Source organism: Schistocerca gregaria, chromosome 8 (genome assembly GCF_023897955.1).
Source record: "Schistocerca gregaria isolate iqSchGreg1 chromosome 8, iqSchGreg1.2, whole genome shotgun sequence".
Taxonomy (NCBI): Eukaryota; Metazoa; Arthropoda; class Insecta; order Orthoptera; family Acrididae; genus Schistocerca; species Schistocerca gregaria.
The window spans coordinates 416,758,020-417,046,377 of NC_064927.1; positions in this window are offsets into that span (position 1 = coordinate 416,758,020).

Below are 288,358 nucleotides of genomic sequence, written 5' to 3' on the forward strand. Positions count from 1 at the left end.
TACAGTTCCAATGAGACTTGGCATCACACAATCAAAATTATTGCCTCGCGTACGCATTTACTGGCGTATTAAATAGCGGAATAAACTGTCGCTACTCAAATGCTGTTCCAGACACTCGGAACAGTGCCTAGAGGGCCGCTTGTACTATAAGAGTACTTACTGACCGAACAAGGTAAGCATTTCATAGGAGCGGTCGGATGCGGGCCTGTCCATCATCATGAGCCCAGAGCGGCTCTCTGGAGCGAGAGCGATAACACAAAAGCTAGCGCTACCCTCCGCCTAATCCGTACATCTCCGCCGATAAGTAATCACGTGGTTAAGCATTTTATAAAATAATGAAAGAAAATCGAGTGTAAGATCGTTTTCTTAAGCTCTGTCCTCAATTACGTTCTTTAGAATACATTTAAAATATATATTTCTTAACGTGAATGGTTAAGAGCAAGTGAGACTATTTCTCTCGACGCCGATATCTCGCAATATCGCTATCGAAGTTCTATAGGAGGAGGGGTGGGGCAGATGGGGGTGAGGGTGCTCAGCATATACAGTCTCGCACACTGATACCGGAATGGTATTGTTATGCTGAAATTGTTCTAGAAGGTACTAGAAACCTATCTTTTTCCGTGCAACTGTCATTCCCATGTACGAGGGTCGGTCAAAAAGTAATGCCTCCCATTTTTTTTCTACTTAAAAAAATTAAGTTAAGTGAAAAATTTGAATTTGGCGCCATTCCTCAAACCTTCTTCTGCAATCCACTGCAGTAGTAACTTTTTGTGTCAACAGGTGGCAGCACAGCAGAAGTTTGTAAGATGGCCGAAATCGATGTTCGTTTGAGACAGCGTTGTGTGATGGAACTCTTGAATGCAGAAGGTGAAACGCCCATACGCATTCATAAAAGACTGAAGAAGGTGTATGGTGTTGTGACAGTGGATGTCAGCACTGTTAGACGATGGGTTCGTCGTTGTAAGGAAGCTGAAGGGCAAACACCGTTGACTGACGAAAAGCGGAGCGGCAGGCCGGTGAGTGCAGTGACTCCACACAACATTCTGCAAGTTGATGACATCATTCGTGGTGACCGTCGGGTGACTGCAGATGAAGTGTGTCGCATTATTTCTCTTAGTAAAGGCAATGTGATCACGATTATTAAACAATTGGGGTACTCAAAAGTTTGTGCACGGTGGGTTCCGAGAATGTTAACCGATCAGAATAAAGAGGCAAGGAAAACAATAGCCTCCCAACACTTGCAGCGCTTCCGTTTGGAGGGAGATGAGTTCCTGAAAAAAATTGTGACCGGGGACGAAACATGGGTGCATTTTTTTGAACCCGAATCAAAGAGGCAGTCAATGGAGTGGCGTCACACAAGCTCGCCGAGGAAGAAAAAATTCAAAACTGTGCGATCGGCAGGGAAAGTTATGGCAACAGTTTTCTGGGATACAGAGGGTGTGATTCTGGTTGATTTTTTGGAGCAGGGATGCACAATAAATTCTGTTCAATACGTCACAACCCTCAAAAAACTTAAAGCACGTCTTCAGTGAGTTCGCCCAACAAAATCAATGGCAGATGTTCTTCTTTTGCATGACAATGCAAGACCACACACCAGTCGTCACACCTCTGACGAGATTGTCAAAATTGGATGGGACGTTTTGCCTCATCCCCCATACAGCCCTGACCTGGCACCATCAGACTTCCATCTGTTCGGGCCACTAAAAGAAGCTCATCGTGGGATTCATTTTGAAGATGAGGAGGCCGTCAAAACATCCGTGCGTCAATGGCTTAGGAAGCAGAGCTGTGATTTTTACCGTGCTGGGATACATGCCCTTGTTCAAAGATGGACCAAAACTGTAGAGATGGGCGGAGATTACATTGAAAAATGACAAAATGATCCTCAATGTTGTGGTTTTCAACCTATGTAATTGCATTTAAATTTCCTGACAATTAAACGTAGAAAAAAAAATAGGAGGCATTACTTTTTGACTGACCCTCGTACATCCTGTAAGGTGTCAGGCAAAACCAACACCTTCCCTGAAAACCCTGACATGATAAGCAAATCCAGTAGTATGTCACATAGCTCCGAATAAATCGTGACATTAAATTAACCAAAGTAATACGAGTAACGAGTGAGCAAATGGAATACCACAGACTAACAAAAGAATACCTAAATGGATGTCATACTTTCCCACCATGAGACGGACGCACTTCCGAGGGAGAAACGAGAACAAAAGCCGAGAAGAGAACCGTGTTAAGCTAGAAGGCCCTATGATAAGGGACGGACTGAACACCCACGTCGCCAGCTAACCACTAGGACAACGCCAGCTGCAAGTTTTAGCGTGAGACTTTTTCGCGTCTCTGTTACGTTAGGACCACCCCCCCCCCCCCCCCAGCCCATGTTAAAAGATAGAGCCCTCCAGAAGAACAGTACAGATTTTACGATAACACAAAAAGGACCACACCAACTGCAAGTTTTAGTGTGAGACTTTTTCGCGTCTCTGTTACGTTGCAAACTTTAAAAACATTGCCCCACCACGAAAGGCATAACGTTTCTCATTGGATAGACAGAATTTTTGTAGGCGGAGCGTGAGGTTAACATTGAGACCCTGATTGGTCAGATGAAAACACAGCCAAATAGTTTATTTTAAACAAACTTCAGTAAATGGTAGTTAGGAGAAGTTAAGAGAGGTTAGTTAGTTCCGAGACGGCGAGCTGAATGGCTACTGCGAAGGCCGCTGCCCCCCTGAAGCTGCCTAACCAACGACAAGGTAATGAACGCACGCGATGCTGCATAACAGCGCATAAAGCTTCACTCAGAATTGCAGAAGTCTCACCTGTTCCACCCCCTTTTTGCGTAATACTAGTGTCGATCGTCAATTAAAGCTCATGGAGTTCACATTTGCCACTTGAAGTAAAAATCTGAAACACGATGATTTATCTGTTATGTAATTATTGAGAAGCCACATCAGCCACTGTAATTTACGACAAGTTTGATAAGTTATTAAAGATAATTGAGGGTCACTGTAGACCATTTTGTTAGTTTTCTCTCTTGTGAAACTTAATTTAAACCTAGATTATTGATGTGCTATGGCATAGTTCATCCTTCGATCCATTGTAGAACTTGGAAACCCATTCAGGGAATATTCGTTCACATTTTTGTTGAACGCAGTTGGTTTCTACCATCTCGTATTGGAACATTTCCTTTTATCAATAGTGCAATTTATAAACAATGTTTTGTGAGTAGATTAAAATTTCCAATGGTAAACTTAACTGCATTTTCGACATCAATTTACCAGCTAACTAAAAATAAGAAAGCCTTGAACCCTTTCCACTAAATTTAGTTAGTATTAAGATTCTTTTACAGGGAGTGCAGTGGAGCTGACGCTGAAATCATTAAGTATTTGGTTATATCATCGCTAGTCTCACTGAACTCTTCTGAATTCTACATGTCATGTGTGGCCTGGCGTCTCCTTACCAGCAACAGGTCCCAGGTTCCAACTAATCAATTCCCTAAAAAACACGCTCAGAGCGTCGTTGCGCGAAAGTGGTAGGGAGACACGATATAGAACAAACAGACACCATGCAGAATGTTAGAAAATGGCGCCCCTGCCAGGATGGTAAAATTCCATGATTGAAGGTTGGCCACATGCCTAACTAGGTCAGAATAATATCTAAATATCTTGTTGAAAAATTTTTGTAAAAAAAATTTCTTAAGTTATACATAGTCGAAAACAGTAGCTGCAGTGATAGATAGCATAAGTATTCAATAGAAAGTGAGTCTAGCAGAAACAATAGCATAATTAAGTTATGAATTTTAATATTGTTAGAATTAAGTTTTCTCTCCAATTCAAGCGCACAGGTGGCGGATACATCGTTGAGATGATGGTTCTGACCCAACAAGTAAGTGAATGGTTTGTCAAGTCGTGTGAACAAAAACGCGTCAGATAGTATGAGCGCATGTTGACGCGAAGTACGGAGCGTGAATTGCTTTTAAAACAGAAAATAAGGAATTCGGAGAGATTAGCAATGGCAGATAGAGACTTTGACCAAATTGAGGTAGAGAACCAGCATGAATATGGACAGAGAATAGGGGACAGTACAACAGACGATGCAGTATCTCGAGAAATAGGACAGATAACGCACCATAACGAGAATAATGTACGCCGAGGCACGGAAATCCTAGGTCAGCATACGTCAGAGGAGCAGGAAAGTAGAGAGACAGTCGATGAGGATTCTCACTTGTGTCTTGAATACGTAGAACCCATAGTACAAGTAATCAGAGCTCCCTCACCACAGAGTACAAGGAATGCGAGCAGAAACGTGTCACAGCACCGTTCAATGCAATCGGTTGCAAACCAACACTTGGGGGAAAACACAGAGCCTAAGACGTAGGAAAAAAACGCAATAGGACCCACCAATCTGGCAGAATTATTACAATTAATGACGGAAACCATGACAAGACAAAATAAATAAATTGCGAACCAAATTAAAATTCAGAATGCCGAAATGACGAAACAAAATGCAGAAACCACGAGACAAATGCGTGCGATTAAAGAACAAAACAAAAAAATTCAGTTACACCTAAGTCATATTGAAGACGAGGCAAAAGAATCTCGAGAAGTAATGGGAAACTTAATAACAGGTCACAATTAATTGTGAACAGACATTGACAAGGTACAAGCAGACGTACAAACATTGCATAATGACATTCAGGACTAGATCAGAACATTACGTAACAATACCCAATGAGAAGTTAAGAAACTAGAGAAACAGATAAACGAAATTACTAGGCAAGCAGCAGGTACAGCGCGTGAAATTGTTGAAAACAGTGTGTTACACAAACTTATCACAAAAGCAGCGCTGAAAAGATATGATAACAGCATAGTCAAAATAGAAGCGCAAACGAAGCGACAGTTTCACAAATTGCGAACAGAGTTGTTACAAACCATTGAAGAGCGTAGTGAACAGGATCGAACAAGCACAGAGTCTGCAACCACATCCGTATCTGTAACAGCACCGTAAAAACAAGCAATTAACGAAGATATTACGCATTTGCTACTCCAATCACAGGCGGAAAGTAACATACGCGAAATCAGACAGCCTGCACAGCAACAAACACGTTTCGAAATTCTTGATGAACAAACGTCATGACAAACACATGCGGAACGACAAATGTATGTTTCAAGACAGTTTTGATCGTGCAATGGAGCAGCAAGGTTAGCAAGACAAGATACCCAACCAATACGTGACAATGGAAAGCCACGTCGCGGAGATTGCAGTGCAATGCATTCAGCTACACGTTCACAACCGATGGAAGAAAATTATTGCGTACCACTCCAACGATACTATGCAAGGGTAGGCGAAAGTTACAGTGGACAATATCCAATGGATCTACCACAACCGGAAAGAACGACGGGAGAAATGATCAGAAACAAAACTGGCGGAGAATCGCGAATTTCATATGGAACTATGACGAAGTACGACAACAATCATTTCCTCACAGTCAGAAAATTTCAAAACTTTCGAGAAGGAAACTCATTACATCCACAAACTTTTATTGATCAATTCCGAGTAGGATTACCAGAACACTGGACGCTAGCACACAAATTAGACTTCATATGTGCACAAATGTCAGGAACAGTCGCAGAAACCATGCAGAATGTTGCAGCGACATGCCGATAGTACGAAGATTTCAGAGAGAAGTTTCTCTCACGATATTGGTCCAGCGAAGCACAGAACAGAGTGAAGTACGAATTAATACAGAGCCCATATTTTGAAAGTTCAGGAGAGAAGAGTCCCGTGAAATTTTTCGAATTAATGGCAAAGAAAAATCAATGCTTAGATTACCATACAGTGCAGAGAGTTGATTAAATTATGCGCTATGAAGCTACCATTGAAATACCAAAAACCCTTAGTAGGTCGCGGAGGCAATGACGTCTAAGCCTTTAAAGGTATGCTAAGGGAACTAGAGTTCATATTTTCGGAATATGACGCAAGAAAAAGACGAAGCGCACGTGAAAACGAAAGCAGAAAGCAGTGGAATCTACAAGCCACAGTACGAAGAAACAATAATTACGAACCACGTGATAACTTCGCACCAAGAAACGACAATAGATTTCAACAAAGCAACGGTTATTGATTAAGAAGAGAATACAGCAATAACTATAATTCACCCAGGAACGGCAACAACTATTACAGAGGGAATAACGACAACTGGAACGGGTACTGGAGAACCAATAGACCGACAAATTATCAACAAAGAAACCACTATCAACAAGCTGAACAAGAAAAGCGAATACAGATAGAAAAGGTGGAGGTAAGACCACCAAATCCCGATAAACGTTCAAACTGACAGCTATGCGCCCATGCCAAAGAGAATGACGCACCGACCTAGGACAATTGCAGCACCTAGAACAGAGAAGTAAAAATCTTATAACGAGAACAGAAGAAGGAAGAAACATATCCGCAGGGGCCAGATGAAAACGAAGACTAGAAAATAACAATATCGTGTTGGGACGAAATTAAGTGAGAGAATACTGACGAGGAAGATGAATTACCAGAGGCATGCACAACGAATGTAGGAGGAAAGGACGAAGTTATGAGTATTGCAAAGCTATTTGAGATGGAAACCAGGGAAAGCGAATTCAATGAGGATAATGCGCAGTCGACAGAAGTTGAAAATAAGTTGCTAGTGGGCACACAACCCAACGTATATAATGAAGGAAGTTATGAAAAGATTAATTAGAGCATTTAGATGCGATTATGTGGAAGTAGCGACGAAGAAGGAGAAGATAGACGAGGATGAGGAAAAAGTAGAGGATGTAGAAGAAAGCGTTAATGAAGGAAGAAATAGAGAAGACGAAATAAAAGAGAGAGAAGTAGCAGTCGATGATTATCCTCCAGAAAGTTCGAATTCACAAGGGAAATTCCTAAAAAGACTCATGTATGATTCAGTAGAGGATTCATTGATGCAAGAAGAAGAAGAACAGAACCAACCGTTTCAAATTCAACCAATTGTGAAGCCCATGGTAAAGCATATCCCAGTTTATATTGTAATTGATAGCGGAAGTGAACTGACTGCGATCTCAGAAAATTTATTCATGCAGTGTAATGCCAATGAGGGATTGCCAGTTCTGAAAACACGTAAGATTAAAGTAAGAGGTCCTATTACAAACAATGCTGCGGACGTTACGAGACAAACAAGGTTAACTCTTTCGTGTCAAGGTCAAAAGACGAAGCCAACTTCGTGATTATACCTAAACTAACTGTAGGTTTGATTATAGGTGCAGATTTTTTAAATGAGAGACGTGCGATGATAGATATGGGGAAAGGTAGCGTAACATTCGGGAATGTCACACTTCTCTTTGAGCAAAAGCTAAAATTAGAAGAAATACCAGTTATAAACAAACAATTAAGAATGACGCGAGATAAAGAGAATAAAGAATTAGAATGGTATGCACAAAAGAAGGAATCGCCTCAACTCATGTTCGAAGTCCGTAAAGAAATCGACGAAAAACTGCGAGAAGTTCAAGGTATTTCGGAACACAGTAAAAGAGAATTATAAGGTATTTTATGAGATAAAGCAGAGATATTTTTACCTAAGACTGGCAGTATTAAACACTTTCAGTACAAGTTTGAAGTAAAACAGCACAAACCATTTACCGTGCCACCCTATACAATCCCATTAAGCTACAGGATAAAGTATTCCAGGAGATAATGTAAAATGTTAGATGACGATATTATTGAACCAGCTACCTCCACATATAACAGCCCGCTCCATAAAGTACAAAAACTAGATGGGAGCATCAGGTTAGTGCTTGATTCCAGACAGATCAACACAATCATAATCACTGAGACAGATCGCCCAGAAAAATTAGAGGAATTGATACAAAACTTCCACGATGCTAAGATATTTTCGTCAATTGATTTACAGAGTAGTTTCTGGCAAACAGATTTGGCCACAGAATGTAGAAAATTTACAGCACTTATCGTATTCGGTAGATGTTACCAGTTTAAACGATTGCCATTTGGTTTAAACATATCATCAGCAGCGTTTATCAAGGGGTTTAATACTATACTCAGTCCTGAAATTTTCCAAAGAAATAATTGTTATGTTGATGATGTGATTATAGCAGAACCCTCTTGGGAACATCACAACTACACATTAAATCAGTTTTTACAGATCATGAAAGAGCATGGGGTCCCAGTAAATATAACAAAATCCAAATTTGGAAGGTGGGAGGTCAAATTTCTAGGACACATAATTTCCGAGAAATGGGTAATGTCCGACCCAGGAAAACTAACGGCAATCAAAGAAATCTTTTCTTCATATAATAAGAAAACTCTCAGAGGGTTTCTAGGTCTCACCGGATTCTATAAAAAATTTATTTGAATCGACTCTCTCGCAACACCACGCCTATGTGCACTGACTGAAAAAAGCACGCCATGAGTATGGGATCAACAAGCCAATGAAGAATTTTTAAAAGTGAAAAACGCACTAACACCAGCACCGATTTTAGCACATCCTGATCTAACATAAAATTTTTGTATGACCACTGATAGCGCGAAAACAGGTTTAGGAGCTGTTTTATTCCAAGAACACGAACAGGCAGGGGTAAGATCATATTAAAAAAATTGCATTTGCCAGTTGGGTACTCACAAAAATCGAGAAAAACTATTCAGTCACGGAGCTGGAAGCATTGGCCATTGTATGAGGCGTCCAAAGTTTTCGATACTTCCTATTCGGAAGAAAAACAGAAGTATACACTCACCACAAAGCATTAGAATTTCTGTTACCGCCAAACTAACTCATGGGAGGTTAGCCAGATGAATGTTAACACTACAAGAATTTGACTTCACTATTACACACATACGAGGACCAGCGAATGTATTAGCAGATGCTTTATCACGATGTCCACAGGGTGCATCCAATAACATCGGTTTGGAAGCAGCAGAAGACCAGTTTACAATGTACTATATGAAACAAGTACCTTTAGAAAACTACATTACGACAGCATTGAAAAACATAGACAAAGAACCGGACAAGGATCCCGAAATACTAGGAATCAAACACAAGTGGAGAAGTAAGGATTTTCCAGGCATTCGACAGCATTATCTCGTAAAAAACAATGTTTTATTTTTTAGAGGAAATGTTTCAACGAATGAAGGGTAAATTTATATCCCAGATGAACTAATTAATAAGTATATATGGTATACACATTTAAGTAATGGCCACTTTGGACCAAAGAAATGCTTTTTAAAAATAAAACAAACAAGCCATTTTCCTAATATGGAAAGACGAATTAGAACAGTATTAGTCAAATGCAAAAAATGTATGATGGCTGAACACGTCACTTTCCAAACCAACCCACCTATGTTTCCAATAATCCCTAAAAGATTAAAACAAATAGCTGCAACAGACTTGATGGGGCCCGTCCCACGCACAAAAAATGAATATATTTTCATATTTGTCGTTTTGGAACTTACTTCTAAATATGTTACGTTGACACCATTCAAACGGGCGACAGGTCTGACTATAAGTAAAGCATTTAGACAAGATTTTCTCAGATAAGTAGGTCTAGTGGGACGAATAATTTCTGACAATGGCCCACAATACAAATCAGTGCAATGGCAGAACACGTTAAAACAACACAAAATAAAACCCATCTACATTTCTAAGTACAAACCTAGCGTAAATCCAGCAGAACGATCTGTGAAGGACATAGGCACTTTATGCCGATTATATGCATGCAAGAGACACAAAATTTGGGATATATACCTTAAAGATTTTCAAGAAGTAATTAATGAAATGCCACATAGCATTACACTACTACCTCCAGTTACAGTACTTAAAAATATTGAACCCCCAAACATAACCAGAGAAAACGTTAGATTTCCTATTCTACCACGTAGACAGCACAAACAAGTCATAGCAACAGCACTCTCCAACATCAGAAAGCCAGCCATTAAAAGAAAAGAAAGAGGAGATAGAACAGCAATTAAAAGAACATTCTCAGTAGGCCAGAAAGTATTTGTAAAAACACACCATCTCTCCAGCAAACAGAAACACAAAATACCTAAGTTTTAAGCTGCATACAAAGGACCTGTCATAATAAGCCGAATTGTTCATGATAATGCTGTGGAACTAATGAACCCAAAAACAGGCAAAACCTTAGCACTTCACCATGTGAACCATATCAAAAAGTTAGAAGATTAATTTTATTATTGGTAAATAATCAGCACAAAATTTCAAGATTATGTTGCAGAAATAAGAATGAAGAGAGAGGAAGGTGGGAAAAAAAGAAGTTCCAATAATAACACCAATAGTAACATAGATTAGGGTGAAGGGATAAAGCGTAGATAGTCTAACAGCATGAAATATTAAAATGCTATACACCACGACACTACACAAAAATAAAAAACGAATTTGAGGATTCTTGAGTAGACATTCAGACTCCAAATATCTTAGAACTGTAACAAGGAAAGGTAGCCGAAATTTGTAAAGCTTTTTAAGAAGGCGTAAAACAAGTAGGTACTAGATATATGTTAGATGATTATAAGTAAAACTTTTTATAAGAACCATTGTAAAAACTCCAGCAAGGAAGAGATGCAACGACCCACAAGTTGCAATGCGAGAAGTATCAAGAAAGAAAAGGATGTAATTAGCAAGACACGATCCATACAAGGCAGAAGCATCGAGAGAAGGGAAACGACAGAGAGACCAACAGAGGGCCCTTGTAGAGTGGGCAGTAAGTCAGCCCGCTAGGCAGAGCCCTGCAGAGACACGACAGGACACCGAACGCATGAGGGTCTCCTAACGCCCCCACTCAGCGGAGCGAGCAAAAAACGGCCCGAAGAGAAGACCGCTTGAGCAAGCCACCACTGGCAAAAAATATGTGTAAAAGTCACACTACTGCTATTAAACAGCATGCTGATGCACGAAACTGAAGAAAACTTCCGCAAAGTAAAAATGACATGCCCAAACAATTTATCAAACTGTTACTAGGAGGAGAACTTCAAAGCGACTAGTTATCAATAAATATTTCCATATCCTGCCCAGAGAAGAACCAAGAAGCAAGTAAGAAGCAGAGAAAAAGCAGGAAGAACAGAAGTTGAAGATTCGCAAGATTGAGACCAAGAAAGAAGATGGGCGAAGAATAGACGGCACACCTTCCCAAATCCCTATCCTATTGTAAACTACTCGTCTGTGGAGTATTACAACGAAATGCGACCGCTTTCAGCGACACATAACGATGACTTTCACGCATACAAAGCCAGTAAACCACGAGATTCTGCACTCACAGCTCCATTCCATTATGGGACCTCCACAACAGCAACACACACGTGCAAAGCCAACAAGGAACGACGAACGAAGCTGTACATCAAATACTTGCTCACATCCATCTCGCTCAAGTCCATCACCTTCCTGTTCGAATTCGACCACATCAAACAGTGCGCCTTCGTGCTCAAAATGATTCAGAGCTTTCTACACCGATCGTTCGACATATGGCTGCCAAATGCCTGCTGCATACACTCATTTACGTTTAGTTTGATTAATAATGAAAATATATTAACCCACGTGGCCTTATGGGTGTCATGAATTACTTTGGTTTAGATTTGGATGAAGACCTTACATTATCATTATTGTTAAAATTACTATTGAAGCCTTTAATAAAATTACAAAATAGAGTAGGTTTATTTATACTGTACTATGTAACGTAGTTGGTACGTTACAAACTGAAAATGCATGTAAAGACAAATGACATCAGAAATTTATTAAAAGTTTACAAGAGGCTCTCGAAAGGGCGGCCACCAACAGCGAAACACGATACACAGTGACGGCGCATGGATCGGCATACATCAGAAAAGACGTTACGTATGTCTATCAAATGTCCAGCAGCAACAGACAAGCAAGCAGTTAGGTGTTCTTCAGATTGACTCGACTTTCATACATCAGACTTTTCATAAAAGCCAATAAGAAAAATCCCACGCAGTGTACACCGGGAGAAGGCGGTGGCCAGGGAACTGGACCGCCCCGTCCTATCCACTGGTGTCCGTAGACAACATCCTTCTCGACTCAAGTGAGCTGGTGCTCCAGAGTGCTGGAACCACATTCGTCTGCGGACAACTAGAGGAACACTGACCAGAAGTTCAGGTAAGACTTCCCATAGGAAGATGATGTAAGTGTGGCCAGTTAAACGACTAGTTAGAATGTACGGTCTCACTATGTCTCTGTGCACAGTGTCTGCCCAAACATTGAAAACCTTTCTTCGTAGGCATGTGCTATTGTGTCATGTGAGTTACCGTGAGCCCAAAGGCGAGAATTATGGATGTTCAACATACTCGACTGCGTAAAGGCAGCCTCATCAGAAAATTAAACATCTGCAGGGAAGGTTCAATTGGCTGCAGTCTGCTGCAGGTACCAGCGAGCAAAGTTGAGACGTGGAATATAATCGTCAGGGACATTGCTTGCACTCTCTGTAAATGATATGGACGCATTCTGTCTTCGTGTAAAGTCCTCAACACATTGATAGTTCACACCTAACGCAGATCCTACAACTCTCGCGTATGTCAAAGGATTATCCTCTGTGTTTACTGTTCTTTCTTCCACAGCACAAGTTCTACGATATCTTTCAATGCCTAGTTCCACGAATGGAAGCATGAAACGATACACTCGTGCGCAACTCCGGATGAAGACGTTCGAATGTTCGGCGATCCGACTGATTCCTATCCGGGAATCGCTCACTGTGCAGCGTTTGAGCATCTAATCTCTTTCCTTGTGCACCCCCATATACGAAATGCATGTCGACAAGCTCCACATTGGTGAAACGATGCATGCTGCTGGAGATTTGCGCGGGAAATGATGAATCCAGCTAGCGAAGCCCTCCTATACGCCGCAGTCATCAGCTCTCTTACCAGCTCAAGGCGGCATTACCCCACACACATTTCTATATGCGGTACGCTTATTTCGGTCTCCTCTACCTGGTTTTTGACATTAGTCAAGGATCATCATGTATATGTATTTTCAAAAATTTCTTATATACATACAGAAACTAACACCAACGAAAATATTTACATTGACGTTTCAATACATCAAATTTTTACTACGATGTACAGGCTTTCTGTGTCACTTGCTGTCAATTTTTTAGTCGTATGTAATTTGGTATAATAAGTATCATCAGTCTGTCATGGTCTAGCTTTGTTGGTGAGGCAGTACATTTAACCACAGGGCAGTGACACTGCGTCATTGCAATAGATTTCTGAGGTGCGGCGGTGGGACTTCGGAGCCCCGTACCAACCCCCCCCCCCCTCCCCCCCGCCCCAACGGTGACAGTGCTCATCAGTCAGGGGTAAAAACGTAGTCAAACATGGGCTGGTAGGGTGTGAAAGTAGTGGATGTAGAATGGGGTGCTAAACCTGCAAAAGGATGCATTCATGGTGGGAGTGCCAGGCATATAGTTAGCCGTGGTCGGAATCCGATTCCTCTAGGATGGTTAAAGGAACTGGATGTCGATGCCAGAAGCGTGGAAGTGTGGTCCCAACATGGCGTAGCCCATGGACAGTGTCAAGCAGGGCAGCCACTTTCTCATAGAGCCGCTGCTCGTTGTTGCATGTGGCAGTCTTGAAGGAGACGATATCCACTTGCTCGTGGAGTGTCACAATTCTCGTGAGCGGCGGAGAATGCAGACTGCACCTGAGAATCTTGTTCTGCAGGCGCTGTAACGTCCGCCTTCTGGTGACACTAATTGTGGCCCAAACAGCAGAGCCATATGTAAGGGCAGGCAGGATAACTGATCGGTAGTTGCGAAGCTTGGTATGCAGGTTAAGTTCCCTATTGCAGAAGAGGGGGTAAAAAGCCCTGGTCAACTTTTGCACCTTGTTGACGATATACTCCGCATGACAGTGGAATGGCAACTTCTGGCCCATCTGGAACCCGAGATAGTTGGTCGTTGGGGACCAGAGCACCTGCACGCCTGCAATCGAAATATTGCGGCGGAAGACTGGGCACCGTTTTGTGAAATAGACAGCCGTAGTTTTGGTGCCATTAAGAACCATTTTGTTTGTCTGGCACCAGGTGGTGGTGGCACTCACCTGTCGCTGGAGGCTGGCGATTACGGCGTCAGTGACATGACCAGTGGTACATAGTGCTGTGACATCAGCATATTGTGCCAGGTGGCACTCAAGGATGACCAACATATCATGCACATAGATATTAAAAAGAATGGTAGACAGTACTGATCTTTGTGGAGTGGCGGGACGCATTCCCCGTTGAGCCACTAGGAAAGTCTTATCGCAGAGGAAGTAATCCACAATATTCCCATGTATATCAGGTTTAGGGCTCTGTGTCGGCATCTTGTGCTATATGGTGTGGTACCAAAACTGGTCGTAGGTGTGCGGCAAGTCCAGAAAAACGACAGCTGTCGACTTGGCGGTATTGAAGCCCTTGCTGACATGTTCAGTGATTCGTAGGACCTGAAGTTCGGCAGAGAGGTGCGAAGTAAATCCGAACTGCTCATGTCGGATCGTCCCATCCGCCGCCAGAGGTTGGGAAAGTCGGTGGAAGATTACAGATTCAATGACTTTCGCCTTGGTGTTTAAGAGGCTGATGGTCCCATTATTGGTGGACCATAGGGTCCTTGAACTGCTTGAGGATCGCAATAAGCATGGCTGGCTTCCACTGAGGGGTAAAAGGCCAGACGTGAGACAAACGTTTAAAATCTTGGTGTAAGATTAGAGGCTTGCGTGTTAGGTGGCAAAGATGTTCATTTAAAATTCCGTTCAATCCAGGAGCTGACAGACCACGTTTCCGTCGTAGGATCCGCTGGACTTCTGCGATGGACGTCAGATGGGGGACAGACAGAGGTGGACGGTAGCTAAAAGCAGCTACAGCTGTCAGGACATCGTGTTCGTCCCGTAGTTCGTCTAGAGAAAGGTCCTGGACATGTCATCCGCCAGCGTTTCCACAATCTGGAGGGAATCATATGACAAGCCCACTGCCTTGTGAATAGGATGGGCAGTCGCCGGCATAGATCGTCGCACGGCGAGAATCACAGCACAGTCCGACTTAAGCTGTAGGAGGAAATTGGACATCCTGTCCTCCCATTGTTAGGACCTCCAGTTGGCGAGCCAGTGGCAGAAGTCACGCTTGAGGCGCCGCATTTTGCGTTTATCCCGAGGGTCCCAGAACTGCTTCCACCGCCGGCAGTAGTGGTTCTTTTAGACCTTCAGCTCCCATAAGAGGGGAGGCAAATCGTCCAGGGGACAGGGACAGTGGGGGTTTACAGCTTCACTGCTTTCCGTATTCTGGCAGTAAGGTAATCCACAGCAAGGATTATATTGGCCAGTGTTGTCAATTCGAGGTCGTGCCGAGTGGTACTAATGTCTCATGGTTGGCGTCTGGTTCGTTGGGAAGTTCCAATGAAAACTGAGTGGTGATACTTTTGAATGAGGGCACATCCAGAACGTCTGGCTGGCAGTTAGAATGGACTGGGATATGGGTAGGTTAGTGGAGGCCATAGACCGACAGCGCTAGAATGTCCTCCAGATCAAGGAGGAGTCGGCCTTTAGGGTTAGAGACCCGAGAATGCCAATCTGAGTGCTTGGCATTATGATCTGCCCCAACAAGGAGCTTGTCGATGGCCGTCAATGTGCGAAGGTCCACTTCCAGCAGTGGTTGGTTTGGGCTCAGGTACACTGCTGCAAATGTAATGGCACCAGGGGATGTGAAGATGGTAAACACTGTGGCCTCTATGTCTTCTATTGGTGGGAGGGTGTCTTGGGTATGGACAAGAGCTTTGTTGAGGATCACATCCGTGCTCCCATAACGGCACTCGAGGTGGTCAGAGTGGTAATGTACCATGTTGTGAAGGTGGAAATCGTCCGCTGGTTGAGTTGTGTTTCTGTGACCAGTAAAGTATCCACACGATGGTCATAGAGAAAGGCGTTCAGCTCTGTCCTCTTCCATTTAATGGCTTGATGGGGTCTTTTGAGAAGGGGGCTGTGGAGCAGGAGCCATTCTCTCATCCACAGAACTATCCAGCATGGCGTCCCGTGGAAGGGATCCGCTGTCACCACGGCCCCTGTAGGGGGAGCAGCATCTGGAACGACGGCCAAAGGAGTTTCCGACTGGGTCAGTGTGCCCAGAAGACTCGCCATGGTGGCAGCACAATGTAGGAACAGGTGCACTCTTAGGTACAGCTAGGTGGAGATCAGACACAGCCGAGGCGGTCGCCGCCTCTCTACGAGAAAGACCAATTACTAAGCCGTCAGGTGAAGAGGCGGACGACGACAACACGGAAGAACGGACCCTGACACGGGACGGCGGACAGTGGACACGGCAAGCACGGTGATAGGTTTCAGTGCCGGTGGTATCCACCGGCGATTTATGGCAGTTGGCGCCATTCAGGCGATCCTTCGCCCTCTGCGATGTGGACGGAACAGGAGGGGCGATTGGAAGTCGTGTTGAGCGGCGTCTCCGACGCGATTCACCACGAGAGGCGACGGTGGAAGTATCGGAGACCGGCGACGGTTGCTCCGCGGAATACTCCATGGTGGACATGGATCCGCCTGAAGTAGCCAGGGGCCCAGTACAAGAGGACTACGCACATCAAAAACTTCCCAGCTAATCTGGCGCAAAACTGTAAAAGACGAACGCCGAAAAGGAGGGTAAACAACGCTGATATACGGTGCGAAGTACAACGATACGACACGTAAACGCACTCGTACAAGGAAACATTTCCAGGGATCCAACCTGTAGCACGTTGCTGTCACAGATAGTGTGGCTGTACGTAACAGATTCTACCTGGAGATTTAAAACAAGAATGTTATGGACAATGCAATGGTGATGCATTCTGTTAGTGCATTTGTAGTACTGAATGTGATCTGAAGACAGTACGAAGGTCGTTCTAAAAGTAATGCCCCATTTTTTTAAGCCATTAATATACATAGACCAACGTCCTTGTTTGTGCTTCACATTTGATGTTTGTTCTGTGTGCCGGTGAAGTTTTCAAACGTTCTGGTGGATGGCAGAGCCGTTACAACGTGAAAATGGCGTCTACATACGACTCACGTTACATAGAGCGTGATGTCATTGAATTTTTGTATGCAGAAAAGGAAACATTGGTGAAGAACCATAAACGTTTGTGTGCAGTGTATGGCGATGCTGCAGTTGATAGGAGTACAGTTGGGGGATAGATAAAGAAATTTACAGTCTCAGGAAATACAGATACAGAGCTCCCTGAACAGCCAATGGTGCGTATGCCACTATTCGTGCCGACCGACGCATCACAAATCGACAGTTGGCCCTACAGTGGTCGCTCAGTATTACAAGTACGTCTGCAGAGATCGAGACTCTCGGATATTCCAAGTGGTGCTCACGATGGGTTCCACGAATGCTAACAGCGGATCACAAGATTCAGAGAAAGGCCACTTCATCTGAATTGGTTCAAGCGGCTCTACGCATTATGGGACTTAACATCTGAGGTCAGCGGTCCCCTAGACTTAGAACTACTTAAACGTAACCTGAGGACATTACACACGTCCATGCACGAGGCAGCATTCTAAACAGCGACCATAGGAGCAGTGCGGTTCCGGACTGAAGCGCCTAGTACCGCGCTGCTACAGATGCAGGCTCATCTGAAATGTGGAGCGTTTTGAGACCTACGGAGAGGTCTTTCTGTCACGGATCGTTACCAGGGTTGCACTAATTTGCGCCGGAAACAAAAAGGCAGTCCATGGAGGGGCATCATTCTCATTCAGAATAAATGGAGAAATTTAAGAGAGCACCGTCTGCCGAAAAAGTCATAGTGACAGTCTTCTGGGATTCTGATGGCGTCATTCTCGTCAATGTGATGCCAAGAGGGTTACCTACCAATTCGGATGCATATGTGAAGACTCTGAATATACTCAAGAACTGTTTCCGACGGGTTCGATCGGACAAGAATCCAGTAGAAGTCCTGCTCCTACACGACATGCACTCCCACACACAAGCCTGATGACCCGGGAACAGCCGGTCGGAGTGACCGAGCGGTTCTAGGTGCTACAGTCTGGAACCGCGCGAGCGCTACGGTCGCAGGTTCGAGTCATGCCTCAGGCATGGATGTGAGTTTTGTCCTTAGGTTAGTTAGGTTTAAGTAGTTCTAAGTTGTAGGGGACTGATGACCTCAGAAGTTAAGTCCCATAGTGCTCAGAGCCATTTGAATCATTTCGAACCCGTGAACACATCGCCAAATTGGATTGGATATCATTGCCTCATCCACCCTACAGTCCAGACTTGGCACACTCGGACTTCCATCTTAAAGATTCTCTACGGACAACACACTTTGAAGATGACGAGAGTGTCAGTCATGCAGTGAAAACATGGCTACGCCTACAGCAAAAGAGCTTTTACCAGCAAGGTATACACAATGTTGGTGCATGGCCATAGAACGTCATGGAGACTACGTAGAAAATAGGACATGGACAAGGCTTGTTGATGTATATTGTCAACAAAATTCTGACTCTTAACAATAAATTTGTTCAGAGGAAAAAAAAGTGGGACATTGCTTATTGAACAATCCTTGTAGTCAAATTACCGAAACTGTTCTTCGCTTTGTATGTAATATTTGATTTTAAATGCGACAAGTAAATATGTTAGGTACACGTGAGGCAATACTGACCCTAAGCCCTATCTTAGAAGAAAGATTAAGGAAAGGCAAACCTACGTTTCTAGAATTTATTGACTTAGAGAAAGCTTTTGACAATGTTGACCGGAATACTCTCTTTCAAATTCTGAAGGTGGCATGAGTAAAACACAGGGAGCGAAAGGCTCTTTACAATTTGTACTGAAACCAGATGGTAATTATAAGAGTCGAGGGACACGAAAGGGAAGCAGTGGTTGGGAAGGGAGTGAGACAGGGTTGTAGCGTATCCCCAATATTATTCAATCTATATATTGAGCTAGCAGCAAAGGAAACAAAAGAAAAGTTTGGTGTAGGTATTAAAATCCATGAAGAAGAAATAAAAAGTTTGAGGTTCGCCGATGACATTGTAATTCTGTCAGATACAGCAAAGGACTTGGAAGAGCAGTTGAACATCAACAAAAGCAAAACGATGGTAATCGAATGTAGTCAATTTATGTCGGGAGATTCTGAGGGAATTAGATTAGGAAATGAGACACTCAAAGTTTTAAAGGAGTTTTGATATGTGGGTAGAAAAATAACTGATGATGGTCGAGGCAGAGAGGATATAAAATGTAAACTGGCAATGGCAAGGAAAGCCTTTCTGAAGAAGAGAAATTTGTTAACATCGAGTAAAGATTTAAGTGTCAGGAAGTCGTTTCTGAAAGTATTTGTATGGAGCGTAGCCATGTATGTGAGTGAAACAAGGATGATAAATTGTTTGGGCAAGAAGAAAATAGAAGCTTTCGATATGTGGTGCTAGAATAATGCTGAAAGTTATATGGGTAGATCACATAACTAATGAGGAGGTATTGAATAGAATTGGGGAGAAGAGGAGTTTGTGGCAGAACATGACCAGAAGAAGGGATGGATTAGTAGGATATGTTCTGAGGCATCAAGGGATCACCAATTGAGTATTGGAGGGCAGCGTGGAGGGTAAAAATTGTAGAGGGAGACCAAGAGATGAATACACTAAGCAGATTGAGAAGGATGTAGGCTGCAGTAGGTACTGGGAGATGAAGAAGCTTGCACAGGATAGAGTAGCATGGAGAGCTGCATCAAACCAGTCTCAGGACTAAAGACAACAACAACAACAACAAATGCGACAGTCCACGTTCGAAGTCGCCTTGCTGACCTGAAACGACCCTTTATGCAGCTACTGCTATTCTGCTGACGCCTACTTTAACACTGGGCTGGATCGCCACTCCTGACGCTGAATGGTCAACCGTACCTTGTGAACGGTTGGCCGGATTTTTGTTAATGGAGTATTACGCATAGGATGGTTTCCAACATGGTATGGAATCTGTAACATATTCACCAGAGGAGATCATAAACATCATCGGTAATGCCGCACACGATCCAATTAAGGGCATCCGTATCGCGCTTTCGGGTGGCGGTAGCCCGCGGTTCGCTTTTCATCTGGGCCCAGCGTTTGGAGGATGCAGGCAGATACAGATCTGAGCTGTCTTGTGACAAAACCTCTCTCTCTCTCTCTCTCTCTCTCTCTCTCTCTCTCCCTGTCCTACGCCCCGGTGCCGCATTAGAGGAGCGGAAACCGTGAGAAAAAAAAGACAGAGAGAAGCGAGATAGCGCGGTGCTCAGATAAAGACGCAGCAGCGCAACGGAAAAAGGAAGGCGTACGGACGGCAGGAGAATTATTCCGAGGCGGTAAGGCGCGCAGGGCCACCACGGTGTGCGGCGGGCGCTTCTTTTCACGCGGAGACAGAAAATAAAATTGTATTACCCCGCCCCGGGGCGGAAGCGCCAGATGGGGGCCGCCGAGGGCCCGGCCCTAAGTGCGGCGTCTACGTGCGCGTCAGTGATGCAGATTGGTGAGAGCGGCTGTGCGGGCGGGCGGGCGCGGCAGCGCGCAGCGGGGTATCAGCCGACACTCACGCGCATGCGCGCAAACACAGTAGCGAGCACAAAGGCGCCGCCCGCCGCTAGCGGCGAGACACTGGCGCCCCCTCACAGAGAAAGGTTTTGTTTGTTTGCGGCGTTTGTTCGGCCGGGCTGCTGGCGCTGGCTGCATCGTCCGCTTAATGAGCATCGTTAGGGGTGCCGCCCGGGTTGCGGAAGGGTTGGGGATAGAGTTCTGCCTGCGGTCGATGGACAAATTAACGTAGCGCTAGAAGCCTACGAATAGGGTGCCACCATCCTGCTGAAGTCTTCGTTGCTCATGAAACTATTTTCACGGCTGTGACCAGTCACGTTCCATTATCGATTGGTGGGTTTTCGTTGCATAGCACTACCAATAGCACTACATCTTTCGGACTTGGATGCCTCTTCTGGTAAATTATCTATAATAGTGGATATCAAGAAACTGGCCAGATGCGAGTAGCACTCGCTCACTGACAGTTCTTCACATACTTAATCATATAAACAGACACGTCATCCATTTCGTAAGTCGACCATCTCGACCGTTTTTGCCTGTTACCGACATTGATACTGGCAAGAAATCAGTTTCCGGGATTCCAAGGTTATCGAGAATGTTTTAATTTCTATAATGCGATACGAAGTCGTACAGGAGGGAGGCGACCGCTATTATAATAATCTGTAATTTTTCATTCCAGGCGACTAGGTCGCAGTGGTAAGAATCAAACATCAGGCAAGGAATGACCTTATTGCTCACATAACGCGTTTCGGAATTTATACACTATCAGATATCCAGGGGCGATTACCGCACGTAGTGAGCATGTCAGGATGTGGCTGAGTTGGAAGTGGGGTCTATAAAAGAACAAGTGTTAATTTTTCAACTCCGGTCGGCAAACTGCCTCCCGTTCATTGAGAAAACATTTACTGATTGACCTAGCCGGGGTACATTAAGGGAGTTTAGCGGCCCTAAGGCGCTAACAGATTGAGCCGGGGCTCGAAAAGTGCACGGAGGCAACCGACCAATGCGTCTGATCTCGTCGGGGGCCTGTCAGCAAAAAAAGAGGGCGATCCACACGCCTCGTCCGTGCAGCTCAGCGCGGTGGCCGCTCACACGTGATCTCCTGGACCTTTCTGATTGGCTGCTGTAGGAGCTCTGCCTAGGCAAGCGACGCTTCTCTAAGCGTCACCCCGTCAGCAGAAAGGTTGTTTGTTCGTCGAGCACGTGAACAAACCGTGGGATAGCGGCACATACTGGAAAAATCTGATGTGTCGCCAACCAAGAGCCCGTGCACGGCTTTGTGAAGATCCATTGAGATCCATAGCTCACGCATTAAAAAAAAAATCCCTTTTCTTTTACTGAAAATAAAAGACTCTCGTATTCAATATGTCTGCAGCTGTACAGTACATTTCGCGTTTCAGGTTGTATGTAAAACGCAATACCTAAGTGGAGTAATAGCTTCTAATAATGCTTAAATTCCGAAACATGTCATATGAGCAATATACTCATTCCTTGCCTGACATTTGACTCTTACCTTGTGAACCATTCAGCGCGAAATTAGATATGAACAAGTTTCCGATTTGTCCTTTTACTTGTACTATAAAATACTTGCCAAATTTGCAGGAAGAAGTGGTCGAGCGGTTCTAGGCGCTTCAGTCTGGAAGCGCATGACCGCTACGGTGGCAGGTTCGAATCCTGCCTCGGGCATGGATGTGTGTGCTGTCCTTAGGTTAGTTAGGTTTAAGTAGTTGTAAGTTCTAGGGGACTGATGACCTCCGATGTTAAGTCCCATAGTGCTCAGAGCCATTTGAACTTGCCAAATTTCGTCAATGTGGAACAGCAGGAAGTACTTTATAGGTTTTGACGGGTAAATTTGCGAGTTTCAAATGACATAAATGTCTTTTTCATTGCATTAATTAAGATGGTTGAATTTCTTACACGGCCAAGCGACCATAGCCCTCAGGACGTGATGTAAATTTAAACTTGATATATCTACCCGTTCCTGAGAAAAAGGGTTTTCAATAGTCGGATAGACAGATAGACGAACAGATGGTTAAGTAAGCGCTCCTGTAAGAGTTCCGTGTTTACCGATTGAGACTCGGGATCCTAAAAATGGATCGATGATTTTTGGATGCAGTGTACAGCATGGTGGCATCGACGTTATTTCGTTATACCTGACAATGCATTGATATTTATAATACATCGATTATTTTACAAGTTGTCCATAATGTTTATTAATTATTCACTCCATAGACCCACAAAAGAGGGGATCCTCCTGGGTGTGGAACATGTCAGATAAACACATTACAGAAATGTTATTAGAAAAACTTGAGTTACAATAATTTTAATGATGCTCAGTCGATAAACAGTAAAATTATGCACATGAATTAAAATTAAACTTTTAATATTTACAGGTTTAATACTTACTTCTGCTTTCATTAAATCCATTATTCACACAGTAGTTAAGTTACGTGGCTATTACAGCCAAGTATTGTCAAAAATTTGAGTAAATTATTCATTTCAATGATCCTCAGTTGAGAACAGTCAAATTATGTACAAGATTTTAAATTAAACTTCAACTATTTACAGAGCTAACACTTACATCTGTTTTCCGTGCACCAAATATTCACGCGGTAGGTAGTCACTTGGCTGTTGCAACCAAGTATTGTCAGTACTGCAGATCAGTAGTTGTTACTGCTTCAATGATCCGTGCACGAAGGACGGCAGTGTCTTTGACTGGTGTTGCGTACGCGCGATGCTCGATATAACCCCCCCCCCCCCCCCCCGCCCCCCGAAAAAAATAGGTCGAGTTCGTTACCTCGGCAGAGCGCGAGGGTCATGCGATGGCGCCATCACGATCCATCCACATCTCACGAAATGTCTCACTCAGCGCGTCCCTTAAGTTGAGACTTCAAAGTATGGGAGGTCCATCACGCTGGAAGACGATGTACGGCTGTAGCTGTTCGATCTGTGGTAGCAGGATATGATCGAGTATGCCCAGGCGAACATTTACAGCTAACTTTTTCTCTGCCATCTATCTGAGATGGAAAATAGCCTTGTCACCCTATCATACATTTGGCGACATAAAAAGATTAAGGTTCAGGCTATCACATATGTCTTCATGGCGGTTGGGTGGGGTTTTGTAGCTCCAGATTCTGCCGTTGCGGCGATCCACGTGGCCTGATATATGGAACGCTGACTGAACTGAGAACAGCCACCCTTTCAGGCAGTCCTTGTCGTCGTCTCCGAAGGCCAGCGTGCTACACACGAATGCATACCGGAGAGGCTGCAACGTTCGGACCATTTGCACTTTCCACGCAAAAGGCGTAACTGATTAAAATGGCTCTGAGCTCTATGGGACTTAACATCTACGGTCATCAGTCCCCTAGAACTTAGAACTACTTAAACCTAACTAACCTAAGGACATCACACAACACCCAGCCATCACCAGGCAGAGAAAATCTCTGACCCCGCCGGGAATCGGACCCGGGAACCCGGGCGTGGGAAGCGCGTAACTGGTTAGAGTAGCACTTTGTTGAGGGTTGATCTTACATCTCTAAGTTTGCAGAGAAATGCGGCTTGCTGTCTGTCAGCGTGTGCTTCAGACAGGGGCTATGTCAACCTCGAGGAAGGCCTGACTCCTTTTTTGGACCATCCCGTTGTGCTTGTTTTTGACGATTGCGTCATCCAATACTGGCGGCGATAAATCCGGAGCACCATTGTCACAGATTTGGATTCTGCATACCAGATGAGGCATTACACCTTCTCCTCGTCTGTAGCCACTTTGATGCGCTCCACATCAAATCTGCCTCGAGGTATGAAGTAATAAAAGGTTAGAGCTCCTAAACGTCTTACGCTACTGGCTATTAAAATTGCTACACCACAAAGATAACGTGCTACAGACGCGAAATTTAACCGACAGGAAGAAGATGCTGTGATGTGAATGTGATTAGCTTCTCAGAGCATTCACACAAGGTTGACTCCGGTGGCGACACCTACAACGTGCTGAAATGAGGAAAGTTTCCAACCGATTTCTCATTTACAAACAGCAGTTGACCGGCTTTGCCTGGTGAAACGCTGTTGTTATGCCTCGTGTAAGCGGGAGAAGTGCATACCATCACATTTCCGACTTTGATAAAGGTCGGATTGCACCCTATCGCGGTTGAGGTTTATCGTATCGCGATATTGCTGCTCGCGTTGGTCGAGATCCAATGACTCTTAAGCAGAATATGGAATCGGTGGGTTCAGAAAGGTAATACCGAACGCCGTGCTGGATCCCAACGGTCTCGTATCACTTGAAGTCGAGACGACAGGCATCTTATTCGCTTGGCTGTAACGGATCCCTGAGTCAACAGATGGGGACGTTTACGAGACAAAAGCCATCTGCACGAACAGTTCGACGACGTTTGCAACAGGATGGACTATCAGCTCGGAGACCATGGCTCCGGTTACCCTTGACGCTGCATCACAGACAGGAGCGCCTGCTATGGTGTACCCAACGACGAAACTGGGTGCACGAATGGAAAAACATCATTTTTTCGGATGAATCCAGGTTCTGTTTACAGCATCATGATGGTCGCAACCGTGTTTGGCGACATCGAAGTGAACGCACATTGGAAGCGAGTATTCGTCATCGCCATAATGGCGTATCACCCGGCGTGATGGTATGGGGTGCCGTTGGTTACACGTCTCGGTCACCTCTTGTTCGCACTGACTGCACTATGAACAGTGGACGTTAGATTCGAGATGTGTTACGACCCGTGGCCGTACCCTTCATTCGATCCCTGTGAAACCCCACATTTCTGCAGGATAGCGAACGACCGCATGTTGTAGGTCCTGTACGGGCCTTTCTGGATACACAAAATGTTCGACTACTGCCCAGGCCAGCACATTCTCCATGAAAACGTCTAGTTAATGGTGGCCGAGCAACTGGCTCGTCACAATACGTCAGTGACTACTCTTGATGAACTGTGGTATCGTGTTGAAGCTGCATGGGCAGCTGTACCTGTACACGTCATCCAAGCTTTGTTTGACTCAATGCCTAGTCGTATCAAGGCCGTTATTACGGCCAGAGGTCGTTGTTCTGGGTAATGATTCCTCAGGATTGCTTGGAAATGTAATGACATGTCAGATCTAGTACAATATTTTTGTCCAATGAACACCCGTTTATCATCTGCATTTCTTCTTGGTGTAGCAGTTTTAATGGCCAGTAGTTTACAACAAATGCACGATGCTCTATATGTAATTGTTTCCAAGTTATGATGTTTTAAATTGATGGTCGGACTCAGTTGAAATCCTGGTGTTTTTCTGCGGCTGAGCGCAGATAGGGTGTAAATACTCCTGGTACTGAAAAGTAGATACAGAGTGAACAAAACCTTTTATTAGAATTGATGTAGGTAGTTGTAATAGAATTAGTAATCTGTTCGAAAATTCCGCTAATTCTTTTCTATGGTTTACAGAAACAAGTTTTTCCTCAGTCTTTTGCCCTGTAATCGATTACGTTGATGATTCAATACATTTGTCGCAAGTGGAAATAACCTTCTAGATGGAACACATGTGAAGACCATTGTGAAATATGTAACCGCGATACTACACTATTTAGGACATTACATTTTGTGATATTTCTTAATTGAGAACGGATTTTACTGTCAAACTTCTCAAGAAAATAAAAAGTACGTAATTAGAAATATATTCGAATTTATTATTCTGTCAGTTTAGATCTACTAATTTCTGACTATTAGTTCATAATGAAAAAAGCTCTTCGCCTATATCATACTTGTCCGAGTCAGGTATAATGTATTCTCTTTGACCCAAACCAGTCTTCATGAATTTAAAATAATACCGGAGTACTGCCTCTGAATAATAACTTTAGTGACCATAACATTAATTACGCCGTGGTACACCATTCATATGCTTCTTCCTGTCCACATACCTCACTCATACTGATGACAAAATCATTCAAATGGCTCTAAGCAATATGGGACATAACATCTGAGGTCATCAGTCCCCTAGACTTAGAACTACTTAAACGTAACTAACCTAAGGACATTACACAAATCCATGCCCGAGGCAGGATTGGAAACTGCGACCGTAGCAGCATCACTGTTCTGGACTGAAGCTCCTAGAACCGCTCGACCACAGCGGCCGGCTAATCTGATGAGCCCAATCATTGTGATGACTGTGCACCGCGTCGCTGGATGCCGCCCGGTGGCTTTGCGGGCACGTGACGTGGTGGCAAAAACATCTAAGCGGAGCAGATACGGACGGGGGATCACCCTGGCTAAGATAAGCGCAGCATATCGGGAAATTCATTGAGATAAACCGCTTTCACGAAGGGCAGGTTATTATCACGCAGCCCGCATCTCGTGGTCGTGCGGTAGCGTTCTCGCTTATCACGCCCGGGTTCCTGGGTTCGATTCCCGGCGGGGTCATGGATTTTCTCTGCCTCCTGATGGCTGGGTGTTGTGTGGTGTCCTTAGGTTAGTTAGGTTTAAGTAGTTCTAAGTTCTAGGGGACTGATGACCATTGCTGTTAAATCCCATAGTGCTCAGAGCCATTATCACGCAGAGTGTGTGAGCGAGTATCTCGAAAACGGCGAAACTGGTCGAATGTTCACGTGCTACTGTCGTGAGCATCTACGGAAATTGGTAGGAGGACAGTGAGACTACCTGTAGCCTCTAAATGGCTAGACATCCCTGACTCTTGACAGAATGTGGAGTTCGGAGGCTTGTCTGCTCTGTAAGGTAGGATAGATGGTGATCTGTGACATCTCTGCCGAAAGAGCACAAAGCTAGTGCACGCACAAGTGTTTCAGATCACACAGTTCATCGTACATTGTTGAAAATGGAGCTTTGCAGCAGACCACCTCTATGGGTTCACACGTTGACCCAACGACATCGTCAATTACGATTGCAGTGAATACGCGACCATCGGGATTTGATAGTCGATCGATGGAAACGTGTCGGCTCTTCGTATTAATCATGTTTCTTGCTATAACAGTTCGATGCTCATGTCTGCAAATGCCGTCAGCGAGGTGAATGGCGGCTCGAAACGTAGAGCGCGCCACGGACGAAGGTTAGTGGGAGCAGCATTATAATATATAGGGGACGTTCGCCTGCATTCTACTGCACTTTCATGAGGCCTGTGGTAGAAATTTAAGTCACGCTAACAGCTGCGAACCACCTTCGTCCCTTTATGCTTGATGTCGTCGTCGACAGCGATGTCATGGTTCAAATGGTTCAAATGGCTCTGAGCACTATGGGACTTACCTGCTGAGGTCATCAGTCCCCTAGAACTTAGAACTACTCAAACCTAACTAACCTACGGACAACACACACATCCATGCCCGAGGCAGGATTAGAACCTGCAGCCGTAGCGGTCGCGCGGTTCAGCACTGTAGGGCCTAGAACCGCTCGGCCACTCTGGCCGGACAGCGATGTCATCTTTCAGCAGTAAAAGTGTCCGTGTCTAGAAGACAGAACCATATTACAGTTGTTCGAGGAGCATTATAGTGAGCTCACATCGATGTCTCGGTTACCAAGTCCGCCTGACATAAATCCTACGGAACCCATCTGCGTCGTTGTCGGGCGCCCTCACCTCGTACGCAACTCAGCGGCCCGTTATTTACGCGAATTATGTGACCTGTAGGTAGACGTCTACTGCCACATACCTCCACAAACTTGCCAAGAAACTTCGCAGTCCCTATACATAGAATCAGAGATGTATGCCGTTCCTGACTCACAAAAAAGCTATTAAGCAGGTGGTCATTATGTTTCGGCCCATATATGAGTTATAATGTGTAGGCATTTTGACCTACATTTTCTAAATCCGATTATGTTTTCTTTCCCACCAGGTCACGTGGGAAACATCTTGACGGTATTTTATATATAAATTTACAGTGACGTGTTGTAGTCGCACACTCTCGTGAAGGTATATGATTGGGCGTAGCTATTTAAACGTCGGAGTTGCGCCAAAAGTAGGATCCAATCACGTAGCACATACTGCGGAAGGATGTATAATGTTATTTTTACACCCACGTTGAGATTACAGTGAATGGAGTGTGTAACCTCCGCGTTACTGATCGGTAAATGCGATACTATGACCGTGATAACGAAGGCCCATTGAAGTTGTCGGATGAGACCATCATCTCCGGAGAAAGTTGATCGGTTAGTACAGAGAAGGACATAGCAAGTTGTTCTAAATAACAACCTGTTCTACTCCTGCACTTTTTTATAATTTCGATTTTTTAAAATTAATTTCGATTTTTTAACTACGTAGACACTGCCTTTACTCACGTGAAATACGAAACGAAAATTGGTACAACGTGAGTCAAAGAGTCCATAACAAAAGTAATTGAAACAATACAGAAATTAATTAACACGATCTTTTGTTATGTGAATAATTAACGTAACCTCAGATTGACGTTTACTTACGTGCATTAGATTCTTGGATATTGCAAGCAATATACTTTGTATAGATTGTAATATCCGTGAAAATTTACTGTATAAAATATGCAACTGCTGGTTTTCAACAGATTGACAACGCCAAAATAAGAACCATGTCAGTACACCATAACATTATTACAGTGGACACAGACATGAAATATGTAACCTTAGTTTATTCTTTTCTTTGACTTGAGATTGCTAGAATTACTTTCATTTCAGTTACTCTACTTTACTTTGTCTTCAGTTAGTTAGCAGGAATGGCATTGCCTCTAAATATTATTATTGAACAACACAGTTATATTCTTGAGGCTTCATCATTAATTACTTCCATTTATAATTTTAGCAGACAAACAAAACTGGCCGTGAAACTGTTTTTAATACTTTTCTTTGGCTGTTTAAGCGACGACATTCCGATGTTACGCAACTGGAAATGAATAGGACCTAAGTAGGTCAGTGACTGAGGATCATGACAAAATCAGGTACCTGCAGTTTTTACGTACAACGAAATTAAATTCACTGAGAATGTCACTAGATAAAGCCTCACAAAGTTTCTAGCGTGAACGAAAATAAAACAACCAGACTGTTCGTTGTAGATGTCACGCCGTCGACTTCATTGTCCTCTACACTGCACCCATTGTTCCACGTAATATCAACAGCGCAGCTTGATTCGCAGTGGCCAATTAAGCAGGAGGATCTTGGTGTTACTGGAGCGGCCTACATCTTCCCACACTCGTCACACTATTGGTGCGTCGGTAGTAACAATTGCACCTCACATGAGCCCGATAATGCACACCACTTGCTTGTGTTCACTCTTACGTTTCACAACCAAGGAAGTCTCCTTCAAACTTTTGCTCTGGTGTCTCATTTCCGACCAGAGACAATGCACGTACACGAGTGTTTACGGTTTGACAACGACGTTGTTTTTCTTAACATTCTCTAACAGAATTAATACAGAATAAATACATCACAATACAGAAAAATTTACACAGGTTAATGCACATATCACATTTCTAACTGACTGATAGCACCTATAGATTAAGGAAGGAAACAAGTGCATCATATTTACAATAAACACAGTGGGCAAAAACTTTACGAAACTCATACGTATTATCGCGTCGTAAGTGTACCCCACGAGCCTTTCAGATCGAATTACTAAGCAGCAAAGTACCTATTTAGCCACTTCAGTACGGTCTGCACTTGTAAGCGAACATAACCAAATCATAATCTACATCTACATGGATACTGTACAAATCACATTTAAGTGCTTGGAGGACGTTTCATCGAACCTCCTTCACAATAATCCCACTCTGGGACAGCACGCCAGAAAAAATGTACACCTGTGTCTTTCCTTGCGAGCTCCGATTTCTCTTATTTTATTATGATGATCGTTTCTCTGTACGTAGATCGAAATGAACAAAGTATTTGCGCGTTCAGAGGACGAAATCGGTAATCGAAATTTTGTGAGAACGAAAAGTGTTTTAATTGGCTCCAACCCAAATCCTGTATCATGTCCGTGACACTCTCTCCACTATTTCGTGATAGTACAAAACGCTCTGTTCTTCTTTGAACTTTCTCGATTTACTCCGTTGATCCAATCTTGAAGGAACCCACAACGCACAGCAGTACTCCAAAAGAGGAAGGACAAGCGTAGTGTAGGCAGTCTCTTTAGTAGATCTGTTACATCTTCTTACTGTTCTGCTGATAAAACGCAGTCTTACGTTTGCCTTCCCCACAACATTTTCTGTGTGTTCTATCTAGTTTAAATTGTTGGTAATTGTAATTCCTAGGTATTTACTCAATTTTACGGCCTTTAGGTTTGACTGATTTATCGTGTAACAGACGTTTAAGGGATTGCTTGTAGCACTCATGTGGATGGCCTCAATCTTTCCCTGTTTAGGGCCAATGGCCAATTTCCCAAATGCGCCACAGGAAGACTTTCGAGTTGTAACGGAACGGACTGTTCGAAGTATTTTTTTTAAGTAGAATTTGCATTGTATGTACGCGTTGATTTAATAAACCACGAAATAACGTAGATAGAGAGGCAAAAATTGACACATATGCTTGGAATGACATAGGGTTTTATTAGAACAAAAAAAAAGAAAGTTCACAAAATGTCCGACAGATCTCTTGGGCGCGTCGTTAGGTGATGATCGTGTGCCGCCACTTTCGTCATGCTTGGCCTCCCAGGTCCCCAGACCTCAGACCGTGCGATTATTGGCTTTGGAGTTACCCAAAGTCGCAAGTGTATCGTGATCGACTGACATCTCTAGGGATGCTGAAAGACAACATACGACGCCAATGCCTAACCATAAGCCGGCCGAATTGGCCGTGCGGTTCTAGGCCCTGCAGTCTGGAACCGCGAGACCGCTACGGTCGCAGGTTCGAATTCTGCCTCGGGCATGGATGTATGTGATGTCCTTAGGTTAGTTAGGTTTAACAAGTTCTAAGTTCTAGGGGACTGAGAAGTTGAGTCCCATAGTGCTCAGAGCCATTTGAACCATTTGAACCCCACCATAACTTCGGACATGCTTTACAGTGCTGTTCTCAACATTATTCCTCGACTACAGCTATTGTTGAGGAATGAAAGTGGACATATTGAGCATTTCCTGTAAAGAACATCATCTTTGCTTTGTCTTACTTTGTTATGCTAATTATTGCTATTCTCATCAGATGAAGAGCCATGTGTCTGACATTTTTTGAACGTTTGTATTTTTTCGGTTCTAATAAAACCCCATCTCATTCCAAGCATGTGTGTCAATTTGTACCTCTCTATCTACATTATTCAGTGATTTATTCAGTTTTCAAATTTATACTGACTTTTTCATCACCCGGTATAATACTGCCTAGTATATTTGGATCTGCATCCATTTCATGTTGGTTTGAAGCTGGAAATTTCCATTATTGTACCTTTATATACATTACAGTTTTGTTCAATTAATTTTAACAATCGGTCGACGAAATGAAATCGCCCTGAAAAAAAAATTATTAAAAGAAAAATCTTGAGAAGGCAATTTAATTTCGCTGAAACTAGTAATCAATTAACATTTTTGTGCTATCTGGGCAGATAAACTTGCGCAATAACAACAACAACCATGTGCTGAGATATTTATCGGATGCTCTGCGTCTAAGTCTCTCTCGCCCGAAAAACAACGTTCCGCTTCTGAGCATCCAAAAAGCTGCTGTATATCAAACGCGTTATATTTACATCTAAGAGCAGAGAAGGACGGCTCGGTGACACGCACTTCACTTTCTCAGGGAAAAAAAAAAAGGAAAACAGTTGGCGGAGGAGACAGTAAAGTGTCTGGCAGCCGACCACAAAGGCGACAGCGGCGAGGCGCGGGTAGCGGCAACTCAAGGCGCAGCTGGAGCGGGCGGGGCAGAAGACGCGACCCGCCGACTGCTTTTGCCGCCGGCTGCTTCTCCGCCGCGGCTTTCGACATACCTCGACGAATGGACGGCCTCGCGCCTCGGCAGAGAGGAGGCGCACGCCCGCGACCTTTTAAAAGCGCCACGGCGGGATGAACGGCCTTTTTAAAGGTTTTCGGTGCCCCTGTCGCCAAGACGAGTCGTAAAATGCCTGTGGCGTGTCGCCGCGGTAGTCGGCAGTGGTCCGTAAATATCTGCCCAGCATCTGGCGTCCCGTAGGCCTCCCTGTTTCCCAACTGCGCCAGAGGAAGGCTTTCCGGTGGTAACACAACGGGCTGGTCGATCTATATTTAAAAAGCAAAACTTGCCGTAGATGTACGTATTTCCTGGAATATTGGTCTGGGAAACAGCGATCTCAGGTATATCAATAAATACAGTCTTAATCGCATAAATATTGAAACTGGTGACGGATTCCAGTCTGTTGTACTTAGATCGTCTTCAGATCTTTTTACTCTACAAACAGCGTAGTGAACCGACTAAGATGTAACAAGCGATTACAATAATAAAGTGAAAAATTTATAAAGTATAATCACTATGTCTAGTACAGCCACGGTCGTGAGAGAAGGTGGATGGCTGAGCTGGTCGCTCAAGAGAGGTGTCATCGACTGCTGATTCTGGGTGAGCTGTCGGTGGTTAAATAGTGATAGTCCCGCCCCCTGATTCCAGCATGGCGTCATTGCTGGCCAATGGCTGTGGATCGTCAGTGTACAGATTGTTGCCACTTCCTTTCTTCATGCCCATTACGCTTTTAGTTACGTTCCTGTATCGCAAAGGTAATACACTCCTGGAAATTGAAAAAAGAACACATTCACACCCGTGTGTCAGACCCACCATACTTGCTCCGGACACTGCCAGAGGGCTGTACAAGCAATGATCACACGCACGGCACAGCGGACACACCAGGAACCGCGGTGTTGGCCGTCGAATGGCGCTAGCTGCGCAGCATTTTTGCACCGCCGCCGTCAGTGTCAGCCAGTTTGCCGTGGCATACGGAGCTCCATGAAGTCTTTAACACTGGTAGCATGCCGCGACAGCGTGGACGTGAACCGTATGTGCAGTTGACGGACTTTGAGCGAGGGCGTATAGTGGGCATGCGGGAGGCCAGGTGGACAAACCGCCGAATTGCTCAACACGTGGGGCGTGAGGTCTCCACAGTACATCGATGTTGTCGCAAGTGGTCGGCGGAAGGTGCACGTGCCCGTCAACCTGGGACCGGATCGCAGCGACGCACGGATGCACGCCAAGACCGTAGGATCCTACGCAGTGCCGTAGGGGACCGCACCGCCACTTCCCAGCAAATTAGGGACACTGTTGCTCCTGGGGTATCGGCGAGGACCATTCGCAACCGTCTCCATGAAGCTGGGCTACGGTCCCGCACACCGTTAGACCGTCTTCCGCTCACGCCCCAACATCGTGCAGCCCGCCTCCAGTGGTGTCGCGACAGGCGTGAATGGAGGGACGAATGGAGACGTGTCGTCTTCAGCGATGAGAGTCGCTTCTGCCTTGGTGCTAATGATGGTCGTATGCGTGTTTGGCGCCGTGCAGGTGAGCGTCACAATCAGGTCTGCATACGACCGAGGCACACAGGGCCAACACACGGCATCATGGTGTGGGGAGCGATTTCCTACACTGGCCGTACACCTCTCGTGATCGTCGAGGGGACACTGAATAGTGCACGGTACATCAAAACCGTCATCGAACCCATCGTTCTACCATTCCTAGACCGGCAAGGGAACTTGCTGTTCCAACAGGACAATGCACGTCCGCATGTATCCCATGCCACCCAACGTGCTCTAGAAGGTGTAAGTCAACTACCCTGGCCAGCAAGATCTCCGGATCTGTCCCCCATTGAGCATGTTTGGGACTGGATGAAGCGTCGTCTCACGCGGTCTGCACGTCCAGCACGAACGCTGGTCCAACTGAGGCGCCAGGTGGAAATGGCATGGCAAGCCGTTCCACAGGACTACGTCCAGCATCTGTACGATCGTCTCCATGGGAGAACAGCAGCCTGCATTACTGGGAAAGGTGTATATACACTGTACTAGTGCCGACATTGTGCATGCTCTGTTGCCTGTGTCTATGTGCCTGTGGTTCTGTCAGTGTGATCATGTGATGTATCTGACCCCAGGAATGTGTCAATAAAGTTTCCCCTTCCTGGGACAATGAATTCACGGTGTTCTTATTTCAATTTCCAGGAGTGTAGTTGTGGTTTTACTCAGGACTGTATTGGCAAGGTCGTCATCGTAATTCTAGGCCATTTTTTTTTTTTTTACATCAGCTGTTCTTAACAACACCAACAACAACAATGAAAATGAAGCAGGCAACATTTAAATAAGACTTTGGGATTATGTACTTTCTCCTGCTACACTAGTACATTAAAATACAGTAGCCAAATTGCTTCTCATACCCATAAATGTATTTTGTTGGTTGGTTGGTTCTTTTGGGGCAGCAGACCAGACATCGAGGTCATCGTTATCAGCGGATTAGGGAAGGATGGAGAAGTCGGCCGTGCCCTTTCAGAGGAACCATCCCGGCATTTGCCTTGAGTGATTTTGGGAAATCACGGAAAACCTAAATCAGGATGGCCGGATGCGGGATAGAACCGTCGTCCTCCCGAATACGAGTCCAGTGAATGTATTTTGTTTTCACAGTTTGTACTAGATTACGTCTTAGGCAGCTGTTTTGTTATCATTTTCGTCGTCATGTAGCGATCTTTCATTTAGTAACTGTCGTTAGCATGTTGATTGTACAAGCACTTCTTTTACTGCCAATGTATTTTAAATCCTAATTTCATTTTATTATGACGATATGACTACGCACATTTTATGATAGAGGCAGAACATAATTTAATACTTATAAACGGAGTCTGGCTGCATATTACGGTGTTATCTTTTAAGGGGACCAAACCCTGCATATCTAACCAATGTTAATGTATGCAAGTATCTGTCCCTTTTCTGAAAATCTATCTGATTCAAGACCTTAATGTTTTTACTGTGTGTTACATGATGCTAATAGAGTCAACTGTACTAAAATCTACTTTATCCGTTTTATAGTTTTTAAGAAAAACGTTTATAAATTTATTAACCAAAATTTTTAGTTTTTTCTGCAGAAAATATTTTTTGTGGACTTCCTAAAGTAGGAATATTAATGAATGTAGTACCAGAGATGGGTTTTCATTTTATTCATAGTCTCTGAAAATTTCATTCATTTATCTATGATAGTTTCTGATATAATGAGGCATACGTACTGAAGATTTTAGTATGCGGGAAACTGACTTTAAAGAAGAAATTTGTTACTTACAGTTAATTAAAACTGTCCTGCAGCATATTATGGCCCTTCTTTGGCCTCTAGCAGGTCTTCCAGCTGCTTTTCCACCTTCCTGGATGTTTGTCTTGCTTTCTTGGCCATTTTAGATGCAGAACTGTCTGCGTCGGTTATCCTCATTTTATCGCAATGTTGCAGCCCAGTTATCATATTTTCACCAGGATTAACTCCCAGTTTTGTCAGTACCAAACACTTTCCAGTATTACCACAATTGAATTTAAAATGTAATAACAGCATAACGAACTCCTAGTTTTATTGTATGCATGCCTACATATACAGTTTTAGGAATGCTGTTCCAAATTATGCTGTTGAAAGATTCATTTGGGTTGTGTGTCTTTCCTTAGAAGGTCAGGATGAGCCAAGTCTCTGAAAATAGGTTTAATTGCTGTAATACCAGCAGCAGGAAGAGAATGCTGGTGAGAAGAAGATTCTCCAGTTGCCTAAGCCCTATTGTATTTGCACCACGAATTTTCTCCTGATGGACACAATTCATGACATGGCTTACATCAGTAGAGAACTTACGGAAGAGTATGGCCCAAACATCTCTCCTCATTACCTCCATATTTTCTTTATTACTCCTAACTGCCTGCCCTTAGTATACCTGCAACTTTTCTATTCCAGTTTTAGTTACCTGACCCTGTCCGGACAACAATTTTCCATATTCAAATTTTTTTCCTCTCATATCAACAGTTAGTTTTCTCAGCCTATCTCCAAAATGTTTTTTAACATGGCCTACCCATTCTGTTTTGCTAATAATGGCAGCTCCATATTGCTTAGAGTTCACCACATTGTTGTATGCCTTACTCTCACCATCGCCCAAATATTTGGCGTACCGTACAACTCTTGTTTCTACGGAGAAAAGAAATATTTGGTGTACTCCATGAACTTCCATATCACCACTAGTTACTTTAAAATTAGTCACAAAGTTGTGTTCTTTATGTTCATTGACTTTACAACATCTGCAATATTTATACATTATCCCCACATCCAACACTTTACCGGTGTCTACACTCGTGGCAGTCACTACTCCATTCAGAGAAGTATGTCCTCTTTTCTGCCAACTTCCATCAAGTGCAACTGCAATATCCTAACATCAATCATTTTCTTCCACTGCTTCCCTAGCAGCCAGTTTGATGCTTTCCTCACTGACCTCACATACAGCTTTCTCTAATATTGCAGTCAGTTTTTGAAATTTATTTGGTGGTTGATGTAAGTTCATCACTGAACAAAATGTTCTCCCTGTAGCCATGCCCTTGTCAATGGATCGTAAGGCATAAACTAATCTAGTATTGATTTCATCAGTGCCGCTTGCATCTGGTTTTGAGGAACTCATAAATGAAATCACAGCTGAGAATTTAGTGCAAATTAAATCGAAAGAAATTGCTAGGCCTTTTCTCCCACTGGCACTATCACTAATTTTCACATTCTGTGACTCACCACACTGTCTACATTGTACAGATTTAGAAATATTCTCAACTTAATAATAATATTACGGCATTCCATGTCACTCACAGTAAATTCGTTGTAACACTCTTGAAATGGTGAGAGCTTCTTTGATGATGCACTTGTTGAAGAATTACAATTACAAAACATCTTTGCCAGACGACATAATCTCTTGTACAGAAAGCTTTCTAAACTTGTTTCCTCTAAATTGTCGTTTCTTGAAAATGCCTTTGCGTTTCGTTTTCTTCAATAAACACACGTAAACAAGCACTGCATTTGAAAGTATAACAACTTATTGGGTTGGCAGAAGAGCCAACACCGTGTTACAACTGGAGGCGGAAATGCACGCATTTTAGCTCACGTGACGTCTGTAACATGACAAGGAATTAGAATTCAGAAAGCGGACGGAATTAGTTTTATAGTTAATTTTAATCCATTAATGATGAATGTCGCTCTTGACGGTACATGATTCACAATATTGTCAGTTCAGATTCTAGTAACTGAATATGGCGCCTTGCTAGGTCGTAGCAAATTACGTAGCTGAAGGCTATGCTAAACTGTCGTCCCGGCAATTAAGAGCGCATGTAGACAGTGAACCATCGCTAGCAAAGTCGGCTGTACAGCTGGGGCGAGTGCTAGGGAGTTTCTTTAGACCTGCTGTGTGGAGGCGCTCGGTCTGTAATCACTGATAGTGGCGACACCCGGGTCCGACGTATACTAACGGACCGCGGCCGATTTAAAGGCTACCACCTAGCAAGTGTGGTGTCTGGCAGTGACACCAAACAACTACTCGCAGTCACACTTGAACAAAACATGCGTGTTTAAAAGCGTGTTGTGTACAAACAGCTGAAACAAAAGAATACCGACCGTTGCAGTCCAAGGATAGCCAACACACTCGGAAGTAAAAAAAAATCCGTAACGTGCAATGTAGGGGGTATAAAGATCTAAAATATATGCAGAAAAGTGGGCGTGGCACATAAACACACATGATAGGAAAACGCTCTTTAAATGCTCGAAAAAAAATTTTCACCAAAATCCTTTTCAGGGTACTTAAATAAAACCTTAATCTAGTGAAATATGATGAAAACCGAAAACAGACTTGTTTCCACCTGAACCACGGTGTGGTCCCCTTAATTTCAGGTACAATCGATTTTCCCATCGCCTTCACGGTTACTGGATGGCGTCCTTTGCACCAGCTAGCTTTCACAACACCCTTTGTCTATACAGGATTCGATGTATAATGTAGTCTCCATATTTACCAAGCTGACCTTGCACCATCTGTCTTTTACCTGTTCAAATGTTCAAATGTGTGTGAATTCCTAAGGGACCAAACTGCTGAGGTCATTGGTCCCTAGACTTACACACTACTTAAAATAACTTATTCTAAGAACAACACACACACCCATGCCCGAGGGAGGATTCGAAAATCAGGCTGGAGGGGCCTCGCAATCCGTGACATGGCGCCACAAACCGCACGGCCACTCCGCGCGGCCTATCACGCTTTAACAGAAGCCAACCCTGACAGGACGAGTACCAACGTTTACGTAGTTTTATCCACAACGTTAACGAATTTTTTATTGACATTTTAACTGTTATATATGAAATTATAGTTTACATCGAATAATTGCTCTCGTTTTGACTTTAATGGACAAAATCGGCGTATTTTAGGAGTAGCTTTTATTGCTTATGCTGACGATCCCCAGCCATTGGCCAGTACCGACGCCATGCTGGTTGCAGGGGGCGGGACCATCACTATTTAACCACGCACAGATCAGCCAAAATCAGCAGTCGATGACGTCTCTCTAAAGCTGCCTGCTCAGCCAGCCCAGGTTCTGTCACATCATGGCTGTTCAATTCATAATAATTATATTTTATAACTATTTCGCTTTATTAATATCGTGACTTGCTACCTCTTACCTGGTTCACTACTCTGCTGGCAGAGTACAAAGGTCTGAAGATGATATAAGTACAATAGATCGAAAACCATCACCAGTTAAAAATATTTTTGCAATCAAGACTGCTTTTAGCAAATTTGATTGGTATATGTATGTGTTGACCTAAATTCGGCCTGTGTGCACGGTGAACCGAACTCCAACGGCATACTTTGAGATGTGGTGGTATGAAAAAAAAATAAGGTGTCTAGTAAACGTGGGCTGTAAAATGCAGTAACTTTGGAGCTATTACCACTTGTTTATCTCCGATACCGTCGAGTATATCTCTTCATCTGCAAACTCTTTTTGCTTTCCACGAGCAACGACGCGGTTTAAAAACGTACGTCCTATAGAAATGTCCACTCACGTTTCGGTGATTTCTTCTTCTCCAGTGAGTTCCACATGCCTGACCAGTTAGATATTGAACAATGTTCGTCGGCTAGTGAAAACTCTAAAGGAAAATGGCCGCTCCACACTCCTATAGACGTTGAATCAAATGTTTTCTAGTATCAGGTTAGCTGAGCTATTAAAGGATACAGTTTGTTAGCGAAAACTTCCCACTCTCGCTGTCGTAGCCACTTGTAACAGGCAGCTTTTGGTAAGTAGCCATACCTTTTACCGGAAAGATTACAAAACGGGTTGTCTGTGACCGAATGCTCGCTCAAATATTACTCGGATTGACCACTGCGGAAGTTCACTTCTCGGCTACGACTTAATTCAAAAGTCACAGTAACATATAAAAATTGGAATTTCGTGTGTCCGTCTGTTTCACACGTTTTTGCGCACTTTGCGACACTCCAATGTCAAGTTTAATTCGTAATTCTGGAAACTTATTCACCTGCTCAGAGGTTGTTATACAAGCGTCCGCATACGTGACAGTACCTAAGCTCCGAACAGTCTTCGGGCTTAGAAAGCAATTCTCTTAGTCCATAAAATACGTTGGAACGCACTGTCCTCTGATTTGCTGGTACACATTGTAATCAATCTCGCGTCTTTTACATTTGAGCAATCCTAAACAAATAGCTTTCTTGAGCAATATATTAAAAGAACAAATTTAGGAGAGCTATAATGATCAATATAATTCCCTCTTTAAATAACAGAAATAACTGAGTTATCGTAAAATGTTTCTTGTTTCCCCAGTCTCATAAACTGGCTATTTGCTCTCTGTGCACAAGTTCTCACGTTAACGTATACTCAGTTAGTTTACGTAACAACATTAGTTATTAAATACTTCTCATTCACACCATCATGCACGCTAATAATTAAACGTATTAAATAATCAATAATAGTGTGTTGTAAACACGTGCTCTAAAATGTATACCTTAAGAGCTATGAGCACTCGTTCAGTGAAAGACATGTGGTTAATTGTAGACAAGTGCTCATCGCTCGTAAGGTATACATTTTAGAGCACGTGTTTACTGGACTTTTTTTCTTATTTCGGTGGATAGTAGCACCCCTCAAAATACGGAAAAATGATATTTCACTAGAAGAGACGTGTCTGGTAGTAATGAAGGCAAACAAGTGTTCCTATCTCTCACGATACGCATTTTAGACAGCACATTTATAAGACTATTTCCCTTGTTTTGGTCCATAATATCACAATGATAAGTTTGTCGGTGGAGTTGTGTTAGTTGTGTTTTAGCCTGTACAATGTCACTGTCTAAAAATGTTAATTAAGTAATGATTTAAATTACCAGTGTATTTAACCAGTGAAGTGGATTTATTTTATTTTTCGTCTCCAGCCACCACTACCGATACTTTATTTCGACTTTGCTAGCTGTCGTTACAAAGGTCCTTATTCATACACTTAAGTCCATGACCCGCAAATATGTTGAGAATTACGAAGAAGAACAGTCACAGTAATTACTACACGTTTCAAAATAAACTGAAGAAAAATAACAGAGAAAAAATGCTCACTCAAGATCTTCACTGCTTGGTATACGTACATAGTCGTACATTGGGAATACCGACACTATAATGGAAGAATGTACGACTACCCATTTTAGATACATATATTCAAAACCCAACGTCCTGAACATATGCTTGTAGCTAAGCATAATTTAATCAAAACCACTGCAGTATGCTGCATTTAGAATCGTTAGAGAAAATTCTTATATTTATTGTACTCGACCATGTCGACGTCAGCGGATGCTATCCGCAGTTCCTACTCCGTGCTATCGTCTCCACACGCCGCAACTGGAGCATGGTTCGAATATGATCCGCGCTGTGTCGAAACGGGTCACCACTTGTGAACAAAGGTGTGTTTTTATGTTACCAAGGCTCCTCTACATAACATTTTATTGCTAGTTAATTGCGATAGCTGCTGTTACAAATATGTTTACAAAGATTGTTAGTTGTGGCTGTTTTACAGAAAAGAAGAAAATGGATTTTGAAAGGTGAGGAGTAGGAGATTGCTTGAACAACCAATGAGGTGGTACCCGATTACTTTAGAGAGGAAAGAGATTTATGACACAGGTTTGACCAAAACAATGGCTAGGTTGCTATGTGACGTCCGTTGGCATCTACGAATAAAAGCAGTCTTTGGCTGGCCACTGTATATCGCTTACTTCTTTTTAGATGTCCTAAATTGATGTATCATTCGTATTTGACACTTTTGTACAATTTGTTCTCTCTTCCAGGTTTGTCTTTCGTTTCTTGTGCCCATGACACAATATAGGCTAAAATTATCAACACTGATTTCCACTGTAACACAGCAAACACTACAGTTAAGCTACGATCCAATGCTATCACGTGACTGAAACAACGGGTGTCTACGTGATATTTTTTTAAATTTCTTTGTCCTATTTTTTTGTCGCACTATTACCGTAATACAGGGTGCAACTAAATTACCTTTACAGGAGTTGTGTGACCAAGACGGTTAAGTTTGGCTTAGGAATTTATATCCTGAATCGAATCGTTTTCCCGGTAAATTCAAAATATTACGACAAACTTCCAAATCACCTGCATCTTCAGCGCCTCTGACTAGGGAATTACGCATGTGATTTACCGACTGGCTGATGTCCCACGCCTGCTACAGGTTTGTTTACACGTCATTCAGTTGAGCTTGTGATCTACCCAGAGAGGTTTGTACTCCATGGGATCCTGGAAGATTTGTCACTGCATGTGCGTCAGAACGTATGGTACTAGCTCGATGGCGCACCACTTCATTTTTAATGTGCAGTCGGAGGTCAATCATCAGGAACAACTATCTGGATAACTACACTCCTGGAAATGGAAAAAAGAACACATTGACACCGGTGTGTCAGACCCACCATACTGGCTCCGGACACTGCGAGAGGCTGTACAAGCAATGACCACACGCACGGCACAGCGGACACGCCAGGAACCGCGGTGCAAGCCGTCGAATGGCGCTAGCTGCGCAGCAGTTGTGCACCGCCGCCGTCAGTGTCAGCCAGTTTGCCGTGGCATACGGAGCTCCATCGCAGTCTTTAACACTGGTAGCATGCCGCGACAGCGTGGACGTGAACCGTATGTGCAGTTGACGGACTTTGAGCGAGGGCGTATAGTGGGCATGCGGGAGGCCGGGTGGACAAACCGCCGAATTGCTCAACACGTGGGGCGTGAGGTCTACACAGTACATCGATGTTGTCGCCAGTGGTCGGCGGAAGGTGCACGTGCCCGTCGACCTGGGACCGGACCGCAGCGACGCACAGATGCACGCCAAGACCGTAGGATCCTACGCAGTGCCGTAGGGGACCGCACCGCCACTTCCCAGCAAATTAGGGACACTCTTGTTCCTGGGGTATCGGCGAGGACCATTCGCAACCGTCTCCATGAAGCTGGGCTACGGTCCCGCACACCATTAGGCCGTCTTCCGCTCACGCCCCAACATCGTGCAGCCCGCCTCCAGTGGTATCGCGACATGCGTGAATGGAGGGACGAATGGAGACGTGTCGTCTTCAGCGATGAGAGTCGCTTCTGCCTTGGTGCCAACGATGGTCGTATGCGTTTTTGGCGCCGTGCAGGTGAGCGCCACAATCACGACTGCATACGACCGAGGCACACAGGGCCAACACCCGGCATCATGGTGTGGGGAGCGATCTCCTACACTGGCCGTACACCTCTGGTGATCGTCGAGGGGACACTGAATAGTGCACGGTACATCCAAACCGTCTTCTAACCAATCGTTCTACCATTCCTAGACCGGCAAGGGAACTTGCTGTTCCAACAGGACAATGCACGTCCGCATGTATCCCGTGCCACCCAACGTGCTCTAGAAGGTGTAAGTCAACTACCCTGGCCAGCCAGATCTCCGGATCTGTCCCCCATTGAGCATGTTTGGGACTGGATGAAGCGTCGTCTCACGCGGTCTGCACGTCCAGCACGAACGCTGGTTCAACTGAGGCGCCAGGTGGAAATGGCATGGCAAGCCGTTCCACAGGACTACATCCAGTATCTCTACGATCGTCTCCATGGGAGAATAGCAGCGTGCATTCCTGCGAAAGGTGGATATACACTGTATTAGTGCCGACATTGTGCATGCTCTGTTGCCTGTGTCTATGTGCCTGTGGTTCTGTCAGTGTGATCATATGATGTATCTGACCCCAGGAATGTGTCAATAAAGTTTCCCGTTCCTGGGACAATGAATTGACGGTGTTCTTATTTCAATTTCCAGGAGTGTATATTGGAGGCCAACGATCCCTACAGTGCAGATGTGCACCGTGCTCGAACTTTTATGGGAATCGGCGAAGTGCTGCGAGTAATGAGGCCAATGAACAGTTGTATTGCATTAGTAATGTGTTGTGTAAATTGAGGATTTGGGTCTGACAGGAGGCGTGCGAAGGAAATACACGCAGTTGTGGTGACCACTGTGTCCGGATGGTGAAGTGGACACCATGTCTGCCTGATAAACAGAAGACTCAGCTTCGAATCCCGATGCGGCACAATTTTTCACGTTTCCCCATTGATGTTGTTATGGAACACCCTCCTCTAAATTACCTTTTCTTTTTATAGAAATAACCATGTATATTTTCAATACTTCTGTAAGTGATCATTATATCAGCTGTTTAACTGAATGAACCTCATATGGTTTTGTGTACGGTGTGTTATGTTTCGGGATAAAATATTTAAAAAGAAATTAATCTGTTAATACTCTGTATGTACAGTTAAAAGCACTCTCCTTTTAGAAATATTTGAAATTACGAATTATCTGGCATACTTAAAATTCATACTGTTAATTGCAGCAAATAACGCTAATTATTAAAATTTATTTTTGCATTCACTTATAAAATAATGTTGTATCTTGGTGATGATTCTTCTTTTGTCAAGAAAGTTAGTAAGCACTTTTGCTTTGTAAACTCTTTGGAATATTGTGAGTACCGCAGAATGTTGGGAGTAGTGGGCATTCCTCTGATGGGAACAAACGTCTTTTTGTGATTGTCACTAACAAGGTAATTTGTGGTGTAATAGAAATGGAAATTGTAAAGTCGGCGTGATATTGAAAAACGTGACAAAAATATAATTCATGAGTAAAACAGACAAATCCTCAAACATCGGCCGAGCTGTCTGAGGTGTCTTGTAACGGCCCCCGTCGGAGGTTCGAGTCCTCCCTCGGGCAGGAGTGTGTGTTGTCTTTAGCGTAAGCAGTAGTGCGTAAGCTCAGGGACCGATGACTTCAGCAGTTTGGTCCCGTAACACCTTAACACAAATTTCCAAAATTGTTTTCCTTCAAACAATATTTGAATCAACAGGAACCTCCAAAATAACAATTTCAGCCTCAAGAATGTACTCCTAGATGCGAGAACTACAGCCTACAACAACAGCCTACAACGAAGCTTTCGAAACTTTTAGTGAGAGAGAAATTAAATGGCGGTATATCGGAGGGTACGGTTACAATGTAAACCCGTGGAGACGATAGCAGCGTCGCCTGGCGAGAGATGACTGCTAGTCAGATACACGCATACTACTTGCAGTATCAATGAACATGCTATACGTGTGTAGAATGGGGAAGGTGCGCGATCTATCTGGATTTGACGGAGGGCAGTTTATGAGGACCCAGAGACTCGGCACGAGCATTTCGGAAACTGCACGACTTGTCTGGTGTTCAAGGACTGACCTGGTGAGTGTCTTCAGTACGTCGCGATACCAACGTGAAACCTCGTGCGGATATCGTGGGGTTGGGCGGCCACCACGGATTACAGATGTCGGAGGTCGTAGGCTGGGCAGACTGGTAAAACAGGACATGTGGCGAACTGTGGCGCGACTAACATCAGACTTTAATGCTGGACAGAGGACCAGTGTGTCTGAACACACAATGCACCGAAAACTCCTAAAGATGAGCCACCACAGCTGAAGACTCATGCATGTGCAACACTAACACCACGTCATCTGCAACTACGACTGAAATGGGCACGTGACCATCGGCACTGGACGTTGGAGCATTGGAAGAATGTTCCGTAGTGTGTTCAATCTCGATACCTTCCTCGTGATGCCGATGGGGAGGGGAGATAAGGGGTGGGCGCGAATCCGTCTTTGTCCAGGGGAAACAGCTCCTTGACACCTGTACTGGGGGATGGAAACAAGCTGGGGGCGGTTTCATTATGCTCGGGGAAAGATTCACGTGGGTATCCACCTGGGCCCAGCGGAGCTGGTGCAAGCCACTATGGCGGTCAAAGAGAATCGTACACTGGTACCATGTAAACCGATTCATGATGATTATGTTTCCCGACATCAGCGGCATATTTCAGTAAGATAATGTTGTATGTCACATGGCCAGGTGTGTGATGGAGTGGCTCGATGGACACAGTGGCGTGTTCTAACTGATGTGCTGGTCGCCCAACTTGCCAGATCTGAAACCGATCGAACACAACTGGGGGGTGATTGAAGGTGGGGTCAGAACTCATCGCCTCACTCCCTGAAATTAGGCGACTGATGTGTGGAGATGTGGTGCCAACTCACTACAGCGACTTAACAAAGGCCTCATTGCCTCCATGCCACTACGCGTCGCCGCTGTTATCCGTGTCTGAGGGAGACATACCGGCTAGTTGATCACCCTAATTCGATCCCGACTGGCAGCTAATGTCTTTCATTCCTTTGAGTCTTTCAGCATCAACATGGTGTCTGTTCTTTCGGACATGTCCGAAACAAGACACACCACATGTATGGTCATCTGCAGAGCTACGAAGAGGCGTTGCCACACAGACGTTTACAACATCGTGTTGCAGATTCGCGAAGCAGCTGCGCCCAGCGTAGAAAAACTGTACATTTGTAATAGGAAATTGGCAAAATGAATAGTTGGGCAATGCTGGGTTTGCCAGCTAGTTATGTGACATAGTCTTACATTAAAAGTCTAAGGCAATAAGTCAAGTGCTGGAGTTAGGAATTGTCTGTATGTCTTGAGCCAGTAGAACTCACTCTTCTCCAATTACCCAGACTATACTCATCCAGAACTGGGGAGACTTTGGCCAATCTTTACACATCATTTCAAACCTTTACGATGCTTTTTACGTTGACACACACAACACACACATACACACGACACATACCTCAGGATTTACTGGGTGATATAAAAGTCACTGTAAATTTGAAAAATGAATAAATCACGGATTAATGTAGATAGAGCGGTACAAATTGACACACATTCTTGGAATGACATGGGGTTTTATTAGAACAAAAAAAAAAATACCAAAGTTCAAAAAATGCCCGACAGATGGCGCTTCATCTGATCAGAATAGCAATAATTAGCATAACAAAGTAAGACAAAGCAAAGATGAAATTCTTTACAGGAAATGCTCAATATGTCCACTATCATTCCTCAACAATAGCTGTAGTCGAGGAACAATGTTGCGAACAGCACTGCAAAGCATGTCCGGAGTTACGGTGATGCATTGGCGCCGGATGTTGTCTTTCAGCATTCCTAGAGACGTCGGTCGATCAAGATACACTTGCGACTACAGTTAACCCCAAAGCCAATAATCACACGGACTAAGGTCTGGGGACCTGGGAGGCCAAGCACGACGAAAGTGGCGGCTGAGCACACGATCATCACCAAACGACGTGCGCAAGAAATGTTTCACGCGTCAAGCGATATGAGGTGGAGTGCCAACCTGCATAAACATCGTACGTTCTAGCAGGTGTTTATCAGCCAGGCTGGGGATGATGCGATTTTGTAACATACCGGCGGACCTCTCACCCGTCACGGTAACAGTTACAAAACCAGAATCACGCATTTCCTCGAAGAAAAAAAAGGCCCGATAACGGTAGATGTGGTAAATCCAACCCATGCCGTGACTTCCTCGTCGTGCAATGGAGATTCCACGACAGTTCTAGGATTTTCGGTAGCCAAAATTTAGCAGTTGTGGGCGTTGACAGACCCTCGGAGCGCGAAATGAGCTTCGTCGGTCCACAACACGTTACTCAACTAATCGTCATCTTCCGACATCTTTTGAAACGCCCGCACCCCAAATGCCCTCCGCTTCACTAAATCTCCAGGTAACAGTTCATGATGCCGATGGATATTGTGCGGATAGCATCGGAGGGTACACCTGAGTGCCAACCAAACAGTAGTGTATGGAATGCCTGTGCGACGTGCGACTGCACGAGCGCTGGCTTCCCCGTGCATAGACGAACCTGCTACCGTCTCCATTTCTTCCTGAACTGTCTCAGCAGCATTACACCTTGTGCTCGGTCGGCCACTACGGGGTCTATCGTCTAAACAACACGTGGCTCCGAACTTCGATATCATTCTCGCCACAGCTGCATTTGTCAACATACCTTTACTAGTTCGTATCCCCTTCCTATGGCGATAGGATCGTAACGCTGAACTAGCACATTCCCCATTCTGATAATATAGCTTCACTAAAAGCACCTTTTCAGGTAACGTCAGCATGCTGCGACTGCTGGCGCATCTGATTCTCTCTCTCATTACAGCTCCTTTTATACACGATTTTCATGCACAGTCACTGACGTTTTGCTGTCCAGCGCCATCTGTCGGACATTTTGTGAACTTTGTTGTTATTTGTTTTTGGTTCTTATGATACTCCATGTCATTCCAAGCATGTGTGTCAATTTTTACCTCTCTGTCTACAATATTCCGTGGTTTGTTTAGTTTTCAAATTTATACTGACTTTTTGATCTGCCGGTATGTCACCATAGACACTTAAAAGGGAACGCGTATTACCGATATCATATTCACACAGTGTTTAGTAATGAGAGCACTCGTACAGTATCCAGGTGTCTGGAGATTTACGCACACAGGAGCTCGATTCGTTAAAGACGAGGTCCTGGAGGGTGGGGAGAGGAAGAGTTGACTGGTGAATATCTATCTCTCTGTTTTCGAAGGAAGTTCTTTTCATCTGCGCCTATCCTCTTCTGGTGTCTTCCTTATTTCGATATTCATGCATAATCCTGCTTTCTAGATAAACGATTCTTCAGCTGCTGTGCGGTTTCTGATGTTGATGTTTTTCTCCTATTTAGTGCTGCTCATCCTCCTTATCTTCGCTCTGCTTTGTCTTTAAGCTGTGTTCTTTCCTCAACATGCCGTCTGTTTGTTTCAAAAGGTCTATGTCATGCGTCGGTAGATGTCATGAAAACGCAGTCCCGCTCCAATTAAAACTGTTTCCGGACCGACACAAGATTAATTAGCAATTTCACAAAGCCGAAAGCAATAGAGCGTGGGCGCGTTAGACCGTTACTTTGTTGAGCGCAGTTTAATACAAGATAGATTCGGATTGAATCACGTCGTAAAAATCGTGAAAGCACATGGAAAATCATTTGAGCATTCAGTATCGTGTGATGGCATGGCGGCGAGGTAACTATTTACACAGTCTAATTGAATAGCGGTCGCTGATGTTGAAGCAATCGTATTTCACCGACTCATGCTGTTTTGCGCCGCCAGTTGAAATTTGCGAAGCGCGAAACTGGAGCTGTAATTGGAGTTCGTTCGCCTGGAAATAGCGCTTACCACTTTTCATTCTTACTCATTTCATTGAATCCGAATTAACGTGGGAGATTACTCAGCGTCATTTTAATGGTCACATTAATGATTCAGCGATTTACTTGTTTTGTTTTAATGCAACATACTAGATAGTCGAAAATTATTCCTACAAATAGAAGCAGGTTAACTTCTAAAACATATGTGATCTTATTCAGTGTAGTCGATTCATGCTTGGAGATAGAAGCAGGATAACTTCTAAAACAGAGCCAATAGGTTTGGCCGAACGGTTCTAGGCGCTTCAGTCCGGAAACGCGCGACCGCCACGGTCGCAGGTTCGAATCCTGCCTCGGGTATGGATGTGTGTGATGTCCTTAGGTTGGTTAAGTTTAAGTATTTCTGAGTTCTAGGGGACTGATGATCTCAGGTGTTAAGTCCCATGGTACTCAGAGCCTCTTTTTCTAAAGCAGATGTAGTATTATTCAGTACAGTCGATTCATGCTTGAAGATTTTTTGAAGATTTCAATAAAAGCTGTAGAAAAATCGCATAGATTGCGTTTTCGAAAGCTTCTCAAATGGACGTTTTTTCGATGTATATTTCCTTTTGTTACGCTTCTCGTGATGAAATTAGATACTCCGTTTACTACGTAGCTCAACAGTGAGAGGATTCTCTAGGATAGAGAACGTGCAGTAAACCACGAACACACAGCACATATTTTGAAATAAATTGGGTAAGTGCGACTAGGACTTGCACTCTGTGGGTTCCGTATATATATTGTGTATCAGTTCATTCATCCTGGGACTCGTTAACCTCAGTGATTTTGGCCTGTTATCGATATCGGTACTGGCGAGATATTGCTCCCAGGAATTTCAAGAGCGAATCAAAATGTTTGCAGTAGTTAACCACACTAGCCTGGAACATAAGAAAAGAAGCGAGAAGGTGACTTAAGTGTTTATACACATAAAGTACGCTACATAAACTTATTTAATTTAGAATGTATTGGCTGTCACCTAAACTTATTTACTTTAGATTATATTGACTGTTTCGTAATCTAAGTAAGTTTCTGAAATATACTTTTTATACTTCACATACATTTATAGGCAAGGTCTAAACATTTGTAATATCCGTAATTATGTAGGCTTCAGAAGATGATAAATTAATCTATCGATACTGATAAAGATAATATAATTTATTCGAAACTGATGACTGAAATTTATCCTGACTAAACAATACTAGAGCTGCTAAAAATCACAGCCGATGCGCTTAGTATGACGTAACTACAACTTACATTTTATGTTTGCATGCAGTGATGTTCATCAATTATGCTTTGAGAGGCGGTAAATTCAACGTACCTTTAAGTGGCAAAACATATTTTTATGTGGTGTGATTACAATTAAACAATTTTCAGAAATTTTATTTTAGCTGAACTGTGAAATCTTGCTTCTTGCCGAATTTCACGATTTCACGTTAACGGGGAGTATCCTATTGGTTTTGATGAGTCACTTTGCGAGTGTCAAAATATTTCACATAAGTGACCGAATCTTTTGATCACGTTTACGCTGGACTCAAATACTGTACACCACCAAGGGACCGTAGATTTTAGTATGTGACGTAAATTTGAACTTGATTCGCCAACCCCTACCTGAGAAAAACTGGTCTTAAAGAACAGACAGGCATGCAGACGGGTAAAAAAACGCCAAAGAAATATAATTTCGTGTGATATAGTTACAAATTAAGAATTTTCGGAATCTTTTCTTCATTTTTACTGCGAAACCTTGCCGATTGTGAAGTGTAGTTATTCTACATCAATGCGAAGCACACTACAAATTTCGATGCGTGAGTTTTTGAGTATCGATATATGTGACATAAGCAGCCTTATCTTTTGATTGTAATTACATTGAAGCTTATAATTTTTACATATCAAACGGCCTATAGACCTTAACATTTGACGTAAATCTTAACTTGATATGTCCACCAATTCGTGAGAAAAAAGTGGTGTTAACTGTCGGACGGTTACACAGACAAAGAAAGCAACCTTGTAAAGGTTCCGTTTCCACTGGCTGAGGCGTGGAACGCTAGAAAGAGTTTCGTCGACGTCCGTTCCACAGATATGAAGTGAAATTGTCATCCTGTATGCGGAATAAGACAAAGAAAATCTTAAATGTAATTTCATTTAATATTTAGTACCAAACGTGTACAAGCATTTAAATACAAAATAAAATGGACTGCTTAACATAACTCGTAGTTTATAACTGCCACGCACCATAAAAAAGAAAATCAGATTAGAATTCTAATTTACGTTAGTCACACTATTGCACTGAAAATAACCAAAAGTCAGACTTCACGTGACGCCCACGGTATGTGATACTGTCGCATAAGAAGCTGAGTAGCACAGTCACCACGGTGTTGTGGCTATGATCCTAGGCTGTTGCATGGAGGGTCGTGAGTACAAAACTCACCTGAACTGTATAGTTTTAATTTCTATATTCGGTTCGAGTACATTCTAGAAGTATCCACAAATGTCAAGAAATATTTTACTGGAATGTTCTGTAACTCTATAGGTAAACCATATGTGTTCTGGCTGGAGGCAGTTCGCTCCGCACTCTCGGATGTGCAAGTGCTGAATAAACCTTCGTTAAGTGAAGGGAGTGTTCGTCATTCATCTGATTACAACTTCTTCTACGTGACATCATTCTGGTGGAGGCGCTGGGTATTGGAACTTATGATAGCGCAAATTATCGTCGACACATTGGCTCCCATCAGGCCTCGACAGAGCCGCCGTTTACGTGGCGAGAAACCCGAGTTCGAGCCATATTCTACAGATCGCAATCTAGCGGAGACAGAAGAAGAAGAGGACGTTGCTATGACAGTAACTGTGTGCCACCACATGAGACATCCTACCGGGTTGTCTGGTGACTATGGCCAAGAACCAAACATGTGGCTGAACGTAGATGAGAGTATAGCAAAATTTAACAAATGGGATGACGTTGTGTGTTGGGATAACGTATTTTTCCACTTGGAGGGCACTACCATGCAATGGTATGATTACAACGAGGAGAAGTTCACAAGCTGGGAAATATTCCAGGCGGAGCTGCGCAAGTATTGCGGCGACACACTACGACAGAATGGCAAGGCTGAAGATAAATTAAAGTGCAGGGCACAGCGTCCAGGAGAAACTACAGCATCCTACATTCAAGACGTCTTGAAGCTGTGTAAAATAGTGGATCCTAGAATGAAAGAGGAAGATAAGGTTGCACATCTCATGAAGGGTGTTGCTGAGGACATGTATCAAGCCCTACTCCTGAAGGTGGTTTCGACAGCAGACGACTTCATAAAATGGTGCCAGTATATCGAGACAATGCGTCAAAAAAGAATTGCGCGCAAGAAGTTTGAACGGCTTCCAAACGTGGTTTCGATGTCTGTGATGGAGGAAGAAACTGATTTCACAAGTGTTCTTCGTCAGATAGTGAGAGAGGAAGTTCAGAAGGCACTTGGACTGCACAGCGAGCAAAAAACCGAGACACTTCAAGAAGTCATAAGGGAGGAAGTGGAACAGACATTGTACCCAATGTCTCGTCCATCATTTCCCTTTAAATCGGTGAACAAGTCGATACCCAGGCGAAGTTACATTCCTAGAATGCCGCATGAGAAACCTGTTTGGGCATCAAGGAAGACTGAAATCAGGAGGACCCAGGATAACCAACCAGTATGTTTCCACTGCCGACGACGGGGACATGTGGTGCGCTGCTGTCGAGAAAGGCGGCGGATATTTGATGACTTCCGCGCCAGAAGACAGCAGACAGATCTTAGCCGACGCCAACTCCGGGACGACGAAGATGGACAAGAAAATGTGGGAACAGGACGACGTAGGTCACCATCGCCGCAAGCTAGCCGCTGGAGAGGACGTTCCCTAACATGACGATCAAAGTCTTCAAAGCCGTTTAGAAGCTCCAGCCGCCGCAACCTGGAAAAGTAAAAGGTGCGACCTTCCTAGGAGGTGAGACCGCCGAAGAGAAAAATCCTCCGCCGTCGATCACTACAAAAATGATTGGAAACTACGTCGACATCCTCATGGATGGCCGACCAGCCCAAACTCTTGTGGACTCTGGAGCATCATATTCATTTCGGAGAGGTACCGTCGCCAGTTGCAGAAAACCATATTCGCCGATAGCAAAATGGCTCTGCTGAAGGTGACTAATGGGAAATATGTAAAACCTACTGGAAGATGGGTCATTCGTGTGGGTATAAGTGGCCATACACAGCCCTTAGAATTCATTGTCTTACAAGAGTGCAGTCATGACGTCATTCTAGGATGGGACTTTTTGAAAGATTCTAAGGCAATTATAGATTGTGGTCGCTCGAAGATTATGCTAGACGAGACGAGATATTGTGGACAGGAAGATGCTTATCTAAGTGTGTGGAGACTATGTGTGCTGTATGAAGTGATCATTCTTGCAGTCAGCGCTAGAAAGGTAACTGTCATGTGTCGTGCCATGCATCAACCCATGGATCTTGTAGTGGAATGTAAGTGAAGCGTACCATTAAAGAATAACTTGGTCATCCAGCATCTGTCGTGTCGTTTAAAAACGAATTCGTTGATTTGTGGATAGTTAACTGTCGCCGAGAACCGCAAATCCTTCCAAGACGCATGTGCTTAGCAAAAGCTGAGCCGTTAATTGCAGAACAGCTGAGCGTCATAGAAACCTCCCATGCCGAGTCTGTGGGCGAAATTAGCGCTACCACTACGAGACAAGATCTTCGAGCTGGACTATCACCAGATCTCACTAAGAAACAACAGAAAATGCTACTTGCCATTCTTAGAGAATTCTCTGAATGCTTCAATCCACAGGTGAAGAGCAAATTAGACAAATCAACGGCGAATCACCGGATTAGTACTGGAGACTATCAACCAATAAGCCAGAGAGCATACCGTGTGTTAGCAACGGTGCGTCGAATAATTGGAGACGAGGTAGAGAAAATGATGAAGAATGACATCACTGAAGCCGGCCGGTGTGGCCATTCGGTTCTAGGCGCTTCAGTTTAGAACCGCGTGACTGCTACGGTCGCAGGTTCGAATCCTGCCTCGGGCATAGATGTGTGTTATGTCCTTAGGTTAGTTAGGTTTAATTTGTTCTAAGTTCTAGGGGACTGATGACCATATATGTTAAGTCCCATAGTGCTCAGAGCCATTTGAACCATTTGACATCACTCAGCAAACGTCAAATTGTTCAAATGGCTGTAAGCGCTATGGGACTTAACATCTGAGGTCATCTGTCCCTTAGACATACAACTACTTAATCCAGGCTAACCCAAGGACGTCACACACATCCATGTCCGAGGCAGGATTCGAACCTGCTACCGTAGCAGCAGCTCGGTTCTCGACTGAAGCCCCTAGAACCGCTCGGCCACAGCGCCCGGCGGGGCTCTCGTCAGGAAGGAGGATGGCAGTTGGCGCTTTTGTGATCATTACAGGAAGCTTAATAAGATGACTAAAAAGGACATTTACCCTCTTCCACGAATTGAAGATACACTACATTGTCTGAAGGGGGCTAAGTTTTCTCAACCATTGTAATGTACTCGGGATACTGGGAAGTCGAAGTAGAAGCACCAGCAACTTTTGAACGGATGATGGATAATCTTCTAAGACACCTCAAGTGGACAATGTGTCTTTGTTATTTAGATGACCTTGTAATGTTCTCAGAGACATGTGATGAACACATAAAAAGACTGAGGGCCGTTCTTAAGTGTCTCCAAAAAGGCAGACTGAAACTAAATCCAAGAAGGTGTCTGTTTGAAGCCAAAGAAATCCAAATACTTAGACACCTTATTTCAAACGAACGTGTGCGGCCAGGCCCAGGAAAGGTGAGAGCTATAACGTAACTTCCTATTCCTAAAAGTATTAGAAATTCGAGAAGCTTCCTCGGATTTTGTTCTTATTACTGTCGCTTTATCTAAGCCTTTTTAATCAAAGGCAGGCCATTCCAAGAGTTGTCAAAAGCCGATGCTATATTTATCTGAGGTGGTGCTCAACAGGATTCTTTCGATGTGCTGCGAAAAGGTCTGACGACTAACCCTGTACTCGGTATGTATGGTGAGAGAGCACCTACAGAACTACACACAGATGCCAGTGGGTATGGGATTGGTGCTGTTCTGGTGCATATTTAAGACGGAAAAGAGAAGGTTATAGCCTTTGCTTCTAGGACACTTATAAAAGCGGAGAGAAACTACTCAACTACAGAAAGAGAGTGTCTTGCTGTATTCTGGGCCATGTGCACATTCCGACAGTATCTCTATGGAAGTCCATTCCCAGTTCTTACACACCATCATTCACTTTGTTGCTTGACTGGTCTTAAGGATCCAACAGGAGGCTCGCCAGGTGGGCACTACGTCTTCAAGAAAATGACATTACCATAGTGTAAAAAAGTGTAAGAAAACGCCCAGATGCCGACTGTCTCTCAAGAAACTCTGTGCAAGACCATCAAGACTCTGACGAAGATAGTGACTGTCTCGCTGCACTCCAGGATCTCTCTGCTAAGCAGAAGAAGGACCCCAAGATATCTCAAATTATGCTTGCCTTAAATCGATCAGAGGATATGACAGAACAATTTAAGGTAGTTAATGGGTTACTTTGCAAGAAAAACTTTGATCCGTTTGGAAAGAGGTGGCTACCAGTGATTTCTGAACGCATACGCTTAGATGTTCTACAGAAATTCCATGACACGTCTCAGGTCAGACACTTAAGATTTATTAAGACATACCATAGGATCCACAAGAGATTTTTCTGGCCAGGTTTATTTAGGTGTTAACCAGAGCTGAGGAAGCTCGGCAGTTAGCTCGACTCCGCACACTGCAGGCTCAAGAAAAGGATAGCCGAAGCTATGAGGGAGCTACCGCCCTGGTGTCTACCAGCTCGGTGCCCTCGTCTGGATCTTCATTCCTGTTCGGAAGATTGGTCTCTCTGAGAAGCTCCTCGGGCGCTACTTTGGACCTTATAAGGTTTTAAGACAGTTGTTTGATGTTACTTATGAAGTTGAAGATTTCGACCCCGGCACAAGACGACGAAAGATCAGAGATACGATCCACCTCCTTCGAATGAAGCCCTATAAGGATCCTGCAACCCAGGGTAAATTCGAAGTTCCAGTGACAGGCAACAAGCGGAATGATGACGAAGAGCTTAGTGGCAAAGGAAGTTGTAAGAAGAACACCGCCAGGGCGAACATCAGTCACCGGGAGTCGGAGTATGCAGGACAGATAACTCGTTGCTAAACTGCAAAACTTTAATTTCTATATTCGGTTCGAGTACATTCTAGAAGTATCCACAAACGTCAAGATTCATTGTACTGGAATGTTCTGTAACTGTATACATACGGCATGAGTTCTGGCCGGAGGCAGTTCGCTCCGCGCTCTTGTATGTGTAAGTGCTGAATAAACCTTCTTTGAGTGAAGTGAGAGTTCGTCATTCATCTAATTACATCTTCTTCTACCTGACAATATTACTTATAAGATTTAGGCGATAGTTTTGTATATGGGTACAGTTTTCAGACTTCCGTCTCTATCCAGCCCTGTAGTAGAAGTTTAATATATTCTGTTATTAATTTTTAAAACGTGGCATTCGCTTTATTTAAAAGTCTTCTCCCTACATTGTTACTCTACTACACCCTAATGATTAGTAAGTTCAAATGTTTCAAATGGCTCTAAACACTATGGGACTTAACATCTAAGGTCATCAGTCCCCTAGACTTAGAACTGCGTAAACCTAACTAACCAAAGGACATCACACACATCCGCGCCCGAGGCAGGATTCGAACCTGCGACCGTAGCAGCCGGGTGGTACCGGACTGAAGCGCTTAGAACCACTCGGCCACAGCGACCGGCCGATTAGTAAGTGAAACCAAATCAAGCAGAAATATTATCTAAAACCAATTACAATTTGCCGAGAGAGGTGGCGAAGTGGTTAGCACATTGGACTCGCATTCGGGAGGACGACGGTTCAAGCCCGCGTCCGGCCTGCCTGATTTAGGTAAGTCACGATCTAATCGTGACGTCGCAAAGCAATACGAAACAGGAATAGACTCTAAGAATTGTAGTAGGGAAGCCAAATGGTCGACTTAAGTTTGTTGGGAGAAATTTGAGAAAGTGTGGATCATCAGCAAAGGAGACCACACTTGGGGCACTTGTATGAGCCGTCCTTGAGTGCTGCTCGAGTCTTTGGGATCCGCACCACATTGGGTTAAAGGAAGACGTCGAAGCAATTCCAAGGTGGGCTGCTATGTCTATCACCGGTCGGTTCGAACTACACGCAAGTACGAGGGCTATTCGTAAAGAAAGGAATAATAGGTCGCGAAATGGAAACCACGCTGAAATTCAAAACCGTTTTATTTGCAACAGTTAGCTACAACTTCCAGCTATTTATCACCATAGTTGCCGATCCGACTTAGACGTTTGTCGTAGCGTTGTACCAATTTTCCAATACCCTCTTTATAGAAGGCAGCGAACCAGTGCTTTCCGACAATTCTCTACGCTGTGCTACAACTCGATGTCTGTGCCAAAATGTTGTCTTCATAGCCAGTGGTTCATGAGAGCAGAGACGAAACTCAGAGGGAAACTACTACGGGCTATATTGTGGGTAATCAAACATTTCCAATAGAAAACGATGCAGGAGCATCTTCATTGCCCCTCCAGAATGCGGCCGATATTTGTCTAGAAGCCGCACGACAGTTATGTAATGTTGGCTGCACAGCTTCAGGCGACATTTCTCACCAGGCCGGAGACACTGTTGTTCTATGTATTTTTATGTGCTGCCTGTGTGCTCAGAACGAAAAAGAACGACGTAACGGGATCGACGGGCATACTAGAGACACTGACCAACTCACCTGTGCAAAACTTCATCGGATTTTCACTGTGGTTTCCATTTCGCGACCGATCGTTCCCTACTTTAGGAATAATCCTAGTATTACGGAGATGCATCGGAAACTCAAATGAGAATCTCCGGGCTGCAGCAGACGTTCTTTTAGAAGAATACTGCTTAGAAAATTTAGAGACTCGGCATTTCAAGCTGACTGCACAATTCTACTGCCCCAAATGTTCATTCTGCGTGAGGACCAAGGAGATAAGAGAAATAAGGGCTCGTATGGAGGTGTATAGGCAGTAGTTTTTTCTCGTTTTTTTGGCCCTATTTGCAAGTGGAATGGAGAAGGGCCGCCACGCACCTAACAGTGGCTTGAGGAGTATATATGTAAAAGTAGATTTATAAATAATTTTAAATATGTATATATATCACTTCACTTACTTTAAAATTCTGTGTCCGAAGAATTAACCATAATTCTAAATAGTTTTAACATATTATACAGCACTTAAATGTGTAGAACGAAAAATCCTGACAAATGGTGTGGAAAACACAATACCGTGTTTAAGAGCAACAAAAACTGTAGAAAATGGGTTAAATTGCATATGACGGACTCTAGTGTGCAGTGTTTCATGTGATTCTAAAATCAGCTGCTACACTTGAAGTACCCACCAAAAACCACCGCGTGCACCTAGGTACACTGTCATACGACAGGTACAACTCTCTCCCGTACGCCATTTCGTTCCATTAAAAAATTCGTTAGAGGAGTACACTGAGTTGGCCGCCAATAAATCCAACATTGTTTTCTTAAACTGATCTTTAATAGTAGCTAATAGCTTATGAATACTCGAAAATGCGGACAACTTTCTGGACCAAAGTACGTGAGTAAAAAACTTTGTGGAGACTCTTCTTATTCCTAGTACCGAGCCCATGAAATGAGCTATTGGTTTGAACATGAGATCCATTATTTACTGCGAATTTCATTCAGTGATACATATATACTGAGGAGCAGTATTTGGCAGTACCTCCAGAGTACAGAAAACGCTCATTTGGCTTCATTGTAATCGTACTACTGGACTACGAGAATTACAGTCCTGTGGCCCAAGTCTCGGTTAACCTATAAAGCAGTAAATTAACCATTGAAAAGTTAAACAGGTGCAGTTTTGTTCCGTTCACATTATCGAAGCCCCCCCACAGGTCACTTTTCTCGACCTTGCAGGCACCGGGCATATATCATAGCAGAGATTGTGACTCCCAGTACCGAAGTTTAGCTAAAGGTGACGGACCAAACAGCTGAGAAGTGTCATAGAAGTCGGTATTCTACGCAACTACTCAATTTTATCTGACGTGAATAAAAAAAAACCTTTCCCGGAATGTTAATTTATTTTTGTCATCAGTCTACTGACATGGTACAGTTCGATCTAGTACCATGGAAGTCATTCCCTCATGTCTTAGCAGATGTCCTATCATCCTGTCCCTTCTCCTTATCAGTGTCTTCCACATATTCCTTTCCTCTCCGATTCTGCGTAGAACCTCCTCATTCCTTACCTTATCAGTCCACCTAATTTTCAACATTCGTCTATAGCACCACATCTCAAATGCATCGATTCTCTTCTGTTCCGGTTTTCCTACAGTCCATGTTTCACTACCATACAATGCTGTACTCCAGACGTACATCCTCAGAAATTTCTTCCTCAAATTAAGGCCTGTATTTTATATTAGTAGACTTCTCTTGGCCAGAAATGCCTTTTTTGCCATAGCGAGTCTGCTTTTGATGTCTTCCTTGCTCCGTCCGTCATTGGTTATTTTACTGTCTAGGTAGCAGAATTCCTTAACTTCATTGACTTCGTCACCATCAATCATGATGTTAAGTTTCTCGCTGTTCTCATTTCTACTACTTCTCATTACCTTCGACTTTCTCCGATTTACTCTCAAACGATACTGTGTACTCATTAGACTGTTCATTCCGTTCAGCAGATCATTTAATTCTTCTTCACTTTCACTCAGGATAGCAATGTCATCAGCGAATCGTATCATTGATATCCTTTCACCTTGTATTTTAATTCCACTCCTGAACCTTTCTTTTATCTGCATTATTGCTTCCTCGATGTACAGATTGAAGAGTAGGGGCGAAAGGCTACAGCCTTGTCTTACACCCTTCTTATTACGAGCACTTGGTTCTTGATCGTCCACTCTTATTATTCCCTCTTGGTTGTTGTACATATTGTATATGACCCGTCTCTCCCTATAGCTTACCCCTACTTTTTTCAGTATCTCGAACCGCTTGCACCATTTTATATTGTCGAACGCTTTTTCCAGGTCAACAAATCCTATGAATATGTCTTGATTTTTCTTTAGCCTTGCTTCCATTATTAGCCGTAACGTCAGAATTGCCTCTCTCGTGCCTTTACTTTTCCTAAAGCCAAACTGATCGTCACCTAGCGCATTCTCAATTTTCTTTTCCATTTTTCTGTATATTATTCTTGTAAGCAGCTTCGTTGCATGAGCTGTTAAGCTGACTGTGCGATAATTGTCGCACTTGTCAGCTCTTGCCGTCTTCGGAATTGTGTGGATGATGCTTTTCCGAAAGTCAGATGGTATGTCGCCAGACTCATATATTCTACACACCAACGTGAATAGTCGTTTTGTTGCCACTTCCCCTAATGATTTTAGACCTTCTGATGGAATGTTATCTATCCCTTCTGCCTTATTTGACCGTAAGTCCTCCAAAGCTCTTTTAAATTCCGATTCTAATACTGGATCCCCTATCTCTTCTAAATCGACTCCTGTTTCCTCTTGTATCACATCAGACAAATCTTCACCCTCATAGAGGCTTTCAATGTATTCTTTCCACCTATCTGCTCTCTCCTCTGCATTTAACAGTGGAATTCCCGTTGCACTCTTAATGTTCCCACCGTTGCTTTTAATGTCACCAAAGGTTGTTTTGACTTTCCTGTATGCTGAGTCTGTCCTTCCCACAATCATATCTTTTTCGATGTCTTCACATTTTTCCTGCAGCCATTTCGTCTTAGCTTCCCTGCACTTCCTATTTATTTCATTCCTCAGCGACTTGTATTTCTGTATTCCTGATTTTCCTGGAACATGTTTGTACTTCCTCCTTTCATCAATCAACTGAAGTATTTCTTCTGTTACCCATGGTTTCTTCGCAGCTACCTTCTTTGTATCTATGTTTTCCTTCCAAACTTCTGTGATGGCCCTTTTTAGAGATGTCCATTCCTCTTCAACTGTACTGCCTACTGCGCTATTCCTTATTGCTGTATCTATAGAGTTAGAGAACTTCAAACGTATCTCGTCATTCCTTAGAACTTCCGTATCCCACTTCTTTGCGTATTGATTCTTCCTGACTAATGTCTTGAACTTCAGCCTACTCTTCATCACTACCATATTGTGATCTGAGTCTATATCTGCTCCTGGGTACGCCTTACAATCCAATATCTGATTTCAGAATCTCTGTCTGACCATGATGTAATCTAATCGAAATCTTCCCGTATCTCTAGGCCTTTTCCAAGTATACCTCTTCCTCTTTTGATTCTTGAACAGGGTATTCGCTATTAGTAGCTGAAACTTGTTACAGAACTAAATTAGTCTTTCTCCTCTTTCATTCCTTGTCCCAAGCCCATATTCTCCTGTAACCTTTTCTTCTAATCCTTCCCCTACAACTACATTCCAGTCGCCTATGACTATTAGATTTTCGTCCGCCTTTACATAGTGCATTACCCTATCAATATCCTCATACACTTTCTCTATCTGTTCATCTTCAGCTTGCGACGTCGGCATGTATACCTGAACTATCGTTGTCGGTGTTGGTCTGTTGTCGATTCTGATTAGAACAACCCGGTCACTGAACTGTTCACAGTAACAGACCCTCTGCCCTACCTTCCTATTCATAACGAATCCTACACCTGTTATACCATTTTCTGCTCCTGTTGATATTACCCGATACTCATCTGAACAGAAATCCTTGTCTTCCTTCCACTTCACTTCACTGACCCCTACTATACCCAGATTGGGCCCGCTGTTAATATGCGCTTTTCAGTAGAGCTATCGATTGAGAAGGCTTATGGTGGTGTGAAAAGAAGAAAGACATGTCAAACTCTTCACAAAAGACGAGTTGGAAGGCTGACTGTGACAATAATCGTTACAGTGCGGAAGCGCTGAAGAAATATGCAAGAAAAGGCTGCACGCAGATTTGCGGTTCGGAGGGTTGTAATTCCAGGTTCCTTCTTGAGCTAGTAGCGTGAGGTAAGTAGTTTCTGTAATAGGCCGGTCCAGCGGCCATTTGTATAGCCATGCAAACATCTGTATCGTGTTACAGTATATTAAGTAATGTTTCAGCGACGAAACACTCTTATGATGGTGTACTGTAATCGTATGCTACCGCCACTCATCAGCGGTGTTCCCCTTCAACTGTAGAAAATTATTTACCGCACGATACTCGATTAATGGAGTGAACGATTTTGATTTACCCCTTAGTACTGCGTCGCTGAATTTTAATGTGTGTTGCACCGCAGACACTAACATGCAAACAAACGAAAATTCATTTACGTAAATTTGTTTTTTTTTCGCCGTGATAATTAAAACTTTCCTACCCCACAAACGATTTCCATTTCACGCTGTTTCCTCGTTTGCTATTGGTGTCAATATACACTGATAAGTCAGAACGTAATAATGACCGACCTAGTATCGATGTAAACCCGTCCAGGAGATAGCAGCGCCACCTGGCGAGGAATGTCTGCTGGTCAGACTCACGCACGTGGCATATAGCAGTGAGCATGCTGTCCGTATATAGAATGGGGAAGGTACGTGACCTCAGCGAGTTTGACCGATGGCAGACTGTGATGGTCCAGCGACTCGGCACGAGAATTTCGGATATTGCAGGACTTGTTGGATGTTCGAGGAGTGCTGTGGTGCGCGTCTTCATCTCGTGGCGATACCAAGGTGAAACCACGTCCAGACGTCGTGGGGTTAGGCGGCCACCCATCATTACAGACATCGGACGTCGTAGGCTGGGCAGACTGGTGAAACAGGACAGGTGGTAAATTGTGGTGGAACTAACATCAGTCTTCAATGCTGTACAGAGTACAAGTGTGTATCAACACACAATGCACCGAACACTCATAACGATGGATCTTCACAGCCGATGAGCCATGTGTGTGCCGTCGTCAACTACGACTAAAATGAGCACTTGATTATCAGCGCTGGAAGTTGGCAGAGCGTTGAATTATCTGATTAATCGCGATACATTCTTCATATGCCGGAGGGAGTGGAGAGGGGGGAGGGGGAGGGAGGGGGCCCGAATCCGTCGTCTTCCAGGGGAATTGCTCCTAGACACCTATGCTACAGGATGGAAGCAAGCTCGTGGCGTCTCTGAGGACCATTCACGTGAGCATCCGTGGATCCAGTAGAGCTCGCGCAAGGCACCACTACGGCTAAGCTGTATCGTGCACTGGTTGCAGATCACGTATGTCCCTTCATGTCGATAATGTTTCCTGACGGCAGTGACATTTTTCAGCAAGATAATGCGCCGTGACACAATGCCAGGAGAGTGATGGAGTGCTTCCAGGAACACGGTGGCGAGTCCCAATTGATGTGTCGCCCCCCCCCCCCCCCCCCCCTCGTCTTAGCTGAACAGACCTGAACCCCATCGGATACATCTGAGACGCGATTGAACGTGACGTCTGAGTTCATTATCCACTCCGAGGAATTTACGGGAATTAGGTGACTTTGTGTGTGCAGATCTGGTGCCACCTCCCTCCAGCGCCCTCATTGCTTCCATGCTACGATACGTCATCGCTGTTATCCGTGCCAAAGGTGGACACACAGGGTATTAGGTAGGTGGTCATAACGTTCTGGCTGATCAGTGTGTATCTACCAGTATATCGCTCAAAAACTCTCAATCTTTGATTGCTTTTGGTCGTTAAAATACCGTATGTCAGTACAGTAGGTCAGAGGTGGTAATCCTTACTCTTTTAATAACATAAAATAGGGAACACCTCCTAATTTAATGCAAAATAATATTTCCGAGGGGCGTTCAATAACTAATGCAGCACTTAATTCTCTCAGCCAGTTCTTGTCGAAAAAATGAGGAATTTGTTCTGGGACATCGTGGAATATTCCCTCTTCAGCTATTACAGTTATACGAAGTTCCGCTAGGTGGTGGCCCTATGCGTAGCTTTCACAATGGCATTTGTAACGGAGGTGAGTTGCAAGCAGATCTGTCATCGAGTTTCTCTTGGCAGAAAGCCAGAGCGTAGCACGTATTTGTAGGCACTTTCAGGCTTTCTACGGAGACGAGGCAGTGAGCAAAAGCACGGTGAATCGTTGAGCGAGGCGTCTCTCATCATCGTAGCAAGATCGCACAAATCTGTCCGATCTTCCGTCTACCGGCCGGCCGCAAACAGCTATGAATCCTACAATGTTGCAAAGTGCGGGCACTCTCATTCGAGATCACCGACATATCACAATAAAACACCTCGGTGCTCAACTGCATGTGTCTGTTTGTGGTGCTGACACACTCGTCCACCAGTTGGGGTAATCAAAGGTGTGTGTCCGCTGGGTTCTTCGCTACCGAAAGAAGAGAATAAACAGCAACGAAGGACCAGAGTGGTACCTCACAGTAAGGTGGCCTAAAGCCGTCACACTGAACAGAGATTATGTTGAAAAATAAGGTCTTGTAGCTAAATAATGGGAAATAATATGATGTATGGGAATTTCAGAATAAATTGTGTTGTATTACTTATTGGACGCCCCTCGCATTTGGTGATGAACTCCTTTCGACTCCTTAGGCCATCTTCAGGTAACAACTGAATGTCGCATACACAAATAAAATGATAAATGACTGCCTCAAGGATCATTTGTTCAGAAGACACAAAAGTCGTGTAGAGTTTGTTCTACACGCATAGTAATAATTACAGTAACTAAAAAAGAAGAGGAGACGAAGTTCTGACTGCGGAGATACTTCTGACACCTGACGAGGAATTAGCTGAATTTAAAGCTAGTTGTAGCATCGTGTTGTCATAACGTTTCGGTGTGTTGCCGACTCGCCATCTTGAGGCGAAGAGTCGAATCCATGTCCGGTTCGTTCCTTTACAGCCGCTGGACCGGACACTCTTTTGCCTAGAGTCCAAACGTGTGTCAGTCGTGTGCCTCCGGAGGAGATGTTGCGGTCTGTGGTGGTGGCGGCGGAGGTCAGGCAGTGGGGTGGAGGGGGTCCGGGTTTCGTTTCCCGGTGCTGTCTGTGTATTCCGCCTGCTCCCTCCGCCGCTTCTACATCAGACCTTTCCTAATCTAATTTTGGTAACACCACATCCCATACGGAGCTCAGTAGGAAACTGGACATCAGTACGACTCTTTGCATGAAGATGACGGGAAGGAAACTTATCTAAACGTTGCAACACCATGCAAAACGCCTCGTCTGATAACTCTACAAGTTGTCTTCAATTAAAAATGGCGACATAGCTAGACTTCAGAATGGTACCACCTCAGTGTTCCCATCGCACTAGTTCCTGTAATAAAATCATCAGTAACAGTTACTCTTGTAGCTATATTAGTGGCTGGCCTAACTCTAGTGGTGCCCACAACTATCCAGATACACCTGAGATGGCGTCTTTTGTATTGGTGACTTGTGACGTCACTATTAGAGCGTTAAACAAACCCTACATCAGGAAAACATTCCAATGAATCTAAAAAACATTTACATAATGCTAAGTGACGGTGATGAGCAATTTTGAGTATAATTAAATTAATGGTAATAGTGTTTACGGGCTTTCATGAGTGCTGGCTTCTGTTTGCATGGAAATCACGTTTACAGTATACTGATTGGACTGAGTTGGATGGGTTTGGAAGGGCGTCGATGTATTTCTTTCTTGTTTTAATTTATGAACATTAATTTTGTGAAACAGATCGCCCGCATCAAGTTATTTCGACCATGTACATCAAGTTCTTCACTTGATTCAAAACGTTTTTGGAAGGGAAGTGTCGAAAAGTAGGTTAGGTAGTGGTCTCATGACAGAGTTTACGGGATTAGTTCAGTACATGGAAACCATGCCCCCCCCCCTCCCACACACACACACAAAACCTGTCACGTCACTGTGAACAAGAATTTATTCTCTCTTACAATTCACGTTTGTAATGCTGCAGACAATTCCTGAAATAGAAATCAAATGCGAAAACCTGACTAACACAAAGGAAAATAATAAAGTACCTAACAATAAAATCGATATCGAAAGCGACTGATGATTTCAAGCAGTCTTACGTCAGAGCTGGAAGTATGTGTTACATCATAAACAGCATTTATTGCTCGAGGGCTGAATTTATCTACATCTACATCTACATTTATACTCCGCAAGCCACCCAACGGTGTGTGGCGGAGGGCACTTAGCGTGCCACAGTCATTACTTCCCTTTTCTGTTCTAGTCGCGTATGGTTCGCGGGAAGAACGAATGTCTGAAAGCCTCCGTACGCGCTCGAATCTCTCTAATATTACATTCGTCATCTCCTCGGGAGGTATAAGTAGGGGGAAGCAATATATTCGATACCTCATCCAGAAACGCACCCTCTAGAAACCTGGCGAGCAAGCTACACCGCGATGCAGAGCGCCTCTCTTGCTGAGTCTGCCACTTGAGTTTGCTAAACATCTCCGTAACGCTATCACGGTTACTAAATAACCCTATGACGAAACGCGCCGCTCTTCTTTGGGTCTTCTCTATCTCCTCCGTCAATCCGATCTGGTACGGATCCCACACGGATGAGCAATACTCAAGTATAGGTCGAACGAGTGTTTTGTAAACCACCTCCTTTGTTGATGGTCTACATTTTCTAAGGACTCTCCCAATGAATCTGAACCTGGTACCCACCAAACAAACAATTAATTTTATATGATCATTCCACTTCGAATCGTTACGCACGCATAATCCCAGATCTTTTACAGATGTAACTGCTACCATTGTTTGTTCCGCTATCATATAATCATATAATGAAGGGTCCTTCTTTCTATGTATTCGCAATGCATTACATTTGTCTTTGTTAAGGGTCAGGTGCCACTCCCTGCACCAAGTGCTTATCCGCTACAGATCTTCCTGCATTTCACTACAATTTATGTTGAACAAAGGTCCTTATTTCTGAAGAAACTGATAAGAAGTAGTTAGAGCCCTCGCAGTAGCTCTTTAATTTACGTAAAAAGCGGATAACTGAGTAAAATAGTTTAAAATAGCTTGTGTCGACACTATTACTTATAGACTGAAAGTTGTCTTCTATAGACATCTTTCACACTGCGTCTTCATTCGTGCTGTTGAAAAGTATCTGTGTGAGCTAAAGAATACATAGCCAACCTACTGTCTGCTAGACTACCTTCGTCTTCGGCTAAGAACCGTAAGAGCATATATTAAGCATGCTACTTAAACTCTGAGAACAGACAGCCAATAGAACTTCTTGACGCGGAATTCGGTTAGTGATGCCCAGCGCGAGAATCCCTGTCCTGGGTGTCCGCTTGCTGTCGTGAACACGCTCCGCTTTCCTGCTTTTTGATGTCCAGTAACATTTAGTACAGTCCTTTGTCGTGACGTATTGAAATGGGCACACTGAAGCAATATCGTCCGCGACGTGGTGAGACGGTTGTTTGCATGCACGTACTTCGTGTAGTTAACAGTTACTAAAATTGTCTCGTATTTCCAGCCGCATCAAGTGATTAAAATTACACGAGCTTTCACCCGAGAACTCCCTGGCCGTTGTGATGCGGTATGACTGCCAGTGAACTGCTGGTACGCCCCTTATCACAGCTGTTCGCAGCGTCGCCGTACACAGTACGGGCATACGTTGACTCTGTTTTTAGTGTGCCCGCTTCATCTCCGCGATAGCTGCATCCCATGCCGCACTGAGCTGCATGCCAGCATCTCTGTTTAGGGTGTCATCGGTGACTTTTATTTCAATGAATTCTTTCATTACACAGTCCCATAAACCGTTAGTGCAAGATACGATGGAGGTTTCATCAGATTTTATCCGGTGATCGTTTTCTAAACCATGCTCAGTTAAACCAGATTTTTTGGGGTAGCGCAGGCGGTGAAACCTGTTATGGTTGCGTTGTTCCACAGTGCGTACTGTTTCTCCGACGTAAGACAGGCGACACTCGCAAGGTATCTTGTAGACCCCAGGCTTTCTGAGACCTGCTGCGTCTTTAAATGGTCTCAGCTGTTTTGAAGGATGTTTGTCAGATTTGATCTTGTGTTGTTTCAGCAGGCGGCTAAACTTGCCCGACACACAGGCACAGAACGGCAAGAGAACAAATTTCTCTCCCTGCTCGTTGTTGGTGCTCTTAGTGTGATTCTTGGTTCAAATAGCTTCATTTATTTGACGAAAGTACAGCCGTTGATCCTTCAGATATTGAATTGGTGGCTCAGCTCGTGGGGCAGGTTATCAGCGTATGACATCATTGTAGCACGATGCACTAATGTTTGCAAAACAATGCGCTTCTGTGGCGGACGATGTTGGCTGATGCTATGCAAGTGCAGGTCTGTGTGGGCTGGCGTTCTGCAGACACAGTGGCCAAAGAATCTGTTTCGTTTGCAGTGGACAAGCGCACAGAGGAAGGGCAATGCATTGTCTTTTTGTGCCTCCATGGTGAACTGGATGTTACTATTAATGCAGTTGACGCGTTCCAAGAACTCGTCAAGTTTTTGACGTCCTTGGAGTCAAAATACGAACGCGTCGTCAGTTTATAGGAAAAAACAAGTAAATTTAATGGCCCCATGACTACGGCAATATCTTTAAAATTCTCAGTGAAGAGATTTGCAACAGCGGGAGCTGGCGGGATACCCATTGCAACGCCGTCCGTCTAGTAGAAACACTGGCCTTTACAAACATAAGAGTGTTGCTAAATAGCCCGATCACATCAGTTACAAGGAACTGGAATACTACGCCCAAAGATTCTGTGACAGACACGTTCGTAAGCATCACCTCCACATCGAAACTGACAATAAAGTCACCCTCAATAAGTCGAAACGGTTAATAAAATCTGTTGAAGTTCGCAATGTTCCACTTGTGGAGCTATGGGACTGGCCAAAGGACTTCGCTAGCTAGCAAGTCCCATCGGCACCAGTGACTTCACAGCCGGCAGTTAGTGTACATAAGGGGCGTACCAGCAGCCCACTGGCCGCCACACAACTTGACAATGGCGAAGGTGTGCTTGCTGAAAGCTCGTGTAATTTGAATCACTAGACTCTGCTGGAAACCCAAGAGCTTTCTTATTCACGTATTACGTTGTTTTCACTTTTATTCAAACGTGATACATTTGAACCGCATTACCTCTGACCAATGTTAATTTTATTCGTTTTCACAAATTTGTTGGAACATATTGGAATTTATATGTGTTTTCTATTGCTTCATGGGAGTCTGCTAGGAGTTTATCTCAATGCTTTTCAACTCAGCGAATAACACACACATCAAAAAAAGGTGTGAGTCACCTTGATTCCGAAAGTTCAGGAACCTGCATAGAAAATTGGAATAGAGATTAACATAAACATTATTTACGCCCATTTTATTGCTCGTGAAAACCACTAACTGCATGTTGTACCACCGTACAGCAAGATCTTCACAGGTGGTGATCCAGATTGCTGTACACTCCGACACCTTTAATACCCAGTAGCGCGTCATCTTGCATTGATGCATGCCTGTATTCGTCGTGGCATACTATCCTAGGATTCATCAAGGCCCTGTTGGTCCAGATTGTCCCACTCCTCAACAGCGATTCGGCGTAGATCCCTCAGAGTGGTTGGTGGGTAACGGCGTCCATAAACAGCTCTTTTCATTCTATCCAGGCATGTTCGAAAGGGTTCATGTCTGGAGAACATGCTAGCCACTCTAGTCGAGCGAAGTCGTTATCTTGGAGGAAGTCATTCACAAGATGTGCTCGATGAGGAAGCGAATCGTCGTCCATGAAGACGAATGCTTCGCCAGTATGCTGCCGATATGGTAGCACTATCGGTCAGAGGATGGCATTCACGTATCGTACAGTCATTACGGCACCTTTCATGACCACTAGCAGCTTACGTCGGTCCCACACAATTCCACAGCAAAACAGCAGGGAACCTCCTCCAATGATACCCACAAGTTCATCAAGGCACTGTTGGTCCATATTGGCCCACTCCTCAATGGCGCTTCGGCCTAGATCCCTCAGAGTGGTTCGTGAGTGACGTCGTCGATAAACAGTCCTTTTCAATCTATCCCAGGCATGTTCGATGGGGTTCATGTCTTGAGAACATGCTGGACACACTAGTCGAGAGATGTCGTTATCGTGAAGGAAGTCATTCACAAGATGTGCACGACGGGGTAACGAATTGTCGTCCACGAAGACGAATGCCTCGCCAGTGTGCTACCGATATTTCTTCACTATCGGTCGGAGGATGGAATTCACGTATTATACGGCACTTTCTGTGACTATCAGCGGCGTAGGTCGGTCCCACATAATGGCACCCCAAAACAGCAGGGAACCACCAGCTTGCTGCACTAGCTGGACAGTGTGTCTAAGGCGTTGAGCTCGAGCAGGTTGCCTCCAAACACGTCTCCGACGATTGTCTGACTGAACGCACATGCGACAATCGTCCGTGAAGAGAACATGACGTCAATCCTGAGTGGCCCATTAAGCATGTTGTTGGGCCCACCTGTACCGCCCAGCACGATATCGTGGTTGCAAAGATGGACCTCGCTATGGACGTCGGGAGCGAAGTAACACGACGTCCTGTGGATGCACGAAAAGCGTTATTCAACTTGGTGGCGTTGCTGTCAGGGTTTCTCCAAGCCATAATCCGTATGAAGCGGTCACCCACTGTAGCAGTAGCTCTTGAGTGGCCTGAGCGAGGCATGTCATGAACAGTTCCGGTCTTTCTGTATCTCCATATCCGAACAAAATAGCTTTGATTCACACCGAGACGCCTTCACTTGTTGAGAGCCCTTACTGGCACTAAGTAACAACGCGGACGCGATCGAACAGCGGTTTTCGCCTTCTAGGCATGGTTGAACTACAGACAACACGAGCCGTGTACCTCCTTCCTGGTGGAATGTCTGGAACTTATCGGCTGTCGGAACCCCTCCATCTAATAGAAGCTGCTCATGCATGGTTGTTTACATCTTTGGTTGGGTTTAGCGACATCTCTGAACAGTAAAAAGGAATGTGCCTGGGATTCAATATCCACAGTCAACGAAACTTCCTGACAGATTAAAATTGTGTGCCGGGCCGAGACTCGAACTAGGGAGGAGGAGAGGTACTGGCAGAATAGAAGCTGTGATGACGGGTCGTGAGCCATGCGTGGGTAGCTCAGGTGGTAGAGCACTTGCCCGCGAAAGGCAAAAGTCCCGAGTTGGAGTCTCGGTCCGGCACACAATTTTAATCTGTCAGGAAGTTTCATATCAGCGCAATCTCCGCTGCAGAGTGAAAATCTCATTCTGGATCCACAGTCAATGTCTATCTTCAGGAGTTCTACTAAACGGGGTGATGCAAAACTCTTTTTGTGGTGTGTGTTATAGGTGTTGCTATAAATATCGAAATGTTTTTCTTGGTTTCGTAAAACACGAGACTGTGCCTTTTTTTCTGCATATCAAACGAGAGGTGCTCCATAGTGATCTGCTCTTTACGTTTTTCCCATAATTCATGACCCCCTATTCCACTTATTATTAAATTTGCTAGTATTTAGTACTTAGGGTCAAAAGGAGATGGCGGGGTAATCACCGAAAGGCAAATCCCTGCACAGTACAATCCATTTTCCCAACTGCTGTAATTATGTGGGTGGACAGCATTGAGTGTTATCATCAAGGGAGTAAGTGATTTTTGTTGAAGGAGGATGCAAACACTACGGATTTTCGTATACTGTTGGTAACAGTGTGCCGTGGGTGTGCACCTTCGCGAAGAACTCTTTCAACCCGACAACGCTCGTCCTCATATGAGTAGGAAAACCATCGCTATCATCGCTGCAAAGGGGTTCCGGCTACTGAAACACCCATCGCATTCTCCCTATTTGGCCGCTTCTGCTCTGACATCATTTCGAAGGCTTCCAGGAACTGCGAGGGGCTATCTAACGTTTTGTGTGTGCAGAAGACAGCAGAAAATGGTTAGAGGAGCCAAGTCGGAAGAGTACGGCGTGTGTGACAGTAACGGGACCCCATTTCAGTGATGACAGCAGGGGTTCTCTGGCTTGTATTTGCTGGGAGTTGTCGTGTTGCAAGAGCTTTAATAACGGTGCACGCTGTCCACACACATTGCCACTAATCGCATGTGAACATCCGCAGCGTTTTGCACATTCCTTCTACAGGAAGCCTGTCGCCCAACGACGTTCTCGCTGATCACATTCCATGCTGACCGCTCACGTAGTGATAGCTGTTGGGAAACTGGGTTCTAATGTACAGGGATTAGACCTATGGTGAACGCCCTGTGACCTACGATTGTACCAAAGTACTACACATTTGCAGTTGAACTAACGAATCATATGGAACACTATGAATGATGGGAACAAATAAAGTTTAAGTCGATGTGGAACGGCCCTCGTCCAAATGCTTATTCTGTTTTTACATAATTCGTGACTATTATGAAGTTATTTTTCACTACTATAATGCTTGTTTTAAATCGTCACATGTGCTCTGTCGTGAACCTCGTTTATGGGAGAATTATGTTCAGCTGCATTACATTCAACGAGGAAAGTGAATGACCTACTTTCCGCACAGCGATTATATTATGTGTGAAAGCAATTTCAGGCTAACAATGTATGTGAATGTTGCACTGAAACTTCAAGGAATGTGTTTTCATTGACGAAGATGTCTATACGAATCTACCATACGATCTCATTTCCACTTTATTACTTGTTGTAGGATACCGGATTCAAGACGTCTTGCCCTGCTCGGGTTACTCCTACAAAGAGCGATTGAGCGACATAGATACGGAAAAACTCTATGAAATTTACGAGAAAGGTCATGGTTTCACGTTATCTTAACTTCACTTATGTTAAATCCTCATTTTACTATTCCGCTGCGCTATAAGTAATTGCCTGGTCACTACAACATTTGAGATAAAACTTAGTCACACCGCATTGTTGTTCACTCATGGGACAGTTTCGATTTAACAAGGGCAATGTTTCCGGAAATTAAAAGCGGGGCAATAGTATCTTATGAGCTTACAGGCTGACGCTAAAATGCAGTTACCGGCTTCCAACATCTCTCTGATTAGAACATTATTCGCTGGAGTTACTACACGGTCACAATTCTGAGGTGAACGTGTCACTGGCAATTACGCCTCCACTTGTAAGGAACCTCAGCACCGTCTGTGTAGCAGACTACAGACGGCGTACGGAGCTGAGCCAGTGGTGGATTAGGCTCTCAGACACTGAGGCATCACAACGCACTCCACCAGCCGATCCATATACACAGCTTCAGCCGTCTCCTTGTGCCTGTACCAAACTCTGCACAAGTTCTCCTGCGTCCCTTGTTGTTCGAGCTTCATTACTAAGCACGCCACCGCTGTGTGGGGTGTATGGTAGAGGGTTCATTCGACAGGTGTGGCAGGGGTGGCAGGGGGATGGAGTGGGGCTTTAGGAGGGGATGGGAACTCCCGAAGTCTCTCTTTGACAAAGAGACGGGGCTAATCTCAGAGTATTCCTAGGATAGCACAGAGAGCACTGTTCCTAGCCATGCTAATGAGACATACGAGCTGCCTCTTGCCACGCGCGAGTGCCTACCTGCCCAGAAGCCTGACGTATGGCCACTTAATTTTCACACAGCGATCAGGACCTTTTTAAGAAAATAGCCAAGAATAACACTGATTGCATTCTTCACGATGGTCCTAACAAGACATCGCGTGTTTCCTTCCTAGAAATCGTCACGTCCTGCTGTCAACAAATGTCTCAGAAACATAAAATGTTCTCACCACTAAAAGCCTTCATCATGTCTGTGGATGCTCAGAAAAAGACCGTTAATCATAAAAGCATTCTTTTTGTTTGGAAAGAGGGCACTGTCTAAGCACAGACAGGGGGGGGGGGGGGGGGGAAATCAGAACTGTTACGCAAACAGCATTCGAATCACTCTCCTACAGAAGAGAAAAATGATGTGAATTGTCGGTATCCTACAGGTACTGGTCTGGAGATGTCCTAATGCCACAGTGGAGGTTGAGTGACGGCATCCCCGCCAGAGATGAATGGTCTGCTTCAACTTGTCTTTGAAAACTTGCTTTCTCAGAACTTTCCATAGAGACCTTGCCTCCATCTTGTTAGAATCAGTTTGTAGATGCTCCTATGCCCCAGCACGAAGGATGTCTTGTGAATGAATGGAGCATATAGATCGGCTCCTATTGGATTTACCTACCGAATTACTGATACGGCCGGTGTGGAAGCACCGTCCACCTTTTTCCTCTTTCTGCAGACAAGACCTTCAGTGGCAAAAAACTATTTTGTACAGATTACCGTAATGCACCCACAGTTTAACCCTGCCAAATGGCCTACATATCGTCAAATATGGAAACACTCCTACTCAATTACACTGTTCTGCCACTGAGGATAGGAGCTTGAATATTAGAGTGTGAAACTGATCTCCAACCAAGTAATACACTCCTGGAAATGGAAAAAAGAACATATTGACACCGGTGTGTCAGACCCACCATACTTGCTCCGGACACTGCCAGAGGGCTGTACAAGCAATGATCACACGCACGGCACAGCGGACACACCAGGAACCGCGGTGTTGGCCGTCGAATTGCGCTAGCTGCGCAGCATTTGTGCACCGCCGCTGTCAGTGTCAGCCAGTTTGCCGTGGCATACGGAGCTCCATCGCAGTCTTTAACACTAGTAGCATGCCACGACAGCGTGGACGTGAACCGTATGTGCAGTTGACGGACTTTGAGCGAGGGCGTGTAGTGGGCATGCGGGAGGCCGGGTGGACGTACCGCCGAATTGCTCAACCCATGGGGCGTGAGGTCTCCACAGTACATCGATGTTGTCGCCAGTGGTCGGCGGAAGGTGCACGTGCCCGTCGACCTGGGACCGGACCGCAGCGACGCACGGATGCACGCCAAGACCGTAGGATCCTACGCAGTGCCGTAGGGAACCGCACCGCCACTTCCCAGCAAATTAGGGACACTGTTGCTCCTGGGGTATCGGCGAGGACCATTCGCAACCGTCTCCATGAAGCTGAGCTACGGTCCCGCACACCGTTAGGCCGTCTTCCGCTCACGCCCCAACATCGTGCAGCCCGCCTCCAGTGGTGTCGCGACAGGCGTGAATGGAGGGACGAATGGAGACGTGTCGTCTTCAGCGATGACAGTCGCTTCTGCCTTGGTGCCAATGATGGTCGTATGCGTGTTTGGCGCCGTGCAGGTGAGCGCCACAATCAGGACTGCATACGACCGAGGCACACAGGGCCAACACCCGGCATCATGGTGTGGGGAGCGATCTCCTACACTGGCCATACACCTCTAGTGATCGTCGAGGGGACACTGAATAGTGCACGGTACATCCAAACCGTCATCGAACCCATCGTTCTACCATTCCTAGACCGGCAAGGGAACTTGCTGTTCCAACAGGACAATGCACGTCCGCATGAATTCCGTGCCACCCAACGTGCTCTAGAAGGTGTAAGTCAACTACCCTGGCCAGCAAGATCTCCGGATCTGTCCCCCATTGAGCATGTTTGGGACTGGATGAAGCGTCGTCTCACGCGGTCTGCATGTCCAGCACGACCAATGGTCCAACTGAGGCGCCAGGTGGAAATGGCATGGCAAGCCGTTCCACAAGACTACATCCAGCATCTCTAAGATCGCCTCTATGGGAGAATAGCAGCCTGCATTGCTGCGAAAGGTGGATATAGACTGTACTAGTGCCGACATTGTGCATGCTCTGTTGCCTGTGTCTATGTGCCTGTGGTTCTGTCAGTGTGATCATGTGATGTATCTGACCCCAGGAATGTGTCAATAAAGTTTCCCCTTCCTGGGACAATGAATTCACGGTGTTCTTATTTCAATTTCCAGGAGTGTATATCACCACATACTGTGTCGATGTAGTAAACATACAGTTCGTATCCTGTGCATACAGAACAACCCCCTTTACATCATTCATATAGCTATCAGCCGCCAGACGCTCGTGCATATACCACGAAGACAGAACCATAAGCACATGCACTGTAGTTATATTCCTCGTTGCACTAGATATTTCCCGCGAGGTCGGCTGGTCATCCACTCCCGACGCGTGACCAGAGCGCCCTCTGCCGACCGAAATCACTCTCAGAACTGTTCTCTAAATTTGGGGTCAGCTCCCCTTGGCACAAGAGCATTACTGCTTCCAGCCCCGACCTACTTGCTGGCTTGCTTTTTTCTTCCATCACCAGACTCTGGGATTACAAGAACATGTGTAATTTCGCATGGTTTGCCAGAATACCATATCATTTTCGCTATACTTCTCGATATCAAGCAATAGCAACATTGCTTGCATAGCAGTGTCGCTCGTGCAACATAATTCTGAAGATACAGACTGGAAATTATTTCTCTAGAAACACGAAACTTTTGCGAGGTGGAGCGTGCTGCAAACCACTGAGTAACTAGAAAATTAACCTGTCTGCGAAGACTTTACATGAAAACTCGAAAAAACTGATATTTCTACTCACGAACACTGATACAGGTAATATAACAGATTCCATATCAGCCCTACAATTTACAAAGTCAACTAAGGTGTTTCTCATGTGAACCAGCAAATGTGTCTTCAACCTGTCTTTCACGTGCTAGATGCACATACCACAATCGATGATCACTCAACTAAATAAAGGTGCGAAATATGCAGAAGCAGTCAACTGGACAATTTACATGGGAGGGAATAATGGTCAGGGCAAACACATGTCCATATTGAATCTTCTCAGATTTCCATTCGATCATGAAAGGGTTCCAACACATGCCAAGTATTAGTTCGCTATTCGGCCGTCTAGAGGATGACGTGGTTAAGTCGGCTACATTCCTCCATCCCAACAGGCCTTTCCATTCAGACGGCCTCTGCCGTTAATGGGAAATGTGAATCATTCCCGCCACAGACCACTGCCGCTGCACACCAACCATGCATAGGCAGAATTATCATCCTAGGAAATCGGTCACATATATATTGGATCGCTATACTTACATTTAAATGTTACAATTGCTGTCTCATTAAATGACATCCAATGACGAGCAATGTATCAGAAATGCACCCTGCTGATGGCTGTGGCTCTGGAAATAGAAATATCTGTACCATTCTTGTGACCTGACATACTCTCCTCTTTGCTATCACAGTATTCCACGTCAAATTCATACCTTCCTTACAATTGGAGATAGTCATTTTCATTGCACATGTCGGAACACAAACGCATACTTTACTAGCTTGATGCTCAAGGCCAACATATCACACATCCCCTACAACTTATTATAATACTATGTCAGGAACTGGCGATACGAAATAATATTGACCAAAAATCATAGATGCGTGGACATGTCTCCTACGTTTTCTGACGAGTGGTACTACTGTGTCTTAGAAAGAGAGGTGCAATCGTCTTACAAACAGCCAGATGTTAAACAAAACACAACTATATTACCATCACAAGCGGTCTTGGTTCTGCAGGTGCATACAGGTATCCATGTTAAAAGTTAGACTAGCTTTATAAATCTATGTATGGCATTACCTCTGAATGAAGTGGTTTGTTCCAGACAAATACCATGACACTGAATATAGATGGTGATCACCGGAGTGTATACTATCAGACCAACAGTGTGCTTACACATCGCCGACGGTGCAACCTTATAATAAAATTATCGAATTCTGAAAGTTGCTCAGTTAAGGAGTGTGGTATGGAACCGGTATTTACAACTGCCTCACGCCATCCCTGCTAGATATTTCTCCAGTATTTGTAACGCAGAGGTTCGGTGATATTTCGACTGGTTTACAGGCGATGGTTGATTGAGAAGGATCACAAATAGTAGTAGATGGTGTGCCGATTGAGTTCGTAAGAAATGTACACTAGCTTTTCAGATCTATAGTGCTACGCTAAAAGGTAGAAATCCTGTCTGGGATTTTGAATCAAGTCTTTCTATTTAACCAAATACCTGCATTGAATCCTATGGAGAAGTCTTTAATGATTACGGCCACTAGTGAATCATATTTCTAGCACTCTCACATCCCGACATGAGTCGCCTTTCTTGAACTTACCTGCAACAGTAAAATTTCAGTGTGGTTTAAGCCAGTCCCTTTGCATCTTGCAAACGGCCCCTCAGACTCTGTGCTATCAACCCTGCATCTTTGCGCATGTGATCGTTCCAGTGTAAGTCAGAACTGAGTAGAATTCAGAGAAAACTTTATCTGCAACATTCTGCAACCTATATAGAAACAGGCTAAGTTGCGTTACTGTGACAGGACTGTGTTTTGACCATTCCATGGCAATGGGAACTAGGAGAAGGACGAGGATTTTGCTGCTGCAGTGTGGTACACCCTCAAACTACCATACAAGTACTACACATTTGCGTCCCTCAAGGCCCATTCACACCTATCACCCAAACATGCTATTTTCTTTATTCTGTACCATCCAACAGAGAAAAACTACCAACTGTAAATCTCCAATAACTTCATCCGATAGAGAATTCGATAAGATTTTTACTGCATCTTTGTCCTCCCATACATCGAAAATAAATACCGTCAGCATCGAGTACATGTGACACTCCTATTAAATATACAGCTATTGATCCGTTGCACAGAACCAGTGTAAAGGTGCATCGCCTGTACTCTAGGAGGATGACTGTATCCCCCAAACTATACTATAAGTCGAAGAGACCCTCCCTGTGACCCTGTGCCGCTGTTTGAAACATTGTTTTTCTCCTCTGTAACACGTTTTGTGCACTGCCATACATTTTGTTTTTTCTGCCACGACTTCGAGGTCTGAGTCAGGTTCCAAACTGAGATTAACACGTTCAAATCCATTGCGTCTCACAGAAAACTAGATGTTGCATGGTGTTAAGTCATGTTGTTACTGACTCTACCATACCACACCACACACACTGGATTATTTTAAATAAAAGACAGTTACAACATAAGGAAACTGGAAGAGCCTGGTGGCATTATGGAGAGCTTCCTAACTGCTGTCCGAAGGTGACTGACGACCTCTACATTTAAACTCATCTGTCACAGTGGCAGAATAGCTGATGGCTCTGAATTCCGTTTCGCCTGATTTCTCATATAGCACTCATGTACACGATCACCAAAACTCTTTCCCCATCTCAAACAAACGATGTCAGTCAGTCATTATGTGGCAACCAACAGGGTACCAGTGCACTGATTGGATGGAAAAGACACCATCGATATACCGTAATAATAAGCAGCACAGTACACAGTGCGAACAATTTTATCAATTTTACAGTAATTTCAACACCGACCATTGATGTGACAACTTGTTTCCCAATTTCAGTATTATAGCTAAACCGCCCCTTCTCTACTATGCAAGTACCATTGCGATTGTAGGTGGATGACTGTGCAATACCTCCATTCATGGTTAATTCTCGAACATAGAAATCATCAAGTTACACCAGATGACGCTCAACGTATTTTAGCACCTCGAACATAGTGCTTAATTTACAATTTATCTCTATGCGGATGGAAGTGACATAGCATTCTCAGAGGCTTAGGATACAATTAGATACTGAAAGACCCCTTGCACTGTCTTTGAACAACCTTCCCTGCAGCACCATCACCGAATTAATCTGCAACTAACCAGAAGTAGACATACATTCTGCCACTCATGAATGAAAGGAGATTGCCGAGTCTTCACCCATCCAAGTGGACAAGATTTCTCCATATGCGCCCATGTCGAGGAGGTTAGCATCCACTGTCGGTGTATAGTGGTAGATTTGAAAGTGTTGTGATGTAATTGCAGACAGTTAAGAATAACAAGAAACGGGTGATTTTGATACAAGATGGAGTTCCAAATTTTTTACGTAAATCAACTACACTGTAAACTTTATTATTCCAGTGTATGGGATCAGGACCAGGAGGGTGTTAGTAAGAGGAAACATAAACACATGCACTCCTGAGACTACACAGTTCTGTACTTAAAATAGGTTTTAATGTTAGACCATTTCAATTTCCGATCTATCAGTCATGCGGAATGCAGCACTGTTAACATTCCAATGTTAGAAATATGTTTCCAGCACATGACATGCATGACATATATCCTTCCTGCTGGCTTCTCAACGGTAAACCATTGTAACAAACTCTAAAATGAAAAAAAACTATGTCCTTAAAATATCGATTCTGTATGATACTTGCACAATATACCTTTACAGACATGTATAACGTCCACTGTTCACATCCAATCATGGTTCAGACATTATACTATTCTGGCATCAATACTATATAAAATGATCGTTACTAATGGAGAATACCTCTTACAAGGAAACAGATAAACACATAGCAGTGGCGTCTGTCACGTGAAATTACCCTTCATGCCACTACTAATTCTGTAAACCGGACGTATGTCAAGCAGATGTATACATAGGGATTGCAGTGTCTCACAAACATCTGTCGCTATTTAGAATCATCTTAGTTATGAAACTGCAGTCTTGATTTTATACCCAATTTCAGACAAGGGAATGGAGTACATCGCATAAATTCTCGTCAGTTTAGAGGAATGTGTCGAAACAGGATGGTCACAATTCATCATACATGAGATGGAAGTCCTCTGATGATGGAGAGGTTCGCTGTTAACGATCGAAAGTGGATAGTGCTGTAAGTCAAATACAGAACACGTGGTTGTTTATGAGTCGAACGCAGGCTATGTCACGTGACTGATGCATCATGACAGAACAGCGGAAAAAATCGTCAAATGACCTACGCCAACATCTCTCTCCCTCTTTAGAATGTATCATCAGTCTGTCCTTATATCGTACCTCGTAACAGCTCCATCTCAATCGCTACCAGGTCCCACAGTAGACCCGAGTTAGTAATCATGTGTGCATCTGCCACACGTTATATTCAGAGCTATATTGGGATGTGGATCCACAATCTGCCACTTCTAGGACAGGGTTTGTAGGTGGATCCATGATGCGCAATGTACAGAGGGATGTTGAAATGCAGATCCACAATATACCACATCTGAATTAGCATTCAAGTGTGGATCTGCCATGCACTGTTTATCCACGCCGATGTTTGGAGGGCGAATCCACCACATATCACAGCTGAGCTAGGTCTCGCAGGTCGAGAAACCACGCATTACATCCAAAGACTTGTTTTCTGTTTGAAGTTGTGTCCACCAGTGGGAGGAACAGGTTCTGGGAGCCGTTTGTGACACATGCACTTACACAGACATACAGAAAACAGAGCAAACACACTGCAAATGTGGAATATATGTGTGGCGGCGACTGGATGCTATCGAGTACAGTGCTATACCATGCCTCGCAATCAGAAAAAATAGTGATTTTTGTGCTAGGTTTAGGCAGCTGTACTACATTTACAAGCAGTTTTAGAACATGGAACGAGAAGTTATGTCATGATCGTCTGGATAGAGGTGACATAGAAAATCTACAGGATTGTGAAAAAATGATATAAAATACATATAAATACATATAAATTGAGGGAAAATACGCTGAAATGCGGGAAAACTGAGGCAGTAAATGCGTGTCTTCTGGTTTGTTCAGAGCAATTCTTGCACATTTGGGCAAGTATGCGACAGCAAGAGGAATCCGAGAAAACGTTACCATGAAAGCGAAGGGGACCAGGGAAACTGTTACTTTTTTCCATCGAGGCATCATCCACTATATGTCTGTTGAGGTAACAGTGATAAATGCGAGATGACTAATGTATCTGACGCTTATAAGGAAGCCAGAGAACCATCTGTCTCTGAACTGATATGCATCTACATTAAAGCATAACAGAGAGTGGACGGGTTGATCGATTGAGATGGAGCTGTTATGAGGCATGATTTAATGGCAGACCGATGATGCATTCTAAAGATGAAGGGAGATGTTGGCGTAGGTCATTTGACGATTTTTTCTGCTGTTCTGTCAGGATGCATCAGTCGTGTGACGTAGCCTGCGTTAAACTCATATACAACCATGTGTTCTCTATTTGACCTACAGCACTGTCTACTTTCGATCGCTAACAGCAAACCTCTCCATCATCAGAGGACTTCCATCTAATGTATGATGAACTGTGACCATCCTGTTTCGACGCATTTCTCTAAGTGAACGAGAATTGATGTGATGTACTCCATTCCCTTATTGCATCTTGGGTATAAAATCGAGACTACAGTTTCATAACTAAGATGATTCTAAGTTAGCGATAGGTGCTTATGAGACACTGTAATCTCCATGTACACATCTGCTTGACAGATGTCCTGTTTACAGAGTTAGTGGTGACATGACGTGTAATTCCACATGTCGGACGTGGCTGCTATGCGTTTATCTGTTTCCTTGTAAGAGATATTCTCCATTACTAATGATCTTTTTGTATAGGACTGATGCGAGAATAGTATAATTTCTGAACCATGATCGGATGTGAACACTGGACGCTATACATTTATGGAAAGCTACACTGTTCATGTATCACACAGAATCGATATTTTAAGGAGATAGTTTTTTCATTTTAGAGTTTGTTACCATAGTTTATCGTAGACAAGCCTCACGAAGGATGGATGTCATGTGTTGTAAATATATTTCTTACATTGGAATGTTAACAGCACTTCATGCCAAATGACTGATATGGCGGAAACTGAATCAGTCTAATATTACAGTCTGTCCTAAGTGCAGAACCGTGTAGCGTTAGGAGTGCGAGTGTTTATGTTCCTTCTTACTAATTCCTTACTGGTCCTGACCCCAGACACTACAACAATACCTTAAAGTTGATAGGGTAGTTTATTTATGTAAAATGCTTTACCAGAGGGGAAATGTTAATTAATTGATCAATTTAATTAAGTAGCCAATCAAATTGATAAGAGTGAGGGGGGCTATTCCAATCACTTAGACCTGAATGTGTTGCTGTAGCAGTATGGGGGAAGGTTTCCTCAGGTTTGGGGGGAGGGGAAAGGGGTGGGAGCAACCATGGGTAAAGTACCTGTCAATCGAAGTAGAACAGTAGGTTAAGTGCCTGTCACTCAAAGTAGAACAATAGGTTTGCCCCTGAGTGCATTCCTGCCCCTGATGTAGGCAACCCACACTAACAAAATGCACCTGTACGATGATTGTTCCACTACTATTACACACGAAAACATCAGTTTGGCAAATTAGATTTTCAGGTGGGGCTCATAGTATTTGAAGGTTTCCTTTAATTAATCTCTAATACTCAGTTTTGAACCCAAGCTGAAAACATCACTCGAACAGCTACACATAGTAATACAAAGTTTTTAAAACTATTAATTCCGTGGTAAAGCACTTCCTAAAATTACACTGCGGCTGTAACTGGAACAGTACTAATGCAGTTCTGGCACAATGCAGGTACTTGGGCTGATGAGCAATAACATTAAACAAAAGCTCATGTGTACAAATTATATGAGATCTATTCAGTATTTTACCTCAATATACCTGACAATAATTTGACCAGTTGTATCATTCTATTTAAAATTAAAATATTAACTCGCAAGGATTTACTATGAAAAGTAGCTACAGATCTGCATGCATTGATAACATGATTTAACGAATCTAGTGAACAGAAAGCAATAATTACTTTTAAACTAAAATTGCCAACTTCAGTATATGCTTTTATAAATTTATCATTATACGAGTCAATAATTCAGTAACAGGTCATGAAAAAAAATCCTGTCCCAGGTACTATGAACTGAGGGTATCACAAATTATATATACAGGGTGAGGCAGCTAAGTCATAACACCGCTTGTATCTCCCCAACCGTAATATACACAAAGATGCCGTTTGGGCAGTGAATTGCAGGGACAGGGGCTACTTGAATACGTCACATTTCATGTTTGTGCTTTTTTTTATTACAGAGGTACCAAGCCATTTTTTTAAATGGAACCCTATGTTAAATTTTAGCGTAACATGATGGGCTTGAAAGACGGTTTCAAATTTGTGTATTTCAAAATATTTAGGCGAATAGTTTTTGAGACAGAGATATGTTCTCGTATCGTGTCAGTCCTTCGAAGCGGCGTTGTCCAATGCGAACTTTCCTGTTGTGTAGAGTACATGGTATATGTCACGAGTCTGTCCTTACACAAACACACCCATTTGTCCGACAATAGTAATACATACTGAGATATTTTGTGCAAAAGTTAACTGATGTCACGCAAATATTATTCAGTTATTTGACAACTGTGATACCAAAATAGTAGACAACATACAGTATTAAAATACTACAAGATGCTAATACATTTTAAGTAACAGAAACATAAATGTAAATGAGAAGGCCCTCATTGGTCACAATTATTTCGTACGTATTTGTTTTTTATTTGAAAATATTTACTATTGATCACAATACGAAGCAAATACGCACAAAGATGCAAAATACATACTGTACATGGTGCAAAAGTTTACTAAAGCATGTTCTCAAAATGCTTCCCCTCTGCTGCAATGCACGTATGTGGTTGCCGTTCGAATGATTTGTAAACGGCTGAGAGGGTGTCACGTGAGGTATCAGCGCTCGCTTCGATGATAAGTTGCTACATGTCGTCTGGAATAGTTGGTATTTGAGCATACACTTTATGTTTGATTGCTCCCCAGAGAAAAAAATCAAGAGGGGTCAAATCAGGAGACCGGTCTGGCCACTTCACTTCAGTACATCGTCCTATCCAACTATCCGGGAACTTTTCATTTAACAGGTCTGTAGCCACACGGGAAGAGTGAGCAGGACAGATGTCATGTAGGAACCACATGCACTGACGCGTAGTTTGTGGTACCTCTACCAGCAAAATGGGCACAGCGTTTCGCAGGAACTGTGCACAGTTATTGCCATTTAGTATACCAGGAATGACGTACGGCCCCACAATGACATTTCCGACGAAGCCACATCACACGTTAACACTCCACTGTTGCTGATGCTGCACCTGTCGAAGCCAATGAGAGCTCTCCATTGACCAGTAATGCATATTATGCAAATTCACATTACCGTAGTTGGTGAAAGTCGCTTCATCAGTAAAAATCACCTGTTGAAAAAACATTGGATCATCTTGCTGGCGCTGCAGAGCAAGCCGGCAAAATTCCTGGTGCCGTTCGAAATCCACACCGTAGAGTGCTTGATGTAATGAGAAGTGAACACTTCTCTGACTTATACCACATTCCGAGGCGATACGTCGCGACGAAATAGTAGGCTCGTTATGCGCCAACGCTAGAACGCCCTCTTCAAGTAACTCGCCAGGTGCAGTTTTCTGTCTTGTCTTCTGTATGGGGTTTATGATCCTAATTCAAGTAGTTTCTTGCAAATACGTGCAAGAAGCTGGCGCGTAGGACGCTCACGATCAGGATAGAGCTCTCCATATCGCTTTATGGCGCTAACAGCTTTCTTCTGCTTTCACCATACACTAGAAGCATATCTAACTCTTGTTCGTTTGTTTACATGTCTGAACCAAGAAACTGTGACGTAAACGCGATGTCTCATTACCCCAACAGTACATTTATACCCTTCTGTCTAGCTACCTCGTGCGTCAGCTGGCGACGTTATCGAGAAGCAGGAAAACAACGCCTTCCCTGATAAGTTCGTGAGTAGTCAACAGGAAAGATCGCATTGGACAACGCCGCTTCGAGGGAGGAATACGATACGGGCAGATATCTGTGTCTCAAAAACTATTCGCGTATATATTATGATATACACGTATCTGAAACCGTCTTTTTAAACCCATCATGTTAGGCTAAAATTTAGCATAGGGTTCCATTAAGAAAAGATGGCTTGATATCTCTGTAATAAAAAAAAACACAAACATGAAATGTGATGTATTCAAATATCCCCTGTCCCTACAATTCACTGTCCAAACGGCATCTTTGTATCTATTACGATTGTGGAGATACAAAGGGGAATTATGACTTAGCTGACTCAAACTGTATACTTAAAATTTTACATTTCATACAGTCAGTTCTCAAAAACCCATACTGATCCGGCAGATTGGAACTGGATGAGAAGCTGTGCAACCGTTTGGCAGCAGATATCTCTTTTCCCCTTATCCGTGGCAGCCCCTCCGCATATATGTCTCACACTTCGCACTTATGGCTGTATTTGGTCTTTTGCTTTTTTTAATGCTCTACAGCCTTGTGTGTCGCCTTCTAAGCCATTGTCACACAAATTGCAACCAACCGAAGCCACGAAAGACCACTATGCTGAGCTCAAGTGTCACATACGCTTACAACGCCTGAGAAAATCTGTTACTGCTGAACGTTACCTTGGCACTAGTAATCCAGCGGAATCCAACGTCTTAGGAATTCTGGCATCTAATACCAGTTACCGGGATTATGTTCTTAAGCAGGCTACTGAGATTAAACTAGCAAGTACCTTCATAAATACAGAAACAGGTTTTAGCTTAAATGTTACCTGGAATTCTGTTCTCTGCTTGGTCAGACAACAGAGGGACAGAGTAATCAATGCTTGCTCACCGTTGGTAATTAATGTTTCACTACCGACGGCGTTGGTTACCTTTAATAGTGCGATGGCGCTAGTTTCTAACAGTGTATGTGTTGTCTTTGTACACTCATCGTATTTTGTTTCTGGTTAAGGTAGGCATTCCTACCGAGAGTTTAAGTTTCATTCGTGCCTTGGAAACGACTGGCTGTTCATTTATCGAAATGGTTCAAAAAATGGTTCAAATGGCTCTGAGCACTATGGGACTTAACTTCTGAGGTCATCCGTCTCCTATAACTTAGAACTACTTAAATCTAACTAACCTAAGGACATCACACACGTCCATGCCCGAGGCAGGATTCGAACCTGTGACTGTAGCAGTCACGCTGATCCAGACGGTAGCGCCTAGAACCGCTCGACCACCCCAGCTGGCATTTTTCGAAATATCGGCGGTTGTAGAAAACGTCCTCTAGCTGCTTTTCCGTATGTCCTTTGAACATTCCGTACGACGGGAGAATGTCGGCTTCCACTTTGCTAACACTGAGCTAACCAGTGTTCATTGTGGATGGGGAGCATGGAAGATGAAGGGATTGGTATCGCGAAGGTGATAGAAGGGAAGAGGAGAGGTGGAGATGGAGAAGGAAGAGAAAGGGGGAAGGGTCGATATTGTAGGTTGGAGAAGGTGGGGAAAGTGCAAGGGGCAAACGTTCAGCACACAAAAGAGTATCGTCAGTGGTGCACCAGGGAAGTGTGATATGACCACTGTCAATTTCTATTTACATAAATGATCTGGCGGACAGTGTAAGGAGCGGTCTGCTGCTGTTTGCTGATGATCCTGTTCTCTATGTGAATATGTCGTCATTGAGGATGCAAGATGTCTTTGACTAAATTTCTAGGTGGTATGATGAATGGCAGCTAGCTCGAAATGTGTGAAAATGTAACTTAATGCAGATGAGTGGGAAAAACAAACCCATAATTTTAGAATACAGTATTAGTGGATTGATGCATGACACGGTCACGCCGATTAAATATCTAGGCGTAGAATTGCAAAGAAATACGAAATGGAATGAGCGTGTAATAATTGTCGTGTGAGAGGCAGATGGTCAACTTCGGTTTATTGGAAGAATTTTAGGAACGTGTGGTTCATCAGTAAAGGAGACCGCATACAGGACACTTGCGCGACCCATTGTGGAGTACTATTCCAGGGTTTCTGGTCCGTGCCAGGTCGGATTAGAGGAAGGCATCGAACCATTTCTGAGGACAGTTGCTAGGTTGGTTACTAGCAGGTTCGAACAACTCACAGATTCAGGAAATTTAGAAGACCAGCATTTGAGGCTGACTGCAAAATGGGTCTAATGTCACCAACATAGATTTCGCGTAAGGACCATGATGATAAGATTAGAGAGACTAGGGCTTATAAGGAGAAATGTAGACAGTCGTTTTTCTTTCGTTCTGTTTGCGAATGGATAGGAAAAGTGAATTGCTACTATTCGTACAGGGTACCCTCTTGCAAGCATCATGGGGTGCCTTGCGGAATGTGTATGTAGATGTAGCAGAGGACGGGGATGGGACAGATGGTGTGGTAAATGTGAGGAATAACGTGATACTGAGGCATATTTTTTATTATGGGGCAGCAAATTAATTGAGGATGCAAAGTGAGAGCGCACGACGTGTGTGAAGCTCTAGGAAAACGGGGATATTTCAGTAAAGAAGCAACAAGAGAAGACATTTTTGCAAAAATCTACAGGTTTGTTGGCTTTACATTCATGGTATAGGTATTAACTGTCGATGAGCAGTGCGAGTGATTAAATGAACCGGTAAAGGTTTCACTAGAGGTAAAGGAAACAGACGTTAGTAGAATCTTAGAGAATTTGGCAATGTGCTACGAATCTTGTCAGATAGTTCAGGAACAGCCAACTACTCCTACATCTATAAATGATAGATCTATAGAGTGATCAAATTCTTCTGTATTCTTTCATTGTTGCAGTCATATCTACATTTATATCTATGCTCCTCAGTTTACACTTGCGTGGCTGCTCAGGATTCTCCAAGCCACCTTCAAATATATTCTCTGCCGTTCTACTCTCAAATAGCACATAGAAAAGATGAACACTTAAATCTTCCTGTATGGTCTCTTATTTTTCTATAGTATCTCCCTGTTTGGGCTAGTGACAATCAAGTATTTACAGATTCAGAGGAAAATTTCGTGAAAAGATCTCGCCGCAACGAATAACACATTTGTCTTAATGTTTGCCACCGCAACTCACTAATATCTCTCATACTCGCTTCCCTGTTTCGTGCTTGGATGCACCAAACAAATCCACGTTCGAGTGGCTGAATGCCAAGTGCCTGAAGTCAGGAAAAGTGGCAGATGCAGCCAAAAGTGATTGTAAAACAATGATAATACCAGAGAAGCTGAGTGACTTGCAAGCTGCAAATTCCTTGATTCCCACGAAGCATTTCTAATCAGTCTGGCATCCACCGTGGCATTGGTTACAAATCATTGTGCAAATTTCCTAAGACGCGTTCCCACAGAATTAAACCTATTCATGGTTTCTTACGTAAAGACAATGGAAAATGGTAGTTATCTGTAAATTGTTCGTTTGAAATGTTGAAGAATTCGATGACTGTTTTTAATTTTATGAGGTATGTTTCCATCTCGATGGGTATGTGAGTACAACTGAGATGCGGAGAATAGAAATCAGCTATGCGAGTCCCTTCTACATCTAACAAAAGTGTTTTGTGTGGGAATTCACACAGGCGAATCTTCATCACGTTCTTTCGCTACACAGTGGAAAGTAAACGCAAAATACTGTTCGCCCAACAATTTGTAAACAGTAAACCTGAAACCCAGCTGCGGCAAACGAGGTTACTGCATGACAATACTACGACTTAAACAATCAACAAAGCTATGATTCTGGACCATGCTGCCTTTGTTAGCAGCTAACCCCAGTGGGCAATTTCTAAAGAGCTGGTGTACAGGGCAGGTGAGATTAACATGCCACTGGGGTTTGTGTTAACATCACTCTCAGACTCAAAAGTATGACGTGCACTGGCTCGGATTCCAGCAACCGGGAAAAGCATCCCAAGAACGAAAGCAGGCTGCAGTCCACTGGCCAGTTGCCTGCCAGTTTAGCAATGTCAGTAGAGTCACCGCTTCAACAGGTAGCGCAAGACTAAACTGACCTTGCAGTTTGATTTCAAAGACTATTGCCGAGTGCAAATTTACAGCCTGACAGCAAACGCTTTAACTTGTAAGCCTTCTGCTTGTCTACCTGGCCACGCCTGTGCTAAATAAAATATGCCCTCTGACAGTGGTTGTTATTGCCAGCCTGCATTTGAGGTTATCACTTTATCAGAATCTTAAATAAAAAATTGAATGCTGAGAGAAATTAATAAAACGGTGGCCCAATCATTATTGTAATCAGTTATAGATGGATGATTAATATACCAACAGGAGGTTAATATTTTATAGAAATGGCAATAGTTTATTAATCATAAAATAGGACAAACAACACAAGTTAAGCGAGATGACAAATAAATTATGAAATGTTGGCAACACAAATCGAAGCAACAAAGAATTAGCACTGTGCTGGGTGGCATTTGGGTGGCAAAGACTAAAGTTTATCTGCTCAAACTATTTACCCTGTTTCAAATTATGGATAACGCATTCTGAAATTATCTAACGCCATATAGACTTTGATGGATTTATTCTCAGGCAGTGGTGGACACAGTGTCATAGAAGTGACGACAACTGATGCAGCTTGTGTGTCATCGGATGGTCCAGTTGTAAGGCACTCTTTATGCAAAACAAATGTTAGTGACACTACTAGGCATTTCCCTTCCTTTCCCACTCGCAAACAGAGCGAGATAAAAACGACTATCTCTGTGCCTCCGTACGAACCCTAATTTCTCTGCTCTTTCTGGTCCTTGAGCGAAATGTACGTTGGCGGCAGTACGATCGTTCTACAGTACGTCTGAGAAGCCCACTCTCGAAATTTTCGCAGTATCGTTCGTCGAAAAGAGCGTCACTTTTCCTACAGTGATTCCATTTGAGTTCCCAAAACATCGCCACAATACTTACATGTTGTTTGAAACTACCAGTAACAAATCTACAGTCCATTTTCCCACAAGAGTTTTTATGTAATAGTTCCAATTTAACTTGCTTGTCATCGTAGTTAATTGTAGTCAGTAAGATATTTAGTTGAATGGAAAATCTTCAAATTATGTTATTTATCGTGAAATGAAAATTAACGTAATTTATGTAGTTCTCTTGTGGAGGATTACAAACTTTTTATTGTTCAGAGCAAATTTCCACTTTTTGCATCAAGCAGAGATCTTGTGTAAATCATTTTGATATTTTTATGACTCTACCACACAGTAAACGACAACAACATCTGCAAACAATATAAGAGTAGTGGGCCACTTCATTTCAGCACCTATTGTTAGTGCAAGTTGCCTACATCAGGGGCAAGTATGCACTCAGGGACAAAATCTATTGTTCTCTTTTGACTGAAAGTTCCTTAACGTATTGGCACTGTAAGAGGATTAGGACCCTATGGGGATAACCCATACTTTTGATTGACAGATTGTAACTGCCTGGGGATTTTAATCCTCTTAGCAGAACAATAGGTTGAGGACCTGTCAGTTAAAAAAATGGTTCAAATGGCACTGAGCACTATGTGATTTAACCTCTTAGCTCATCAGTCGCCTAGAACTTAGAACTAACGAAACCCAGCTAACCTAAGGACATCACACAAATCCATGCCCGAGACAGGATTCGAACCAGTGACCGTAGCGGTCGCTCAGTTCCAGACTGTAGCGCCTAGAATCGCATGGCCACTCTGGCCAGCCTCAGTTAAAAGACAACAATGGCTTTGCTTCCGAGAACATACTTCCCTCTGATGTAGGAAACGTACACTAACAAAATGTGCTGAAACGAAGTTTGCCCCACTACTTTTAGGGGGCTGCTCAGATGTCCTCCTAAATCGTTTATGCAGACTGAGAATTGCATGGGGTCTATATCACTCATTTGAGGAAGTCCAGATAGAATTTTTCATACCAGTGCTTTTTTTCAAATGTAAGTATGAGTAGATCCCATATACTTATTAGCTGAGGTAGGAACCCACATTCAATCACAGAACAGAAGCTTGTCTGAGGAAATAAAATGGGAGTCTTAAACAAAGAAATTATCCTGACATGTAAGCTAACTCGATGTAATGTCTTCGTGCTTTCGTCTCTAGATCTTCGGCCCATGATTGTTTAATGATTTTTCTGACGTCTCAGTAGCAGAATTCGTTGTAAAAATACCAGCCATTCGTGCTGGTGAATCGTCGGAAAAATCATTAAGCAAATATGCGCCGAAGATTCAGAGACGAAAGCGTAGAGGCAATACGCTAATAAGTGGCTACAGAAGCCTCGATAATTTTGTCGCTCGTTAAATAACACCCAAAAACCAGGAATGCTAAACGGACTCTTTCACTTTGTGTCACACAAGATGCGTCTCTATCCTTTGTGGCCTCTTCCCCGTTTTTTGACCTCACAAAAGACGCCAACGAGATTAGGCCTAGGGAAGGGAGCTGTTTAGGTGAAATGTACGAATTTGCCCTGTCCTGCACGCTGGCTGTTCGCCTGTTATTTTCCAAGCGTTTCTTTCCCGCTGGAGACCTGTCTCCAGAGTTCCGGCGGCAACGTAGAGAGCCCGGGGGAAATAAAAGTCCAACTGTCGCCTTTCTCCAGCCAACAGCCGGCTGTCATGGCACAAAGACGCGGTGCGACGTGAGCGGGTAGGTAACTGGAGTCGCTTCATAAGCAACAATGTGATACAATGTGTCTGTTAAACAGCGTTGCAGGATATTTCACTATATGTGTGTGACAACAGATTTAAACCGCTTTTTCATATCTGACGCACTGATTATTTGAACTAATTTCTCTATCACTTTGCAATAAAATAAACAAGTAATGTAGATTATAAACCGTCTTTTACGACTGTAATAAAATTCTAAATAAGAGATTTATCACAGTCACGAAAGACGGTATGTAACGCAAAATACTTCTGTAACTACAACTACAGAAAATACGCCTAAAAAAAGGACAAGGCACCATGAGTACAATAGCCCTGTTGTTAAAAAAGAGTGTCATAGTAAATAACGTCGGCTTTTCTACAACCATCCATCACTTGTTATCCTCTGTACACCTGCTACAAAAAATGGTTCAAATGACTCTGAGCACAATGGGACTTAACTTCTGAGGTCATCAGTCCCCTAGAACTTAGAACTACTTAAATCTAACGAACCTAAGGACATCACACACATCCATGCCTGAGGCACGATTGGGACCTGCGATCGTGGCGGTTGCGCAGTTCCAGACTGTAGCGTCTAGAATCGCTCGGCCACACCGGCCGGCCACCTGCTACACTCAGCATTCTTTACAAACTGAATTGCAAAGACCGAACTCTGGCCGTCCCACCAACGTTTCTCCTCTGGCACTACTACAGCAATGAAGTAATTAATTTATTTACTACTACTGTAGGTGAAATCACTAATTCGTTAATTCATTCACACTTCGTATTCTGTATATCCGATGACGGCGAAGAGCTTTCAGGAGTCTGGGACTAGTCAATTTCGACATCAACAGTCAATTTTTATGAAGTACACAAACAAAATATTGTAAGTTTTCTGCTTTAAACAATATGTGTGTAATGTAGAGTGTAACTGCACGAAACTAGTTACTGAGAAATGTGATTACTTAAGTCCTGTATTGTGCACTCAAGTGAACAGTAGTGGTTTGCGTGACGTCATAGTGGACTGTCTTCAACATCTGTAAAATACCCCTAAAATAACAGCAATTAAAATTACACATAATTGAACTATTAAAATATTGTATGACTACATTATCCAAACTAAAAGCCCACTGCTGACATACGAAGCTAACCTACGAAACAAAAGTCAGAATACGAAAAATGTCTCACACTCGGGTATACAACACTGTTCACTGATATGTACTTGCCGGCAGGTGTGGCCGAGCGGTTCTAGGCGCTACAGTCTGGAACCGCGCGACCGGTACGGTCGCAGGTTCGAATCCTGCCTCGGGCATGGATGTGTGTGATGCCTTTAGGTTAGTTAGGTTTAAGTAGTTCTAAGTTCTAGGGGACTGATGACATCAGAAGTTAAGTCGCATAGTGCTCAAAGCCATTTGAACCATTTTTTACTTTGAAATGTACTTTGTACAACGAGGAAATAACTTACAAACCGTATGTAAGCCATCTGACTCAATCACTGTGTATCTGTGTAATGACACTGTTCTGTATGCAAAGTGCAACCGTATGACTACAGCCCTTAACTATTCTGGCACTTACATCGGCACACTAAAAGTTCTCTCGAAAGTGGAGTACAACAAGCAAAGCCGCAGCAAAGCTAGACTAAAACAGTAAACCTAAATGGCATTTAGGAACGTGTATACCGCCACGGTGCGATGGGGAAACAAGCAACATAGTACTTCTTGCATGGAAATAATCTTGGGTACTAATGTTCTACAAATGACTTTTTAATACTGTTTTATAGCAAAGAATTATTTTATAACTTCGCCAAAATGACTGGTTCTAGAAAAAATTTTGGTTGTTTATTCAAAAATTTACTTTGGACAGAAGACTACCTACCCGAAACCATCTTTTTTTTATTTTAAATTATTTTATACAGAATGTGTGCATGAGGGACGAGAACTAAGTTGAGAGTAATCCATGAGATAAATGCTTCAATCAATCAAATCTCGCTACGACAATTCATTATACATCAGAATGCTAACGACATGCAAGTATGCAAGGCTACGGACTTACCTTGGATCTCAGTTCTTAAGAAAAGTCTTTTTACAAAATCATTTCCAGCAATTCTGAATTGAATATTTAGTATCTCAGGTCCAGATAAATATTTATTGACCATTCAGTTCCGCGTCTGATTCCCAGCGCATCCCGACTGATAATTAACTGTTTCTGTGCGTCCTAGGGCAGAGACGGTGTAACAGCACAACCGAAGATCGCGGATCAATAAGGCTTTCTCTCCCACACATGCATATTAATGTAACAACGTAAGAAATAAACAGTTTAGTAATAGCCAAGGTGACATACATATCTCACGAAATGACGACAAGTGCTAACCCACACATACTGATAATTATGTCAGTTGCCTTTACTTCCGTCTTATTACATAGCAGAGTGGTTGCCGGTACGTATCTCAGCATGTTCGGTCAGAAGGGTTGCCTGTCCTCGGTAATATAATAATCGAGTGAACGGTTCAACGACGAACTTGAACGAGTGGCACTGGACGTACGCCCGGAACAAATGCAACGAACAAAATGAGATCAAGGGGGGAAAATGTAGTGGACGTGACAGACCCTCATAAGGGGGAGCCAAGTTTGATTTCCAGCGTTAACACCGATTTTTTCGCGTTGGTGGAAGGACTCGACCCTGTTGCACTCAGCTAACTGATGCCAACTGAGCAGTCACCAAATTGAGATGTAGCGGCTCCACGGCCGAAACATCGACAACGGCCGGGAGTGCAGTTTGCTGTCCTCCATACCAGCATCCACTAAAAGGTGCTGACGATGACACGAAGGTCGGTCGGCTATCATCTAGTATTCAGGACCCGATCGCAGGCTTTCCATTTTCCTTTTTTTCCTTATTTTTTACCTGTACTTCTAGGTTACTGTAATTAGGTACATGGGGTAACATACTGACGTTGACAAAATGCCGTTATCGCGATGTCGCTGTGCCGTGAAACTGAGCAGGTCAGGCGCCCAAGTCGCACCAGAGGACGCACGTGTTGGCAAGTGGCGAAGTCAGTACCCCAACGCGCTGAGCTGTGGCACCACGGCCGGCAGCAAGCGGCGACTTGGAACGGGGCCAGCGCGAGGGTTCGTCAGGAGCAGTGGCTGAAAAGTTGTGGGGCCTCAATGGCACGCTTGCCGTGCTTGTTTGCAGCCGCATGGCTTCACCAAGGAGTGACAATTCGTGTCACTATTAGTGACTGTTGCACCATAGGCACGCCCTAAACTTACGACGATGTTAGGCACATACCAGATCCACGTCTGCTTCCGTTAATGTCTTTGAAATTACCTATCTGAGCACTGGCAATGAGGTTACACTCTTGATGTATGGCCTAGGCTGTCTTCAATAGGGAGAGCACACACGACAGACGTTGTAAGCTTGTCATGTCGTTTTGGTTTTTGTATGTCATCGATGTGCACGTAAGAGAGAGAGCAAGTTACTTTACTGTTAAACAATCTTTGCTCTTGTCGTGACTCAGCCTTTGCCTCTGCGCAAAACTGATAAATTCTTGGTTGAAGCGTGGTAGGTGATGGACGTATTTAGTAGTGCTGTGTGGACTTGTCATTGTATCTGTTAGACGAAGAAAGATTGATTGTCAAGGACAACGAGGATGAAAAAGAGGTATGTATTAGAAAGTGAAGTAAACATATTGTTGTTGTTGTTGTCGTTGTTGTGGTCTTCAGTCCAGAGACTGTTTTGATGCAGCTCTCGACACCACTCAATCCTATGCGAGCATCTTTATCCTCGAGTAGCTACTGAAACCTACATCTACATCTACATTTATACTCCGCAATCCACCCAACGGTGTGTGGCGGAGGGCACTTTCCGTGCCATTGTCTGTTCCAGTCGCGTATGGTTCGCGGGAAGAACGACTGTCTGAAAGCCTCTGTGCGCGCTCGAACATCCTTCTGAATCTGCTTTGTGTATTCATCTCTTGGTCTCCCTCTATGATTTTTACCCTCGACACTTCCCTCCAGTACTAAATTGTTAATCCCTTGATGCTTCAGAACGTGTCCTACCAACCGATGCCTTCTTCTAGTCATGTTATGCCACAAATTCCTCTTCTCCGCAATTCTATTCAATACCTCCTCATTATTTACATTTGTACCTATCTAATTTTTCAGCATTCTTCTGTAGCACCATGTTCCGAAAGCCTATATTCTCTTCTTGTCTAAACTATTTATCGTCCACGTTTCACTTCCATACATGGCTACACTCCATACACATAGTTTCATAAAAGACTTCCTCATACTTAAATCTATACTGGATGTTAACAAATTTCTCTTCTCCAGAAACGCTGTCGTTGCCGTAGCCAGTCTACATTTTATATCCTCTCTGCTTCCACCATCATCAGTTTTTTTTCCCGGATAGCAAAACTCATCAACTACTTTAAGTGTCTCATATGCTAATCTAATTCTATCAGCTTCAACTGATTTAATTCGACTACATTCCATTATCCTCTTTTTGCTGTTGTTGATGTTTATTTTATACGCCCCTTTCAAAACACTGTCCATTCCTTTTAAGTGCAATCTGTTTACTGTCTGTGACAGAATTACAATGTCGTCGGCAAACCTCAAACTTTTTATTTCTTCTCCATGGACTATAATTGCTGCTCCAAATACTTACTTTGTTTCCCTTAATTCTTGCTCAATATAGAGATTGAATAACATCGGGGACAGGCTGCAAACCTTTCTCACTCCTTTTTTAATCAGTGCTTCCCTTTCGTGCCCGTTGACTCTTATAATTGCAATTTGGTTTGTGTACAAGTTTAAAGAACCTTTCGCTCCGTGTATTTTACCTCCGCCACCTTCATATTTTGAAAGAGAACACGGCAGTCAACATTGTCAAAACTTTTCTCTAAGTCTACAAATGATAGAAACGTAGGTTTGCCTTTCCTTCTAAGATAAGTCTTTGAGGTCAGTATTTCCTCGCATGTCCCAACATTTATACGCAAGGATATTAACTGATTAAGCTGTTTGATTGTTATAGGAATTTTCTGTCAACATTGTACTTTATTTAAATCATTGTTTTCGCTGTGTCAAGATTTGTATGTTCAGACCTATATCATTTATACTGAAAGATATTAACTGATTAAGCTGTTTGATTGTTATAGACATTTTCTGTTAACATTGTACCCTCTTTAAATCATTGTTTTCACTTTGTAAAGATTTCTATGGTTCAGAGCTATGTCATGTGTGAAGATCCCGCGAAGTTTTACTCTCTATTTTTGAATACATATTTCGTTCTAAAATCGTTGTGTTGGAATATCATTTCCAAGGAATTATTACTCTCCCCATCCCACTGTTTATCATTAGGCGTTACCACAGTGTACCATCAGGTATGAAACCGTTTGAGTATAGTTTTGAAGTTTTATTTAGAAACAGAAATCTAGGTTAGTCCATGCCTGATTGCTGTTGTGCTTTCGAGAAATCTGCAACAATGTTTCGAGATGCGAGGTAAGGGAAATTTTAATTAGGGACAGATAATCGTTTTACTCGAGTTGCGCTTTTAATATAAAGACAAGCTGCATTCAGATCAGTTACAGTTCAGCTCTTATTAGGTTCTGTTTACTGAAAGGTTAGCGAGTCATTTGGATAACAGTTTGTGGGCACATAGTCTTGGTAATATGCAGGTTTTATAGAGTGGGAAGTAAACTTGGACTAAATTTCAGACATGCGAGCGGAGTAGGGAGTTTACAACTGTTGGTCACCTGTTATTTTGTTGATATTGATGGAGATTATTTAATCTACTAGGGGCAAACACACGACCTACAAAACAACCGAGCCGACAAAAAATATGAGATATGTTACTCTTTCCCATCGAGTGCACCATATCTGATTGTCGATGATGATAGTCAAACATACGCGTGTGAACGGTCTCGAGCACACGATCGTCAGTCTAGCAGTTATACTGCCTTGGTGTCCTGTGTTAACTATGGATAAATGGACAGAGGATGATTACTGAACTATGTGATACTTCCAGTGAAGAATATCATGGTGTAAACATAAAGAAAACACTGTGGAAAGAAGTGTTTGTGTGTGGAACCGATTGGTAATGTGAATGGTTTGGAGTTGAAGGATGAAGTACAGCGTCATAAGAAAAGTCTAACTTAATTCATTAATTACTTTGCTAAACTTTATGATATTGCCAATGATCAGAGCTTTGTGAGGGAATAAAGTAATCAGTGTACTAATTTCTAATTTGCATTCCGCTATTTGTACCTATTGTGCCTTCCAATGAAATACGTACTTTCAAAGGGTGGTTCATGCTATGTATCTTCAAAGCGAATACCGTCTTTCTTCTTCACAATGTTGTGTAGAACACAGGATACTTTAATTATATGAATGGAATGTTTCAGAATAATGACTAGCCTTCTGTTTGATATCCTCCATTTACTAGCGGAAATTTCAAACATGCATTTCAACATATCACCTGGTCTACATAATCTATAGTTAACAATCCTTCTCTTCACATCCAATATCGATTGGGATAAGATCTTAAAATGTGCGTTTATGCTGCAAATGCTTCATCTCCTATGAAAACAAGTGGCCAGAGTTTAACAGATTCATAATGAGGCAATTGTTGACCACCTGCTAAATTGAAGCGTCCGTGAACTAAACGTTTTCCAAGAGATGGACTTCGGAATACATTAGAGTCGCTAGATTTGACGTAACCTCTTGTATCAACATATGTTGAAGCACTAATCTGCGTTCACCCCAGCTAGGAGTATCATACAGCAAAATTGTGTGTAAGTGAAGTACTCAGAACCCGACATAGGTAACATTTGTATGCGTACAGGCTTACCATCAACAGCTCCTACTCAATTATAAAAATTATTCTTGCAATAAAAATCCTTTGAAATTTCCAACCATTATTCCTCCTTTGGAGACGTTATACGTTTCCTGTCAGCTTTCACATAGAGCTTGACATACCTAGAAAACAATTTTGCGTGTACTTGATGCACCAAGCAAGTACTGAAAATGTGAAAATATGAAGAATCTGCCTGTTGCCAAGTATTTGTAAAGAAAACGAAAGAAAAAGAAATAGGTATGGACATATGCGTTATGTCACAGGTATTATAATGCAGGAAAGATGCGGCTCCCTTCGTTACTGGTTCAGAAGTACAAGAAAGCACCTTCGGAAAGTTCTGCAAACAAAAGGCGAAAGTACATCTGCTTCGACCGGTCACTGTTCCTAATGTCTCCTTCACAATCATCACAAGCAGAATTGCCATTACCTGAGGGTCCCAGAATGTATATGAATCTCAGATAACAGCAGATGAAAGTAGCTTTTCTGCAAACCAAAGAAAGATTAAACGAAATTACGATGAAGAAATTTTGGAAGTCTTCAAAGAATGAAATAAGAGTCACAAGCAAGAGCAGCTGATGAAGATGAGTCTTTCCCGATGTCGCTCATTCCCTCTCTCCAGAAGTACAATCACAAACAAAAGGTGTTGTTGAGAATAGAAGTTACGAACACTTCTGTCAGATTCGAGCAGCCTCAACAGGTTTCAAACTGCGGGTCAGGAATGTTTCAACACATACCACCAAACATGCAGCAAATACACCCATCCACTTGTGCATGGGCCCAACAACAAGACATACCTACAAGTGGTACATTCAACACAGCTGAGAAGTCAGCCAGTTCCTGAGATCAACGACATGGCCATGTTCAATCAGTCACCTGCAATGGCTAAATCCACACCTGCAGCGAGTTCTGCTGTGATTTCGCCACAGCTGATAAATTCACAGGAATCCTTAGTCTCAGAAGAATCAACTAATACTTGTGAACTGTTGTAGTTGGGATACACAGATGTAAAGTGTCCTGGTGATGGTGGTGGTGGTTAGTGTTTAACGTCCCGTCGACAACGAGGTCATTAGAGACGGAGCGCAAGCTCGGGTTAGGGAAGGATTTCGAAGGAAATCGGCCGTGCCCTTTCAAAGGAACCATTCCGGCATTTGCCTGAAACGATTTAGGGAAATCACGGAAAACCTAAATCAGGATGGCTGGAGACGGGATTGAACCGTCGTCCTCCCGAATGCGAGTCCAGTGTGCTAACCACTGCGCCACCTCGCTCGGTTAAAGTGTCCTATTATGTAAGATATGGTCTAACCAACATGATATGTATGGTTAAAAATAAACATGTATTTCTTATCTCAATGTAACAGACAACTTCTCGTACACTGCTACAAATTTCCTCATTAGGAAGTATCCTGATGTGATATTTTTTTGCCCCAGGGGGACAGGGTTGCGGGCTAATTTTAGCACCAGCACCCTCGAAAATAATCAACTTTCGATCCTACACCTTTTTTCGTGAGAAGCTTATTTTTCCCGTAATTCTGGTTTGTCAACTTAAAATTTACACTATGTATACCGTTCACAGATAATTATCATATCGATCGTAAGGCCCGCTTTTCCTGGAATGAATACGCTTACAACCACTGGTGGCACCTGGTAACCACCAGCAAGCCACTGGTATCAGTTGCACTACATTAATCAGAGATGGCATGAGGATCACTCACACTGTCATTCTTCTCCCAAAGCTTTTCGTGCAATGTCAGCCTTTACTCTGTTCATTAACACGTTAAGTACGTAGTAAACAAACTTGACAGACTGATGAACACATGTGATGTTTTTTGTTAAACTTCTGCCACTTGATTGTGTTCACGTCACTTAGAATTTTAGCACTACATACACGACAAGAGTAGGTCGACATACACGGCTCGACCAACCCTTTGTCTTACCAGTTCAAAGGGTTGTTAAGGTCACTAAAACAGAGCGTTGCCTAAGTGTTCCTCAACTGAAGTACTTCAGCTGGAGAACTGGAAATGGGAAGGCTAAGGGGGACCAACTGCTAGTAAACATGCTGGTGGCGGAGAAAGGGATGGTGAAGGGGGAGGGAGTGAGGGTGGGAGGAGAGTAGAAGTGGAGGGAGGAACAAGGCCAGGCAGCGGGTTTCATCAGGCAGCTGCTGGCGTGGCCTGCTGGCCCAAATGAGCCCAGTTTGTAACTGTACCACAGCGGCAGCACAGCAGGGTGGCAAGGGGGGGGGGAGGTGGCATGGAAGGGGGAAGTGACGTCAGAGGCGGCCGGAAGCAGCGCCCGCCATCTGTTAGCGACCCCGCCCGGCGGGTATTCCCCGCACAGCGCCGCCGGCTTATCTGGCACTGGCGCCAGTGCTGCTGGTGCTGCTGCTGCATTATGGACGCCTGAGCACCGGCGGACTGGTCCAAGCCGGCTGGCGCCAGTGGAAAAAGTGCCGAGCGTCGGCGGAAAATGTCCCACTACACCTCCAGCCGTGGGAACAAGGGCGGAATGTTTACTGTCGTCATGCCTACAGAGAGTCAGTCCCTCCTCCTGCCGATATCCCGTACATATTCGCCCAGTCTCTACAACAGTCATTGGAAACATAATTTTCCTCCGTGCCCGTCGGAATTGTACGCTGCTACGACTGAACTGTGCAGCAAAGTAGGAACAAAAATTAAATTCATCCTTAATTTTCCTCAGGAAATTACGACAGTGCTCTATGGACTGTTATTATGCAAATTCATTTGAGGGTCGTAAAATGCTGAAAAAGACTAAATGAAAGACGTCTTCTACATACGGAGGAAATTAACACGTGGCGAATGAAGGAATGAGAACATAAAAGGGGAGAATTAATCTTCCTTGCCAGAAGCAGTACATTCGTTTCAAAAATCGACATTAATTTTAGCAAGACATTTTTGAGATTGTACGCTTCGAGCACAGAACTCTGTGGAAATGCGTAACAGACCGTGGAAACCTGAAAAACGGGGCCCGAAGTGTTTTAGATGCAGTTCCGCAGAACTACGTTGAAAATTACGTGCTCCGATATGGTAAGAAATGAGGAGGTTTATCTACAGTATCGTTGAGGGTAAGGATACGTGAAAAACAATCGCAATAAGAAGGGACAGGACGCCAGGAAATTTGTTGATCAATCAAGGAGTAACTTCTACGGTACCTGAGGGGGTAAAAGCTGGGCGGGGGGAGGGGGGGAGACAGAGACTGGAATACATCTAAGAACGGGTTGACCACATAGGCTGCAAGTGCCGCTCTGCAATGAAGAGGGTGGCACAGGAGAGGATAACCTCATGGGGTGATAGAATTTGAGACCTTAAGACTCGAAACAAGGGTGCTTAAGATCATAGATACAACCTCCTCACTTTTGGATCTGAAGCTATTTCTCTTCCTATCAAAAGAGAGGCAAGAATAAACATAGAGTATACATAGAAATAAGAATTTTTCGAATCATGTTGGAATTTCAGCACCGGTTTATATTTATTCCACTGGAGATAATTGGTTTCAGTTATAATCTACATGTACATGATCACTGTGACATTCACATGTAAGTACCTATCAGAGGATTCATCGAATTTCTCTGAAACTATTACCCTGATATTCATTTCTCGAATAACACGAATTAAAAATGTACACTTAAAATAGAATGGAAAAACTGGTAGAAGCCGACCTCGGGGAAGATCAGTTTGGATTCCGTAGAAATATTGGAACACGTGAGACAATACTGACCTTACGACTTATCTTAGAAGACAGATTAAGGAAAGACAAACCTACGTTTCTAGCATTTGTAGACTTAGTGAAAGCGTTTGACAATGTTGACTGGAATACTCTATTTCAAATTCTGAAGGTGACAGGGGTAAAATACAGGGAGCGAAAGGCTATTTACAATTTGTACAGAAACCAGATGGCACTCATAAGAGTCGAGGGGCATGAAAGGGAAGGAGTGGTTGGGAAGCGAGTGAGACAGGGTTGTAGCCTCTCCCCGATGTTATTCAATCTGTATATTGAGCAAGCAGTAAAGGAAGCAAAAGAAAAATTCGGAGTAGGTATTAAAATCCATGGAGAAGAAATAAAAACTTTGAGGTTCGACGATGACGTTGTAATTCTGTCAGAGACAGCAAAGGACTTGGAAGAGCAGTTGAACGGAATGGACAGTGTCTTCAAAGGAGGATATAAGATGGACATCAACAAAAGCAAAACGAGGATAATGGAATGTAGTCGAATTAAATCGGGTGATGCTGAGGGAATTAGATTAGGAAATGAGAAACTTAAAGTAGTAATGGAGTTCTGCTATTTGGGGAGCAAAATAATTGATGATGGTCGAAATAGAGAGGGTATAAAATGTAGACTGCCATGGCAAGGAAAGCGTTTCTGAAGAAGAGTAATTTGTTAACATCGAGTATAGATTTAAGTGTCAGGGAGTCGTTTCTGAAAGTATTTGTATGTAGTGTAGCCATGTATAGAAGTGAAACATGGACGACAAATAGTTTGGACAAGAAGAGAATAGAAGCTTTCGAAATGTGGTGCTACAGAAGAATGCTGAAGATGAGATGTGTAGATCACATAACTATTGAGGAAGTATTGAATAGAATTGGGGAAAAGAGAAATTTGTGGCACAACTTGACTGGAAGCAGGGATCGGTTTGTAGGACATGTTCTGAGGCATCAGGGATCACCAATTTAGTATTGGAGGGCAGCGTGGAGGGTAATAATCGTAGAGGGAGACCAAGAGATGAATACACTAAGCAGATTCAGAAGGATGTAGGATGTAGTAGGTACTGGGAGATGAAGAAACTTGCACAGGAAAGAGTAACATGGAGAGCTGCATCAAACCAGTCTCTGGACTCAAGACCACAACAACAACAGGTATGTAGCTGAATCGATATCCTTTAAATGCCTGTGTTTCATTATGCAACCTAAATTTAGCGGATACCTTTTAGTACTCACGGGGAGGACATCACACTTCTTATTGTTTAGAGTCAATTTCCACTTTCTTGGGGAACGTCGGATACCACTTCTGTTTTACTCGATGACTTTCCGTGAATTACAATAAGTGTGACCTTTCTGACACAAAATCACGAATCTAGTTGCACAACTCAGATACTCAATAGGCACACATTTACTTAGAAGTCGTTTGTTAGAAATGGTGCGTAAAGCGTTTTGGAAACTTAGAAATATGGAATCAATTTGAGACACCCTGCCTGCTGCACTCGATACTTTGCGTGAGTTAAGGACCAATTGCGTTTCAAAGGAACTATATTTTCTGAACCTGGTTAACTGTTTGGCAGTAGATCATTTTCTTTGAAGAATGTCATATTGTTCGAATGTAAAAGAAGTTCCATAAAAATACTGCAAATACATGTAACTGATATAACTCTAAAGACAACGAGCTACTTCTATTTCCTTCCGTGCGTATAGGTGCCCTCTGCAACTTTGCAATCGTTACGTACGGAACTTTTCTGAGCCTGCTGTTGCATATGATTGCTCTATGTATGCATCCATTACGTCAGCATATTCCGGAAGGAGACTAATTGATGAAAGTCTGGGATGGAAGATTTGCCTTCATTAAGTGGCTTAAGGTGCTTCGCTACTCCGAGGGTATCTAGTTCTAAGTTACTCCCGTTGGCAGATTTCCTACATTCTGGTTCTGGAATATTTACTTCGTCTTCTTTGGCGAAGGTATTTCGGAAAACCGTGTTTAGTAACTCCTCTTTAGTGGCACTGTCTTCCGTAACATTATCATTGCAGTGAAGGTGTTGACTGTGTCTTTCCTTTGGTTTACGTAACGTACAAGCAGAAGCTCTTTGACTTTTCTGGCAGATTTTGAGACAGCTTCGTTGTGAAAAGTTTTAAAAGCAACTCGCATTGAAGTTGGCGGTAAATTTCGAGCTTCTATAAAGTGGCAATCTACTAATTTATTAGGCATCAATCTCTCAGCAGTCGTCGATACTATTTCTCTGAATCCAAGCCTCATCTGGTTTTCGCTTACATATTCCGACTGGAAGGAGTGGAGGCTATCTCTAGCCACTTTATAAGTATATATGTTTTGCGTTTATTTTTGATGGATTATTCGCTTTCCCTACAATGCCCTTGCGGTCATCACTCCCTGTATACATCATGATGCTCACTATTTGCTCGGGATTATTCGTTTCTAAGAGGTCAGTTATTTTGTCGCAGCCATTACACTTTTATTGGGCTCCTGAAGAAAGTGATGGGAATTATTTTCGGATAAAGCAATTCGTCAGTTTCAGACGAAATTTTATGCCTACCACCGTATTTAAATAGATAATTTTGCAAACAAATCGAGGTTAGATTGAGGCCACCAACAACTGTAACTGTGTGAGTGGGTTAGTTATTTGAAATGAGACTCAAGTTCTGTTTGAACTTTTTGGCAAGCGTATAACCTCTACACACACTAATTCACAGCAACTATCTACTTCTATTTAGCAACAATTTAAACTACTTCTAACCACAAGAAACACGCCGCTATTAACTAATATTAATTTATATTTCATGAACGTAATTAGGTCCTTGCCAAACCGTTAGGAGAGCTTATCACTAGTTTTATCCAGCTTTCAGTGCCTATAACCATTTCAGCTTCAGTTATTCGTATTAGCACTTGGAGCTCTGGTTCTTTTCCAACACAGATACGACAACAATTTACAGTGGTAATACGGATGGTTTCTGACTCAACGTTCGCCCTGTATTTGGTCTGCTTCTTTTGAGAGTGACACTCTTTTTTTTCATTCCCAAGACCATCTAACCTAAAAAAAAACGCCAAGTTCACTCCACGCAGCCCCCTGTACCCCTGTACCTGCCTGTTTTGTGTAGTGGACCTCTGACCCATTAATCGCTACCCGACATCTCCACAGAATGTAGTGCAAATTCGAGGAATCTGCAGCCTGCACCGTCGCAGAACCATCTGAACCTCTACTTTAGAACCTCCACTCTGGCCTGCACCGAGGATCAGCAGTTGGTCCTATCAACAAGGCTACATATGGTGAGCTGCACCTCTATCTCGCAAGTAACGCTGGTTGTCTTTAATTCAAAAATCTCCAGGAAACCGTAGAGAGAATCTCTTCCAGTGCAAAGCGTCACACATCGTTAAGTCTGACAAGAGCCACCAAATGCAATTGGCTGCACCCTCAGCTCTTCGTGGCTTCCAGAAGGCACCGTTCCACGTCTGGGATGATTCCCTCCAAGCGTTCACACAGAATGCACACAGGACTTTTGTCCTGCAAGGCAGCCATACCCATAAGAGGCTTCATCATGCACATAGCATTGTAGCTCCCATCTACCAGTAATCTCACTCTCCTGAATGCCCGGATTTTGCAGACAGAGAGGCATCCACTAAACAAGGGCAAACGACTGCCGCTCGCCCAGGACTTCTAGATAGCCACAGGCAGCGCTTAATTTGTGTTTTTCAGACGAAGCGGGGAGGCATTGTGACTAATCGCCACGCGATCACAGGTGAGGGGTCACGCTCAACCTGGGCAGTTAATAGGTTGGCTACAGCAGTGGGCCGATCTGAGGGAAGCGTGGGAAGTGCCAGAAATCTCTGTATCACCGCTCAGCGATGCCCATCGGCAAGAGACTGAAACTGCGTGGCCGAAACCAGCACTGCCTGGAGACGTGAATGAAGAGTCGCCAACTCAGCACATTTACGATTTAACTACAAAAGAGTACAGAATCTAAATAATGAACTGTCTTCCAGATACAATCTCGTAAAGTGAGCACAGAAACGATCTACTCTTCGCCTGCAGCTGATAAAAAAGTTGGCGCCTGACTGAGCAAAACCACCTATACCAACACCGTATATGTATACTACACGGTTACTAAAGTGTAAGACTACGTCTTGTAAATACACAAACACGAAAGAAATTTATGGTCAAACTTCAAAAGCCCTTAGACTGTCCTAACTATGTAGCTCGCTTCTACTTAGAAGCTAGTAACACGAACACACAAAGCACCTTGACTCCTGGTACAGAAGTTGACTCCTGGCTCAACTTTCTACAAAAGCTGCTGACTGTTCAGATCCAAACAATCGGCAGTTGCGATACCAACGGCGTAAATCTGCACTACACAATTATCCGTGTGCCACAAAGTGTGATCTCAAGATTATGGCAACGATTCCAGCAGACAGGAAGCATGTCCAGGCGCTACAGTACGGGTCTTCCACAATGTTCAGCACCACTAGAAGACCGATATGTCACCATCAGTACCCGCTGACGGCCACGGAGTACTACAGGTAGCCTTGCTCGGGACCTTACTGCAACCACTGGAACAGTTGTCTCCAGACACACAACTGAACAGACATGGTTTATTCGCTGCAGGTAGCTTTGCTCGGGACCTTACTGCAGCCACTGGAACAGTTGTCTCCAGACACACAGTCTACAGACCACTGAACAGACATGGTTCATTCGCCTGGAGACCTGCAAGGTGTATTCCATTGACCCTTGGTCACAGGAGAGCCTGTAAAGCCTTGTGTCAAGAACACAGAAAATGAACATTGGAACAGTGGTCCCAGATTATGTTCACGGATGAGTCCAGCCACTGGAACAGTTGTCTCCAGACACATAGTCTACGGACCACTGAACAGACATGGTTCATTCGCCTGGAGACCTGCAAGGTGTATTCCATTGACCCTTGGTCACAGGAGAGCCTGTAAAGCCTTGTGTCAAGAACACAGAAAATGAACATTGGAACAGTGGTCCCAGATTATGTTCACGGATGAGTCCAGCCACTGGAACAGTTGTCTCCTGACACACAGTCTACAGACCACTGAACAGACATGGTTCATTCGCCTGGAGACCTGCAAGGTGTATTCCATTGACCCTTGGTCACAGGAGAGCCTGTAAAGCCTTGTGTCAAGAACACAGAAAATGGACATTGGAACAGTGGTCCCAGATTATGTTCACGGATGAGTCCAGGTATAGTCCGAACAATGATTCTCGCCGGGTTTTCATCTGGCGTGAACCAGGAACCAGATACCAACCCCTTAATGTCTTTGAACGGGACCTGTATGGAGGCTGTGGTTTGATGGTGTGGGGCGGTATTATGACTGGTGCACATACACCCCTGCAAGTCTTTGACAGAGGAACTGTAACAGGTCAGGTGTATCGGGACGTTATTTTTCACCAGTATGTCCACCTTTTCCGGGGTGTAGTCGTTCCCACCTTCCACCTGATGGATGATAACGCAAGGCCCCACCGAGCTGCCATCGTGGAGGAGTATCTTCAAACAGAAGATATCAGGCGCATGGAGTGGCCTGCCTGTTCTCCACACCTAAACCCCATCGAGCACGTCTGGGATGCTCTCGGTCGACGTATGACTGTATGTCTTCAAACCCCTAGGACACGTCAGGAGCTCCGACAGGCACTGGTGCAAGAATGGGAGGTTATAGCCCAGCAGCTGCTCGACCACATGATCCAGAATATGGCAACCCGTTGTGCGGCCTGGGTATGTGTGCATTGCGATCATATCCGATGTCGGGGTACATGCGAAGGAAACAGTGGCGTTTTGTAGCACATGTGTTTGGGGACAGTTTCCTCAACGTATCACCAATACCGAGGACTTACAGATCTGTGCCGTGAGTTTTCCTTATGTGCCTACGCTATTAGCGCCAGTTTTCTGTAGTGATACGTAGTGTGGCACCACATTCTGCAATTATCCTTAATTTATGAACATGAGTGTATTGTATCATTGCCACTTTCTGAATTTCAAAGAGTGTATTCCAACCTACATTACCGGAAGTTTTTCTTGACTCTACATGTGCTTTCAATGTGGATCAGCCCTTCATCGATATACGTTCTAAGAAGTATCTCCGATGACATCTCGTGTGTTCCCACATTTCTCCCCATTGTCGGCTTCTTTCGGTCTATTCACTCTTCCATACATAATTTGTAGCAATATTTTGCAACCACGGCTTACTGCTGCTGCTCTGGCCTTGTTTGGAGTAGGTATGTCTGACGGTTTTCTCATATGTGCAGCACAACAGGTGAAAGGTGAAATAGTATCGTCATCTGTGGGGACCTGAAGGATTCCGAGGGAATTTCGTCTGCAGCTGGTTTATTACCCCAGGTGCAGTGAGTACTGATAGCCGTCTCAAAACTTGCTGCAAATTGCTGACAGAGACTTTGCAACACCTGGTGGCCAGAGGCGGGCCCAGCATGTCACGTAGGGGACGTCGCTAACATAGATATAAGCCGGTCAGGAAGCAGCGTCGGGACTTGTCCAGTACTGTACGAAGCGTTTAGTCTACCACCAAATCAATACTCTTACAACTAACGCGCTTTATTTTGGACGATCTGGTTTCAACTACTGGTTTACATTCAGTGCTCAGCTGACGACGATGCTTGGTTTCTTCACAGAATATGCTTTCGTATCGCTTTTGTAGAGACAACCTGTATCGTCGTTTCGGTGCAGGTTGTTCAGTATTTTATCCTACTCTTTTCTCAGTATACCCTCCATCTCAGCTTCAGATGCTTCCTCATCTTTATCGGAAACTAGGAACTTACCAAAAATTTTCCCCTTGCACATGCATGTGACATACATTGCACCCATATATGTGTTAATTTCTGCTGTTTTACATCAGTCTACTCCAGAGATGGTGTTGTGGTGCTCATCCGTGTGGCGTGTTCCTTAGTAGCAAAAACATTGAAAAAGGTATTGGCTCAGTGCAGCACTCATGCCCGCAACCTAATTGACGCACTGAAAAGCAGAAATAACAGGAAAATTGGCCTTCATACTTTTAAATGTGTTCCGAGTAAACTACATTCGTGGCGGTAGATGGCAGCAATAGTTTCGTTAAAATAGTCGGGAAAAAGGTATGAAAGTGTGCGCTGATATGAAACTTCCTGGCAGATTAAAACTGTGTGCCAGACCGAGACTTGAACTTTTGCCTTTCGCGGGTAAATGCTCTACCATCTAAGCTACGCAAGCACGACTCATACCCTGTCCTCACAGCATTACTTCCACCAAGACCTCGTCTCCTACTTTCCAAACTTCAAAAGAAACTCTTCTGTGAACTTAGCAGAACTTGTACTCTTGGAAGAAAGGATATTGCGGGACATGGCTTATTCAAAACTTGGTGGGTGTTTCCAGAATGAGATTTTCTCAGCAGCGGAGTGTGCGCTGGAAACGAGGAACTGGCGGAAGTAAAGCTGTGAGGGCGGGGCGTGAGTCGTTCTTGGATATCTCAGATGTTAGATCATTTGCCTGCGAAAGGCAAAGGTCTCGAGTTCGAGTCTCGGTCCGGCACAGAGTTTCAATCAGGAAAAATGTAAATATCTTCTCTAATCTAGTTTCCCTCTTCTATTTCTCTCTTCCCTGTTCCATCTCCTTCATCGCATCCTCTGCCTCTTCCAGAAACATCCTCACAACGCGTCCCTCTTCCTGCTCTCTCCCTCGTTAAACCCTCTCTCATTTCCACCTACCTCTCTTCCTCCTGTTTCAAACCGCCTCTCTCTTCCACCGCTTCCTCACATCCTCTTCCTGTTGCGACGGCCAGCTGTACCTCTTCATCTTCTACCTGCCCCCTGCATCCGCTTCCTGCTCTTCTCTCTGTCCATCTCGTCCTCCTCCTCCCTCTGCCCATCTCCTGCCCTCGTCTCTCTCTCCATTGGAAATTTCTCGTGAGGTCTTATGAGACCAAACTATCGGTCCCTAAGTTTATGCACTACTTAATCTAACTTATTGGGAGAGAAGAGAAGTTAGAGGCACAACTTGACTAAAAGAAGGGATCGGTTGGTAGGACATGTTTTGAGGCATCAAGGGATCACACATTTAGCATTGGAGGGCAGCGCGGAGGGTAAAAATCGTAGAGGGAGACCAAGAGATGAATACACTAAGCAGATTCAGAAGGATGTAGGTTGCAGTAAGTACTGGGAGATGAAGAAGCTTGCACAGGATAGAGTAGCATGGAGGGCTGCATCAAACCAGTCTCAGGACTGAAGACCACCACACACAAAATCTAACTTAAACAAATTTACACTAAGGACAGCACACACACCCATGCGGGAGAGAGGACTCGAACCTCCGACGGGGGAGCCGCGCGGGCCGTGACAAGGCGCCTCAGACCGCTCGGGTACCACCAGCGGCCCTCTCTCCATCTCGTATGACACCACGTTTTTAGACCCAAACACACCCCAGTTGGAGGTAGGTTATTTTCCAGACAATAAGTGTTGTGTGTACCAACTTTGCCTGAAATCGGTCCACTTTTTTAGGGTGATATGTGAATCACATGTATACACACATAGATTTGCAGAATATTGACGTGCATTATATCAGATAAACTGACTAGGAATGCTACTACCCTCTGTATGTCCTGCTGGCGCATCAACCTAGGCCACTTGTGCCTGCATGGAAACACACCGCTATTGGTGTGCCTATCCTATTCCGACTGGACGGAAGTTCATTAGAAGTGTTAGCAGCAGACAGCGCTCTGCCGCCCTGAATGGTAATAGGACAGTGGAAGGGGTTGAGGGAGGGGGGGGAGGCGCAGATCAGAGCCAGGAAATTGCGAGCCTTTTGGCTGGGAGTAGGCCGGAGGCCACCTGTCACGTCCTGACAGCGTGCAGCGGGGGCGGACCCTGGGGGCCGTCCAGCTGCTGTCGGGGGCGGAGGTCGAAGTAGGACGTAGGGTGACGCCAGAGACACGCCACACTCAGAAGGGCAGCACCTTTACTATAACAGGTGAAGCCGAATGAACACAATTGTAGCCCATCAAACCGTTAGCTTGAGTGATCATACGTGGCCTACTTGCTTACGTGGCCGACTGGTACTGGAATAAGTTGAAATGTTTAAATTGCAGTAGTGCAGCAGTTCCTTTTGAGAAGTTAATGAACTTTCAGTAAGGGATAACAGCTGACATTTACACTACTGACCATTAAAATTGCTACATGGGGAAGAAATGCAGATGATAAACAGATATTCATTGGACAAATATATTATACTAGAACTGACATGTGATTACGTTTTCATGCAATTTGGGTGCATAGATCCTGAGAAATCAGTACCCACAACAACCACCTCTGGCCGTAATAACGGCCTTGATACGCCTGGGCATTGAGTCAAAGACAGCTTGGATGGCGTGTACAGGTACAGCTGCCCATGCAACTCCAACACGATACCACAGTTCATGAAGAGTAATGACTGGCGTATTGTGACGAGCCAGTTGTTCGGCCACCATTGACCAGACGTTTTCAATTGGTGAGAGATCTGGAGAATATGCTGGCCAGTGCAGCAGTCGAACATTTTCTGTATCCACAAAGGCCCGTACAGGACCTGCAACATGCGGTCGTGCATAATCCTACTGAAATGTAGGGTTTCGCACTGATCGAATGAAGGGTAGAGCCACGGGTGGTAGCACATCTGATATCTAGCGCCCACTGTTCAAAGTGCCGTCAATGCGAACGAGGTGACCGAGACGTGTAACCAATGGGACCCAATACCATCGCGCCGGGTGATACGCCAGTATGGCGTTGACGAATACGCGCTTTCAATGTGCGTTCACCGCGATGTCGCCAAACACCGATGCGACCATCATGATGCTTTAAACAGAAACTGGATTCATCCGAAAAAATGACGTTTTGCCATTCGTGCACCCAAGTTGCGTCGTTGAGCACCCCATCGCAGGCCCTCCTGTCTGTGATGCAGCGTCAAGGGTAACGGCAGCCATGGTCTCCATGCTGCTGCAAACGTCGTAGAACTGTTCGTGCAGATGTTTGTTGTCTTGGAAACGTCTCCATCTGTTGACTCAGGGCTCGAGATGTGGCTGCACGATCCGTTACATCCATGCGGATAAGATGCCTGTCATCTCGACTGCTAGTGATACGAGGCCGTTGGGATCCAGCACGGCGTTCCGTATTACCCTCCTGAACGCACCGATTCCATATTCTGCTAACAGTTACTGAATCTCGACCAACGTGAGCAGCAATGTCGTCATACGATACACCGCAATCGCTATAGGCTACAATCCGACCTTTATCAAAGTCGAAAACGTGACGGTACGCATTTTTCCTCCTTACACGAGGCATCATAACAACGTTTTACCAGACAACGCCTGTCAACTGCTGTTCGTGTGTGAGAAATTGGTTGGAAACTTTCCTCATGCCAGCACGTTGTAGGTGTCGCCACCGGCGCCAACCTTGTGTAAATGCTCTGAAAAGCTAATGATTTGCATATCACGGCATCTTCTTACTGTCGGTTAAATTTCGCGTCTGTAGCACATCATCTTCGTGGTGTAGCAATTTTAATGGCCAGTAGTGTATTACATTTAAGGTGTTCATAATCGTGAGAAATGGAATTTTAGTGTGGTACACTTTCAGCTGCTGGTCCAGGGATCGATTCTTCGATTGTTCGGAGGGGTGGAGGTTTACAGTTTGTTACTGTCTCTCCAGATCCTTCCCTCATACCATCCCTCACCCGAACGTAACTTAACGTTCCTCGACTTTCAATGTGACACATATAAAATATTCAAAATGCTTTAGCATAATAACAAGTAATTAATTTGCAATAAAATTCAGAAAGTGTTTAATATACACTGCCTTACAAAATGTGGAGCACGCAGAAGATGTTGTCGGATTTCTATGTAACATTGTGCATGTACACTTCATCAACGGACGTGGAAAGGATTCCAGAAGCAATTCTCTTTGGCACTAGGACTATTCTATATGTCAAAGAGAATTGCTGCCTGAGCCCTTGCGCCTTATACACGAGGTCAGAGGTAGGACGCAGGTAGCCTCGATGAAGTGGTGAACGACAGCAGGAATCACCTGCGATAGTCAGCTTAAGGGGCATCTGAAGTCCGAGATCTACCGGACTGCCATCCGCCCTGTTGCTCTCTACGGCACAGAGTGTTGTCCAGCTACAAAGAGGCAGAACGACGATTGGGGGTTATGGAAACCGAGATGCTGAGGGCGCGTTTATACCTGAGCACGTTGCGGCTAGTCGCCGTAAGACGGTGCGTTTCGCAATCGCAAGCAGAGGCAGGCGTGTAGGCGTGTACCTTTCCCTCAACACGTACGTACGAGTGGATTCCATTCACACTTTCGTTCAAACGGGGCGCCTCTACTTCCGTCTTCCGTGTGGGGCAAGCTACAGTCGCACAGCGACTAGCCACGTGGTGCACAGGTGTAAACACAACTGTAGATGGACATGTGGCAACAGCCGACTGGATCACGTCTCGAATGACACTATCAGAGAACGTTTTGAGGTGGCACCGATCCGGAATAAAATGCTAGAAAATCGTCTGCGATGGCTTGGACATGTGCTGCGCGCAAAGAAAGATACCACTGCAAAGACAGCGTACTAAATGGAAGTCATGGGAAAGAGAATGACGGAATGAGCTAGACAACTGTGTGCCGACACTCTTCAGAACGCTGTAAATCTTCATCCAGACATGGTCCACGGTCGAATAGAAGGGAGACAACGAATCCACTCAGCGGATCCTACCGCGAGACAGGGCAAATGCTAAAGGAAACGAAGAAGATGCAGAATGGGCACTGACAAAATAGATTTAAAAAAACCGAAATTATCGTGTCTCATTGATGGATGGGAGGCCAGTCTTATTTCACGTGACGCCACATTGGGGCACTTGAGTGTCGATGATGATGAGGACAACAAAACACCCAGTCAAAGGGCGGAGAAAATCTCCAACAAAAGGAATCGAACGCGGGTCCGCAGCATAGTATGCAAACACGTTACCACTCAGCTAGGCAGGCAGAAATGGGCACTAGAGTTCATTATGATTTTCCTGTTTAGTGTTATTACTCAGACTTTGTAACATCCAAGAGATATATTTTAGATACAGTGCGACGAGAGGAAATTATGCCTCAAACAATTACAAACATTATCTATTCGAAATACGAAAAAATAGTGAAAACGATGATAAATATTAATTATTTATATAATATTCTAAGATTTAATAGAACATTCTATGATTTAATTGGACATATCGATATGTATCATACAAAGACAATGATAATTGTAAATTCCTTTTATCATCTGAGTTTGTCTTCCTTTGTTTTTACCTTTTGTTGGTTGGCTTTTGTAGGCTGCGGACGCATATCAAAAGGAGGTCTGTTAAGAAATTGTAATTATTTGTTAATCATTACTTGAAAATAGAGTTCATTATTACTATAAATATGAGTGAATAATTATTTGTAACTTTAATTCCTCTCTCATTAAGCATTATCTGTGTTAATTATTTCTTTCCGCTGCGACGAGCGCAGCCATTGATGATAGCGATTTGTATCGCGTTTTTGTCTGTGTTTTCCCTTAGAAACAAACCAAATGTTTGCTTGATGACGTCTAAATAGTGCACAATACGGAAGTAGAGTTTATAGAGTTTAATAAGCATTTCAAATACTTACTTATTTGGTCTAACAATAGAAAGTCTCTATCAATTGTCTGCCGCCATATTAACAATTATCTTAGCGGCAAATTCAAATTACGCAACTCTGCAGACATAAATGCCGAACGTAATACAAAAGTGTAAAAATAAATGTACACCGGTGGTTCCGAACTCATTTTAATGAAAATTATTCGAATCAGTTTGGTTCTTTAAAAACAGTGCTCATAGCACGATCCTTACAGGAAACTTTTCTAGTTGATGTATGGAGCCGAAATTAATTACGCACGAGTTGCGAAGAATATTGTTTCAGGTAACATACGTCAGTGTTGTGCGCGGCTGATATTCGGTGATTTTAATGATCATTTTGCTGGAGATAACTATCTCCATCATAATCAGTAGTTGTATAGAATCTGTTGTATGAACTGTGATTTAGTGACACTTACACAACTTACAGACAACACTTTAACACTACATTAACTTGGAGTTCTTTAGCAACTTGACCAAATCTTTAGCCGGGAGAAAAATTATTTAGTAATTACTCAATGTAATAAAATAAGATTATCATTTTCATTTACAAATTAGGTAAATACCAAACCACTCAACAAGGCAAGCAGAAATGGGCACTAGAGTTCATTATGTTGTTCCTGTTTAGTGTTATTAGTTAGACTTTTAGGGTGTATAAGGGACGTGAAAAGCGTCAGATGTTGACTGATGACTGTTAAAAATACAGAGGTACTACGCACTAGTGTGAAACACCGTTATCAGCACTTGCCAGACTTTCAAAGGGATATTATTGTTGGTCTCCATCTGGCCGCCTTATCGAATAGTGTGGTATGCAGATTTGTGGATCATTCGTATGTGACAGACACGCAGAGTTGGGCTGCATGCGAACAGGACGGCAGCCACGCTCGTCGACAAGGTTCCGGGCGAATACGTCTGACCACCACATAGGAGGATATCTCTGTTGTGCACCAAGCACGTTGTAACCCATTTATATGTGCGCCTGACCTCAGGGTGCACGTAATGCCCTACCGGAAACATTCTGCGTCATTCCGCACCACTGGTCAGTGGCTAGCACCACCCAGACTAGGGAATTACCGTTCCACGAGTAGGCTGCCGTTAACAACTACAAGAAAAGCGGCTCCATTTTTATAGTGCAGTGAACGGGGAGCATCGACTTCTGATGAACGGCGTCACAATGCATTGAGTGGTGAACTGCAGTTCTGCACAACCCCGGATGACCATTGTTGGTGAATATGTCGGCCAACAGGGGAGAGCTCCCATTTCGTTTTGGAGAACACTGCGGTGTTACACCTGGCGGCATGGTGTAGGCAGCCATTGGGTATTACTTCAGGTTAGGGCTGGTAGTGACTGAACGGACTCTGACCGCATAACATGGTTCAAATGGCTCTGAGCACTATGAGACTTAACATCTGAGGTCATCAGTCCCCTAGAGCTTAGAACTACTTAAACCTAACTAACCTAAGGACAAGCACACACATCGATGCCCAAAGCAGGATTAGAACCTGCGACCGTAGCAGCATCGTGGCTCCGGAGTGAAGCGCATAGAACCGCTCGGTCACAACCGCCGTTATGGACGTCACTCGTGTAATCCGTTACCTCTTACACGTCAGTATCTTAGCCCTATTCAACATGACAATGCTCGTCCACAGACTGCACTTGTCTGTATGAGCAGTCTGTCTGACGTTGAGGTACCCTCCAGTCACGTCAAGATACCCAGATCTGTTCACTGAAACAATACGAGGCCTGTTCAGAAGATTCAGGAACATTCGCAATTTCGCGCCGATTGTGTGTTGGAGTGAAATGTGGTTTGAATCCCTGCACCGCTGGAAGTTTTCTTGTTGTTTGTCCGTTAGTTATGGTTCATGGTTGCATTGAGTAGAACGCTGTGTCGCTAATATTGAGAGAGCAGAGCTGGAGGAGAAACGCGTCTGCATTAAACTTTGCGTAAAACTCAAGAAAACTTTTACGGAGACACAGAAAAATGATGCAGGAAGCTTACTGCGGCGGCGCGGTTCTATCCGTATCTTTACAACGGACCTGCACCTACCTGTGAACATTGTCTCAGCATATCATCATTAGGAAAGCCGAGAGAAACCTACTGTACTTCGACGTGAACCAGGTTGCTATTAACGTCGCTAATCTACGTTTCGGGAGAAAGTTTTCACGCAAATGAAAGGTTGCAAATTATTTCCTCAATCGATACATTCTGAAACATAGGTGAACAAGTATCACTGCCAAGCCCGTGCTAGTCTTAACACAGTTCCTCACAATACCTTTCACTCACGTTAGCAAGTTTATGGTGTTGCATTTCCCGAAAACGTAATAGATTAAAAAATAATGACTATTTTTATTGAGAAAGCTCGCCAAATATTAATTCTGTCGGTACCAATTGCAGTCACAGTTTTTAACCACCGACCTGCTCAATACGCCACGAGAAATGTATGTCTTTTCTCATCACAAAATTCACTTAAAAATTCCGAAATTTCGGCACGCCCATCGGAATAATTACGCCGTCACTTTACCACACCTTTGATGTATGAAACACTGCTAGATCCGGCAACTTATCATTTCCCTCGGAACTACTAATACACACGTCCGAACTGATTCATGGCTAGGCTCCGACTCTTCTCTAGAATACTCTTTGTAAGGCTTCTGTACCAGCAGAGAATGGCGCGCGAAGAATATTGCTTTACCATTGATCAGTTTACTCAACAGCCAATAGCAAAACAACATTCTCCCGCGTCAATCAGCGCTTATCATCAAAAAATAGTAAATCTAACGACTGCACTTTTTACCGATGTATTTATCTAATTTGCTGAAGTTTTGCTTATGCATAAAGTTATTTACTATTGTTATTTGTACCTGAATTAACTTTCCATTTACCATAAACCTACTTTACAAAACTATTCTACAAAAATCCCCTTTGTCCATATCCATACTTCTTCTAAATGTTCCCACACTAAATCCTACTACACAACTCGATAAACATTTATCTTCATATTAACCTTAAACCACACTCACGCATCATTCATGCTGCTAAAACATATTTATAACATTCTACATACACAAAAAGACATAATAACACTTTATGAAAATACTAGAACAGTTCATGAAAAACTTTCTATTACTTTAGTGCACTCTTGTGGGCACAATCGAAACTAAAATCACAGTCCCCTTGTCCAATACTGTCCTCTATCGGTTTTTACATAAACTACTTGTGCGTCCAGTCTCGCGTCACTATCTGTCACTATCCAGCTATTAGACACATCTCCCACTTAACCGCGTCCAAGGCAAGATCGTTATAGGGAGCTACGGCTCACTACGGTGATGAGCGCTTATGCCGTACTCGGTGTTACACATGGTTCACACAGCTTAGAAATGGTCGGATGTAATTTTAAAAATTACCGTCGTTCAGAACGACCATCGACGTCTACCGACGATGCTGATGTCGGGTACGTCAAAGAAACTGTGCGCACCAGTCGAAGACTGTCTGTCCGAGAAATTGCAGAAGAATGTAACATTTCAGTTTTATCATGTCATAGGATACTGATACTGCTTCTTGGAATGCGTCTTGCTGCTTCCAAGTTCGTCCCACGTCTCAGGAGCCGAGACCAGACAGAGCTTCGCCTCAAACTCTGTGAAGAGTTTTTGGATCGGCTATATGAGAAAGAGATGTTTGTTAAAAGAATCATAAGTGGTGTTGAGACATGGGTCTACGGTTATGATTTTTGAGACCAAGGTTCAGTCTTCACAAGTGGTCGGGAAAGGTTCTCCAAGACCGAAAAAAGCTCGTCAGGTCACGTCAAATGTCAAAGCCATGCTGATAGTCTTCTTTGACTTGAAGTATTACTTCATCTCGAGTTCGTGCCACAGGGACAAACTGTTAATCGATGGTACTATCGGGACGTGCAGCGACGGCTACGAGACGGTGTGAGAAGGAAACTGCCTGAAATGTGCCGAGACATTTCATGGCTGTTGTATCACGATAACGCACCCGCATATTCAACCCTGTTAGTACGTGACTATTGCACAAAAAACGAAATCATTGCGCTGCTTCATCCTTCGACACTCTAGACCTGTCCCCTGCGGACTTCTTTTTTAGTTCAGAAGAATAATACCACGTTGAAAGGAAGAAGATTTGCAACAATAGACGACATAAAAAAAATTCGCAGAGTGCGCTTCGCGCGATCCAGCCCGATGCATACCAAGACTGCTGCCGGCAGAGGAAACGGAGTTTGGAGCGGTGTTTCAGTTGTAGAGGAGAGTGTTTCGAAGGAGACCAAGCTCAACAAGTAAAAGGTAAGCGCAGAAAAATTTTGTGGACAAAGTTCCGATTTTTTTTAAAGTGATGTCGTAAGTACTGGAACAGATCGGACGTCAGCCCTGTCTTCAGTGCAAATATGTAGGACATCAAAAAACGTTTACCACAGCTGTGGGACAGCATGTCTCAGGAAAGGGTTAAACGGCTTTTTGACACCATCCACAGCCGAATCTGTGCGCCAATGGAGACCAGATGGGATACTAAAATGTGGGTTCATACTGGTGACTTCTTTGTAAATGTGACTCAATTTTGTAACCACTCAAATAGAATCGCATACATTTGAGCCTGTGACTTTTCATTTCGTTTCCTCCTGTGCTTCTAGGTGATACACTTATTTTGTCAGGCTGTGTAATAATGATACTTGTTTACATCAATGCTTAGTACGTGGATGACTTCATGGCCATTTCTCAAGTATTTGGATGTCACGAACGCAAAAGCACCTTAGTACTGTTTGAAACTATAAGCGCGCAGCGTCATCAGAGATGTTATGTTGCCGGGAGGCTTGCTTGGAGCATCTCTGCTTTGCAAGATAGGCGGGAGACGATGCACACTGTTAATTGTGAGATGAAGAGACGCAGTGGTCGTCAGTGGTGTTTCATAGCCGATTGGTACGGATGCAGTTATGTTCTGAGGAGGTGGAACATGATGATTTACTGACTAATTACTTGAGACGAGGAAAGAGACTGAAGCATTTTGAGACGAACATTTTATTATGATTTTTTATGAGTAAGACCTGACGATTTCATTCGAGGTAATTGATTTCTTATTTTGCACTTTATTGCGGCAGCTCGTAGTTATTTCGCATTCTTGTTTCAGACATCGAGAGACTGTAGTACAGGGAAAGATAAACAGCCGTGCATTTGAAGGTGAAACTCTCCTCTCGTACCAGAAAGAATTCATTCCAAAGCTGCGATCTGAAGTCACACTTCTTCATGCCAACGGCACGTTCTCCTGCCAATGTCCATAGCTTCACAACAATGTTCGATCAACAGAAGGACCGCTACGAGGCTACAGTTTCTTTTCGGTGCCCTGCGCTTTCTGCAAGTGGCGGGTAATAATCTTCAAAAGGAGTCAGAAAAACATGGAAAACTGTCCCCCGACTCCTACATGCCGTATCATACCGTCCGAGGCTGGACCTCAAGCACCAGCAGAACATGTGGGAGGACAATGCTTCCCACCACCTATAGGTTCTGGCCCGACCTTACTTCCCAGAATACTACGTCACTCAGGCTGCAGTCCCGTACACAGATCACCGACCCGCTGTGTCGAAGCGTTTCCTGTCACTCTGTCTCTAGTCCTCTACATATTCACCCGCGCCCCAGACGTTCCCAATCCATTAAAAACCGTCACCGAGGTAATAAGGAGAGACATGTAAAATCGCACTGGGTACCCTTCTGCCAGTCATCGTATTTTGTGATATCAGTTACGTTTTCCATATCGAGTTTCCATGCTGTCAGACTCCGAAAATAAGTACAGTCTAATTATTAACGGAACCGGCTAGAAAAATAGTTACCTTGGTTCAGCCATGCTATGTAAATAACCTCTAGCAGTACTTTGAGGGACATCATTGTACCACACGTTTATAGAAGGTGTCCTGGGAGGAAAGAGTAATACTCAGGATTTCAGGCATATCACAAAAACGATCATTTGAAACAAAAGATTTACTAAAAATCATGGGCTCTAAATACCTGTCTTAAGAGATACTAAGCAGTTGTTCGTCTTCGCTGTTGCAAAACAAATCTCTTCTGCAGGACAAGTGCACACACCTCACAGCTCTCAAGGTGCATTTTAGAGCTCATATTTATGAGAGTTTTGGCTTCGAATGATCGTCCCTCTCTTATTCCTGAATTCTGATCACTCCTACAAGGACACCCTGTGTAAGTTCAAATGAGGGTAGCAGAGAGTGTGGATAACTGTTGTTGAAAGCAGTTGTGGGACGTTCTAATATGAGCTGCATGGATTTAGTGAACGACCTGATGAAAAGCACCGAGGGCATTAAATTAGCAGATTAGACACTGGATGTAGTAGACAAATTTTGCTATTTGGGCAGCATCGCAACGGACGACTGCATTAGTAAAATGAATTTAAAGTGAAGCATGTTTCCTGTAACAGAGAAAGTGTCACATTGATTGCAAATTTAAGTGTTACTTAGTCACTTCTGAAAGTGTTTGCCTAGAGAGTAGCCACATTTTAAAGTGAACTGCAGACGGTCATCGGAGACGAAATAATAGAATCCAGGGTCTTGAAACTCGACACCAATGAAGAATGCGGAAGATTACCAACACAGAACGATTACCTATGAAAGGTATTGAATCTAAATGAGTAGACACGAGCTGTCTGATACAAACTCACTACAGAGAAGTACAAATTAGTGCGACAGATACAGACACCAAAGAGTATCTGGTTTGGCGGTGGAGAATTACTAGCCGAGGTGTCGAAGGCCTGAATTCAGTAATGAGATTCAAATCAATGTACGTTGTAGAGAGCTGTTGAACTACACGTGATAAAATCGTCATAACTTCTGAACGGTTTGCGTTAGGACGTTCAAGCTGCACGATTGGCCTCGGGGCATGGTGGGAATTAGTATACACACGCACGGTTTGTTTTAGCGACTAAGCTGACTATGATTTGTATGTGTTCGCCAATAAGTAAAACTGGCGCACTTTGGGGACTGCGAATCCCCATTTCTTGATCGACAAGTCTCTTCACCCTCAATGAGTGACTGTGTTGCGCAAAGTGTCCGGTCACGGAATACTCGAAGGGCTATTCCTTGATGGCACGGTGACTACCGAACGGTACGTGAAGTCTATAGAAGATGATTTCATCCCCACTATCCAAAGTGATCCTGATTTCGACAAGATGTGGTTCATGCGAGACGGAACTGGAACCCATTGAATCAGGAGAGTGTTTGATGTCTTGGACGAGCAGTTTTGGGGACCGCATTCTGGCTCTGGGGTATCCAGAGGCCTCTGGCATGGGCCTCGATTAGCCGCCATGTCCTCGGGGTATGAGCACGTGGGACTCCTTTTTGTGGGGCTATGTTAAAGACAAAGTGTACAGCAATTAGCCCAAAACCCTTGCTGAACTGAAAACAGCCATTCATGAGGTCACCGACAGCATCGATGTTCCGACACTTCAGCAGCTCATGCAGAATTTACCTATTCGTCTGCCCCACATCACTGCCAGTGGGGCCGGCCGCGGTGGTCTCGCGGTTCTAGGCGCGCAGTCCGGAACCGTGCGACTGCTACGGTCGCAGGTTCGAATCCTGCCTCGGGCATGGATGTGTGTGATGTCCTTAGGTTAGTTAGGTTTAAGTAGTTCTAAGTTCTAGGGGACTAATAACCACAGCAGTTGAGTCCCATAGTGCTCAGAGCCATTTTGAACTGCCAGTGGTGGCAGGCATGTCGAATATGTCATAACTAGACTGCGGATTTTAGGTAAAAACCTATTTTGTTCCTGAGTGCCTATTTGCATAAACATTTGTACTTATGCGTTTCATGACTATTTACACTTAATAGCGTTAATTCTATAGGACCTAAAAAATCCTATTTCGACGTTAGTGCCTACTTTTGCCTATTTCGGCTTTAATATCCTAAAAAGTGCCTATTTCATAATATAAGACAGTGGCTCCAAGTTTTTCCACACTATACGACAGATGGGAAAAATATTGTCTGCCCAGCGTGCACCAAGGTGGCTAGCTGATATGCGCTCACGCTTCGTATTTGCCTAAAACTTCGGTCTTTTTTATTTTTTATATCGCTATCCCTGTTAATACCAAATACTCTTTATAGGTGTTTTATTATTCATATGAAAAAAATAGATCACATATCCTTAGGTTAAAAAATATTTTTTTTCCTAAGCTCCAATTTGCATATAAGTTGGTACTTCTGCGTTTCATGACTGACTAAACTGAATACCGTTAGTTCTATAGGACCTAAAATTGCGTATTTCGACGTTGACGCCTAATTTTGCCTATTTCGGGATCAAAACCCTAAAAAGTACCCTGAAGGAGTTGTGTGCTGCTGCGGACTTACTTAGTGGAAAATCCAGCACTCCTGAGTGCAGCATTCCTGTCCAACATGTGCTGAAAATGAAGTACGCCCCTGTCACATCTGTTGATGTAGAACGTTCTTTTTAAGCATATAAATTGATTCTGGCTGACAAGCGCCACAGTTTTTCACTAGAAAACCTAGAAAAGATTTAGGTAATTTATTGTGAAGCCAACCATGGTCAGAATATGTGAAACTACGAATGTATTAACTAAACCATTGCCACATCTTTTTTACGGAGATCTTTATCTTGCAGGAACTCAAAAATATTTGGAGTTATGTTCAACATTAATGTTGTACGAGGGTCGGTGAAAAAGTAATGCCTCCCATATTTTTCTACTTAAAATAATTAAGTTAAGTGAAAAATTTGAATTTGGCGCCATTCCTCAAACCTTCTTCTGCAGTCCACTGCAGTAGTAACTTTCTGTGTCAACAGGTAGCAGCACAGCAGAAGTTTGTAAGATGGCCGACATCGATGTTCGTTTGAGACAGTGTTGTGTGATTGAATTCTTGAATGCAGAAGGTGAAACGCTCATACACATTCATGAAAGACTGAAGAAGGTGTATGGTGTTGTGACAGTGGATGTCAGCACTGTTAGACGATGGGTTCGTCGTTGTAAGGAAGCTGAAGGGCAAACACCGTTGACTGACGAAAAGCGGAGCGGCAGGCCGGTGAGTGCAGTGACTCCACACAACATTCAGCAAGTTGATGACATCATTCGTGGTGACCGTCGGGTGACTGCAGATGAAGTGTGTCGCATTATTTCTCTTAGTAAAGGCAGTGTGATCACGATTATGGCAGACGTTCTTCTTTTGCATGACAATGCAAGACCACACACCAGTCGTCACACCTCTGACGAGATTGTCAAAATTGGATGGGAAGTTTTGCCTCATCCCCCATACAGCCCTGACCTGGCACCATCAGACTTCCATCTGTTCGGGCCACTAAAAGAAGCTCATCGTGGGATTCATTTTGAAGATGAGGAGGCCGTCAAAACATCCGTGCGTCAATGGCTTAGGAAGCAGAGCTGTGATTTTTACCGTGCTGGGATACATGCCCTTGTTCAAAGATGGACCAAAACTGTAGAGATGGGCGGAGATTACATTGAAAAATGACAAAATGATCCTGAATGTTGTGGTTTTCAACCTATGTAATTGCATTTAAATTTCCTGACAATTAAACATAGAAAAAAAAATAGGAGGCATTACTTTTTGACTGACCCTCATAGATTGCTGTGCTCTGTAACTGTGTAAATATTCATTCTCCTTGTTTTAATGATTAATAAGATGTTCATACTGTCAACACTGTATATTTTAATTTATTTTTATTTTCTCTGCATCATTTTTATTAGAACCTATCTTAGGTTTTATATAGCCTAAATGAACAACTGAAGGAGCCTATTTTAGGTGCCTAAAACACACTTTTTTACGACCTAAAAATCAGTGGTCTAGCCATAACCTAAATCCGAATATCTGAAGTGAAGGTTACGTGTTGAATAAAGTGTGTGCATGCCGTAGATTGTAACTAATTAACGTTTATTTCATATAGTTCAGTAATTGTCACACTGTAGCAGCTTTGCATATATGTACAGACTTGCAACGGAAGGACTACATTGGAGGGATGAATCATCCACTCTCCGGACTGATGACATTTTAAAGGCGCCCACTGTTCTCGCATGTCTAAACACAGGCCGCTAGTCATTTTCTGGGCCGTAGTTTGTTCTATAACAAAAACTTTTCTTATTGAAAAAGTACCGTACCTAACACTCTTTCATGTGCAAAACCTTCTGAAGTCCCAATAATATTAAGAGACTGTAATTCTGGTTTATATCCCAAAGAAAAATGTGCAAGCAAAATCTAACTACTGGACGCAGGACACTGCGTTCTGCGACGTGAACAAAAGTTGGCAGATGTGTTTTTATATCGAAAATATGGTCTCTATTCAGATTTCCCGCCGGTCGGATAAGAGTGGCATTAATTCATTTTTTTATTTTTATTTATTTATTTACCCTGGCAAGATTAGGGCCATCAGGCCCTCTCTTACATCTAACCAGGCATTCTACTTATTTTACAGACATACACTCCTGGAAATTGAAATAAGAACACCGTGAATTCATTGTCCCAGGAAGGGGAAACTTTATTGACACATTCTTGGGGTCAGATACATCACATGATCACACTGACAGAACCACAGGCACATAGACACAGGCAACAGAGCATTCACAATGTCGGCACTAGTACAGTGTATATCCACCTTTCGCAGCAATGCAGGCTGCTATTCTCCCATGGAGACGATCGTAGAGACGCTGGATGTAGTCCTGTGGAACGGTTTGCCATGCCATTTCCACCTGGCTCCTCAGCTGGCCCAGCGCTCGTGCTGGACGTGCAGACCGCGTGAGACGACACTTCATCCAGTCCCAAACATGCTCAATGGGGGACAGATCCGGAGATCTTGCTGGCCAGGGTAGTTGACTTACACCTTCTAGAGCACGTTGGGTGGCACGGGATACATGCGGACATGCATTGTCCTGTTGCAACAGCAAGTTCCCTTGCCGGTCTAGGAATGGTAGAACGATGGGTTCGATGACGGTTTGGATGTACCATACACTATGCAGTGTCCCCTCGACGATCACCAGAGGTGTACGGCCAGTGTAAGAGATCGCTCACCACACCATGATGCCGGGTGTTGGCCCTGTGTGCCTCGGTCGTATGCAGTCCTGATTGTGGCGCTCACCTGCACAGCGCCAAACACGCATACGACCATCATTGGCACCAAGGCAGAAGCGACTCTCATCGCTGAAGACGACACGTCTCCATTCGTCCCTCCATTCCCGCCTGTCGCGACACCACTGGAGGCGGGCTGTACGATGTTGGGGCGTGAGCGGAAGACGGCCTAACGGTGTGCGGGACCGTAGCCCAGCTTCATCGAGACGGTTGCGAATGGTCCTCGCCGATACGCCAGGAGCAACAGTGTCCCTAATTTGCTGGGAAGTGGCGGTGCGGTCCCCTACGGCACTGCGTAGGATCCTACGGTCTTGGCGTGTATCCGTGCGTCGCTGCGGTCCGGTCCCAGGTCGACGGGCACGTGCACCCTCCGCCGACCACTGGCGACATCATCGATGTACTGTGGAGAACTCACGCCCCACGTATTGAGCAATTCGGCGGTACGTCCACCCGGCCTCCCGCATGCCCACTATACGCCCTCGCTCAAAGTCCGTCAACTGCACATACGGTTCACGTCCACGCTGTCGCGGCATGCTACCAGTGTTAAAGACTGCGATGGAGCTCCGTATGCCACGGCAAACTGGCTGACACTGACGGCGGCGGTGCACAAATGCTGCGCAGCTAGCGCCATTCGACGGCCAACACCGCGGTTCCTCGTGTGTCCGTTGTGCCGTGCGTGTGATCATTGCTTGTACAGCCCTCTCGCAGTGTCCGGAGCAAGTATGGTGGGTCTGACACACCGGTGTCAATTTCTTTTTTCCATTTCCAGGAGTGTATGTTTTAGTAGGCATGTTAAACTACATCTAATACAAAAAGTGAGATAAACAATTAGAAAGGTACACACCGAAAAATACATTATTGAGGAGAAAGATCTTAGATAGGAGTGCTGGCAGCAGGGAGTATGAGGGAGACTCATGGTGAAGGGAGGAGAAGAATAGAGAGACATGATGAAACATAATTAAGGAAAATATAAAGGAAAAGGAGACTGCGTGGCTAATAGAGATAGATGAAGTGGAAGGCATCTCAGGAGCAAGATAGGAGACGCTAGCTTTGCTATTTGACAGATGAGAGGATTGGCCTTGCACATTAATTTTGTGGAGAATTTTATGAGGATGATAGTAGGAAATGCTTCAACTTCTTCTTAAAAGCAACAGGAGATTGAATTTTCCTCAAGGTAAGGGGCAGTTGGTTCCAGAGGCGGACAGCGGCAACTGAGAAGGAGTTTGCAAAAGTTTTTGTTTTGTGAGTGGGCACAGTTAGGATACCAGATAAGTGACCTTGTCTTTCGATTACAATGGCATGACAGGTTTTTAATCTCTGAAGCTAGGTACTGGGGTGCTTGCGCGACGAGGAGTCGGTGAAGTAGACATAGTGTGGTAGTCACGCAGTTTGTCCGGCCGCAGCCACCCTAGCTCGGAGTATGAAGCACTAACATGATCATATCGGCGAATGTTGCAGGTGTAACGCAAACAGGCATTCATGGTTAGCTCTAGCCGTCTTTTAGTTTCACTACTCATGCCTTGTTGAATCACATCACAATAGTGGAGGTTCGGTAGAACGAGTGCTTGCACGAGCTGGCGTTTCAAGTCCTGTGGGAATATGTTCCGAAACTTTTTGAGAGCATTGAGACAAGCAAACGTCTTTCGGCACACTGCGACTGTATTCTCCGCCCAGTTGAGATGCTCGTCCAAAGTTACACGCAAGTTCTTCACTGTTTTCTGATATGGTATTGGAGTACCTTCTAGCAGCGCCACTATGAGGATACAAATCAAATTTGCTTTAAAAACAAGCTGTAACAGTCCTGAGCGTTAGTTACCTTTGAGAATGGACGTGGTGTGTTGACGTTAGTCAAGGATGTCTTCAAAGCGATAAAGACACCAATATCAATAACTCACTGAATTTGAATGAGGTCGTGAAGAAGTGCTGCGAGGAACTGGAGATTCCTTCTGCGATATTGCAGAAAGACTTGGCAGCAATGTTGCCCCCTTGTTGGCAGCGGTGGTGATGAGAATATACGGTCGCAAGAATACTAGGCACCGGACGGCAGCGTGGCACCACCGAGGGGAATGACCATCGTGTTCAGCCTATGGTTCTGGCGCATCGTATCGTAGCTGCAACAGCAATTTCAGCAGGAGAGGGCACCACGGTGACACGACGAATTACTACAAATCGGTTTCTTCACTGACCGCTGGAAGCCAGATACCCTGTAGCGTGCTTTCCTTTGGGCCTCAGCCACCGTCATTTTCGATTTCAGTCGTGTCAAATGTGAGCTTAAAATGTTTCAAATGGCTCTAAGCACTATGAGACTTAGCATCTGAGGTCATCTGTCCCCTAGACATAGAACTACTTAAACCTAACTAACCTAAGGACGTCACACACATCCAGGCAAGATTCGAACCTGCGACGGTAGAAGCAGCGCGCTTCCGGACTGAAGCGCCTAGGACCGCTAGGCCACAGCGGCCGGCCACGTGTGAGCTGATTAGAGGGGAGGGTGGAGTTCTGTTGTGTTTTGTGATGGGAGCTGGTTCTGCTCGCGTACCAGTGATGGCCGCCTGTTGGTTAGAAGGTCAGTCGAAGGTCTGCAGCCAAACATTTTGTGTGATTTCCTATGACAGCAGGAGACCTTTCGTGGTTATCCCGTACAGCCAATCTGGTGGTTCGATCTGTTTTGCTGCCACTCATGAACAACGTGCCAGAGGCCATTTTCCCACAGGATTACGCTCATACACATGCTACTGTTGCAACCCGACATGCTCTACCTTGTCTTGGCCTGCTCGACCACCAATTATGTCGCCAGTGGAGCACATACGGGCCATCATCGGACGACGAGTCCAGAGTCATCCACAAATGCATTCGGGAGGACGACGGTTCAAACCTGCTTCTGGCAATTCTGATTTAGGTTTTTCTTGATATTCATAAATCGCTTCGGCCAGATGCCGCGATGCTCCCTTTCAAACGGCACGGCCGACATCCTTCCCCATACCTCCCTAATCCGATGGGACTGATATCCTCGCTATTTGGTTCACTCCCCCAAATCAACCAACCAACCAACCGTAACTATCATTATCCGTTCCTGTATTGACTGACGAGGTGCAATAGGCATGAAACTCCAACTGACAATCTGACATCCGGCACCTGTACCACAGAAAGCATGCATGTCTGCATGCATGCGTTCGGCAGTCTGGCCGTTATACTGGCTATTAGCAATGCACCAAAGTTTCACATTGGCTTATCTCGCTCTCACATTAACCATTTACTTTACAATGTTAATCACTTAAGTATGTTGCCTAAACAAGTGTAATCCCGAAATTTCATTACTCTACATTAATTACTGTTTGGTGTTACGATTCTTTTCCATCACTGTATTCAGTACTTTTGAACCATCTACATCATACTCCGCAATCCATCTAATAGTTTGTGACGGTGGTACTTTCGGTACCATTATCTGATCCCTCCAACCTATTCCATATGCGAATAGTGCGAGGGAAGAATGAGCATCGGTAAGCCTCTGTACTGGCTCTAATTTCTCTAATTTTCTTTCCGTGGTCAATATGCGAGATGTTCGTGGAGGGAAGTAAGATGTTGTCCGACTCCTCCTAAAAAGAGCTGTCTCAATGTTTCAGCGGTAACTTCCCCATGATGCACACCGCCTCTCTTGTAACATCTGCTAGTGTAGTTTGTTTAGCATCTCCATAACGCACTCTCGCCAGCTAAACCATCCCGTGACGAAATGCGCCGCTCTTCGTTGGATCTTTTCCATCTCCTCTATTAGTCCTGTCTGATAGGGATCCCAGATACATGAAGAATACTCAAGAATCTGGCGAACAAGAGCCTAATAATCCACTTTTTTCGTGGATGAGTTAGATTTTCTTAAGATTATTCCGATGGCTCTGAGTCTGCTGTTTGCTTTTCCCACTATCTCTTTTATATGGGCATTCCACTTAAGGTCGCTATGAATAGTTACGCCTAGACAATTTACGGCAGACGCTGTCAGCAGCTGTTTGTCATCAATAATATAGCTGTACAGTAGTGGATTTCATTTCCTATGTAAGCGCAATTTGTTACATTTAATTACGTTCAGGATCAACTGCCAGAGTCTGCACCAATCATCAGTTCTCGGCAGGTCGTTCTGCACATTGTTACTACCTTTTGGCATTGCTACTTTGGTACAGACAACTGCATCATCTGCGAAAAGCCTTATGAGTATGCGACGCTTTCTACTAGAACATTTATATATAGTGTAAACAGCAACGGTGCTATCACACTTTCCAGAGGTTGTCCGCATATTACCTTTACATCTGTCGATTTTGTTCCGTTAGGAGCGATGCGTTGAGTTCTATCTGCAAGAAAATCTTGAATCCAGTCGCAATTCTGCTCCGACACTCCGTAAGCTCGTACTTTTTTCATTAAACGGCAATGCGGGACGGTGTCAAATGCCTGACTCAAATGAAGGACACGGCATCGCCGGCCGGAGTGGCCGAGCGGCTCTAGGCGCTGCAGTCTGGAACCGCGTGACCGCTACGGTCGCAGGTTCGAACTCTGCCTCGGGCACGGATGTGTGTGATGTCCTTAGGTTAGTTAGTTTTAAGCAGTTCTAAATTCTAGGGGACTGATGATCTCAGAAATTTGGTCCCATAGTGCTCAGAGCCATTTGAACCATTTTTGACACGTCATCTACCTGAGCGCCGTTGTCCACTAAAGTTTAGAGGTCAAAACTGGGTTGTGCCGCGATGCGAAAAGGAAACGCGAACCTAATGAGTATCACGATGCATGAAGAGAATCGTGTCTGGGTAAATAACAAGCTCTGCCTCATTTAAATTTATTGAAAGATAAGACAAGTAATACTAGGGAGAAAACCATTATGCTGGTCACATATTACGTTGAAGTTATAGAACGTTCCTTACTCCAAATTCCTGAGTTGGTTCCCACCTAATACGCCGTTTCAGTGTGCACAGAAACAACACCATATATTCATCACCACCACAGCGACCCCGCTGCGACTGTATTCATCAGTGTACCCTCATGTTCTGACTAATCTGTCTTGGCTCACAGAACTTAGAGCGAAAATCTTGGAGGGGGCGAACCGACCATCCAACGAGACAAGTTCTTTCTTAATGCAATCAGACGACAGAAAAGACGTTTGTATAAGCGCTTTCAAAATTTTCCATCGGTTCAGCATCTGAAATTAGAACGAAAGTGTCCCTCGCACGCAATAGAGCCAGTTACAAAATCCGCATTGATAACGCCGTGCCTTAGCGACGTCTGAAGCCACCTTTGAAATCTCAGTTGCTCTTTTTAGACCTCGAAGCTTAACCATGGCGGTACACCTTTATTGTGTGTGATGTCCTTAGGCTAGTTAGGTTTAAGTACTTCTAAGTTCTAGGGGACTGATGACCTCAGATGTTAAGTCACGTAGTGCTCAGAGCCGTATTTTACACCTGTATTAGTGCTCAGAGCCATGTTTTACACCTGTAATTATCCAATTACATGTGTATGGGATTAAATTAAGCGATGTCCATGTTTAGCACAGACGGCTACAGGTACATACTGCACTGTACTTCAAATGCAGTAAAAATGAGGATGAGATGTAGACCATTTCGATTCTGAGGGTGATCTTGCCTGGCATGGAAGAAAACTGCGACAATACAAGCAGCGAGAAATATACTGGGCAGAGCTTGATAAATCAACAAAATTTTAAAACTAAAGAATTCTATGAATGGAAGATTAATGGCCCTCTTCAACGTGAATAACAGCAACTTAGCAAATGTTAGTTCAAATGTTAAAATGTGTGTGAATTCCTTTGGGACCAAACTGCTTAGGTCATCGGTCCCTAGACTTACACACTACTTAAACTAACCTATGCTAAGAACAAAACACACACCCATGCGCGAGGGAGGACTGGAACATGGGGCCCCGCAGTCCGTATCATGACGCCTCAAACCGCGCGGCGACACCGCGCGACGCAAATGTTAGAATAGTGGGTTGCATCGAGCAGTGAATTAAGAAAATAGAGAAAGTATCGTGTTCATTGTAATTCGGGAGTTCAATCAATACTTGAGCTAATATTCTGGTATGAATAATATGAGTTGTTTCAGCTCACATTCAATTCCGGAGCGACACAGAGACAAAACGAAGGCAATACAGTCCGTTTCTAATGATCTTGATATCCACTGGGAGTTAATTCCCAATATTTCTTTCCAATGCCTACTGCAGACATTAAGACACTTGTTTATATTTCCTTTTTTTACTGTTCAGTGAGCTGATATAAATTAATTTACGATTTATTTCGTAGTCTTCCTAACGGATACAGGTGAACAAAGTCATCGGACAGCGATATGCATATATACAGATGGCGGTAGTATTGCGTACAAAAGCATGGACCTATCATTTGAAGGGCTTATTCCGATAGTGGTACAAGTCCATTAACTCCACTTTTGTGCCTATAATGCTTCTGAAATTAACAATCCAAACAAACAGAAAGAAAAGTTCATCACTAGCAATTAGCCATATGCTTGAATATTTCTGGTATCTCAACTGCAGATTTTTCAGCGCTCATTTAACCTTAGGACTCTTGTACCTCGAAATGAACAAAAATCGAATTGTACCACTATTGAAATAAGCCCTTCATATGTACTTAGGTAATTCATGTGAAAAAGTTCCTGACATGACTTTGGCCAGACGACGGGAATTAACAGACTGTGAAGGCAGAATGGTAGTTAGAGCTAAATGCATGGGACATTCCATTTCTTAAGTCGTTAGGGAACTCAGTATTCCGAGATCCACAGTCTCAAGAGTGTGGCGAGAATACCACAAATCAGGAGTTACGTCTTACCACAGACTACGCACTGGCCGCCGGCTTTCACTTAACGACCGACAACAGCGGCGTTTGCCTAGAGTTGTCTGCGCTAATAGACAACCAACACAGCGTTAGAGAACCACAGAGATTAGTGTGTTACGTACGACTAACGTACCCGTTAGGACAGTGCGGTGAAATCTGTCGTTAATGGGATATGACAGGAGACGACAGACGCGAGTGCCTTTGCTAACAGCACGACATGGCCTGCAGTGTGTGAAATCGATACTCATCTTACCAGGACAAACTTTCCAGTCGCCTAGCGTCGTGACCATATCGGTTGGAGGCTAGGCGACTGGAAAGCTTGTCCTGGTAAGATGAGTCCCGACTTCAGGTGGCACGAGCTGATGGTAAGGTTCGATAGTGGCGCAGATCCCCACGAAGCCACGCGCTCAAGTTGTCAACAAGGCACTGTAAAACCTGGCGGTGGCCTTGTAATGACGCGAGCTGTGTTTACCTGCGGTGAACTGGGTTCTCTGCAGTGCGGCCACTTGGAGACAATTTGCAGCCATTCATAGACTACGTGTTCCCAAACAACGATAGAATTTTTATGAGTGACAATGCGTCAATGTCACAGGGTGACAGTTTTTCTCGACTGATTTGGAGAAGATTCTGGACAGTTCGACCGAATGGTTTGGTCACCCAGATCGCCCGAAAAGAATTCCATCGAACGTTAACGGGACATAGACGAGGGGTCCATTCAAAATCCTGCACCGGCAACACTTTAGGATTTAGGGACGGTCATAGAATCAGCATGGCCTTTCTTTCTTCAAGGGGGATTCCAACGACATGTTGAGTCCATGCCACGTATAGTTGCTGTACTACACCTGGAAACAGATGGTCCGAACGATGTCAGGAGTTATTCAATGACGTTTGTGACCTCAGTTGTATGTTAAATGAATAAAAACGGTGGTATCAGTTATACCGGCTGCTTCTAAATAGTCTTGTATATAACTACATACGTGAAGAAGGGAATACAGAAGTTCTATGTCTGTGCTTATCCTTTGCTACTACAGTTAAAACTATTTTCATTGTAAGAGCATCAATAAAAATAGTATTTATGTTTCACGATGTACTCACAGTGTATTTCGGTCATAACTGTAAAATAGTCGGTACCAGTATTTCCCACAAGTCGAATATCTGCTTAAAAAGCACGTTATGGATGCGGTAACATATTTTCGTGCGCTGGTGGAAGCGAAGCTATTCCGCCGTTCCTGGTGCTGGCTACAGTCCCGTAATATATTGTAGGAGAGACTTTCATTTACAGAACTGGGATGGCCCAAATGAAGCACTCTTTGTGGGCACACTGATACGCACACAGAGGTGTTTTAATTTATAGGGCTTTGCCGCCGTAAGCCTTGCAGCATTCGCTACAGCTGGAGAGAAGAGAAACGGGTGGGTAGGAGACGCATTCATTACAAGGGTTTTCCCTTTCTTACTGCCGCCGTCTTCGTAGCCACAGTATTAAAGATATACGCTACCTCTTTTGTGGTAAACACCTCTTTCATATTGTTATCCCTCTGTAAGACTCAGACAATGAATTTGTAGCAGTCTGTGTGATTATATTGGAAACCTGGCTTCATTGTCTCTCTCAAAGTACTCCTTAGGGATGTACCAAGTTTCTTTCTTATATATTTTCGCGAAGCATAGACTTCCAGCCACTAGAAATTAACTGAGTCGCAAATGCATCCAAAACTTCGTTTCATACCACTCCTTAAGCCGTTATAGTTTCACACAAGGGGTATAAGGTAGTACAAGTACAGAAAACCAATGAATCTGTTCGAACACAGTACTTCAAGGTACTGCATCCTTGGTCTCTCTGAACGTCGGCTAATATGTTTGCGAGATATGTTCGGAGAATAGTATGTCTGTAGGAGTTACGAAATGTAGATACAGATACGAGGTATACGTACATGACATCCTAGAATACGCGACGAAGTAAGTAATTTGTGCGGAAAGACTACTTTTATAAACTGCGAGGGAAGATAGAGTATACCAAAGGAATAACAGAGCTTACACTAATAACTTTAGGCAGTAAAAACGGGAAAGGAAAATGCTAACTTTTCTCTCTTCTTTTTCGCTTCAAGTGTTTTCACCGTTTCCGATCTCTATCTGGCCATCTCTTCTGCGGTCTTCATGGATGCGATTTGCTTGCGGATTGTAGTCCAATGTTGTTGTTGTATTCCTTCCGTTATCCCATCGACGTGTTCAAGGCACTCTGTTTCATTAATTCGTTAAATGGTTAAACTGTCAACTCAGCTGTGAATTTTTCACTCCTTACCTGACACTTCAGGTATTCCTTCCGTTAGCCCATCGACGAGTTCAAAGGGCTCTGTTTCAATAATTCGTTAACTGGTTAAACTGTCAACTGAGCTGTGAATTTTTCACTCCTTGCCTGACACATCAGGCTGTAATCATCCGTGCGTCTCATAAATTTCACGTCAGTGGCATGGCCACGATTTATCTTGCTTTCGTAGTCTCTACGAATCTGAGCCGTATGCGAAACCAGATGAAGTCATTGCGTAACAAAATTTCGTTTCTCTTTCTTTTTGCACATTGTTGGCTACTGTTTTGTGTTTTGTGTATTGTACCACATGCTGTCGTGATCTCCCGTATGAAGGTCCACCACCCTTCTTTTAGGCAAGTTATGCCTTAAATACACAATCTTACAGTGATTTAATATATTGGGTTGGTCATTTTCAAGCTGGTAGATTACCTAACAAAAATAAGTAGTTAAATTGTGAAACTTTCTGTATAACATGACCATTTAGCACTGTTTCGGAGCACAGTCTCTTTTCCCTTAAAAGCAATAATTTGTCTGTCTGTGAGAAATAATGCAGCCCTTAGGTATCTTCTCTCTGCAACATACTGGCCTTCGCTGGTCGTCCTCGCTTTTTGGTCGTCAGCAAAAAGTCTCCCTGTTTATCGAGTCAACTGGTCCTTGATTTTAGATTGTCTAATAAAGCTGTCAATGTAGATTTTAAAAAGAGTGACGGACATGATACACCCTCCTGTTTCATAGCTATTAAGTATTATGGTTCCAGTCTGCTCTCTACCCGTGTGTATTGTGATTTTTGTTTCTTGATGCACAAGTATGTCGGCGGGAAACATCATTCAGGTGTGTTGCTTTCTCTCTAATGGCATTGATAATAATACAAATACCGTCTGCAAAAAAGGAAAAAATAATCTGTGGATTGTTAGGTGTAGGGTCATTCACATAGATAAGGAATAGGAGTGAAGCCGAATGTTGAATGCAGTGGGACTCCCTTTGTGATTTCTTCTCAGTCAATAAATTTTTCTATCTTTTGTTGTTCGAATTATCTTCTGTTGTTTGAAATATTTAGCTCCACTTTTTGAATTTTGTTTATTAAGTATTAATCAATCCAGTTGTGCGTGAAGCCCTCAGTTCGATAAAATTTACGTTTTTCTACGAGTATAAGATGATTAACAAAGTCAGACGCCCTGGAAAGATTACAAAAAATACCAAACATCATTTATCATTTAAGAGTTGTGATATCCTGAGAGGCAATGTATCCTCTTTCCGGAATACAAACTGTGATACGCTAAGTAAATTATTGCTAAATATGTGCGATTACTTTTGAGTACATTCCTTTCTGGAATATTTAGGAAAAAGGTGTCAGTAAGGAAATTGGACTATTTTTAAATCTTTCTTGTCACCTTTTTAATGAAGGGGTTTAACAATCGCTTATCTCAACTTATTTGGAAAAATACCCTGTATTTATGATGCATTATATAATATCATGGTTACTTTCATTATTTGTGCATCATGACCAGATAGTCCATTAAAATTGGGTACATATTTATTGTTTCAGAGTGAGCACTGTCCATAAAAATGTTATTAGTCAGGGTCCTACTATCATGCTGCACTTAGGCTGGAAAGTTAATTACTGAAATTTGATTAAAACACCACATAACGATTTCAGTTCATTTCACCTGTCTGTACCTTCCAAGAAATCTGCTTTGAAATCTCATCAAACTACTACCTGTTTCCTCTTGTCTGACAAGTGGTTACACGATCCATCTATATTTCTCATTATGATCTGAAAGTATACCAGAGAGGATCTGTAGACTGCAGTAACAATTCACAGTGACCATCATTTTTTCCATATTTTTAACTTAGCGTCTAGCCTTTACACATATTATGCTGGTAGGTCTACGCCTCGTGAAATCTAGTAGTCATTTCTGAATTACAGAGAAACGCCCAGCTTCTTCTTACCACGTAGTCTATGCCACCTCTAGAAGAAAAATTTTGGCGTAATACATGGCACATCTTCAAAGAGGACAACCTATGGCGTAATACATGGCACATCTTCAAAGAGGACAACCTTTGGCGTGACCTTGAGCAACTCACAGTTCTTGGGCTTCAGGTCGGATGAGTCTGTCCAAAATGTAAGACGTTTTAATCAGCTGCAGAACCCTCATTTAGAGAGGGAGCGTCGTTTGTCGAAATTACATTAGATGAACTTTTCACGAAAGTCAACGAGATCGTAAATACCAGAACTTTGCAAGAACAATGCTGCCTCTCTTGCAAGGATTCCCATTTAAGTTTCATTGGCAGGACACTTAGAAGATGCAACAAGTCCACTAAAGAGACAGCTTACACTACACTCGTTCGTCCTCTGTTAGAATATTGCTGCGCGGTGTGGGATCCTTACCAGGTGAGATTGACGGAGGACATCGAAAGGGTGCAAAAAAGGGCAGCTCGTTTTGTATTATCGCGTTATAGGGGAGAGAGTGTGGCAGATATGATACACGAGTTCGGATGGAAGTCATTACAGCATAGACGTTTTTCGTCGCGGCGAGACCTTTTTACGAAATTTCAGTCACCAACTTTCTCTTCCGAAAGCGAAAATATTTTGTTGAGCCCAACCTACATAGGTAGGAATGATCATCAAAATAAAGTAAGAGAAATCAGAGCTCGAACAGAAAGGTTTAGGTGTTCGTTTTTCGCGCTCGCTGTTCCGGAGTGGAATAGTAGAGAGATAGTATGATTGTGGTTCGATGAACCCTCTGCCAAGCACTTAAATGTGAATTGCAGAGTAGTCATGTAGATGTAAGTTACTCGAGAATATTTTACGCTTTGGTATCGGCTTTACCGACTTGTTGCCGAACTAGATAATCGTTTCTGAAGCCTGTTGGAGTGGCCGAGCGGTTCTAGGCGCCACAGTCTGGAACCGCGCGACCGTTACGGTCCTAGGTTCGAATCCTGCCTCGGGCATGGATGTGTGTGATGCCTTAGGTTAGTTAGGTTTAAGTAGTTCTAAGTTCTAGGGAACTGATGACCTCAGAAGTTAAGTTCCAAAGTGCTCAGAGCCATTAGAACAATTTTTATAGCATTACCTAATGGTTTTATTTTCCTCCCCATCCTAGTAAAATTCAACACACACTGATGAGCCAAGTCATTATGACTACTCCCTTAGTACTGCATATACAATGCAACGGCAGCAGTTCAGTTTGGAATGGGTTCGACAGTGTCTTAGCATATTTATGGAAGTATGTGTCACAATAGCTCCAGCAGTTTTGATAAATTATGGGCACACAGTTTGTTGATATGGAGGTAACACACAATATCACCCCATATTACACGGTAGTATTTTTCACAAAACTGTCCTAGAGGTTAATTAATTATGCAGCATGTAAATCCAATCAGTAAATAAAATCAATAATGCTGCATGAAAGCTGGAAGCAGCAGTAACAATTGCTAATGGCTGCATTTGCAATTCCCTCTTTCTCATTTCCACTTGTTACAGTGAAAGATTCTTGGAACGTGCTGCATCCTGGGGCTATTAGTTGACAGACGAAAAGAGTGGGTCATGAAGCGAACCCCATGGACCATAAAAATGTTTCTGCTGAGAGGAATGTCTTGGCCGAGGACACTTTGAGAGAAGCACTATGCCAGTAGAGCACTGCAAGAGCGACAAGCAAAGGCTGCCCAGCCCAGTATAAAGTTCAATTGTGTGTGAATTGCTAAGAATGCCTTTTAACAAAGATGAGATCGGAAGGACAGGAGGAAACAAAACTCTGCGAGTGTGTGATGCAGCCATTAGGCCTAAAGGAGGCCACATGGAGTTTTTTTTCAAAATCTAGTAAGAAGATCCCTGATTGAATAAGAGCAATTGTTTTAGAGGCTGGGGAGAGTTTGGTGCACATGTGTACATGGGCACCTTCTCTATTGCTGTAACTAGAAATCTATCACATAGTGAGGGAGACGTTCTGTCGCCTATCCCACTTCAAGGGAGAAATGTACTTCACTGGCTACGTTTGGCAGAACCCAGGAAAGCAGATCCCAAGTTTTGAGTATGGCTATGATGTGGGGTCTGAGCTGGGCCCCGTCAAAGGGGGGGAGGGGGGGGGTTGCCTCTGGGATCAGCGCTGGGGCCGCTCATGTTCGTTAGTTATACACTCCTGGAAATTGAAATAAGAACACCGTGAATTCATTGTCCCAGGAAGGGGAAACTTTATTGACACATTCCTGGGGTCAGATACATCACATGATCACACTGACAGAACCACAGGCACATAGACACAGGCAACAGAGCATGCACAATGTCGGCACTAGTACAGTGTATATCCACCTTTCGCAGCAATGCAGGCTGCTATTCTCCCATGGAGACGATCGTAGAGAGGCTGGATGTAGTCCTGTGGAACGGCTTGCCATGCCATTTCCACCTGGCGCCTCAGATGGACCAGCGTTCGTGCTGGACGTGCAGACTGCGTGAGACGACACTTCATCCAGTCCCAAACATGCTCAGTGGGGGACAGATCCGGAGATCTTGCTGGCCAGGGTAGTTGACTTACACCTTCTAGAGCACGTTGGGTAGCACGGGATACATGCGGACGTGCATTGTCCTGTTGGAACAGCAAGTTCCCTTGCCGGTCTAGGAATGGTAGAACGATGGGTTCGATGACGGTTTGGATGTACCTTGCACTATTCAGTGTCCCCTCGACGATCACCAGAGGTGTACGGCCAAGGTAGGAGATCGCTCCCCACACCATGATACCGGGTGTTGGCCCTGTGTGCCACGGTCGTATGCAGTCCTGATTGTGGCGCTCACCTGCACAGCGCCAAACACGCATACGACCATCATTGGCACCAAGGCAGAAGCGACTCTCATCGCTGAAGACGACACGTCTCCATTCGTCCCTCCATTCACGCCTGTCGCGACACCACTGGAGGCGGACTGCACGATGCTGGGGCGTGAGCGGAAGACGGCCTAACGGTGTGCGGGACCGTAGCCCAACTTCATGGAGACGGTTGCGAATGGTCCTCGACGATACCCCAGGAGCAACAGTGTCCCTAATTTGCTGGGAAGTGGCGGTGCGGTCCCCTACGGTACTGCGTAGGATCCTACGGTCTTGGCGTGCATCCGTGCGTCGCTGTGGTCCGGTCCCAGGTCGACGGGCACGTGCACCTTCCGCCGACCACTGGCGACAACATCGATGTACTGTGGAGACCTCACGCCCCACGTGTTGAGCAATTCGGCGGTACGTCCGCCCGGCCTCCCGCATGCCCACTATACGCCCTCTCTCAAAGTCCGTTAACTGCACATACGGTTCACGTCCACGCTGTCGCGGCATGCTACCAGTGTTAAAGACTGCGATGGAGCTCCGTATGCCACGGCAAACTGGCTGACACTGACGGCGACGGTGCACAAATGCTGCGCAGCTAGCGCCATTCGACGGCCAACACCGCGGTTCCTGGTGTGTCCGCTGTGCCGTGCGTGTGATCATTGCTTGTACAGCCCTCTGGCAGTGTCCGGAGCAGGTATGGTGGGTCTGACACACCGGTGTCAATGTGTTTTTTTTCCATTTCCAGGAGTGTATAAATGATATACCCTCTAGATTTACAGCTTGCTCTGAAATATTTCTATTTGATGATGACACTAGCTTCGTAGAAAAGGATATTGTGTGTAACATTGACCATGTTTTAAATAGTGCAGTTCATGACATAAGTTGATGGCTTGTAGAAAATACACTATAGTTAAATCACAGTATAACTCAGTTTTTACAGTTTCTAACACACAATTCAAGAAAACCTGACGTTTTAATTTCACAGACTGGGGATACCATTAGTGAGACTGAACAGTTTAAATCTCTAGTTATTTAGAAGCTGCCATTTTTCCTATTCGTACGGTATCTGAGGTAAGTGATAGTTCGACACAAAAATTAGTCTACATTACTTGTTTTCATCCGCTTGTGGCGTGTGGTATTAAATTTTTGTGTATCTCTTCCCATTCTCAGAGGATATTTCTGGCTCAGAAACAGGTACTTCGGACAATAAGTAGTGTATGTTCGGGAACCTTTTGTCGACCCCTGTTCACTACTCTGGGTATTCTGACATCGGCCTCTCAGTGTATATTTTCTTTCCTGTCGTTTCTTGTTAACAGTATCAGCTTATTCCCAAGAATTAGCAGCTTTCACTTGGTTAATACTAGGCAGAAATCCAGTCTGAATTTGCATCGGACTTTCTCGAATCTTGTGGAGAAAGGTATGCTGTATACGGCTGCTGCATTTTCAATAAGCTACCAAACATCTTACTAGTAATCCGTGTACTTTCAAACCGAAACTGAAGAGGTTGCGCGTGGGTCACTCCTTTTATTCTGCCGACGAGTTCCTTGAAAAATTGGGCTGATTCCTGTTTTATATTCTTGACTGCGTTTACATAAAATTATAGCTCGTTTTTCTTTGGGTTCATGATCATTCTATTTTATCCGTTATATCTTTTATTTTATGTACTGAAACGTTCCACGGCCTTGGAGATTTGCTCCTCAATTAAAATAAAATATAAATAAAACAGCGAATTTATTAGCATGTTTATGAAATTGTCATTGGTCTGAACTAGCAAGGTCTGTAGCAGATGGCTGGGTAGGTTCCAGTGCTGGCAGAACCAGCTAAGTTTTGTAGGGAATGATAAGAAGGCACTTGCTCCATGGATATCCTAGTGAAGACAATTGCTCCTGGAGCGTCTTAGTGAGCTCTTTCTCCATAGGCATGATTGTGAACACTAGCGCTGCAACGTGAAAAGTCTCCAACTCAGAACTGAACTCAACTGCTGGGGGTGAACATACAACTGTCAGCTGTTACTGCAGTCATCCTCAGATCTCATACATCACTAGAAATATGAGCAAGGACCGTATTATATTTTAGAAACCGCAAACTTCAGTTAACGGCATCAATCCTACCAACTGCACTCAACAAAAAAATTCCAGTGGAAAAAATGATACCAAAATGTATCGAAATGGACAGCAAGAAGTACAGCACAGCAAACGGAGAACAAAAATTGAAAATGTCTACGAGAAATCCTCGAAGTTGTCTGTCGATGGGCCTAGGCTCGGAACTAGCTATGCTGGAAAGCATCAGTCATTCAAAAAGTGTAGTTGGTTGCAGTTTATTTCTTCTGTGGTATTTCGTCTTCGATGAAAACTCGCAGTCCATTACAGGTTATTGGACTTCTTTACTTTAAAATAAATGGGGGTAGTACGTACATTGTCGGAAAACAATACCAGACCTGGAAAGACGACGCTGAGTTTGATCCGATGACTGTGTTTTCACCTGGTGTATAGCAGATGTACTGATAATGGCTCCAGGAAGCTATTCCTAGGGCAGAGGAGATGCAAGAAGCATAGAGATGACGCAGTGTGGTACGAGGTACCGGTGACAGATGTTAGATTCTGTACCATTCCCGTGAGAAAGATCGCCTGCATGATGCTGCTGCTCTGTGATTGGCTGCTGTGTTCGGCGGTAGGGCACCAAAACGTTAAACTTTAGATGCTATTACACTCCTGGAAATTGAAATAAGAACACCGTGAATTCATTGTCCCAGGAAGGGGAAACTTTATTGACACATTCCTGGGGTCAGATACATCACATGATCACACTGACAAAACCACAGGCACATAGACACTGGCAACAGAGCATGCACAATGTCGGCACTAGTACAGTGTATATCCACCTTTCGCAGCAATGCAGACTGCTATTCTCCCATGGACACGATCGTAGAGATGCTGGATGAAGTCCTGTGGAACGGCTTGCCATGCCATTTCCACCTGGCGCCTCAGTTGGACCAGCGTTCGTGCTGGACGTGCAGACCGCGTGAGACGACGCTTCATCAAGTCCCAAACATGCTCAATGGGGGACAGATCCGGAGATCTTGCTGGCCAGGGTAGTTGACTTACACCTTCTAGAGCACGTTGGGTGGCACGGGATACATGCGGACGTGCATTGTCCTGTTGGAACAGCAAGTTCCCTTGCCGGTCTAGGAATGGTAGAACGATGGGTTCGATGACGGTTTGGATGTACCGTGTACTATTCAGTGTCCCCTCGACGATCACCAGAGGTGTACGGCCAGTGTAGGAGATCGCTCCCCACACCATGATGCCGGGTGTTGGCCCTGTGTGCCTCAGTCGTATGCAGTCCTGATTGTGGCGCTCACCTGCACGGCGCCAAACACGCATACGACCATCATTGGTACCAAGGCAGAGGCGACTCTCATCACTGAAGACGACACGTCTCCATTCGTCCCTCCATTCACGCCTGTCGCGACACCACTGGAGGCAGGCTGCACGATGTTGGGGCGTGAGCGGAAGACGGCCTAATGGTGTGCGGGACCGTAGCCCAGCTTCATGGAGACGGTTGCGAATGGTCCTCGCCGATACCCCAGGAGCAACAGTGTCCCTAATTTGCTGGGAAGTGGCGGTGCGGTCCCCTGCGGCACTGCGTAGGATCCTACGGTCTTGGCGTGCATCTGTGCGTCGCTGCGGTCCGGTCCCAGGTCGACGGGCACGTGCACCTTCCGCCGACCACTGGCGACAACATCGATGTACTGTGGAGACCTCACGCCCCACGTGTTGAGCAATTCGGCGGTACGTCCGCCCGGCCTCCCGCATGCCCACTATACGCCCTCGCTCAAAGTCCGTCAACTGCACATACGGTTCACGTCCACGCTGTCGCGGCATGCTACCAGTGTTAAAGACTGCGATGGAGCTCCGTATGCCACGGCAAACTGGCTGACACTGACGGCGGCGGTGCACAAATGCTGCGCAGCTAGCGCCATTCGACGGCCAACACCGCGGTTCCTGGTGTGTCCGCTGTGCCGTGCGTGTGATCATTGCTTGTACAGCCCTCTCGCAGTGTCCTGAGCAAGTATGGTGGGTCTGACACACCGGTGTCAATGTGTTCTGTTTTCCATTTCCAGGAGTGTATTAATTAAACCTGTCATCCAAATTACTTCATTTTTTTATAATAAACATCTCTCAACAGCCAGATATCAATCAGTCATTTCAAAATCATTAAAATCAAAGTATTACTAAAACAAAAGACTGACGATATTACTGCCGGTGCACTTCGGTGGCGTTCCGGTCACGCCTTGCTGGCTTGGCGCACGAAGTGTCTCGGTCAGTCCGGCTCTCCAGTTCTGACCGTTCCAGTAGACAGACATGTTGTCTGTTATAGCAGTATTTGTTTCATGCAATTCTATTTACTACAGTTCCGACCGTCGCTAGATACAGACATGTTGTCTGTAATAGTAGTATTTGATTCATGTAATTTTATTCTCCAATTCTGACGGTTCCAGTAGACAGACATGTTGTCTGTGGCAGGGTGTATTTTATGTTTTTTTAGCCAGATATAATGACTGTGGAAAGATATGTTCAATACGTTGTGATCAAGAATAGTTTCCCGTGTCTATATCAATAAAAACGCGAGTGGCATCCCAAATGAGTTATAGTTTATTCGTAGCAGCAGTTCCTTGCGAAGTTAATTTCAGCTTCAAGAAAAAGAATCCAAGACTTGCGTGCTGTTTTCTGCACTGGGAACATCATCATCATGAAGACAGCAGGTTATTGAAGTGTACAAGAACTTACGTATTCCACGCAGAGCAGTGGAAACAACTACGCTCATCACGTGTACTGCATGCACAGTACAAATGTGCTCAGTGACACGTCATCTGCAGTAATGCAGAGGAGGTAAAGAAGGATGAAAGTATTAACACTATCTCGCTTTTTTTCCTTTTTTCTTGCCGCATCGTCCAAGACATGCTGTCCGACACTAGGTCTTATGGTCTGGTATGCAATAAGCTGCAACTCTCGTTCACTTTTGGTGTATCTGGAGAGGACGCTAATTTGCCCTCTGTACGTGCACAATGTTATTAGACCCGTTCTTTTGCCGCTCTTGCAACAGGAAGGTAATATGTTGTTCCAAAAGGGTAATGCTCGCCCACACACTGCCCGTGAAACTCAACGTGCTCTGCAAGAGATGGAGCAACTTTTCTGGTCAGCACGATCTCCGGACCTGTCTTCAGTAGGGCACATGTGGGATGTGATGGGACGAGAAGTGGTTCGTTTGAGTCGTCAACCAACATCTCTCACAGAAGTACTTGAACAGGTCGGGCAGGCGTCGCTTAGCGTATTCCAGGATAGTATTCGCCATCTGTAAGATCGACTGGATGCCAGGGTCAGCGCCTCCATTGCCGCCTGCGAAGGCTACACTACGTACTAATATGGATGTTTCAGCAACGGTCAATACCTGGTGCCTCAGAATCGCTTGTGCTATTAATCTGTAAATGTAATATTTTCGTGTACTCCACATTCTAACAACACTACCACAACAAAGGTAAAAAATTAATTACGATTGTAGTGTTGCTCACGCTGCTAAATATTGCATTTACGGGCAACAACAAAGTTATATTATGTGGCAGGTGTCATTAGAGCACAGTTAATAAAGTCATTTCTTGAAATAATGGATAAACTAGGCACTCATCTTTTCGTGTTTCCCACGCTGGTCTTGTTGTGAACTCATGGCTCAATCGTCGAAAATGTAGGTAGTGATGATTCCAAGCTAGGATGCAAAGAGGCCTAGGTGTTATTCTCCGATATTCAAAAGTTTTATAGATGTGTTTCATAAACCATTGTTGAATATCAAACTTTTGCAAGTTAAGACAATGGTGATGTAAAAACGTAATCAGCACTCCGAATTTAAATTAGACTTCTTTTATATTACTTTTGTTGCAACATCACTTCACAATATAAAACATACTTGAAAATACCTTCCTCACTGTTAAAGTTCACATTTCATAAACTGACTACAATTTGCGTTTTTTCAACATGACGACCAAGACTTGACTCTCTAAAAACCGCTTACGAGCCCCAAAATTCAGAGTTACAAGCACGTCAATGATCATAGTGACAAAAGAAAGAATACACATAACAATAACATCTTTGCAATATATACATTTCGATGTATCGAAGTAACTCTACATTAATCAAATCAAATCTGAATGTTGTCACAGAAATATGTTAACTATTTTACAGAAACACAGTAGAATATTGCTGGTATCGAGAGGTTTAGGTGAGGTACTGTGATGGTTACGTAATTCAAGTACCATTACAACATGCACTGCTGCAACCTCTACAATGACGTAGAAACATATTTCTCCAGGAATGTGTTTGTGAAGACAGTATGATGGCAAGTTAATATGATTTGACGGGTATCATTCCTATCTAATCAGGAAAATGAAAACATATAGCCGTTGATGGACGCTTGGTTTCGTGTATGAAGCCGTAAAATTCGTTTCCTTTACAGTCCTACTCCTGAAAATTTGATCTGCAAGAAATCGGCCCTCGCTGTCATTTTGCCAATGGAGCTTTAATTGTAGTAGGTAATACGAAACGCGGAATAGCCATCTCCTTGTAAGAGGCGTCAGCTGCACAAGCATCCAGAACTGCTGCTATTAATAGAGGCACCAAAGCTGGAAATAATCCGCGCTGCCCGCTGCAGGGATGAATGGCCCCGTGACACGCATTGTCCCAATTTTCAGACACAGTATCTCCATCCGCGGTAATGGAATGTGGCGCCGCGAGCGCAGAAACTTCATCAGCGCACTCTGGCGAGCGGCTCGCGAATTAACCCTGCTGAGTGTTGCAGCGTGCGAAGCGATTTAGATAGTGAGCGGGGCTGCGCTGGCGTGTTACGCAGCGCCTGACCATTAGCGCAATCTGACTAAAACTAATTGCGCACCTCTGTCTCTCGACTTCAATGACCCCCGATATGCCCGTCCGGCTAATGTATTCACGTATTTTGTACCGGGACCATACGCGTAATGTCATTAACAGCCGACATAAAATGTTTTTCGTCAGAACTGAGAGTCCCCGTTGATCCCATTAAGAGACGGTGCTACACTTTCAATACTAATTTTTGTACTAACCAGTATTTTGAATCATTCCGTGACTACCTCTACACGAGAACATTCAGTGGTGACTGTAACTCTGCAAACCAGTGTCTCGTGTGGTTTGCAGCTACCTCGTTTCACCAGGATATAATCGTTTATGTAAACTAAGTCTGTATTTAGTATTCATGAAAATGTAGTGTATGTTGATATGGTACCTACTTACATTTATGTCAAGTCATTGTAGTAGACACGCTGGTTATGTCAGGGAAGCTTTTATTGTATAAGAATGCAGGTGCCATACAGTAAAATATCTATGTCGTGAGCACAGTGTAAGTAGGCTGTTTAGGTTTTTATGTTGGTAACGCCACGTAGCGCTCTGCATGAAAATCACTGACTGTGCTGTGTGCAGTGTGTGGCTGGTTTACATTGTTGGAATGTTCGTTGTTGTAGTTTTGGTCAGCTGGATGTGAACAGCTCGTAGCGTTGTGCAGCAGGAGGTGAGCCGCCAGCTGTGGTGGATGTGGAGAGAGAGATGCCAGAGTCTTGGCAGGTTCCTATAAGCGGACGAACTGGACGATTATCCGCCACAAAAAAGAAATTTGTAAAGATGGACACCATGCATTGATAGATATATATGTTGACTTTTGAACATTATTAAGGTAAATACATTGTTTGCTCTCTATCAAAATCTTTCATTTCCTAACTATGCCAGCAGTAGTTAGTACCTTCAGTAGTTGGAATCTTTTATTTAGCTGACAGTATTGGCGCTCGCTGTATTCCAGTAGTTCGAGTAATGAAGATTTTTGTAAGGTAAGTGATTCATGAAAGACAAAGATTATTGTTAGTCAGGGCCATTCTTTTGTGGGGATTATTGAAAGCCCGATTGCATTGCGCCAGAAATATTGTGTGTCATTTTAGTGATGATCAGAGTAAGTAAAGAGAGAAAGGTCTGAGTACGTTCAGCTTTGCACAGCTGTTTGAAAATCAAATAACGTAGAAGTTTACTAGCACAATCATTTATAATTTTTCTAAGTTGCCTACTGCGCATGTTCTCAACATCAAACCGGGCTAGTCGCATACTACTGGGAAGTCGCTGCTTGTCCGCAATTTGTCGTAACAGCGAAACTTTTATATTACACGTATTCACCTGTTTTACATACGTTTCTACACGTTTTGCTAGTAATAACAGGCATGGTACAGTACTGTTGTTGCTACGAATGTAAAGAGAAGTGCCTGAAAGGAGGACCAGTTATTTTTCATAGGTACGTACAACAAATCTCTAATAGTAAATATCATAGTGACTTACGGCTCTTTACACGTGTAAAAGAAAAAACGAGACGCGGTATTATAATGTATTGTATTGTAGAGCAAATTCCTGATTTTTCCTTTTTCTTTTTTTCTTTTTTTCCAGTGCGTTTACGAGAGAAATGCTACACAGGCCGCCCGCGGTGGTCTCGTGGTTCTAGGTGCGCAGTCCGGAACCGTGCGACTGCTACGGTCGCAGGTTCGAATCCTGCCTCGGGCATGGATGTGGGTGATGTCTTTAGGTTAGTTAGGTTTAAGTAGTTCTAAGTTCTAGGGGACTAATGACCACAGCAGTTGAGACCCGTAGTGCTCAGAGCCATTTGAACCATTTTGCTACACAAATTTTCAAATTTTCAAATTTGCACGCACTCGTGCTATGTTTATCTGTAGGTAAAATTCATTGTTTACTGTCAAATAAAAAAGCAGGTGGTGTAAATTGCTTAGTTACAGTAATAACTTCATGGTTACAAATGCGTTTCCCCCCTTCCTGTGATGCATCGGCTCCCATTATAGTATCATTGTGAAATAATTAATTAGAACGGGTATTGGACAACATGAACAAGTGCAATAGAAAATCTAAGAAGGTATTGTTGGCTATCACTTCTTTCCCCACACCCGAAAAAAGTAATGAAGTGGAACTGAGCTAAGATACTGTGACGGAAAAACACAATACCCTTGCTCCTCACAGCTTTAAAACTATTTCAGTCCCAGGTATAAAAGCGAAGTTATAACACTCAAGATACGCTAAACGCTATACGGACTAACATGCACCATCCCAATACCACGTGACTTAAGCAGCAAGAGATATTGCGAACAGATTTCTCTTTCTGCGCATCCGAATGCTCACTCCATTGATATTTATACCCTATGGGAGGTGCACAGAGAATATCTTTGGTGTGATAATATCTTTGGCGCTATTGCGTGCAGTCGTAGAGTTGAAGGCAGAGCAGTAGCGAAGCATCTGTGGTGTGGAACATAAATACAATATGTTGGCGCGGAAATGCCAGAATGCCGTAGTGTTTTGGATCTAAAATGTTTTTTGCAATATGGGGTAGGACACACGTAAGTGGGGAACAAGTATGTGGGCACGGTACGTGCTGGGAAGAAGATCTTGGAAGTAATGAAGAACAGTGTGTGGCTCAAATTAATTCTTGCTGCTCGCTAATCAAGAAAAACCTGTTTTCAGTAACAGATCTCATAATAAGCGCTTCTTCGCACCACAAGCAACGCATCACGAAGTAATATCCAGCCAGGATTTTGAAGCTGCGTTATATGCATACCAGCATCTTGGCGACTTCTTGGAACACTATAGTGTCCTTAGTCAAAGAATGAACTTGTCGAGAGAAACTTCATTGACTTCAGTAGTAAACCATCAGCTGGGTCCTACCCCTTCACCTTACATTCCGAGAAAATCACAAGTGAAGGAAACGGCGAAAAGAAGACAAATGCAAGCGGAACTCTACGTAAGTAAAAAGCAACATACTGTTGACTAACTGTTTTTCGATCTTAAAAACAAATCAGATTGTAAATGTCTTTAATTACGGACCAGTGATGTTGCTTTACCTCCAATAAAACGAAACTCGTCTGGTGAAAAAAGACACGCATTTTCTTGTAGTTGCAACGGCAGAACGAAAAAACGCTCAGAAATCTATCTGAATTTACAGTTCATTTTCAAACGGAAAATTATTGTTATGATGGGCAGTGCTAACTATAGTTGCTCATGTTGTATTGCACAACTATTGCAGACAATCAGTTCCTACTAAACGTGATTTAAAGTGCAGTTCATGTTCTATGACAAAACGATGCTGGCTTTCATGTAATCAAAGCAGTTTTAGAATTTTATGTCGTGTTTTGCAAATGAAATTATTTGCATACGTCTGGGTGACATTAGTACAGAGAAACAGTTGTTGCAATAAATGAAAATTTGGTTCCATCTATTTCAAAAGCAATGAGTGGCAAAGCAATAAGTTAAGAATAATAATCAGTTTTGGCACGCTCAGGCATGTTTTCAAACAGACAGCATTATCACAAGTTACGGAAGACAGTACAGTTTCCATAAACTGTTGTCGGCCTTTGATTATTATTAGTCGTCATTAAGGTAGCTAACCTCATTGCATTCCACATTAACGTCTTTTGTGTTCATGCCACACGTGTCTTTTACATGCAAGCCAGCGTCTGTGTATTTTGGCAGTTGTTGCTTTATATTGCTCCCACGATATTTACGACAGAATCATTACAATCATTTAACAAAATTAACTTTTCGTTTCTGGAGCTGACTACCATTTTATTCTGTAATCGGGGTTCATTCAGACCATATTCTGGCATTCGAAATTTCGGTTAAGTACAGCGAAACTTTAATTTACCACCCTCTTACATTTTTGTCATTTTACGCAGTAACAAACGGTCGTGCGACTACAGTCAAATGGTAACTAGCTTTATTCTATCGACAAGGACTGATCTTCGCATTCGATGACTTGTTCTACTAACAACGGAATAGTAGGTATACGTGTCGCCATAAAACCTTGCATACATCGTACAGTACAGGGACCTTATACTATCTCATCCTTACGTAAAGGGACAGAGGAGTGGAAAAAATAACTTGTAGATTTACTAATTTCGCAATGAGAAGAATTGCAATACCTAGCATCATTCACCTAATACCAGTCATCTCATCATAGTCGCGTCATAAGTTCGCATTTACGTAATATATTATTTGTGGTCATTAAGAAAACAAAAAATGCTCTAAAAAGAAAGAAAAGGACGCACAACGAATTAATTATCCGAATGGGACGGAAATGAGTAAATGTGGTGTATATGTATAGACAAACAAATGATGGTAACTTCAGAAAAATTTGATGCTTTATGCAACAGGAAGAGCTCTACAAGTAGAGCAAGACAAAGACGTGTAGGTCCACATCTGTCCCTTACGTCAGCAGTTTCTCGGCTTGTCATTGACTGATAGAGTAGTCGAATGTTCTCCTAAGGAATATCGTGCCAAATTCCGCCCATTTGGCTAGTTAGATAGCCAAAATAACGAGCTGGTTTGAGAGTCCAGCCCTTAATGCTCCAAACGTTTTCAACTGGGAAGAGATCTGGGGACATTGTTGGCAACCATAAAGACACGCACCAGAAACTGTTGCCGTGAGCGGGCGGGCATTATCTTACTGAAATGTAAGTCCAGGTTGACTTGCCGTGAAGTGCAGCAAAACAGGGCGTAGAATAACGTCTTCGTCCTGAAATATCATTGACTTCAGTAGGATTGCTTCAGTGACGGGTCTCGCTTCGAACACGCCCCCAATGACCAGTGAAGATGCATCTGGAGATGCTCTGGACAGCAGTGGGATACCAATCCAACTGTTGCCTACCATACTGTCCAACAACCAAGAGTAGTGGTCTGGAGTGCCATTTCGTAGCAGGACCACTTTGGTTGTTGTCCCACGCACCCTTGCTGGACAACGACACGTTGACGACATTGTACGGTCCGTTTTGTAGTCCTTCATGGCAAGCCACCCTAGGCTTACATTTCAGCAAGACAATACCCGGTCTCACACCGAAAGAGTTTCTACTGCTTGTCTTAGTGCTTGCCAAACCCTATCTTGGCCAGTAATGTCGCCAGACATCTCCCCAACTGAGAACGTTTGGAGCATTACGCTAAGGGCCTTCCAATCACTTCACGATTTTGATGATACAATGCGCCGATTAGACAGAATTTTGCACGATATCCCTCAGGAGGACGTTCAGCAACTCTATGAATCAATAGGAAGCCCAGTAAGTATTTCGCAATGGCCAGAGATGCACCACCACGTTTTTGACTTGCTCAGTTTGTGAAGATTTTTCTTTTCAATAAATAATCAATTTTTTATGAAAATGTAATCATTTGTTTGTCTGTCCATGTACATCTAGTGTAGCGATTTTCGTCCCATTCAGAAAATCTCTTCTTGACGTGTCTTTTTTTTCGCTAGGTCCACTGTAACGAAATGCCATGCGCTCTACACACAGTTCAGTTGCTGTATTTACGAATATCTGAAATACTTTTTTTTGGCGAATGTAATGACCTTTCCCTGAGACATAACATGTTCATTGTGTAAGTAGGCTGTTTAGGTTTTCTTATTGGTAACGCCGCTTAACACTCGGTATGAGAAATCACTGGCTGTGCTGTGCGCAGTCTGTGTTTAGTTTGCATTGTTGTCTACCATTGTAATGTTGAGCAGCGGTAGCTGGATGCTAACTGCGCGTAGCGTTGCGCAGTTGGAGGTGAGCCGCCAGCAGTGGTGGACGTGGGTAGAGAGATGGCGGAGTTTTGAAATTTGTAAGAATTGGTGTCATGAAGTGATATATATTTTATGACTACTAAGGTAAATACATTGTTTGTTCTCTATTAAAATCTTTCATTTGCTAACTGTACCTATCAGTAGTTAGTACCTTCCGTAGTTTGAATCTTTTATTTAGCTGGCAGTAGTGGCGCTCGCTGTATTGCAGTAGCTTGAGTAACGAAGATTTTTGTGAGGTAAGTGATTTGTGAAACGTATAGGTTAATGTTAGTCAGGGCCATTCTTTTGTAGGGATAATTGAAAGTCAAATTGCGTTGCGCTAAAAATATTGTGTGTCAGTCTAAGCACAGTCGTGTATAATTTTAAGCACAGTCGTGTATAATTTTTCACAGGTGCGTTTCATATGGCGACCCTGCCATGATACCTCACTGGAATCTTCTGTTTTTTTCTTGTAGTTTGTGTAGTTAGTGTAGCCTTTGTTTATTGCTAGCGCGTTATCATAGAGAGAATTTCTTTTGTAGTTGCAGTCTTTCATTGTTGTACAGTAAAACAGTTGTGGCATGCATGTAGATTTGCACCAAGTATTTCGCAGCTTCGCTTGCAATTAACTAGATATTATTTTCAGTGCTATGTTAAATTGTTCTCTTATTTTTGCTCTTCAAATTGTGCTTTTATGTGTTATCGTGTGAAATATTGTGACAATAATGGCGTGTGAAAAATGTAACACTAGGCTCCAAAGTAAACTGAGAAATAATAGTGACGACGAGCGTCGCTTATCAGCACCACTGTGTAGTGAATTAACAGACATTCGAAGTAGTAATTTGGTAATTGTGCATAGGGAAATGGAGCGGGCGGCAAATAATGGTGTAGACAATGAAACAAGTAGTGAACAGGGAACAATTATCGATCGATCAGTCGGCAACAGCTCGCCTCAAGAATCCGAAATGACAGAACACAATATTTCAAATACTGTAGACTTAGGTTATGGGTCCTCACCGTTTTCTCAAATGAGTCAAGACACATTTTCTGCCTGTCAAAATGTAAATGTTGCCGGTGAAAATGCACTGCCAAAAAGCATAGAAAAACAGATTCCAGAAACTAATACACTATTATTGCAATTAATGCAACAAATGGAACAAAATCAGAGACAAACACAGCAAAAGCTTCAAAAGTTAGACACAACGGAACAAAATCAGAGACAAACACAGCAAAAGCTTCAAACGTTAGACACAATTGAACAAAATCAGAGACAAACACAGCAAAAGCTTCAAAAGTTAGACACAGTGGAACATATGCTTGAACAAACACGTGAAGATTTAACTACTGAATTACGTAAAATCGAATCGAAATGTCAAAAAGTCTGTAATGACGTAAGAACACAGATTTGTGAGCATTTCTGACCTATTTTTTCGCGGCATGAAAATGTATTACAGAATCACGAAGCAGCCATAAAAGAACTGCAAACAATTGTTCATGAAAATCATGAGACCTTACAAGCTAAAATTGACTCAGTTGCATCTACCGATTCGGTTACGCAACTTGCAAAAACTCAAGAAAACTTAAAGGACACAGTGGATACTCTGAAAATTGGTTCAGAAAGACACATGGAGGACATTAGTTCATTATCAGAGAAAGTAGTTGAACTTTCGGATCAGATAAATAATTTATCTACGAAGGTAGATGATAATCTGAATGACACAAAACCGGTAGTCTTTAATGACGCAGAAGAGTTCGGACAAATTAGGAAATTCAAACAAAATCAAAATCAAATTAATACGCAACACCAAAGAGAAATCCGGGAAGTACAAGATCAGCTGACACAGGTAATACAAGAATTACATATTTCAGAGGACTCTCGCACACCAATACGGGAAGAGGGGCATAAAAATACGGAACTGACACAAAATAATAACACAGGGCACTTTGGAGATTATGAAAGAAATTGGCAAAGTACACCGAATTTTGAGATGGAACCGCCGAAACGACGTAACAATGACCGACATACGACCCGCCGACACGATGATTTTGACTATAAGCTGTTCATTACTACACGCAAATTCAAAACATTTAAGAATTCTGGCAACGACATTCATCCACAAGCATGGCTTCATCAATTCTCTCATTGTTTCCCCCCCAACTGGTCATTAGAGCACAGATTAGAATTTATGTGTGACTATTTAGAGAATGTACCAGCTGTAAGAATGCGATCGGTCATTCACGATTGTCACAGTGAAGGAGAATTTTACCATGCCTTCCTCTCAGCATATTGGTCTCAAGCCACACAAGACCGAGTAAAACATGTTTTAGTAATAACTTTTGTGGTATAGCTACAATGTTACAGCCTTTTCTGTAGCACAACAATACGTTACAGTACAGTACTTACTTCATCACGGCAATAAGCGTAGTAACTACGATATCTATACGCACAGAATTTCACTTTTGTTTCTCATTATGTAAGTACATTGACTTCTGCAGAACTTAGCTTTCGGAGGACGATAACTACGACACTTCCACAGAGACTATCTTACAACAAGACGTACAGTTTAGCGCTACAGTACACGTATTTGAGTGACTAATTTTGTACTTACAACATTTTTTTAAGGATAGTTGAAGTACAACCATAGAAAGGTTTTCCGTGATACATTTCATTCCATTGCTGTAATCTGCAACACCTGAGGATATAATTACATTAATCCTCAGGGGGGTACACGCTTACTTTGTGTACCATGTGTTTGGCAAGCACAAGGAGCCCTAGCTAATATGGTATTTGCTTATACAACATTACACATTGGTACCATATTTCTCTAACACAGAATTACACAGCTATCTGATCATTTAACTGAGAGAGACAGATATTTATTTTACTACTTCAGTGACAGATGTTTACGTAATTACACGGTAGAATAACTTCACACTTATGAAATTGTATTTTGTCTGTACTTTGTGAACTGTTCATACTTTTTCAGAACCATTGTGATACTATGAGAGCTTTGAATGGTGTATTTGGTATGGGATCACGATTTTTAAAGTACGTTTGAGGCAGATGACACTTTTAACATGAGCAGAGAGTTTTACTTTAGGTTTTGAAATTATTGGAGGAAGCTACGGAGATTTTGAGAATTTGACTGAGGTGTTATGATATTATTACGACGACGATGTGAATTATGCTGCTGAGGTATGTTTCAGCTGGTGCTATGTGAGTTATTTGGTTATGCTTCATATCTGTTACGATGAAATATTGAAAAAGTGTCGACGAATATGTATATGTGCAATAAGGTAAGGAATAATGAGTAGTGGTTAGGGACTCTGGTTTGTGAAAAAGGATGTTGGAAACCAAGAACCGTACTTTAAGAGTTATGAAATGTGTGTAAATGCATAATGTATTACAATGCTGGTGAAAATTTTTTAGACACTATTATATTTAAATGATTTTATTTCTACAGATTTTAACGCCAATTCTTGACCTGTGAATTTTTTTTTTATATGAGACTGCCACAGTAGCGGAAACTGGTGTCGTAAATATTTCGATAAGACAGTTAAGTGACCACCTGCACGTAATGCGTCGTGGGCACCCAGCTGCGCGACAACCACCTGACAAAAGAAAGCCAGTGTGTGCCTGTCAGAGACACAGGTGGAAAAAAAAGGCCATTATCCTCGCTATTGACATTCCTTTGTAGAAAGCATCGTAAATAGCGCACCCTCAAACTTGAAAACATGATTACACTGTACAGTTCTTAATTTATGATATTTACTGAAATGAAATGATGAGAAACATTTTATATCTATTGCCTTTCTAGCTGAGAGATAGCTCATTTTGTTTAATATTCAGTTTCTATCTGCACTGCAGCATTGGTTAAAATAAAATTTAATAGATGTACTAATATCACTATTTTCTGTCTACAGACCCAGTAAAGAATCATTTTATGATGTACTTTCTTGGAAAAGAGAGCACAAATAGACATTTCCCTTCACAGGATATGCAAAAATAATTTTTTTACGTTTTGGTAACTTATCTGCTAGCGTATGTTCTCGTGATGCATCAATCTAGTGTTATGATGTGACATAGGTATTGAACATTTTTACTGTAATATTTTTTCTACTTCAGATTTGTCATGTTTAGATATAAATTATTACATTTATTGCTGCTCGCTATGCTTACTTGCATTTTTTTGTCATTGCTGTTTGTATTAATTGTTTTGTGCTGCTGCTGCTGCCTTGTCTCTTAGTTAAGCATCTGAGCTCAGTAGATTTAAGATAGCTTAAGAGGGGGTAGCCTATATAAGAGAATGAGTTGTGATGAATTTGAAGAAATGCACTGAGAGGTTATATGAGAAAAGTACAGAAAGCAGGTATAGATAGGACTTTTTGGAAATAATGAAGAACAAAGGGAGATCTCCGAGAAGTAAAGAAAGTTTTGATTGCAAAGTACTGCAGTAAAACAAACCCTGTCCTTTCCTTTTGTGTTATCCCACTATGTGTTTGTGCACCCTTGTGTATTTGTTTTCTTCCTGTCTCTGTATGGTGTTTCATAGAATTTTTTCTCTTCTAATACTAAGCTACATTCACTATGATGAGGAATACTGTTATCCTCAAATATAATTTGCCTTAATAACATGTTATTTACTTCGTAAAGATGTTTACACATAATTTATTCTGTTTTGTTCTAATGCTCATGTGTGAGGTTGATGTTTCAAAAGTTATTCTTATTTTTTATGTATGTACTTATGTCATAATTTTTGTAACACTGATGTATTTGTTATTTCGATTCTTTTGTAAAGCCTGTATTACTGCAAAAGTTATCTGTACTGTTATGTTCTTTAATGATATATTTTGTACCTTTGTTATTGTATTCTTATGTTATAAAATTGTAATTGACTCCAGTTCATCAAATTAAGTAACTTGTAAGTTACATTTCACTGCACACGTTTCTGTTGGTCATAGTATATGGACAATATGTGAGAAGTAGGGGCTGATAGTGTTTGCATATGTGTTAATAATTCAGTAAGGGACTGGATAACAACATTGCTGGTTGTGAGGACATTTCAAAAACAATTTTTATGAGTGCACAAGTGATGGTTATGGACTTACTATATTATCCGCAAGACTCTTCAATGGTGATTGTGCGCCTGCACAGTCAAACAGATGGCTGCTGGCCATCTCTACAAGGACTACAGTGGGTCTACACCTTTGATGACCCACCAATACCATTATTTCTACAAGGACTGCAGTGGGTCTGCACCTCTGGTGGCCCACCAATAGCAATCTCTACCAGGACTACAGTGGGTCTGCTCTGTGATGACCTACCTACCGATAGTCTTCAACGTCGACTGACTCTGCTGTGGCCCATTACCTGTCTGCATGTCAAGAGTCAGCACTGTCTTTCATTGGAAGGACAACACTACTTCTTCAAGACTGCTTAGAAATCCACTACTTCCAAGTGCAATTTCTTTTATAGCTCAGACTTTGAAAAAAACACTGCAATTTTACTATGATGAACGATCAGGACTGTCTTTATGGACTGTGAGAGAATTTTAGCTTCTGACCAACATTGTATCAATAAGTGTGTGCATTTGATATCTTTCTTATAGTAATTATGAAAAATTTTATCAAATCATTATTGGTCACTGCCCAAAACTATTTGTAAAAATTTTTTGTGGGGAGCATGGGGGCTATGTAAGTAGGCTGTTTAGGTTTTCTTATTGGTAACGCCGCTTAGCGCTCGGTATGAAAAATCACTGGCTGTGCTGTGCGCAGTCTGTGTTCAGTTTGCATTGTTGTCTGCCATTGTAGTGTTGAGAAGCGGCAGCTGGATGCTGACAGCGCGTAGCGTTGGGCAGTTGGAGGTGAGCCGCCAGCAGTGGTGGACGTGGGTAGAGAGATGGCGGAGTTTTGAAATTTGTAAGAATTGGTGTGATGAAGTGATATATATTTTATGACTACTAAGGTAAATACATTGTTTGTTCTCTATTAAAATCTTTCATTTGCTAACTATACCTATCAGTAGTTAGTGCCTTCCGTAGTTTGAATCTTTTATTTAGCTGGCAGTAGTGGCGCTCGCTGTATTGCAGTAGCTTGAGTAACGAAGATTTTTGTGAGGTAAGTGATTTGTGAAACGTATAAGTTAATGTTAGTCAGGGCCATTCTTTTGTAGGGATTATTGAAAGTCAGATTGCGTTGCACTAAAGATATTGTGTGTCAGTTTAAGCACAGTCGTGTATAATTTTAAGCACAGTCGTGTATAATTTTTCACAGGGGACATTTCAATTGTTTCAATAATCCTATTACAAGTTTCTAATAGTTGTAGAGGAAACTTGGTAGATGAGTTCTGATAAGGAAACCATTGTCTAGAAGATAGAATGAGGCAGCTGGTACCCTTCTTTCCAGTCAGAGTCTTCTAAACAGCAGTTTATTCGCCTTCTTTGTGCTCCGGTAGGAGCATTTTTCTGCTGGTTCGCTGCCTCATCAGGACATGTCATTCGTAGGATGAGAAGTTAATGGGTAACTGAAATTTTGATAGTTTACTTCTGTGAAACTTAAATAGTGCAATACTAATTTTACACTTCACATCGGATTTTCCGCACACAAAAATGTTGCTGGTGCGACAGTACAGCCGCGTGGAATGGCCGTGCGGTTTGCGGCGCCATGTCACGGATTGCACGGCCCCTCACGCCGGAGGTTGGAGTCCTCCCTCGGTCATGGGTGTGAGTGTGTCGCTCTTCACGTAGTTAGTTTAAGTAGTGTGTAAGTCTAGGGACCGATGACAGCAGTTTGGTCCCTTAGGAATTCACACACATTTGCACATTCGAGCAATAGTTCCCAGAAACCTTCTCATGATAGGGGCAACAATTTACAGCATACTGCTTCGTGCTACGTCACTTCGCAAACTCACACCGTATTTTAGATTTGTAAGAAGCTTTGCTTTGAATCTCTGTATCTCTGAAAGGCATAGATATATAAAAAAGTTAAGGTTGGATATCAAAATCTTAGTAATATATGGTAAAAATTACATCCATTTGCTGTGCATAGTCGTCTTGGAATCTGTAGCTCGCTTTTGATACCCAAAAACCAAGTTTCTGATGTGTTTCTCGATAATGGACACAGATTTTTGAGATCATAGTGATAGCAGTTCTACGTTAGTGCCTAGACATAGAGACTATAACGTTAAAATTTGAGCAATTTGCGGAGATTATTTATTATTTACATTTCACCACACACCGGTATTTACGCGCGTATTTTTAGTCTATGAACCTCTCTACCTCCCAAATGGAAAATATATCAACAAAATTTTCAGGGTTGTTCGAGATCGGTATCTGAGGAATACTTCGTGAAAACTTCAGCTGTTTTCAGTGTGTAGCCGTCTTGGGATTCGCAGCTCGGTGTTGATACGAAAAAATGGTAAAGGAAAGGCTGTCATGGGTTTTTCTAAGCAACCGCCCACGCAATAATAAATCTGAACCTCTGTGTCACGGAAACGGTAAAAGTTTGAAGAAAACTTTTTCAAATTTTTTCAAGACTGGGATCTCAGCAACAAAAATACTGTGCATAGCCGTCTTGGAATCCGCTGCTCGCGTTTGATAACAAAAAATGTTAAAAAAACCGTTTTGGTTTTTTTTTTACAAGGAAATGCCCATTAACTAATAGGGTCTCCATAATCACATTAAGGCCTTGCGTAGACCACATCAGGTGCAAAAATAACCTGCCGGTTTGCTGCATGTTCCTAAACAGGAATAACTGTGCTGTATTCAGAACTTGACCCTGTACTGCAGGGTGCCGACACTAACACGAACCTCGTTTTGGATTTTAAATTGTCCCCAGCCCAAAGGCTATCCAAAAAAGTTGAATACCTTTCCATCACCAATAGAGACAGAGGAATGAGCCCCGGAATAATCCGTTTTTATGAGAAGCGTTTTGGAACATATTAGGTAGCGCACACTGTCACATGCCCAGCGAGACAAATACACCAATGCGGTCACTGAGAACTGTCCTATATTTCTGACTGTGCAAGGATAAAGGAAAGAGTTCTCCATAGAAACGATCACATAAATATAAGAGCATTATTCTGGTAGAAGAACTTAGTGTAAGTTCATAAGTTCCTAAGTCAGTGCAGCCGTCTGGAACTTCACTGCTTCCTGCTATGAGTTCAACTTACTACCAACTTCGTCGCTCTCTCTGGTAGCCACGTGGGTAGTTACTGTTGTGGTTGGCATGAGAGCCAACACCGTATTACTAGAGGAGGCCGAAATGCACGCGTTTTAGCTCACGCAGGCTGGCGTGATGTCTGGAACATGACAAGGAAATTAGAATTTAGAAAACGAACGTAGCTGGTGGAATACTTAACTTTAATCCATTAATGATGAACGTCGCTCTTGACGGTACATGATTCACAATGCCAATAGTAACTGAATAAGGCGCCTTGCTAGGGGTCGTAGCAAATGACGTAGCTGAAGGCTATGCTAACTATCGTCTCGGCAAATGGGAGCGTATTTTGTCAGCGAACCATCGCTAACAAAGTCAGTTGTACAACTGGGACGAGTGCTAGGAAGTCTCTCTAGACCTGCCGTGTGGCGGCTCTCTGTCTGTAATCACTGATAGTGGCGGCACGCGGGTCCGACGTATACTAACGGACCGCGGCCGATTCAAAGGCTATCACCTAGCAAGTCTGGTGTCTGGCGGTGACACCATAGTTACCACATGAGGTATCTACTTTGCAGACCGTCTGGTGGCACCATAAGTACCATGCTTGGGAATATCAACGAGCTGGAGCTCTATATGTGGAAGCATACAATATCATAAAACACAGAGAGATCTTAGATTAAAAACCAAATAAAGCCCGAAACACCGCAGTCATTACCACATACATCTGCTTAATACAGACAGATACCTCCTGTTCACCTAGAGTTGAGTAGCTGTCTTACGTCATCTTACGTCAATACAGATATTCTTTCTGTATTAATCCTGAATTTCGGCCATGAAGTCATCTTTTCTTAGTAAGCATGATTCACAACACATGTCTGCTGATTTATACTTTTCATTTTTTACTAATTTTTAAGGTGATCCTAATGTTTCTTGATATGCTAAATTCATACGTGCTAAGGGTTCTCCTCGATGACATTAAGGTTTTTCACAAAGCAGTTATGAAAGTCCAGAAAATGGATACAAAACATATAGAAGTACATTAAAGTAAACTTTATCAAAAAATATATTAAAAATCTGTCAAATGAAGTATTATGTCCTTTATGAATAATACAGAAGCGTATGTCTTAATGTCACATCTTTTTCTTACAAATCGCCACTGCGTTTTCTTCTGTGCACTGGCTGAGGACTCCCTGTCAACCATCCAGTAGTAATCAGCTATCATGCCTACCATTACATCGGTCGTAGTATCGCCGTTCCTTTTGTTTAATATCTTGGTGGATTCCCTCCCCCTGTCTCTCACTAATAACACTTAGACTTCCAATACTTGATTAGGGAGTCGGAGAAATGCAACTTCAAGTTCACTGGCTCACCCAACGCTTACATTCTCCACGTTTCTTACTACATACTCGTAATCAAGATCCTTGAAGTAGTTTCCAAGAAACTTTGGTGACAACTTCTTTAAAGTATATCCAAGGTTATATTCAAATTTCATTCACTTTCCCTTCAATGTTCCGTCTTTATTAGTTTCCGAAGGCGAGGGTCGACCAAAACTTGCTTCTTTCATCCTCGCTTCTGACAGCCGCCCCAAATTACTTGCCTCATACTTGAAAGTGTCGTCAACTTCTGGTAGGGCCTTAATAAATAGTTTCGTAGTGCCAAGTTTCAAGCGAAATGGAGACAAAACCTTTTTTTTATGGAGAAGGTGGTGGGGGGCGGAGGTGAAGCAGGTCACCTTTGAATAGATTAATAAATTTTTTGGTACAACTTTTGGCATTCTAACTGTCCAGATATTTTGGAATCAGTCCTTGTATTTCGCAGGACTGTTCCATTTTCACAGGATGCACTGGTTCTTCCTCACAAGTAGAACATATTCTATGTGGTGCCCATAACTTAACATAATCCTCAATCTTTACACTAAAATATGCAGAATACACTTCTCTAGCAGAGTCTGATATTTTCCTCTGCTTCATTTTCACCGCAAGATTGCACAGGTCTATTGGAAGTGATCAAGAGAGTTAATATGAACTCCTTAAGCCATGAAATTCGCAAAAGCAGACACCTGTCGATTTTTTATATGAATGTGTGGTTGCTGCTCTTTCGCAGAGGTCCGAAGCAACAGATACTACACATTCATTTAACTGATTCTTCTAGATGGGCAATGGTCCACCTTCTTCAGTGCGGAAGTACAAATAAGTCCGACATCTTGCGGGAATCTCAGAGGAGCGGGCACGGAGGAAATGGAGAAGCACTGTGGAAGGTGGCGATCGGTGGGAGTGTTGGTCGGCCGTGAGATGATAACGCTGTGTCCCGGATGGCGCACTGGTGAATGCACCTGCCTAGTAAGCAGGAGATCCCGGGTTCGAATCCCGCTCTGATGCACATTTTCACTCGTCGCCGCTGATTCTGCGGGATGTCCCGATGCAACTGACATCAGTGATCCCTTCCCTGTCCTTTGCTTCCACCCTCACCCCCCCCCCCCCCTCCACCTTCAGCTTATATATAACATGTCAATTTATCACCTGTTGCTGAAGTTGGCGTGAGAAAGAGGCCTTAATTTTACAATATCACTGAGGTATGTCGCTATATTACAGACTACAAACTTTAACAATTTTGAAGTAGCAGGTTACGCTGCGAAGCTTCACAGAGAATAATGGCCTTTCCAGAATGCAATTTTCACTCTGCATCGGAGTGTGCGCTGATATGATAATTCTTAGCAGATCAAAACTGTTTGCCGGACCGAGATTCGAACTCGGGACCTTCAACTGTCGCGGGCAATTGCTCATCATTTGAACTACTTAATCACGACTCAGGACCCGTCCCCACAGCCCTGAGCACTTGCCCGCAAAAGGCATAGGTCCCGATTTCGAGTCTCGGTCCGGCATACAGTACTGATCTACCAGGATGTTTCATTGTATATTATAACGATGAAATGACTGCGTTTTGCATATCTCACATAAATTCTAAATTTGTGTCAAAACTGCATATGATGGCACATTCTAAGTAGTTTACCTAAAAGCAGAACCCAAAAATATATCAGAAAAACCTTTTACGTTTACGAAAAACATTGTATTGTCAACCAGTGCAATCTATAACTATCGGAGGGGACTCATCCCTGTCGTTCTTACAGCGATTCGTTGAACAGCTAGACATATTGATAATATTGCCTTTTCGTTCTACATAGTGGACTAGAAGCTACTGTTAACGCTCTTGATATGATAGAGAAAATTTACGTCCCTATCTGGATGTACAATACATGTATCGCCGGCCAACTTCCACCCTCCTTGTGCATCTAATTTTGAAGAATATAAGGCTGTTGTTTTAAATTTGCCATGAAGCATCGTGCAGTATAAAAGATTACGGATTTCTCGTGTATGCGCAATCAGTCTCTATGCTGTAATCAATAATCCATTCAAAAACTTTTTACACTAATTATCTAAGTAGTTTATTACTCCTTGTAATGGTTAGTTTACTGTACGAATTATTTGTCACCATCTTAAATGAGTAGACTGGAAATCCTTTAGACGGTAAGCACATTGTGATGGGTGTCATGGTTTCACACCCGAGTGTATTGCTTCTCTCTGTGAATGCAGTCCCACCTCAGCCTGTTTCCGAACGAATGCTGCGACGGGAACCCCATGCAATGGAAATGTGGAGTCGAGTATTGAAAGCTTGCCGTCGGTGTTCATTTTCTTTCCCTCTGAAGTTGATTCGCAAGTTTAAGCGTAATGTTTATCAAATAGTGTTACTAATCAGTGTCTGACTGTGCTCACCAAAGTTTCTACAATTGCTCACACTCGTGCGCCCTTCTTTGTTTGTTTGTTTTGTTTCGTTTTAGGGCTCAAATAACACCTGGGATCATACGCGCCCAAGTCAAACTATAGAACACGAGGACAGAGAGGAGCTGAGTTAAGTAACAACTATACGTCAGTCCCAATTGACATAATAGAAGACAGCTAAAAGCAGGCATGTGGAGAGGTGCTAAAAAAGACACTACACAGAAACGGAGGTCCGAAACTAAAAATTAAATGACCTTCGCCATATTGTTTTGGCGAATAAAAAGTAAAAAGCGGTCGACAGCCTGCGCGTCATTTCCTAAAACGGCCGACAACTCAGACGGCAAACCCAAGCGGGAACGTAAACGGTTTAAAAAGGGGCATTCCGTCAGGAAGTGGCGTACAGTTATAACTTGGGCGCAATGTGTACAAAGTGGTGGGGTAGTGCCACTTAGCAAATGACAATAGCTAAATAGGCAGTGCACAATACGCAGTCTAGTTAAAATGATCTCCTCCCGGCGGGAGGGCCGAGAAGAGGTCGTCCAAGCAGCTGGGATGGGCTTAAGAAGCAGGAGCTTATTCCCATGAAGAGAGGATCATTGGCGATCCCAAAGGAACACCACCTCCTGGCAGACGGCAACACAGAGATTATCGGAGGGAATATAGGAACTCGCCGGTTGAGGTACGAGGACTGCAGCCTTGGAAGCAGCATCAGCAGCCTTGTTTCCCTGCAGACCGACATGACCAGGAACCCACAGAAGCATTCTTTGTTTCAGTCTTGTTGCTAACCAATACGCTGTCGGCCCCATTATTTATTCTGTCAATCAGTTACTTTAATCACGAGAGATGATGGGTTACATAAGATCTACATCAGGCGAATTTTGTCGCCGACACATCAACGTGGGTTCACTATAAAGTTTCTCAATTCTTTGTAGCCCAGTTCTGGCTGCTAGACACAGTCTATTATACTGCTGAAATATGGCATCGCTGTCATGGAAGCCATCAGGCATGAAGGGGTGCAGGTGTTTCGATTATTATATCAGGTCCCATGCAGGGGCAGGAGATTGTCTCCCACTGCGTAATAACGCTCCCACTACTCTACGTCCATGGCTTGCTGCACGTTTCGAGCCGCCGCTCACCTCCATGACGGCATTTGTGAAGCAAAAATGTGATTCACATGAGAAGCCGACACGTTTCCATTAATCGACAGTCGAATATCGATGGTCCCGTGCCCACTGCAATCGTAATTGACGATGTCGTCAGGTCAACATGTGAATACCTAGGGATGGTCTGCTGCGGCGCTCCATGTTCGACACTGTACGATGAACAGTGTGCTCCGGCACAGTTGAGCGCGCAACAGCATTGTGCTCTTTCGGCAGAGATGCCGCAGGTCACCATCTGTCCTACTTTACAGAGGAGACAAGACCCGAACCCCAGACTCTGTGAAGAGTCGTGGACGCCTAACCATTTAGGTCCTAGTGGTAGTTTCACTGTACTTCTACATTTTTCCATAGTTGCTCACGAGAGTAGTACGTGTATATTCAACCAGCTTCGCCGCTTTCGAGATACTCGTTCACAGGCTCTGCGTAATAATAATCTCTCTTTGTCAAAGTCGCTTATCTCAATGTATTTCCCCATTTGCAGCCCATATCTCCGCTAACGTGATCCAACGTACGTGTCTGCTACGCTAACGTACCTTTCGTATCGCGTCACGGACGCGCAAAGCCACCAGGCGGCATCCATCGTCACAGTGGGCAGTGGTCATAATGCTTCGGCTTATCAGTGTGCCTCATACCCTAAATTTACCAATTAGCCTGGTGGAGACGCCCTCTGCTTCCCACCATTCTCTAAGCCAGCCTAAAATGGAGTGCAGAAAATGGCGGAGCGCCTGCTTATGGTCACCGTGGGCTTTCCTGAGGGGGAGGGAAAGTTTCTCTACCAACCCTGTAGATTCCACCAACGGAGATGCTCCTTTGTATGTTCATACAATGTATTTTGCTGACAGCAAAGCCCTAGCAAAACATGCATCTCTCTACTCATGTAAACACAAACAAAACATTCACTCGTTACATAAATGATAGCAACATACCATGGACAGAAAAAGGATGTGCATCACAAGATAAATGAATAAACATAATAGTGTCCAGTCCTTCGCCAAAGGGACTTGACCACTGTGTCACCGACAATGAAGAACACAGGGTACCTCGAGGGAAACTAATGAGGCGAAACTAAAAGTTTCAAATGAAGTAACGCGTCAAGTTTGCTGACAGTCAATGTGGAGCTTAACCTGCAATGAGTAGGCGGGTGTAGTTAAAGCCGTAGACGGTTGTATTATGCGTAGGGCTGTTTACCGAATGTGCCTTGAGCGGATTCATTCAGGTTACCGTGAACATCGATAATTGGTATCTCAATATTATCGGTACCAACCGATGACCTTTCCTCTAAGTATTCAGCTTTGTAGATACTTGTGTTGCAAAATAATGACAGCCGTGTTCACAGGGCAGAAATCATGCATTCCGGTAGTGGAAAACTCTCCTACAACCTAAGACACTTCTGCTGCTCCGTTAAATCAGCCGGTCATAATAACATTGAAAATGTCGGAGACTATTCGCAACAGCAAGTGGAAGACAGCCAGCAACATCCCCGTAACATGGTAACTTCCGCAGGGTCTGGTCATAAACGTGTGGCCTCAATCGGATGTGGCGCAGCTGAGGAAATCTGCGATCTTTCTCCTTCTCCAGTTAGCGTCTCCTAGGAATGACAATTTTCTTCTCGCGGGTGCTTAGTGGAAGTTTAGTTAACTTTACGCAACAGTTCTCTGCCTCTCGAACGTTAAATTGAGTATTTAGTTGTCTAGGTGGTTCATTTCCGGGTTTACGCGTATTGCAGATAATCATGTACGCCACTGCTTTTATGGCCTGGAAGGGATATCTACATATACATTTACAAACGTGTTCTCCCAGCCCCTGGGAAATGCAAGGCAGAGGGCACTTCGTTAAGTGTTAGGGTATTCCTGTCCCACTAGGATATGGAGTGATGGTAGAACTAAAGCTTAAATTGCTCTAGGCGCGCTGTAGTTAGTCTGTCTAGTGTTCAAGGTCCCTATGGGATTGGGCTTGTATTAAATTCCCGGACTAGCTGACAAACACGGCATTGTCAAGGCATTCATTTTGTCAGGTTTTTTTTTCCAAACGAAAACAGGAAATTAGCTGTGTCTGCAGTCAAGTATCAAAAAAATTTCATATCCGTGTATTTCTGAAAATACCTTTGAAATTGTGAAAGAGCTGTGCAAAGAAATACAGGGTGCACATAAAGTCTGGCAACACTTTCAATTATTTATTGCACAAGAACCAAACATTGAACAGATATCATACATATGTCATTTTGAAGAGAAACGCTGAAAGTTTTTTTTTTTTCATGTATACTGCCATTGAGTAGTTTGGTAATTTGCCGATAGTCAGCGCTAGTCCCAAACATGGTGAAATCAGGTGTGGAGCGAGCTTTCTGCGTGTTGGAGTTCGACAAAAGCAAGTGTGCTACAGCTCTTTAAAGGATGCTTAGAACCGAGTACGGTAAGAAGCCACCAGCAAGGAAGGCCATTTACCACTGGCACAACAAGTTCGTTACGGCGGGTTGCTTCTGCCCGGCAAAGACCAGCGGACGCCCCAGTGAGAATGGAATGAATATGGAGTGCGTACGAGAAACATTAATAAGGATTCGAAAGAAATCGGTGCGTCGTGCATCCCGTGGACTCGAAATGGTTCCAATAATACTGTGGAAAGTTCTGCGACAGAAGCTGTCTATGAAGCCATTCAAATTGGAGCTAGTCCAGAAGCTCCAAGGACAAGCGTTTCGAGTTTTGTTCGCAGTGGCATCAAGTGAATGAGGATTCGGAGGCATCGTTGATCGCTTAATTTTTAGCGACGAAGCCACTTTTCACACTAATGGGAAAGCGAACAGGCAGATTGTCGAATCTGTGGTAGAAAACATCTACACGAATGCACTGAATTTGAGCATGATTCCCCAGAGATAAATGTTTTTTGTGCCTTGTCTCGTCGAAAACTGTCCGGGTCATTCTTCTTCGCCGAGAACACTGTCAGAGGATTTCCTACTTGGATATGTTGCGGCAATGGCTGCGTCCTCAAATGCAATTGGACTCGCCGTTCGTCTTTCAGCAGGGTTGGGCTCCACCCTATTTTTATCGTGAAGTTCGTGGGTACCTGAACACGGAGGTGCCTCATCGATGGATCGGCCATGCTACAGAAGGGGACAGCTGTTTCATGAAAAGGCCTCCCCGATCACCAGATCTCACTCCGTGTCACTTTTTTCTGTGGGGACACATGAAAGATCTGGTGTATGTACCGCCTTTACAACGTGATGTAGCAGAGCTCCGGGAGAGAATACTGGAAGCGACTGCCACAGTCGACGGTGCTATGCTGGGACGGGTACGGCAAGAATTCGATTACCGTATTGACGTCTGCCGGGTCACTTATGGTTTGCATTTCGAATGTTTGTAAAGAAACTCTCAGAGTAACTCTTCAAAATGCAATATGTATGACATGTGTACAATGTCTAGGTCCTATGCAATAAATAATTTAAAGTGTTCCCGGACTTTATGTACACCATGTTTATATAATGTATAGATATGTAAGAACAGTATCCCAGACAATTTCTGTACGCAGGACACAGCTGCTTCACTTGTCTACAACGCGATTTTGTAAAGGCCTCTATGACAAAGTCACTTCGTATCTCTTCACTGAGGTGACATAACTAATGAGATAACTTCTGATATCGTATCGAACCTCCTTTTACCGGGCGTAGTTCATCATCTCGACGTGTTACTGATTCTACAACTCGTTGTAAGTCCCCTACAGAAATACTGAACCATGCTGCCTCTATAGCTGTCTCTAACTGCGAAAGTGTTGGCGGTGCAGAATTTTGTGCACGAACTGACCTCTCGATTATGTTCGATAAATGTTCGATGAGATTTACGTCGGGCAATCTGGGTGGCGAAATTATTCGTTTGAGGTGTTCAGAATGCTCTAAAACCAACCTCCAACAGTTATGGCCCGGTGACAGGGTGCAGCGTTCTTTGGGAATATGAAGCCCATGAATGACTGCAGATGGTCTTCGATTAGCTGAACATAAGGATCTGCAGTTAGTGATCCGTTCATCAAAACCAGAGACCCAGTCCAATCTATCTAAACGCAGCGTACACCATTATCGGACTACCATCAGTCTACACAGTGCTTTGTTGACAACTCGGAGTCTGCGCCACACTCGAGCCCTACTACCAGCTCTCCCCAACTACACTCCTGGAAATTGAAATAAGAACACCGTGAATTCATTGTCCCAGGAAGGGGAAACTTTATTGACACATTCCTGGGGTCAGATACATCACATGATCACACTGACAGAACCACAGGCACATAGACACTGGCAACAGAGCATGCACAATGTCGGCACTAGTACAGTGTATATCCACCTTTCGCAGCAATGCAGGCTGCTATCCTCCCATGGAGACGATCGTAGAGATGCTGGTGTAGTAATGTGGAACGGCTTGCCATGCCATTTCCACCTGGCGCCTCAGTTGGACCAGCGTTCGTGCTGGACGAGCAGACCGCGTGAGACGACGCTTCATCCAGTCCCAAACATGCTCAATGGGGGACAGATCCGGAGATCTTGCTGCCAGGGTAGTTGACTTACACCTTCTAGAGCACGTTGGGTGGCACGGGATACATGCGGACGTGCATTGTCCTGTTGGAACAGCAAGTTCCTTTGCCGGTCTAGGAATGGTAGAACGGTCCGGTCCCAGGTCGACGGGCACGTGCACCTTCCGCCGACCACTGGCGACTACATCGATGTACTGTGGAGACCTCACGCCCCACGTGTTGAGCAATTCGGCGGTACGTCCACCCGGCCACCCGCATGCCCACTATACGCCCTCGCTGAAAGTCCGTCAACTGCACATACGGTTCTCGTCCACGCTGTCGCGGCATGCTACCAGTGTTAAAGACTGCGATGGAGCTCCGTATGCCACGGCAAACTGGCTGACACTGACGGCGGCGGTGCACAAATGCTGCGCAGCTAGCGCCATTCGACGGCCAACACCGCGGTTCCTGGTGTGTCCGCTGTGCCGTGCGTGTGATCATTGCTTGTACAGCCCTCTCGCAGTGTCCGGAGCAAGTATGGTGGGTCTGACACACCGGTGTCAATGTGTTCTTTTTTCCATTTCCAGGAGTGTATAATCGGGACTCATATGACCAGGCCACGGTTTCCCAGTCGTCTAGGGTCCATCCGATATTGTCACGAGCCCAGTTGAGGCACTGCAGGCGATGTTGTGTCGTTATCAAACGCACTCGCATCGGTCGTCTGCTCCCATAGCCCATTAACACCAAATTTCGCAGCATTGTCGCAATGAATTCGTTCGACGTACATCTCACATTGATTTCTAGGGTTATTTCCCGCAGTGTTGCTTGCCTGTTTGCAGTGACAAGCAGCTGTTCTCGGTCGGTAAGTGGAGGTCGTCAGCAACTGCTCTGTAGGTGGTGAGAGGTAATGCCTTGAAATTTGGTACTCTTGGCACTCTCTTGACGCAGCCAATCTCGGAATATTTGATTCCCTAATTCCATCATAAATGGAATTTCCCCGTGCATCTACCTCCAACAAACATTCCGCCTTCAAAGTCTGTTAATTTCCCTTTATCACTTCTAAAACCTTTCCACATGCATCACCTGAGTGCAAATGACAGCTCCGTGAATGAATTGCCTCTTTATACTCTGTTTACGCGATACTATCGCCATCTGTATATGTGCAGACCGCTATCACATGACTTCTGTCACCTCAGCGAACAGACGGCTATCGCTCTCACCAGCAACCGTTTGCGCCTCGCAGTTGAAAGCTGACAAAAGCGTTGCCAGATGTCAGGTATTTCCTTAAGCAGAGTCGATTGTGAGAGTGTCTTAGTAGTAATTAGAAAACATAGTAATATTTCTTGTACGATTGGCCGTTTTTCACGTACCAGCGTTTAATACGTCATACCTCTTGAGCTACACTGATGCGACAAAGAAACTAGTGTAGGCAGGAGTATTCAAGTACAGAGATATGTAAATATTCAGAACACGGGGCTGCGGTCGGCAACACCTATATAAGACAACATGTAACTCACGCAGTTGTTAGATAGGTTACTGGTACTACAACGGGAGGTTATAAAGATTTCAGTGTGTTTGAACGTGGTTTTATAGTCGCCGCACAACAGATGGGACACATGTCTCCGAAGTAGCGATTAAGTGGGGATTTTCCCGTACGAACATCTCTCTAACATGCCATGAATATCAAGAATCCGGTAAAACATCAAATCTCCGATATCGCTGCAGTCGGAATAAGATCCTGCAACAATGGAACCAAAGACGACTGAAGGGAATCGTTCTACGTGACACAAGTGTAACCCTTCCGCAAATTGCAGCAGATTTCAGTGCTGGGCTATCAACAAGTGTCAGCGTGCGAATCATTCAATGAAACGTCATCGATGTGGGTTTTCGGAGCCGAAGGCCCACTCGTGTACCCTTGATAACTGAACGACACAAAGCTTTACGCTTGCCTGGTCGCGCCAACAGCGATGTTCGACTGTTGATGACTGGAAATATGTTGCCTGGTTGGACAAGTCTCGTTTCAAATTGTATCGAATGGATGTTCGTGTACGGTTATTGAGATAACCTCATGAATCCATTGGCCCTGCATGTCAGCAGGAGACTGTTCAAGATGGTGGAGGCTCTGTAATGGCGTGTGGCGTGTCCAGATGGAGTTACATGATACCCCTCATACGTCTAGATACGACTTTTGACGATTGACACGTACTTAAGCATCCTGTCTGATCATTTTCATCTATTCATTCCCTCAAACAGTCCGACTCCCCACACGTCTAAAATTATTCAAATGGCTCTAAGCACTATGGGACTTGACATCTGAGGTCATCAGTCCTCTAGACTTAGAACTACTTGAACCTAAGGATATCACACACATCCATGCCGGAGGCAGGATTCAAACCTGCGACCGTAGTGGCAGCGCGGTTCCAGACTGAAACACCTAGAAGCGCTCGGCCACAGCCGCCGGCTCCCCACACGTCTAGAGCTGCTACAGAGTGGCTCCAGGAACACTCTTCTGAGTTTAAACACTTCCGCTGCCCACCAAACTCCCCAGACGTGAAAGTTATTGAGTATGTCTGGGATGACTTAGAACTTGCTATTCAGAAGAGATCTCCACCCCTTCGTACTCTTACGGATTTATGGACAGCCTTGCAGTACTCATGGTGTCAGTTCCCTCCAGCACTGCTTCAAACATTAGTCGAGTCGATGTCAAGTCTTGCCGCGGCGCTTTTACGTGCTCGCGGGGGCCCTACACGATACTAAGCAGGTGTACCCGTTTCTTTGGCTCTTCAGTGTATTTGCCGTACCATAATGTATTTGTGTAGATTAACTGAACAGCATATGTGGATACTGTCATGGAATACGTTGAGAATATATTAAGAAGGAAGTAATAAATTTAAACCTCATGCCAAATGTGGCAGTTTTCACTTTTCTAAATGTTTATGACGACATGTCTAATGAAATATGTGTAGTACCATGATATACTTTTTGCTATACTTTTGTACTTGGATTTGATTACATACTGCGTGCGAAATTTGTTGCGACTACATTCAATAGCACAGACGCAATGTATTTATAAACCATGCATCTTATAGTTAAAACGTCATATCACCTGAACTATGAAACGTAGGTTATTCTTACTCCCACAGCGATTGTTGCCTGACAGTAAGGCGCGTGTGTACCAAGTGTGATTGAAATTAGCCGAGAGTAGAAGCAGATGTGACACACAGACAGACAGACAGACAGCATTTGAGGCCAACTGCAGTACAATTTTACTGCCGCCAACTTACATTTCGCGGAAAGACCACAAAGATAAGATATGAGAGACTAGGGCTAGTACAGAGGCATATAGGCGGTCATTCTTCCCTCGTTCTGTTTGGGAGTGGAACAGATAGAGAAGATGCTAGTTGTGGTACGAGGTACCCTCCGCCACGCACCGTATGGTGGATTGCGGAGTATGTATGTAGATGTAGACACACACACACACACACACACACACACACACACACTCACTCATATATACCTACATACGGATACACGTGCAACCATTTTTACAATACGTATGGATTCACCACTTGATACAGGTTCTTTAAAGTTTTTTCAGTAGCCGTTACGTTCAGGAGTCTGACAATTAAGTTTTTTTTATTACAATCCCGCTACGCCTTCCCGCGAGTCAAACCAACGTAGGAGTAATCGTGGCGTCCTTCTTCCTTCTTTGTATGCGTTCAGTATCCGCTATTGGTGCTATCTGACATCACTCCCACACACTTGTGGGGTATTCTAGAATATGTCGCATGAGTGACTTGTAAGCGGCCTCCTTTGCAGACTCATGCCTTTAGCCAGCATCCTCCCAGTATACCGCATTCAGGCACTTGCTTTAGCTACAGTTGATTCTGAGTGATGCTGCATATTCCATTTCCTATCCATACAAAGTGTTACACTCAGGTATTTTTTTAATTGTCTGATTCTAATTGTGAGCCATTGCTGTTCCTCACAGGATGCTACCTTCTTTCGTTTTGTGAAGTGCATAATTTAACATTTCTGTACATCTGAATCAAATTGCAGTCTTTGCACAACTTTGAACTCATTTTATTATTTAAAGAACATTCTATTAGTGGCCAAATTATTAATATACGACATGGACAGCAGGGGTTGCACTTCCCTGTGGCATGCCCGAAGAATGGTCTACCTCTATCGCCGAGTCTCCGTTCTAAATAACATGCTGAGTTCTGCCTAACACAAAATTCTCAACACAGTAATAAGTTTCGATTGCCATCAAATATAATCGTACATTTGCTTAACAAACGTTGCTTTAGTGTCGAGTCAAATGCTTTCCTCAAGTCAAGAAGTGCAGCATTTGCCTGGTCCATGGCTTTCAAGATGTCATGAGAAAATAGAGCAAACTATGTTTCACATGATACGTGTTTCTCACAAACCATGCTGGTGGGTTTCGCATGATAGGTGTTTCTCATAATCCATGCTGGTTGGCAATGAGGAGGTCATTCTGTGCGAGACACCTCATTATGTTTGAGAACAGAATGATAACAAGGATTCTACAACTGACCTACAGCAGTAAAACTGGATGGAAGTCTTCTGTATCACCTCTGTTTCCCTGCTTGTAGATGGTTGTGAACTGTCCTTTGTCCGGTCAGTGGCCGCAGTCTTTTATTCAAGAGATCTGCGGCACCGTATGGTTAAAATGGGCCAGAACTGTACATTCTTTATAGAATCTTACAGGGATCCGATGTGGCCCAGGAGTCACACTGAATTTTAATAATTTTAACTGTTGGTCAACGCCACTGACAAAAAAGTCTAAGTACTGTATATCACCCAACTTTGGAGAGATTTGAGAAGTAAACTGGGGCAGTACGTTTGATATGTTCATTAGTAAACTGCAAAATGAGTGAGTGCGTGGTAAAGTCGACATTTGTATGAGGCCATTGCTTAAGACGTAGTGGAAACGTTAATTCTCAGCCCGCCTTGACCAAGTAATGCTTGTGCATTATAATCAGTAATTAGTCAATCGAAATCATTGCTGCTGCTAAACTATTTATATGAGCATTGACTGAAGCAAACTTTGTATTTAACAATAATGTGGTCATTGGTGATGTTTGCCAATAACCTGACGAATATGAGGCCTCTCCCACAAGTTTACTCTTAGAACAGTATTCTACGTTCTGCACAAGTTGTACACAAATTGTGGACCCCCTTATTGTATTCTTGATAAATATGCATTTGCGGAGAGTTGAGAAAACCAAGCTGCAGTTAAAAACAGCAGCGGCTTCAGAAGATAATTACGCAATTCCTAAAACACACAGGAAACAGTTTTAACTTTTAACGCGTACAGAGACATAAATGACTTCGTTTTCTCTAAGAATGAAATTGCAGCAGAGACCGCAAGTTTCGGGATGCACTGCTACTCACGTATTCAGCTACACTAAGAGCACCAGCTTTTAAGGACAAGTGCTCTACACAGCTCGCGCATGCGCCAAATTAGCTGTACCCGTTAGCAGCAACTGAATTTTCTGCCGATACTCGGGAGAACATGACAACAATGTTAAATAGGAAACATTTCCTAATCTTCTGTAAAATTACATTTATACAGTCACGAAACGGCGTTCGGCTTCAAAGGCCATAGTAACTTGACAACTGAATGTCACGAACAGAGGTAATATAACACACGGCTGACATATTTATTTCTTTTGTGAAAGATGACGAAAGATACAGGAATAACGATGTGTAGAGTATTTTACACAAGAAAGTGTTAAATTTCTATGTCACGCAGAAACAATTACATTTCCCCTAAAAGAAATTAAGTTCGTTATGCAGATATGCGTTTAACTACAGATGAGAAGTTGAATAAGTATAAGTGAATTATAAATTCGACCATATTCTTATCTGTTCCTGAACATGTCTCGACAATATGAACTATATTTTTCCGTTTTTAATCAAAAGTTATTATTTCTGCGTGTTATCAGAACTAAAACTTGCCTATGCTGAGACTGTACTCGTCATCTATTTTGTATCTGTTGTATTTTCTGCGTAAATAATATCTATGTAAGTCGCACGTCATGTTATCTCTGCTCGCAACATTAAACTGCCAACTAACGTTGGCCTAAGAAGGGCAGTCCGTAACGAAAGGAATATTTGCAGAACTTTAGGACGTGTTTCCTTTTTAGTATTATATTTATTTGCGAGAAGTCTGACATTTCTGACTGCATCCATAGTCCCACCTGCGCTGCGTGCCCATAACAGTGGCGGACCGAGCTGTGTCAGCAGGAATCCAATTCACGAGAGAACTCGGGGCGCAGGCGCCTTGCCACAAAGACCGTACGTCCAGCAGCGATTCTCATTGGAAGGTACCACCGCGACATTTGTTTCCTTTTTTCCTTCCAGGGCTGCATTCGACTGTGACGTATTTCATTCCGGAATCGGCTATCGAGATACTTTTTCGCGCGCTTTCTCCCGCCCCTTCTTTCTTCCTCCCGCACTCACCGTATTTGTGGCTGTCTCGCTCGATTCAATAGCAATGACTCCACCCTCGCCCATATTCTTCCTTTCTGGTCATACCGTCTCGCATCCCACCCTGCAGATTCTACCTCTCTCTCTGACTCTTTCTCTCTCTCTCTGTCTCTCTCTCTCTCTCTCTCTCTCTCGGGGAGGTGGAGAAAGCACGACTGGAAATCGAGCTGGGATTTTAATCTGCGGGTCTGACTTCTCGCGGGCGACTCGCATTGTGTTCCTCCGCGCTGCTGAAGTCTCATCAGCATTAGAGCCTCGGATGATCAGATTCTGGGCGGCCAGAAGAGTTTGCACTCTCTTCCCTCCACCATTACGAGGTTCTCTCCCTCTGTCTCATTCACCCGCTCTGTCTCTCTCTTTCTCTCTACGCGGTCGAATTCCATTGACAGTCTGAATGTAGAGAAGGAGATTTATTAACCCGAGTACCAGGGATGTGATTTCTATCCAGTATCGCAGACATTACGGAAGAACACTTGTCCAATCGGACTTGAATGCTTCCACAGAGAGAAACGGGCAGTTTAGTGCATCAAACGACATAAAATTTATTTTATTTGTTTATTTAATCTGGTAATATTAAAAACAAGAGACCCTCTCTTACATCTAACCAGGCAGTGTATGTATTTTACATTACATTCATGAGGTAAGTACGTTATAAGCTACAACTGACGTAGAATCCAACAGTGTAAAATTTCAGTACTGCCGAGAAAATAACTTTACATTCATTCACGAGAAGTACAACAATGGACAGAAAGAGATTTAAACTATAACCGTTAGCAGCAGAGGATATGACACAAAGGTCGGAAGAGTAAGAGGAAGAGAATCGTGATAAAACAACAAGTAATGAAGATTGGGGAAAAGAATGTGACGCGACAGACATAGAAATGAAAATAGGAAGAAACACAAGTGGGAGAAGGTGGGGGCTTTTGATTCACTGTCTGTCACAGAGAAAAATGGCCATACATGCTCATTATTGGGGGAACATTAGCGCTGTAACAGAACCAAGTGCTTCATTTTCCTCTTAACGCTAACAGGGCATTTAACTGCCTGCATAGTGCAGTGAAGCTTGTTACAAAGGTAGGTGCGTCGACAGAGAAGAAGTTTGCTAATGTTTTCATTTTACAGATGTACACAGCTAAGGTACTGAATAACTGACACATTTTGTTTCGATTATAACGAAATGACAGATATTTAATCTCTCATTCGAGGGACAAGCGTGCACGCACACTAGAGAGCAGATGAAGTAGCATATGTTAGTCATGCAACTTGTCTGGCCGCATCAATCCTAACTCTGCGCGTGAAGCACAAACGTGGTAAAGTAGACGGATGTTCCAGATGTAAAGCATACACGCATTCATAGTTAGTACTAATCGCCTTGTATTCACACTATTCTCGCCGTGTTGACTTTTATTCCATATTTCTGTCCATAGCAATTTCCCAAATAGTGCCAACATCCTGGTTATACAAAACAGAAGAAACACACCACGTCAGCCTCACAGTACAGATGCCTTCTCGGAACTACGAGTTGTACAATTCAAGTCGCTTCATCAGTCGGAGACAGTTTAAGTGTATTCCAAGCACACCACTTCACACACAACAGAATGTTAAATTTTAAGCAGTAATATTTAATGTATCGAGTTCGTTTGCGTGGCCACCCTACGCAGCAAGCACAGACACGTTTGTTCTGTAAATCAAAAAATGACTTTTCTAGCTGCACTGTATTTTAGTTCTCCCAGGCACGTTTCGCCTTTTCACTTTAAAGTATCATCAGTGGAATCTAAAATGATACACTTTTGCTCTGGTATGAGTAACTTATAGAATGTAAAACAGTTAACGTCTCATTCGTTATGTAAATAAGTGATTACTTACAGTTCTTGGCGATTTAGTTGGCGTCTGCATTTCCCCTCACCTGGTCACATGCTGAAGGTCGCAGTACAGCTCTATGTACGAAACATAAGCATGTTTTCATGTTCAGATATTTTTTCTTCTCACTTCTCATAAGAGCAAGCAAGATGAAAAGTGGAAAGAAAAAAGTTCGGAACATAAAAACATGCTTATGTTGCGTACCTAGAGTTGTAGTGTGGCCTCTAGCATGTAACCAGATGAGAGGAAACGCAGATGCCAACCACTTACGTAAAGAACGAGACTTGAACAAATAACATTTACCAAAACAAAAGTCTGTCATTTTAGATCTTACTACAGATGCCTTAAAATGATCGCGTATGGGAGAAATAAAATACAGTGCAGCAAAGAAAGGTATTTTTTAATACAGAACAAATACATATAATCTACGTCTATATAATGTACTTTTAGATGGGGTAATAGAAAAAACTGAGCCAAGTTCTATGTGTCTTCCTTGTCGAGACTGTGAATTTTCCGAATTTGTGTAGGGCTGTATTTTTTCTTCCTCTATCTCTCTCTCTCTCTCTCTCTCTCTCTCTCTCTCTCTCTCTCTCTCTCTCTCTCTCTTGTGTCTCACACTGCTTTACGTCGCCAATCACTGAAAAATTACCTGCACAACCACACTGTATTTATATATGTAATCGATTTGTATACTATTCGTGATAGATTCATATATTACAAATCAAATATTGGTCATTACTGCAAATTAGGAGCCTCAAGTCCTAAGATGAAGTTTTCCGTACACCAAGAATCGTAAATTTTAAGAATGGAAGTGATTCTTAAAGAAGAATATTCTAGTTGATCTTATCATCCTGTAACGATATACAAAAAAAAGAAAAGAAACACAGGATATAAGCCTGCTGTAAAATCTGTACTAATTTGCCCGTTTTAAAACTCGTTTTGGCAGTTTAAGTAAACGCAGTAAATACTGCACTGTAGTTCAAAGATGGTCCACTCGTCCCGGCAGTGTAGCTGAAAGCATTTTACTCCGTCACTAACACACACGATCTTAAGAACTCTGACAGCAGTATCTTGTCCCCGGGGATGTTTGCTTATATTTAACTATTGACAGATCGTAATTGAGTTGCATATCTTCATTCATCGCTTATGAAACCACAAAAATTCTAGTCCTTACTCACAGGCAGTTTGATGCTGTGTGAATGCAAGCAACACAGGCTTCAAAAATCGTAGCTTCTGCCAGTTGCTCCAAAACGCGATCCAGACCAATTCTTGTGTGCAAAAATATTTACACCCTCACAAATTCATAATGAGGTGTTCCTAATTTATGGCTGTTCACCAATAAAGGAAGGAAATAAAAACTGTGGAGTCTGTGCCAAGATCTATGCACAATGAAGAGCGGAGTCGCAGTCCTAGAATCTAGACAGATGAAATAGAGCAACAAATGGAACACACAGTGCCAACCTATCGGCGATGAGAGCTCTGGCTGATAGATTTCCTCATGTTGGATATCATCCTTTGTGTGCAAGCTGAGTACCGAAAACGCAGGACTACATATGCCAAGCATACCAAGAACAAAACGCAGCCTCTGCATTGGAAATTTTTCAGCCGCCCATCCTATAGTGTGGACCTGACACCCGTCAGAATATGACCGTGTTTCTAAAGTTCTCGCACTATGATATTTCCTCTCATGCGCTGACACAGAACTGGTATCTCAACCATTCCGCTTGTTGGAGAGCGCGTTTGAATGCGGCAACAATCGTATTTGGCTATTGCACAATACCTCATTATTAATATTACTATTCCTTTACATATCTCTAATAGTAGTATAATACAATGAGATACGTACAAAATTAGAGGACTGTAAGTCTGAACCGGTTATGAGAACATCAGGTTTTTTTGTTTTAAATGTAATTTTGAGTTCCGCTAAAATACAAAAACTACAAACCAATAAATTTAATTCTATTTTATTATTTTGGTTATGAAATAGCCGCCTGAGAATCTTGTTCAATGATTTTCAGTATTAACCCTGTTATTTGATAAACTGTGCATTTGTGTCAGACAGCGAATAAAATATTGCACATTATGAACCCTTTTCAGATTTCTTGATAGGCTACAAAGTTCAGTACCTCATTTCACAACGGAACAACGTTGTACTAATTCTCATGTTTGAGATATGATAGTTTACGGTACAGAGTGCTCTGATTCCGTACTTTCGGAAATGAAAGAGTCTGTAGCAGTTTCTTTTACAAAACTGTTGCTTACAAGTTTACAGAAGTAGAGATTTCTAATTAACTTCCTTATAGCAAGGAAAATGTCCTGTAATGTAGAAAAATTAGGCATTATCGACAAGTTCACTGTTGAGAGAGCTATTTAATGACGCGATGTGCTATACTTAGCCTTATTTTCAGGTTGCGTATTCGAGTGATTTTCAAGTCTATGTGTGTAAAATAAAAAGCTGTCGATAGTGGAGGGTAAACATTAAGTAGTACAACTACATAAATAAAACTGAACGTGGTTTGGTTAACGCTGTATTATTGAATAGTGAGAAAGCTTTCTTTTTCTAGAAGTTATTTGCCGACGGCCACCTCACATACCAAGCGACCATAAGCTACTCTTCCTCTTGAAATTGTGGTTTTGCGGACGACGTTTTGATCATGACCAGGAATGTTAGACAACAGTTGTCAATTGCTTTAGTTTCAAGACGAATAACGTCTACACAGAGGCTTTGAAGAAACTAGTGCAACGTCTCGGAATGTGCTCAGCATTGACAGAGAACTACGTGTAAATATTAAGTAAATGAATGGGAAACTAAAACTGCCATTCTAATGAATGGCTATTTGATGGTCAATCAGTCCTTATTTTTCGATTACGCCATTAGATTACTCTAGAAAGAGTGAAGCGAAATCTGTTATTTATTGCGGCAGTATTAGTGGACCAAGAGGATGAAGAAGTATGTGACGAAAGGCACAGAACGTAAATTCTCCAGATCATTGTTTCCTTCCACCAAGGAGCTTCAGCAAGGGAAACCAGAAGGGTTTCAGTTACGAAATATTACATTTTAGAGCTCATAGTTATTGGGCTTTCTTGCTCGTTCTGGTACATACTACCTTTCCCAAAAATATGGAAACTAAAGAGCTTGGAGTAGAAGATGTGTTTCACAATATATAAGATAAAGAAGTGCCTTCAGGTCTTGAGGTACGTATTTTGTAGCCCATGATTCCTTGACTTTTTTTTCATACCATCTCTAAAAGTGGCCTCCTCTAAAGCATAAGCAAGGACAGGACGGGCACATATAAACACACGTCAAAAAAGTTTTCCATCGCCTCGGTTCCGAGTGTTCCGCAACCTGTACAGAAAATTGAAATAGAGATCAACATAAACATCATTTCTGCCCTTTTCATTGCTCTTGAAAACCACACATTGCATGTTGTAACATCATACACCGAGACCTTCAGAGGTGGTGGTCCAGACTGCATTACACAACGATACCTCTAATACCCAGTAGCAAGTCCTCTTCTACTGATGCATGCCTGTATTAGTCGTGGCATACTATCCTAGGATTCATCAAGGCACTGTTGGTCCAGATTGTCACACTCCACGACGGCGAATCGGCGTAGATCCCTCACAGTGGTTGGTGGGTCACGTCGTCCATAAACAGCTCTTTTCAATCTATCCAGGAGTGTTCGAAACGGTTCATGTCTGGAGGAAGTCATTCACAAGATGTGCATGATGGGGGAGCGAATCGTCGTCCAAGAAGACGAATGCCTCGCCAGTAAACTGCCGATATGGTTGCACTATGGGTCGAAGGATGCCATTCACGTATCGTACAGCCATTACGGCACCATCCATGACCACTAGCGGAGTACGTCGGCCCCACACAATGCCACACCAAAACAGCAGGGAACCTCCTCCTCGCTGCACGCGCTGGACAATGTGTTTAAGGCGTTCAACCTGACCGGGTTGCCCGCATCTCGTGGTCGTGCGGTAGCGTTCTCGCTTCCCGCGCTCGGGACCCGGGTTCGATTCCCGGCGGGGTCAGGGATGTTCTCTGCCTCGTGATGGCTGGGTGTTGTGTGTTGTCCTTAGGTTAGTTAGGTTTAAGTAGTTCTAAATTCTAGGGGACTGATGACCGTAGATGTTAAGTCCCATAGTGCTCAGAGCCATTTGAACCATCTGACCTGGTTGCCGCCAAACACGTCTCCGACAATTGTCTGCTTGAAGACATATGCGACACTCATCGGTGAAGAGAACGTGATGCCAATCCTGACCGGTCCATTCCGCATGTTTGCTAGACCCATCTGTAACGCGCTGCATGGTATCGTGGTTTCAAAGATAACCTTCGCCATGTACTTCGGGAGTGAAGTTGCGCATCATGCAGCCAGCTGCGCACAGTTTGAGTCGTAACACGACGTCCTGTGGCTGCACGGAAAGTGTTATTCCACATGGTGGCGTTGTTGTCAGGGTTCCTGCGAGCCATAACCCGTATTTAGTGGTCATCTACTGCAGCAGTAGCCCTTGGGCAATCTGAGCGAGGCATGTCAACGAAAATTCCTGTCTGTATCTCCTCCATACCCGAACAACATCTCTTTAGTTCATTCCGAGACGCTTGGACACTTCCCCTGTTGAGAGCCCTTCCTAGCACAAACTAACAATGCGGACGCGATCGAACCGCCGTATTGACCGTCTAGGCATGGTGGAACTACAGACTACATTCCTGGTGGAATGACTGGAAATGATCGACTAATGGTTCAAATGGCTCTGAGCACTATGGGACTTAACATCTGTGGTCATCAGTCCCCTAGAACTTCCAGCTACTTAAACCTAACTAACCTAAGGACATCACACACATCCATGCCCGAGGCAGGATTCGAACCTGCGACCGTAGCAGTCGCGCGGTTCCGGACTGAGCGCCTGAACCGCTAGACCACCGCGGCCGGCGAAATGATCGACTGTCGGACCCCCTCCGTCTAATAGGCGCTGCTCGTGCATGGTTGTTTACATCTTTGGACGGGTTTAGTGACATCTCTGAACAGTCAAAGGGACTGTGTCTGTGACGCAATATCCACAGTCAACGTCTCTCTTCAGGAGTTCTGGGAAGCGGGGTGATGCAAAACATTTTTTTTATGTGTGTACATGTATCAGAATGACTTTCCCTTATAACTTGCTGACGAAGGTTGCATACCGCAAACTGACACATGTACCCTCCTCCATCGTCCTTAAAAAATCTAACGTCATCACGGAATCACCCTCCATATGTGCTTCTGCAGTCGACTGAACTCCACGGATGGGCAGAATTCAGATGTTTGTTGAAGTCTTACCTTCTGACATCTGCCGCTGGTCCCTGCTCCTGCTGAGCTCCACGGTATTCTTCAGATTTTGCTGAGTAGAGTACACATTCGTGTTGTCCATAACCGTCTAGTCTCAAACTGTTGCTATGCAACGGCATGTGCCCCATCAGAGACCTCTGCATTGTTGAGAACTGCGTCACGTTGCGATATATTTATTGTTTACTCTATCTAACAGGGCATGAGTGAAATAATCACCGCAAGATAAAGGAAGATACGCATCGATAGCAAAAAAGAACGGACGTGGAACTACAATGAAGCGTGTCTTGATATATGTAACAGACTCTGCAGCGATTGCAATAGCTATGCGCTCTTTTCCCCAAGTTAAACAATTTAAAATTTCTTCTGGTGGTTCGAGCCCATAATGAAACGGAATTTTTGGAGGACATCATCTCTACGACATTGACTCTAATGCAGAGGCTGCCAAACTTTCTAGCTGTGTGAACCACCTATTCTCAAAAATCTTAAAGGACGGTAACTAAAAATGCAGATAAGAGATAAATGCACACAGAAACGTGTGTGTGTGTGTGTATGTGTATGTGTTTGTATGTGTGTGTGTCAGTAGGCGCCGCTAGAAAAAGATACTGCACAAGAAAGACTGAAAAATATTTATAGTTTGTATAAAGAAAATATTTTTATTGTATTCACTTAAGTTTCATAATTAGATGAAAACTAATAATTGTGTGATCAGTGTTAAAATTTATTAAAAGACATTTTTGGCTTAGTTTCTCACCCATGAGAGAGTGTTTACCTACATCTATATCCATACTCTGGTGTGTGGCGGAGGGTACCCTAAGTACCTCTATCGGTTCTCCCTTCTATTTCAGTCTCGTATTGCTCGTGGAAAGAAGGATTGTCGGTATGCTTCTGTGTGGGCTCTAATCTCTCTGGTTTTATCCTCATGGTCTCTTCGCGAGATATACGTAGGGGGGGGCAATATATTGCTTGACTCTTCGGTGACGGTATGTTCTCGAAACTTTAACAAAAGCGCGTACCGAGATACTGAGCGTCTCTCCTGCAGAGTCTTCCACTTGAGTTTATCTATCATCTCCGTAACGCTTTCGCGATTACTAAATGATCCTGTAACGAAGCGCACTGCTCTCCGTTGGATCTTCTCAGTCTCTTCTATAAACCCTATCTGGTACGGATCCCACACTGTTGAGCAGTATTCAAGCAGTGTGCGAACAAGCGTACTGTAACCTACTTCCTTTGTTTTCGGATTGCATTTCCTTAGGAATCTTCCAAAGGATCTCAGTCTGGCATCTACTTTACCGACGATGAACTTTATATGATCATTCCATTTTAAATCACTCCTAATTTCTACTCCCAGATAATTTATGGAATTAACTGCTTCCAGTTGCTGACCTGCTATATTGTAGCTAAATGATAAGGGATCTATCTTTCTATGTATTCGCAGCACATTTCACTTGTCGACATTGAGATTCAATTGCCATTCCCTGCACCATGCATCAATTCGCTGCAGATCCTCGTGCATTTCAGTACAATTTTCCAATGTTACAACCTCTCGATACACCACAGCATCATCTGCAAAAAGCCTCAGTGAACTTCCGATGTCATCCACCAGGTCATTTATGTATATTGTGAATAGCAACAGTCGTATGACACTCCCCTGCGGCACACCTGAAATCACTCTTACTTAGGAAGACTTCTCTCCATCGAGAATGACATGCTGCGTTCTGTTATCTAGGAACTCCTCAATCCAATCACACAATTGGTCTGATAGTCCATATGCTCTTACTTTGTTCATTAAACGACTGTGGGGAACTGTATCGAACGCGTTGCGGAAGGTAAGAAACACGGCATCTACCTGTGAACACGTGTCTATGGCCCTCTGAGTCTCGTGGTCGAATAGCGCGAGCTGGGTTTCACACGACCGTCTTTTTCGAAACCCATGCTAATTCCTACAGAGTAGATTTCTAGTCTCCAGAAAAGTCATTATACTCGAACATAATACGTGTTCCAAAATACTACTACTGATCAACTGATTTTGTCATCTGTGCGACAATCTAGAGAAGGAACTACTGTGCAGTCTTCCTCTGTGAAACAGCTTTGGAAAAAGACATTTAGTATTTCGCCCTTTAGTCTGCCATCCTCCGTTTCGGTACCATTTTGGTCACAGAGTGTCTGCACATTTTGTTTTGATCCACCTACCGCTTTGACATAGGACCAAAATTTCTTAGGATTTTCTGCCAAGTCAGTACATAGAACTTTACTTTCGAATTCATTGAAAGCCTCTCGCATAGCCCTCCTCACACTACATTTCGCTTCGCGTAATTTTTGTTTGTCTGAAAGGCTTTGGCTATGTTTATGTTTGCTGTGAAGTTCCCTTTGCTTCCGCAGCAGTTTTCTAACTCGGTTGTTGTGCCACGGTGGCCCTTTTCCATCTCTTACGATCTTGCTTGGCACATACTCATCTAACGCATATTGTACGATGGTTTTGAACTTTGTCCACTGATCCTCAACACTGTCTGTACTTGGGACAAAACTTTTGTGTTGAGCCGTCAGGTACTCTGAAATCTGTTTTTTGTCACTTTTACTAAACAGAAAAATCTTCCTACCTTTTTTAAATATTTCTATTTACGGCTGAAATCATCGATGCCGTAACCGCTTTATGATCGCTAATTCCCTGTTCTGCGTTGACTGTTTCAAATAGTTCGGGTCTGTTTGTCGCCAGAAGGTCTAATATTTTATCGCCACGAGTCGGTTCTCTGTTTAACTGCTCAAGGTAGTTTCCAGATAAAGCACTTAAAAAAAATTCACTGGATTCTTTGTCCCTACCACCCGTTATGAACGTTTGAGTCTCCCAGTCTATATGCGGCCAATTAAAATCTCCACCCATAACTATAACATGGTGGGGAAATCTACTCGAAATATTTTCCAAATTATCCAGACTCCCCACTGCCGCTACACTCCGAGGCAGCAGCCTGAAGACGGCTGACCGTCGCCATCAACACGGCCAGCTGTTCGCGAACAGTGGCCAGCTCCTCCAGCGTCACACATTCTATGCATCCTAAGAAATCAATTTCCTGAAGAGAGTTAATCAACTTTTAACTAGACTGCTAATTCACTAAAGGCAGCTGATTATCGAGTAAACTGTGATTGCTAGCCACTTCTTGTAGAAAACAATGAAAAGAGCACTACCTGTCTCTGGACTGTATTCAAAACAAACACTAGCACTACTAGCACTATGGCTGACTAAAGGGACTCTGTCTGACTGTATTCAAAACAAACACGAAATCTGTGGAACACTATTACTAGCACTCGACAATTAAAGCTTCCTAAAAGCGAAAACACACGGAAGAAGAAGTGACAAGTAAGAAAAATACAGTTAATACTTAAATTAAGGTAGCTCGCTGCACAGCAGACGTGAAGCAGACGGCGGTTAGGACGACACTCAAGCCAATATCTACCTTTAATATATTCCTGTACTTATTTTTCAAAAAGAGTAAAATTGAAAAGGCTCTTTCGAATAGTTAGTTTGCCGAAAAACCCATCAAGTGCCTCAGTGAATAATAATTCAGCAGTATGCCCACGGGGACTGAGCAAAGTAATATAGTGGCTACCGCCGATTTGAGAGACCCTGGTTCAATTCTCGGGTCGGCCAACCAGACATCGTATTTCTGGGGTCACCCATGTTACTAAATGCAAATGCCGGAACGGTTCCTCGAAAGGACAACAGTTGGTTCCTTCCTCCGTAATAGGAAATGAGAGGTAAACTCCGCCTCCCATAATTTGAGCCACCGATGGGAAGGAAGTAAACACCAGTCTTCCTTCCTTGTATCTTTTTGTATCTACATATTAACTACGCAAATTGAGGAGAGTCATTCTTGTGAACAACTGTGTCCGAGAAACTACCAGCTGGACAGATTACGAGCGGAGCTCTAGGGATGTACAATTCCAGATGCATGGCAGCATACGATAATGGTCATTTTTAATGTTTAAAAGAATAAATAAATAGTAGCAGTTCGTCCTAAGAGCAGCAGGGCAGATTTCGATATGACAGAATGAACCATTCCCTTGTGAGTGTATGACAGCGATGGGGCGTGGCAGTGGCGACTCACATTTCATTCTGTACTCGCGGGGGGTGACAACTGACTAGTGAAGCCTGTGGCTCTCCCGATAATTTTTATCTTGTCTTCGACACTCGACCAAGGTCCCCATATTTTTCGATATGGTCAATGGCATGTGAGCCATAGTGAAAACAAACTACAGCCTTACAAAATACCTGCATTTTGCAACGATCTGCTTCACTGTTAACCCTAGGTGACCTTCCTCTGTATTTTATGAATTTTAACGCATTCAAATATGATACAGGAAAACAATGGTCACGTGGCCTATTTAGTTCCAAAGACAAGAGTGTAGAGTTGTTCTACTCTAGAGATATGACACATGGGGAAAATGGAACTGCTGTCAAGCACTTAAAAATTTCTTGCAGTTGTGAGTAATGATTTGCATCTTACAGAAATGAATCGGTGAAGGTTTCTTCTTTAATTACTTTCACGAAAATGTTTGCAAGTGGTTAATTAAATGAATCAGCGGTTCTGAACCCATGAGCCATGGCCCGCTTGTCAGCGTCGTACTGGGCGATGATTACTGGTCGGGGGTCGAAGACAAGATAAAAAGTTATTCGGTGCCTTAGGAATTTCACTCGTCAGTCGTCAAAGTCCGCGAGTACAGAATGAAGTAAGAGCTGAAACGCCCTATCGCTATGCGGTACGACTTACAAGGGAACAGTCCATACTGCCCTGAAAAAAAAAAAAAAAAAAAAAAAACAGGTTGAGAGAAGCTGCTAGCACGGACTGCCAGTATTCTATTTTTTGAAAATCCAACACTGGTGGCCACCAGGCGGCGGCAAGCGTACACCTCTACCGACTACGCTATATGGCTGCTGCGCGGCCTTGACTGGCTGCTCGTGGTGTAAACACTAACATGCATCAGTCCGATAGCGATTGGTCGAGATGGTAGGGTTCTCGGGCACAGTTATTCACAAGAATGACTCGTTTGAATCTGCTTGTTTAATATCCAGACGCTACAAGGAAGAAGGCGTGATTGCTGCTCTACGTCACGTCCACATCTGAGGATATTGGAGATTCCTTACTACTGGAGCGAAGGAAGCAGTCGTGGCCCTTTTGAAAAATCATCGCGGCATTTCCATGGGTGACCGAAGAAAACCGATGTCCGAACGGCCGATCTAAGAATTTTATTCCGATCTCTCGGATGTGAGTTGAGCACGGTAGCCACTACATCCCCTTTCTCATTTCCAGTGAAGGCAATGCTGAATTAGTGTTACCTGATTCCTCTTCATATGTGGCTGCTGACAACACTAGTATTTGTGCAGGTCTGCAGAACTCACCCTAAGATACTGGCATTCCGATACGCACAATAACTTTTATACCAAGTCGTTGCAAAATAAAAAAAAGGGAGTGAGAGAAAAGAGAAAAATGTTGCGTGCTATTTTCACAGGTAAAATTTCAGAATACGTCGAAAAGTAGATCTTTATATTACTTAGGCACTTTTATAGCTTCATCCGATAAATCTGCGTATCGTTCACTGTCTCCGGCATTTTTATACAAAACTGCAGCAGAGGAAGCATTAACGTTGGCACGTTCTGTTTACAGACGCGGATTTAATAAGACTTACGAACTGCAGAGACATAATGAAAACTGTATGAATGACTGCAATGACTAAGGTTTTACTGATTTGTAACTACTATTTTCTGTGTTAATGTCCTTAAAAACGCCTAGCTGTGACAGGAAATCACTAACAGTGGGGCAGAAAAACGTCTCTAACAACTGTGGAACACTTGATGTAGAATTAGAATTGAACTTTGTAACTTCCCTGTGTGTAAAAATGCATCTACCAACTTTTGTGACAGTAGCACAATAGCAAAGAAGATTGAAACCTGTTTTTGTGAATATAACTCCGATTTTTTAAAACTCGGGCTTATGTAATCTGGCGCCGAAAAAGAGCCTATATCCCAATGTATGATTTTTATCGAAACGCAACCCAACGAATGTATCAAACTACAAGAACTTGAAAGGAATTTGTCAATTAAACATCCTGAATAAGCAGGAAAGTCTCCCGATTTCTTTTGACTCAAGAAACGAAATTTTTCTATGACTAAATCCACCACGCAAAAGTCTTCCAAGCCGAACGTAATAAGTACTTGATTACGGGTTAGGTGGAATAAGCTCACACCATGGTAGAAGAACTTAATGCAGCTTTATTAAAATTAGTAAGTAATGCTTTGTTTGACGAAATTCAGTTATTAAATACAGCAGTGAAGAGAGGAATGGATGAAATTTCAGAAAAAGGGAAAGTAGCTGTCACTTATACTTTGAAACAATGCAAATATTTTTCGCTGCAGCTTTATGAGAACACAGACGTCGCTGGTCGGGCTAACTCACTGGTTTTCGGTTCTTATGAGTTGAATGTCAATAATGAAGGAGCACTGTTGTTTTGCGCTGGCCCCTGTGGCCGAGCAGTTCTAGGCACTTCAGTCCGGAACTGCCTTGCTGCTACGGTCGCAGGTTCGAATCCTGCCTCGGGCATGGATGTGTGTGATGTCCTTAGGTTAGGTAGGTTTAAGCAGTTCTAAGTTCTAGGAGACTGATGACCGCAGATGTTAAGTCCCATAGTGCTCAGAGCCATTTGAACCATTTAAGCCACGACATTGGCACAAATGTTAATTCACTACTTCAGCTTCCACCCTAATTTTCTGCTAATAAGTAACCGTCGGGCGTTACGCAGCGTGTTACAGCATTTTGACACAAAATGCGACTTTTTTATATGAGCGTCCGTTTCATGGGTTTTATACCAAAGTAGCTTTTCAAATGGCCCCACAAGACCGAATACATTACGTTCCAGACCTTTTCTCCAGAGAAAAATTTAAGATGGTCACCAGCAATTGCATCCGGCATGTCGGTGCTACCAGCCTACAACGTCAAACACTAGAGCATGTGGTCTGACTGTTATTCTTGCTGTAATTTTAGCTCCTACTGTTATGACATCAGACGACTAGAAAATCCACGTCCTCACAGCAAAAAATTCAGTGAAGGCTACTGGAGGAGTGTTATTTCGACAGACGAGAAAAATTAAAACACTGTCTAACAACATCTCTAGGTGTAATTTCGAACGAAGAGTCGGCATTATCACCCACAACTGAAGTATCGGATAGAATGACATAGCAGATGTGGAAAATAGCGACGTCGTAGAGGAAGGAGGAGGAGATTAGAGTTAAACTTCCCTTCGACAACGAGGTCATTAGAGACGCAGCGCAAGCTCGGGTGAGGGAAGGATGGGGAAGGGAATCGGCCGTGTCCTTTCAAAGGAACCATCCCGGCATTTGCCTTAAGCGATTTAGGGAAATCACGGAAAACCTAAATCTCGATGGCCGGAGACAGGATTGAACCGTCGTCCACCCGAATGGGAGTCCAGTGTGCTAACCACTGCGCCACCTCGCTCGGTAGAGGAAGGCAATCTCGCAGATACTGCCAGCAGACAGTCGTTAGCAATGAAGGTGAGATAGATTATAAGTAATACTGCTGCTCTTGTCCTAAATAGTTGCATCGTTCAATTGCGCATGCAGACGTGAAGCGAATGACAGTGCTCCATCTGTAAAAGCCCTGAAGAGTCTTTTTCTTTCGTCGAAAGTTGTGCTTAGTCAACTAGGACCCGTCATCTGATAAATTTTGTTGGGATCCGAAGTGGTCCACTCAGTCAAATTTGCCGGTACCCCCCGAAAATCGAAATTTGCCTATGCAGCTGAGGCTGCGCTACCTACGTCTGTCTTTCCGACACCACGCCGAGGTGGTGTTGCTTGGAGATTTGTCCTTTTTTGTATAAGACACAGATACGGGGGTGTCTATAACCGGGGATAGGGTGGGCCACCTACCCACCCACCCCCTCCCCCCTCTCCAGCCCACACTTTCTCAAGGAAGGAAAAAAATGGTGTATTCAGGTGTTTTACTTTGAAGAAAATGATTTAAAAGTCGGTATCATGCAGGTTATATCGGAACTGGTTTTTTTTTTATGGCTAATTACAAGTCGTCATTCGTCTTCCAAGATCTTAAAAATACTTCACACCCCTTGCTCTAGAACCCTCTGCCCTGCAGACTATCGTATGGGCACTCTTGTATGGATATGGTTAATTCTTGAAATCACTACACATGAAAAATAATAATAATTTTAACTGATAGATTTTCCTAACTTTTTTACATTGTACATGTATTAATTATTTAAATTACTTGTGTCGCGACTATTCTATAGCAAATTAATCGAATTATAGATTTAATTTGCCAAACCCTCCTACTTATTGCATTAAAAGTTTCTGTTCTAATTACCAATTAATTCGCTGATTGGGAATTCCTTTACATCAGCTGTTGTACGTATATGATCTCCTACCCAGCATTGACATAAGAGTAAGTTAATTTATTCCGGACCTGGTCTCAAACCCGGGTTTTCCCCTTATGGCGCGCTGTCGTCGTAACCTCTGTGTCTATCCCTGGACTCTGCCCGGCCCGTCCCAAATGTCCATATATCACTGGGTATCTGTCTTATATCGTAGTCCACTGAATTTGTCATCCAGTGTTCGCAACAGTGGTCTCGATTCTCGTTGTCTTGACCCCCATGTTGTGAGTATTAAGTGATGAATTCAGTGGACTACGGTATTAGGTTGTAGACAGTGGCTCTGAGCACTATGGGACTTAACATCTGAGGTCATCAGTCCCGTAGAACTCAGAACTACTTACACCTAACTTACCTAAGGACATCACACACATCCATGTCCGAGGCAGGATTCGAACCTGCGATCGTAGCGATCACACGGTTCCAGACTGAAGCACCTAGAACCGCACGGCCACACCGGCCGGCTGCAGACAGTGGATACAATGGGAAACATACAGCCAATCAGTTGCACGTCGAAAGTTTATTCAAACCTCTACCTGGCTTTTTACAAATATAAACCTGTAAATAATAACACGTGTCTCTTACTGCATGAAAAGAGAAACGAAATCATAGAGCTTAATGAACAATAAAATGATCCGTATAAATGCTATGGCATAGCAGTTTGGCTTAGTCAACAGTAAAAATGATCCATATAGAACCTGAGGAAGACGTGTATCGTACACATAGACAGTTGTCTGTTTATGTGGTGATGCACATCTACCTTAGATTTCCCGTTGATCAATTTTGCTGTTGACTAAGCACTACAGCTACGCCATAACATTTACATGGATCATTTCATTGTTGCCCAAGCACTATGCCCTCGTTTCTCTTTTCACGAAGTATGGACCGCCAGCCAAAGTGGTTAAGGGGACCGCTCGCGATAATCGGAATGTCCGGGTTTGAGTACTAATCCGGCACAAATTTTCATGTGTGATATTGGCAAATACACCTATATCCATTGCCGCTGATGTCTAGGAAATGGCACTCAGCAAATTTACAATGATACTTCTTCCTTCACAACTTTTCGGGTGTAAGCACAATCGGGCTGAGACCGAAGCCAGGTAACCAGTTCGCTTTGCCGAGTAATGCATTGCAACTTTCCACTGCACACCGCGACACCACATTCTTTATTAAATGCACACTATTGTAATTACACATCAGTGGAAATCACTATAAAGGCAGGGATCCTACGAAAGTAAACACAATGTGTGAAGTATGCATACAGGTATCGAATTTATTAAGAAAGAAGGAGAGACATATAAAACATAAACACTAATGACGGAATTACATAGTTCCAGGAGTAAAAAATGAGGCGTTTGCATTTCCTGAATAGAAGCTGGTACACATTCCATTGTGTTATGGCATTGTCAGTACTTTTACAGCCTCTCTTCTTCCTAATTACCTATAAAATTCTCTTCGCCATTGGTTTAGTTAGCGTTAGTAGTTCTTGCAGTGAAATTGTCGCCCACTGTTTTCGTATCGCCATTTTAAGCTCACACCCAGCCTCAAATTGCCTTTCATTGCGATAAACACGCCTTCCAAGGGGTGAAATCCAGCCAAGGTGCAGGGCAGGGCATGGTACCGATATCTTTATCTTAAAACCACATTTTTAAAGTACAGAAACCTGAACAGATGCATTACCTTGCTGAATCATCAGACTTTCGTCCCTTAGGCCCCATAGATTATAATGTTTTCTGTCTCTAGCGCCTCAGTTTGTATATTAGAGTTCACTCTAGTTTTACAGCAAGCAACGCGTGGCTTACTTTTGGTGCAGAATGGTACCCAAATCATAACACTTCCACCACCAAAATTTCTGCTCATTCTTACCTGCCGCTGTGTTCTCGTATAATGCCATTAACACTGAAATCGATCTCGTCCATGTATATTAAACTTCCTGTCATCACTGAAGATAACTTTATCCCACTCTCGAATACATGACATGTGTCTTTTAGCACACTCCCGTCTAGGCTGTTTATGTTTGGGTGTTAGAGCAGGTTTCTGCAGTCGCTTCTTCAATGGAAGAAGTTTGTCAAATTACAAAATCCGTCGCACACGTCTGGCAGTTACTTCCAACAGTAAATCAGCAACAAGGTGAGAAGAATTACGGTTTGTGGTCCTTGTTTTGCTCAAAACTAACTGTTTCGATGCCTCACATAATTATCTACTTTGCCCATACTTCCAGTTCTGTCGATATCGTGCTCCAGATCTAACGACATTATAGATGACTATACTCGAACGGTTAACGTTTTTGGCGATTTGACGATCTCATTTCTTTGTATGCAATGATTTTTGCTTTTTCGTCCTTTTCCGCATACCTTTGTCACAATCTGCGGCTACGACACAATATGCACTGTCGCTAATGGTGTCTGTTTCCTATCTGCATGAAACCCGCACGTATACACACACACAAACACCACACAGCGGCGACTGCCTGCGTACTTAGTTCCACGCTCTATCACGTCAATCGTTGATATCTATTTATGTATTGTACTACTGACATCAAATGCGATACCAATTGACTGCGTTTTTCAGTAGACTGGATCTCATACCATTGCATGTAGACTGTGGGCAACTATTCCAACTGCCAATGTTAATTTTTCTACTAGTAGTCACGCCTTTACACCGATTTCCCCCACTGTGCATGTATACCCATTCCAGCTGACATCAAGCAAATCGCATTCAGCGGATTAATTTCGAATTATTTCCTACAGTTGCGGATAGTCAACAGTGTCTCTTTTTTCGGACAAAATGTTCAAAGGTGTGTGAAATCCTATGCGACTTAACTGCTAAGGTCATCAGTCCCTAAGCGTACACACTACTTAACCTAAATTATCCTAAGGACAAACACACACACCCATGCCCGAGAGAGGACTCGAACCTGCGCCAGGACCAGCCGTTGTTCACACATGCATGAATGGTTCAAATGGCTCTGAGCACTATGGGACTTAACATCTATGGTCATCAGTTCCCTAGAACTTAGAACTACTTAAACCTAACTAACCTAAGAACATCACACAGCACCCAGTCCTGCAAGAATGTTTCTGTTCTAATTTGCCCGTATGTTCCTGTTTCACCATTTACTGGCGTGTACCTGTTGTGTACGAATTCCTCTTAATCTCAATGGTGTTGTTTATGTCAGAGGAGTCCGTCGTACACGATTCCTCGTCTGTACTAAACCTTTCGTCTGGCTGTCACCTCACTCTATTTCGATACGCTCTCATCTGTTTGTTCATAGCGACATCAGTATAGGAGCTATATTTGTTTACTTATTTATTGCAAAACTAAAGACCTGTCACCTGATAGTTGAAAACAAATCTCACATATAACAGTTTTCGTTTGTCATATTTTTTGCAGTTTTTTGTGTGCTTTTACCTGCATCTGACACGGAATAAACATGTTTTTAAAAATAACAAATAATTTAGGGTTGAAATGTAAATAAAATGTAGTTGCTGTAAGAAGAATATAAAAAGATGGTAGGATAGAGGAGAGACTTGTTCGTACCATCACTGATTGTGATTGACGGCGAATACCTCGGAATGATGTTTTCGAGCTATTGATTAGACATTCATCTATGTTCTTAATTGGCTAGATCGCCAGTACATTGCAATACATTTAATCTAGTGTTCGCTATCGGTACCTATTATTTAACTGATTTGTACAATTTTATATTTTGAAGTGCACGGTATTACTGCCTCGTCTCCCAGCTTCTCCGGTGTAAACACGATCTTGCTGCCATCCCGGACAGATAACCAGTTCTCTTTACTGGCGTGGGAAACTCTATCGCACGACCCCGACCCCTCAGATCTAGTGGTAAAATGTCCCAGTAATTAGTCAATAAGAGTCTGAACACAGATCAAGCATGAAAACAGAAAAAAAGGTGTGCTCAGCAGTGAAAAAAGAAGCAAAATAGAAACAGTGAAGGCCCAAAAATCATGACGTGCAACGTCGGGCACGTTGTAGGAACTGCGGTGTCGTAATTGTGTGGCCACGGTGTTTGACTGCAAAGCGGCAGATGTTCGTTCAAATCCCTCTCGTGCCCCGTTATTTTTAACAAATTTTTGAATTGTGAGTCAGATCATTGGCGTTGTGTGTACTCCTTCTGTAGTCTGGGCAATTGTCATACTGTACATTGGTTATAGAAACGGAACGCAAGAGTAATAACATGTTTTCTATTCGTGGCATCCACAGCCTTTAGATGATTAATAAACAGCCTCCAGATGTTTAATAAACGTAAACATGGTCCTTAGCAAGCTGTAATGTCATCTTCATTTAATCGTCCAGTTATCTGTTTCGACTAGCTGTCATTGTCATGCACCTGTAAAACCTACTTGTAAAGCTCTACATTGTCTGCATTCATCGCCATGTATAAATAACACTTTCGCACCCCCAAATTAAGGTAAAACATTACTGCAAAAATTTCTTACAACCACATAAAGTTGGTTTTTGAAAACCATAAAGACTGCGAATAATATAAATTATTATAGAAGGTACCATGTGGTTGTACGAAAGTTGTGCAGTAATGTTTTATCTTAATGTGAGGTGTGCAAAGTGTTATTTATACATGGTGATCTATGCAGATCTATGCAGACAATGTAGTGCTTTCCAAGTTGGTTTTGTAGATGCTTCACAATGACAAGTAGTCGAAATCAGCTAGTCGCACGATTAAATAAAAATCACGTTACAGCCTACTACGGGCCATGTTTACGTTTATTAGTCACAAGACGCAGTACTTGTGTAGTGCAAATAGGAGGAACGTACGACAGGAGGTCTTCTCCTTACACCCATGTGTTTCAAAGGGACGGTATATCACGACACAGTCCCAAATTTGAATGCAGCGACCACACATGTCAATGTCCGGACGGGAAGTTCATAATATTGTGTGAAAATATAGTGTGGGGGCAAGAGGGATATTTGAACATGGATCTCCCCGTTCACAAACCTACGCTGCGACTGGAGCGGTCGCGCCGTTCCAGACTGAAGCGCCTAGAACCGCTCGGCCACCCCGTCCGGTTCGACGTTGCACCTCTTGACCTCGCACAGTTCACTGTTTCTATTTTGCTTCTCTTTTCAAAGTTCAGTACACCTTCTTCCTGTTTTCATGCTTGATCTGTGTTCATCTTTTGACGGGTTATCCTCCGGGCCATTTTACTACTAAGACTGAAGGGTGTGCTATGGGGAGTTTCCCTTGTGAGTCATACATTGGCACTTCTAATCCGCAGTGCCACACCTCATGCCTTATTTCGTGCACACAACTGTAATTACACTGAAGCGCCAAAGAAATGAGTACGGGCATGCGTGTCCAAATACAGAGATATCTAAACAAGCAGAATATGGCGCTGCGGTCGGCGACGCCTATCTGGGACGACAAGTTGTCAGATCGGTTACGCCAGCTACAATTGCAAGTCATCAGGATTTAAGTGAATCGGAACGTAGTGTTCTAGTCGTTACACAAGCGATGGGACACAGCATCTCCGAGGTAGCGAGGAAGACAGGATTTTCCCGCACGACCATTTCATGAGTGTACCGTGATTATCATGGATGCGGTGAAACATCAAATCTCCGGCATCGGTGCATCAGGAAAAAGATCCTGCAAGAACGGGACCAACGACGACTGAAGAGAATCGCTCAACGCGACAGAAGTGCAACCCCTCCGCAAATTGCTGTAGACTTCAGTACTGGGCCATCAACAAATGCCAGCGTGCGAACCGTTCGACGAAACATCAACGGACCATTCCGTTTCGGAAGCGAAGGCCCACTGGTGTATCCTTGATGACTTCACAACAGAAAGCCCTACGCCTCGAATCCTGCCTCGGGCATGGATGTGTGTGATGTCCTTAGGTTAGTTAGGTTTAAGTAGTTCTAAGTTCTAGGGGACTGATAACCACAGCAGTTGAGTCCCATAGTGCTCAGAGCCATTTTTGAACCTACGCCTCGCCTGGGCCCGTCAACACCGATACTGGACTGTTGATGACTAGAAGCATGTTGCCTGGTCGGACGAGCCTCGTTTCAAATTGTATCGAGCGGATGGACGTGTACGGATATGGGGACAACCTCATGAATTATGCATGTCAGCATGGGATTTTTCAATCTGGTCGAGTCTCTGTAATGGTGTGGAGCGTGTGCAGTTAGAATGATATGGGATCGGTCCCTATTACGTCTAGATACGACTCTGACAGGTTACACTTACGTAAGCATCGTGTTTATATCCTGCATCCATTTATATCCAATGTACTTTCCGACGGACTTGAGCGGCAATTCCAGCAGGACAACGCGACATCCCATACGTCCAGGGCTGCTACAAAGTGGCTTCAGGAATAGTCTTTTGTGTGTAAAGACTTCGACCGGCCACTAAACTCTCCAGACATGAACATTTTTGAGCTCCCCCCCCCCCCCCTCTACTCTTACGGATTTGCGGACAGCTCTTCAGTATTCATGATGTCAATTCCCTCCAGTACTACTTTAGACATTGGTTGAGTCCATGCCACGTCGTGTTGCGGCACTTTTGCTTGGTCGCAGGGGCCCTACACGATATTAGACAGTTGTACCAGTTTATATAGCTCTTCAGTGTATAACACTTCTGTCCGCTAATACTACACCATAACCTTAAAGCTGGAGGCAGGTCGTGATTTAAAAACTATCTTGTTAAAATAATTATGGTATAAAGCAACAGAGCAGTGTTACCCTCTGAGAGGAATTTTGTTATGTTGACCGTGTTGTACCTTACGGAGGTGGTTTATAGGAAGTGAAAGTCAGAATTATGTAAATATTTAAACAGTAACAAACAATATTTTACATAGCTGCACTGTTCAAAGAATAAATGAAACGGTTGCCAGCCTAATTAGACAAGAGAATGATTGACATTCTTGTTCAAGAAAATAAGTATGAGTAACTTTGGACTAACTTAACCTATACTTCGCCACACACGAGTGCAATGAACTCTGGCACATGAATACAGTATGTTCCCGTTAAGGTTGGAGCTACCAGATCAGAACAAACTATTTGCATAAATATAACAGATAACCAAACACACTATTATCTTGAGGCCTTAGTCAAATTGAATGGTCTCAATAACTTTACTATTAATATTCGCTGTAGAATCATAAATTGGACATAGGTTCAGTATTACTTTTCAAACATTTTCCTAGCTGACATAAAATTGTAGATGTAGTTCACTGCAAAATTATGAACTGGTCACAGGATAAGTCTCTCTCAGATAATACTTTTCTCTTTAGAATGAAAATTAAATGGAATTCACTAACAGATTACTTCTCATTGACTTTTGATAAGGAAATTATTGTTTTCATAAATAATGGTCTTTCTATTAATTGTTATCTAGCGTGAGCACAATAGACAATCTGTTGGTCCTGTTACACCGTTAATATGCACTTTTAATACAGAAGAGGAGCCCAATATTGTACAGAATTTGACTGGTATAGCAGAAGTAATTAAAACTTTCTATATTTAAGTAACTTTGTGCATTTGAACTACTTTCAATCTTGACCACTGTAGCAGAGCAAATTAAACACACTCTCCATACACTAGAGAAAGAAGTACTTAGCAAGCATGAACATATAACTTTTAACAGTAATAGTCCTCAAATTTTACTGCAGTAGAACACTTGATGTGGTTATAAGACAATAACTCACCTTTGGGTGATTTTCAACAGACTGCAATGTGATCATTTGATTTGCAAAACTCTATAAGACACAGTATTGAGAACATTCACTTTAGAAGTTGGCGACCAAATATTAATAAACATTTTTAATAGAAAATTTATTTTCAGCAAGCATTATTTACTAAGTTACTCACTTCTGCCAAAACACTGAGTTTTAATGTTCTTTCAATAAGGACATTCGGTAATCACTTTAGCATAGGAAGGACCCTAAGTGGTTATGTGACAGAGGGATAAGAAATCAAGGTAGGTATAAGAGTTCGAGTATAAGTTACCTTATATTTGTGCACACTAAAACATCCAATGAGCTGATCCTTCACCATACATTTATGCTATTCCTTGGTTCCTTTTCAGTGATTGCACAATGTGGTGGAGATTGCATGTTGGTAGGTGTATTTGCTGGTAGAACTGCTGGACTTTTGTCATTTCTTGGTGGCGATGATAGATATCAATTCCAGAATAGTTCCAGCTCTTTATTCATCCATCCGAGGCATTGAAAAGCGGCACGGAAAGCCTCTCTTGGCACCAGCACAATATACAAGTTTTACATGAGCAGTTAATAGTTTGGTATCTCGTCCTGGACTAGCTATTTGTTCCACCTGTTCTACCTAGACGAACCACAATTTGCGCGCGCTACACAATTCCGTTCTCGAGGGGAACCACAACGCTTTTTACATACAAAATAACTAAGGACCCTATGTGAAGGTCAGAAGTTTACATAACAGCAAACAAACATTTTAAATAAAACAGAACATTTGCACCTATTGGTATTTCTACAAAAAATTATTCACTCAAATTCCAAATGTATACAGTAAGTTTTGTCTACCTCCAATTGAGACAAAGAATTTAAATGATAGATATACTACAGTGCATAGAATCAAACCATGACATCGAAGTTTTTACAAAGGTAGGAGTATACAATTTTGAGTTATCGATTCAATCAAACAACATTTACAGAAACTCAAAGATGTAACACTAAACAAAACAAAAGGCAAAATAAATCAGTAGAGCATTAGATCTATGGTGTCACAAGTGTATTATCGACAGGTGACTCTATTCTGACTTGCCGCGCTACCCTATTCCAGCCTGCTGAAATCTATGGCGACTGCTCGAGGATTGGCCACTACAGCCCCTCTGGTCACGGGACACCTGTTTACGTGGTGTGGTGTGGACGGCCAGTCCTGCCCTCTCGGCGGCACGTCTCCACCGCCGGCTGCCACAGGCGAGGCGAGTCGAGGCCTCAGCCCCCGGCGGCGACCCCCCGGGCGTGCTGCCAGCTCCCCGGCAAAAAGTGCTCCCGCCCTCACAAAGGCTGCACATCATTAATATAGGAGGCCCGCCCCCCACCTACCCACCACCCCGTATCTGCCAGCCCCCGGCAGCGGCACCAAAACACATTCCTGCCCGCTGGCGGCGGCGTTTCTTACCTCCCCTCGCTTCCATCCTCAGATTCGCCGACTGGGCCACTCCCCGCCCAGCGATGCGCCAGCACCTCCGGGGTGGCGGAGTTTGGCGGGCAGCCTCGCTGGCCCACATTCGGCCCCCTTCTCTCCTTTCCCAGCCCGCCCCCTTCCTTGCATCTGCTTCTGCTTGTGTTTCCACGGAGATGAAAAATAAGTCGGACACCGAGCCGCTGCCAGGAGCTAGCGCCGCCCCTCGCCCCCAGACCGGCAGGCCACACGGCGAGCTTTCGCTGCCCCCCGCCCCCTGCACGCCGGCCCTTCAATTCAGAAGCTGTATATATTTAGCGTGAAATTGCTGCTTTAATATTTCACCGGCCGCGCTGCCAGAGGCAGCCCCTTTCATACGCAGCCCCGCCGCCAGCCACCGTCCACCCTCCGCCTCGGCTCACCCTTCCCTGGTTCAGTTACCACTTGCTCTGCCTCCGCTACAGACGGTACCTAGATAGCGCGCTGTTCGTTTACACTTCCCTATACAGCTTTCAGTCACTCAATTATGCCACAAACCCAGTCGTACCACATTCCCGTTAAATCAGAGTATGCTGATGCAATAGCCCCACAGTCAGCAGTCTCTCGACGAAAGAACCGTATTAAAAAAAGACTGCATAGTTACATAGGCTACACCGGCACTCAAGAAACGAAATAGAAGTAATCAGCTGAGTTAAAGATCCATATCACTAACGTCGGTTTACAGTAGGATTTTGGACCATACTGTATTCGAAGATTATGCAGGTAATGGTCTATTGATAAACAGTCAGCACTCTTTCAGAAAATATCGTTTTTGTGTCAGACAACTTAACTCTTTTCCCCACACGAAGTTATGAGTGCTGTCGTCACGGGGTCTCACATTGATTATGTGTTTATAGATTTCCAGAAGGCTCTTAACACTGTTCCTCACAAGAGCCTTCTAATCAAATGTCGTACTTATGGAGTATCCGTTCAGTTGTAAAACTGGATCCGACATTTCCGCTCAGAAAAATTTCGGTACGTAGCAATCGACGGAAAAGCTTCGAATAAAACAGAAGTGCTCAACGATTATGACGTTCCTAGAATATGAACAGCTCCTGTATAAAAGTCAACATGGATTCTGCAAACAGAGATCCTGCGAAACTCAACTTGCAATGTTCCTCCGTGAGATCCAAGGTGCAGTGGACAACGGCGCTCAGGCTAATGCCGTGTTCCTTGGTTTCAGTGAGGCATTTTACACCGTGCCACATTGCCGTTTAATGTAAAACATACGAGATTAGGGAGTATTGGAGCAGACTAGCCATTGGATTCAAGACTTTCTTGCAGATAGAACTTAACACGCCTCTCTTAACGGAACTAAATCGACAGATGTGAAGGTAATATAAGGAGTAGCACAGAGAAGTGTGATAGGACCGTAGTTGTTTACTGTATTTATAAATGATCTAGTAGAAAGCGCTGGATGCTCTTTAAGGCTATTCGCAGATGATGCAGTAGTTTATACCGAAGTAGCAACGCCTGAAGATATTAATAATTTGCAGAACGACCTGCAGAGGACTGGTGATTAGTGCAGAGTCTGGCAGTTAACCGTGGACGTAAATAAATGTAACATATTGCGCATACATAGGAAAAGAAATCCACTACTGCACAGCTACATTATTAGCGACAAACAGCTGGAGGCAGCGTCTGCGGTAAAATGTCTTGGGGTAACTATCGGTAACTATCCAAAGCAACTTTAAGTGGGATGACCATAAAAAAATCAGACACCGGACTCAGATTCATCGGAAGAATCTTAAGGAAATCTAACTCATCCACGAAAGAAGTGGCTTATTAGGCTCTTGTTCGCCATATTCTTGAGTATTGTTCATGTATTTGGGATCCCTATCAGGTTGGACTGATAGAGGATGACCCTCCCAACAGACAAAATATAATAACCTCACAACAGTAAATATATATATATATATATATATATATATATATATATATATAATTCACATTCAGTGTAACTACCGAACAGTTTATTATTCCGTAACCTACAAATAATACAATGTGACAAATCTCTCAATAAAATTGTGGCTCACTTATATAACCTTTCAATAATTAACTGACTGTGAATCTAAACTGGTAAATTTTGGACGTCAGCAGCGCTGCGTCATGGTCCTGAAATATCATTCTGAATAAAAAATGAAAATTCGTACCTCAATTAGGTCGCCGGATAACGCATATATATCTGATCCTATAAGAAATTTCTCTGGCACAGCCCAGTGCACTGCTGGCCGATAGATTTGTCATGTATAAAAGGAAACAACTGATTTTTCTTTACAATAATCGGTATCACCATGGATTGGAGAAATTAGTAAATTCTTTAAATTTAGATCAATAAGTGTCAAAACTTAATTTTTATAAGAAAGATTATTATCAAGAGATTTTTTAAAACATATATAACAATATTACATATGCGCGAGGCTGCGTTTACATTATACTACAACGCTCAGGCACTGCCATCGCTCCACACGACCGGCCCAGCCAACTCGATACGCCAGACTGCTAGCTACTACTTACTCCTACTGAGACACAGTTCGTACTGCTGACAACACTGGTCTCTGGTCTGAGATTCTCTTACAGCTTACATATAGCAAGCAGCGCTTGAGCGAACCATAAAAATTACATCTGATCGAGTGCCACTGGCATGTTCCTCGACTGGACGCCGTATTCTACGGATCTGAACACGTGAGACGCCATTTTGTGGAGCTGTAGTAAAGGCAAGGTGTACAGCAACTACCCCAAAACTATTGCTGAGCTGAAAACAGCCATTCAGGAGGTCATCGACGGCATCGATGTTCCGACACTTCAATGGGTCATGCAGAATTTTGCTATTCGTCTGCACCACATTATCGCTAATGATGGCAGGCATATCGAACATGTCATAACCTAATTCCGAATATTTGTTGTGACACTTGCATGAAGTTTGTAACCAATTTACGTTTATGTAGTTCAATAATTGTCACCCTGTTGATGTAACCCCATGTCTAAACCAATTGTAAGACTCTATCTTATTCTGCTCATATTTTAAGGATATCACCGGATGCCAGTTTGATCAAGGCGATCGGAATCTTCAAGCAGCTTGCGGGTATGCAGCAGGGAAACGTTCTTGACAATAGCCGACGTATAGACAGATGGACATACCTTCATCTTTAAGGCACAAATAAAACGAGAGATCGCTTTGCACGACAACCTGAACATTCGATGAACCCAACTGTTCCAACCAGAAACAATGAATTTCCAGCCACCCACGACAGTGAACTGTATAATATCTTTTATCTTACCATATGTATTCTTCAGTGTCTTTATTATCTGCGGAGGTAATAGGCATTTAACCTTGTAGGTCACTACTTGGCATTAATTTGTATCTTGGCTATGATAATGGGTTCACTGTGCAGTTCATATTAAGGCACCGAAATTTATATTTGTTTGTACTATATTAAACCTAAATGTCTCTTACTGGCAGTTGATATAGTGTTCATAACCTGAGTCGACCAAAAGCTCTATGCTATGGGCCACAGATTATGTAGAACATGTTTCACCTTAAAACGTTGTGAGCTTCATCTTCCTCTTTTTCATTAGCCTATTTCAGTCCGCTGATGGAAAGAGGTCTCCTCCAAATCTTTCTATTTTCTCCCTATCTCCACCACCTGCTACCATAGTGTGCCAGCCACTAGCTTCTTCTCGTCAAGTCTTCTCTTTTGTAGCCTTCCAGTGGTTCTCTTGAGGTCGCATTCCCAGTGATGAATTCTATGCAACCATGAGAACTAAGTGACCCATCCATTTCCATTCCTGTCTTGCAGTTTTCTCCAGAACGTCAGTTTCCTTTGCCCTCTTTCTAATGTCCTCTTATTGAATCCCGTTCCCTAGGCCTACCCTAGTACCTGCCGCTACGCTATGTAATTGGTAACATGCACACACATCATCCGATTAAATGTATCTCGACATCTCTACGTAATGCCGAGTTGGCCAACGGATGTCAAGAGAGACGGACCCGTAAGTAAGTCAGGAGGGGAAGGGGGGGAGAGGGACTGTTTTATTGTTAACAGAGAAGCTGAAGAGGCAGAATGGGTCCCTCAATTGAGCTCAAGAACTTCTAACTTGGCTTAGTCACTAGATGTCACCTAACTAACGAATCCATCATCGACGAATCCATCAGCCAATTGCTGATCTGAGTGGGAAGCGGGAATGCGGAGGATCAGCCATTGCTAAACCAAGACCAGTGATACCTCCTGTACAGCGTTTTGGAGGGTGGTTAAAAAGAATCAGCGGTAGGAAGCAATTGCGATTTCCAAAGTGTTACCAGCAGTCCAGCTAAACTAGCGATTCTATGAAGGGAGTTGAAAAAAGAATAAAATACAGTTTTCGAGCAAATTCTCATATTCAGATATTTCTCTAGTCAACGCCATGCGACATTTGAGGTGGTGTAAGGACCGTAGCCACTGCACATTGCACGTGTTGCGTCGGCTATTGCTGGATTCAGCACCGACACAAACCAGGAAGGAGAGAAGTTGCGATGACCGGTGGCAGGAATCCATAATGATCTGGTTGGTTTGTTGGTTGACTTGCAGGGAGGAATCAAACCGTGAGGTAATTGGTTCCACCAGATTACTGAGGGATGGGGAAGGAAATCAGCTGTGCTCTTTCAGAGGAACCATTCCGGAATTTGCTTGAAGTGACTAACGGAAATCATGGAAAATCTAAATCAGGATGACCAGACGCGGGTTTGAACCGTGGTGCTCCCGAATGTGAGTCCAGTGTGCTAACAACTGCACTGTGCTTGCTGTATGTTGAGAGGAGGCATGAGCCCCCTCTCTTATTTCTATCGTGCTCTGAGTTCTAAGTTCTAGGGGACTAATGACCTCAGAAATTGAGTCCCATAGTGCTCAGAGCCATTTGAACCTTTTTTTTGTGTACGTTTCCCCGACAGTTCTACATTAAACTCGAATTAGCGAGTCTGTATTACTGTGATGTATCACTTCACTGTAAGAGCAGCTCAGTACTTACAGCGTCTGGAACTCGAAAGTGAACGGCCTACGTTGAATGGGTATTTTGTGCAGCTAGGTAGTGCAATGAGTGTTTGTCGTGAAACTCTGTGGTAGACTGTGCTGGAGTGACTGCTGCGGTTCCAGACTCCATTGTATAGAGCCTTAGAGAGTCTGGAGGATTGAGACGCTCCAGCCCCCAGCCTGGGCAATACTCCGGCAAGAGGAAGGTGAATTTCCGGACCGAACGTCGAGTGGATGTAAACAAGAGAATTACCAGTGGGATGGTCCGTCCCTGACGTCGTCAAAATTTGTAGAGAGGGGAAACATCTGCACCAGTCCCAGACAGTTGTTGCTAATAATTCCGAAGCAGCCAAAGGGAAGGGCTTACTGTAGATAACTGGGTGCATGTTATTGTACGCGAGACGCGAAAGAGGCTTGCCAGGGCGACTCGTGAGCAAGTACAGTAGACTGGACAAAGAGCTGCCGTCTCACTGACGAAAAGGTAAGACAGAGAACAGTTTAATAAAATCAGGTGAGTATGGCTTTGCGCAGAGTAGTGTGAGGAATTCATTGGTTGCACTTAGTGATATGATGGAAGACGGTAGAAGCTTTCTGTACCAAATTGCTCCCTACGTTTCGACAGAACACCCTAAAGGAGCAAGCACTTAAAACTGTTTCCAGTGCTACTCAAGTTTCAGTAAACGAGGCCGTTAAAAATATTTCGCAAATATGATACCGAATATAATGAACCTGAAAAAACATCACACAATGGAGACAGTGAACTCCACGAAAAATGAGGAAACGGAATTGCTAATACAAACCTCGTCATTTTGGGACTATGTTCTGAAGGAGCCTATTGAAATACGAGTGGCTGACGAGCTGACCAACAGAGACAGTGGGTTAACTTTCAGCACAGCTAGGGATAGAGCAGTCAGCCAACTAAAATCACAGCGCCGGTCGAGACACACTTCCGCGCTCGACTGCTGAGGAGTCAGAGTTCCTAACCAGTATCTGGTGGCGCTGTCCCCCTCCCCCCCCCCCCCCCCCTCCCACAACCTACCATCCACCCTTTGCAGCTTGCGACCAGCAGTAGAGGAAAGGGTGGGCGGCGATAAGACTACAAAGGAGGCGGAATGTACCTAAGACAATCCTTCTACAGGTATCAACTGAAGATATCGGCAAGGTACGCTGTCGAAACAACGTATTACGAAAACGACTGCAGCCAACTTCACACCCGACAACAGTACAAACAGCTGATTCGCCGGGCAATTCTAAGATCACATTGCCTCTCTCTTGCTCCCCTCGTCCCGCTTCTGTCCAATGACCATTGTCCACAAAAGGCACCCACAAAAATTTTAGCCAACAACTCCACTTCTTCAGCATTAGCGAAGGAAGCTTAACGTACTGTCCAATGACGATATCTCACGAATGGTAGCCACAAACATTTTCCCCAGTAACTCTACTTCTTCACCATCAGCACAGGAAAACTCCTCTTTTACGAGTGAGTGCGACACTGGTCTGTGATAGTGTTCAGCCAAATGTGTACACCACAAGATTCTGAAGCAGATTCCAGCAAAGGTGTCGAAACGTCTACATCAACTTCTTCATCTAAATACTCTGAAAACCACTGAAAAGCGAATTCGGAGAGTACGTCCCATTGTACCAATATTCAGGACTTCTCCAGTTCCACTCACTTAAGGCGCGCGGGAAAAATGATGGTTCAGAAGCCTCTGTGCATACTGTAATTAATCTAATCTTATGCTCACGATCTGTATCGGGGCGATATGTAGGGGGTTGTACTGTATTTCTAGGGTCATTATACGATGCCGATTCTTTAAACTTTATCAGTAGACTTTCTCCATAGAGTTTCCGCCTGTCTTCTAGAGTCTGCCAGTTCAATTCTTTTAACATAGGGCACACTCCCCAGCAGGTCAAACAAACCTGTGAGGATTCGTGCTGCTCTTTTCTGTATCGTTGAATATCTCCTGCTCTTCGTATTTGTTGCTGGTCCACACACTAGAGGAATATCCTAGGATGGATCGTAAGAATGATTTGTAAGTAATCCGCTATGTAGACTAGCATTCTACCAATAAACCGGAATCTTCTACCCGCATTACACATGACTGAGAGCTTGTGATTGTTTCACTTCAAGTACTTACGAAGTGTTACACCCAGGGATTTGTGTGACATTACGGATTCCAAGTTTGACTCACTAACATAACGCCTACTCTATAGACGGAATAGAACGTGTCCTAGCAGTCCAAAACATTTTACTTTCAGAATGTATGTCCTTTCCATCTACACGCAAGAAGCTGACTTACAAAGCAGACGCGAAAAAAGTTCTTAACAAGAATAAGATTCATATCTTTATTGGATAATCAGGGACGTGTTGCTACAGCCTAAACGGCAAACGTTCAGTTGGCCGAGGTGCAAGGCAATTAACAGCACGGGCCGCCTCCCGCTATGGGAAGCCGGCAGGGTTAGGGGGCGGAAACAATGGCCGTTATTTGGAGTGCTCGGCGCGGTGGATTAAGGCCCTCACAAAGGCGCCGCCAGCGTCGCCTGCTCAGCTGATAGCGTCGGGTCGCGTGGCGACGCCCGCTTTAAAGAACTGTCGCGCCCGCCGTTACGGTAAGCTGCGAGAAGTCGCCTTAATTAGGCACGCGGGCCGAAACACTTGTTGGGCGGCTCTGCGCCCAGATAGCGCCCGCCTGCGTTTTGGCTAACTGTTTCTCAGCTGCTCTCATTAGGCGGTTCCCTTACGAGGCGAAATCCCCGCTCTCATCACACGGTGTCGCGTATGTCTGGTCGCATAACTGTTTACATTATGTAAAGATAGCAAGTGGATAAGGAAGTGGCGATGGGGCTAAACTGTTAATTACGAAAGGTAGGCTAAAGCATTCCTGTTTCAGTCAGCTTGTAGAATCCAAAATCTTTCAGTTATCTAATCGTTTCCACGTACAGTGAGAAATATGCTGAAAGCGCGAAAATACACTGATGGTCAAAACTGAAACAAGAAACGGAAATTTGCCTAGGCTGCGTTTATTGTGTCACGAAACAGTATAAGGAGGTGAAAGTATAGTAGAAACAGTCTGGTCACCGACACGAATCCGCCAGGCGGACTTCTGTCGAGGCCCGGTGTGAAAGCCAGTCAGTGGATGGTTTTTAGGCGGTTTTCCATATCTCTCAGCGAATGTGGGGTGGTTCCCCTTATTCCGCCTCAGCTACACTATGACGACGATAGCTGCGCGTGCATGTTCTCCATGTACGCGTACACCACCATTACTGTACCAAGCAAACATAGGGGTCACATTCGTCTGGTGTGAGACTTCCCCTGGAGGGGGGGGGGGCGGGTTTCCACTGGAGGCCAAACAACACAATAACCGTGAAAAAGCAGTTCTGTGTGGAGCGGCGGAGGGATGAAGTGAACTGTGGTAGTCGTCGTGGGGTTGTGGGCCAAAGCGGCTGCGTTGCTGTATGCATTAAGCTAGACAAAAATATTTTCTCCAACTTAACGGACTTCCACACACATGCTGACAACTGGTTAATGTGCACAGTATGTGGTGGGACCACCTCTGGCAGCAACAAAGTCCCGGCAACGACGGGGCATGCTGTGAATGGCGTCATAAATCTCATGTTGAGACAGTGGCGCCCATTGTTCCTGCAGAGCTTCTTGCAAGTGTTGGAGAGTGTTTGGTGGATGCTGATGTGATGCAGTCTGTCTCCATAGCGCATCGCAGACATAGTCTATGGGCTTTAAATAGGGAGAGCGAGCAGGCCACACCATGCGTGCAGCGTTATCCGTTTACCACGAAAACATCAACCACTCCTGCTGTATGGGGTCGAGCATTACTGTCCATCACTACAAAGTCTGGGTGCAAATCACCTCTCAACAACCGCAGATGACGTCCTAAGATCTCGTCACGATACCTGACCTCAGTTAAATCTTGGCGAATCACTCGTACAATTCCAAGAAAAGGTGTTCGAGTGGTCAAATGGTTGAAATGGCTCTGAAAACCATTAGGCTCAATTTCTGTGGTCATCAGTCCGCTAGAACTTAGAACTACTTAAACCTAAATAACCTAAGGACATCACACACATCCATGCCCGAGGCAGGATTCGAACCTGCGACCGAGTGGTCACCAGAATCCCCCATACCATTAGGGGTCCTCTTAGATATCGGTCCCATCCCGCAACGTTTGGGTCCCGAAATCGTGTTCGAGATTCTCTCCAGATGCGAATCGCTCGAGAATGACTCTCCAGACCAAATCGGACTCGTCTGTGAAAAGAACGTTGTCCCCCCTTCCGTGAAGACACGTTAGAGGCACACATACAGAGGGTCCCCGACAGCACAGGCCACTCTGCCGAATCCTTCTGCACACCGTTTGTCTCGATACAGTTCGTCCCGTGGATGCTACGAGGTCAGATGGCAGCTGCCGTGCACTACGGTACCGTAGTTCCCTTAAAGCCAAATAACGGCCCTCTTCTTCTGACATCACACGTGATCGGCTCTGCCATTGTCTTCGGGATACTGTTTCGGTGTCTATAAACTGTCGACACATCCGAGAATCCACAGAACGCCTCATATTAAGACAACGGGTCACATGAGGTGGAGAATGTCCTGCTTCCATTCTTCTTATGCCCCTCCACCGCAGAGAGTCTGGTAGGTATCTTCTTTGTGCCGTACCTCTCCGTCTGTGACTGTGTACATAACGATGGTGACTACAGAGCACACGCTACTCCGTTTGATAGGTGCCCTGACTTCATCATTGCCGTGGTTTTCCGTTGACCGAATATCACCTTCCGTGCAGTACACGACTTTACGGATATCCGTTGACAGTTCGTACGATTATACCGTGAACAAGACACAAGACAGGGAAAAAGAGGTTTCTTACTTTAATTTTGGACACCAGTGCCGTTCATATCATTGCAGCAGTATTTTCAGACAGGGCAAGTGTCTTAGCTGGACCGCCTAAACAAAATTTAATTTACGCTGGTGTAGAAACGTTAAAGACGAAAGTACATTTCGTATGATGTGTCACTGCCGTGTAACATAGCAAGATGAAATTTGGGCCATACGTAGGAAGAGTTGCTACAGAGCAGTACAGAAGATATCTGACAGAAATATGTAATGAGAAATACGAAATGATACGTTTATTCAAGGACAATAACTACAGTGAAGTTATTGGGATTCAAGATGGTGCCCCGCTCGTTATGAAAGGCCGAACATCGTCCTTAATAGGATGTGTCATCACCATGGATGGCCATGCATGCGCTGCACCGTAATCCCATGTTGGCCACGTGACTGGTAATGTGTTGTTCTAGCACAGGGTTGCATTCCTCTACCAGCGCGGTTGACAACTGCTGGATGGCCATTGGTACATGTGGACGTGTCGCTGTACGTCCTCTCCAAGAATCTCACACGTCCTCGATGAGAGGTAAGGCCGAATATCCTCTCGTTCCAGGAGCTCCCCCAACAGCGCTCTTCGATGCTATCGCGCATTGCTCTCTACAAAAATTTAATCAGGGCCGAATCCACCCCTGAAAAGACGCATAAGGGGTTGGGGCATAGTGACACAGTAACGTTGACCATTGAATGTACACCGGTCGGGGTAGCCGCGTGGTTTGAGACACCTTGCCACAGTTCGCGCTTCTCCCCCTGTCAGAGGTTCGGGTCCTGCCTCGGGCTTGAGTATGTGTGCTGTCCTTAGCGTAACCAGAGGTTGTAGAAAGTTTCACAGTAGGCATTAGGGAATGTTCCACATGAACAGGGGAGAGAAATACATTAGAAGAAGAATAGGTAGCTTTGAGAGATTAAATCGTGAAGGCGACAGAGAATCCAGTATGTAAAAAGACAAGGGCTAACAGAAATCCTTCGGTAACAGAAGAGATTTTGAAATTGTTGATGGAATAAGAAAATGTAAAAAAGCAGGTGGAAAGGAACAGAAACGTCTCAAAAATGAGATCGACAGGAAGTGTAAAACCGCTAAGCAGGGATGGCTAGAGAACAAATATAAGGTTGTAGAGGAATACATCACTAGAGGTAAGAGTGACACTGCCTACAGGAAAATTAAAGAGTCCTTTGGAATATCAAGAGCTCAGATGGAAACCACTTCGAAGCAAAGAAGGGGAAGCAGAAAGGTGGAAGGAGTATAAAGAGGGTCTATATAAGGGCGCTGTACTTGACAGCAATATTATGGGAATGAAGATGAAATGGGAGATATGATACTGCGTGAAGAATTTGACAGAACGCTGAAAACCTAAGTGAAAACAGGGCCCCGAGAGTAGACAACATTCCGTTAGAACTACTGATAGCGTTTGGAGAGCCAGCCATGACCAAACTCTTCCATCTGGTGGGAAACATGTTTAAGACAAACTGAATACCGTCAGACTTCAAGAAGAATATAATAACTCCAATCCCAAAGAAAGCAGGTGCTGACATGTGTGAAAATTATCCAACTATCTCTTTAATACGTCACAGTTGCAAAGAACTGAAACTAATTCTTTACAGACGAAAGGAAAAACTGGTGGAAGCCGACCTGGGGGAAGATCAGTTTGGATTCCCTAGAAATGCAGGGACACGCGAGGCAATACTGAGGCTACGCCTTATCTTAGAAGCTAGGTTAAGGGAAGGCAAACCTACGTTTCTAGCAGTTGTAGTCTTAGAGACAGCTTTTGACAATGTTGACTGGAATACTGAAGATAGCAGGGGTAATATACACGGAACGGAAAGGTATTTTTAATTTGTACAGAAACCAGAAGGCAGTTACAAGACTCGAAGGGGCATGAAATGGAAGCAGTGGCCGTGCGGTTCTAGGAGCTACGGTCTGGAGCCGAGCGACCGCTACGATCGCAGGTTCGAATGCTGCCTTGGGCATGGATGTGAGTGATGTCCTTAGGTTAGTTGGGTTTAATTTGTTCTAAGTTCTAGGCGACTGATGACCTCAGAAGTTAAGTCGCATAGTGCTCAGAGCCATTTGAACCATTTGAACCAGTGGTTGGGAAGGAAGGGAGACAGTATGTAGCCTAACCCCGATGTTATTGAATCTGTATATTCAGCAAGCAGAAAAGGAAACAAAAGAAAAATTCAGAGTAGGAATTAAAATCCATGGAGATGGAATAAAAACTTTGTTTGCCAATGACACTGTAATTCTGTCGGAGACAGCAAAGAACTTGGAAGAATATTTGAATGGAATGGACAGTGTCTTGAAAGGAAGATATAAGATGAACATCAACAAAAGCAAAACGAGGATAATGGAATGTAATCGAGTTAAATCAAGCGGTTCTGAGGGAATTCGATTAGGAAATGAGATGCTTAAAGTAATAGATGAGTTTTTATATTAAGGAAGCAAAATAACAAAGGATGGTCGAAGTAGAGAGAATATAAACTGTAGACTGGCGTTGGTAAGGAAAGCGTCTCTCAAGAAGAGAAATTTGTTATCACCGAGTATACATTTAAGTGTCAGAATGTCCTTTCTGGAAGTATATGTATGAAGTGTAGCAACGCATAGAAGTCAAACATGGACGATAAACAGTTTAGACTAGAAGAGAATAGAAATATTTGAAATGTGTTTCCGCAGAAGAACGCTGTAGATTATGTGGGTAGATGACGTAATCAATGAGGAGGTACTGAATAGAAAAGAGGAATTTGTAGCACAGCTTGACCAGAAGAAGTGGTCGGTTGGTAGACACATTCTGAGGCATCAAAGGATCACGAATTTAGTACTGAAGGGAAGCGTGGAGGGTAAAAGCCGTGGAGGGAGACCAAGAGATGAATACAGTAAGCAAGTTCAGAAGGATGAAGGTTGCAGTAGGTACTGGGAGATGAAGAGGCTTGCACAGGATAGAGTAGCATGGAGAGCTGCATCAAACCAGTCTTTGGACTGAAGATCACAACAACAACAACAACAAAAGTGCAATTTCTCTTTCCCTTGTGTTTTTTCTTTACTTACCTTTTACACTATACTGTAGTTGTTCTTTCTTTGTATGGTCCAAGTTTAAGTCGACTATGTTACTTGGCAGTGACACACCGTGCCAGTATTACTTTCTTCCTTAAGTTCTGCACCCATTGTAGTTACTGAATGAAATGGACAACACTCACAGGTCTTAATATACATTCACGCCAAACCGAGTTAAGACAAGAGAGAATTATAATGGTAAAAAAGACATTATGGACTTGATAAATATCAAACCGTAGAATCGTGGCACGTTTGGGTGATATACTTTTCCTCGAGATTTGCTTACTGCAGCACACATGGCATATGCTCATTGCTGAGACGTGTAACAGGGACACACCCAACAACACCCCTACCAACTTCGTAAGCACATAACGCTGATGATACTGACCTTCTGCTTGGAGTATCAGTCTCCTTTGACGTATTGAAAACCGGTCAACTGATGAGAGGAACCTTGCAGAACTCAACGTTCGGTTGGATTGTGTCAGGCAAGGTACCTCCTCATTCAGTCAAGTCCAATAAGCGACGAGTACTATCATGTGTTGCACTCATATACTGCCTAAACACTCTGTTCAAACGGTTCTGATGGCAAAAAGAAGTGAAGTCTTTTTCTGTGTCCACGAAGGATGAGAGATTTGGTAGAGAACATCGGGAGAAAATTTTTCACATGAATGCATATTGCAGATTAGTGGTGTCACTCATGTAGATCTGGGAGATCCCATAAATATTTGTACATGCTGCTTGCAACGCTTAGAGAAAAGGCTAGAGCAGCATTGAGAATTCAAGGAACCGTGCGTCAGTTTTATGAGAGAATAAGAAGATTTAAAACATACTGGACTGGTAAGCACGGATACGGAAAGTAGCACGTATGCAGGGTACACCACGTCTCGCTTGATGAATCAAGCAGTGCCACTAGATTTCGAATAGCGTTTAATGCCGCAATGAAGACAGCATCGAACGCTTCCCACAATGACTTCTCCATCACTGGACCACCAGTATAAGATGACTTATATTCTATTCTCCTACGGTTCAGGACTCACAGATATGCCTTCACCCTTTACATTATACAGATGTATAAACTGTTTGAGGTACGAAAGGCGGCTCAAGACCTATACTAAATCTATGGCGTTTGTCTCTCATCGAACCAACCGAGTCTTATAGCTCGACAGCAGTTACCCATAGTACAGCATTTGCTCACTTGCTAGCTTCAAGGTGCCTGTTTCAGCTAGAGGGATATATGAGGACGACATATGTGAAGGCTGCGAACATATTACAAAGAGATTTTTGTGTAAAATGTATTTTTAGCGGAACAGACTAGACGAGACACTCACTTTGAAAGAAGAGTTGTTCAAACAGCTTTACAGTAAAGGATTACTTCTTCGTAAGTCGTGTGCTAACGACTCAGGATTTCTGGAAAATATTCCACCTGAACACCATGGAATGTGGGCAACGAACAGCAAGAAACAGTTTAGACTTTTGGCCTTTTGTTGTATCCCCATAGCGATATCTTTCCGTTCTTGGCCAGTGACACAGAGAGCAGTAACGAAAGCTGTTGTGGTTGGCACGAGAGCCCACATCGTGTTACTAGAGGAGGCCGAAATGCACGCGTTTTAGCTCACGCAGGCTGGCGTGAGGTCTGGAACAGGACAAGGAAATTAGAATTTAGAAAAACGGACGTAGCTGGTGGAATACTTAACTTTAATCCATTAATGATGAACTTCGCTCTTGACGGTACATGATTCACAATATCAATAGTAACTGAACATGGCGCCTTGCTAGGTCGTAGCAAATGACGTAGCTGAAAACTATGCTAAACTATCGTCTCGGCAAATGAGAGCGTATTTTGTCAGTGAACCATCGCTAGCAAAGTCGGTTATACAACTGGGGCGAGTGCTAGGAAGTCTCTCTAGACCTGCCGTGTGGCGGCGCTCGGTCTGCAATCACTGATAGTGGTGACACACGGGTCCGACGTATACTACCGAACCGCGGCCGATTTAAAGGCTGCTACCTAACAAGTGTGGTGTCTGGCGATGACACCACAAAAGCTGGGCTAAACTGGGAGTGCTTTCTCAAACTGCTTCCGTATTCGATCCGATGGGACTTCAGGGACGAGTGGTAGTGCCCAAGACGTTTCTGCTACCACTTTGTCACAGGTGATAGCAGATGATCTGAAGAAGCACAGGAAATGTGTGAATAATCACGTGCCGTCATTGAACAGTGCGCATATCCAACGAAGAGTGATTAGCGGTGGAGTAAAGTGTCTGGAGGTACGCGGATTATCAGATACCTTCAAGCGAGCGTATGGTGCCAGCATTTATCTTAGAAGCATCAGTCAACAAAATACTTTCTTAGTCAGGGTTTTAAGTTCAAAGCCCAGAGTCGCGTCTATCAAAAAAATATGACTACGAAGACTTGAAGTATGTGTATCGCTTCCAGTCAGATTTATGGTGAAGATGAAAAGTGGACCACAGTTACTTATCGGCAAAACCTACATCTGAACAGAGTCTACTGCGGTGTCAGCATGATTGGCTGAGAAACCAGCGTCATAGGAAACGTTCGTCTTTGTAACCCATCAGCTCCTTGTGGTAGAAGACTGGGATCACGAGTTCTCTAGGAATAACACAGCTGATGACATTTCAACAGAAGTCTCACCACAATACCTTGTGTGCAGCAAGCTGTGGTGGACAGGTAATTAATTGTTGGCTCAAACAACCCCCAATCAGAATGTCTCGTCAGCAACACGAATTATGTAGCTGAACAAACTTACATCCCAGAACCAGAAAGAGAGTGGACATGTTTGCTTCCTCGTTGTAAGTTACACATGACTGAAATAATCTAACAGAAGTCTTCATTGTAAAAACTGAAAGTACCTGTGGCGTATGTACTAAGGTATTCTGGCGGCAACTCACCGAGAGGCATAGCGGAGACATGAGCATACGAGAACTCTACTGAGCATAGAAGGTAGTCATTCATATGGTGCAACAGCAAGATTATTACCAGGAGATTGAACAACTACAATATGGCCGATTAATTCTTAAGAAAGAGCCAGTGTAACTCACTTCATCTGTTTCTGGATGAGGAACAGTTGTTAAGGGTGGCCGGGCTAACGGAATAGCCTCCACCAAAACTTCATACGACTGCCGCACGGGGTAGCCGTGCGGTCTTCGGTGCCTTGCCATGGCTCGCGCGGCTTCCCTCATCGGAGGTTCGAGTCCTCCATCGGGCATGGGTGTGTTTTTGTACTTAGCCTAAGTTAGTTTAAGTAGTGCGTAAGACTAAGGACCGATGACTTTCGGTTGTTGTATTCAAGGGCTCATGTCGTGTTACAGCCCTTGAGCAGAATTACTAGACACCCAACGGAAGACGTCTAATCAGGGATGTAGTTCTCAAATGCCTTCCTCGCTACCGTCTGAAGAACGATACTGCATCTCAGCTGATGCGACAACTGTCTTCGGCTCATGCAGAACAAAGAAGACCTGTTCTTAGTTGAAGCCCTGACTGTAGAGGACTACTATATGTCAGGAATGCAGGTAAGAAGAGCAAAGTTGAGGCAAAAGTGTACATTGCCTCGGTCAAAATCATGGCAATAAAGGTAGTACCCATCGAGCCTGGCACTGACTTGCCTTTCTCAACTTCCATTGCAGTCCACTGATGCTCATCGGAGACTGATTTCATGACGAGGCGTTTGCATAAACGTTTTCAGTGATAATGGAATATGCTCGTGGGAGCAAGGAATGAGCTGCGTGAACTGCACAAAACATTCAGCTCACAATTCCAAGCAACACAAATTCGTAACAATGAGTCCCAGAATGGTATAGAGTGGCATTTTATCCAGACTGATGCGCCGCATATTCGTGGACTATGGGAAGTAGTTTAAAGATCTATTAGGACACATTTAAAGCGAGTAGTGAGAAAACAATTGTTCGCATTTGAAAAATTATACACATTTCTAACTCAAACTGCAGCTCGTTTCAGTTCCCAACTCATTACCCAACTTCCTGATAGCCCAGGTGAGTTCTCATACTTTACTACAGGCCATTTTCTGATCGGTGAAGTCTTGACAAAGCTGCCAAGCCACGCTTGCTTTCTAAGCCATCATCCAACTTGTCTGGCTGGCAGTTCTTCCAAGAACGTAAGCAGCACATGTCGCAAAGGAGGTCAAAGGACCACCTGCCACAGCTGGTGCAGAGAATTAAACGGTGACCGACAAGATCACAGCCAAAGCCACTGGTCCTTCAGTACGGCGGCTGAAACTCACTGTTTGCACAAACCCTGGTTCTGATGGTTTGGTGCGAGCTGTTTCTGTTCGCACAGCAACCTACAAACGACTGTCCTAGGAGATATGTGTCGTTCCTGAGGACACGTACACTTCAGTGGTGGCACCTACCTAATTACTAACTGTTTGATCTTTTGAAACTTCGTGGCAGATTAAAAATGTGTGCCCGACCAAGACTCGAACTCGCGACGTGGCAAGTGCTCTACAATCTGAGCTACCCAAGCACGACTCACGACCCGTCCTCACGGGTTTCAGATCAGCGTGCACTAAGTTGCAGAGTGAAAATTTCATTCTGGAAACATCCCCCTGGCTGTGGCTAAGCCATTTCTCTGCAATATCCTTTCTTCCAGTTGCACAACAAAGTTCGCAGAGAACTTCTATGAAGTTTGGAAGGTAGGAGACAAGATTTTGCGGAAGTAAAATTGTCAAGAGGGGTCCTGAGTAGTGCTTAGGTAGGTCAGATGGACGCTGGCAAGGTAGCTCAGCGTGCTCGGTCAGGGGTTTGCTGCCTTCTATAATAAAAAAGTGAGACAACGGCTTAACACTGAACTTGAACGAGTGTCATAGGACATCCGCACCGAACAAATGTGACGTTCAAAATCTAACAAAACGAGAACAATAAAAGAAAAGATGGTAGCGCACTTGCCCTTGAAAGGCAAAGGTCCCGCGTTCGTGTCTCGGTCCGCCACGACTGCCAGGAAGTTTCAAATCAGCACGCACTCCGCTGCAGAGTGAAAATGTCATTCTGTTTGGTCTTTTGTTTCGTTTGTGTATACTGGACGTGATTCCTTCAGCTATTTTATTCACTTGTATTGTTTTATGTAACCTCTACCGCTTGTGGTTAAATGTGTTACAAATTCGATATTGCTGTGCCTGTGTTGCTCAGAAGAGCCTGCAATCTTCCATCGGACAGACATGCATGCATATGTAACATGCAACATCGGGCAAGCTACTCTCAATTATAATGGCTCCACTGTATGGGGATATACATATGGGCTGTACGAGCGCAGGTTGTACACACATGGTTGCCGACATGTGGAAGATAGGATGTAGACGTGAAGAGTGCTTGCGTAGCCCGATGGTAACACAGTCACTCTTGATAAGTGAGAAATTAGGGTCCGCGTTCCGGTCTGGTACAAATTTTCATACTCGTCATCCTATTAAACAGCTGATGATTGACCACATTCTTAACTGCGAATACATTATCACCACTTCTTTGGCGATAATACTCAGTAAATGTCTGAAGATGGCCTTGTAAGCCGAAAACCGGTTAACAATAAAAGTAATATTGTATAACAAAAGCAAACTGGTGCTCTTCATTTATTAAAAGCAATTATGATTTATTTTAACTACTTTCCAACAGCTGTCTCACTCCTGCCCGTAGCACATCTCCTCGTATGTGAAATACATATCACTGAGCCGTAGCTACAGTACAGTTCCGCCTTGTAAGGAACCCACACCGTGCAGCAAAACTCCGAAACAAGACAGACAAGCGTAGTATAGGCTCTGTCTTTATTAGTTTTGTCACAACTTTTAGGTGTGCTGCCAATAAAAAGCAGCCTTTGGTTCGTCTTCCATACAACATTTTCTGTGAGATGGCTCTAATTTAAGTTGTTCATAACTGCAGTCATTTGGTATCTAGTGGAATCAACAACCTTTAAATTTGTGTTATTTATCGCGTAACTGAAAGGTAACGAAACTTCTCTAGTGCTCATGTGAAGGTACTAACAAGTGTTCACCACGAGTTATTTTGCCACATGGTTGCTGTGTGCTGCCTCTCAGTGGGCGAATAGAGTCAAGTATGAGAAACCCTCCTGTAGTGTGTGCAGCGTTTTCTTTCTCCCATTACGACGGCAGGCTCTTTACTGTTCTCTCGCCCTAGGTCCCCTCCTTCACTCGACGCTCGCTGTTATCGTGTGGATGGTAGAGCAGGGTACGAGTGAAGCAGGGCTGCAGCTGTATCGCAGCAGCGCCCCTACACTACTAAACATCTACTAGCTGTCGTGTATTGTCTCCTTCATCCCCTCACTCTCTCTTTTTCTCCACTTCCTTTGTCTCTGTCTCGCCCAAATAGCCACGGGCAGCGAGTGAGGGAGAGAGCGAGAGATACCTTTTGTATTTCACACTGCCCGTAGTTGCAGCACTTCTAAGCTCCCAACACTGAGTGCACCGTCGTCGCCTCCAAGGCGTCGGAATCGCGCGTGAGTGCGGAAGGCTTAGCACGAAAGGGAGCAAGCACGCGTGCTGTGGTGCTCACAGCACTGCCGAGGAGACGCCGAGATAATACCCCTAAGAGAGGCAGCGCCGTGAAGAAGGAGGGGGCTCCTATCCAGACACGAGGGGGGCAGCTGGATGCTAGGCTAGAGCAGGCTAAGACAGGGCAGGGTGGCAGTAGGCAGAGCAGAAGCGGCGGCAGCGACCCGCCTACTTGCTGGCGCGGCGCGGCGTAGCGGTTCTGCTGGAAATTGAATTTCCCTGTCGGCTGGCGCTCCCTCGCTCGCAGGCCGCCATCTCTGCGTAATTAATTCGAGGCAAGAAGCGCGCAGCCGCGGCAGCCGCAAGAGATGGGGTTGTTGGGGGTGGGGGTGGGGTAGGGGATGAGTGGCGGGCGGTACTTCCGGCTCGCCGCCGCCTCAGAGCGCGTCTGACTGCGGCACGGAATGAAAGTGCAGCCCTTGCGGCTTTCCCTTGATTGACTTATGAGTATGTTTTTAATTTCCGCGCGCCGAGTGCTGCGGTAATCGGGTCACAGGCTCACAGCTTCTGAAGAGGCCTCCTCTTCAGCGGGCGTGCGAGAATGTCTCATTGACCCCAAGAGACCGCAGAGGCCTGTCCCATACATTCCTGCAATTCCTGAATCTTCATCAGTACTCTACAAGGCACCGAACGAAGTGTGATGGAGGGTACATGCGTACCATTATCATTGCTTCTCCCTCCTTCCTTCCTTTTCCATTCCCCAATGATCTCGAGGATATTCTATCCCTGGTGAGCCTCTACATCTCCAAATAACTAAACCAACCTACATCCTTCTGAATCTGCTTACTCTATTCATCTCTTGGTTTCCCTCTCCGCTTTTTACGCCTCACACTTCCTTCCATTACTAAACTGGTGATCCCCTGATGTCTCAGAATGTGCCCTGTCACCGATCCCTGCTTTTGGTCACGTTGTGCCACAAATTTCTGCTGTCACCAATTCTATTCAGTAATTCCTTATTTATTAGCGATATGAGGTGGAACTACACTACTGGCCATTAAAATTACTACACCAAGAAGAAATGCAGATGATAAACGGGTATTCATTGGACAAATATATTGTATTAGAAGTGACATGTGATTACATTTTCACGCAATTTGGGTGAATAGATCCTGAGAAATCAGTACCCAGAACAACCACCTCTGGCCGTAATAACGGCCTTAATACGCCAGGGCATTGAGTCATACAGAGCTCGGATGGCGTGTACAGGTACAGCTACCCATGCAGCTTCAACACGATACCACAGCTCATCAATAGTAGTGACTGGCGCATTGTGACGGGCCAGTTGCTCGGCCACCATTAACCAGAGGTTTTCAATTGGTGAGCGATCTGGAGAATGTGCTGGCCAGGGTGGCGGTAGAACATTTTCTGTATCCAGAAAGGCCCGACAGGACCTGCAACATGCGATCGTGCATTATCCTCCTGAAATGTAGGGTTTCTTAGGGATCGAATGAAGGGTTGAACGACGGGTCGTAACACATCTAAAATGTAACGTCCACTGTTGAAAGTGCCGTCAATGGGAACAAGATGTGACCGAGACGTGTAACAAATAACACCCCAAACCCTCACGCCGGTTGATACGCCAGTATGGTGATGTCGAATACACGCTTACAATGTGCGTTCACCACGATGTCGCGAAACACGGATGCAACCATCATGATGCTGTAAACAGAACCTAGATTCATCCGGAAAAATGATGCTTTGCCATTCGTGCACCCAGGTTCGTCGTTGAGTACACCATTGCAGGCGCTCCTGTCTGTGATGCAGCGTCAAGGGTAACCGCAGCCATTGTCTCCGAGCTGATAGTCTATGCTGCTGGAAACGTCGTCGAACTGTTCGTGCAGATGGTTGTTGACTTGCAAACGTCGGCATCTGTTGACTCAGCGATCGAGACGTGGCTGCACGATCCGTTACAGCCTTGCGGATATCATGCCTGTCATCTCGACTGCTAGTGATACAAGGTCAGTTGGAATCCAGCACGGGTTTCCGTATTACCCTCCTGAACCCACTGATTCCATATTCTGTAACAGTCATTGCATCTTGACCAACGCGAGCAGCAATGTCGCGATACGATAAACTGCAATCGCGATAGGCTACAATCCGACCTCTATCAAAGTCGGAAACGTGATGGCACGCATTTCTCCTCCTCACACGAAGCATGAAAATAACGTTTCACCAGGCAACGCCGGTCAATTGCTGTTTGTGTATGAGAAATCGGTTGGAGACTTTCCTCATGTCAGCACGTTGTAGGTGTCTCCACTGGCGGCAACCTATTGTGAATGCTCTGAAAAGCTTATCATTTGCATATCACAGCATCTTCTCCGTGTCGGTGAAATTTGGCGTCTGTAGAGCATCATCTTCTTGGTGTAGCAATTTTAATCTTCAGCAGTGCAACATGTCGGAACTGTGGTAGTGAAGACGAAAGGTCGACTTCGTTTTATTGGGAGAACTTCTGGAAAGAGTAGTTCCTCTGTAAAGGAGACCGTTCATAGGACACGGTGCGACCTATTCTTCAGTACTGCTGGGCGGTTTGGAATCGCTACGAGGTCAGATTGGAGGAAGACATCGAAGCAACACAGAGACGGGCTGCTAGATTTATTACCGGTAGGTTCGAATGGAATATAAGTCTTTTGGAGCTGCTTCGGGAAACCAAATGGGACCCCTGGAGGGAAGGGGTCGTTCTTTTCGAGAAAATTTAGAGAATCGGCTTTTCAAGCTGATTGCCGAATGATTCTACTGCGGCCAACATACATTGCACGTAAGGAGCACGAAGATAAGAACGAGAAATTAGGGCTCGAGTGGACGCATTCAGATAGTCGCTTAACCCTCGCTGTATTTGCAAATGGAACAGGAAAGGAAATGACAAGTATTGGTACAGGTACCCTCCGCCACGCACCGTGCGGTGGCTTATGGTGTCTCGATGTAGATGTAGACCCATCTAATCTTCAGCATTATTCTGTAACCCCACATTTTGAAAGTTTTCATTTTCTTTTTACGTAAACAGTTTATTGTCCATGTTTCACTTCCATACGTGGCTACATTCCAGGTAAACATTTTTAAGAGACTTCCTGACACTTAAATCTATAATCGATGTTAACAAATTTCTCTTCTTCAGAAATGCTGTTTTTGCCATTGCCATTTTACACTTTATATCCTTTCTACTTCGACCATCATCAGTTATTTTACTGCCCAGGTTGCAAAAGTCATCTCCCCAATGGTACATGGAAAAAAGTAGTCTGTACTCCTTCATACCGTGTGGTTGTAATTAAACTGACGTTGTTCCGACTGCTGAGGTGGAGGCTACATACATCACCGAACGCTGAGACGTCGCAGATATGTCCATTAACTACACTCCTGGAAATGGAAAAAAGAACACATTGACACCGGTGTGTCAGACCCACCATACTTGCTCCGGACACTGCGAGAGGGCTGTACAAGCAATGATCACACGCACGGCACAGCGGACACACCAGGAACCGCGGTGTTGGCCGTCGAATGGCGCTAGCTGCGCAGCATTTGTGCACCGCCGCCGTCAGTGTCAGCCAGTTTGCCGCGGCATACGGAGCTCCATCGCAGTCTTTAACACTGGTAGCATGCCGCGACAGCGTGGATGTGAACCTTATGTGCAGTTGACGGACTTTGAGCGAGGGCGTATAGTGGGCATGCGGGAGGCCGGGTGGACGTACCGCCGAATTGCTCAACACGTGGGGCGTGAGGTCTCCACAGTACATCGATGTTGTCGCCAGTGGTCGGCGAAAGATGCACGTGCCCGTCGACCTGGGACCGGACCGCAGCGACGCACAGATGCACGCCAAGACCGTAGGATCCTGCGCAGTGCCGTAGGGGACCGCACCGCCACTTCCCAGCAAGTTAGGGACACTGTTGCTCCTGGGGTATCGGCGAGGACCATTCGCAACCGTCTCCATGAAGCTGGGCTACGGTCCCGCACACCGTTAGGCCGTCTTCCGCTCACGCCCCAACATCGTGCAGCCCTCCTCCAGTGGTGTCGCGACAGGCGTGAATGGAGGGACGAATGGAGACGTGTCGTCTTCAGCGATGAGAGTCGCTTCTGCCTTGGTGCCAATGATGGTCGTATGCGTGTTTGGCGCCGTGCAGGTGAGCGCCACAATCAGGACTGCATACGACCGAGGCACACAGGGCCAACACCCGGCATCATGGTGTGGGGAGCGATCTCCTACACTGGCCGTACACTTCTGGTGATCGTCGAGGGGACACTGAATAGTGCACGGTACATCCAAACCGTCATCGAACCCATCGTTCTACCATTCCTAGACCGGCAAGGGAACTTGCTGTTTCAACAGGACAATGCACGTCCGCATGTATCCCATGCCATTCAACGTGCTCTAGAAGGTGTAAGTCAACTACCCTGGCCAGCAAGATCTCCGGATCTGTCCCCCATTGAGCATGTTTGGGACTGGATGAAGCGTCGTCTCACGCGGTCTGCACGTCCAGCACGAACGCTGGGCCATCTGAGGCGCCAGGTGGAAATGGCAGGGCAAGCCGTTCCACAGGATTACATCCAGCATCTCTACGATCGTCTCCATGGGAGAATAGCAGCCTGCATTGCTGCGAAAGGTGGATATACACTGTATTAGTGCCGACATTGTGCATGCTCTGTTGCCTGTGTCTATGTGCCTGTGGTTCTGTCAGTGTGATCATGTGATGTATCTGACCCCAGGAATGTGTCAATAAAGTTTCCCCTTCCTGGGACAATGAATTCACGGTGTTCTTATTTCAATTTCCAGGAGTGTATATTAGACTCGAAGTACTAAAAATTAGCCGGCCGGAGTGTCTGAGCGGTTATTGGCGCTACAGTCTGGAACCGCACGACCGCTACGTTCGCAGGTTCGAATCCTGCCTCGGGCATGGCTGTGTGTGATGTCTTTAGGTTAGTTAGGTTTAAGTAGTTCTAAGTTCTACGGAACTGATGACCTCAGAAGTTAAGTCCCATAGTGCTCAGAGCCATGTGAACCATTTGAACTAAAAATTAAATTTCTTGGAACTGTCTTGTTTACATTGGATTATTGGACATACATTGAAATAGGACAATGTGGAAGACAGGTGTTACATACTTTAAATGATCACATACGGGGTGGTTGCAAATGTAGCCACTGCGCATGAAATGTTGTTTTTGGTGGTAAGGTAAAACACAGCTGCTCTCCGCATTTAGACTTCTTGAGAGACAGCACACTTCCATCTGCTTCTGTGAGGTCCGTTCTTTGTGATACAGTGCTAACAGTACCCTTCGTCTCACGTATTGGTAGATGCTTTGTTTAGTTGTATGATTTTCAACTGGAACAACCGTTTTACACTTTTTTTCTTTTGGCAATGGTTCTTTGCCCTCACTCTCTGAAGTGATGCTAGACAAACTGATTTTTTCGTTCGAAAATCGAGATCACTGTCTTCAGTTGACAAGTCATCTCCACTTTCTCTTCTACTCTCAGCCTGAATCGCTTTCAGAAGAAATCCTTTCCTAAAGGAGTGCCACAATTTCCTCTTTCTTTATCCTGCGAGAGTACTTAGAGTGAAACTGGAAGTACAACGTCGTGTCACAGATACTCATGTTGCCCTTAGAGCCACAGTGTTTTCAAAAGCAGCCACCACAATAATCATGGAAATAAATACGTAAGTTTAATTATTATCGCAATGAACAGAGCATACATCTGAACATTACTGTTTACCTAATCCACATGCAAAACATGCTTTACAGAGACAAATTCAATCACAATGTGAAAACAAATATAACCGTGCACTGCACACAAAAATGGCTCCTACGTTTGCTCTCTAACTGCTAAGATTCGGAAGATATGAAGTGGATGAAGCTGCAGCCGCTAAAGAGTAGCAACTACTGCGGACATAATGTTTGGTTGCAGCTGTAGATAGCATGTGTATGCCACAAAATGAGAAAACCCTAGGTGAGTTCAAACAGAACTACATCGTCTGAAATGATTAGCAGGTGAGGTCGATGAGTGTGCTGAAGAAATAATATATCCTCTTTCTGCCACCTGGTGAGAATACGGCTCTATAAGCAATCATAATGTGGTTTGGGTACAGAAAAAGGGGTGGAACGATCAAATACATGATAATGGTGTTGTGGCACGTATATTTTCCTATGGTTACAAGCTACAATATGTGTTCAGTATATCTGCCGACTCACGGCAATGGCCTTGCCGCCGTGGATACACCGGTTCCCGTGCGATCACAGAAGTTAAGCGCTGTCGGGCGTGGTCGGCACTTGGATGGGTGACCATCCAGGCCGCAATGCGCTGTTGCCATTTTTCGGGGTGCACTCAGCCTCGTGATGCCAATTGAGGAGCTACTCGAACGAATAGTAGCGGCTACGGTCAAGAATACCATCATACCGACCGGGTGAGCTGTGTGCTGACCCCACGCCCCTCCTATCCGCATTCTCCACTGAGGGTGACACGAAGGTCGGATGGTCCCGGTAGGCCACTCATGGTTTGAAGACGAAGTGCTTTTATATCTCCTGACTCAGCAACATTGGGCATCCATAAAACGGCATCCTAAACAGTTTCTCGCAGCCTATCCGGTGTGATTAAAACGATATGTCATCGTATGCTATTGTTCAGATTAGGAAGACGAGTCCGGATACATCGTTGATACACACTACCTTTCAGATACCGCTCAACGAAAGCACGCGTCTGGAGACGAAGCGGTCGTTGGCGAAGATTTATCGGAGCAAATCTTTCACCTGGCAAGGGAGATGTGGTGCCGCCCCATCTTGGTGCAAACAGTGCGTTCTTGCATTGATGGAAGAAAAACGGACGGAGAATAAAGGAGCTTGTGAAACCGCACTTTCACATATGCCGAGTACAGTGGATGTTCCTGCACAGCTTCTGGCGGAGTAGACGCGTTCAACTTGCAGCCGGTATTTCCATTGCAAACACTCTCTCTATAACAGGGCATACAATGTATTTTTATGTTGTGTTAATAGGTTCCGCCGTATTGACTGTAATCACACACTACTTAAAAACATGTTCCAGATTGCTTTTGGTTATTCTTCTGCTATGAAAATCATTTGTACCTATGAATATGTCATACATAGAAGTCACATCTCAGTACTAATTCATGAGTCAAAAGTTGGTACGAAAGGGAAATATTTTCTGGGGATTAACATCGAGATCGTACCAGTACATTGATGAAGTGGAAACTACTGCAATACAGCGAACCCCGCTACTGCCAGCTAAATAAAAGATTCAAACTACTGAAGGCACTAACCACTGATAGGCATAGTTAGCAAATAAAAGATTTTATTAGAGAACAAACAATGTATTTACCATAATAGTGTTCAAAAGCCACAATATATATACCAGTTCATGACATCCAATCTTACAAATTTCCTTTTTCTGGCGAACACACGACCCGATCGTCAGCTCTGAAAACTCTTGTCATCTCTCTCCCCAGATCCACCACTGCTGGCGGCTGAGCTCCAACTGCGCAACGCTACGTGCTGTTCCCATCCAACTGCCCACCACTACAACAGTGAATATTCCAACAATGGCAACCTGCCACAGACTGCACATAGCACAGTCAGTGATTTTCATACAGAGCGCTACGTGGCGTTACCAATATAAAAACCTAAACAGCCTACTTACACATTTCAGAGTTCCTTACGACACACATGCATGTCGTCAGTCCGTTCTACAGCTGACGGCTGCACATATTCGCAATTGCGAATGCATTTAATATATTGGTGCAAATAGTGCCAGACAATTTGGATATCGCAGTGCCTCTGCCGTTAAGAAGAGAGATGGAATGTTCCTTCGGACATGCATCCCTATCCAAAGGAACACGGCTTCGTTCTTCTTAACAACACAAGTACCGGAATATCGTATTTATCCCTCATAGCGAGCAACGACTTTCAGTTAAAATACCCCTAAGTGAATGGGAAATATGTAATGTGTGTACAAGTACAAGCTGTGACGCTGGAGCGATGGATGACATATGGATGTTAGGGTTTGCGCGTCAGTCGTGCATGAATAGCTACAGTAATTCTTACAGTCCATATGTGGCATAACAGCAGACCAGTGCTTAACAGTATTGGTTAAAAGCAGTCTTGGTTGCAATTTTTCTTTTCAACCACGCGTTTCCCCTTATTTAGGTAACTTCACGTTGTCTTTTCTAGATGGACGCGAGAGGCACCAAGATCTGCATAGCACGTTCCCGTTCACAGGAGCGCACCTATGAACGCGTTATTCAGATCTTGGTGCCTCTCGCGTCCATCTAGAAAAGATAACCTGAAGATGCCTAAATATGGCGAAACTCGTCGCTGAATAATAAAAAAAACTAAAATTTCAACCAAGACTGTTTTTAACCAATACTGATAGCTAAAGTGGTTAAGGCGATCGCCTGTGTAAAGCGGGAAATTGGGGTTCGAGTCGTCATTCCCTTATACAGTTTGTAATTGGTAGTATTGTCAACTGCGAACAAACTACAGGTACTTCATGCCAGATGCTTCCTGTGGCACAGGTTGATTAGTGGGTTAGTAGAAATGCGATAGCGCGCCCAAGTGTACCTCGACCCAAGGCAATACGTGTGCAGCCCTGTGAACACAGGACTGTCGTCTTGGGAGATGGGAGTGTATACTCACCATGAAGATGCAGAGGAGGCCTGGCCACGATTTGCGCTCCTGAAGCGCTCTCCCATACGAGTCTGTTCAGTGCTCCGGCTTCCCCCACCACTATACTATTGCAAACAGGTGTGCGAGTGAGATGGCCATACAATGAAGGCTATACATGCTATAAACTTAGGAAGACTTATTTCTAACACAGTGCTACAACTTCGAAGAGGCGAATATAGCAGGAAACTTATATAAGCAGGATTATATCACTAGTGTTTTTCTTCGAAAATAATATCTTTATCACTTAATTCAATAAGTGATTGTATAGTACTAATGCACTGAATAGAACTACAGAAAGCTTTACTATAGGCGTTTAACAGTAAGTTGTGCGGTTTAAAAATTTATACAATTTTAGCTTTAGAATATACAGGGTGTAAATTTTAAATTGTCAAACCAGAAAACTCGAAAAATGAGCTTCACACGAAAAAATATGTAGTATCCAAAGTTGATTATTTTCGAGGGGGACATCTGCTGGTGCTAAAATTAGCCTGCTTGCGGCATCTTCATAGAATTTTAGACACAGCATACAGAGCAGTATCAAATCACTGATGTAGCCTGCTACTTATATACTATGTGAATTACCTAAAACTTGCACCACAGATATTTCGGAAATGAAAAGTGCTACTGACGTATGTTTTTCGCGGAATGGATTGGTAATCAGTTCCTCTTATTGTTGGCCAATTCATACATTGTAATAACACTTAGAAAGAGTATTGTTCGTTGCAAACATACACTTTTTAAAATACAACAATGCCTATTGACAGTAACAAACTAAAATTAGGGTAAACTAGAATGTCAGTGGTGTTTGTTTCAGGAGTCTAGTGCGAATCGTTTAGAAGCTAACGCGTTTTGGAATGTTTCTACAGTGACACACAGTTTGCGCTACTCAACCCGCGTAGTTGCTAAGTACGTTGTTGTTAAGTTCGCTTACAGTGTGATTGTGTGTGCCTCCAGTGCATTGCGATTTGCTAGTTAGTTTCCGTGCGACAGTCCAAGCAGTAGTTCGAGAGGGCGGTGGCATTTACCAATGCACAGAAATACGGCATTCTCTTGGCATTGTACAGTATACAGGGTGTTACAAAAAAGTAAGGCCAAACTTTCAGGAGACATTCCTCACACACAAATAAAGAAAAGATGTTATGTTGATATGTGTATGGAAACATTTAATTTCCATGTTCGAGCTCATTTTACACTCCTGGAAATTGAAATAAGAACACCATGAATTCATTGTCCCAGGAAGGGGAAACTTTATTGACACATTCCTGGGGTCAGATACATCACATGATCACACTGACAGAACCACAGGCACATAGACACAGGCAACAGAGCATGCACAATGTCGGCACTAGTACAGTGTATATCCACCTTTCGCAGCAATGCAGGCTGCTATTCTCCCATGGAGACGATCGTAGAGATGCTGGATGTAGTCCTGATTGTGGCGCTCACCTGCACGGCGCCAAACACGCGTACGACCATCATTGGCACCAAGGCAGAAGCGACTCTCATCGCTGAAGACGACACGTCTCCATTCGTCCCTCCATTCACGCCTGTCGCGACACCACTGGAGGGGGGCTGCACGATGTGAGTGGAAGACGGCCTAACGGTGTGCGGGACCGTAGCCCAGCTTCATGGAGACGGTTGCGAATGGTCCTCGCCGATACCCCAGGAGCAACAGTGTCCCTTATTTGCTGGGAAGTGACGGTGCGGTCCCCTACGGCACTGCGTAGGATCCTACGGTCTTGGCGTGCATCCGTGCGTCGCTGCGGTCCGGTCCCAGGTCGATGGGCACGTGCACCTTCCGCCGACCACTGGCGACAACATCGATGTACTGTGGAGACCTCACGCCCCTCGTGATGAGCAATTCGGCGGTACGTCCACCCGGCCTCCCTCATGCCCACTATACGCCCTCGCTCAAAGTCCGTCAGCTGCACATACGGTTCACGTCCACGCTGTCGCGGCATGCTACCAGTGTTAAAGACTGCGATGGAGCTCCGTATGCCACGGCAAACTGGCTGACACTGACGGCGGCGGTGTACAAATGCTGCGCAGCTAGCGCCATTCGACGGCCAACACCGCGGTTCCTGGTGTGTCCGCTGTGCCGTGCGTGTGATCATTGCTTGTACAGCCCTCTCGCAGTGTCTGGAGCAAGTATGGCGGGTCTGACACACCGGTGTCAATGTGTTCTTTTTTCCATTTCCAGGAGTGTAGTTTCGTCCACCTACGCTCAATGGAGAATGTTATCATGATTTCATACGCCATACTCTATCTGTGCTGCTAGAACATGTGCCTTTACAAGTACGACACAGCACGTGGTTCATGCACGATGGAGCTCCTGCACATTTCAGTCGAAGTGTTCGTGCGCTTCTCAACAACAGATTCGGTGACCGATGGATTGGTAGAGGCGGACCAATTCCATGGGCTCCACGCTCTCCTAACCCTCTTGACATTCATTTATGGGGGCATTTGAAAGCTCTTGTCTACGCAACCCCGGTACCAAATGTAGAGGCTCTTCATGCTCGTATTGTGGACGGCTGTGATAGAACACGCCGTTCTCCAGGGCTGCATCAGCGCATCAGGGATTCCATGCGACGGAGGGTGGATGCATGTATCCTCGCTAACGGAGGACATTTTGAACATTTCCTGTAAGAAAGTGTTTAAAGTGACGCTGGTACGTTCTGTTGCTGTGTGTTTCCATTCCATGGTTAATGTGATTGGAAGAGAAGTAATAAAATGAGCTCTAACATGGAAAGTAAGCGTTTCCGCACACATGTCCACATAACATATTTTCTTTCTTTGTGTGTGAGGAATGTTTCCTGAAAGTTTGGCCGTACCTTTTTGTAGCAGCCTGTATGTGCAAGATATCGCAATAGGCGTCAGCTATCTCGGAGTTATTTATCAACCTCTTCAACCAGATACGTGGATGTGGTAGTGTAGAACCTAGACAACGTAACAGAAGGAAACACGTGACTATAAAGGAAGGGGTAATTAACGTCATTTCTGCTGTCGCGGTTGATCCGCGCGTTAGCTCCCGCGGCATCGCACGAGTCAGGCTGGTGTCCCACACATTCTCCATCGACATGGATTCCATCCCTATCACGTCTTACTCCGTCAAGAACTGCAGGAAAATGATTACGAGAATCATGTTAACTTCTGTGTATGGGTATTTAGACTGGATACTCCAATGTATCATGTATCTTGTTTAGTGATGAATTTGCATTTGCCAATAATGGGCAGGTAAAAAGCCGAACCACGCACTGTTGTCATGCTGACAAAGTCCGTCTGCTTCGTCAGGCGGAACGGGAGCGTCGATGCAGTATAAGTGTGCTGTGTGGTAACAGTAAACCGTCAGCTCCTAGCCCCGTTTTTGTAGACGGAAAACTGACACACACAAATCTCGTACTCTGCTAACAGTCCATCTTCCACGGATGCTAGACGCCGTTCCTCTACAGACCAGAAGGAGCTTGTGGTACCAACGTGACAGCTGTCCAACCCACGAAGTACTACAGCAAATCTTCACTAATTGTTTCCAAACCGTTGGATTGGACGCAGAGGAGCTGTAACTTGGCCGGCACATTCCCCGGATTTGACGTCTGTAGCCTTTTTCTGTGGGGAAAGTCGAAAGGCGCTGTCTACAAGGACATACCAACAATACCCGATGGTACGCAACAACGTATTACTGTAGACTGTTCGAACATGGCTAAAATGCCAGCACGTCTACAGCAGTCGTTCCATACCAGACTGAAAGTGTGCTGGCGCTGTCGGTGGTCATTTTGAATATAATCTGTGATGGTCTGGTTAGAATTCTCATAAGTAGTATATGTACTTGTGCTGTCCTTTACTGTGTGCTGCCACAGATTACTTACGAACTTTTCAAAATACGATGTCTCGTAAACGACTTGCACTAAAATCCTACAACAAACAGCAATGACGTTCTAATTTTCTTTACTTGTAGTTTGTTAATGTCAACAGACATTGTTGCATTTAAAAAAGTGTATGTTTGCAAAAAAACTGATGATGGTCGAAGTAGAGAGGATATAAAATGTAGACTGGCAATGGCAAGGAAAGCGTTGCTGAAGAAGAGACATTTGTTTAAGCTGAAATAACAATACTAATAGTATAAATATATACAACACATCACTTGTTTATATTAAAAAATTCGTCAATGGAGTAGAAGGAGTTGGTCACTAGTAAGTATTTCAGGCTCCTTTTAAACTGATCTCTACTTGTAACTAAATTTTTTATGTTGGCTGGCAAATTATTGAAGATGAGTGTTCCTGAGTAGTGGACCCCTCTTTGAACTAAAGTAAGTGCTTTTCAGTCCTTGTGCAGATCATTTTTGTTCCTGGTATTGTATCTATGAACTGAGCTGTTTGTTGGAAAAAGAGATATATTATTTAGGACCAATTTCATTAAGGAGTAAATATACTGAGAGGCAGTAGTTAGTATACCCAGTTCTTTGAAGAGGTTTCTACAAGACGTCCGTGACTTTACTCCACAAATAATACGTATTACACGCTTTTGGACTCTGAAAACTTTTGTTTGACTTGAAGAGTTACCCCAAAATATTATACCATATGACTTTATGGAATGAAAGTAGGAAAAGTGTGCAAGCTTTTTCACTTTTATGTCGCCTATGTCTGCTAACACTCGAATTGCAAATACAGATTTGTTAAGGCGTTTCTGCAGTTCTGTGGTGTGCTCCTCCCAACTGAATTTATTATCAAGTTGTAATCCCAGGAATTTCAGACTGTCAACCTCTTCTATCTGCTCTTCTTCGTACTTTATGCATATGCTGGGTGGAAAGCTCTTACAGGTTCTGAATTGCATATAGTGAGTCTTTTCGAAGTTTAATGTCAGTGAGTTGGCTTTAAACCCTTTATTAATATCCATGAAAATATCATTAGCAGATCTTTCTAGAACTACACTCGACATACTATTTATTGAAATACTGGTGTCATGTGCAAACCAAACGAACTCTGCTTCTGGCAGTGTAACTGATGAGAGATCATTAATGTACACAAGAAAAAGCAATGGCCCTAAGATGGATCCTTGTGGGACACAACATGTCATTTCTTCCCATTCTCATGATGACTGATGACTTAATTCACTAGTCCCTTGCACTGACACCCTTTGTTTCCTGTTAGAGAGGTATGACTTGAACCATTTTGCAGCACTGCCCGTGACACCATAGAACTCTATTTTTTTTTAAATGATGTTGTGGTTTACACAATCGAATGCCTTTGACAAATCATAGAAAATACTTGCTGCTTGTAACTTGTTATTTAATGTATTAAGTACATTTTCACTGTAGGTGTAAACAGCCTTTTCGATATCAGAACCCTTCAGAAATCCAAACTGTGTTCTTGATAATATGTTATTTGTGGTCAGATGATTGACAAGCTGCCTGTAGATTACTTTTTCTAAAATTTTTGAGAATGCTGGCAAAAGTGAAATCGGTCTGCAGTTTGATGGCATCTCTTTATCCCCTTTCTTGAATAGAGGCTTAACATCTGCATATTTCAGCCAGTCAGGAAATGTACCAGTTATAATTGACTGGTTACACAAGTAACATAGAATTGTACTAAACTCACAAGACCATGCCTTAATTAACTTTGTTGATATTTCATCATAACAACTAGAATGCTTTGTTTTTAAAGATTTTATTATGGAAGTTATTTCTTTTGGTGATGTGATTGACTTATTCATGTACCTGAAGCTATTTGTAAAGGCTAGTTTCAGATATTCAAGGGCATTATTTACTGATTCTGACAATCCCATTCCATCAGTAAGGGATATAAAGTACTTGTTAAATAGATTTGCCACACTATGCCCATCGGTTACTAATGTGTCATCTACCCTTAGTGCTATTTGTTCCTGTTCCTTTCTGGTTCTACCAGTCTCCTCTTTCACTGTATACCATATTGTTTTTATTTTGTTCCCAGACATTGCTATCTTCTTCTCGTAGTGTATTTGTTTAGATGTCTGAAATACTTTCTTTAATATTTTACAGTATTCCTTGTATTTAGCTAAATCATCAGCATTGGAGCTATTCTTGGCCGACAGATACATTTTCCTTTTTGTCTTACAGGAAATGTTTATTCCTTGTGTGATCCATGGTTTTATTATGGACTTTTGTTTAATTTCAGTAACTTTTAGATGAAAACAGTTTTCAAACATGGTAATGACATTGTTCAGGAATGTGTTATATTTTTCATTCATGTCATGAGCACTATAAACATCTTTCCAGTTCATATCTTTGAGCAGTTTTCTAAAACACTCAATTTGTGGTTGATTTAATACTCTCCTGTACTCAGATTTAGCAGTCTTGATAATCTGCTTAGAATTTATATCTAAAACAAGGAGATGCATGTCATGATCTGATAGTCCATTTATTACAGGTTTTATGATATGATTTTGTTCCTTTGATTTGTCAATAAAAATGTTATCAATGGCTGTCCTTGAGGATTTAGTGATCCTAGTTGGAAAGTTTACAGTGTGAGTTAGATTGAAAGACAACATTACTAACTGCAGTAAATGTTTACTGGAAGATTGAATTAGAAAATCTGTTCTTACTGTTAAATAACCCAAAAGAGCTTCTAGATGATTTATGAATAGATTATAATTTCCTGCAGGTGCTCAGTAAATAGTTACTATTATATAGGATCTGTTATGGAACTCTACTTATGTTGCACATGCTTCTAGATGCTGCTGTAAACAGAATTTATTAACGTCAACGTTCTTGAATTTATGGCAGTTTTTAATAAATGTGGCAACTCCTCCTCCCTCCATATCTACTCTGCAGAAGTAGGAAGCTAGCTTAAATCCTGAAATGTCTAACATATCTACACCAGTGGTCACTTGATGTTCAGAGAGGCAGATTATGTCAATTTCGTTAGATGAATTCATTTCATCGATACAAATCAGTAGTTCATCAATTTTATTTCTGAGTCCCGGAATGTTCTGGTGTAATAAAGATAACTGATACTGCATACTAATGCGATTGTAACTGCTTTGGTGAAGATGAACTGGCAGTTTCTGATTACTTTCTGTTAAACATTGTTTAAATGGAGGCTGTATGCTAAAATCTGACTCCTGTTCACCTATTTTCTCAAACCGAGTCTGTCTGCCAATCTATCATAAAACTCGTTTTCTATCCCCCTTCCCTATCCTAAAAAAGGCATCCCTCTGACACCTGTGACCACTGGTATATTACCGCTTGTGACAGTGTCCCCCTTAAGTTTTCTGCAATCAAGCCAGACAGTTTTCCCTTCCCTTTCCTATTTAGGTGAAGGCCATGCCTAGTGTAGTCCCTCCTATCAATAGCATACCCAGGAATCAAACCAATATGGGACCCTATATCCGTCCTAAGCAGCCACTCCAACTCGAAGTTCATCCTCCCTACAGAAGAGTTCAAATGAGGCCGATCATGGCGTCTCAACACAGACACAAATCCCACACTCGTATGCTTCGTTGCTGATGCTATCTTCACCTGGTCACTCTCTATGGAATATTCAGAGTCTCTGTCAATGCTGTTTCCCGGACCACTCACTATAACCACGGCATCCTCCTTCGTGAAATCCTTGCATAGAGAACCTATATCCTCTGTTACCTGACCCAGATCTGCACTAGGCTTGAAAAAGTTTGTGACCTGGTATTCTGGACCTAGATTTTCCTGCAGTTGTTGGCCAACACCTCTACCATAGGAACTACCTAACAACAGAACTTTCTTTCTCTTTACAAATTTCCCTACCTTTTTCAAGTCCTTGAAAGCTTGTTGTGCCCTTTCTACAGCTTCAGCTACATGAGGCTCATCCGATTCTGACCGAGGCAACAAGTCAAATCTATTTTCAAGATTTATCACAAAGCTGTCTGATGCTCACCTTTGCCTATTCCCCCTATTACCTGTTGCCACGTCCCACCTCTGTTCACCCTTCTCCCTTTTTAACCTGTCCAGATCCTCCCTTGCCTTGTCTAGGTCAGCTTGAAGAGCTGCAATTTTCCCTTCCTGTTCCAGTATTTTCCTATCTCTACTGCAGATTCTGGGAGATGAAGAAGCTTGCACAGGATGTAGTACCATGGAGAGCTGCATCAAATCAGTCTCAGGACTAAAGAGCACAACAACAACGTGTTTGCACAAACAATATTCTTTCTAAGTAGTGTTATCTGTGTAAAGGATAACAATACAACAATGCGAGCGTCTGACTACCAGTCCATTCCGTGAAAACTACGCATGAGTAGCACTTTCCATTTCCGCAACATTTGATGTACTAGTTTTAGGTTATTCACCCTGTGTACACAGCGTGATACAAAAGTAACTGCTTACACTTAGTAATTGTACTGTATGCACCAAAATAAGGGAAAATGTTATAGAAAGTTTTGAATGAAATGTGTTTATTTCGGAGTTATATAGTAGAGAATGGATCACAAGCACCACAAAAAAAAAAAAATGGTTCAAATGGTTCTGAGCGCTAGGGGACTTAACATCTAAGGTCATCAGTCCCCTCGAACGTAGAACTACTTAAACCTAACTAACTTAAGAACATCACAGGCATCCATGCCCGAGGCAGGATTCGAACCTGGTACCGCAGCAGTCGTGCAGAGAACGCCAACAACACAACATTAATTGTTCTCAGAAGGCTACTACACGAAGAAAACCGAAATACAACTCAACTACGTACTGTATGTTTACCCAAGGACAAGATCAAAATGATGTCCATGTAGACGAAGTCAATGACGTGCTCGACTTCTTAGCGCTCTCGGAATGCTGCAGGCTCGATTCACACCATTCTACGCAGCTGCACAGCTCTTTAAGAGTTCGCTGCTGGTACATACTCAGCTGCAGCACCACATACGAGTTCGCTGAGAAAGACCCATAGCTAGAAGTCCATGGATTAAGATCCGGAGATCTGTCGGGGCAAGAAACTGGTCCTGCACAAACTATTAACTCACCAATGTCCAAGCAACTTCAAGATACTCCCCTGCTTCGCGACTAAACATGCAGGGTTGCCTTCGACAATGCAGCTTCAGTCGATATGCAGGCGAAAACGACACTCCAAACGTCTGAACTGGCCAATGATATAATGGCGACCACAAATGGCACTACACATCGTAAGTCGGAAGTAAAGCGGCTTAAGACAAATCTTTATTTAAGATTTTACTCTCGTGAAATGAAATGAAATGAATATTAGGCGAATTGCGCGCCGGTGATGAGGATGAAATGACGATGAGGACAACACAACATGCAGTCCACGAGCGGAGAAAATCTCCAACCCGGCCGGGAATCGAACCCGTGCCCGCTTGCATGGGAGGCGAGCACATTATCACACAGCTAAGCAGGTGGGCACATTTTACGCTTATTTTATTGCATACTTTACGCCCACGAAATGTGTACAATTATATATTCCCTATACACGGTGATTCAAAAGTATATATACAAAGAGCAAAACTTGTCTAGCTTGAAGGGGGAAACCAGATGGCGCTATGGTTGGCCCACTAGATGACGTTGCCATAGGTCAAACGGATATCAACTGCGTTTTTTAAAAACATGAACCCCCTTTTTTATTACATATTCGTGCAGTACGTAAAGAAATACGAATGTTTTAGTTGGACCACTTTTTCGTTTTTTCATAGATGGCGCTGTAATAGTCACAAACGCATAGGTACGTGGTATCAGGTAACATTCTGTCAGTGCGGACGGTATTTGCTTCTTGATACATTACCCGTGATAAAAATGGTTGAAATGGCTCTGAGCACTGTAGGACTTAACTGCTGTGGTCATCAGTCCCCTAGAACTTAGAACTACTTAAACCTAACTAACCTAGTGACATCACACACATCCATGCCCGAGGCAGGATTCGAAGCTGCGACCGTACCAGTCGCGCGGTTCCGGACTGAGCGCCTTAGCCGCTAGACCACCGCGGCCGGCTTACCCGTGCTAAAATGGACTGTTTACCAATTGCGGAAAATGTCGATATTGTGTTGATGTATGGCTATTGTGATCAAAATGCCCAACGGGCGTGGGCTATGTATGCTGCTCGGTATCCTCGGTGACATCATCCAAGTGTCCGGACCGTTCGCCGGATAGTTACGTTATTTAAGGAACAGGAAGAGTTCAGCCACAAGTGAAGCGTCAGCCACGAGTTGCAACAAATGATGATATTCAAGTAGGTGTTTTAGCTGCTGTCACGGCCAATCCGCACATCAATAGAAGGCAAACTGCGCGAGAATCGGGAATGTCAAAAACTTCGGTGCTGAGAATGCTACATCAACATCGATTGCACCCGTACCATATTTCTATGCAACAGGAACTGCATGGCGACCACTTCGAACGACGTCATTGGGCACAAGAGAAATTACGGGACGATGACAGATTTTTTTGTACTCGTTCTATTTAGCGACGAAGCGTCATTCACCAACAGCAGTAACGCAAACTGGCATAATATGCACTTTTGGGCAACGGAAAACTCACGATGGCTGCGACAAGTGGAACATCAGCGACTTTGGCGGGTTAATGTATGGTGCGGCATTATGGGAGGAAGGATAATTGGTCCTATTTTATTGATGGCAATCTAAATGGTGCTGAGTATGCTGATTTCCTATGTAACGTTCTACCGATGTTACTACAAGATGTTTCACTGAATGACAGAATGGCGACGTACTTACAACATGATGAATGTCCGGCACATAGCTCGCATGCGGTTGAAGCCATATTGAATAGCATATTTCATGACGGGTGGATTGGTCGTCGAAGCACCATACCATGGCACGCACGTTCACCGGATCTGTCGTCTCCGGATTACTTTCTGTGAGGAAAGTTGAAGGATATTTGCTATCGTGATCCACCGACAACGCCTGACAACATGCGTTAGCGCATTGGCAATGCACGTGGGAACATTACGGAAGGCGAAATACTCGATGTTGAGAGGAATTTTGTTACACATATTGCCAAATGCACTGCGGTTGAAGAACATCATTCTGAGCGTTTATTGCATTAATGTGATATTTACAGGTAATCACGCTGTAACAGGATGCGTTCTCAGAAATTATAAGTTCACAAAGGTACATGTATGACATTGGAACAACCAAAATAAAATGTTCAAACGTACCTTATTTCTGTATTTTAATTTAAAAAATCTACCTGTTACCAACTATTCCTCTAAAATTGTGAGCCATATGTTTGTGACTATTACAGCGCCATCTATCAAAGAGCGAAAAAAGTGGTCCAACTAAAACTTTCATATTTCTTTACATACTACAAAAATATGTAATAAAAATGGGGGTTCATATTTTAGAAAACGCAGTTGATGTCCGTTTGAGCTATGGCAGCGCCATCTAGCGGGCCAACCATAGCGCCATCTGGCCATCTGGTTTCCTCCTTCAAACTAGACAAGTTTCTTTCCTTGTAGTTTTTTCGTTTGACGCTTATTTCGTGAGATATTTGGCCCACTCACGATCAATGTAACACCACACTCACACACACACACACACACACACACACACATATATATATATATATATATATATATATATATATATATATATATATATACTCGGAGCAGTGTCTGGTGAGAACTAAGATGGAGGCAATTCCCATTTGCAGTCACTCCCATCAGCCACCGCGCCGAGTGGCGACATAGTTTGCGTGTGTAGTATGCACGAGGCGTATTCGGAAATTTAAGTCCAATTGACAGCGAAATGGAAACTACTGTGAAAATCCGATGGAAGTTGGCACAGATGTGTTGGGCAGTATATTTAGTGTCCCTGACGATCGCTTCACGTCGCTCTTTTTAAGAGCGCAAAGAGAAGACGTAAAAACGTCTAAGAACATGTGTGTGAAATCTTATGGGACTTCACTGCTAAGGTCATCAGTCCCTAAGCTTACGCACTATTTAACCTAAATTATCCAAAGATAAACACACAAATCCATGCCCGAGGGAGGACTTGAACCTCCACCGGGTTCAGTCGCAGAGTCCATGACTGCAGCGCCCTACGCCACTCGACTAATCCCGCGCGGCAAATGTCTAAAACAACAGGTGTCTCCCGCCAAGTATGTGGATCTCGAGAAAGATTTCGCCTGAAGCTATGCATCCCACATAACATAAGTGTCATGCATTTCTTTCTTCAAGACAATTTTCAGCTGCATTCCGCAGGGCCAATGAAGACGTTCCCACGGCGTTTTCGGTGGCAAGTGTTTGATCATCCACAATACAGCCCTTAATAGGCTCCCTTCGTTGTTTATCTGTGCTAACATGATGCGCTGGCTACGAAGAAAACATTTTAGCACAAACAACGAAAGGCAGACCAGCGTATAGAAGTGGCGCAAAGTACGGGCGGCTGCTTTCTGTGACGAGGGTACTGGGAAGTTCGTACAATGGCATCACAAATGTCTAAGTAAGAGCGGCGACTATTTAGAAATGTAGCTGGAGGGAGTGCCTAACTGTTGCGAATAATATTTTTTTTATTTTCACTGGGGTTTTCATTTTGCGACTGATCGAACCTTACTTTCCAAACAGCCCTCGTATGCATGTTTGTAGATGCTGTATGAGTATGTTCTACGTATACCAAATTTGATACGCTGGTTACATATTGTCTGGGAGACAGAACTGTGGGCGTAAGGACTACCATATCCCATTAGGGTAGGGATGAGGCTGGAAAGGACTGACAAAACCTGCTCCACTCGTGTGTTGTGGTGTTTCCAGATTTCCACAGAATGTTGGTACACCATTGTTGAGTTAGTTTCCATACTACAACAGTCAGTTAGCAAAGACTGTGCAGAAGTTTTCCTGGTGAGTGAAAGTGCTTCGTGTGGCTACCAGCGTTTCGTATGAGTAAGCTGCTCCCCTGTTATGCTGTGTCTCTTATGTTCCACTGCGTTTGTCAACGGCATCTGCTCAAAAATGTGATTTAAGAATACAAGAGTTTTTAAATGTTAATATTTGCTTCCTTTTTCACAATTACACTCCTGGAAATGGAAAAAAGAACACATTGACACCGGTGTGTCAGACCCACCATACTTGCTCCGGACACTGCGAGAGGGCTGTACAAGCAATGATCACACGCACTGCACAGCGGACACACCAGGAACCGCGGTGTTGGCCGTCGAATGGCGCTAGCTGCGCAGCATTTGTGCACCGCCGCCGTCAGTGTCAGCCAGTTTGCCGTGGCATACGGAGCTCCATCGCAGTCTTTAACACTGGTAGCATGCCGCGACAGCGTGGACGTGAACCGTATGTGCAGTTGACGGACTTTGAGCGAGGGCGTATAGTGGGCATGCGGGAGGCCGGGTGGACGTAACGCCGAATTGCTCAACACGTGGGGCGTGAGGTCTCCACAGTACATCGATGTTGTCGCCAGTGGTCGGCGGAAGGTGCACGTGCCCGTCGACCTGGGACCGGACCGCAGCGACGCCCGGATGCACGCCAAGACCGTAGGATCCTACGCAGTACCATAGGGGACCGCACCGCCACTTCTCAGCAAATTAGGGACACTGTTGCTCCTGGGGTATCGGCGAGGACCATTCGCAACCGTCTCCATGAAGCTGAGCTACGTCCCGCACACCGTTAGGCCGTCTTCCGCTCACGCCCCAACATCGTGCAGCCCGCCTCCAGTGGTGCAGCGACAGGCGTGAATGGAGGGACGAATGGAGACGTATCGTCTTCAGCGATGAGAGTCGCTTCTGCCTTGGTGCCAATGATGGTCGTATGCGTGTTTGGCGCCGTGCAGGTGAGCGCCACAATCAGGACTGCATACGACCGAGGCACACAGAGCCAACACCCGGCATCATGGTGTGGGGAGCGATCTCCTACACTGGCCGTACACCTCTGGTGATCGTCGAGGGGACACTGAATAGTACACGGTACATCCAAACCGTCATCGAACCCATCGTTCTACCATTCCTAGACCGGCAAGGGAACTTGCTGTTCCAACAGGACAATGCACTTCCGCATGTATCCCGTGCCCCCCAACGTGTAAGTCAACTACCCTGGCCAGCAAGATCTCCGGATCCGTCCTCCATTGAGCATGTTTGGGACTGGATGAAGCGTCGTCTCACGTGGTCTGCACGTCCAGCACGAACGCTGGTCCAACTGAGGCGCCAGATGGAAATGGCATGGCAAGCCGTTCCACAGGACTACACCCAGCATCTCTACGATCGTCTCCATGGGAGAATAGCAGCCTGCATTGCTGCGAAAGGTGGATATACACTGTACTAGTGCCGACATTGTGCATGCTCTGTTGCCTGTGTCTATGTGCCTGTGGTTCTGTCAGTGTGATCAGGTGATGTATCTGACCCCAGGAATGTGTCAACAAAGTTTCCCCTTCCTGGGACAATGAATTCACGGTGTTCTTATTTCAATTTCCAGGAGTGTATATTATGTCACCTCTATTGATCTATTGTACTTTCCAGAAAAAAAGCTTCATTCGTGCATTCTGTAAAAGTCTTTCGAGTGCATAAGTAATAAAAGGTGGCCTGCCTTCATGTAAGAATTTTTTTATGCCCGTATCACCACAGTTGTGCCACATACATTGGCTTTTATTTTGTTTTTGAAATATATACGCACAAATTTTCTGTATGTTGCGACTGCGTTGGCATCAGAATTTGTTTTTATTTAGATTAGACATTGACGTTGCTGCAGTTGGCCTCCGGTGACCGCTATGGGAAATACGCTGTGATGTTACTGTAAACAACTACTGTGGGACTAACAAAAACACATCGCCCTGTGAATGATTTCAAGACAGTTGTGTGATGCTATCAAGCGGTTCAGCGTGTTCTCACGATAACAACTCAAGAGAATCGTACAGGAACGCCCTCGCTAACAGGTGCAATAATAAAGTTGTCGATTAATATTTCACCCTTTTTACACAATATGTACGCCCTATAGGTCCCAACGGAGACAACCAAAGGTCTAAATTAATACAGGGTATCATCAGCAACACACGAATGTTAGGGGAATGTCTGAATTGAATTTTGGTTTAGAATATAACCTCCGTCGTACGTATTGAAAGGTGACTACACTGGATCACAGCGCCAGAGATGGCGCCAAAGATTATTATTCCGCCGCCTCCACTGGTGCAGTAGTAGTTCAGAGGATATCTAGGGCAGTTGTTGTTATGTTGGGTGAGAGAGTAGATGCTGTTCGGTTGGTGTAATGTACAGATGGAGGAAGTTGCAAATTGTCAGAGTGTATTTGAGAAAGAAGATGGGCTTTTGATTTATGATGCTGGTGTAATGGAAAATTTTCGTCAATATATATAATGAGGTATAAAGGTATTACAGTTTTCTTTAATGACAATGCCTCTTGCTCACAGGTACGGTCAACAAGGCATCTGGCTCGTGTTCATTTATTAGATTTCTAATTCTGGTTTCTATGTGCAATTATAGTATTTCTGGTTTTTCAATTGGTTGATTGAAAATGATGTTTAAAATATTTTGTCGTATTGAGATAGAACCGAGCCAGATACATGTACGTTGAGTCACACTACCACACACAAAACAGTTACACTTGTGCTTTGTTGTTTCGTAGCTTTTATAGTTGCAGGGGACTTAATTAATCAATTGTGTTAATGGAAATTCCTTGTCACTCTTTATTTTTATTTTATGTAGTCAGATTGCGTGCTAATACTAGTCAGGGCCAACCCGTTACGAGACTTCGAAACCGGTCACACAGCTACTAAAATTATTGCATTTGTTCATCAATATTAGTCCTTTCTTTTTAATTCAGCCCCGATGCAGTATTCTGGGGAAGTAGGGTCATATGCCCTTTTTTCACGCTTTCCATTTCCTGCTCCGAGGTGCAGAGCTGTATTTGGATTTTATTTGCGTACTAAATGTATTTTTGTTATGATTTTTATGTTTAAAACGACCATTTGACATCGGACATATTTTGTGAGGTTTTGTTTTAGCGAATTATTTGGTGTGGTTTGCTATTAATACATTGTGTTGCAGATTTTAAACAGCGGTTCCTTACGTTTGCTCGTGCTAGTTGGTGAACACTTGATTTTACTACGTAATCGGGGCTCTGGCATGCTATTCAATGAACATTTACGTTTCTGATACGCTGCTGTCGGTCATTTGTTTTACTGGTGTTTTAGCATTTTGTGGCCGCGCAGTTTGAATTTATTTCGATGTGTTTTCACTGACTGTGTGTGTTTTGTTCGATAGTTCACGCTGCTGTTAGTACGACAGCACCTAACGGTACCATGTGTCGGCAGTCTTACTGCAGCGCTGTTCCTTACAAATTAATGACATTACGGTACTCTTAGCGTAGCTGATTTGATAGTCGCTCTTCATCCAGTAAGCACAGCAGAAAATTCACGTACAATGTAACTAACCGTGTCTAAGAAATTGAAGTTTGCCTGCTTCAACCCTTCAGCTGAAACGGTTATCTTCAGCTAATTAAATTAGTAACTGCGCTCTTTAGCATAACAGTTGTTAACTGGAATCAAGTTAGTGCCAATTTCTGACGCTCGCTGTCGCTGATTGGCTCTCGTTTTACGGCATTAGCTCCACAACTGTGCATTTACGTCAGAGTGTTAATCGGAAAACTTTGCTGGATACCAAGTTCCTTGCAATACATAATAGAAGAAAATATTTCAGTGACACCAAAATCATCGCTGAACCAACACAACTTTTCTCTTTGCCTAGTACTACTTTACCATCGTTCATTTTATAAAGGAAGGAAAGAAAGCATTTCTTATTGACAGAGAAACAAAAAAAACGAAGAAAACTGTGGATGCCTGTATGAAAACTAACGCGGTAGCTAAATAGTAGTGTAGTTTTCTTAAATTTAAGAGCGACAGGGTGGCGCACTCCTTTCAACAGGATCGTTTCCTGTGAGCTACTGAGGTGTTCGAATCAACCAGTTGTCAAGCTGTCAGCTTTACCTTATCTACAAGGAATACGTGTCAATACCTGAATGAAGACTGTGAGCAGTAGCCATGGCCAAGGAGAACAATGAATAAAGGAAGGCCGAGGACATAATAGGCATCGCAGTAGAGTTTGTGGTAGACTGATGTTCAGTAAGAAAACTAAAAAGAAGTACCTAAGGGCAATGAAAGCTAATAAAATCATAAAGTAATTAGTTGGAGGATCGACAACTCTGATGACATGTAAGAACTTAGGGAAACCAAAGTCTTCACGGAGAAAGAGCACCTGGAATAAAAGTCAGTAACGAGATGGTGACACTTCTGGCTCCCTTAACAGAGAGAGAGAGAGTTACACCATTGATTTAATCGAATTTCTTTGTATGGATTGAGATTACATTTCGAAACTCTGCATTGCATGCACAATGACAACTTTTTTACCTCCTTAATCTCGTCTACAAGCACTTACAGTGTTTAAGCAAAAGCTTTGACTTATATTTTACTACTGGGAAGTTTCCATACAATGCGTTTTACTTCATTTTGCTCTTCTTGTACCAATCTCTCATCTTCAAAGGTTTGACCTGTGGTCACGAAAACACTTTGTGTAATTAAGCGGTCATACACCGAAGTATAAAAGGCTCTAGTCATCACATATTTTGTGAAAGGACTGCTTTTTCGCCCACAGATTAAAGAGATTAGCCGTCAGGTTGTTAATATTTTACCAGCATACGGGACAAACTGCGGATAGCGACTTGTCTGTCGGTTCACTGCTGTTACAAATTGCGGGATAGTAAATGATTTGAAAGCTTGTAATTACTTGTGCAGAAACTATTTCTTTCTGTCCCACCGCTTAAATCTGGAGCGCTAACAGCAGATGTGTGTTTGTACATGAGTGGGTCCTAAATAACATTCTGTAAACTTTCGTAATGCACGGCAGCTATTTAAAAGTTTTGTGAAATGATCCGTTGGGCCCAAAAGTGTATCGGATCGGATAAATCCCTTTCGTTTAACGGAAATCGGAAATCCGCGATCTCGTGTACTCTCGGAGGCCCGATAATTGGGGATCCTGTTTCCTGCAGAAGGCCAGTAAATCAGATCGGCCCCAGTTTTCCGGGCCACCTGCCAACAACCCCCGCTGGATCTGAGTCTTGATATGATTTCAGAGTTAACCAGGTTTTGCTCTGTTAATCACTCTCAAGTTTACGGCTTCTCTTGATAAGAATCGGATTATTGTACGAACAAAGACCTCTGCAAATGAAGGTAACGCAATGCGAGTCTTCACAACATCACGCACGAGGCGCCATATCTTTGGCTGGGTTTTTCACTTGGCGTTACTGACAGCGAGTCTGTATAATTTTTGCAATACAGTGGGAAAATTTAGTTACGTATTTGGAGACTGTTATTGAGCCCAATGGTTGTCATGGCTGCTACGTTCTTACTTAACACTTCTATTAGTATAAAGTTACGATTATCATCTCGAATAATATAAAATGTAGTGTATTTTAGTATTTTCTTTCCTTGGTCAGAGGTACATATTTGCAACATGGTACACTGCGAAATCCTGCGCCATATTGCATAGGCGCCCCTAACTTTCATGCTGTCCTTGCACGGAATTTCAGAGTTTACCAGGACTGGAGACACACACCTAAAAGCTAATGCAAAAGTAATTGCGTAAGTTCATTTTCACCATGCGATAATTTTAACCTCCAGTAACACACGTCAGATTTAGGAAAAAGAAAGAAATGTACGTTGTGTTGGTAGATTAGTAAAACGTGTAACGTACTGCTATTTTCGTACCTATTGGTAAATCACTGGACAGGGTACTTGTGCGACTGAGTAGGTCGAAAACAAGATATCAGCTCCGAAACGAGGCGAATCGAAGTGAAGAATGTAGAAAGCTTAACGTCGTAAATGACAATAATACCTCCTCCACTTTCATAACGTTAAAACTGTGATTAATTAACAATTACTATTTGTTGAGCAGATCCTGTTAGGACTGCTTTAGATTCCAGTACTCATGCGCTACTTTGTTGTAAAGTAACTGATTAGGCGAAATTAATAATTAATAGAATGCTCCCCCGTCCACTAAAGCCGATACACATAGTCTCAGCCTGTAGGAGATGGGACAGTCAATCTCGGTATTTGAAATCGCATTGTGCAATGTGATAGTGTAATATGTGACACTCGTGTATTTTAAAGAAAAAATTATCATGGCATCAAAATCCCAAATCTGAACTCAGAAACATTTTAAATAAATTCAAGATAAAATTAAAATAAGCAATCCCTGATCAGGCAGTTTTCATATACTGGTGCTCTTTCACATAGGGTAATAGTAAACCAGACACTATCCGTGATAATAAGTAATGACTTAGCAGTAAACTACAATTGGACAAGGTTTAAAAAAATCTGATACTAATGTCGGAATAAGATAGTGAACGTCGGATCGAGCAAAACTTTTCAGTAAATGCGCAGTTGTTGAGACGAGGTCAATTCCGATTAGTTGCCACGAATATTATGGGGTTGCAACGGCAATTTCTTCTAGAATGTCGCTGTTATTGTGACGGTGGAGGCAGCAAATTCGAGCTACTCCTGTGAAGTCGTGATCTGAGACAAGGAACGTTGAAAACTGAATGTCTGTTTTCTGTTGCAGCGTTGCCTTGATTCACCCTTATTCATATACTGTACTCGTTAGAATAAAAGTTCTGTTAATCAGCCTAAATTAAAACACCTGGCCTTTAGATTTCACCACCAATAAAATGGCAGTTTACAGTATTGCAAGTCTCCATTTGGTCCAACTTATTTTGTTCACAAATTAAATAAATTACAGTACTGTTAGATTAGTCTGTTTAATAGTGAATCTTCACCCAATAAACATCACAAAAATTTTCGTCTAACGTCAAAAGCCACGGATAGGGGTTTAAAGTTTGTCTAGTTTTGACACGTTAGTTGAAACAACTATCTTCGTAAAATTTGGCGGATAAAATTGAGTGGTTAAAAGTAAAGTGTAGCTATTCACAGAGATCCCGTGTGGGTTGTAGTTATCGTATGTCAGTGAATCGTGGTAGATACTCTAACGAATTAATGTGAAATCGATTTACGTTGGAAAAAATTAGTTCAAATTTTGGCCACCAGGAGGAAATCTGGCGCTATACAGCATCTCTTTGATGTCTCCGAATCTCACATTGAACAAACTGTATAAACGGCGGTTGGTAGTAAAATCAAAATTATGCTTTTCTCACCTGTTTGACATTTTCTGCCCACGTCCTGTTTCTTATCCATTACATATGGAAACATTTCTATATGTTGTCTTTCTTGCATTTTCACAGTGCCAGATATGCACCCGGTGGTCAGAATGGGAACTTTTCCTTCCCGGTGGAAATCGATTCAACATTAACGCATTAACAAATGTACCGAATTCCGCTGCCGTACAATAATTGCATCCAACCCTGAACCTCTGTGAGTAGCTGCAATTTAATTATAACCACGCAGTATTAACACAGACGCGCATATCGTGTATCGGCTGTCGTTCATAGCCACAACGCTTCAATTCCAACCTCTAGTTATCCGGAAATTTCTGTCGGGTTTAACGTCTCCTACTCTTCTCTGACCTTATTAGCAGTTTTTCTGACACTTACGCATTCGGAAATGAAATCAGGTCAAAAAAGTTCAGTGGGACAGCTATGCAGTCTAAACACCATTTGAGACGTTGCTCTTAAGCAGGCGGTGCCGTCGGTCAAGACGATGTATCAGCTACGACATATGGTGACAGAAGAAAAGTTTCGGCGAACTTTCTTCACGTAGTCCACTCTTTATATCCCACCGACATCTGCACACCGTTAACCATCTTAGCAATGCTCCTAAGAATGCGTGTACCAGCACTACTGTCCCCTGCCACCACTATTCTAATTACTTTTTAGAGTTACGTCTCTTTTCTTACTATTGTAAAACCGTTTTTGTTATGGTCCCCCTTTTACGATCCAATAATATATTTTACTCACTGTAATACTATACCACATTTGAACCTCCATCAGGCAAAATTAGTGCTGAAGTTAGAATAAAAAATGATAAACAGATTAAAACTGTTTTACTAAAAAAGTACAAACTGCAGGATTATGATTTATGAAAATTCATACAGTTTAAGAAGAAACAACTGTTAAGTACAATGTAAGAAACACAGTTTATGAAAACACAGAGTTATAAATCGCCTTGTGTAATGTAGGTATACATGTCGCCGGGAACTGGGTTCATTATGAACTTTCTTTATAGCAGTAATTTCCATCTTTCTTTTCCCACGCTGCAACATACTGCTTAACAAAGTTGTTCATTTGTTTTCGTATGGGATCGTTGACGATGATCTGTGCACATTCTTTTTGCTCGAACGTGGTTTTCAGGAAAATTATGCCTCAGTCACTGTTTTGCACTTTGAGTATTTTCATGTCACTTTGTCCGGACCACTTCATTCACGCGCAGGTAGAAGGCAGCACTTATGAATTATCGTCATTTATGCTTATCGAGCCAGCTGTATCTTTGATTATTAGGATGTCTGTGTTTACACACTGTCTGTATCGTACACATTGTTGTAACGATTACAGCCATTTCGTAATATTTACGACAGCTGGAATCGCCAAAACAGTGTCTGTTCTTTCAGACATGCGCGCTTATTTCAAGGGCATTGTAATGCGAGGTGCAAGAACTGTATAAATACAGATATAGTAATAATCAGTAGTATTAAAAATTACAGTAAACTTAAGTTGTACATGGAAAGAGTGACGACTCCAAATCTGCCGGTCTTCTTGAATGAATCCTTGCCAGTAGCGACGTTGAATCGGCACTCATCTTGCGTGGGGAATCATGAAGTAGCCTACTATAGAACTGATACAACTGCCCTCATGTACGTAGTTTGAGGGGGTCCAGTCCATCCCATCTAAACGCAATCGACGCCATTACGCCGCCGCCGCCAGCTTGCACAGTGGCTTCGTGAGGTCTGCGCCACACTCCAACCCTACCATCAACTCTTACAAACATATCTGGACTCCTCTGACCAGGCCAATGTTTTCCAGTTGTCTAGGGTCAACCCGATATGGTCACGAGCCCAGGAGAAGCGCTCTAAACGATGTCGTGCTGTTAGCAAAGGCCCTCGCGTAGGTCTTCTGCTATCATACCCCATTAACGCCACATTTGGCCAAGCTTGTCCTAGCGTACAAGTTCGTAGTATGCCCCACACTAATTCTGCTGTTATATCACAGAGTGTTGATTCTCTGTTAGCGTTGGCAACTCTACGCAAACGCCGCTGTTCTCAGTCATTAAGTGAAGCACGTCAGCCATTGCGTTGTCCGTGGTGAGAGGTAATGCCTGAAATCTGGTATTCTCGGCACACTCTTGACAAAGTGGATACCCGAATATTGAATTCCCTAATAATTTCGGAAATTAAATGTCCCATGCGTCTAGCTCCAGTTACCATTCTGTGTCCAAAGTTATTAAGTCCTGTTGTGCGGCCATAATCACGTCGGAAACCTTTTCACAAGAATCACCTGAATACAAATGTCAGCTTATAACACTGCAACCGGATTTACGTAGCTTATATAATCAAATACTAAGTTTGGCTTATTACGTACTATGCCCCAACAGAACAATTAGTCTCGTCACGGAAAAGCCACGTATAGCACTCCTGTCTGCTACTGCTGTACCATAACCTTAAAGCTAGACGCAGGTTGTGAAATAAAACTATTTTCTTAAAGCAATTATGGTACAATGCAACAGAGCAGTATTACCCTTTGAGAAGAATTTTGTTATGTTGACCGTGCTGCACCTAATGGAGGTAGCTTATCGGAAAATGAAAGTCAGAATTACGTGAATATTCGAACAGTAACAAACAATATTTTTGCCTATCTACACTGTTTAAAGAAAAAGGAAAACGGTCGCCAGCCTAACTAGGCAAGAGAATGATTAACGTACTCATTCAAGAGAATAGTTATTTGTAACTTCAACGGATAAACACAACATATACTTTGTCACACTCGAATGCAATGAACTTTGCCACATACATATGTTTACGGTAAGATTGAAACTAACAGTTGGAGCAGCACACACTATTTGCATAATTATAACATATATCGAAACACTCTATTACTTTCAGGGCTTGTCCAAACTGTATGGTCTTTATAACATTACTATTAACATTCACTGCAGGACCATAAATTGGACATAAGTAAAGTCTCCCCCAGTTAAGTACTTTACTATTTAAAATGAAAGTTAATTGGAATCCACTAACAGGTTGCTTCTCACTATTTTTTGAATGAAGAAATTATGGTTTTCATAAATAGTGGTCTTCCCGTTACTTGTTATCTAGCATTAGCGCAATAGACAAACTGTGGAGACTGTTATACTATCAATATGCTCTTTCAATACACAAGAGAGAGAAACACTAAGCAACCATGGACATATAATTTTCTACTATTGCAGTTTTCCTCTTTTACTACAGTGAAACACAATGTTGACAAAATTGGAAGAAACTGACTCACCTTTTAAAATTTACTACAGGTAGCCCTATGATCATTAACGAAGCCAAACTTTATAAGCCCCAATCTTAAGAACGTTTAATTTTGAAGTTGGCAACAACATATTAATAAGCAGTTTTAACAGATAAACTATTTTCTGCAAGCATCAATTACTTTAGTTCACTTTTTTGCCACATTAACTTTAACTTTCTTTTTACTATGTTCAAGAGGCATTAATAAGCAAAACACTGGTCTTTAAAGTTCTTCCAGTAGGGACACTCGGTAATCACTTTAGTTCAAATGGAGAGGAACCTGAGAGGAGTTATGATAAGGTAAAAATCAAGGTAGGGACATAAATTCAGTTATAAGTTACCTTATATTCCAGCACACTAAATCACCCAATAAGCTGATCCTTCACTGTACATCATTATAGTATTCCGTTACAGTGGTTGCGCAATGTGGTGACAACTGCATTTTGGTACGTGGATTCTCAGGCGGAATTGCTGGATCCTGCCCCTTCTTGGTGGCGATGATGAGTACCTGTTCCTGAATCGTTCCAGCTATTTATCCATCCATCCGAGGCATTGGAAAGTAGCAGAAGAAGCCTCTCTCGGAACCAGCTCAATATGCAACATTTACATGGCAGTGCACAGTTTGGTAGCTCGTCCCCGACTGACTCTTGTTCCACCTTTTCTACCTAAGCCAACCACAATTTGCGCGCGCTACATAGTTTCGTTCCCGAGGGGAACCACAACAACTTCTACATACAGTATGACCAAGAACCCTAAGTGAGGATAAGCAGTTTACATAACAGCAACCAAACACATTAAATAAAACAGAACATTTGCACATATTGACATTTCTACAAAAAATTATTCACACAGAAATTACAATTATATATAGTAAGTTCTGTTCCCTCCAAATGGGACAAGGAATTTAAATGACAGATATACTACACTGCATAGAATCAGTCCATGACATCAAAGTTTTATAAAGAAAGGAGTATACAATTCAGTGTTATCGATTCAGTCAAACATATTTACAGAATCTCAACGATGTTACATTAAATGGCACAACGGCAAAATAAATCAGTGAAGTATTAGAGCTATGGTGTTACAAGCTCCACCAATGCATTACCTTTTTATACCTTGTGTAAGAGATACTACCGTCGCCTGTATATGTGCAAATCGCTATCCCAGTACAGTTGTCACTTCGGTGACCCATCATACTTTAAATTAAAATCAGCAAAATACACACCTGACGTACCAAAACTTTCCAAGGAGACGCAAGGCAATTGTTTACATTAGTGTTTTTCAGTCATTGTCATGATTCATTTTTCTGGTTACTATACGATTTAAATTTTTTCAATAAATAGTTCCGTTATTAAGTACGATGTCGCGTTTTATCGAACTTACCTATTGCTTATCACTTATAAATTCACATACAGTTTGTTAATTTTAGGGAACGTTGCGAGAATATTGAGGAATATACACTCCTGGAAATTGAAATAAGAACACCGTGAATTCATTGTCCCAGGAAAGGGAAACTTTATTGACACATTCCTGGGGTTAGATACATCACATGATCACACTGACAGAACCACAGGCACATAAACACAGGCAACAGAGCATGCACAATGTCGGCACTAGTACAGTGTATATCCACCTTTCGCAGCAATGTAGGCTGCTATTCTCCCATGGAGATGATCGTAGAGATGCTGGATGTAGTCCTGTGGAACGGCTTGCCATGCCATTTCCACCTGGCGCCTCAGTTGGACCAGCGTTCGTGCTGGACGTGCAGACCGCGTGAGACGACGCTTCATCCAGTCCCAAACATGCTCAATGGGGGACAGATCCGGAGATCTTGCTGGCCAGGGTAGTTGACTTACATCTTCTAGGACACGTTGGGTGGCACGGGATACATGCGGACGTGCATTGTCCTGTTGGAACAGCAAGTTCCCTTGCCGGTCTAGGAATGGTAGAACGATGGGTTCGATGACGGTTTGGATGTATCGTGCACTATTCAGTGTCCCCTCGACGATCACCAGAGGTGTACGGCCAGTGTAGGAGATCGCTCCCCACACCATGATTCCGGGTGTTGGCCCTGTGTGCCTCGGTCGTATGCAGTCCTGATTGTGGCGCTCACCTGCACGGCGCCAAACACGCATACGACCATCATTGGCACCAAGGCAGAAGCGACTCTCATCGCTGAAGACGACACGTCTCCATTCGTCCCTCCATTCACGACTGTCGTGACACCACTGGAGGCGGGCTGCACGATGTTGGGGCGTGAGCGGAAGACGGTCTAACGGTGTGCGGGACCGTAGCCCAGCTTCATGGAGACGGTTGCGAATGGTTCTCGCCGATACCCCAGGAGCAACAGTGTCCCTATTTTGCTGGGAAGTGGCGGTGCGGTCCCCTACGGCACTGCGTAGGTTCCTACGGTGTTGGCGTGCATCCGTGCGTCGCTGCGGTCCGGTCCCAGGTCGACGGGCACGTGCACCTTCCGCCGACCACTGGCGACAACATCGATGTACTGTGGAGACATCACGCCCCACGTGTTGAGCAATTCGGCGGTACGTCCACTCGGCCTCCCACATGCCCACTATACGCCCTCGCTCAAAGTCCGTCAACTGCACATACGGTTCACGTCCACGCTGTCGCGGCATGCTACCAGTGTTAAAGACTGCGATGGAGCTCCATATGCCACGGCAAACTGGCTGACACTGACGGCGGCGGTGCACAAATGCTGCGCAGCTAGCGCCATTCGACGGCCAACACCGCGGTTCCTGGTGTGTCCGCTGTGCTGTGCGTGTGATCATTGCTTGTACAGCCCTCTCGCAGTGTCCGGAGCAAGTATGGTGGGTCTAACACACCGGTGTCAATGTGTTCTTTTTTCCATTTCCAGGAGTGTATGTTGAGAAGATTTGGACACAGAGAGGATGCACGAAAGGAAATAAACGAATCAACTATACAAGGAGGGTATGTATCTGGGAGAGATGGAAGGATCGACGTCAGTGAACGTTCCTCGGTCACATGGAGAACATTCTTACCGAAGACTGGCTGAGGAGTACTATAATTATAGTAAGAACAAGCTGAGGAGTACTATAATTATAGTAAGAACAATGTATTTACCTATGAAGTATAAGTTGAAAAAAATTGGCTGTTGTAAGAAACATCAGTCGTTGTACAGTTGGCATATATGGCTCTGTTGACTAATGAGTTTGCCGACAACTGTCCTGGTGTAACGTTTGTTCACAGACTGAAGCGAATGGTACCGAGCACTACTGAATTGCTGGTGGATGCTCGTTCGCCTGAGTTGGCTTCCATTCGCTCTGGCGTAAACTAGGTTCAAGATAAAAGAAGCAGCTCGTGGCATTCGCCTCAGAAATGTAAAAAAGACGCGTCGGACAACAGTTCGCTCCATTCGGACTGCTAAACTGGCGCTGTTGTATGTATGTTACGACTTCCAGGTCGCTGGAAGTGAGTTGTACACTCTGCAGGAGACCGTATTGAAGGACAGTAAAACACTGAAAAATGCCTGCTTTGTACCCGTTGTACAGGAGAGTTGACTATTTTATACTCCCTTCTATTCTGTATCACTACACTAAAATTCATACATTCTGAACTATTCGAAATTCAGAGAGAACAGCGTAAACTACGCGCTTCTTGGAGCCCTGTTGTCAACTGTGAGTTCTCTGTGTAGAGGAAAAGATAGTCTGCAGGAGACCGTATCGAAGGACAGTAAAACACTGAAAAATGCCTGCTTTGTACCCATTGTACAGGAGAGTTGACTATTTTATACTCCCTTCTATTCTGTATCACTACACTAAAATTCATACATTCTGAACTATTCGAAATTCAGAGAGAACAGCGTAAACTACGCGCTTCTTGGAGCCCTGTTGTCAACTGTGAGTTCTCTGTGTAGAGGAAAAGATAGTCTGTAGACAGCGTGGATCTTTGTTGTAACTTTCACCAAACTTTTTGTTTACGTCGCGAAGGTAATTACTGCGAGAAGGTAAGTGCCAAAATAACTTTATTTATTGGTGATTGCAATGAAGAACTTTTCGGACATTCGTTAATCTGTATTTATTGTGATTCATTTTTAGGGAATTTCTGAATAGAATACGGCGATGTTGCCTATAATGCACCGATATAAGTTTCCGATGTACGATTTGAGACTCTTGCTTGTGTAGTAAGCTCTAAAAATGCGTTTAGAATTAGTAATGAAACATAACGTTTGGAAAGGATGTAGTCAATTTTCTAATGCGTTCTTTGTCGTAAGTTATTAATTAAATAATAATACGATATTATAGTATGGCAGCAGAACATCTTTATGAAAAGAGGACCACAGATGAGAACATTAAGCTCAAACGGCGTATCGAAATGGGGATCATGGATTAAATTAACGTGGATGCATGTAAAATGTACCGTATCCTGCAGTTAAGAGGTACACTGAAAATAAAAATGCAAACCGCGATGGCAAAAATATTTACTGCAACTAAAATTACTTACAACGAAGTTAGAAACGAATTGGAAGAACATATTTTTACACTGGAAGAAACGATGTTCCTTTTATGCATACACGACGTAAAAAAGCTTGCTTTCAACATTTCAGAAAGAAACAGGTTGACACATAATTTCAACGCAGAAGAAGCCGTAGCCGGAAATAAGTAGGTTATAGATATCCAAAAAATATTACGGAATCAGCAAAAAAAAAAGGGGGAGATAAATTCCAGGAAAAACTTCAAAGCCTATCGAAGGAGTCTGCGAACTGCCAAGTAGCTCATGAAAAGAAAAAAAAGTTATTCGAAGCAAAGAAGAAGAAATCTAGAGTTACAGCATGGCCTGTGAACAGGGCGTGTTCTGGAGACTGCGAAGAAACCACCACAAAAGTGCATCCATAAAACAGAGCAATGGTATTGAGAATTACGCAGCAAGATCGGACGGAGAAAATGATCAGATGCGTGAAATTCAAAATATGAATTAATGGAATATGTACCCCTGGGATAAGGGGTGAAAAAGCTAAAACGCAACGGCTGCAAATAGTAATGTGGAAACTGAAATATGGAAAATTTAAACTTAGAGGAAGATATATCTTCCACGTCATGGACGTAGTTAATAAGGTTGGTACAGATTATGCACCCAGTGGCACAAACTAGGAAACTTGATTCCGGATTTGTACCACTTGTAGTTGTTTAGACCATGGAGTGTAGTATGTTTATTTATCTCAGAATTTCTATTATTTAAACCGTTAACCAAGAACAACATGCTACAGTTGAGGATGGCGTTGTATAAATAATTTCGTAAGTTACTGTTCATACTACAATAGATAAAATCTCAGAAGTGGTACATTTTAAGCAACACTTCCCTAGATAAATAGTTGCCACTATTGAAGTTCCAATCCCTAACGGGACTCGTCCATGATCCTGTTTGAACCACAAACCAGAACACTAGGTATGCACAAATACTTATAGTAGCCAGTACACTCGGATAATCAGATTATTCTACACACAAAAATCATATAAATTGTAAATAAGTTATAAAAAAGTTACCTAACTTATCTACAAATACACTAATATGCATAATAATGAAATCTGTCAGAATGTGAAAAGCTAGGGTCACTTTAATTTTGAAAGAAACTTTTGAAATTATTCAGATCTTCCATTATAACTAAATAAATGTTAGACTCCAAAGTGATAAATTATTGGGGTGTAAACGTCTTGAAATATTACGATGTAAACAATCGATATGTAATTGTAATATCTTTGAGTTGCGATGCTAAATGAACATCGCTGATCACTTTGCATCTGGGTTATTTTTTGGCGCGTGTTATAAGTATCAACCTGGAGTTTGTGCTGTACTATCGCAATAAGTTGGAACGCACATGCGATATTATATTGAGTAATTTCGTTTCATTGTTAAACTGTGCCATGTCAAGATGGGAATAAATATTTTATGGTGCCTACTACTCATTATGAAATACTTACGTTAAAACCAAACGCAAACCTCCTGTGAACAGATAAATACCACTGTATACTGAGCAGCAACAACAAAAACATCGAATCAAAAAGCAACTGAGGTAATATAATAAAATTATAAACAGCCAACCAGTACCAATAGATAAATAAGTTCTTTACCTAGGTTTCGACAAATATAAATTTGTCTTCTTCAGAAGATAACAGTTTTATATTAGTAAGGACTATAAATTTGTCTTCTTCGGAAGGTAACAATTATACATTAGTAAGACTAATGTAAAATTTACATTAGTAAGGACTATGAATTTTTCTTCTTCAGAAGGTAACAATTTTACATTAGTAAGACTAATGCAAAATTGTTACCTTCTGAAGAAGACAAATTTATATTTGTCGAATCCCAGGTAAAGAATTTCTATATCCATGGCAATTGGTCAGCTGTTTATAATTTTATTACGTGAAACCGGTTGCTGTTGTGCAGGTATGTTTAAAATACTTAGGTAATATAATAAATTCTAAGAGAAAAAAGGCGCACTGCGAAGAAATTATTCGAATGGGACGGAAATCGGAAGTTGTAGTGTACACGTACAAGCAAATGCTTTCAGTTTCACAAATTGATCAAGTTGTAAACGCGTTGGTCCACCTCTTGGCCTTATGCAAGCAGTTATTCGGCTTACTATTGACTGACAGAGTTGTTAGGAGGAGTCCTGAGTGATAGTGTGTCACGTTACGTTCAACTGAAGCGTTAGGTCATCTTACTCGGAGGTCTTTGGAGGGTCCGGCGTATGATGCTTCAGATGTTCTTAATTAAAGAGAGATCCGTAGATGTTGTTGGTCAAGGAGGAATTTTGCAGGGACGAAGATAAGCAGTAGAAACTCTAGCCATGTGCGAAAGGGCACTATCTTGGTGAAATATCAGCACTGGGTGGTTTGTCATGAGCAGCAACAAAACTGGATGTAGAGTAACATCGAAGTACCGCTGTGCTATAGGAGTGCCACGTATGACAACTGGAGAGGACCTGCTATGAAAAGAAATGGCACCCTAGACCATTTCTCGTGGCCATTGGGGCGTATGGCGGGCAACAGTCAGGTTGGTATCCCATCACGCGGTTCCTCTGGTCATCGAGGTTCAATTCGAAGCTTGACTCGTCCCTGAAGATAATTATATCCTAGTTAATGACGTTACAGGCCGAAGACATGTCTGGACGCCCCAGAAAGCGGTGGAATCCCAACGTGACTATCGTCCATACGGCCCGACAACCAAGATTGATGGTTTGCGGTGCCATTTCTTTTCGTAGTAGGAGGCCTCTTTGGTTGTCATCCACGGAACCCTTACCACGCAGTGGTACATCGAGGCCACCCAATACCACGTTATGTTGCCATTCATGACAAGTTGTTCCCTGCTTACATTTCAGCAAGATAACACCCGCTCATAGAACGTGAGAGTTTCTTTTGCTTCTCTTAGTGCTTTACAATCCTACCTCGAGCAGAAAAATTTCCGGACCTTTCAGAAATTGAGAACGATCTAGGCATTATGGGCAGGGTCCTCGAACGACCTCGAGAATTTGACGATCTAACGCACCAGTTTGATAGAATTTGACACGGAATCCCTCGGAAGGACATCCAACAACATTTTCAGCCAATGCCAATCCGCTGGTCTCATGATGTCGAAAGGTGGACCAACGCGTTATTCAACACACCCGGTTTCAACTGTCTTAGCTGTCATCTTCAGGTGTTAAACATTTTTTTTGTACTAAAACATGTTCATTTTACTACAGAAATTGTTTAAAATCTAAAGATGACAGCCAAGGCTGTTGAAACCGGGTGTCCTGATTAAAAATATTCGATCTTGGCTTTAGAATGGTTTTTAATAACTAAAACATACCGCCCTTCAACGTTGTCACAATTAGAAAATTGAATCAAATCATTCAGTTTTCCTGGGATTAAGATCATTTGTTTCACTGTGTACGTATGTCACGTCTACCGTCTTCCATGCCCTTTGTACGGTTATTTCCTTCGTGATGCGCCATTTTTTTGTCTTACAGTGTATTTGATGGTTCCTATAACAATCATTTCGTAGTACTGAAACACAGAATTCTGTGAGCAGATGAATATCACTAGATACTGAGCAGCAAAGACAAGCACATCGAATCGAGAAAGTAAGTCAAGTAATACAATAATTACTAACTTATTCTGTCCATAACCATCAACAAGTCTACCTGTTAGTCTTACTGGCCAGAAGCAGTGAAGCAGCAACGAACTGATCTGCGAGGCCTGCAATCAAAATGTGCTAACTTTACTTGGAAGTGATAGGCGAAGCTGGCTACAGACCCTCATAAAGTACACTAGATACGGATTAGTCGTTAGGAAGATGGAGAAGATGCGAGAGCCGCCGACCCGAAGCGGGCAGTAAGAGTGACGGCAGGGAGGGGGCGTGGCACCTGTCGCTGTGTCTCGCGGTCGCTAATTTCCGGCTCATTGTCTGGTATCGACTGCGCGTGCGCGCCCATTGTAGCTCTGGCCGAGACGCATTGCAGCGCGCCGCCACGGCACAATGCTGTGGGGGCGGCGGGGGCGGTATCTGGCGGCTTATCGTCTGGGGCCCGGCGGCCTGCAGCCTGATGGCGGGAGCCGCCACGGCGCATCTGTCAACCGCGGCCGCGGTGGCTGCTGGCAGCCATTCAGCCGGTACACACACACACTCACACACACACACACACACGCTCGCTGCACACACGCTACACACACGCTGCACACGTCGATACCCACCGGACTGCACCGGGCTGGTCTGATTTCACGGCGACAGTCGCCCCTCTTCTGCTCAGTGACCATTCGATAACGGAGGGCCAGACAAACTCTGAAGCTGCACTAGCGACTCTGTAGCTGCAAGTCACCCATTTGCGCTCCCTTCGTATTGTACTGGTACTTGAATTACGTAACCATTACGGCAGCTCACCTGAACCTCTCGATACCAGTAATATTCTATTGTGTTTCTGTAAAGTAGTTGACATATATCTGAGACAACATTCAAATTTGATTTCATTTTTGTTACATCGATATGTTTATATTGCAATGATATTATTCTTATGTGTATTCTTTCTTTTTGTCACTATGATCTATGACGTACTTGTAACTCTGATTTTTGGGCGCGTAAGCGATTATTAGTAAGTTGTTAAGCTGTTAGAGAGACGGACCGTGAAAAAGTAAAGTCTTGGACGTCACGTTGGAAAGACGCATAACTTAGTCAGCTTATAAAATGTGAACTTTAACAGTGACTGTGAGGAAGATGTTTCCAAGTATGTTTTGTATTGTGAAGTGTTGTTTGTGTGTCACGTGATAATACAATAAAAGCAATTAAAAGGAAGTGTTACTTAATTTCGGAGTGCTGATTAATTTCTTACATCACCATTGTCCTGAAAAAGTGTAATCATCAAGAATGGTTTGTGAAGCGCATCTACAAAACTTTTGAATATAGCAGAATAAAACCTAGGCCTCTTTGCCTCCGAGCTTGGAATCATAACAACCTAGATTTTCAACGATTGAGCCATGATTTTACGACGAGACGAGGGTGGGAAACACAAAAAGATGAGTGCCTAGTTATTTGATTATTACATGAAATCACTTTATTAACTGTGCTCTAATGACACCTGCCACATAATACAGCTGTTGTTGTCCGAAAATGCAGTATTTAGCAGCGTGAGCAACACCACAATCGTGATTAAAATTTTGACGTTTTTGTGGTAGCGTTATTAGAGTATGACTGCCAGACGGCGCTATAGAGATGTCTCTTCTCACAAGCTGCGACACGGTCGCAAACGAACCAGTGATACGAAATTGTAGAATAAGTTTCTTTTATTTTCCGTCTGTGGTCACCAACTTGTAAGTTCTCGGATTACCAGTTTCGATCAGCAGTGACTATCTTCAGATCTGCAACAAAAAATGGGGAAAAACGCAAATACTACGAACAGATTTTCCACAGCTTAAAACAATAAAATGGACCATGATGAAAAGTATTACTGAGATACATGTGAACACATGCGCATCTATGAGTTCATTTTCAGAGGAACACTTAATAATCCTTTGGAAAATATCGCTTACCAACTCACCTGTAGCTTTCTCTCTGATGGGATTTATTATAACACTGCTATTGTCTACACAAAGTACCAAAATTTTTTTCCGATTGACACGTGGTCTAGGGTAGCGTCTTTCATTAAGAGTCAAATGTCCTCGGTCCCGGGCTCAGACCCCGCCACCTCTTAAATTCTGATTATTAATCAGCATTGGCGTCCAAGGACGGGGGTTCAGGACCCTTTCTTGTCATCGGGGTGAGAAAAAACCCCTAAAGGCAGAAGAATCAGCGATGATCAACGGCATGAGTATACAGAAGGCAATGGAAACCACTGCATTAAAGATACACACGTGTATCCACATGACATGTGGCCTGTAACTGAAAATGTTATAGGAGTAGTGTTATAATTCAAGATAAAAGGATATCAATGAAACGCTGCCCTCCAATACTAAATTGGTGATCCCCTGATGCCTCAGAACATGTCCTACCAACGGTTCCCTTCTTCTAATCAAGTTGTGCCACAAGCTCCTCTTCTCCCCAATTCTATTCAATATCTCCTCATTAGTTATGTGATCTACCCATCTAATCTTCAGCATTCTTCTGTAGCACCACATTTCGAAAGCTTCTATTCTCTTCTTGTCCAAACTATTTATCTGCAATGTTTCACTTCCATACATGGTTGCACTCCATACAAATATTTTCAGAGACAACTTCCTGACACTTAAATCTATACTCGATGTTAACAAATTTCTCCTCTTCAGAAACGTTTTCCTTGCCATTGCCAGTCTACATTTTATATCCTCTCTACTTCGATCTTCATCAGTTATTTTCTCCCCAAATAGCAAAACTCCTTTACTACTTTAAGTGTCTCATTTCCTATTCTAATTCCTTAAGCACCACCCGACTCAATTCGACTACATTCCATTATTCTCGTTTTGCTTTTGTTGTTGTTCATCTTACGTCCTCCTTTCAAGACACTATCCATTCCGTTCAACTGTTCTTCCAAGTCCTTTGCTGCCTCTGAAAGATTTACAATGTCATCGGTGAACCTCAAAGTTTTTATTTCTTCTCCATGGATTTTAATACCTACTCCAAATTTTTCTTTTTCCTTTACTGCTTGCTCAATATATAGATTGAATAACATTTGGGAGAGGCTACAACCCTGTCTCACTCCATTCCCAACCACTGCTTGCCTTTCATGCCCCTCGACTCTTATAACTGCCATCTGGTTTCTGTACAAATTGTAAATAACCTTTCGCTCCCTATATTTTACCGCTGTCACCCTCAGAATTTGAAAGAGAGTATTCCAGTCAACATTGTCAAAAGCTTTCTCTAAGACTACAAATGCTAGAAACGTAGGTTTCCTTTCCTTAATCTTTCTTCTAAGATACGTCGTAGGGTCAGTATTGCCTAACGTGTTCCAATACTTCTACAGAATCCAAACTGATTATCGCCGAGTTTGGTTTCTACTAGTTTTCCCAATCGTCTGTAAAGAATTCGCGTTAGTATTTTGCAGCTGTGACTTATTAATCTGATAGTTCGGCAATTTTCGCATCTGTGATAAGCTAAGTAAATTGTTTCCAGTGAAGTGTGAGACCACACATGAGTACATAAGATCGCACTATAGTTTGCGGAGTACGTACTGTAGACATAGATGTTTCGAAAGCAACGTGACAGCATTCCATTACATCGTTCACTATGCAAGGCTCTTTTCTTCTCGTTAACTGCAATGTACATTTTGTGGGAAGGGCAGTCCATTCGCTCTGAAAGAAGGTGGGTGTATGCATCCAACGTGGGATGTAAGATTGCGTTTCGTCTCGGCCTCGGTGTTGGCAGTACTGAAGTTCCGACCTCATAGACGCCGAGCTTGCTGGAGTACCAGAGCGTGCCGAAGATTAATACAGGCCGGGAGATTTTCTACATATCTAGTCTATAGGGTTATTTTGCGCTTCACAGTTCTCCCTACAAGTTCGTAGGTTCCCAAGGCCAATATCCCGTTGATCAAAACCACTTTGGGTCTTAGACTACATCGTCATAAAATATGTGAACAGTATTTTCAGCGATTCTCTTCCTTATAATTTATGTATGTAAATGAATGTAGAAGCATTTCACTTAAATTTATACCAATTCGTTTCATTATCTATTAGCTGCAGTGCCCAGCCTTGCACAGGTGTTTAATATAAGCCACACAAAGTCACTGGCTCTGTGCAAGTCGGATTGGAAACCGCAGTCGCTAGAAATCGAAGGGCTTATTGAAAATGCTTGGTCTCAACGGAATACGAGGAATGAATATGTCTTCACACCTGCGGCAAACCCCTGAAAATGGTGGTCTCTGTTAAGCTCGATAGTAGGTTCTTCACAGCCAGCCTTGTTTCATTGCATGTATAACAACGGCAAGTAACCAATAAATAAGTTTTTGTCATCATGTTTCTGTGAGACTTTACTCTCACACCCACTTAAGTCTGATGGTACTACCCCAAAGGCGGGTTCTGCCGCTGTATTTTAATCTCGCCTATGAATTAGTCCGTTTATCACAACATATTTCGTTTGTTTGTCGTACGTCCAACGTTTGTAACTGCACAGAGCGTGCAAGCTTACTTACCACTTACCGTGCAACTGCAGAAATCATCTGAACTGTCTTCTCAAGTCCAGGGTGACAAACAGACATTCTAAATAAATGTGAACGTGGCACTGTAAGGTAGCTAATATCAGGTGCGGATCGTAACAAAAATCATTAGAAATGCTGCTGTCGCCTAACTAGAATGAATGAATTAATTACAGTGGATGTTTGGGGTCTATTCTAGAAAGACAAAAAACCTACACCCTTTTTTATTCTACATGTAATTTACCAACTGTTGCTTGCAGGGGTGAAGTGATAAACAACAATCATGTTCAATTGCTTTTGACAATCAATAGCAAAGTATTTAATTCTTGGACATATGGAAATAACGATTATTAAAATCGTTATCGCTACACATGAAAAATTTGTATCACAGGAAAAAGTGACTATTAAACATCCTCATCAGCTCATCTAAATTTCCGTTGTCATAGCTGGTCAATGCAGTGAGTTGGTGGAGAATAAATTTACTTTTTGAACCAATAAAAAAATTCTCATGTACTCAACGCGAGGGTAGGTTAGTATTTAAGCTTTTGATATTCATTGGTCAAAGTGTAAGGACGTTGGAGTCACTAATACCTATACTGGACATTTACTGTGGCCTAATGCATGATGGTACTTTAACGAGACATTGTATCTGTTCTGGATGTGAAACGCTAGTTCCCTACTCTGGCCTTGACTGAATTCACTCAGTCACAACTTTCCTGTGTTCTGTAGAATGTCAATTTTTCCCTAGTTGAAATAATGGCTATTGCACACTCACTATGGGTTGGATCAATGTGCACAATTTCTTCGCTCACAAAAAATTCCTACAAGAATAATGAATTCCCACTTTGCTATCTGTCCTCACGTCACAGAAAGCAAAGCTCTCAGATCCCTCGCTTATTTCTGCACACTTGTGCAGTCTGCTGCGAGATAGAGAGGGAGATAGAAATGCCTTTACACAATGCGGATCACCCCATCGTGTCGCATCTGCATCGCCAAGGATTGCTTCAGCCAATCACCGTCTTACTAGAGGTGAATAAATATTTCAATTTTTTTTTTTTTTTTGGTTGTGTCGCAGCCTAGCGATGTTAATTACGTGCAGCCACTTACTCTCGGTCCCAGCCTTATTTACGCTGTATCATTCTGGCCTTATCGCTTTCGGCACTGAAGGTCGCATTTCTCTTGCTAAATGGGAGTTCTACGATATAATTATCACCTGCTCAGTTCATCTCCAAAATACATTTCACTTTAACTTGTTTGTTCATGCCAGTCCATACATTGGTAGAGAGGGTTTTGTTAGTTTTTAGTACATGAGATTAACTGCAAATGCCTTTACTTGATATAACATTATTATTTTCTGAGGACCTCATACTGTCTCGTCCTGTCGTTATGGATCAAGCTCTTGTAAGGTATGTACAATCTGGATGCCTTACGCACACTGTCCCTTCCGAATTAATTTTGTGCTGCTGTGATCAATGGTTGAGGCACTGCTCATAATTTAATCATTGTCCAGTTACTCGTCTAGCTTATGCCTGGTGGCGTTTTAACATTATGTTTTGATTTGAAACGTATTGCTTTACAAGGCAAATTCTATTTTGATGATTACTATGTGGCTTTACAGTCCTTTATAGATAGCTATTTGACTAATCTTACAACATTTTTCTCTAGTACTTGTGGTTAAAATCTATTGAAATGGTTCATCCACCCTTTAGTTCTCTCTTTACAATAACCTCAGGCATTCCACAATCCTCAAACATTCATGATATTGATGATTGTGAGAGATGAGTTAAGTTAAGAAAGTCTTCATTTCTGTTATATCTTCTCTCAACCCTTAAATGCTTCGTCACTCTTGAAAATTGAGATCATAAACAGACCTTTGTGTACTTAAGTGGACATTATGTATTTAAAATAGTTAATATTTTTGCATATTTCCATACACATTAACATAAACCTCATACTCATTGGCATTATTTATCACTAAAAACATATGTTTCCAAAATATCTACAATACACAGATTCTTAGTAACATATTTAGATGGAATGGACAGTAACAAATTATACATGAAATACAAAATTTGGTCCATTTATGAATAAACTTTAACATTTACAATTCGAATTACAGAATACAAATGAAACACTTAAAGTACAAATTCCCAGTGGTACAGGTCCAACTGAATATTTAAAGGCATCTGAACTCGTTTCTGAAGTGGTTTCCTTGTGCACTCTTTAAAATATTACACTCCTGGAAATGGAAAAAAGAACACATTGACACCGGTGTGTCAGACCCACCATACTTGCTCCGGACACTGCGAGAGGGGGCTGTACAAGCAATGATCACACGCACGACACAGCGGACACACCAGGAACCGCGGTGTTGGCCGTCGAATGGCGCTAGCTGCGCAGCATTTGTGCACCGCCGCCGTCAGTGTAAGCCAGTTTGCCGTGGCATAGGAGCTCCATCGCAGTCTTTAACACTGGTAGCATGCCGCGACAGCGTGGACGTGAACCGTATGTGCAGTTGACGGACTTTGAGCGAGGGCGTATAGTGGGCATGCGGGAGGCCGGGTGGACGTACCGCCGAATTGCTCAACACGTGGGGCGTGAGGTCTCCACAGTACATCGATGTTGTCGCCAGTGGTCGGCGGAAGGTGCACGTGCCCGTCGACCTGGGACCGGACCGCAGCGACGCACGGATGCACGCCAAGACCGTAGGATCCTGCGCAGTGCCGTAGGGGACCGCACCGCCACTTCCCACCAAATTAGGGACACTGTTGCTCCTGGGGTATCGGCGAGGACCATTCGCAACCGTCTCCATGAAGCTGGGCTACGGTCCCGCACACCGTTAGGCCGTCTTCAGCTCACGCCCCAACATTGTGTAGCCCGCCTCCAGTGGTGTCGCGACAGGCGTGAATGGAGGGACGAATGGTGACGTGTCGTCTTCAGCGATGAGAGTCGCTTCTGCCTTGGCGCCAATGATGGTCGTATGCGTGTTTGGCGCCGTGCAGGTGAGCGCCACAATCAGGACTGCATACGACCGAGGCACACAGGGCCAACACCTGGCATCATGGTGTGAGGAGCGATCTCCTACACTGGCCGTACACCTCTGGTGATCGTCGAGGGGACACTGAATAGTGCACGGTACATCCAAACCGTCATCGAACCCATCGTTCTACCATTCCTAGACCGGCAAGGGAACTTGCTGTTCCAACAGGACAATGCAGGTCCTCATGTATCCCGTGCCACCCAACGTGCTCTAGAAGGTGTAAGTCAACTACCCTGGCCAGCAAGATCTCCGGATCTGTCCCCCATTGAGCATGTTTGGGACTGGATGAAGCGTCGTCTCACGCGGTCTGCACGTCCAGCACGAACGCTGGTCCAACTGAGGCGCCAGGTGGAAATGGCATGGCAAGCCGTTCCACAGGACTACATCCAGCATCACTACGATCGTCTCCATGGGAGAATAGCAGCCTGCATTGCTGCGAAAGGTGGATATACACTTACTAGTGCCAACATTGTGCATGCTCTGTTGCCTGTGTCTATGTGCCTGTGGTTCTGTCAGTGTGATCATGTGATGTATCTGACCCCAGGAATGTGTAAATAAAGTTTCCCCTTCCTGGGACAATGAATTCACTGCGTTCTTATTTCAATTTGCAGGAGTGTACAATGAATTTGTCACACACATCACTTTCTTAACACACTTTACACTTTAAAATTTGGCTTTGGTTTGGTTCCCAATCCTGCTGTCTATAGTGGTGGTTGATGATGCTAGTCAGTTGTAGACTTTGCGAGATGGTGGAGATTATTGACATTTAGAGTTCTGAGTATTCAAGCACAAATTTCATTACATGGTCTATCCCATGTTGCATTGTTTTTATGACAAACTGCTCGTCCAAGACAATGCCGTGATGTGGCAACATAGGTGGCATAATCCTTTATTGGTGTCATTGCCATCAAGGTTGATGTGTGTAGCCTCTCAATGGTACTGCATTTTAATGTCCCCATTATGAGTACTCCGATTGATAGATTGACTGCCTTTGGTTGTTTTGATAGTTAGAATGAATTAACTGCCATGGTTTTGTTGAATATTTCCTTCTGCTGATTCTGCCAAATCTCGTACTGCTTTAAGGTATAGGATTTAGAAGGGGATCTTGCTGTCTTCTGCCCTCATCTTGGGACCCTTTCTTCTCTTCATTATTTGCTGTTTCATCATGTCTTCTTTCTTGGAAATTGGTACTTCTCGAGCTTAGGGATAGGATACGTTCTTCAGTGAAAGTTATTTCAAAGGACTACCAGTAATGTTGTTATGGGATATGGTCAAGTCTGAATAGATAATTTAGGAAGTGGTATATCTATTTTCAGTAATCAGCTTCTCTGTCTGGTATGCTGGGAGAGGTATTCTGAGTTTATTTTTCCAGGCAGTTTTACTAATGAGCTGTTGCAGATGGTTTGCTATTGTGCATCGCTGCTAATGGGTTTGTTTGGCCTTCGTCACAGGTGTGCGGCCTTTGTGTCCATTGCTGTTACTGGGCTTTTCCATCCACTCACTACTTGGATGAGGAGTGGGACAATGTTTTTCAAAATACAAGTGGCTTGGTCTTGGCACAATTATGAAATGTGAGACAGTAAATTCCTTACTTGTATCTTCGGTTTGTCACCAATTCCATATTGTGCAATCGTACAAACACTCACATTCAGACAAGTAGCTACCTGTCGACTTCCTTCTTCTGTCGTCAGATTGTAGTGACGTTGTGTTATGTATCTTCTTTGTTTCATTTTTTTGCAATGACTTTTGCTTAATGCTACTACTTACATATTTCTTTATCCAAATTTACTATGAGCTTTACATTTGAACATTTACATAAATAATAAAAAATGAACACTTAAATAGTTTTTTCAGTACTTTACAGGCGAAATTATAATATCTGACACATTAAAATACTTCATTTTATAACTGTTCCTCTACTTCTTAAGTGAGCATGAATTGATGATGTGCAGGTTAGTTAATTTATACATCATGCAGTTAGTTCTTTTATTTTTCTAATCTACTTTGATGATTTAAATGGTTAATATTATTGTACGCATATTTGAATATTTACATGTTTGTAGCTCGTCCTGTATGTCTCTTGAGATCCGCTGCTACCTGAAAAACATCTACATTCGTTTGCTGTATAATCTGTGATCCATTTATATTTTAGTTTTCATGGCTAATTGCCATATGAAAAATGCAATAATTATTCATTATAGGCCTTAAGGTGGCTGATGTGATGTAGACCTATATTTTTTTCCTGTTCTTGGGTTAACCAATTTTACCACATTTGCATGAACCACTTTACTAATTAACATGGGTCCCTTATAAACTGTATAAAATTTACAGCAAACCTGTTTTCCTTTATTAGATAAAAGTGAGTACTAACAAGAACCGACTGTCCCACAGTGAATACGCATGTGGACACACCTTTGTTTGCTATGAGCTTCCTTTTTGCAGCTCCTTATTCAGTGTTTTTGAGTGCTAGTTTTATTATCTGCTGGTGTGATGGTCTTCTGGATGGGGGGAATTGTACAACTTCTCTTACCCTATCCAATGGTCTTTCAATTTTGGGCACTGTAACTGGTGGTAATCATGTCGTTCTGTGTGGCATTTCGTTAATAGTCTGTAAAGGACGTAAATTGGCATCACATGTGGTATGTCGTCGAACCACAGTACAGGTGACACCATGTTCCAATATCCTTAATCGTTCGTTCTTCACAATTGGCGCTTGGTTTGCATGTATATGAAGATGAGTTTAAGTTTGTCTTTTTAAAGTCGCCCACCAAGGTTTATATCTATATTGGATCCCAATATCTGAAATTAACCTTTCTACATGTCCTACCTCCTTGAGGAAATCCCGTTGTAGTGCTTTACTGATCATAACACCAGTTGCACGTTTCAAAGGCGTCAAAGTGACATACTTTGATGTTAACTATGAAACTACAAATATGATCTTGTTCCCATTCCTTATCCTTAGTAAAACTCCCATCAAATCTATTGCTGCTAGATGTTTTAGCTTTTCCGGTATTATGTGTGACAATGGTGGTCTAGTCTGAAAAGTAACGCGTTTGGCCGGTTGGTAATCCTTGCATTTTTTGAGTACTTGCCGAATACATCTTTACAAATGGTGGAAATTTGTGGTCTCATTAAGTTTCACAAAACATTTTTTCTCTCCAAAGTGGCCATTGCTTAAGTGAGTGTACCATATATACTTGTTCAAGAGTTCATCAGGAACACATACTGTCCGTAAACTTGTACTTGGGTTTCGTCTGTAGAACAGCACGTCAAGTCTTTCCACTTATGTTTGACCCTTAACACTTCTGGGTCTTTGTTCTGTTTGTTTGAAATGTTTTAAAATACTGTTATGTTTTCAAAAGGAACTCCTCTTATGTAATGTATACCAATTTGGTCTTCATCGAGAGTATGGGGAGAAGTACTTTCCTTTCTTGAATTGTCCAACCTTAGGCTCGCTGCTTCTACATCAGCTTCTAAAGTAATCTATCTACATTTTAAATCATCATTGCCACACCTTGCTACTTCCTTTAAGTTTGTCTCCTTGTCACACATGTGTGTAATCGTGTTTAATTTGGATTTTTGAACCTGGCAAGTTTTCTTTAAGTATGGCAGTACTTCACACTTAGATTCTGGTGAGTCGTCAGATTCTACGTTAAGTGTATCTGTACTCGCACCCTGATTCAACTCGTTATCATATTTGTTACCTGCTACTGAGAGTTGCAGATTCAAATTTTCAGCTGTGTCGTCATTTATTACGACGCTGTTTTCTGTGTCTGGTGTGATGATTACATAGTCACGGTAATACTGCCGCACTGTGTCCCCGTATGTGCCAAAAAAGTGTACATTGTAATTTGATTTATCAGACTGTTCACATACTTTATAATCTCGTTCGTTTTACGATCCCCACGGGATGTTTTCCCTGCCATCTTCCTCTCCATTATCAACTTGTTCTTCTGATTTTGTGCGATTCCCGCAACCCACAATGCCTCAGACTCTTTCTTCTTTTCTTCCAAAGTTTTGTTGAAGGACTTTATCAGATCCTGTAGCGTGTAGAACTTTTGATCAGGTGTACTTATCCGTACTTCCCTCTTTTCTTCCATGACCTGCATTAGCTGTATTTTGTCGGTTAATGCTACAGTCTTGATCAATAGTAGCGCCACAAGTTTAGAGCAGGATATGTATTATCTTTCTGAAAATCATTTTTCGTCTGTGCTGAATGAATCATCTGCACCATATACATTAATGCTTCGTCATAATCAAGTTGTTCATTGCTAGGTAATGCTGGGAATTCGTCCTTTAATGCTGGGGGTTCATCTTCATCGTCAGTGTTAACCCAGCCTATCTCATACCAACACTTCAGTTTTGACTTCCTCCCTATTCGTAGTATCTATGCCGATACCTTTGATTATCTTTCAGCCGTTCTTGTTCCCAATTCCGACTCTTGTACGTCACACTTTAATGGATTTATTTCTGTGGACTCCTTGTCATCCCTTTCTGCTTGAACTCCTGCAATACCTAACGTCAGTAAATCCTCACGCTTCCCAGGATTTGGTGGTGGTAACTCAACTTCCATCTGTAGTTCGTTTCTCCAGTAATTACCCGAAGTATTTGTCTGTTGCTCCGTTCTCGCACCATCTCTCCATCAGCTTCCTATTCATGGACCTGGAGATCGCTGATTAAAGTCAGTCTGTCGGTTATCTCTAGTTCTCCAGTTTCTATTCCTGTTTTCGTCTGTATTCTGCCTGTTCTAACCACTATTGAAGCCTTATCCTTTATGCTGTGGTCTAGTGTTTCCACTACTCCCGTTTCCGTAATTATTCCAATTCGCCCAAAATTCAATCCCAATACTGGCCAATAATCGCTACCATTATTGTTATTCCCCTTACTATTACGTGTTCTTTCAGAATCACTCTATCCTGAATCGCGACGTCTTTGAGCGTCGTTTTCATACATAAGTTCTACTTGTCTCAAAACACCTTTGAAAGTTTCAGCAATGTAGCCCCCATGTCCTATCAAGGCTTGTTGACACTTCATTGGCAGTTTCGTTTTGGATATTTGAATCAATTCTCCGTCACTAAGTATTGGTCCCTTTTAGCCATATTCTCAAAGAATCTGACTCCAGTTTTCTCAGGTGAATTTTCGAACGACACATTTTGTAATAATACATACTTTATTCTCATCTGAGCCTGAGGAGACCAATATCTTGCTATAAAGGCAGCTCTAAACGAATCATACGAATCGCAAGTTTCTGCTATCTTCTGCAGAGTTTCAGCAACACTTCCCTCTATATAACGCAAATAAAATCTGACTTATGTTTCAATGGCCAGTGTGTCGGTATTGCTACTGTAATTAGTCAATAAATCTGCGGGGATAGAGAATAATTGCATCTTCCTTATAGTGCTGGTATTTCCGCACTGTAAGAAAGTGGTTATCATCAAAATTTCTCGCTTCTCTCTGTGATGTATCTGGTGGGTTTTGCAGACTGGCATTCTGTCCTTGCTTTGCGTCAAATCTACACAAACTTGTGTAACTTGGTTAATTCTCTGATATCTGTGCCGTAGGCTCACTTGCAGATCTCACAGCGAAATATGCTTGCATAACGGCCACTACCGGCTCTGTATCTTGAACTGTAAGCAATTCTGGCTCGTTGGACTCCGTACTGTAACCCTTCTGTATTCGTCCTACAGGTTGTGGCGTTGCTTAACGCGTCTCTATGGTGTGATCAGCGTATGTCACGCTTTGTGCTTGACGTTCTGGACCTTGCTGCAAACCACACTCTTGTATTCCCGATTGACCTCTTACTCTTTCCTGAACAAGTGATCGCAATCCACACTGTTCCCTACGGTTACCGTGATGATCTGGCATACGCTGGTTTGGACTAATTTCCCGTTCACGGTTTGCGGTTTCGGAGTGGCATCCACATGTGCCTTTCCGTCTTACGTCACACGTAATTTCGGGTACCTTTTCTGTCGTATTATCGGCAACAGTTGATTTTGCAGTATTCACAGTAGTATCTAGCGACACTAAAGTGGATTCTGTCACTGTCTGCGACTCCTCACTAACGCTTTCTACGTCACCACGACTTTCGATCGAACGTAGGACTTCCGATCTCAGCCGTTGAGATTGCTGTTCGTTTCTCTCTTGTATTTTTAAAATACGAGCATCGAATTTCATTAATGCTGCTGTTGTCGTTCTTTTGTGATACGTCGTCTAAGCAATAACGTATTTCGCCTTCGTCGTCGCTTTCATGGCAAAAGTTTCGACCCGTTGTTTAACCTTTTTGATACTTCGTTGCGTATCTTCACGGAACGTAACCATGTCTCTTTTGACATGGTTAATGTCTGTTCTCAACTGTCTGTGCCCTGTAACGACCCCGTTTGAAGCGCGATTTGCGCTTCCTTAGCTTCAGTTCGCATTTGATCTAATTGGCCTTGAGTATTATTACGCGTTTTTTGTATTTCCTACTTAGTTTCTTTCAGCCTCGGTGTTATGCGCCCTTCTAATTCTTTTTGTCCCTTTTTATGTGCCCTTCTATACGCTTTTCTGATTCATGAAACTGTGTTGTTTCATGTGTTATGGCTTTTCTGATTCCTGAGATAGTTGTAATAAGCGCTGCAACATTCCAAATATCTTGGCGTTTTCATCTACACCATTTTCCCCAGTCGCCATCTGATGCAACCGTTCCCAATCCCGTTTTTCCTGAACAGTTTCGTTCACTTCCGAACATAGTGTAGGAACACTAACACTTGTTCTTTCATGCAATTGCAAGCCTGATTGATTACTTTTGGTTTAATATACTGTAAATCACTATCTACAGACTCAGCGTCTGATTCATTAGAAATTTAATGTATTTTCTTTGGACCATGTTGAACATCATGTGTTGCATTTTCGGTCTCATTCGATATTTCTACTAGTTATGTCTCGTGTTGCTCACTCTGATATATCTGTTGCATGTCCAACTCGATCCTATCAAGATCTTCCATGATTTCTCTTCCTCTTAATCGATTATTTTCCATCACTTTTTACCGTTCCACTAAGCGTAGCTGTTTGCTTGTTTTCCTAACCTGATCACGCGTTAACATCTGATTATAAGACTTTATTCTACCCCAGAATATCATCCACGGTCCTATATTCAATATCTAAACCCTTTTCCTCGTCTTTTATATAGCCTTTTGGATATTAGAGTTGAGTCAGAATTCAACACAACCCTATTCAGAGATGTGGTGCGCCAGCAAATAAGAAATACAATGATACAGTTCTCTCTACACTTACTACACAGAAGAGTCACATTTACATTTTTCTTTTAGCTCCAATTTGCGTCAGCTTATTGTTTGAGAGGCTTATGTGCTTTGTACCTATCAAAAGCAAATCCTCAGTTCATCAGAATGCTATAATTTCGCATCTCGGCAGAGTAGCCCTTTTCTCACTTGTCCGACATTTGCATCTGTCCAGTGAGGGTACTAATGTGCGCATACTTAGCCTATCATTTACCGCCAAAATGGACAAAACATCTGAACTGTCTTCTCAAGCCTAGGGTGACAAAGAGTCATGCTAAATAAATATGAACATGGTCCTGTAAGGCAGCTAATATCAGGTGAGGGTCGTAAAAAGTATCATTAGAAATTCTGCTGTCACATAACTAGAATGCATGAGTTAATAACAGTGAAAGTTTGGAGTATACTCTAGAAAGAAAAAACAGCTATTTCCTTTTATATTCTACATATAATTTATCAACTGTTGCTTTCAGGGGTCAAGTGATTAACAACAGTCATATTCAATTGCTTTTGATAATCAATAACAAAATATTTAATTCTTGGAAATTATTAAAATCGTTATCTCCACACATGAAACAAAGGAAAGAATGAATATTAAAAATCCTCATCAGCTCATTTAAATCTCCGTCGTCATAGCTGGTCAGTGCCCTGAGTTGGTGGAGAATAAACTTACTTTTTGAACCAATGAAAAAAATACTCATCTACTCAATGTGACAGTAGATTAGTACCCTAGTTTTTTTATATTCAATGATCAAAGCGTAAGCAAGTTGGAGTCATCAACACCTAGACTCAACACTTACTGTGGCCTAGTGCACGATGGCACTTTACCAAGCAGCATCTGCAACAGTGCTGTCTCTGTGCTGGATATGAAACGCTTATTCCCTACTCTGGGCTTGACTGAATAATTCACTCAGTCACTACTTTCCTGCCTTCCGTAGAACGTTAATCTTTCCCTAGTCGAATAATGGCTATAGCACACTCGCTGTGGGTTGGAGCGATATGCACAATTTCTTTGCCCGCAAAAAATTCCTGCAGGACTAAATAACTACCGCTTTGCTATCTGTCGCCATGATATGTGAAACATATCGTTCTCACTTCACAGAAAGCAAAGTTCTCAACGCCCTCGCTTATTTCGACACCCTTGTGCGGTCTGCCGTGAGATGAGAGATTTTAGGTCTCAAAAAGCTTTTATATAATGGAGACCTTCCCATAGTGTCGCGTCTGTGTCGCCAAGCATGGCTTCAGCCAATCACTGTCTCGCTAGAGGTGAATTAACATTTTTATTTTTCTTTCTGGGTCACAGCCTAACCATGTTAATGATTTGTAGCCACTTACCTCGGTCCTGGACCTTATTTAAATTGAAAGGAATAGTGTATTGTTCAGGCCTTATCCCTTTCTGCGCTGGAGCTCTCTGTTCTCTTGCTAAGTGGGACTTTTGCGAATCATTAACCACCTGCTCGATGGGTTTCCGAAATGCATTTCACTTTAACCTGTTCGTTCATGCTAGTCCATGTATTGGTAGAGAATCTTTTGTTAGTTTCAGGTGGATAAGATCAACTGCAATTTTCTGTATATAATTATGATTTTCTCAGGATCTCATACTATACCATCCTGTCGTTATGGATGAAACTCACATAAGGTCCGTAAAATCCGGACGTCTTACATGTTAGGTATTTAATTTTTCATTAGTTTTCATCACTCTTGTATGTATAAATTTGATGTAAATCGGCGAAGAACTTTGACGGAAATTGGTCAGGTATTCTCTAATTTGGCATTGATAACAGTGGTGATGCATCGGGGCGTGGACGCAATGGGGCATTGGTAGTTCGCTGGAGGAGGTTGGATCCACACGTGCACAGACAAGTCCTCTAATTCCCTTGAATTCCGGGGAACATCCTAGATCCCAGCTGTGTTCGGTCGAGTTCTGATCTGGTACGCAGGGGGACCAGCACATCAATTGGAAATCGTCACTGTGTCCCTTGTACCACTCCATCAAAATCTTGGGCTTGTGACACTGCGCATTGTCTTTTTGTAAAATGCCTCTGCCATCGATAGGCATAACTCTCACGAAGGGGTGTAAATGGTCTGCAAACATTGTACAAGACTTCTTGGCCATCATGGAGACTTACACGAGGTCCACTGGACCGATGGATGCCCACGTGAATGATCGCCAGACCATAATGAAGCCACCGCCAGCTTGCCTGCGAACTGTGGTACAAGCATCAAGGATCTGTTCCCAGGAAGACGATGGATTCGCGCCCTCCGATCGGCATGATGAAGACTGTATTGGATTCATCAGGCCATGCAATGGTCTGCCAATGCGCCAAAATTCAGCGCCGATAGTCACGTGCCCATTTCAGTCGTAGTTGCCGATGTCGTGGCGTTAACATTGGCACACGCATGGGTCGTCAACTGCGGTGGTTCATCGTTAGGAGTGTTCAGTGCACTGTGTACTTAGACACATTTGTACTCTGTCCAGCATTAAAGTCTGATGTTAGTTCTGCCACAGTTCTCCACCTGTCATGTTTTACTAGTGTACGCAGCCTACAACGTCCAGCCCCGCGGCATTTGGATGTGCTTTCACCTTGGCTTCGCCACGTGTTCAAGACACTCACGACAGCACTCCTCGAACACCCGCCAAGTCTTGCACTTTCAGAAACGCTCGGGCCAGGCGTCCGGGCTATCACAATCTGCCCTTGGTCAGACTCAGATGGATCGTGCGCCTTCTCCATTCTATACATAGACAGCACGCTCACCGATACTAAGCCGTGTATCGAGTCGTGCTACACCTTGTGTTTAGATTGCATTGGTTTTCCTTTTCTTCCCTGACGTGTTTAGTGATATGTTGTCTGTCATTAAGTGACTGTTTGGTTGTCTTTTCCCTCTGCCATCGATATCTGCGTTTTTGCTTCCGGGAAACTGCTATGGTGGAAGTGAGATCTTTGACCGGTTGTAACATCGTGTGGTGGCACGGAAGTAGGGGGTTGCGCGCACAGGGTGTGGTAGACACGGGAGGGCAGTGTGGCTCTCCAGCGCGAAGCAGGCGTGGTCGGTTGTACCGAGTTGCCACGTGATGTATGTCGGTTGTGTGTAACGAGCGGGTCGAGTTGCCGGAAGAGCTCCCCGCGTGTTGGTTGTATACAGAATCGCCCCACGAGTAGTTGTGTTCATTTCGCCTTGGTGGGACGTTAACAAGCCTCTTTAAATCCTCCATTTCAACACTGGAGTTTAAAAGGAGACACCTAACATAAAGGAGCGGTCACTACCCGTCAACGTTGTAGAGAAGACGTGAACTCCGGTGACAGAGCGTGTTGTCGCGTGACCGTGGCGTGTTGGGTACGCTGGCGACGCCTGCGCGGTCGGATTGTGTACCCTTCAAATGGTTCAAATGGCTCTGAGCACTATGGGACTTAACATCTATGGTCATCAGTCCCCTACAACTTAGAACTACTTAAACCTAACTAACCTAAGGACATCACACAACACCCAGTCATCACGAGACAGAAAAAATCCCTGACCTCGCCGGGAATTGAACCCGGGAACACGGGCGCGGGAAGCGATGTGTATCCTTGCTATCGGAGGTCGTGTACTGCCTGTTCGAGCAATAATTGCAAGTTACGTTCGTGGAAGGTCTAATCATTAAGTAATAATTTTGTGTAACCAGCATCTCTTCTGCCTTGTGGCCTATGGCGACCGGGTTTCCTGTCCCTGGCACCGGTGAAATTGAAAACGGTGGTCTTTCCTCCTCCTCTCGTTACTGTCCGATGCGAGGTGTAGTTCTGGCAGTTTAATTGTTTCGATATTCTGTCGTGGGTTATGAGTAAATTCATGCTTCTTGATGGTTGATCATATGGTCGCTCATTGAGGACTGTGTAGTGTAATGTTTCCTTGCACGAGGTTTGCTCGTATTCTGTCAGCAAGTTAAGACATCTTATAGCACGTTTTCGGTGGCCAAAGGTTGGTGCAGTGACCAGTCGGAGAGAGGCACTTGTGTTTACGGGCGTATTTAAATTGATCAGTATTCTATCTAGCCTGAGCATCCCTGAGTGGGTGATTTGTGGCCGCCTTACACGGGTCCGTCATATTTGTTATGTTCCAATGATATTCTAGGACGCTTTTGTTTATAAAAAATTTAAGTTCCACCAAGTTTGTAAATTCCTTTATTGCCATTAATCGTGTTTTTGCTGAGACCTGTTTAATTTTTTAAATGGGAGTGTTGATAGCTTCACTACCTCACCGTACTTTATTAACAAACTCTGTATTTACTTTGGTAGCCTGTTTTTTTAATTGTTGTATTGCTATAAATTACTTTGATTGGCGTTAGCGGCGTGTTTTAATAGGTAATTTATTGCTGTACTGCTAGCTTCTGTAAGATACGAATAAAACATTTGTGAAAATCTCAACTCGACAGTAAACTACTAGAAATGTGGCCCCGTTTCCCAACTTGTGGTGTGGCTTGTAGTAACCGTAACCACTGTGTGTGTCAGATACCACATGCATCGTACGTGTATCTGATTAGCAGTCATTCCTCACCAGGTAACGCTTCTATTACCTGCACGGGTTTATATCGATAGTAGATCGGTGGTTACAATCTTATGGCTGATCATTGTATGTTTCAAATCAGATTCGAACTCTTACGCAGTTAGTGATCATCCTCTTGTCTTGAAGGTCAAGTGTGCAAAATTTCATATATTTTAAAAGTGTACCAGTGACTATTATTTACAAAGCTGTATGCTACTTGATTGTATAATATATTTTTGTTCTTCTACCTGATGAGCAGTCTTGGCGGGAAGGAGTCCTGAAATCGAATTCTGGCGAATGAGTTACTTTAAAAGGAACCAAAGTGTTTTTTTAATACTGCAGAAGGCCAAAATATATTTTGCTAATAGGCCAGCGTAAGCAAATGCTAGTGAATATATCTGTTTCAAAGTTTAGAAACTTTGTATCGTTGAATAATGTTTGGAATCCACCTGAATAACTCAGTCCTTTCAACAATTGATGCTTCTTCATTCAGAAATAGGACCCGAGACCAGCATCATATATAAAAGAAAGCGAAGCTACGAAACAAATAATAAGATAAGTAGTATTATATAAATCTAGATTTGTACAAGGGAGTCCATGCAACTTATTTAAAATAAATGATCATCGCCTGTTTCGTAGATAGATCAAACGATCAACATTGAAAAACCCCATAATATTTGTCGAATCCACTCCACACACAATCGCTGCTGTATTTCGTTACATAGGTGGACAAATAAGCAATTAAGATGCTGGACAATGTCTTTTTCGTATCACCGATCAACGTAAGAGTGCTCGTTCAAGCAAAAACTTGATACGGCAAAACGCTCAGTGGCACTAATGTCAGGTTCCGGGCTTAAAGACATAGCGAAGAGGGCTGTGTATCTGCATCCAGGTGCCACAACGTCCCTGTGAGACAAACATCTAATATTGCAAAAGCAAAACTGTGTTTCTCTCGAAAACGTCGATAAGCCATTTTGTGAGTATACCCCACTCTACGGAAACCAGAGCCTCCAAATACGATAATATTGCGTAGAGGTCAAAAACAATGGGCGTCTCGTTGCACGTTAGAAACACGCAATAGCACGTTTAACACTTGCACGCAAAAACGAATAAGTGGTATCTTCCCATCTAAATAGCTACACACGGAATTTTAACGCGTGTCAACAATTACGAAACACTAGACATTGTTCAGAAGTCACCTATATGGCAGGATGTGTGTTAAGCACGTACGGAAGTGCAATACTGCTATTAGCACGTGTACTCAGGAGCGGAACAATAATAGCGTACAGATTTAAATTTTCAAGGATGGAATTTAAACAAATGACGAAAATTATAATACACCAAAATGAAGCACCTGACACACACGACAGCAAGAAGAATATGCTTATACATACAATTTAAAAAATGCACGGGAAACAAATGAGAAAGTTGATGGCAAATTGGCATCTGTTAAATGTAAAATACACCGAGTAATTCAAACCACGTTCCTGAGTGCAAATAGAAAGACTTTTGAGATGTATGGTGTGACGGAAACAGAAGTTATGATGAGCTGTATTGATAGAGGAGTTATTGAATGGAAAAACAAAGAACTACAGGTAGTGGAAACAAATGTGCAGTATAAAGACATTTTCCCTTTAACTAATGGTTTTTATCAATTTCTTTCTAAAGTAAGGTTTTATCCGGTGTTGTTTGAAATAACACTTTTATGCTGTGTTATCGTCACAAATTCTTAACCAGTAAAATTAGCATGTAAACACCAGAACAATTATTACGAGCGTAAAATTTGAAATTACTTTAATACAGGTCTATTTGAATTACTTTCAGGTGAATTGTGAACAGAATCAATACGTTTGCAACTGTAAACGTACACACTAGTTTGAGTGTTTGCTGTTACTTACAGTGATAAGCTGCAGAAACATAATGAATTGTTTATTACAGAAAGGCACAACTTGTCACTACCTGCAGTACCACCCTCATTCTCACACACGTAGATGGTTTTTAATCACGTTTTCCTGAAGCTGCTCTTCATTTCTCTTACGAAGACCTTCCTCTAGTTTCAGTCTTGCTTCATTTGGGTCTTTCTTAGACTCAGATTAAGGTGGTTTACTTAAATGGTGTGGTGGATTGGGTAAAAACTTACTGGATTCGCAGCTTCACGTAGCTTTGGTCAAGGTTGAGGGTATCTCTGTGCATTTCCCTGCAAATGTCTAGAAGTGTCAATTGTTAATATAATCCTCTTCTTGAAAATACTCCCCACAGACCAAGCAGCTGTTGGGAAGTATATTACTGGCCATTAAAAGTGCTACACCACGAAGATGATGCGCTACAGACGCCAAATTTAAACGACAGGAAGAAGATGTTGTGACATGCAAATGATTAGGATTTCAGAGCATTCACACAAGGTCGCTGAAGGTGGCGAAAACTACAATGTGCTGACATGAGGAAAGTTTCCAAACGATTTCTCATACACAAACAGCAGTTGACCGGCGTTGCCTGGTGAAACGTTGATGTAATGCCTCGTGTAAGGAGGAGAAATGCGTACCATCACGTTTCCGACTTTGATAAAGGACGGATTGTAGCCTATCGTGATTGCGGTTTATCGTATCGCGACACTGCTGCTCGCGTTGGTCGAGATCCAATGACTGTTAGCAGAATATGGAATCGGTGGGTTCAGGAGGGTAATACGGAACGCCGTGCTGGATCCCAACGGCCTGGTATCACTAGCAGTTGAGATGACAGGCATCTTGACCGCATTTCTGTAACGGATCGTGCAGCCACGCCTCGATACCTGAGTCAACGGATGGGACGTTTGAAAGACAACAGCCGCCTTCACGAACAGTTCGACGACGACGTTTCCAGCAGCATGGACTATCAGCTCGGAGACCATGGCTGTAGTTACCCTTGACGCTGCATCACATACTTGCGATAGTGTACTCAACGACTAACCTGGATGCACGAATGGCATAACGTCATTTTTTCGGATGAATCCAGGTTCTGTTTCATGATGGTCGCATCCGTATTTGGCGTCATCGCGGCGAACGCTCATTGGAAGCGTGTATTCGCCTTCACCATACTGGCGTATCACCCGACCCGATGGTATGGGGTGCCATTGGTTACACGTCTCGGTCACCTGTTATTCACATTGTCGGCACTTTGAACAGTGGACGTTACATTTCAGATGTGTTACGACCCGTGGCTCTACCCTTCATTCCATCCTTGCGAAACCCTACATTTCAGCAGTATAATCCACGATCGCATGTTGCAGGTCCTGTACGGGCCTTTCTGGATACAAAAAGATGTTCGACTGCTGCCCTGGCTAGCACATTCTCCAGATCTCTCACCAATTGAAAACCTTTGGTCAATGGTGGCCGAGCAACTAGCTCGTCACATTACGCCATTCACTACTCTTGGTGAACTGTGGTATCGTGTTGAAGCTGCATGGGCAGCTGTACCTGCATACACCATCCCAGCTCTGTTTCACTCGATGCCTACGCGTATCAAGGCCATTATTACGGCCAGAGGTCGTTGTTCTGGGTACAGATTTCTCAGGATCTATGCACGCAAATTACGTGAAAATGTAATCACACGTCAGTTCTAGTGTAATATAGTTGTCCAATGAAAACCCGTTTATCATTAGCATTTCATCTTCGTGTAGCAATTTTAATGGCCAGTAGTGTATGCAGCCTTTCCATATTCTTCTACATTTGTTGATAACCGCTACGCCCTGGTGTAGCTGTTATTGCCACCTGAACCATAGTAACTGCTGGCACACCGTGGTAGACAGCATTTGTCTCTTTAAAAAACACTCTTCTTTTTACTAATATGCGCCAATTGTACTGATTATTAAATGTCTTGAACCTGTCACTTTATTTTCAAATTTCTTTTCTATAATAATAAATCGAAAGAAAACTCACCTTCACGGATGGATCAACGGTCTTTGGAAACATCCGCAAAGCAAGAAAAGTCTAAATGTTCACAATTCGTATTCCCCTCAACACAACACTGTAAACAGAGGTGATAAATATCATGAGATACCTCCTATTACCGTGTCTGACCTCCTTTCGACAGCGAAATGCTGCAGCTTAACGTGCCATGGGCTCTGTAAGTCGCTCGAAGGGCCCTGCAAATACAGTGGGCCATACTGCCCCTATTGCCGTCCATAAATGCGAAAGTGTTTGCGGCGATGGCTCTTGTGCATAAATGGACATCTCTCTTACGTAGCATAAGTGTCCGATGAGACTCATGTCGGGCGGTCTGTGTGACCAAATCATTCGCACGAACTGTGCACGATGTTCTCCAAACCAATCGCAAACAATTGTGGCTAGATGACATGGCGCATTGTCATCCATAAAAACTCCACCGTTGTTTGTGAACATGAATTGCCTCCATGTAGTCGAACATAACCATTTCCTGTCATAACCGCATCAGCTGTAGCAGAGGCCCAGTCAACTGCATGTAAACACAGCCCACACCAGAATGAAATTTTCACTCTGCAACGGAGTCTGCGCTGATTAGAAACTTCCTGGCACACAGTTTTAATCTGCCGCATCAGGGCATACCCCACTGCAGAGTGAAAATTTCATTCTGGAAACATCGCCAAGGCTGTGTTGTCTCCGCAATATCCTTTCTTCCAGGAGGGCTATTTCTGCAAATTTCGCAGTAGAGCTTATGCGAAGTTTAGAAGGTTGGAAATGAGGAAATGGCGGAATTAAAGCTGTGAGGACGGGTCGTAAGTCGTGCTTGGGTAGCGTACTCATTAGAGCACTTTCCAGAGGAAGGCAAATGTCTCTAGTTCGAGTCTCGGTCCGGCACACAGTTTTAACCTGCTAGGAAGTTTCGCAGCCCACACCATTACGTAGTCACCAGCAGCTTGCAAATTGCTTTGTTGACAACCTGCGTCCTTGGCTTTGTGGTGTCTGTGCCACACTCGAACCCTGAAATCAGTCTTTACCAACTAAAATCGGGATTCATCCCACGGTCACGGCCCAGGAGAGAGACTGCGGGCAATGTCACGCTGTTAGCAAAGGAACTCGCGTCGGTCGTTTGCCCCGGTAGCCCACTAACATCAGTTTTCGCTGCACTGTCCCAACGGATAGGTTCGTCGTACGTCTCACATGCAATGTTGCGTCTGTTAGCACTGCCGCCGCTGCTCTCTGTCGTTAACTGAAGGCTGGCCGCGACCGCGTTGTCCGTGGAGAGAGGCAACGTCTACATTTTCGTATTCTCGACACACCCATTACAGTGTGCAACTCGAAATGCTGTATTCCCTTACGATTTCCGAAATAGAATATCCCATGTTTTCAAATCTAACTACTGCTCCGCATTCAAAGTCTTCATTCCCGTCGTGCAGCCATAATCACGTCAGAAACGTTTTTACCAATCACCTGAGTACAAATGACAGCCCCGTCAACGCATTTTACTACTATTTCTCGTATTCTCGATACTACCACCGTATGTGTATGCGCTTATCGCTATCCTATCATTTTCATCACACCAGTGAATGTCTCACATCTGTTTAACATCTGTGAGTAAATATTTTTATACGGCATTACTTAAATATTAGTTACTGCTTAAACATTACACTCACGATAAATCTTCCTCACTCTTTTCGTGCTGACTTCCATTACATTATCGTTGCAACATTATGAGACTAGTTCTCCTTTCTACCTGCATCAAATGAGCTCTCTCCTCTGGCCTATCGTCATATTTTTCTTCACACAAAGTCCAGTCACGTGAACTGCAACAAGCCCTCTTAAACTCCAACAAAAACTATCATCATCACTTCTGTGATGATCTTTCCTGTGACAACGAATCGGAAAAGGAAACTCCTTTACAGAGAACTCAACAGTCTCTGCAAACAATTCAGCAGACACAGCACATCGTCAAACCAGCTGAAGTCAAACTGTTCACAATTGGTATTCCTCTTTATACAGCAGGTCCTCTTCACTGAGCTGCCACTTCTCGTAACTCTGGCATTGTGAAGTCGGCAATAATAGCGATGGTACGCTGCAATGATATCGGCTTCTTTCAAGTACGGAAACCCACCATATAATCAGGCTTGGGTCGCCCTTTTAGTTGCCCGCCACCGAACAAAGGACAACACAGCCGCCACCTTCATAGTAATAAACTGTGCAGTGAGACATTATTCCGCAACAGTGCAGAATATGAGACGCAGGCAGTGTTCCACGCGAGGCTTTGGCGAGCTAATTAGCTGCAGTGTTGGTAGCGGGGAACAGTAATTGGTGGTGTGGTACGCCACGATGTCTCGCCGGAGGGGTGGCGTGAAAGTTTGCTTTGCCGGTGTTCAAGCTGCGGAAGTGGCTGGAGGGAGAAAGGCATGTGCGCTGTTGGTGGTGCCGGCGCGCCGAAAACAGACGGAGAGACAAACACAACAGAACACCGACAGAGGCAAGTTCTGAGGGCGTCAGACCAGAGGAGGAAGCAGTCGAGGTGTCCTGCTGGTAACCGCCACTGTAAAGCGTTGTCCAGCAGTCATCCTGCAAGTCTCACGGCGTGAAGTACTTAACATATTGAGGCTGACTTTAAATTCCTCTGTGCATGTTGTAACTGATCTAATCGTGTCCTCATAATTCCAATGAGGCGAACATGTAAGAGGTTGTATTAGAATGAGGTGAGCTCCTTCGTATCCGAGCTCCTTTTGCACAGTGTTTTGCAGAAACTCAACGTGGCATGGACTCAACAAGTAATTTGAAGTCCCCTGCAGACATATTGAGTCATGCTGCACCTATAGCCTACGGAAGTTCTGTTGCCCAAGTTACCGGACTGGCAGTCCTGGAAAAACTGAGTGCTAGTCCTGAAGATTAGGCGGCTGAACTTCATTGAGTTCGGAATGTAGGAGACGAGGTACTGGCGGAAGTAGAGCTGCGGCAACGGGTCTTAGTCGTGCTCGGATAGCTCAGCTGGAAGGGAACTTGCCCACGAAAGGGGAAAGTGTCAGGTTCGAGTGCCGATTCGAACCACAGTTCCAATCTCCCAGGCAATTTTATATCAGAGTGTCTTTGTTTAGCAAGATGAGTAATTGCAGTGTGTTGGTGGCTGTCAAAGAAACCTCAAATATGATGAGAACAACGTAACATAGCTTCAACACAATATGGAATAGAATAGAACAAGCAAAACATAAAAGAGAAACTTTCGGCTTAATTACTGGTTACTAACAATAGCTCTCAACTAAATCTAGATCTGCGAGCTCTCCCGTCAACAATTTTTCACCTACGCAGTGCTGCTATCAAGTCACTACAATAATACCTATGCAAATTTCACAATTGATACTCCCTGTAGCACCAGTCACGTTAGAAGCTCAAAATTAAGAAAATCAATTCTGCTTTCGCTTAGAGAACAACAGCACGCCCAATGTGAAAACGCAGACTAACCTCAACACACCACATCTACATCTACATTTA